The 230,896-nt window shown below is 43.8% G+C and overlaps 13 protein-coding genes, 2 long non-coding RNA genes, 4 other non-coding genes and 4 pseudogenes across 36 annotated transcripts; 14 read left to right on the plus strand and 9 right to left on the minus strand.

Moving 5' to 3' along the window:
- The first annotated feature begins 1,371 nt into the window (after window positions 1-1,371).
- LOC124081483 (uncharacterized) lies at window positions 1,372-13,542 on the plus strand. Its single transcript, XR_009225251.1, has 2 exons — window positions 1,372-1,533; window positions 12,474-13,542. It is a non-coding gene; the product is annotated as an uncharacterized LOC124081483 (long non-coding RNA).
- Trnaa-ugc (transfer RNA alanine (anticodon UGC)) lies at window positions 2,826-2,899 on the minus strand. The gene has a single exon. It is a non-coding gene; the product is annotated as a tRNA-Ala (tRNA).
- A 792-nt stretch (window positions 13,543-14,334) lies between the features above and the next one.
- On the plus strand, window positions 14,335-21,614 carry LOC124081480 (saoe class I histocompatibility antigen, A alpha chain). Its single transcript, XM_046427673.1, has 8 exons — window positions 14,335-14,542; window positions 14,760-15,029; window positions 15,283-15,558; window positions 16,965-17,240; window positions 17,366-17,476; window positions 19,377-19,409; window positions 19,542-19,589; window positions 21,479-21,614. The coding sequence occupies exons 1-7, from the start codon at window positions 14,350-14,352 to the stop codon at window positions 19,583-19,585; spliced, it is 1,203 nt and encodes a 400-aa protein (XP_046283629.1). The 5' UTR covers window positions 14,335-14,349; the 3' UTR covers window positions 19,586-19,589; window positions 21,479-21,614.
- On the minus strand, window positions 21,584-22,072 carry LOC124081482 (uncharacterized protein C9orf40-like; annotated as a pseudogene).
- On the plus strand, window positions 21,969-28,251 carry LOC124081481 (etoposide-induced protein 2.4 homolog; annotated as a pseudogene).
- A 25,940-nt stretch (window positions 28,252-54,191) lies between these two features.
- LOC124081465 (HLA class I histocompatibility antigen, B alpha chain) lies at window positions 54,192-63,723 on the plus strand. The gene is given in 11 exon segments (XM_058573709.1): window positions 54,192-54,390; window positions 57,836-58,132; window positions 59,560-59,835; window positions 60,424-60,702; window positions 60,823-60,952; window positions 62,935-63,173; window positions 63,176-63,238; window positions 63,241-63,357; window positions 63,360-63,432; window positions 63,434-63,633; window positions 63,636-63,723. Coding segments are annotated over 11 exon segments (1,794 nt in total). The 5' UTR covers window positions 54,192-54,329; the 3' UTR covers window positions 63,695-63,723.
- A 12,282-nt stretch (window positions 63,724-76,005) lies between these two features.
- Window positions 76,006-81,788, plus strand: LOC124081491 (dual specificity protein phosphatase 1-like; annotated as a pseudogene).
- A 1,459-nt stretch (window positions 81,789-83,247) lies between these two features.
- Window positions 83,248-92,882, minus strand: Gnl1 (G protein nucleolar 1 (putative)). Its single transcript, XM_046427662.2, has 12 exons — window positions 92,747-92,882; window positions 92,160-92,325; window positions 91,671-91,807; window positions 91,367-91,518; window positions 91,181-91,252; window positions 89,829-90,033; window positions 89,566-89,661; window positions 89,009-89,203; window positions 84,583-84,761; window positions 84,338-84,500; window positions 83,969-84,109; window positions 83,248-83,610 (listed from the first exon to the last, which is right to left on the minus strand). Exons 1-12 carry the CDS (start codon window positions 92,817-92,819, stop codon window positions 83,369-83,371), a joined length of 1,821 nt encoding a protein of 606 aa, XP_046283618.1. The 5' UTR covers window positions 92,820-92,882; the 3' UTR covers window positions 83,248-83,368.
- Window positions 92,883-93,267: 385 nt separating this feature from the next.
- Prr3 (proline rich 3) lies at window positions 93,268-99,439 on the plus strand. Its single transcript, XM_046427663.2, has 4 exons — window positions 93,268-94,066; window positions 94,750-94,812; window positions 97,207-97,497; window positions 98,144-99,439. The coding sequence occupies exons 1-4, from the start codon at window positions 93,961-93,963 to the stop codon at window positions 98,248-98,250; spliced, it is 567 nt and encodes a 188-aa protein (XP_046283619.1). The 5' UTR covers window positions 93,268-93,960; the 3' UTR covers window positions 98,251-99,439.
- Window positions 99,440-102,698: 3,259 nt separating this feature from the next.
- On the plus strand, window positions 102,699-119,467 carry Abcf1 (ATP binding cassette subfamily F member 1). Of its 2 annotated transcripts, none has more exons than XM_046427665.2 (25): window positions 102,699-102,853; window positions 108,071-108,117; window positions 109,056-109,148; window positions 109,280-109,409; window positions 109,551-109,588; window positions 109,669-109,776; window positions 110,922-110,996; window positions 111,074-111,187; window positions 112,227-112,322; window positions 112,573-112,695; window positions 113,116-113,216; window positions 113,292-113,377; window positions 113,668-113,807; window positions 113,895-114,043; window positions 114,367-114,450; window positions 114,668-114,792; window positions 114,998-115,110; window positions 115,216-115,387; window positions 115,720-115,794; window positions 115,884-115,954; window positions 117,349-117,381; window positions 117,467-117,635; window positions 117,936-118,000; window positions 118,083-118,155; window positions 118,297-119,467. In XM_046427665.2, exons 1-25 carry the CDS (start codon window positions 102,781-102,783, stop codon window positions 118,461-118,463), a joined length of 2,520 nt encoding a protein of 839 aa, XP_046283621.1. In that variant the 5' UTR covers window positions 102,699-102,780; the 3' UTR covers window positions 118,464-119,467. The 2 variants fall into 2 exon arrangements, with proteins under 2 accessions (XP_046283621.1, XP_046283622.1); XM_046427666.2 differs by having other exon boundaries at window positions 109,283-109,409.
- On the plus strand, window positions 116,432-116,568 carry LOC124081494 (small nucleolar RNA SNORA42/SNORA80 family). Its single transcript, XR_006848055.1, has one exon. It is a non-coding gene; the product is annotated as a small nucleolar RNA SNORA42/SNORA80 family (small nucleolar RNA).
- A 4,835-nt stretch (window positions 119,468-124,302) lies between the features above and the next one.
- LOC124081492 (POU domain, class 5, transcription factor 1-like) lies at window positions 124,303-126,935 on the plus strand (annotated as a pseudogene).
- A 2,043-nt stretch (window positions 126,936-128,978) lies between these two features.
- Ppp1r10 (protein phosphatase 1 regulatory subunit 10) lies at window positions 128,979-145,852 on the minus strand. 2 transcript variants are annotated; one of them, XM_046427645.2, is made up of 20 exons: window positions 145,738-145,852; window positions 144,992-145,512; window positions 138,936-139,053; window positions 138,180-138,266; window positions 137,884-138,019; window positions 137,430-137,481; window positions 135,418-135,495; window positions 135,095-135,268; window positions 134,782-134,887; window positions 134,570-134,682; window positions 133,953-134,053; window positions 133,577-133,724; window positions 133,199-133,357; window positions 132,855-133,101; window positions 132,428-132,491; window positions 132,107-132,301; window positions 131,845-131,920; window positions 131,468-131,581; window positions 130,508-131,305; window positions 128,979-130,240 (listed from the first exon to the last, which is right to left on the minus strand). In XM_046427645.2, the coding sequence occupies exons 3-20, from the start codon at window positions 139,040-139,042 to the stop codon at window positions 130,131-130,133; spliced, it is 2,865 nt and encodes a 954-aa protein (XP_046283601.1). In that variant the 5' UTR covers window positions 139,043-139,053; window positions 144,992-145,512; window positions 145,738-145,852; the 3' UTR covers window positions 128,979-130,130. The 2 variants fall into 2 exon arrangements, with proteins under 2 accessions (XP_046283601.1, XP_058429691.1); XM_058573708.1 differs by lacking the exon at window positions 145,738-145,852 and having other exon boundaries at window positions 144,992-145,731.
- Window positions 145,853-146,306: 454 nt separating this feature from the next.
- On the plus strand, window positions 146,307-152,659 carry Mrps18b (mitochondrial ribosomal protein S18B). Its single transcript, XM_046427659.2, has 7 exons — window positions 146,307-146,459; window positions 147,563-147,671; window positions 147,769-147,866; window positions 148,005-148,073; window positions 149,737-149,803; window positions 151,273-151,332; window positions 152,111-152,659. Exons 1-7 carry the CDS (start codon window positions 146,382-146,384, stop codon window positions 152,404-152,406), a joined length of 777 nt encoding a protein of 258 aa, XP_046283615.1. The 5' UTR covers window positions 146,307-146,381; the 3' UTR covers window positions 152,407-152,659.
- A 478-nt stretch (window positions 152,660-153,137) lies between these two features.
- On the plus strand, window positions 153,138-171,090 carry Atat1 (alpha tubulin acetyltransferase 1). 8 transcript variants are annotated; one of them, XM_046427649.2, is made up of 13 exons: window positions 153,138-153,289; window positions 153,758-153,818; window positions 153,934-154,025; window positions 154,148-154,208; window positions 154,332-154,445; window positions 155,053-155,154; window positions 164,906-164,951; window positions 165,063-165,131; window positions 166,729-166,800; window positions 167,005-167,248; window positions 170,176-170,255; window positions 170,343-170,385; window positions 170,719-171,090. In XM_046427649.2, exons 1-13 carry the CDS (start codon window positions 153,183-153,185, stop codon window positions 170,891-170,893), a joined length of 1,266 nt encoding a protein of 421 aa, XP_046283605.1. In that variant the 5' UTR covers window positions 153,138-153,182; the 3' UTR covers window positions 170,894-171,090. The 8 variants fall into 8 exon arrangements, with proteins under 8 accessions (XP_046283605.1, XP_046283602.1, XP_046283607.1 ...); XM_046427646.2 differs by lacking the exon at window positions 170,343-170,385; XM_046427651.2 differs by lacking the exon at window positions 165,063-165,131.
- Trnaa-agc (transfer RNA alanine (anticodon AGC)) lies at window positions 169,244-169,316 on the plus strand. The gene has a single exon. It is a non-coding gene; the product is annotated as a tRNA-Ala (tRNA).
- A 534-nt stretch (window positions 171,091-171,624) lies between the features above and the next one.
- CUNH6orf136 (chromosome unknown C6orf136 homolog) lies at window positions 171,625-175,577 on the plus strand. Of its 2 annotated transcripts, none has more exons than XM_046427657.2 (6): window positions 171,625-171,894; window positions 173,408-173,809; window positions 174,096-174,184; window positions 174,365-174,565; window positions 175,140-175,209; window positions 175,284-175,577. In XM_046427657.2, the coding sequence occupies exons 1-6, from the start codon at window positions 171,823-171,825 to the stop codon at window positions 175,395-175,397; spliced, it is 948 nt and encodes a 315-aa protein (XP_046283613.1). In that variant the 5' UTR covers window positions 171,625-171,822; the 3' UTR covers window positions 175,398-175,577. The 2 variants fall into 2 exon arrangements, with proteins under 2 accessions (XP_046283613.1, XP_046283614.1); XM_046427658.2 differs by lacking the exon at window positions 171,625-171,894 and adding an exon at window positions 171,956-172,067.
- A 41-nt stretch (window positions 175,578-175,618) lies between these two features.
- Window positions 175,619-192,437, minus strand: Dhx16 (DEAH-box helicase 16). 3 transcript variants are annotated; one of them, XM_046427644.2, is made up of 20 exons: window positions 192,045-192,436; window positions 190,049-190,296; window positions 189,791-189,953; window positions 189,236-189,292; window positions 186,232-186,486; window positions 185,871-186,074; window positions 185,599-185,790; window positions 184,985-185,095; window positions 184,705-184,820; window positions 182,248-182,458; window positions 181,963-182,061; window positions 181,702-181,854; window positions 179,753-179,893; window positions 179,413-179,575; window positions 179,202-179,320; window positions 179,009-179,076; window positions 177,576-177,738; window positions 177,308-177,469; window positions 176,896-177,069; window positions 175,619-175,840 (listed from the first exon to the last, which is right to left on the minus strand). In XM_046427644.2, the coding sequence occupies exons 1-20, from the start codon at window positions 192,249-192,251 to the stop codon at window positions 175,712-175,714; spliced, it is 3,135 nt and encodes a 1,044-aa protein (XP_046283600.1). In that variant the 5' UTR covers window positions 192,252-192,436; the 3' UTR covers window positions 175,619-175,711. The 3 variants fall into 3 exon arrangements, with proteins under 3 accessions (XP_046283600.1, XP_046283599.1, XP_058429690.1); XM_046427643.2 differs by having other exon boundaries at window positions 189,791-189,959; XM_058573707.1 differs by lacking the exon at window positions 175,619-175,840 and having other exon boundaries at window positions 176,898-177,038; window positions 189,791-189,959; window positions 192,045-192,437.
- Window positions 192,438-196,202: 3,765 nt separating this feature from the next.
- Window positions 196,203-205,658, minus strand: Ppp1r18 (protein phosphatase 1 regulatory subunit 18). Its single transcript, XM_046427635.2, has 3 exons — window positions 204,042-205,658; window positions 198,742-198,949; window positions 196,203-197,083 (listed from the first exon to the last, which is right to left on the minus strand). Exons 1-3 carry the CDS (start codon window positions 205,656-205,658, stop codon window positions 197,064-197,066), a joined length of 1,845 nt encoding a protein of 614 aa, XP_046283591.1. The 3' UTR covers window positions 196,203-197,063.
- An 840-nt stretch (window positions 205,659-206,498) lies between these two features.
- LOC124081455 (uncharacterized) lies at window positions 206,499-210,303 on the plus strand. Its single transcript, XR_006848045.2, has 2 exons — window positions 206,499-206,636; window positions 208,616-210,303. It is a non-coding gene; the product is annotated as an uncharacterized LOC124081455 (long non-coding RNA).
- Window positions 207,630-210,672, minus strand: Nrm (nurim). 3 transcript variants are annotated; one of them, XM_046427636.2, is made up of 4 exons: window positions 210,512-210,672; window positions 209,771-209,967; window positions 209,039-209,215; window positions 207,630-208,539 (listed from the first exon to the last, which is right to left on the minus strand). In XM_046427636.2, the coding sequence occupies exons 1-4, from the start codon at window positions 210,642-210,644 to the stop codon at window positions 208,258-208,260; spliced, it is 789 nt and encodes a 262-aa protein (XP_046283592.1). In that variant the 5' UTR covers window positions 210,645-210,672; the 3' UTR covers window positions 207,630-208,257. The 3 variants fall into 3 exon arrangements, with proteins under 3 accessions (XP_046283592.1, XP_046283593.1, XP_046283594.1); XM_046427637.2 differs by having other exon boundaries at window positions 210,521-210,667; XM_046427638.2 differs by lacking the exon at window positions 209,039-209,215.
- Window positions 210,673-213,747: 3,075 nt separating this feature from the next.
- Window positions 213,748-229,602, minus strand: Mdc1 (mediator of DNA damage checkpoint 1). 4 transcript variants are annotated; one of them, XM_046427625.2, is made up of 14 exons: window positions 229,367-229,602; window positions 226,716-226,854; window positions 225,084-225,464; window positions 224,926-224,998; window positions 223,231-224,663; window positions 223,026-223,091; window positions 221,077-221,838; window positions 220,923-220,966; window positions 218,751-220,451; window positions 218,553-218,666; window positions 218,262-218,444; window positions 217,922-218,047; window positions 217,707-217,817; window positions 213,748-215,222 (listed from the first exon to the last, which is right to left on the minus strand). In XM_046427625.2, the coding sequence occupies exons 2-14, from the start codon at window positions 226,849-226,851 to the stop codon at window positions 215,055-215,057; spliced, it is 5,298 nt and encodes a 1,765-aa protein (XP_046283581.1). In that variant the 5' UTR covers window positions 226,852-226,854; window positions 229,367-229,602; the 3' UTR covers window positions 213,748-215,054. The 4 variants fall into 4 exon arrangements, with proteins under 4 accessions (XP_046283581.1, XP_046283584.1, XP_046283582.1 ...); XM_046427628.2 differs by having other exon boundaries at window positions 221,617-221,838; window positions 229,367-229,597; XM_046427626.2 differs by lacking the exon at window positions 229,367-229,602 and adding an exon at window positions 229,269-229,331.
- On the minus strand, window positions 214,767-214,837 carry Trnaa-agc (transfer RNA alanine (anticodon AGC)). Its single transcript has one exon. It is a non-coding gene; the product is annotated as a tRNA-Ala (tRNA).
- Window positions 229,603-230,896: the final 1,294 nt, after the last annotated feature.

Raw genomic sequence — 230,896 nt, forward strand, 5'->3', positions numbered from 1 at the left:
GCCCCTTCCGCCCAATCAGCTCCAGCACCCCTGAGGCAATCCCTTCACAGGAATGCTCTTCCAGGCTCTTGGGCTACAAATGGTTCTTTAGAGAGTTATTCTCCCATTCCTGATTAATGTGGCTTGTGGGGTCACCAGAAGTGGAATTGCAGGCTGGGGATATGGGACCCTGTGCTGGGGTTTACTCTTTTCAAGAGGTAGGGAGATGCAGCTTTATGAAGTAGGGGAGAGACAAATATGAACCAGAAGACTAGCTTTAGTGCTATCATGGTCACCCCTGGGACCAACTAATTGATAATATATATTTAGTAGGGGAAAGCAAAATGCTATTTTTTTCTTTTTAAAAACTCTTTTCAAAGACACTAATATAAACTTAGGCTTCCTTCTCTGGGACCAGAGATAACCTCATCCTAGAATCTTCATCTGTGTAAGTAAAAATATCTCTTGGGCTCAGCTTTCCCTAGAAGCAGCCAGAACTCACTGAAGATAGAGCTGAGATCTTTGACTGATAGGCAATAAAACTGATGGCACCTTCTTGTCTCCAACTATGGAAAGATGTTTTTATACCTTCAAAGTCCATAACTTTGTCACTGTGGAGGCAAGGTTCCAGCTCCTTCCTGGGTCCTAACCTGAAGTTCCAAATTTCTCATTTCTCTTCACTGATCTCACTGTCCTTCCTCCTTCACAAGTCTTTTTGGACCACTCTCTAAAAGACACACTGGTCAGGTAAACCCTGGCTAAGTCCCACTTGAGAGAGATGGGGAGGGGGTAGAGGAAGGCTGGAAGGGTAGCACCTGATGCACAAACACAAATTTAGGGAGTCTAACTTGACTGGGAGCTGACCATTGCCATTCCAGGGCCTGCTGAGGGCTGGCCACTCCTCTTTGGTTCACTGTTGTGGGCTGGAGTTTTCCTTGTTACATATCATGTCCCCTCCCAGTTGAACACAAGGAGAATGAGAGAACTAGACAGAAGCAATAAAATCATCTCTTTTCAGGTTCCCTGTTTGGAAAAGTTGGGAGACCAGATGTAGAAACAGGGAGACCTGGGCTTGATGTAAGGCTGGTCTACCTGCCTATCCTCTCCTCTTTCACAGTGATCAATCTCCCAAGAAAGCCCCAAGCATGCCCTCAAGGCAGAGGGAGGTTCCTCAACCTGGTCCCCTAAACGCTGGATTGGGGACCCAAGCTTGAGGGTGGGAGCAGAAGAGGTCACAGGCAGCAGAGCCCCATCTTCTGGTCACATTCACAATGTGGTCAGGGTCTTTCCTGTTGGTCCAGATGGGTTTCTGTGGGCAGATGGCATTAGCAGCTTGGTTTCACAGAAGAACCCAGGTGCTGGTGCTCAAATAGCATTCAGTGAGTTTCAAGACTCCCAGAGAGGCCAACCTAACTTCTGAGTCAGAACTGGAAGCTCAGCCCAGAGGAGGAGTTTTTCACACTGCAAACTTTCCTTCACCAAGGGAAGATGACACTTGAATTCCCAGCTCTGCTAAAGCCTCTCAATTTGTTCATCCTCTGCTAGCTGAGGGAAGTAAGTCCACAGCTTGGTTTAACTGTTTTGCTTTGGTGAAATAGTTTGGTTCTTTTGAGGATGGTTGTTGCTTGCAGTTTCTTGTTCTCAGGTTTGTGGCTAGATGATATCTATTTCTATTGCCAATTGAGATAGCAGCTTATTTCCAACCGAAGTAGGGTCACATTTGCTTTTTGTGATTCCGTTGCTCAGCAAACAATATTGTCTCACAGGAGTTTTCTAGAGTGCTGGGCCAAAAGGTTTTGTCCTGTAAGAGAGGACAAAGATAGACCTGAGCTTAGTAGGCAGATTTGGGGGTCTTAATGTGGAAAGCCAGGCTTCCTACTGAGTGGGAAAGGAGATTTCTGATTAAAACAGGGTGGGACCTTGCCCTTAGTATTCAGGAATCTGGAGCATGATGGAGACCCTAAGCTGGGCACTGGGGATGGGAGTGGAAAACCTTTATTCAGATAATAAAGCCCTGTCAGGCTAGGCTGGAGTTTTTCATCTATAAGCCCAGATGACTAACTGAGCTTCAGCGTAGATATGTCTGTCTGTCTCTTGTCCTAAAGACTAGAGTCTCATTACAGGAAAGGAAACTGTGAGCCTCAACTGTGGATGTGACTTTGGATGTGACTCACAGTTGAGGATGTGACTCACAGTTGAGGCTCACAGTTTCCTTTACAGAAGAATCCAGGTAGTCCATGCTTATTCAATGTTTCAAGTCTCTCCTAAGTGACCAGCTTGGATTCAGATGAGCCAGAACTGGAAACTCAGTGCTCAGAAGAAGGGTTACTCACGCTGCAAACTTTCCTCTGCCAGAAGAGAAAGAAGAGCCTTAGGTCCCCAAGCCCAGGGCCATCACTCACCAGTCAGTGACACCTGAGGTCCAAGGTCTATTAAAGCCTCACCAGTTGTTCATCTTCTGCTAGCTGAGTCTGCAGGTCACTTGCAGTTTCTTGATTGGCATTTTTAATATATTTTCCTTTGTTTTTGAGTTGATGGTTAGATGACACTAGCTTTGTCAGTTTTATCATCCTCAGATTAATTTTTAGCCTCTCCAGTTTTTTGTTTGTTTGTTTGTTTTTACTGTTCAGCATTCACAGTTAATTATATCATCCCGTTTTGTCAATTTTTAGTGATTGTTCTTCTTTGTAATCATTTTTCCATTTTTTTGCTTTCACACTCCAATTCATCTGCTGAACTATTCATATCAATAATTCTATGTTGTTCTTGTATATAATTTTATATACATGTGTCCCTCTTTCATAAATACTACCTATTTTATTACATCTTTTTTATGTGTGTGTGTGTGTGTGGTGCTGGGGATTGAACCCAGGGCCTTGTGCATGCAAGGCAAACACTCTACCAACTGAGCTATATCCCCAGCCCTACATCTTTTACATATTATTGATAATAGTGATAGGACACTTGTTGTGTCTCCTTCTTATCTGTTTTCATGGCATCATGAAATTTTCTCTCATAATTCAGTAGTGATTTTACATTTATCTTGGTAATTTTTGTTAAATGTCCATCTTGCTCTTAACAGTGTAAGCTCCATATCACAAAGGTCTTCCTTTACTTCTTCTTGCAGCTTTGGTGTCTAGATGATCACTTGATGTGTCAGAGACCTCGAAACTTGTTAGATGATGGATGTTAGTAAAATGTGGACAGTGAAGTCACACTGCTCCTTGATGTCCTCCTGAGCTCTGAGTCCTGTTACCTCCTCTCATAGCACATTTCAGAACAGATCACTTGTATGGGGTACAGAGTCACACCCACCAACTGATGGGCAGGAAATCAATGGAAAATGAGTCAACAGGGTCCCTGAGAGAAAACCCCCTGGTTCCAGCTAACTTCACCAGTCTTCTTAACCTCTCTGAGTCTCCTTTTCTCTGTCTATACAAAGGATCACATACTGGGTCCTCATGGACATAATAAATGTCCACTACTGGGACATAATAAGTGTCTGGGACACTTATTGACTGGGACATAATAAGTGTTCACTACTCATAACTACTATCAAATTGATTATACATATCATTTAGGTTATTTTCATTCATTTGCTTTTTTTAAAGTTTTTTAAAAAATATTTATTTTTTAGTTGGACACAATATGTTTATTTATTTATTTTTATGTGGTGCTGAGGATGGAACCCAGGACCTCGCACATGCTAGGCAAGTGCTCTACTGCTGAGCCACAACCCCAGCCCCTCATTTGCTTTTATAAACCAAAATTCAAAGGCTATCCTTGTTATATATTTTTAAAAGTGTGTGTGATGTCGTCTTAGGATAAATTCCTAACAGAAAAATTTTTAAAAAATACTTTTAGTGGTAGAAGGACACAATACCTTTATTATTTATTTATTTATTTTTATGTATTGCTGAGGATAGAACCCAGTGCCTCACATGTGCCAGGCAAGCGCTCTGCCACCAAGCTACAGCCCCAGCGTATTAGAACAAAGAGACCAAGCTGGGTGCAAATTTCACAGATCATTTCAGCCTTTATTCAGGAATGGAGCTATACCTATGGGAATGGATCCACTTTCCTGGTGGAAAATGAGTCGTTGAACAAAGGAAGGGTGGCTTAATTAATGAGTGTGTCAACTTGGAATTTGGAATTTGGGGTCTGTTTTACTGGGCAAATGGGAGAGAGTCTAGGGTCAGCAGTCTCTGGGGTTTATCTTTCTGGACCTGATGGAGAGCCTGGGATCAGTGGTTGGTATCTGGAAAGGATATGTTTATAGACGGATTAATGCTTTGGCCCCTTCCCCAGACTGCCTTTCTGGGTGTGATGGACACCTCTTCCTCAGGATTTGTTTTATCACAGAAAAAGAATGTATTGGAAAGGATCAATGCTCTCAACGTATGCCTTTCCTTCTCACTCCCCTTTTCCCAGGTCTCACTATTTTGGGGGTTTGTCATTTTCCATATCTAATACAGCCCCTAAGAGAAATTTTTGCTGGGCACAAAGCATGCCTATATAGTTCCAGCTACTGGGGGGGCTGAGGTGGGAGGATCACTTGAGCCCAGGGGTTCAAGACCAGATTGGGCAACACAGCAAGACCCCATAGGGAGGTAGGAGGAAGGGAGAGAGAGACTGAGAGGGAAAGAGAGAAATTCTTGTGTCAAAATGTAAGCATAATTATATTACTGATACATTTTAAAAATATACTCTTTAGAAATTTAAGCCACTTCTCCCTATGGAACTGGAAATGCAACTCCTGGGATATTTGGAGTGACGGAGCTGGAGGAGAAGGCAGCTGGGGAGGTCCGTCATCTCTGTCTCTTCCACTCTCCTGTCGCCTCCTGTCTCCAAAATAACTTTTTCCTGGTGCTAGGGATTGAACCAAGGGCCTTGTGAATGTGAGGCAAGCACTCTATCAACTGAGCTATATCCCCAGCCTGGACTATGGAATTTAAATCATGTCACAGAGTGATTAAAAAAAAAAAAATCTTTTTTTTTTTTTAAGTGACAGTGCCATGGTTTGGACAGTACCTTCAGTGATTTAATAGCCTGTGTGTCCAAGTAAATGATCATTTTATTTGCTATGGAGTGAAGTCCTAGGGTACTTTCAGTTTCTCTCTGACATATCTAAATTTTAACATCAATCCCTTTAAGGAAAAATCTGTATTAAAAAAAAAAAAAAAACTTCTCTGCAGTAGATCTTGCAGAGGAATTTGTACTATTACACTTGAAAATTGTTATTTATAACCTTTTTTTTTTGGCAGCTCAGTAGGAAAGCTTGTTTTAAACATGGTAGTGCTAGAAATTTTACAAGACTTTTACGGAGCACTTAAATAGGTATAAATATGCATAGAGACAACTAGTAAGCCTGTCCTGGGGAAATAGTCAGATCTTGTATTGTGTTTTGGCTTAGGAAGTAACAAATGACCAGAATCTGCCATGGCAACAGGCTTTTTTAAAAGACACTTTTTAAAAAGATACTGTATCAACTGCAGCTAACTGTCTGTAGTTATCTAAGACTGAGTAAACTTTTCTTTCTTTTTTTAATATTTATTTATTTATTTAGTTTTGTTTTTAGGTGGACACAATATCTTTATTGGTGCTGAGGTTCTAACCCAGGGCCTCATGCATGCTACGCAAGCACTCTACCCCTGAGCCACAATCCCAGCACCCTGAGTAAACTTCTTATTTTTAGAAAGTGGAAGTCTGGTTTGTAACTTTCCTTGTACTTAATTGGGTAAAAGTCTTTTTCACAAACTACCATCTATTTGTGAACTTTGTTAGTCATCCTTTTTTTTCAATTTTTTTTTTTAGTTGTAGATGTACACAATACCTTTATTTTACTTATTTATTTTTATGCAGTGCTGAGGATTGAACCCAATGCCTCACGCCAAACAGGCATGTGGGGAGTCACTCTGAATGACCCATGCCTGCCAGTCCTGAAGCAGGAGGCTCTGACCAATCATTACATTTTGTATTGACCTGGGCATTGTCCCAGCCTGGGAAGTAGGTGTAGGCATGTCACCCATGGGGTTGAGCTATACTCACCTATTCTTTTGTAATACTAGACCTTTGCCCTGTTTCGGATAGAATGTTCCAGGGAAACACCCTTTGTGTCCCCTTATGTTGTTCTGCCTTTGGGTGTGGCCTTCCTAGTTGTCAGTCAACCTGCTGACAGCTGAGTCTGGAAGGTAGACTCAACCCCCTGAAACCTGATCCTCTGCCTCATTTGAATGACTTCTCTCTCTTTTTTTTTTTTATTGGTTGTTCAAAACATTACAAAGCTCTTGACATATCATATTTCATACATTTGATTTAAGTGGGTTATGAACTCTCATTTTTACCCTGTATACAGATTGCAGAATCACATCGGTTACACATCCACATTTTTACATATTGCCATACTAGTGTCTGTTGTATTCTGCTGCCCTTCCTATCCTCTACTATCCCCCCTCCCCTCCCCTCCCATCTTCTCTCTCTACCCCATCTACTGTAATTCATTTATCTTCCTTGATTTTTTTTCCCTTTCCCCTCACATCCTCTTATATGTAATTTTGTATAACAGTGAGGGTCTCCTTCCATTTCCATGCAATTTCCCTTCTCTCTCCCTTTCCCTCCCACCTCTCGTCCCTGTTTAATGTTAATCTTTTTCTCATGCTCTTCCTCCCTGCTCTGTTTTTAGTTGCTCTCCTTATATCAAAGAAGACATTTGGCATTTGTTTTTTAGGGATTGGCTAGCTTCACTTAGCATAATCTGCTCTAATGCCATCCATTTCCCTGCAAATTCCATGATTTTGTCATTTTTTAGTGCTGAGTAATACTCCATTGTGTATAAATGCCACGTTTTTTAATCCATTCATCTATCGAAGGGCATCTAAGTTGGTTCCACAGTCTAGCTATTGTGAATTGTGCTGCTATGAACATCGATGTAGCAGTATCCCTATAGTACGCTCTTTTAAGGTCTTCAGGGAATAGTCCGAGAAGGGCAATAGCTGGGTCAAACGGTGGTTCCATTCCCAGCTTTCCCAAGAATCTCCATACTGCTTTCCAAATTGGCCGCACCAATTTGCAGTCCCACCAGCAATGTACAAGTGTACCCTTTTCCCCACATCCTCGCCAGCACTTGTTGTTGTTTGACTTCATAATGGCTGCCAATCTTACTGGAGTGAGATGGTATCTTAGGGTGGTTTTGATTTGCATTTCTCTGACTGCTAGAGATGGTGAGCATTTTTTCATGTACTTGTTGATTGATTGTATATCCTCCTCTGAGAAGTGTCTGTTCAGGTCCTTGGCCCATTTGTTGATTGGGTTATTTGTTTTCTTATTGCTTAATTTTTTGAGTTCTTTGTATACTCTGGATATTAGGGCTCTATCTGAAGTGTGAGGAGTAAAGATTTGTTCCCAGAATGTAGGCTCCCTATTTACCTCTCTTATTGTTTCTCTTGCTGAGAAAAAAACTTTTTAGTTTGAGTAAGCCCCATTTGTTGATTCTTGTTTTTAACTCTTGTGCTATGGGTGTCCTATTAAGGAATTTGGAGCCCGACCCCACAATATGTAGATCGGAGCCAACTTTTTCTTCTATCAGACGCAGAGTCTCTGATTTGATATCAAGCTCCTTGATCCATTTTGAGTTAACTTTTGTGCATGGTGACAGAAAGGGATTCAGTTTCATTTTGTTGCATATGGATTTCCAGTTTTCCCAGCACCATTTGTTGAAGTTGCTATCCTTCCTCCATTGCATGTTTTTAGCCCCTTTATCGAATATAAGATAGTTGTAATTTTGTGGATTGGTTTCTGTGTCCTCTATTCTGTACCATTGGTCCACCCGCCTGTTTTGGTACCAGTACCATGCTGTTTTTGTTACTATTGCTCTGTAGTATAGTTTGAAATCTGGTATCGCTATACCTCCTGATTCACACTTCCTGCTTAGAATTGCTTTTGCTATTCTGGGTCTTTTATTTTTCCATATGAATTTCATGATTGCTTTATCTATTTCTACAAGAAATGCCATTGGGATTTTGATTGGCATTGCATTGAACCTATAGAGAACTTTTGGTAATATCACCATTTTGATGATGTTAGTTCTGCCTATCCATGATCAGGGTATATTTTTCCATCTTCTAAGATCTTCTTCTATTTCTCTCTTTAGGGTTCTGTAGTTTTCATTGTATAAATCTTTCACCTCTTTTGTTAGGTTGATTCCCAAGTATTTTATTTTTTTTAAGGATATTGTGAATGGGGTGGTTTTCCTCATTTCCAGTTCAGAAGATTTGTCGCTGATATACAGGAATGCCTTTGATTTATGCGTGTTGATTTTATATCCTGCTACTTTGCTGAATTCATTTATTACTCTAGTAGTTTCTTTGTAGACCCTTTTGTGTCTTCTAGGTATAGGATCATATCATCCGCAAATAGTGATAATTTAAGTTCTTCTTTTCCTATCTTAATGCCTTTAATTTCTTTTGTCTGTCTAATTGCTCTGGCCAGTATTTTGAGAACTACATTGAATAGAAGTGGTGAGAGAGGGCATCCCTGTCTTGTTCCAGATTTTAGAGGGAATGCCTTGAATGACTTCTCAATAAAAGTGTTCAGCACATGCTCTCTCTCTCTTTCCACAGACCCTTAAGGTCAGAGGAACCATCACAGGACCCAAAGAAAAAGGTTTCTCTGTCTCTTGTGTGGTTATTTCATGCAGCCCAGTTCACCTGGAGTGACCCTGAGTGTTTTAGTCATGAGGAACGAGATACAAAGCGCTCCATCACTGAGCCACAACCCCAACCACTATTAGTTATCTTTTATTTGGTAAATGATGAGCTGGTGTAAATTTGCACAGTTCATGTATAATGATTGTGATACAGTTGTACAGATTTCTATATTTTGGATGATAACATTTTCTTCTCTCCACACACAAAAAATTGTTTCTTATCTTGGCATTTTTTAAAAAGAAATTTTATGCCAATATTTAATCCCATCAACATTTATGGCAGTATATTTTTCCTGTATTCAATATTATCTTTTGCTTTCATCTTTGTCAAGCTGGTCGATTTTATTCCCATCTCTTAGAACACATTTTAATTTTGTTCTCATTTAGTACTAACACACTTGACTTTTGCATATTTTTATTCCAAATTACATTATGATTCATTATTTTCCAAATGGGATGTAGAGATTTTAAAATATTGAATTTAAGAAAAATAAAGCAGCCTCTGATATCTGGGAACTAGCTAACACTTAAAATAACTAAGCCTCAGTGTATGTGAAGCTGGCCTGATGTTCATTGTTAAACCATGTGATTCTCCAGATGAACATAAATCATCCTATAAAATACCAACACAAGGTCAGACAAGGTCACTCTGAGACCACGACAAGACACTCCATAATTTGGTCAAAGCACTCTTCTGACCAATATGAATGTCTGATACTTCTTATTAGAGCTTTATTTTGCTCTCATGGGCCCTCCCTAGACAAGATATTAAGACACCCAATTATAGAATTGCCCCTGTTTTTATTTTTTTAAGTTGGACACAATATCTTTATTTATTTGTTTTTATGTGGTGCTGAGGATCGAACCCAGGGCCTCGAACATGCTAGGTGAGTGCTCTACTGCTGAGCCACACCCCCAGCCTGCCCCTGTTTTATGACAAATAATCCCCAGAATTACCCAAACAAGACCAGATCCTAAATAGGTTCTTTCTAATACCCTCTTACTCAGATGTCACATGGCCTTCCATGCTACACACTTTTGTACCCAGTTGTAAGTAATAAATCCAATTTCTACACCCATATTGTATTCCTGGTCATCTTTGGCTGAAGGGCATGGATATATTACTATTTTGCCTATCAAGTCTCTTATGTGCCTATAAGATTAATTATGGGTTAATGTACATTTTTGTATTTATGGCTGTCCAACTGAGTAGTTAAAATTGCTATCATTTTTAATCAATTAAACTTTATTAGACATGCTATATTTTTTTTTTTTTTTTTTTTTTAAAGAGAGAGTGAGAGAGGAGAGAGAGAGAATTTTTTAATATTTATTTTTTTTTAGTTATCGGCGGATACAACATGTTTGTTTTGTATGTGGTGCTGAGGATCGAACCCGGGCCGCACGCATGCCAGGCGAGCGCGCTACCACTTGAGCCACATCCCCAGCCCAGACATGCTATATTTTAAGGACATATTTTTCCATATGAAGATGAAAAACTTAAGATCATGCTTCAAGAATCCCTCTTCACTCCACAGTTTTAAACATTTCATGCATATTGCAATCTACGTTGTGACTGTGAGGAAAAGGGGGTCCAAGAGTGATGAGAAAAAAAATGTGTTGGAATGTAAGGGTAGGTGGAGCAATAGGTAAAGAATTCTAAGGTGGTAGAATTCTAAGATTTAAATTTCTTATTTTATAGTTCAAGAAATATGGGGTTGTGAGGCACTGGGTTCAATCCTCAACACCACATAAAAATAAATAAATAAAATAAGGGCATTGTGTCCATCTACAAATAAAAAATTATATAAATATATACATATATATAATATAAAGAAATATGTCTTACAGGGCATTTGATAAATATCGTATTCAATGAATAGTTTATCTTGGGATAAAGACTTATTTGACTGCTTACATTGATCAGGAAAAAACAAATAATGCAGAGTAACAGACTAGGATTAATACCAGCAATGGATTGTTACGTTCCACGACTAAACATTCAGGGTCACTCCAGGTGAACTGGGCTGCATTAAAATAATCACACAGAGACAGAGTAATACCTTTTTCTTTGTGTCCTGTGACAGCTTCTCCCACCTTAGGGGTCCCTGGAAAGAGAGAGAGGAGCACGTGCTGAACCCTTTGATTGAGAAGAAGCCATTCAAACGAGGCAAGGGGTAGGGTTATAAAGGAATAGGTGAGTGTAGCTCAACCCCAGTGGGTATGCCTATTCCTGAAGCCATGACTTATGATCCAAGCAGGAAAAAGATAGACCACTCCAGACTACAGTGATCTTTCAGATCCCAGTGGTGCAGCAGGACTTAAAAGGTGCGTGCATTTGGAATGGCTTTCCACAATGGATTTTTTTTTTTTTTGTGCTGGTGATTTAATCCAGGCCTCACATATACTAGTCAAATACTCTACTACTGCCCAGCCCAAAGATAAATATTTTTTAACACTTAGAACCTTGAGGTGATAAATCATGTTTTTATTAATATCTGTATGCTTTAGTTATTAAAATACATATCAATTAAATTTTATTAGACATGCTATATTTTAAGGATATATTTTAAGACTCACATAGACATATCCAAGATTTCCATATGAATAAAATTTTAATATACTTCAATTTTGGAGTCTCACGGTATTAGGGGAGACTGAAAACTAAAAGCACTCTATATATGCGCTGTCAAATATGATAGCTACTAGTTATGTGTCATTTTGGGGGGGGGTACTGGGGGTTGAATGCAGGGGCACTCAACCACTGAGCCACATTCCTAGCCCTATTTTGTATTTTATTTAGATACAGGGTCTCACTGAATTGCTTAGTACCTCGCTATTACTGAGGCTGGCTTTGAACTCAAAATCCTCCTATCTCAGCCTCCTGAGCCACTGAAATTACAGGCGTGTGCCACCTCACCTGGCTAGCCATGTCATTTTAAAAATTAATTAAATAAAACTTAAAATTCAAGGGGCTGGGTATGTAGTTCAGTAGTACAGTACATGCTTGGCATGTACAAGGCCTTGGCTTCTATCCTCAGTATCACTAAAAAATTCAACTGCTCAATAACATTAATCACATTTCAAGTGCTCAATAGCCACATGTCTAGTGGCTATCATAATAGACAGTACAGATATAAAACAATTCCTTCATCACACATAATGTTACTGGACAGCATTGCTCTTGCTGCTTTGTGGGTCTCTGGTCAAGTGCACTATAAGAAAGGAATCAGTATTTTTTCTCCTGTATCAATTTCCCATTGAGATATGAATATATATTAAAGCGCTATGTAACAAAACCCAAAGAGTCATGAGTGAACCTGTCTGATGCCTTCAAATACAAAATGTTTCCAATACCAAACAGGAAACACCTATCTATCCACCCAGTTCTCTGACTGAGGAAACTGGCATCAAATTTTCGGGGGGGTAAGTTCTCTTCTAGAAAGATCCAGAAACAGAGTTCCACCCTAAGTTTTGGAAAGCAGTCCAGCTCAGAGAGAAGGGTTCTGGAAATTGAAGAGGAAGCAAAGAGGCAAGGGGCAATTAGAAGATTCTCTCTGGTTTACTCAGAAGAGTCATTCTCTGTTAAGGAACCCCTACCCCTGAAATCACTGAGATCCTTTCACAGGATCCACACTGAGGACAAACTAAACTCATAGCATTACCAAGACAATAGTTACCTTTTCCCCAGTTTGACATTTGTAAGGTAATTCTACCTGCACTTTCGCAAGAAACAAAATTGTGGCACCAAACTGCAATCAGTTAATTTGTTCTTCACCACTATTTCTTATAGGAAGAAAAAGGAGAAAGAGAAGATGGGGAGGAAGAGGAGGAAGAGGAAGCAGAAGAGGAGGAAGAGGAAGAGGAAGATTCAAATATCTTGTTGAAACTATAAAAATTAACTTTATTACATAATCATTCTTGATTTCCAAATATGTAAACTACTGGATGTAATAAAGTGGGATCTATGCATTAAATACTTATGCTATAAACCAAAATGCTATGCTTGTCTCAGGAAAATAATTTGCATAAACTGAAGTAGTCTCTTTCTTATGAAATGTCATTTTTACTTAAAAGAATGAGTGGTACACACAGACTGTGTAGTTCAGTGGTAGAATGTTTGCCTAGCATTTCAAATGAGGCCCTGGCCCAGCATCAGAAAAACAAACAAAAGACAACAATAAATGATAGAGAAACTCTCTTGGATACTGGATAGATTAGGGGTATTTAGAGGACACTTGGGGTATTTGAATGAAAGTCTATCATTTCAAGGAAAGCAACTGACAGTATATTTCTTTCCTAAGATAAAATTTAAGCATTCTGAAAAAAATTGAATTTTTGAAATCTGTCACTTTAAGCTTGACAGCTTCCACAAAATCAGGAATTTTTCTCACGGTATCTGTGGTGTTATTAACAAATGTAACTTTTTTTTTTTTTAACCCAGTGGTGCTTTATGGCAGAGCTATATCCTCCATTCTTTTTATTTTATATTTTGAGGCAGGATCTCACAAAGTTTTCCAGGCTGTCCTCAAACTTGCAGCCTCCCCAGTAGCTGGAATTGCAGGCATGCATCACTGTGCCCAGTCAAATTTAACCTTTTGTTAATTTGTTGAGATGGGTTAATACTTGAAAGATTTGCATACTCAGTGAACCAACCCTTACTTTTAAAAGTCATCCATTAGTACAAGATCCATTCAATGGGCATTACAGATCAACTGATTTTAATGTAAAAAAACAGAAATATTTGATAATAAGGTTCCAGGTTGTAACTAACCTTTACGAAATTATCACTTATATGGTCTTAGTGTAGTATCAAAGATGGATATACGTAATTATTACATTGAATAAACTATTAAAACTAATCCTCTCTTTTTAAACTCAATATTTGTGTCAAGTGGATTTCTTTCTTTCCTTAGGTTTTTTTGTTTTGTTTTGTTTTGTTGTTGTTGTTGGTTTTTTGTTTTTTATTTTTTATTTTTTTTTAGTAAACATCAGTCAAAGTAAGAGAATAAGGTGAGGATGTAGCTTAGTGGTACAGGGTTTGCCTAGGATGGGCAAAATCATGGGTTCTATCTCCATCACTGCAACATTATAATTATAGTTTAAAACATAAAAATCTTCAGCACTAAAAAAATAAAACTCTAAGAGAAAGAATGTAGAAACAAATATAAATGCATCAGTCTTCAAATGACCCAGATAAGAATGACACTTGCAAAAATGTAAAATGATCACACTTCTGTTTTGAAAACTAATTATTTTTCATAAAAATATTATTTCTGCTAACATACAATGGTTATTTATGTTATTCAAATGAATTAATTTTTTTCAAAATTCTGTTTTAATAATTTCTAACATGATAAATATTGATATAATCCACAGGGGGGAAAAATCCCTTTGGATGTGTTCTAACTAGTTCTCTGAATATATTTATAGAGATCCTGAAACCTAAAAGTTTAAGAACTGAAAAAGCACACATTCACTGAGCCAGGGCTCAGAGAGGCAATGTAACAGAGTGCTCCACTCAGGATAGGAGTCAGGGCCGCGTCCCAGGTCCTCTGACATGGCTCTAGTCCTGCCCTTAAGTGTCTAGAAGGAGCAAATCCATTGTTGACAACCGCCTGAGCAGTTTCGTTTCTCAGCCCTGGTCTAGTCCTTCTTCCTGGAAACCCATGACGCGGCCCCATTTCTTACTCCCATTGAGTGTAGTGATTCTAGACAAGCCAATCATCGTCTCCACGAAGTTTTCACAGTTGCGATTTCGGATTATAGGATTATCGCTGAGCTGGGAAATGGAGCCCGGGGCGAGCCTAATCTTTCTCCTGCTGCTCTGTGAGAGCCTGGTCCTGACCGAGATCTGGGCGGGTGAGTGCGGAGTCCGGAAAGAAACAGCCTCTGCGGGGAAGGAGGGAAGGGATGGCCCCACGCGGGTACAGGACCCCGAGAAATTGATTCTACGCAGCCCCAGACCTCTTCCCTGGTCCCCTCCGCCGCCCGTGCCCTGCCCTCTCTCCTCGCCCCCTCTCTTCCCCTGCTCCAGGAGGAGGGTAGCGCCGTGTCTGAGCAACTCCCGGGTCCCCAGGTTCCTTCTCCCTGAGATATTTTCACACTGCGGTATCCCGGCCCAGCGGCGGACAGCCCTGGTACGTAGCAGTCGGCTACGTGGACGACACGCAGTTCGTGCGCTTTGACAGCGACGCAGCTGATCCCAGGATGGAGCCACGGGCGCCGTGGATAGAGCAAGAGGGACTCGAGTATTGGGAGGAGCAGACTCAGCGCGCCAAGGACACAGCAAGGAGTTTTCGAGTAAACATGCGAACCTTGCGCGGCTACTACAACCAGAGTGATTCTGGTGAGCGACTGGGGCCCGAATAGCAGCAGGTCATGATCCTCATCCCTCGCGGATGTGCCGAGGTCGTCCAGAGTCGCTGGGAAGGAGATTCACCCCTCCTCCCCTTGACCTGGCCCGATCTCAATCTAGAGAAAGCCCACGGGGATTCGCTTCAGTTTCGTTTTGGGTTTGGTCCTACGGCCCCAGAGATCAGTGGGCGGTACTAACTTGGGGCAGGGCCACGTGGGTGTGGCTAACGTAGGGACCCGACCAGGTTCCCACACACTCCAGTGGACCTACGGCTGTGACGTGGGCCCAGATGGCCGCTTCCTGCGAGGCCATGATCAGTTCGCCTACGACGGCACCGATTACATCTCCCTGAACGAGGACCTGCGCTCCTGGACCGCGGCGAACACCGCGGCTCAGATCTCCAAGCACAAATCTGAGGCAGCCCAAGAGGCTAAGTACCAAAGAGCCTACCTGGAAGGGGAGTGCGTGGAGTGGCTGCTCAGACACCTGGAGAATGGGAAGGAGACCCTGCAGCGCGTAGGTAAGAGGGGCTACAGGAAACTCTCGCAGTTTCCCTCACGCTGGGGTTGTGCCAGCAGCTGAAGACCCTCAAGAAGTAGAGGAAGGGACCCGAGGTGTTGCGCAGTGGTAGAGCGTTGCCTAGAAGGCCGGAGGCTCAGGATTCAATCCCCAGCCCTCCAAAGGGGAAAAAAGTAGAGAAAAATAGGTTCGAAGTCAGAATTGGGTTTCCAGATCCTGTACCACGGAGTAACACGCTAGGATGGCTACTTTTCCCTCAGGGACAGTTAGGAATCCAGTCTCTCCGGGATTAGAGAAAGACCTTTCTTGAAATAATTGATTAGCGGTTCTCTTTGACTTGGTTCCTTGACTCTGTCAGAAGCTTTGGGAACACCTGGGGATACTTGTTCTCTGGCCTTATTCCCTCCCTGCCCCGAAGCCAGTATCTTTGGAGGTCTGACTCCAGCTTTTCTGATTCATTCAGCCCCTACCCAAGTCAGCACCAGAATCCCTTCCCTCTTGACCCACCCTCAAAGACCTAGAGTCTTCTACTCTGAACTATCTCACCCTAATTTTAGAACTTCTCAAGGAAAAGGAAATTAACCCAGATGCCTATGTCCTGGTAATAGGTTTTGTGCACCCTTTCCTCCCTCCAGTTGTGCGTTCTATTGTCAGAATGTTCACACTACTCTATTCCCATGATAAATGCAAAGTGCCTACGTTTTCTGAATCTTCCTGTCAGACCCCTCAAAGACACACATGACCCAACATCCCATCTCAGACCACAAGAGCACCTTGAGGGGTCTTGGGCTTCTACTCTGCTGAGATCACCCTGACACTGTAGCACTTAGGTATGAGGGGCTGCAAGATGTCTTGTAGATCTTCTCCCTTGCTTCCCCCAAGAAGGGGAGGAGAATGGCACCATGCTAGGACACCACCCTTGTCCAGAGGGAAGTGATGGACCTGGATTCCCAGATGCTGCCCCAGAGAGGAACTGAAAGCTACTTTCTCCTAGGACAAGTAAGCGATGCAGTCTCTTTCTCCCTGGCTGATGGGAAAGATAATAACTGACCACAGTTCCCTGGCAGCAGTCTTGACATCAAGGACACACTGTCAGGCCATTTCTGCCTAGTGTCTTTGGAGGTGTGACTCAAGCTTTTCCACATCTCTCAGCCTCCACCCTGATCAGAACGTGAAGTCCCTCTCAGAGCTGAAACCTCTTACACTGCATTACCTCAACCTGATTTTAGAACTTTCCAAGGAATAGGAGATTATGCCAGATCACAGAGTCCAGACTTTGTCTAGGTTTTGTGCTCCCTCCCCACCCCAATCATGTTGTCCATTCTCCAGATGGTTATGGGAGTGGCTGCTTCAGTGGCCCAGGAGAGGTAATAACAAAATGTCTGAGTTTCCCTATTTTTTTCTCAGACCCCCCGAAGACACATGTGACTCACCACCCTAGCCCTGAAGGGGATGTCACTCTGAGATGCTGGGCCCTGGGCTTCTACCCTAAGGAGATCACCCTGACTTGGCGACGAGATGGGGAGGACCAGACCCAGGACATGGAACTTGTGGAGACCAGACCTGCAGGGGATGGAAACTTCCAGAAATGGGCAGCTGTGGTGGTGCCTGCTGGAGAGGAGCAGAGATACACATGCCATGTACATCATGAGGGGCTGCCTGAGCCCCTCACCCTGAGATGGGGTAAGATGAAGGCCCGGAGCCTGTTGTCAGGAAGCAAGCAGGAGGCTTTCTGAAGACCCTCAGCAGGGTATGGACTGAGAGCCTGGGGATCAGGGCCCCTCAACTGACTTCTCTTTCCCTCACAGAGCCACCCCCTCAGGCCACCATCCCCATCTTGGGAATTGTTGCTGCTGTGATTGTCCTTGTTGTCACTGGAGCTGTGGTCGGTTTTGTCTTGTGGAGAAAGAAAAACACAGGTAGGGAAAGTGCACGGTCGAATTTTTGTCCCACTGGTGGTCTCAAGTACCTGGTAGAAGTGTGCCCTGCCTTGGTAATGGGAAGTAATATCTACCCACATGTGCTTATTCAGCCTAGATTGACGGGGTGACCAGCGCCCCAGCAGAGCAGTTTCCTGCTCAGGAGGTGTGAGCTGCATGGGAAAATGAAAAGTCTGAAATAATCAGTAAGAAATAAAGACAAAGACAAAGATTAGATTTAAAAAACGGGATTCCTTGGCATTGGGCTTGTGGCTCAGCAGTAGAGTACATGCCTAGCACGTGTGAGACCCTGGGTTCGATCCTCAACAGCACATAAAAATAAATAAATAAAATAAAGGAAAGTATCCATCTACAATGAAAAATTAAATATTTTTATTAAAAAAAAAAAAGTGGAGTTCCTGATGGGTCTTCCAGCCCTGATAGGAACTGAACTGAACAAAGGAAAAAGGCCCCAATTCTTTTTTTTTTAATTAATTAATTAATTTGTTCTAATTTGTTATACATGACAGCAGAATGTGTTCATAGTACACAAATGGAGCACAATTTTTCATTTCTCTGGTTGTACACAATGTAGAGTCACACCATTCATGTCTTTATGCATGTACCTAGAGAAAGGATGTCCACCTCATTCCATCATCTTTCCTACCCCCATGCCCCTCGCTTCCCCTCCCTCCCCTTTGCCCTATCCAATATTCCTCTATTCCTGCCATGCTCCCACCTCCCACCCCCATTATGGATCAGCATTCACTTTTCAGAGAAAACATTTGGCCTTTGGTTTTTTGGGATTGGCTTACTTCACTTAGCATTATATTCTCCAGCTCCATCCATTTACCTGCAAATGCCATAATTTTATTCTCTTTTAATGCTGAGTGATATTCCATTGTGTATATATACCACAGTTTCTTTATCCATTCATCTATTGAAGGGCATCTAGGTAGGCTAGTGAATCGTGCTGTTATAAACATTGATGTGGCTGCATCACTGTAGTATGCTATTTTTAAGTCCTTTGGGTATAGAACAAGGAGTGCGATAGCTGGGTCAAATGGTGGTTCCATTCCAAGTTTTCTAAGGAATCTCCATAGTGCTTTCCAGATTGGCTGCACCAATTTGCAGTCCCACCAGTGATGTATGAGTGTGCCTTTTCTTCACATCCTCTACAACACTTACTGTTGCTTGTATTCTTAATAGCTATCATTCTGACTAGAGTGAGACAAAAAGTTAGAGTAGTTTTGATTTGCATTTCTCTAATTACTAGCAATGTTGAACATTTTTTTATATATTTGTTGATGCCCTAATTATTTAAGGGAGAGTACATCAAAGGCAGGGATGAGGTTTCAGTGTGGGAGGAGTCTTGTTTCTGGGTTTGGCAGTAAACAGGTTCTTTGGTGTTTGGCAGATTACGCCCATCTCCAGGAGGCTGTTTGATCCTAAGGCTGGGAGCTAAGACATGGCACCAGCATGATCTGGGCTTTCTTGAATGGGTGAATTTCACCCAGGAGTTCCCAGAGAAGCAGCTTCCCTGCCTTAATGGCTCCAAGAAACCCATAATTTATATATGGCCTCCAATACTGGACTTGTTTACTCTTTTGTAAAGCACATGGGAAAAAAATGGAGAAAAATTTCCCCTGATTTTTGCAGTGATGGGGAACTGACTCTTACACCTCTGGCATTCAGAGGCCAGAGGGGAATTTCCCTGCTGAGGACAGACCTCCAGCAGAGCAGTTGGCTCCATCACTATACATCTATTTTCTTCTAGTCTCCTGGTCCTTCCCTACATCTGTAGTCACAGTTCTAGAAATGTCCCCCGTGTCCAGGACTAGGGGGTACCTCTAAGACCTGTTTTTAAGCTGCTCTCTCACAGGATGTTTTCTTCCCACAGGTATAAAAAAAGGGCCCTATGCTCCAGCTCTCTGTAAGTATGAAGAACAGTGAGCCCTGAGACCCTTGGGATAGTGATGTAGTTGGGAGCTGATCAATCCCATAATTTCTCCATTTTCCGCATCTCGTGTGGGCTCTAACCAGGTTCTGTTTTTGTTCTGTTCAGGGAATGACAGTGCCCAGAGCTCTGATGTGTCTCTCACGACTTAAAAAGGTAAGACCCTGGGGGGCCAGAAGAGAGAGAGAGGGATTGGGAAATGGAGAGACTCCTGGGTTACAGGACTCTCCTAGGAATTTCTGACATTTTGAATGTTTAATAGGTTGTTCAGAGTGTCTGCATTACAATGAGTGATCTGAATTTGTTCATAATACCTTCATTTATAGTGTGAGACAGCTAGCTGTCTTCTGTGGGACTGAGCAACACAGGATTTCTTCAGTTCTCTTCCTGCTCCCTACTACAGTTTCAAGAGGTCCCAACTTCTCTTTCTGACTATGTGTCTGTGTTCCTATCATCCTAATGTAAGGAAACCAAGAGGAGGGCATCCCTGATCACTAAGACCCCTCCCCATACTGCCCTGTTCTCTTCTTCAGTCAACTTTCCTGTGTAGCAGATGTGAGGCTAGAATGTCTTCATTTGTGAGAAACTTGAGTTAACTCCCCTGCTGGGCCATGTGGCCTCAGGCACCCATGCTGCTAGTCTGCCCCACTCTTCTAGGGTTTGAGTGACTGTCTTTGTGCCTGGGCTTGTCTTCCTAAAGCCCCATGGGTGGAGCTATGCTCATCTGTTCCTTTGTAATATAACCCCTTGCTCTGTTTAGGATAGAGTCTTCCATGGAAGTGCCTTGGGTGTGTACCCTTCTCTTACTGTGCACTTGGATGTGGCCTACCTAGATGTCAGTCAACCTGCTAACAGTGGACATTATGAAGATAGACTCAGCCCCCTGAAACCAGGCCCCTTATCTCATTTGAATAGCTTCTCCTCAATAAAAGGGGCTACCGGGTACTCTTGCTCTCTCTCTTCCTTTGGACCCTTAAGGTCGGAGGAGCTGTCACAGTGACCCCAATGAAAAAGTTATTTTTTTTAAGAGATGAAAAATAACTTGTTTAATGCTACATAGGTAGAAAGTGGCAGTACAGTCTTTAAAACCATTTCTGGCCACAATGACAGACACTGTCTTCTGTTCTTATTGTCAACCCATATTTAAATATTGCAGTACATACAAAATGTCAAAAATTTCCCCTCTAGCATTTACTACCTTTTCTGAATTTTGGATTTACTGTCATCACCAACAAAAAAAAATATATACAAGTAAGGACAAGTTACTAAATTACAAAGCCAATATTCTGGATGCAGTACATATGTTAATTAACTTAGTCATTGATACTTAACTACAAAACAAATTGCTTTATTTTTTTAACAATGAAAAGTGACAGCAACACTATAAATTACTTGTGACAAAGTCATCAATGGAGAATAATAAAAACAAAGCTAATTAACAGGCATTTTTTCAGTTCAAATTAGTAATTTCCTTTAAACAGGAATACTAACATTGATCTAGTGGTTCTCAACCCTGTCTGCACATTAAAGAAATGGAGGTCACTTTTCTTTATCCATTTTTGATTAACCATAATAGAGTTCAACAAATATCAAATATTGGAAGTTATTTAAACTCGAATTGAAATTCTCACTACTTTTTATTTTTACAAAACTTAAAAAATAATACTAGCTTTCAAAGAATCCCCACATTTTAATTTTGCATAGATGTTCAAGTCAGTTATTTGTTCAACTAAAAAGAGTCAGTAAGATGTATTAGAAATTATTTTATTAATAAGTTATTATAAAATGATATTCATGAGCCACAAACTTTTGGGTGCAGATGAGAGAAAGATTTGAGTATTTTCCATGCATTTCTAAAACTTCTAGAATCCTTTTTTGTAAGATCAGTTTCTTAAAAGTCAGAACCTAAACAAAACTTGCTTCTTTAAAAATATATGCATAAATATTTTGCCTACCACTCTGCTATATTGTTGACAAATCCCTATTAGTAGGTCAGTAGTAACTACAGGCACTTATCTTCAAAACAACCTTTCCTCATTTTTCAGGTTTGGAAATCAAGTATGGAAAACAACTTTTTCCTAAAAAATACATGAATTCACTTAAAGATGTCTCCTCAAATTCAGGAAATCCCATTTCTTCGGCTCTTTATGTCAGGACTCCATATAAATCTCAACCACTTCATTCTTGCCGTCAAGTGTTGCTTCTGTCTGGTTGTTTTCACTCACATCTTCGATGTCTGACAGATCAACAGGTGGTAAAGGATCTCTCCGGTACTGGAAAGTATTATACAGCCAAAATTCTTCATTGTGCTGGAGCGGTGCGGCCCCCCAGTCTTGCTGCGGAGGCCCTGTGCGTCCCTCCCCGTGGTCAACACCAGCCACAGGGGGCTGGGCGTCCTGGGGCTCCTCCCCTGGCCCCCGGGGCCCTCCGGGCAGCATGTCGCGGCGCTTGCTGGACGAAGCCGAAGGCTCTGACTTGGCCCCTGAGTCGATTTTGCGCTTTCGCGGTAGCCCAGGATGCGAGGGCCCCAACGGCGGGATCCAGATCTACGGCGTTGGCTCCTCCGTGAAGTCGCAGAGCTGGAGCCGCTTCCAAGGCACGTGGAACGTCAGCGGCTCAGCCGCAAGCCGCTTGGCCATGGGCCTAAGGGTTCCAGCGGAGACAGACTGCCAGCGCTGATAGCCGCAGGGTGGAGCGAGGGAGGGCAAGGCCCAGAAAAAGGTATTTGTGCCTCTTGTGTGGTTATTTTGCGCAGCCCAATTAGCCCAGTTCAATTGGAGCGATCCCTGAGCCTTTTAGTCATGAACAGAAACTTGGCATTCACTCCTGATTTAGTTTGTTTCGCTGGGATGTAGCTGCTTCTTTCCCTAGGGAAAAACAGAATCTGGACATTTGTCCCATGGAATATGGTTGATGTGTTAATTAAATTGTGGGAGGGCTGGAGATGTGGCCCCCGGGGCTCTCCGGGCAGCAGCGACAGCCGTGGCTCGCTTTTCTCCAGGCCGCGGCCCTGACGCTCCCCGCCGCTCTGGGAGCTGCTCTCTCCGCTGTCGCTGTCGGAGTTGGGGTTCCTGTGAGGGCTCCTCTGACCTTAAGGGTCCGCAGAAAGAGAGAGAGCCCGGGAGTGCGTGCTGACCCCTTTTAATTGAGGAGAAGCCATTCAAATGTGGCAAGGGGTCAGGTTTCAGGGGGCTGAGTCCAGCTTCATGATGTCTGCTGTCAGCAGGTTGACTAACATCTAGGAAGGCCACACCCAAGGGCAGAGTAAGAGAAGGGGACACACAAAGGACGTTTCCAAGGAACATTCCATTCCAAACAGGGCAAGGGGTTAATATCACAAAGGAACAAATGAGCGTAGTTCCACCCATGGGGCTGCAGGAAGAGTAGCCAGATCACCAGGGATGACCAATGTGCCTCAACCAATCAGGAGGGGAAAACGCTGGTCACTATTTTTTAGTTTTCGGGGGACACAACATCTTTGTTTATATGTGGTGTTGAGGATCAAACCCGGGCCACGCATACCAGGGACAAGCATTACCAGGGCTGGTCCTGTCTTCAGGACCATGGGCAGGGAGGTCATCATGCCACTGAGTTAACCTAGGTTGAGACCTGAGTCCAACCTTCAGCTCCAATTTTTTTTTTTTCAATTTCTATAGAGAATTATCCCTGTTATTGTTAGTAGGTATGAATTATGGTCTCATCTCCTCTGGCTATCTCTCATCTTCGAGAGGAGCAGGAGTCCTTTTTCCTATCATTGTCCCACAAAACTCAGGGCAGTTTCCTGGATTGTATTTTTCATCACTTCTCCAGTATTTTTAAAGGAACCAGATTAGGGGAATAGCAGAGAGGAAAGATCTCACAATTTCTCATCTTAGATATTTCACAATGGCTGACTGCAAGCTGGAGAGCTGGAAGAACCACTAGCTGTGCAGTCCAAAAGGCTGAAGCTCCAGAATAAGAGGGTCAATGGTGCTACCCTAATCTGAGACCAAAAAGATTCTGGAGAATCTGTTTTGGAAAAGTGAAGAAGTGGGAGTCCAGTATCTTCAGATAATCACAGCAACAGTCAAGAACCCATTCAACAGTGCGGGCGCAGCGGCCCGGCTCTGGGAGCGCCCCGGCGGGCGGCCAGGCGCAGAGGGGCCGAGACGGTCCGCGGTGGGCGAGGGAGCTGCTGGTCCTTCATGATGAGAGATTTTGGGGTGCTTCTCTCTCTTCTGTGTAGTTGACAGTCTGGGTGGTGAGGAGATGGCTGACAGTGTCAAAACCTTTCTCCAGGACCTTGGCAGGGGAATCAAAGACTCCATCTGGGGTAAAGCTAGATGCTCGAATCCAGCAGAAAAGAGAGGAGCAACGTCGAAGAAGGGCAAGTAGTGTCCTGGCACAGAGGAGAGCCCAGAGTATAAAGCGGAAGCAAGAGAGTGAGCCACGTATTGTTAGTAGAATTTTCCAGTGCTGTGCTTGGAATGGTGGAGTATTCTGGTTCAGTCTCCTCTTGTTTTACCGTGTGTTTATTCCTGTGCTTCAGTCAGTAACAGCCCGAATTATTGGGGATCCATCACTACATGGAGATGTTTGGTCGTGGCTGGAATTCTTCCTCACATCAATTTTCAGTGCTCTTTGGGTGCTTCCCCTGTTTGTGCTTAGCAAAGTTGTGAATGCCATTTGGTTTCAAGATATTGCTGACCTAGCATTTGAGGTATGGGGAGGAAGCCTCATCCATTCCCTAGTGTCAGCAAGATAATTGCTGACATGCTCTTCAACCTTTTGCTACAGGCTCTTTTCCTTATCGAGGGAATGTTTGTGAGTCTCTTTCCCATTCATCTTGTTGGTCAGCTGGTCAGTTTGCTGCATATGTCCCTTCTCTACTCACTGTACTGCTTTGAATATCGTTGGTTCAATAAAGGAATTGAAATGCACCAGCGATTGTCAAACATAGAAAGGAATTGGCCTTACTACTTTGGATTTGGTTTGCCCTTGGCTTTCCTCACAGCAATGCAGTCCTCATACATTATCAGTGGCTGCCTCTTCTCTATTCTCTTTCCTTTATTCATTATCAGTGCTAATGAAGCAAAGACCCCTGGAAAAGCATACCTTTTCCAGTTGCGCCTGTTCTCCTTAGTGGTGTTTTTAAGCAACAGACTCTTCCACAAGACAGTCTATCTGCAGTCTGCCCTGAGTAGCTCAACGTCTGCAGAGAAGTTCCCTTCACCGCATCCATCTCCTGCCAAACTGAAGGCTGCTGTGGGCCATTGAGTTGCCTGTCATCTAAAGGGGATGGGTGGATTGGAAAGAAGTTGTGGCAACTCTTTTCTCTATCCTCTCCTGGCTAGGGAAGGCAGGACCCACTCTGCCAAGGGCCCTCTGTGTATTCCCTTCTCTTTGAGGAATTTTTGTCTCTGGTACATGGGAGGCAGGATCTTTCTGACACCAGTATGTGGATTTTTAATACCACCGTGAGTCTGAAAGGACCACAGGTTTTTCTGCAGCTGTTTTCTAGCATTTGCCAGCCCCTGTGCCTGGACTGATTTAAATACTTTGTTTTTCTCCCTGTGCCATTTACCCTCCCACCTCTCCTTCCTGCCTTCTAGCAACCTTGGATGAATGGGTTTTGTAATTCTAGTTGTTGTATTTTGTGGGTTTGTTATTTTTGTTGATTTTCTGTGAAGCACATACATTGGATGTGGGAGGTAAAGGAGTATCTCAGTTGCTCCTTGTTTACTCCCTTTATAGCCATCACTGTCTTGTTTCTTGTATCTCAGGTTAGGTTTTGGTCTCTCTTGCTCTACTGCAAAAAAGTAAAAGAAAAAGAAGCAAAGCAAAAAAAAAAAAAAAAAAGAGCCTGAAGAGATGGGACAGAATGAAAGACCTCACAGCCAGACTGGCTGGGTTTTGAGGAGTAATCTTTTTTTTTTTTTCCTTCCCCTTGAAGGGGAAAAAACTTTTTTCACTGGTACATTTAAAGCTCCCCAGCTATGGGGAGGTACCAGTTCTGGACAAGTGCCACTGTAACACAGAAATGCTCAGAGAAACTGAACTGAACTTTTCAACTCTGGAAGGTGGAAATTTACTGTTGGTCACTGCCGGGTCTTACTGGTATTTCAAAGGAATATTGGGTGCTGCAAATAGGAACTAAAGGGGTAAACTTATTAAACCCATTAAATCTGTGATCAGTGATGTTTTTCTGTCATTTTAAGACATTTATGGGCTGGGAGGGTAGTGGTCAAAATACTTGTACAATTTTAAAATGTCACAATTAAATGTGAGCTGGTTTCCCACAGTGTGTCTAATGGCTAAATTTACAAATCATGACATTGAGAGATGTATTCATCAAACACAAGACTTAGTCTTGGATAATCTGGTTATAGTTTTTAGAGATTAGCTCTGAAAAATGTCCCCTGAGGAAATTTGGGTTATATATTATAATTGTGTGTATATCTTTGGGTTGATTGTTTTAAAGTCTATGTGTATCTTGTGTATTCATGAAGGGAGGAAGGTTCATCTAGATTTCAGTATACTGAATATGTCATTCATTTGTCAAGGGAAGAGATCAGACATTTGGTTAACAGAAACCTTCACTATGTATACAGCAAAATAAGGAATTAAAAATTGTTGCTGGGAATTGTAATCTAAGTTTGAACTGCTTATGCAATTGATGGAAGGAGGGTTTTTAAATAGTGGGTATCTTAGAAGTGATTATTATTTCCAGGTTATAAACAAAAAGTTGTGGAAGACATAATTTAAAATATACTTCTAGCATTCCTGGGGGGGGGGGGAAGAACCCATTCAAGAAGAATCAAGCTTGCAACTGCTGCTGCTTCCTTGTCCTTCCAATTTTTATTCCATCCAAGTCATCATCCTATTGGTCAATACTGCCCACATTTAGGGAGTGTCTCCATTTCAGTTGGCTATCTCACATGCCAATCATTCCTAGATACACCCTCATTGACCACATCAAAGCCCAGGATGGACTGAGCACAGACTGGGTGCCACCTTGTCCATCCTCAGCTGCTTTCATCCTTCTCCTGTCCCCACTGTAGCAGACTCAGCACAGCAAATACCTGTGTGCAAATACCTTGGCATTTCTTAATCCAACCAGGTTGATAATTCAAATTGACCATAACAGGTGCTGTGGAATGCAGGAGGGATGGTGTGAAGGGAAGGAGGGCAGCGCTTGTGAGAAAAGCCCAAATGGCTCTTAGTGTGCGGCAGATGCCACACAGCATGTGGTCTAAGGCTTTATTAGTAAGAGGAGGGAGGGGAAGACACTGATCATTCTTTCAGCTCTCATTTGTTGAATACTGAATAGATGACACTCAGTTTTCATCTAGGATACATGAGGGAATTGAACACAGGCCAGAATTGTCAACTTTGTGGAGCCTGTGTTCTGTAGGAAAGAGTAAGGGGAAATACTCTAAGCACAGTAAATAAGGACAGTGTTCATGTTAGATGGTAAGTGTTGCAAGGCAGATCTTGAAGCCAGATTTAAAATTAGGTAGTCAGTGTAGTTAGGTAAATCGGGTCTAATATCATATCGAGTGAAATCTAAAATGGAGGCCATGCTGATAATGATTCTGGGAAACGCAGGACAACTCATGGAATGTTAATGAAGTCCCGGAAAGGCCCTAGGCCAAAGTCCACCCCAAAGAAATGTTAATGGAACCCAGGAAACAGCCCCCAACAGATTTGGAGATAGCCCATCCCAAAGAAGTGATAAGCCCATCCCAAAGAAGTGATAATGAAGTCCTTCCTGCCCAGATTACTTGTTTGGCCCACCTGTGTCCCAGCCCTTCCCCCTTACATTCCATCACCAAACCTATAAAAAGGGGAACACATTCGCCCTTCAACGGATTCCACCTCTTGGGTCCCCTTCTTCCTCCAGGAGAAGTCTTTTCTGCTGTCCTTTAATAAACTTATAATTTCTACTCTGACCTTGCCTCGGTGTGCTCTCTGGTGTTATTCTTCAACATTGGGGAAGCAAGGACTCGTCACCAGTCAACAGCGGTAACAATCTCAGAGTGGGTATGCGGAACAGGGAAGATGGCTGTTTTACTAGGGACTTGTTAGCAAGGTGACATTCGAGGATAGATTTGAAGGACATGAAGGAATTTGTTAGGATGTTTGGAGGAAGATCTTTCTAGGTAGGAAGAAACTCCAGTGCAAATGCACCAGGGTGGGATCCCCTGTGTGTGTTCTGGGAAGAGCAAGAATCTAGAATGTCCTGAGCAGAGTCACTGAGAAAAACTCAGAGGCACAGCCAGTGTCACAAGATCTGGAGGTTGACGGAAAGAATCTTGCATTGAGTGAGGCAGTTTTGAGCAGAGACAGACATGGTGAATCTTTTCAAATCATCACTCTTAACTGTTGCACTTGAAAGACCCCAGCCCAATAATTTTAGGCCCAGTAATAAATCACCAGGGCTTGCTTCCGCACCTGCACAGACGTCAGATGTATTTTTCAGAAAATCAGTTAAATGTAACCGATTAAGAAAGGACAAGATGGTTGGGAAAGGAGCCGGCAGGGTTGGGCAAACGGGATCATACAATGAAAAACCATACAATGAATAACAAATGATTTTTATGTGGTTTTTCCAGGAACCTATAGTGAAAAACAAGTTTACCCTTTAAGTGACCTATATGCTGGATTCAAAAGAGCCAATGAGATACCTGTTACTGTGCTAGGAGGGAAACTGACCACTGTACCCTATAAAAGATCTGTACCCCAAAGCCCGGTGTGCCAGTTCACCGAAGCTCCGGCTGAGGTTTCGCTGAGCACCCGCAGGCGCCTGTGTATCAATAAATCGCCTCTTGCTTTTGCAGCCAGTGCCTCGTGCGTCTTTCTTGGACAGGGAATCGGCGGGTCTTTCACACTGAGAAAAGAACTGAGATGGGAGGCTAGCAAGTCAGCAGGGAGACTGTAGGGAACTAATCAGTCCTATGCTGGTGATGTCATCACTTTGCCTGGAGTATGAGCAGGGGAAATAGTGGAAGTGTTTGGATGTCATAAGCATTTTGAAGATGGACTTTACAGCACTTCCTAATGAACTTAACTGAGGTATGAGAAAGAAGAACACCACAAATTTGTGACACTGTAATCAGAAAGATAAAGAGTTGCATCAATGAAGAAGAGAAGATTGGAAAAGGCATGTGTGAAGAGAAGACTTTTTCAGGTCCTTAGATATTGAACTGAGGTGTTCAAACTGCTATACCAACAGCTGATAATCAACTGATTTCAGCAGACCCAAGGGCTTGATGCAAATATGCATCTTTTGCTTGATGGGTGTCAATCTGGCACAAAGTATGTGTCTTATGGGTTGTTAACAAACATTTCACAGTCCAGTCCTGGTGTACACAGTACACTTTTTAGGAACATTGCTCTATATGAAATAGTATTCCAGCATCTGCATAGTGTCAGATCAACAGTAGGAAGGAATCAGTAGTTCATGGTGATTCTATTTTCAGTAACGTGGTTTTAAGGCTGCCCCTTCCACTAAAATTACCTAAAAAGAAGACATAAAATGGAAGAAGAATCTCAATATAGAGAAGTATAAGAAAGAGCAATCCTTTAGCTGCAAATATGAAAGTGGGCAGGAATTCATGGAGAAAAGTTTATCTTATCCTGAAGGCATTTGCCAAATCTGGAAAAAACTTAGCTTTTTCTTACTTAAGGTATACTACTATGTTTGTTTTCCATCAGTGTGACCAACCACATGAGTCAATTCACTTGTAAAAAGGAAAGGTTTGTTATTGCTCACAGTTTTGGAGGGTGAAGTCCATGATTGACCTTGTCACATTACACCTGTAGTGAGGCAGCACATCATGCTGGGAGCACTGGGCAGACCAAAACCACTCACCTCCTCACCAGGCAGTGAAGGAGAACAAGAAGGGGGTGGGTGTTCAACAATGTCCTTCAAGGGCACAGTCCCCAATGTCCTCAGGACCCCTCCCCAGTAGGCCCCACCTCTCAAGGATTGTACTATCTCCCTATAGCACCACCCAGGGACCAGGTTTCTACCACATGGGCTTTAGGAACACCATACATTTAATTATAACAAGAACACAGGTATGATCTTCAGAGATAGTTTGAATAGGAGATAATTTGGCTTTCCATTAAATCTCGGGAACAAAAATTATATCCTCTGAGCAAGAAATGAAAATTTTTTATTTTACCACCCAAAATTATTCTTAGGAAATTAATTTTAGCCAGAAAAAAAAAAAAGGTAGAAACGCAACTGATTTTGAGAATTTGTAGTTGCCACCCCATACTCCTATAGGTTTGTTGTCCTGATTGGCTTTATAAGTTAGGGTCAAAAAACATGATTTTTTTTTTTAATAGATGTCTTGGGTCAGTGTTGAAGGAGGAAATTTGAAGGAGGAAATAAAGATTTCTATAGGAATCCATATTAAACCAATGGGTTTAACAATTTACACAATTTATAACAAAAGGAAACGAGAAGCTCAGAGCAGAAATGTATAAGTACAAGTGGAAAATGATAATAGGATCAAAATCAGTAGAAACAACAGATAGGAAAAAAGAGGCTCATAAGATGTCCATATCTGAATTTTAAAACAGAAAATAACATATAACTAGTATTATGAATAAAGAAAAGTATGTCAACCTTCAACTTGCCTACAGAATATAGGAAAGTAACAATGACCTAGCTGTTTTCCAAAAACACCACATTTAATTATAAAGTGAATTCAAATTTCTTTCAAAAATTAGGTTCATTGACCTCTCCTTTGAGCCATAATGGAGTAGGAAACACTAGAAATTCATATAAACATGAAAAAAGAGACATTCAGACATAGGGCAATATGACAGAGATTGCAATCTGATAGAAAGGGAATGAAAGAAGAGAGGCATAAAGGGGTCCATCTTCTTTCCTGGAAATTCCTAAGACACAGTGCAGAGAGGAGGAGCCCTACAAAGCCTAGAAGCCTTAGGGAATTGAGGGGACAGACATGTATTTGGAGAGGTCACAACAGAAGAATATTCAAGATGAAGGCACATAGATAAGGTAGCTGAAAATAACAGCACTGGAGATCCAGAGGGCACCTCTTGAGTCCTCAGTTCATCAGTACACACACGAAGAACACTATCCCAGGACAACGAAAAGATAGTCCAAAAGCACCAGAGGGAACAATGGTACCTAGGGATACCCAGGGCCAGAAAAAGTGTCTGTTCCCACTGTCCATGCTGGAAAGACACATTTTCTGGACATTGGACAGAGTATTTGGAAGTGTCTGTGACCTTATCAGTGAATAATGAATGGCATCAAATAAGAAATTGCCAAATATTCAGGAAAATGCAACACATTACAACATAAAAAAAAAAAAACTACAGATTAACTTAACACTAAGATAGTTATTGTAAATTAATTCTTTACATTCAGAAGGTTCCATAAGACACCTAAAAGACAAAAATAAAAAATTAGGCATGGTAGCACAAGTTTATAATCCCAACTACTCAGGAGGCTGAAGCAGGATTGCAAGTTCAATTGTAGCCTGGGAAACTTAGCATGACCCTGTGTCAAAATAAAATACAAAGATCTAGGTTACAGTGCTTTCTTTTTCTTTTTCTTTTTTTTAAAGAGAGAGAGAGAATTTTTTTAATATTTATTTTTTAGTTTTCAGCAGACACAACATCTTTGTTTGTATGTGGTGCTGAGGATCGAACCTGGGCCACACACGTGCCAGGTGACTGCGCTACCGCTTGAGCCACATCCCCAGCCCGGTTACAGTGCTTTCTTACCATGCATGAGGCCCTGGCTTTGATTCCTAGTATCAAAAAAATAAACAAACAAATAAATAAGAGAGGGTTCATAAAAGTTCACAATCAAACTTCCAAAGATGAAAGTATCAGAGATGTGAGGTGGGAATTAAGGTAGAGAGGAGGAGCCCTACACAGCCTAGAAGCTGCACTGGAGAATAAAAGATACATGAGCTTAAAGACAAAAAAGAAATAGAAACTTTTCAAAATGACACAAATCAATTCTTATGTAAGGGTCCGGCGAAGCGTCGGAGAAAGAGACCACCAAGTGACCACTCATGCAATTGGCAGAAGGGGATTTATTGAGGATCCGATTCAGCGAGCTGAGGCTCCAGGCTCACCCAGGAAGGGAAAGCAGCCCAGAGCCCCGAGCAGGGGCTGAGCACTGCTTAAGTACACTTTTTTGGGGAGGGCGGGGATTTTACATACATCACAGTCTCCTTTAACAAATCATCATACACCGCGGGAAAATCAAACAACAATTCCTAAACATGATTAGTTCATTCATTGGCGGGAACAGGTCGGGCGGGGGTGATAGGTCAGTTCTAAACGGGGTACACATTCAAACTGATTGGTCCAGGCCCTGCAATGCCTAAGTGCAAAATCATACAGAGCCCTGAGTTATTAAACAACCAAGCAGTCAGGGGGAATATTTACTGGGCGGTTCCAAGCATTGTCTTAACAGCTACAGGAATTTCAGGTTAACAATACCTAATCCTTTACATTTTAACTCAGGCCTGGCAGCTTAGAAACTTTACAATGCCCGGTCTTTTACCCTTTAACTTTTACACTTTAACTTCAATTTCTTTTACCCTTACACTTACAATATATTTTTGGGTTTTTAACATATTCAGATATGTGTTTTAACAGCATAAAAAGAAAAGGAAATACAGTTATACAGAATAGAATTTTCATATCTCACTGAAATTATGTTAGTACAAATACGAAGTAGTTTCTGGGACAATAAGTCCTAGAGCAACCACTAAAAAAACGATAGTGAAAAACTTTAAAGGGAATTAACTAAGGGAATTTCCATTACAATAGAAAATTTGGAATGCCATACTCACCACAGGCCACAACTTCCTCAGAGTAAAAGGGCAAGACTACCTCCAGCTAAAACTCAAAGCGGGAGACCCCACTGTCATTTCAACAGGCCAGACTTGTTGCTATCTGGAGCCTGGGTGTAGGGCTACCCAGCTGAGCCCTGGGGACAAGCTGCTTCCCCAGTGGTTTTAGAAGGTGGGACCACCTCCCCAGTGCCCCTGGAGGACAGAGCATCAAACTGAAGAGAATTATTCTTTTATTTTTATTTATTTATTTATTTTTAGTTGTCTATGGATCTTTATTTTATTTATTTGTATGTGGTGCTGAGAATCAAACCCAGTGCCTCACGCATGCTAGGCAAGTGCTCTACCACTGAGCCACAACCCCAGCCCGAGAATTATTCTTGAGCATTAAAACTAGTAGAATTTGCCCAGCTAGGTTTTGAAAGTGCTTGGACCCATCACCCCTCTCTTCTTTGCAGCTTCCTCCCTTTGAGTAGGAATGTCCATCCTGTACCATTTCACCACTGTATGTGGGAAACATATATAATTTGTCTGGTTTCACAGGATCACAGCTGGAGAGAAATTTGCTTCAGGATGAATTGTACCATGTCTGACCCATATCTAATTTAAATAAAGTTTAGAAGAGACTATGAACATAAAACATAGAAATGATGCTGGAATGAGTTAAGATTTGGGGGGTATTGAATAGATGAATGTATTCTGCATGCAACAAGGGCCTGGGGGAGGACAGAATGCTTGCACAACCCCTGCCTCCCACCAATGAAAATTTATTTGTTGACATTCTTACCCCCAATATAACGGTGTTTGGAGATTGGATCTTTAAGAGATGATTGAGGCTAAATAAGAGAGGAAAGGAGGGAAGATAAAAAGGGAGAAAACAACAACAACAACAACAACAAAAATGATGGAGTCAAAAACCAGTAAAACTGGTGCCCTATAAGATTAGTAAAAAAGATCTTCCTCCTCCTTCTTTTCCTTCTGCTTCTCCTTCTCCTCTCTCTCTGCATTAACCCTATACAAAAAAGGCCAGATTGTTACCAGGCAGCACAATATCCTGCCCTGGGAAGAAGAGATTATCAGGCAGCTCTGATACCACCTGGTAGGAAAGAAACCAGACCATAATGCTCTCTGCTCCAGAAAATGCTGAAGTGTTGCCCCCCAAACTTCATCTACTTCAAAATCGGAAGGTGTTTTAGTCAGCTTTGAGTCACTGTAAACAAAAAAAGAACAACATAAAGGAGAAAAAGTTTATTTGTGTTTTGAGGTTTCAGAGGTCTCAGTCCATAGATGGCCAACTACATTGCTCTGGGCTTGAGGTGAGACAGAATATCAGGGCAGAAGGGTATAGAGGAGAAAAGCAGCTCAGGACATAGCAATCAGGAAGAGAGAAAGAGAGAGACAGATTGAGACAGAGAGAGAAACAGAGAGAGACAGAGACAGGACAAAAGCACTCCACTCACCTAGGACAAAATATACATGCCTCCAGTTACCTACCTCCTCCACCCATACCCTAATTGACTACACTTACCACCTAGTTAATTCCTATCAGTGAATTAATCCACTGATTAGGTCACAACTCTCATAATCTAACCATTTTACCTCTGAACATTCTTGCGTTGCCACAACATGAGCTTTTAGGGAATACCTCATATCTAAATCATAACAGTAGAAAAATAGGATTTATTCAAATCCAGCTTTGAAGGAAGAGGGATGAAATATAATTGTTTCAAAAGTGCCATGTCAGAAAAGTCCTGGGACAAGGAAAGCTTCTAAAAGTGGGAGAGTTCATTAGGAAGAAAGACAGAAACTTCACAGGTTTTACCTCCTTAGGAGTCACTGTGACCCAAAGAAATTTTACAGGTTTTGCCTATTTCAAGTCCCTGAAGCCTTCTCCTCATACCAAAAAGAGTCAGAACTTCCTGGGACCAGCATCTGTGCCTCACCATTGTAAATTAGGATTGTCAGGGTACGGCTAGCTCTTCTCTTTAGTTCACAGGGTGAGCTTTCATGGACTGCATGTGGAGAGCTACATTGACATCAGTTCATTCAAGGAGCTTCACTGTAGCTGGACCTGATTCAGATGATGAGACTCTGGAGTTGACACTGGTTAGGTCATAAAATGAGTCTTTTGGAGGCCTTGGATGGAAAGCAGTTTATTGTACATGTGGAAGAAATATTAATAATTTGTGTCAGAAAGATGACCATGGTAGTTTTCTAATGACTACAAATTCCTTGATATTTAAGAATAGAAACTAGTTCCCGTCCCTGTGAATGTGGCTGGACTTAGTGAAGAGATAAAACAAAATTTATGGTGTGCAGCCACAGATAAAAAGACTGGTATGGGGTGTGGAACACATGCCTGTAATCCCAGTGGGTCAGGAGACTGAGGCAGAGGATCACAAGTTCAAAGCTAGCCTCAGCAATTTAGCAAGGCCTTAAGCAACTTAGTGAGACCCTCTCTCAAAAATAAACATTAAAAATAAAAATTGTGTAGGTCTGGGGATGTGGCTCAAGCGATAGCATGCGTGCGGCCCGGGTTCAATCCTCAGCACCACATACAAACAAAGATGTTGTGTCCGCCGAAAAACTGAAAAATAAATATTAAAAAATTCTCTCTCTCTCTCTCTCTCTCTCACTCTCACTCTCTCTTTAAAAAAAATTTAAAAATAAAAAATAAATAAATAAAAATTGTGGCTCAGCGATAGAGCGCTCGCTTCGCATGTGCAAGGCGCTGGTTTTGATCCTCAGCACCACATAAAAATAAATAAAATAAAGGTATAAAAATAATTTAAATAAATAAATAAATGATCTGGGGATATAGCCCCTAGTTTCAATCTTTGGTGATGCGGGGGTGGGATATGACAATTATGATGACAGTAGGATTTCCTGCATGCTCTGCTCTCTCTTGGAACATTCATTCCTGGCTCAGCCATCTCGACCAGACAGTCACCTAAGGGCAGTCCCCCTTGGCCCAGAACTGAGGGCTGTAGCCAAGAGCTACAGGAATGAGCTGTGAATGAGGTCCTTCCCTGTTCATCAGCCTTCCAGTTCTGACCTTGAACATTGCCTAGAGGAAAGGGGCAAATTAATAAACATTGGTAATTTTAAGTTGCTGTGTTTTGGAGTGATTGTTCTGAACCAGTAAGTAACAAATGCACAGGGAACAACTATGCAATCAAGGGCTTTTTTTCCTCTTTAGAAACAAACAAAGAAGTCCACAAGAGATTGGAGTGATGCATGGAAATAACTGGTAGAAAAAGACTGCCAAATGACTTTTTTTACTTCGCGCCTTACTTTTGCTGAGGCTGGCTTTGAACTCGCAATCCTCTTGCCTCAGTCTCCTGAGCTGCTTGGATTACAGGCATGCACCACTGCGCTCGGCCCAAATGACTTTATATCCGCTGAAACTGTCCTTCAAAACTGACCTCTTAGTCAGGCACAGTGGTGCTTGCCTGTAATTCCAGCAGCTGGGGAGGCTGAGGCAGGAGGATAGTAAGTTCAAAGCCAGCCCCAGCATCTTAGCAAGGCCCTAAGCAACTCAGTGAGACTCTGTCTCTAAATAAAACACAAGAAAGTCCTGGGAATGTGGCTCAGTGGTTGAGGGCCTCTGGATTCAATCCCCCTTCAGTCAAGAAAATGCTTGAATTACTTAATTTGTTTTTAGAATACCATTTTTATTTTCTTTCTAGCTTTATTTTTTGCACCACTTTCATAGGGGTTTTCCTTAGGATTACAGTGCTCATCTTAACTCTTTACACTACATCCAGTTAACAGTGTCTTCGTTCATATAAATATAGAAATCTTGCAACCATTCAGACTTCTAAACTGTAAACCATTGTTATGTTTAGTTATCATGTTTAATATATGATAATTCAGGAAACAGAGCACTTAAGAAAAAGCTATATTTGTATTTATTAAGTAATGCAAAAGGTCAAACAGAAAGCAAGAGAGAGGGAGAGAGATCAAAGATAGTATTGAGCCAAACATTTGCCATTTCTGATACTCTCACCTTTTCTAGGAGTCTGAGTTTTCCATAGTATCATTTTCCCCTAAACTGAAGAAATCCTTTACCATTTCATATAGTGTGGATCTGTTGGTGATGAAATAATTTAACTTTCATCAGAAAATCTGTTTCTCTTCATTCTTGAAGGACACTTTTGCTAGATATTATGGATTGACTTTATTTTGCTCAGAACCTTAAAGGTTTTGCCTTACTTTCTTCTTGTTAAAAAGTCATTAGGCAGACAATGAGGTTATGGAGAACAAGAAACAAGAGTAGGCCCCAAACCTTTGATCTTAACAACTAAAACTAACCTTAGGAGTCTCACCCCTCCAATTAAAAGGCTGATAGGTTGACTGGCAGTGGTGTGCTGTTTGCAAGATATGCACTCATAGCATAAAGATGAAAGTGAAAGTAAATTTATGGGAAAAGATATCCCATGCTAACGGGAAAGTGACCATGATACTATTAGAAAAACACATTTCAAAATAAAATGTGTTACTAGAGATAAAGAAGCATGCTTCCTGAGGGTAAAAGGATCAACAGGAAAACATATGTACATGGTCCCTAAAATGTACATGGTCCCTAAAACACTGCTTTAAAATTCATGAGGAAAAAGTGACAGAATTACACAGAGAAATATACAACTCCAGAAATGCCACCAGAGACTTTTATACTCTTCCTGGCAATTTATACAACAACCAGAGAAAAAGAAAGCAAAGAGAGAGATGTGGAAAACACGAAAAGCAACCTAGACTTCACTAACATTAATAAACTGTATACAAATATCAACAACAGCATACATATTATTTCTTTTTTTTTCTTAAGATAGAGATAGATAGATAGAGAGAGAGAGAGAGAATTTTAATATTTATTTGTTAATTTTCAGCAGACACAACATCTTTGTTTGTATGTGGTGCTGAGGATCGAACCCTGGCCGCACGCATGCCAGGCGAGCATGCTACCGCTTGAGCCACACCCCCAGCCCCGTAGACATATTATTTCAAGTGCAAATGTACATCTGCCAGGCTAGACCTTTTGTGGAACCATAAAACAATTCTCAACAAATCTGAAAATACTGTACTGATAACAGAGTATATTTTGTGACCATAATAAAGTTGAATTAGAAGCAAGTCTCAATGAAATAACCAGCACACCTTTAAGTATCTGGAAGTTAAATAATAAGATTCTGAGTAATCATTGGATCAAAGAAGAAATTGGGAAACATTTTAAATTGAATAAGGAAATATAGCACATTAAAATGTGTGGAGTATCTTCAGTTAATAACTTCAACCTTAAAACACTACATACCCAAGGCAAGCAGAAGAAAGGGAATGAAGACAAATATGAAATTAAAAAATAATTTTTAAAATTGATAAACTAAAAATATGGAATTTATTCTCTATCAAAGATATTATCTTATGAGCCTAGATTGATTTTATAGGAAAAAAGAAATTACCAATGCTGAGAATGAAAGAAAGTATATCAGTGTGGATACTCCAGATGTAAGAATGATGATCCAGGAATATTAGTAATAAATTAATGATAACACATTTGACAACTTAGAAAAAATTAACAATTTCTTGTGAGACATTAAGAAAAAATGGAAAATAATAATAGGTAATATTCCAATCATATAGACATTTTATTTTGTGATTGGAAACCTCCCCATAATTTAATATCCAGAAATTTTCATTGGTGATTTAAGTTAAACATATAGTTAAAAATAGTATTAATTATACATATTTTCTTATAAATAAGAACATATTTTTCCTAATCACTTTATAAGAAAAATATTATCCTGATTCCAAAACCAGGCAAAGACATCACAAGAGAACAATAATATGCAAAAAAAAAATCTGCAAAAAAAAAAAAAAAGTTAGAAAATTAAATACAAAAACATGTTTAAAAAAATCAGCATACATCTGTCCACACTTGTTTTATCATCTCATAGGAAATCAAGATTGGTCTAATATTCTAAAATAAAAACCCTTGTCATCACATTAAGAGAATGAACTGAAGGGCTGGGGATATATATAGCTCCATTGGTAGAGTGCTTGCCTTGCATACCCAAGGCCCTGGGCTCAATCCCGGGCACCCAGGAGAGAGAATGAAGTTGAAAAGTCATAGGGTGTAACATTAAAGTATTACGTGTATATGCAGCTGCTGAATCTGGCAGGTTGGATCCAATTGACAATAAAGACACTCTCTTTATATAAAATAATGTTTATTTTAGTAATAATTTAAGAGTAAAAGCAAAACTGAAAAGGCAAAGGAGAAGAAAATATATCACCAGATGGGAGAGACACCAACACCTGAAGTCATGTAGCCAGGGAATCCCAGGGCAGCTTTTCAGGGTCCCAAGTTCTGGGCAGAGCATCCTCCCCATGGGTGAGACTCCAAAGCCTTATTCCCGGTGATGCTCCCTGAATACAAGTTAGGACAAAGAAGTCTCCCTTCTAACAATATGCATGACCTAGTGATCCCTCAAGGATTTTTTCTTTTTTAAGAGAGAGAGAGAGAGAGAGAATTTTTTAATATTTATTTTTTAGTTTTCGGCGGACACAACATCTTTGTTTGTATGTGGTGCTGAGGGTCGAACCCGGGCCGCACGCACGCCAGGCGAGCGTGCTACTGCTTGAGCCACATCCCCAGCCCCCTCAAGGATTTTATTTTCCCAAGGACGAGTCAAATTTCAGAAAGAAGGGAGTGTTTACCTTGAGATAAGTGAACAACTCTAAGATTTCATGAGTGAACCAAACCCAATAAGTCAACATTCTTCAGATGTTCAATCAAGGATATGCAAAGGTCATGGCAGGCATATAGACAGGAAAGATCTTTAATATTTTCCTTAGCCCTTTAAAGGAATGCAGGAAAGGCATTTGTCCAAATTGAACATCATTTCATTGTAAAATTTATAGCAAACTAGGGATTGAAAGGAACTTTCTCAACAAGATTAGGGAGAGTAATAAAATTCTTTAGTTAGCATCTGTCTCAGTGATCAAAGGCTCAACACTTTTTTTTTATTTTTTTGGAATTCACAACAAAATAAGGTGTCAGATCTCACCATTTTTATTTACATTATTGAGGATGACATAGCCAGTACAACAGAAAAAAAAATGAAATAATTTCTTATAAATAAAAAGGAAAGAAGTAAACCTGTCCTTATTTGCAGGAAACATAAGTATTTGTATAGAAAAGTCTAAAGAACTCTCCAAAATTTCCACAGCCAATCAATTAATTTAGCTAGGCCATAGCATACAGTCTCAATAAACCGAAATCAATTTTATTCCATTATCTTAGGAATAACAATTAGGAAAGGATAATTTTATAAACTCCACTTTCAGTAACATCAAACATACTTAGCTAAAGGAAATTCAATATTCTGAATTGGATCCTGGAACAGAAAAAAGAACACATTAGCTTGAAAACTGACAAAATACAAATAGTAAGATAAACTAAAATAGTTTAGTCAGTTTTAATAAAACAACTTTTGTGTGTGGTGCTGGGGACTGAACCCAGGGCCTTGTGCAGGCAAGGAAAGCACTCTACCAACTGAGCCATATCCCCAGTCCATAATTTCTTAATTATAATAAACATGCAATAATCAACCTAGATAAAGGATAAATGGCAACTTCCGGTACTTCTTTGCAACTTTCTGTAAATCTAAAATGAGTCTAAAACAAAAAAATTTAGGAGTGTAAAAGAATTCCTGAATATAAATTTCATTTAAAGGATGTGAGGGTTTTACTCTCAAAACTATTAAATATGATGAAGGGAAATTGGACTCAGGGACTCTCGACCACCGAGTCACATCCCAGCCCTATGTTGTATTTTATTTAGAGACAAGGTCTCACTGAGTTGCTTAGTGCCTTACTTTTGCTGAGGCTGGCTTTGAACTTGCAATCCTCCTGTCTCAGCCTCCAGAGCTGGAAATCTCAATATCCTTAAGGTGAAAATCCTCTCCAAAATCAATTGGAGTTAATACAATCCAAAGAAATCAAAACAGGTTTAATTGACATGTTGCTTTTTTTAAATCTCTTTTTATTTTATTACATGAGAGCAGAATGCATTACAATTCTTATTACACATATAGAGCACAATTTTTCATATCTCTGTTCTTATATAAAGTATATTCACACCAATTCATGTCTCCATACAGACATGTTGCTTTTAAAATGTGTAGGTAAAGGTATAATACACGTTTGTCAATGTTCCATAATTGTGACTAAATGTCAGAGATAAAACAAACGACATATGAGGGGAGAAAGCTTTATTTGGCCTCAGAAGTTTTAACCCATGGTCAGTTGGCTCCATTGCTTTTGGACCTGTAGCACAGCAATACATCATGGTAGGAACACATGAAGAAGGAAATCATTCAAATCATGCCAGCCAGGAATCCAATATAGAAACAAATAAGGGTTGGGTTCCCAATATTTCCTCCAAGGGCCCACCCCCCAGTGATCTAACTTGCTTCTATTAGGTCCATCTCCTAAATGTCCCAGCTCCTCCCAATAGAACCATGGGTTGAGGATCAAGCCAACATGTCGGGGAAATTCACCATCCAAACTATAGCAACCTAGAATAGCTAAATCATTTGAAAAACATGAACAAAGTTGGAAGGCTTAAAATATTTTATTTCAAAACTTAGGAAATTACAGTGTTATGATTTAGATATTAGGTGTCCCCCAAAAGCTTAGGTACAAGACAATGCAAGAAAGTTTAGAGATGTAATGATTGTGTTATGAGAGTCTTTACCTAATCAGTGCATTAATCCCCTGATAGGGATGAACTGAGTGATAATTTTAGGTAGGCAGGGTGTGGCTGGAGGAGATGGGTCACTGAGGACTGGCTTTGGGGGTTTATATTTTCCCGTGATGAGGAAAGTGCCCTCTCTTGCTCTCTCTCTGATTCCATGTTGCCATGTCCTGAGTTGCTTTCCTCTGCCACACCTCTCTACCATGATGTCCTGCTTTACCTCAAGCCCTAAATAACGGAGTGAGCCTTCTCTGGACTGAGACCTCTGAAATCTTAAGCACCAAATAAACTTTTTGTCCTTTAAAATTGTTCTTGTCCAGCCTTCTAGTCATAGCAAAGAAAAGCTGATTAAAACATACAGTAATCAACAAAACGTGGCATAGGTATAAGAATAGACACATAGATCACTCCTAACATAAGAGTCCAGCTATGGGACCACACTTTTATTATCAGTTTTTCTCCCTCTCTCTCTCTTTCCACATTTCATTTATTTTTTGACAAAAGTGCCAAGATAATTTGTTGGAGAAAACAGAGTTTCAACACATATTACTGGAACACCTTGAATGAAATCCATATGGGAAAAGGAAATGGAGCTCAATCCTTACCTCCCATCAAAATCAAGTGTTAAATCACAATATAGCTAATGCAAAAAAGTTATTAAACATCTTTTTACAAACCCAGGAGAAAATTTATTGAAATTAGATTAACAAAAAAAAATTTGACTACATGAAGTGTAAAGCAAAAAGCATAAAATATAAAACAAAAATATAATGGATTATAACCCTTTTAATAATCATGGTAAAGGAAATTAAAACATGAGCCACTGAAAGGGAGAGAAATTTTGCAGGAAATATGTTTGTCATATAGCCAATATCCAGAATATATGAAGAATATTTACAATTCAATGAGACAAACACCTTCATGGACAAAAGATGTGGAGAACAGTTCACAGGCTAAGACATGCAAGTCCCTAAAAAGCTTTTTTGTTTTTCCTTTTTTGGTACCAGGGATTAAATTTAAGGGCGCTTAGCCACTGAGCCACATCCCCAGCCCTTTTTAATATTTTATTTAGAGACAGGCTCTTGTCGAGGTGATTAGGGCCTCACTAAGCTACCGAGGCTGGCTTTGAACTCATGATCCTTCTGCCTCAGGTTCCCAAGCCGCTGGGATTACAGTTATGCACCATGTGCCCAGCCCTAATAAGTATTGAAAAGATGCTCACCATCAGTAGTCACCAAAGATAAACAAAGATGCTACCTCACCTCAACTAGAATATATAACATTAAAAACACTTATGACAATACTGCATATCAATAGCATATAAACATATAACATTACTGTTAGAAATGTGAAAAAATTACAACCCATTTGTAAAACAGTATCACAAATTCTGATATCATTAAACACACTGACCTTGTGACCGAACAACTCCAGTCTTGGGCATATTATCTAAAAGCCTGGAAAACCTACCTACACAGACAGACTATACTCAAATGTTCATAGTGGCTTTACTTTAACAGACCCACACTGGGAATAACCCACCTGTTTAACATATTATCAGTAGGAAATCCAATGGATAAATTAGTATTTCAACAATACCCAGTATTAAAAATGAATGAAATATTGCTAGGTGCAGCAGTGCATTCCTATAATCCTAGCAGCTCAGGAGGCTAAGACAGGAGAATCACGAGTTCAAAGCCAGCCTCAGCAATGATGAGGCACTAAGCAACTCAGTGAGACCCTGTCTCTAAATATAATACAAAATAGGGCTGGGGATGTGGCTCAGTGGTTGAGTGCCCCTGAGTTCAATCCCTAGCACCAAAAAAAAAAAAAAAAATTGAAATATTAAAACACACACAACAAAGCAACATAGCACAACAAAGCTTAAAAATAACTATATTATAACAAAATTATATACTCTATGGTTGTATGTACATGAAATTCTAGAATATTTAAAATTATAATCAAAAAGGAGATTGGTGGTCATCTAGAGCTGGGGTGGAGGAGAGGATCAAGCAGGAAGGCAGATGAGGACAGTTTAGGGCAAAGGTAGCTAAGAGCATATCCTGGTCATAGCAGTAGTTAATGATTCTGAAAAATTACCAATACTCCTGTAGCTTTACACCTCAAATTAGTGAATTTTATTTTACATAAATCTCTTAATAGACAAAAAGGGAGGAAACAAGGCAAAACCAAGTATCTGGTAAACAAAAATGGACCAGATTCCTTGCTAGAAGTCTTTCAGCACAAGTAATTTGAAATGCAGAAAAACCTAAAGTGTAATGATGTTAGATGATAACTAACTTATACAGAAAGGAATAACTAACAACAGAAACATTACATATACTTTTTTAACTTTACATATATAATTCTTTAAAATTTTTAATGCCTCTACTAGCTATTAGTTGTATATATTTGCATTCATTTCTCACTGTGGTTGAGAAATTGAAATCTGCGTCTTTAAATTTCACAATCTACTTAAGGTAACCTTGAACTACATCCAGTAAAATATAAAAAACTTACAACATCATATTTTCAGTTAACTACCCTTCTGGTATTATCACCATGTATACTACACCAATATTCATTGTAAACCTAATCAGATAATGTAATACGCAAAGTCACCATGCCCAGTGGCACACACCTGTAATTCCAGTAACTCAGGAGGCTGAGGCAGGAGGATTGCAAGTTCAAAGCCAATCTCAGCAAATTAGCAAGGCCCTTAGCAAGACCCTGTCTCAAAATAAAAAATAAATAAATAAATAAAATGAAATAAAAAGGGCTGGGGATGTGGTTCAGTGTCAATGAACCATTGGGGACACTCAAACCACATCTAAGCCATAAAATTTTGTCCCTGTTCCCTAAGGGTTCATGTCCATCTCACAATGCAAAATGTATTCATTTCATCCTTAAGAGTTCCAAAATCTTAACTGTTCCAATATCAGTGTAAGGTTCAAGATCAAAGTCTGAGAGTCCAGGAAAACTTTCAGCTGTGGGTCCCTATAAAAATAAAAACAAAAGCAAACAAAGAAAAGAAAATTGATTTACATATTTCTGAGATACAATCACGGGACAAGCACTGGGTAAATATTCCAAAGAGAAGTGTAAGATTTGTCTTGTTTTCTGTCAAAGTTAAGCCTGTAATGCAACACAGGAATGTTTACTGTAACTTAAGTTTCACGTGTATAATGGAACCATCCTAAGTTAGGAAACCATGTGGTCAGGATGGAGCCATTTAAAAATTTCCCTAACAAGTATCCAATTGTACCTCCAATCTCTTCCTATCAGGAGCAAATGGCAGTGCTTCCTTAGGGATAAATATTGGCAGACTACCCTCCCAGGAGTGCTTGCTTGCCATATTCCCTTTGGGGGCGCACCCTTCTGCAGAAGTACAAATTTGCCTTGCTGACCCACTTCTGAGCACATATTGAATTTCTTCAGCACCTCGGTATTAAAAATACCAAGGAATAAGCAAATAGAAGAAATTGGCCAAAACAAGACTGAAACCCAGCAGAGCAAACATTAAATTCTAAAGCTCCAAGCTCAGCATCCAGAACATAATGTGGCAGAAGATGGGCCCCCAGAGCTTTGGGCAGGTAACATGACTGCTCTCTGAGGCTGCGGATGTCTATAGCTCTCCAATGCTGAAGTGGCACACTGCTAGTTGCTGTATCTTCTTGGAATCTCCTGTCCTATAGCTCCACTAGGCATCACTCCATTGGGCGCTTCCCTGAAGGACTACAGTCCAGGTTTCCAGGCTTTCCTTTGAAATCTTGGTGAAAGCTTCATGACCCCACAACTCTTGCAAAACCAGCCTAATGTGGAAAATACCAAGGTCTGCAGCCATCATATGCTGCATCTAGACCCACTGTGTGGCTACAGCAGCCACAATGTATCTCAGATATAAGAGAATTCCAAGTCTGGGCCTCAGGAATCTTTCCTGAAACAATTTTGCCCTGGAAGGTCTCTGAAACAAATTTGCACTTCTAGGCTTCTAATTGGGCCTGCAAAGAGAAGAGTGGCCTGAAGCTTTCTTTCCTATTATATGAATGACTTGCATTTCTGCTAATCTCTTTGGCAAGAGGTTGCTCAACTGCCATACTTTGCTGTCCCAAACAAACTTTTTTACTCCATCACTGGCCAGGCTGCAAGTTTTTCAAATCTTTCACTCTGCTTTTCTTTGGTCACTATAAATTTGACTAAAAGAAGCCAGTAATACTCATGGCTTCAGCCTGAATGTTTTGCTGTTTTGAAACCTCAGCCAATAAACTATCATTCTTGATTTTGACCTTCCACAAAATTCAAGTTCTTTGCCATGTTGTAACAAGAGTCATTTTTTCTCCAATTCCCAATAGAATTCTCTTACCATCTGAGACCTCACAGCATGGTCTTTACTACCCATATTCATATTGTTACATATCTGGGGTCTTCTGGAAAATTGAGGCAGCCCAAAGACCTCCCTATAAACCCTATTTTTGTGATCAAGTCAGAAAGATTTCAGACAAATTGCTCAGTTATAGGCATGAGTTTACTAGAAGGGATAGAAAAAGAGAAAGGGGACACTCTCAAGAAAGAGAGTGGGTCCTCTCAGAGAGGAGAGAAATACAGTGCCTCTCCTGTCCTCCAGTTTTTTCGGTGGTTCCAGGAAGTACCCAGAGAGTTCTACCCAGTTCCACCTCTTGACTTTTCTTTTGGTACCGGGGATTGAACTTAGGGGCACTCAACCACTGAGCCACATCCCAAGCCCTATTTTGTATTTCATTTAGAGACAGGGTCTCACTGAGTTGCTTAGCACTTCTCCATTGCTGAGGGTGGCTTTAAAGTTGCCATCCTCCTATCTCAGCCTCCTAAGACACTAGGATTATAGGCTTGAGTGTGCCACGCGCCTAGCCCACCTCTTGACTTTTGATTGACAGTAGGATGACAAGTCTCCAATAGCCATGACAACTCTCAGTCACAATTACAACCAGGCTGACTGGTTCTAATTGAAAAATGTTCTTATAGATTTTATGGTTAGGGGGAATTATCCTTATCTCTCTGAGTTCCGGGATCTGGTCTGTGTAAGGGTCACAAAATTACCCGCTTTAGGGTAACTTGTATTCTCCTTATTGGAATTTCAGGCCCACATTTTTCCTGCGGACAACAGGCAGTTTGCTGAGGAAAGTGCAAATCTTGTCCACTTAAGCCATGCAAGGCTACAGGTAAATTGCTTCTTGGAAAAGAAAGCATGGGGGTCAGCACAGTGGGCCTATCTTATCAAATTATTCCCTTAACATCATGTTCCCACCACTCATATCTTTCTGTCACCTATCACCATCAGCATTCTGGTCTTCTGAGCCCTCACCAGAATTATCTGTAATGCTCCCTTTAGAGCATTCTAAGCTTTTTCTAACCTGCTCCTCCAAATTCCTTTAACCTACTCCTATTAAACAATTCCAAAGGCTCCTTGACATCTTCAGATATAGTTGTGGTAATGACCCCACTCTCAGTATTGCATGTGTGTGTGCTTACACAAAAACAGCTTACTTCAAATCAGAAACAACAGAGGTCAGAGGCAGTAGCAAATTCAAATTACAGGAAATTTATTTTTAAAAAATACCTGTCAATCAATTTCTATATCAAGCACCACCTCCCTTCAAAGCCTAAGGCAAAATGAAGACATTCCCAGATAAATAAAGACTGAAAAGACATATTTCTAGCAAATATGTTGTATGATATATATTAAAGTAAGTTCATCAGGATGAAAAGAAATGACACCAGAAAGTAAAACCAATCTGATGAAGAAATTTTAAAAAATAAGACGATCATTATTTTTAAAATACCACACATTTTAATCTTCTCTTAACTAATATAAAGTCAATTACATGAGCCAGGCACGGTGGCGCACACCTGTAATCCCTGCAGCTCTGGAAGCTGAGACAGGAGGATTGTTGAGTTTGAAGCCAGCCTCAGCAATGGGGAGGTGCTAAGCTACTCAGTGAGACTTTGTCTCTAATAAAATACAAAATTTTATTTTGTATTTTTGGGCTGGGGATGTGGCTCAGTAGTTGAGTGCCCGGAATTCAATCCCTGGTATCCCCCCCAATAAATAAATGAAAATAAATTACATGAAATAATAACTGTAAAATTATAGTTTGGGACTTGTGGCATAAAATATGATACATGTGTACATACACATTCACACAAACACATATGAGAAAAATAGCAAAGAGGATGGGGAGAGGGGATAAAGCTATAGTAGAATGAGGTAGTAATATGAAGTAGTAACTCCAATCTACAAGAAGAAATGAAGAGTGCCAGGAAATGGTAATTAACTTTAATATAAAAGAATTAATTAAATGTGTCTTACTCCTTTCATCTCTCAACTTTTTTTTTTGGTACCAGGGATTGAACTCAGGGGCACTCTTCCACTGAGCCACAGCCCCGCCCTATTTTGTAGTTTATTTAGAAACATGGTCTCACTGAATTGCTTAGTGCCTCACTTTTGCTGAGTCTGGCTTTGAACTCGCAATTTTCCTTCCTCAGCCTCCTGAGCCACTGAGATTACAGTCGTGCGCTACTGCACCTGACCTCAATTCCTTTTTGAAGGCATAAAATTATATAAAGCAATATATAAGTTGCTATATTTTGGGGTGTGTAACATATGGGTGTGATAGGTATAACAGTAGCACAAAGGGGAGGAGCAGTAACAAAACCATAAAGAAACAAGATGACTGTGCTTACTGGAATTAAATTAGAATTTATCGAAGAAAAATGTGACAACTTAAGGGGCAGGCTGTAACTTTTAGCAAAACCACCATAAAAGTTAGCCAAAATATAGACAAAAATGAAGAAAATGACATGGAGCTTACTATAAAGTATCTATTTAAAAATCCTAATATTATGTTTAACTCAAAGGAACTAATTTTTAAAAAATTTAAAGATTTGCTAGAAAGCATGAAAAAAAATGAATGAAAGAACACATATGCAAAAAAATATACTTAATATTTCTTTAAATAAAATTTAAAAACAGGCAAAATGATCGATAGCCTGAACAGAGGAATGAAAGAGAGTAACAGGAGTGGGTTGAACCTTGAAAGTACATGCCCTCTCTCTCTCTCTCTCTCTCTCTCTCTCTCTCTCTCTCTCTCTTTTTGATACCAGGTATTGAACCGAGGGGCACTTACCCTCTGAGCCACATCCTCAGCCCCTTTTATTTTTTATTTTGAGACAGAGTCTTGCTAAGTTGCTTAGGGCCTCCCTAAATTGCTGAGACTGGCCTCAAACTTGCAATCCTCTGGCCTCAGCCTCCCAAGTTGCTAAGATTAAGCTGAGGGCCACCACACCCATCAAGCACATGCTGTCTTTAGAGGCAGTGATATAGGATGAGGCTGGATACCCAAGGAATTTTCAGGAAGCAGGTTTATTTAAGCTGCAGTGGTCCAGAGGGACTAATGCCTAAAAGTCTCTGGACCCTGAATCTGGAAATTCTTTGAACTTTTATACCCTTGGGAATTTTCATAATAGTGGGTGGTACTTAAAAGTTACTCTTTTTTTTTCATATTTTAGGCTATACAGAGGTTTTACACATTTTTACCAAGAAAACAGAGACAGTGTCTTTTGTATAGTAACAAGGTTGGTTGCAGACTTAGCTTCTACTAGCCTTCACAAGAAAGAGGAAGCTTCCAACCACATTGAGCTCTCTGAAGAAATCCTGCTAAAATTCTTTGTAAAAATCTTTCAGACAAGAAGAGAAGCTTAATTGTGGGGGTGGGGGTGGGGGTCCCTGGAGAAGGTTAATTATTACAATTATGATGTTGGGGGGGGGTACTTGGTCTGCTTCAGCAGCAGAGTCACAGTGGAAATCTGCACATTTGGAAACAGTGTTGTTAGATATTATACTTTTTCCCAAGAGATGTCACAAATCTAAAGCTTTATATAAAAAGAACTGGTTTGTAAATTTTAACTATTACCTTAGTTGTTTGCTAAGAGTGTGAAAACATATATGCATGCAAACTCTAGAAACTTGAGGGACACAAATTTGTGACCTCTTTTAAGCAATTAGAAGATTAAATCTCTATGGAAAAAAATTCAAAAAAATATTTAATAAAAAAGAAGCAACAGAAGACAAACATACATATATACATATATATGAGATATATATATTATATATATATATATATATATATATATATATATATGACAAACGGCAAACATAAACCCAACAGTTACAGTCAAATGGAAAGCCAAAGGTCCAAGCCTCAGTTCTTGTGTCCCGACAAGAGAAACTTCAGAGACAGATATAAAAAAATCAAAAAAGAGAATCTTATTACAAGTGAAAGTAAGGCTCAGGCAAAGAACACACTTCAGAGAGTGAGTTGAGTACAAGCAGAGAAAGGAAACATAATGCTACTTCCAAATTTATTACTGTATTATGATTTCTAGAACTGGGGTCCACCTTCTGCAGCCTTCACCAATCCAGTGTTTAACTCCTCCTTCACATTGGGCAGGGGAGTTTCTGACCCTAGTTGGTCCTTTCTAAAACTGTCTTGGCAACCCTCCCATTCAGGGGGGTTTCATTCCCCAGGTCAGTCCTATGTTAATGCAGGTGCCGAGGTCCAGGACCAGGCTAACTTCATCTTAGTGTGTCTGGCTAAGTAATATTTCTTCTGAAATATACTGAGAAACCCCTTGGAGCAGACCAGGAACCCCTACTAAACTGACCCCCTACCTATATTTGTAACATATAAGCTTCTCCAGGACCCCCTCATCACAATTGAGCTTCTCTTCTTGTCAGAAAAATTTTTACACTGGATATCAGCAAAAACTTCTGCAGAGGGCATTTGGTTTATGGCTTCACCTTTTTTGTAAATACCAGCTTTGCAGGAAAAAAGAAAAAAAAAAAACCTTGTGAAACCTCTGTCTAGCCTAAAAAATGAAACAAAAAGTACTTTTCAGGTAAACCTTCAAACCTCTCCTCCTAATGGGTATAAAGTTCAAAGAATTTTCAGACTCATGGTCCAGAGAATTTTAGGCAATAGCCCACTCTGGACTGCTGTAGCTAATAACGCTGCTTCCTGAAAATTCCTCGGGTGTCCAGCCTCTTCTGTCCTACATCATTCTGACCATTAATTCTAGCTTTACAATGATCTTCAGTTGACCCCATCAGAAGTTAGTCCCATTGATCTTGCCTTCTTATTTCTTAATTATTTATTATTTTCAATGACTATCAATTATTTCTTAGCTGGCTTCCTTTGTTTCCACATGTTTATTCTCAGGGTTAGTATACCTATTGTTCTCCCACAAGTTACTTGATTATTTATTAGTCTTAAAGGAAAATTTAAAGAAACCTGTGAACCGACTACGTTATTGGATTGCATTCCATGGATGGAGTACTATTTCACAAAACAACTATTTGAAAAATAACATTAAACGTGAATGGACTGCACATACTGATTAACAGGCAGAGATTTTATGACTCAATTATTTTTTTTAAAAAATTAGATCCTCTGGGCTGGGATTTGGCTCAGAGGTAGAGCGCTCACCTAGCATGTGTGAGGCACTGGGTTCAATCCTCAGCACCACATAAAAATAAAATAAAGGTATTGTGTCCATCTACAACTAAAAAATAAATGTTAAAAAGAAAACCAAACTAGATCCTCTGATATGTGGTTGCTAACACGTGATAAGGTGAAGAAGGGGAAGAATAGAAGTTCAGTGGATTAGACAAAGGGGAATGAAGAGAAGGAGGGGGCAGAAATAGGAAAGACAGTAGAATGAATCTGACATAACTTTCCTAGGTTCATATATGAATACATAACCAGTGAAACTCCACATCATGTACAACCACAAGAATGGGATCCTAATGAGAATAGGATATACTCCATGTTTGAATTAATATGTCAAAATATACTGCCATGTATAACTAAAAAGAACAAATTAAAAAAAACTAGATCGAACTATAGGCTCTCCATAAGAGACCCTTCAGATTCATATACAATAGATGAAAGTTTTTTAAAAAATGGAAAAAGATATACCATGTAAATTGTAATCATAAGAAAGCTCAAGTAGCTGGGCATGGTGGTGACCGCCTGTAATCCCAGGGGCTTGGAAGGCAGGAGGATTAAGAGTTCAAAGCCAGCCTCAGCAACTTAGCAAGGCCCTAAGCAACTCAGCAAGGCCCTGTCTCTAAATAAAATGTTAAAAAGGCAGGGGTGGTTAAAGACCTCTGGGTTCAATCCTGGTACAAAAAAAAAAAAAAAAATCTCAAGTAGCTATACTAATATTGGACAAAATAGATTTAAGATGAAAATGTTACTAGAGAAAATTAGGGACACAGTAATATAATAAAAGGGTCAATTCATCAGGAAGGTAAAAATGATTATAAACAATAACTATCTGAAACAAAACTGATAGAATTGAAGGAAGAAATAGTTCAATATTAATAGTTGGACTAAACACCCTAATCTCAATATAGAACACCTAGCTAGAGAATTCTTTTTTTTTTTTAAAGAGAGAGAGAGAGGAGGGAGAGAGAGAGAGAATTTTTAATATTTATTATTTTTTAGTTTTCGGCGGACACAACATCTTTGTTTGTATGTGGTGCTGAGGAACGGGTCACACGCATGCCAGGCGAGCGAGCAACCGCTTGAGCCACATCCCCAGCCCTAGAGAATTCTTAAGGGTCATCAAATATGTAGAAGGCTAAATAGTGAAAACTGACTTAACCTGACATCTATAGAACATCTCATCCACCAATAAAGAATATATATTCTTGCCGAGCACACCAACACATTCTCTAGGATAGGTCATAACCTCAGAAATGAAGTTTTGAAAGATGTAAAATGTCTGAAATCATACAAAGTGCATTCTCCAACTTCAATGAATTAATAAAAATCAACAATAGAAGAAAATTTTGAAAATCTAGAATTATTTGGAAATTGAATGCCACAGTTCTAAATTATCAACAAGTCAAAAGAGAAAGGGGAAAATGAATATATTTTGAGCTGAGTAAGCAAAAATGATAACATAGAAAGTATATGGAATATAGCTAGTATCATGCTTCGAGGGATATTCATAACAGTAAATGTCAACATTGGAAAAGTACTATTTAAAATTAATAACCTGGGCCGGGGCTGTAGCTCAGCAATAGAGACTTTTGACTAGCGTTCGGGAGTTCCTCAGTTCCATCCTTAGCACTGCAAAGTAAAATAAAATGAAAAAACTAAACTTCCACATTCCAAAACTAGAAAAGGATGATCAAGTTAAAACCAAAGCAATAGAAAGAAGGAAGGAGTAAAAATAAGATTGGGAATTAATGAAATAAAAAACAGAAAGACAACGAGGAAGATCAATGAAAGTAACAGTAAGTTCTGGGAAAAGATCAGCAATATTGATTGATAAAGCTTTAGCTAGACTGACCAAAAGAGAAAACACACACACACACACAGCCAAAGTCCCAAAGTCAGGATGGAAAGATCAGTAATGTCCTCACTGAAATTTAAAAGATGAGAAAGGGAACACTATGAATAACTATGAACAAAATAAAAAACAAAATAGAGGACATTATCACTGACCTTGCAGAAATGAAGTTTAAGAGAATATTTTGGGGCTGGGGTTGTGACTGGGTGGTAGAGCACTTGCCTAGGCCCTGGGTTCAATCCTCAGAATCACATATAAATAAATAAAATAAAGGTATTGTGTCCGCCTACAACTAAAAAAAAAATTTAAGAGGAGAGAATGTTATGAACAACTGTATGCCAACAAATTAGGTAACTTAGTTGAAAAGATCAAATATCTGGAAAGTCACAAACTGCTGAAATCAACTAAAGAAGAAACAAAATCTGAATAGTCTTTGCTATGGTTTGAGAACTTTTCAACGTGTCCCCCAAAGATTCAAGTTTGGAAGCTTGGTTCTGAGTGTGTAGACATTAAGGTGTTGTGGGACCTTTAATAGGTGGGGCCTAGTGGCAGGCTGTTAGAGCCTGGGGACCCTGCCTTCCAAAGAGATTAAAGTAGTTATCAGGGACTCAGTGAATTCTAAGAGGGGGGAGAAAGGGGAGAAGCCAGGCAGGCTGCTCTCTGGATTCCTATCTTAAGGGTTTGAACTCCTGGGCAAGTTGTTTACTACGGAGTTGGCTGCAGTTGGGTGACCAGGGCGGACTTTTTTTTTTTACTTCTTGCAACTGCATCCTTCTCGTTCCTCTTTGCAAGAAAAGTGCGGCCGCCTGAAAACAGAAGAGCTAGACGCAGAATATGTTTGTGCTCATATGCTAAAGGCTCATATTCCACAGTAATCAGAGGAGTGCAAATTGCAAATTTAAAATTACTCTGGCCCGGCTGGAATTGTGGCTCAGCGATAGAGCGCTCCCCTAGCACGGGCAGGACCCGGGTTCCATCCTCAGCCCTACATAAAAATAAAGGCATTGTGTTGTGTCCATCAACACTTAAGAAATAAATTTTTTTTAAAAAATAAAATAAAATTACTTGGTCAGAGAGAAATGTAAATAATTAGTTGAGAACATTTAATGACCCCGCTCACTTGAGTCCACACACTAAACAGCGCTGAAATCTTTCTGGCCTCCCTAAAGTTGGGAGAAATAATGATCCTGAGCGTTCTTGGTTCTGAGTTTCTGCAGATGTTGGTTGTGGGTTTTTTGTGGGTGTCCCTTTTCCTTCTCGTACTGGAGTAAATACCAGCCCCACCCCACCCACTGCTTAGCAAGCGCTCTTCCACTGAGGAACACCCCCAGCCCATAATTGAGATATTTTAATGAAAAGAAAATAATTTTGTGGGTTGCTGAGACTAAGCAAGCACTCTACCAGCTAAGCCCCAGACCGCAACTGAAGACTGTAAAACGAAAGTTGATATGTTCCAATTAGAAGCAGGATATCATCCAAATTCAGAACACCAAAGCAGAATCTTATCTCTGTGAATTTTCAGGCTCCCCCCCCCCACCCCGTAACGTTTGAACGTTTGTTGTTAACATAGGCATCATTTGATCTTCATGTTTAATATTTTCCCCTCATTAAACATTCATATCTACACTTTTCCAAAAGTCCCTGTTTTTTTCCTAGGTAGGTGTAATGACATTTGCATTTGGTGAGGAAGAAGCCATAGCTCAAGGCTTCATCATTTCTGAAACCACCCTATGTAAACCTCTTCTCTACACACCCCACCCACAGTTTCTATCTTACTGATCCTCTTAACTCTGGTTTCTCTCAGAGCGCCTCCCTCCACTTCGAGCTAATGGCGGAACTGAGTTTCGCAGTGTGGGTCTGGACTCCCGGGTGACGTGGTCAATCAACAGCACAGCTGAGAAAATGCTATGGACTTTTGTCCTCTTGCATGTGTTCCTGAGCTTCCTGAAGGGCACCCGCGCCCGTGAGTGGAACAGCAGGGGTGACTGGGGCGGCGGGCTGTCAAGAATTGTGGGAGAAACTCGAAGGGGAGAAAGACCCTAGCCGGAAAACTTCAGGGCATTTTGCAATTCCGGAGTAACTTTCTAAAATCTTAGCGATGGTTGCAGGTCCTTACTCGCCAGCCTACGGCGTCTGGGAAACAAGGGCTCTGGCAAAGCAGGGCGGGCGGTGCAGACTAGTAGGAAGCTGGCGCACCTCTGAATGCTGCACCCTGTGCTCAACATTGACGGTTTTGGAGCTTTAAAGCTATGTAGAAGGGCTGGGACTGGGGCTCAGTGGTAGTGCACGCGCCTGGCACGTGTGAGGCACTGGGTTCAATTCTCAGCACTGCGTATAAATAAATAAAATAAAGTCTATCAACAACTTAAAAAAAAGCTACGTAGAAAAGAGAGTCACTTGGTAGAGTGCTTGCAGCGCATGAATAAGGCCCTGGGTTCAATCCCCAGCACCACACACCCACACATACACACAAGAACAACAAAGAGGGGCTTAAGGAGGCTGATTCATAGTGGGGTTCGGAGGGAGAGCATGGGAAGATTAGATCAACTCCAGCTAGGGAAAAGGGAGGGAGGGGGAAGGAGGGGCAGGAAGGAAGAGGGAGGGAGAGAGGAAGGGAGGGGGAGGGGAGGGAGGGGGAAAGGAGGAGGGGGAGGGGGAAAGGAGAAGGGGGAGGGGAGGGGGAAAGGGGGAGGGGGAGGGGAGAGGGAGGGAGCTCTATATATGTAATATAAATTGTAATGCATTATTCTGTCATATGTAACAAATTAGAATAAAAAAATTTAAAAAAGAACCCCAGAAACTGGGTGTCTGAACCCACCATCTCCTGCCAATGTTTTCAAAGTATCTTCCTTACTTTATTTTTTTTCTTCCTTACTTTAAAAATATTTATGTATTTATGAAATAAGTGTACATCAATGCATTGGCACATTATGAGATATTTAAAAATAGAAATTCAAGCTGGGCACTGTGGAGCACAGCCTGTAATCCCAGCAATTCAGGAGACTAAGGCAGGAGAATCCTAAATTTGAGGCCAGCCTCAGCAATTTAGAAACTGTCTCAAAACAAAAAGGGCTGGCAATGCCATTTAGTGGTAAAGCACCCATGGTTCAATTCCAGTACCAAAAATAGATAATCAAAAGGATGGGATAAAAATAAAATAATTTAAATAACAGCTTTTAAAAAAAAACCTCATAAAATTATTAATTATAATATTTTCAAGTGACAGCAATGTAACTATGCTTAATTATTTTTGAAAAGTATACTTTAGGGGCTGAGGTTGTGGCTCAGCGGTAAAGCGCTTGCCTAGCATGTGCGAAGCCCTGGGTTCGATCCTCAGCACCATATAAAAATAAGTAAATAAAATAAAGATATTGCATCCAACTACAAAATATATATATATATATATATATATATATATATATATATATATATTTTTTTTTTTTTTTTTTTTTTTTTTTTTTTAAGAAGAGTATGCTTTAGTTGAGTGTGGTGGCACAGGCCTGTAATTCATGCTACTTGGGAAGCTGAGGCAGGAGTATGGCAAGTCCCAGGGCCAGACCAGGCAACTTAGTGAGATCTTGTCCCAAAATAAAATAAGAAAGGCTGGGGATGTAGCTCAATAGTAGTGTACTTGCCTAGCATAGGCCAGGTCCAGGGTTCAATTCCCAGCACTAGAAGGAAAAAGGAGAGAGAGAAAGTTATGCTGTAACAATTTGTGATACTGGGGCTGAGGATATAACTCAGTTGGTAGAATGCTTGCCTTGCATGCTCAAGGCCCTGGGTTCGATCCTCAGCACCAAAAAACAAAAAAAAACAAACAATTTGTGATACAGGTATTTGACAATGGTTCTGAGTTCATTTTGATCCTTGGTTTTAAGGGTAGTTAGAACTGAAAGAGATTCATTCACACACACACACTCTCTCTCTCTCTCTCTCTCTCTCACACACACACACACACACACAAACAATATATTCACGTGGAAATGCATCATTAATGTATTCACTTGATTGTGTCTTATCCAGGAAAATTCTATCACTAAATTTACATAAAAGTTTTTTTTTCCCCTTAGCTACTACTTTGCCATTCTCCCTTAAACAAACTAATAAGAAGCTATTGTCCCAAGCCTGGGACAATGCAGATTTTTAGTCAACCATTATTCCAGATGTTTCTTTAAGGGTATTTTGGATGAGTTTTATATTTAAGTCAGTGGATTTTGAGTAAAACAGATTGCTTTCCGTAATTGTGGTTGGGCCTTACCCAGTCAGTTGAAGACTTTAAGAGAAAAAGGCCCCTGAGGAAGAGGAAATTTTGCCTCCACAGTGACTTCAGACTTGAGCTGCAACATCAGATTTTTGTCACCAGCCTGTCTCCCCTGCAGATTTTGAATTTTCCCCCACCTCCACTGCATGAAACAATTCTCACTTGTTCCTAGAACTGCATGAGGCAGTTCCTTCATCCTAACTTTTTTTTTTCCTCTAGTTTTCTTTCTCTGGTGCTAACTAATACAGTAGTTATAGGAACTAAGAATACAATGAGTAACAAGAAAGAAAAGTTGCTATTTCTGTGGGATTTGTTGGTAAGCTGAAAGTGAGTCCATAATCATGTGATGTCCCTTGATCCTGGAGGCAAAGTAGCAGAAAAAGCTCACCTTGCCAGCAGTGAGGGGTGGGGAGTGAAGTGGATTCTCCCAGAGGAAGTGACATTTCAGCAAAGACCTGAAGAGGGCAAGACCAAAGGTAGCCAGTAGAGATTCCAGATGAGGGACAATAAAGGATCCAAAGTTTGGGGAATAGAAGCCAGACCCAGGAGCTGGGAGAAGTAAGGCTAAAGACTGTCTGTTGTCCACTTTTTCTATAAATAAGCTGAACTATAAGAAAGAAAGTGGCCTACAGTGAGGGAAAAATGGTCTAGGGAAACACTTGCAAGACCAGCACTGGTGCCTAAACCGGAAGTGGGGGGAGGGGCCTCTGCCTCTGCAGTTGAACTGTTGTGGCACTATAGCAGGGACCTGGAGGAGAAGTCTATTTCAAGCATTGTCATTCCCCGCCCTCATTCCTGGCCCTCGGGGCTATTTTTAAACCTCCCTGTACTCCAGATCCTTCTTCCCAAGCCCTGATCAAGAATTTCTTCATAAAAACTTTTTATTGAGATCTTGCACTTAACATTTCTTTGTTAATTCTTTGAATTCTCTCTGAGTATAGAATGTGGAATTTGAATGCACTTATGCTGGTGGGTTCTTCTGCACCATTATTTCCATTGTTTTATGCTATATGCCCTGTCTCTTCTATTACACACACACACACACTCTCTCTCTCTCTCTCTCTCTCTCTCTCTCATCCCTCACATACTGTGAGCTAGATCCTCAACCAATACCAAAGCTTACCTGAATCCATGATCTCTGCCTCAGGAACGCACTCTCTGGAGTATTTCTACTCAGCTGTGTCTGAATCACGCCCAGGCATCCCCAAGTTTACTGCCTCTGGCTTCGTGGACAACCAACTCTTTATTCACTTTGACAGCGAGGGGATGAAGGCAGATCCTTGTGTTGACTGGTTGAAGGAAAAGCCAGAATACTTTGATGATGAGACTAAGATCTTCAAGACTCGGATGAAGATTTTCCAGTTAAGTCTGAGAAATGTGCAACAGTACTACAACAGCAGCATGAATGGGAGTCAGAGCAAAGAGCTCCCTCGAGAGCTGTCAGGTATGTGCCTGGGAGAAAGCAGGACAAGCAGCCTCACCCCAGCCCTACAGGCCGGAGGCCCTCAGCAAGTATTTTGACAAGTTCTCACTTGAGAATAAAAGCTAGCCCAGTTTGGTCCCCGGGGACAAGGTCTATGGACATTCTTAGTTCAATATTCAGCAGACTCACTGGGTTGCAGATATATACCTAGTATTTATCTTTCAGTGCTGGAGGGGGACAACCAGAAAACATGACCAAGTGTTTGTCCTCAAAGCACTTACAATTACTATGGGGAAGCACCCATAGGGCTGGAAACATGTTACTGACACTATAAGGCATCCCAAAAGATGTCAAAAGCCAGTACCTCCTTAAATGCCAAATGAGAAGCAGAAAAATAGTTTAATGAAGTAGACAGACAAGACATCCAGTGGTCAGGGAGAGTTTCATGAATGAGATGGAACTTTGGATAGAACCTATGGGATGTGTATGGTTTGGGCTAGGAAGATAAATACATTTCATGCAGCCAGAAGTTAGGGCACAGCCAAGGGTGGGGTGAGATTGGGCAGAGTGCATTCAGGGAACAGAATGTAGCTTACTGGTCTCTAGTTTCTCCTGACTGCTTGGGATTATTGAAATAAGTTTGTAAAGGGCCTTTAAATCAGTGAGAGGTATAATGAAAGCTGAAGACTGAAGCTTTTTACCAGTTGATACTGGTAGGAGAATGTGTTCCACAGGGTTTGCCAGATCACTGGGACAGATACCAGCGTAGTCACAACCTGCAAAGGGCTCATGACATGGAAGGGGAGAGACAATGCACAAAGTTTGGTATACTTTGTGAGTGTTGGTTTAGAAGCTTGATCCTGTGGACTGTGGACCCCAAGGGAGGGCACAATTAATCCAAGCTGGGGCAGTCTCAGAGTTATTTATATTTGACTTTGAAATTCATTATGTTTTCAGCACAAGTTGGTGCTTGTTAATGCTAAGTTTGCCTTCTCTGGAACCTCAAGGAATTAATACTGAGCACAGAGGTGTATCCTCTGACATTAATGCTGTGTACAGTGATCCTGTTTTCAGAAAGCTGGAAATGATATGATTGGAATCTGATATGATTAGAATCTGATACAATTAACACAGAAGGAAATCTATGTGGTCATGCTCTAACCTTTCCATGTACAAAAGATAGAGAGCTATGGAGGTTGAATAATTTGTCCAATTGACAAATTCATGGCAATGCCAACTCTTTTTCAAGACATCCTGGAACCCAGCATAGACCGCTCACTGCTGCAGAGCTAATGGCAAATAAAAGAGACCAGTATCAGGGACCAAACTAAGTTGTCCAAAGTGTGAACTTCACATAAGGAGAAGCCAAGGGATCAGTTGTGGAGGGAGCAGGGACCATGATGGGGTACATCTGCCCTTACTGACATGCCTGTCTGGGGGATGGGTAGGCCTGCACACCCTTCAGTTCACCTATGGCTGCGAGCTGCAGGAAAACAACAGAGTCTGGGGGCATTGGCAGTATGGCTATGATGGCAGTGACTACCTGATCTTGGATTTGGACACTCTTCAATACACTGCAGTCTCTTCAATTGCTCGCCACACCAAGCAGAAGTGGGAGGACAATAGATATTTGGTAGAAAAAGACAAGAGCTATTTGGAAAAGGAATGCATCTTGTGGCTGCGGAGATATTTGAAGCTTGGAGGGAAGAGCTTGAACCGAACTGGTAATGACCTCCCTCAGCCCACCCATTCGGTTCTTTCTTCAGAGTTGATGGAAAGCTCCCCAGGACTACTTGGGCATAGGGATATAGGCTCTCTTGTGTAGATGAGTAGGGCCACTGTACTGAAGGGGGCTTCCACACAGCAGGAGCTATGGATTTGAGCAAGTATCCTGGAAAATGCTGTCTGCCCCTTTTCTAAGTCCTCCCTGGGGCAAAACTGCTCTCATGACCTCTGGGCATGTTCCTAGGCTGGGGGGGGGGGGGCGGGGGTTACACTTTTGCCCCTTTTCCACTAGAGATATGGCAGCTCTGAGCACCTATCAACATTTATCTGGAAACACTGACCAGTGGCTTGATGAGAAGATGGAGAGTCTTGACATGGCTCTTGCTCTAAAAAAGAATGTTGGGACTGAGCTCTTAGGACAGTTCCTTGGATCCCAGTTTAGCATAGTACTTAGTCCACACCTGCCTAGCTGACACCCCCTGCCTTGCCCTGGTTGGTAGCCAAACCATCATGAGTTGCATTTTCTTTGTTATTAGAGTAGCTACTACAATAAGTCTTTGCATGGGTGCTCCCTGCTTTATCCACAGAGCCTCCCTCTACACGTGTGACCTACCATCCCTTCCTTGACCAAAATAAAATCACCTTGAGGTGCTGGGCCATGGGCTTCTACCCTGCTGAGATCTCCCTGACCTGGCAGCGGGATGGGGAAGATCAGAGTCAGGACATGGAGGTAGTGGAGACCAGGCCTGCAGGGGATGGAAACTTCCAGAAATGGGCAGCCGTGGTGGTGCCTGCTGGAGAGGAGCGGAGATATACCTGCCATGTGCATCATGAGGGGCTGCCTGAGCCCCTCACCCTGAGATTCGGTAAGGAGAAGTTGAAGGTACAGGACTTGTTTATTGGGGAAAGCAGGGGGCATTCCAGAAACCTTCAGCCAAGTCAGGGCTGAAAACTGGTGGTAAGAGTTGCTCACCTTCTCTTCTCAGATCCACTTTCTCAGCCCAACGAACACACCAGTGAGAAATCTGAAGCTGTAGTCACTGTAACTTTCATTGCTATGATACCTCTGCTCATCGTGGGAATTGTGTACTGGAGAAGACGTCAAGTGATGACGAGGTCAGGCTTTCCACATACTGGTGTCCTAAGAGTGCCTCACCCCAAAGGGCTGAGTTACGACTTCTGCCGATTTTACTTCTGGGGTTAATGTAGTAACATCCTGTGGTGTAGCAGAGCCTGGGAGGTTCCTCGCTGGAGGGAGCACAGGCTGAGAAGCTGCTGATGAAGAGAGATGCTAGAGACTCTTGCAGGCCCTAAGACTGTGCCCCAGTTCAGAGGCTGTCCAAGTCCCATGGCTGCCTCTGAACTCCACAGTCTTGATCTGATGGACCTCCTGCTTCTCTAGGAGGGTTCTAGGAGCAGGGATACATAAGGCCCAGAAAGTCCCACAGTGCCTGGGAAGTGAGTCTACTTCACATGGGTCAAAATTTCTCTGGTCCTTCTCCCTCAGGTGCCTAAGTTTCCTAAAGGAGATTGAGTGAGAATAGATCAGACCCCAAGGCTGAGTTGGCAGATCTGAAGGGTGTATGTAATGGGCTTGTCTGTGTACATGCATATGCATGAATATTAATAAACAACTGTATGTATGTGGGTTTGTGTGAATGTGTGTGTATAAGCATGTATGTTTTTTTGTGCACATTTATGGACATACGTGTGTTTGTGTGTATGTGTGTGTGTTACTTTAGGACTTCCTCATACTGGTTGTTCCACCAGGTTTAAAAAAAAAAAAAAAACTGTTCTCCATTTTCAGGGCACCAGGATAAATGTTGGAGAGAAGAGATTCTTTGCTGTACTTAGAATAATTATGGCTCTGCTTTAATAAAACACATAATAAGGGGCAAGGAAATAGAATTGGATTAGACAAAGGGGATGAAGGGAAGGGAAGGGAGATGGGAATAGGAAAGACAGAATAAATCGTATATGCAGCTCAATTCACAATAGCCAAGCTATGGAACCAAGCTAGGTGCCCTCAACAAAGGAATGGATAAAGAAAATGTGGGAGTTTCCTGGTGTGCTTCAGGCCTGCCAAATGGGAGGGGGAGACACAGCCCCAAATTCCAGCTCCAGCCTCCCACTGTTCAATTACCCAACCTGGGCAGGTAAACCCCCACCTGGTTTACATCTGGATGTAGTCAAAGGAGACAAATTAATTGAGAAACTCATTATTGGTGAGAAAAAATATTATTTATTTGGGAGAAAACTTGATTTGTGTGACTTTACCATTGACCACCAGCCTTGCTCTCAGGTTCATGCTGCATCAGTCTACCATAAGAATCTGAAGAGAGTTTTCATGGATATCAATGCAGAATGGGACAACAATGACAGATTGAGGGTCTCTGATGACTTCATGACTGTGGCATATCTGATGCCTGGGAAAGTTTCTATGCAAGGCATAGGATGCTTAGCTGCTATGGAAACACCTTGCTTGAGGAGGCTCTGTGCAAGAGTCTTATCAGCTCTGGGCTGGGGATGTGGCTCAAGCGGTAGCGCGCTGGCCTGGCATGCGTGCGGCCTGGGGTTTGACCCTCAGCACCACATATAAACAAAGATGTTGACCCACTTGAATCTAATGTATGAAATATGATATGTCAAGAGCTTTGTAATGTTTTGAGCAACCAATAAAAAAAAAAGATGTGTCCGCGGAGAACTAAAAAATAAATATTAAAAAAAAAATTCTCTCTCTCTCTCTCTCACACACACACACACACACACTCTCTCTCTCTCTCTCTCTCTCTCTCTCTCTCTCTCTCTCTCTCTCTCTCTCTCTCTCGCTCTTTTTAAAAAAAAAAAAGAGAGTCTTATCAGCTTTGCAAGTTTGGCCACACAGGATGTAGCACTTAACAGTACACATGCCGAGGGGTGGGGGTAGGGGGGCGCTGGGGTTGTGGCTCTGCAGTAGAGTTCTCTCCTCCCAAGTGCGAGGTCCTGGGTTTATTTATTTATAAGTAAGTAAAATAAAGGTTTTGTGTCCAACTACCACTAAAAAATATATATATATTAAAAAATAAAAATAAAAAACAGTACACATGGCATTTTCTTAGGTCACACTCAATTGGAACTCACAAGCCACAACAAATTCCACAGTCTCATTTGGCACTTCCACAAAGGCACACACTGCACAAGAAACCTCAGACATTGCCATCAGCTGTGAAAGGAGAGGAAAAGATGAATGAAGATTATGAATTCAAGGACCCATTGGGACTTCCAGAGAAAGAAACTGAGCTTGATAACCTGACAGAGCTCAACACTGTCCACAAGAAGTGGATTTCTATCCTCACATTAAGGAAGGAAATATGGACATTCAGAGACCAGAGCAGAAAAGGAAGAACTCATGGGTGACTTTCAGTGAGATGATAAGATCATCAACTCAGATGATGTGGATCCCTCAGTTGGGCAATTCTGGAACATGGTGCAAACTGCAGTAGTCCCAGTGAAGAAAAAGTGAGTGGAGGGCCCTGGATCCCTAGCCTGGAGGAATGAGGGAGCAGGCACATGCAGAATTTTGCCTCTAGTGGAGGATTCTATGGGGGATTTCCCCCAACACAGTGAAGCAGGCTCCCAGCCGCATGGCATTCACAGGACAGCACTTGTGGGTGGCTTGCCCATGCCATACCCGAACCTTGCTCCTGATGTGGACTTGACTCCCATCGTGCCATCAGCAGTGAAAATGAACCACACACCAAATCCTGCAGTCTATAACCCTGAAGCTGTTCATGAGCCCAAGAAGAAAAAATATGCAGAGGGACTTGGCTGAGCAAGAAGCCCACACCTTTCTTTCTTATGCAGAGAAAGGTTTCATAGTCATTTTAAATAAACTGCCTTGGCTCTTTCCCTGGCCTTTTATTGCCTCCTTCTTCCTTCTCCTTTCTAAGATCATTTTTTATGTGAGGTCACATACCCCAGGTTGAATCCAGAGTTGTGGAGGTAGCAGTAACCTCACCAGTCTCAGGGTCCCCACAGTTTCATTTATATTCACTGTCTTTGCAAGTCCCAGGTAGCAAAAGGGTTGCCATGAATCCCAGTGTTATCAAAAATGTTTAGCATTCTTTCATTAAGCTAAGATTTAAACTCAGAAGTGTTTCCTCAGGTCTTAAGTTTTGAGATCCAATTTGTCAAAAAAGAAAAGAAAATGTGGTATGTATACACAATGGAATATTACTCAGCTCTAAAGAAGGATGAAATTTTGGCATTTGCCAGTAAATAGATGGAACTGGAGCCTATCATGCTAAGTGAAATAAGCCAGTCCCCCCAAACCAAAGGTTGAATGTTCTCTCTGACATGTGGATGCTAACCCACAACAAGGGAGGGTAGGGAGAGGAAGTGCAGAAGTTCATTGGGTTAGACAAAGAGGAATGAAGGGAAGAGAAGGGATGGAAATAGGAAAGGCAGTGGAGTGAATTGGACATAACTTTTCTATGCTCACATATGAATACACAACCAGTGTAACACCACATCTTGTACAATCACAAAAATTATATTCAGCTTTATTTATTATACATACCCCATGTATGTATAATATATCAAAATACATTTCTCTATCATGTATAACTAAAAAAGAACAAATAAAAAAATTAAATTTTATGTGCTTTAAATTTTCATATGCTTGGGCTGGGGATGTGGCTCAAGCGGTAACGCGCTCGCCTGGCATGCGTGCAGCCCGGGTTCGATCCTCAGCACCACATACAAAAGAACGTGTTGTATCTGCCGAAAACTAAAAGTAATTAAATAAATATTTAAAAAAAATTTTTCATATGCTCTAAAAGATTTGCATGAATTAATCAATTGAACTTCATAAGAGCCCTTTGGGACTGAGAGCTATCAATCCCATTTTACAGATAAGGAAACAATCCACTGAAGTTGACTCTCAGGGAACCAGGACTGTAGGGAAATTCTAGCCCAAATACCACCCTGTTAGGTTGATTCCTGTACCTGTCCACCTGCCCTATTCCAAGTCACCTCTTGCTGTGGCTCTGCCCAATTTCCCTTTCCCTACCAGACACCAATACCAGATGGAACTATTGCATTTCTCACCATTCTTACAGTTGGTTGTCTAGTGTGAAATGACACATAAGCTGATGGAATGTGCTTGCTGGAAGAGGTGACATTGGCACTGACATCGGAATCAATGGCATTTACATCAGGATGTGTGAGGCGGACTGTTTGGAATGTTGAAGGAGAAAGACCAGCAGTGGCCAAGTAGATGAGTAATCACTGCTTTATTTCACAGCCCCAAAGCCCAGCTTCACATGGGTCCAAGAAACATTAAGTGCCCCTTCCAATCCCTGCTGCACTCTAGGATGGACCGGAAGGAGCAGCCTAACCACACCCTTGCCCACCTGCATGGCTTCAATCAGAGTGTCAGCCACAGCTGGGGTCTTACCCAATGGATGAAATGTAAGAGGATCCACTTCTAAGCTCAGGTGATTGTTGGTAGAATTCAGTTCTTATGCATTGTTAGGCTCACAGCCTCACTTAGTTGTTGGCTGGTGACCAGACATGGAACTCAGTTCAGTGCCATGTGGACCTTTCCATTTCAGCAGAGCTTGCAAGCAGAGAAGGCAGAAAACAACATCAATACCAGGAGTGGTGATGCATGTCAGTAGTCCCAGATACAAAAATAAGATGGGCCAAATATCTTACACTGAGGCTGAGGCAGGAGGATTGCAAGTTTGAGGCCAGCCTGGGCAATTTAGCCAGATCCTGTCTCAAAACAAAACAAAACAAACAAACAAACAGAAAGAAAAAAGCGCTGGGGATGTTGCTTAGTGATAGAGTGCTTAACTAGCATATGCAAGGATCTGGGTTCAATGCCCAGCACGGGGCGGAGGGAGGGGGGGAAGCATCACCTGGCAAGACAGAAGTCACAACCTCACATGATCATGACACTTTTGCCATAATTCTATTGCTTAAAAGCAAGTCATTGGTCCCACACACTCCCAACATGAGGAGATTTCACAAGGGCATGAAAACCAGGAGGAAGTTCACTGGGCAGCATCTTACAGTTTGTTTGCATCAGGAGGTTCTTGGTGAGAGACAACAGGAACAGGAGGTAGTGAGGCTCAGGACAGGTTTGCTCACCTTAGTCCCACAATAGATTCTGAAATGTAATCCCAGTGATTCAGGAGGTTGAGGAGGAGGATCACAAGTTCAAGACCAAACTTAACAACTTAGCGAGACCCTCAGCAACTTGGAGACCTTATCTTAAAATAAAAAGGGCGGGGGATGTGGCTCAGTTGTAAAGCATCCCTGGGTTCAAACCCCAGTATCAAAATCATACACAATGGCCCTGTAACTCAGCTGCAGCCTCTGCTGGGTGTGGTCTGAGAGCAGTGTAAGATATTTGGCCCATCTTATTTTTGTATCTGAGAAACACAGGTGGAATACAAATAGACAAAAATTTCCAACCTTGTGGAATATATATTTTATTGGGTAGAAACAAGACTTTATACTACAAACTTAATGTATTCGTTCCTTTTGCTGATATAAAAACATCGCCACAAGTTTAGTAGCTTAAGCACACACACACACACACACACACACACACACATTTATTCTCTTACAGCTAGCCCTAGAGGTCAGAAGTTTAAAAGCACAGGCTTCCTAGTGCATTGATACCAGAGGTTCTGGAGGAAAATCCCTTTTCCTTGTCATTTCTGGCTTCTGGAGCCTGCCCACATTCCTTGGCTGGAGATCCCTTCCTCCATCTTCAAAGCCAGCAGCACAGAATCTTTTCTCCCCTCTGAACCTCTGCTTCCAACTTTTCCTCTTTTTTTTTTGAAACTTTGACTTGCCTGCCTCCTCTTTTTTTATTTATTTTTTAAGTTTTAGGTGGACACAATATCTTTATTTTATATTTATGTGGTGCTGAGGATCGAACCCAGTGCCTCATGCATGCTAGGCGAGCACTCTACCACTGAGCCACATCCCCAGCCCCACTGCCTCCTTTTATACAGACTTTATGATTACATTTTATACTACAAACTTAGTGTATTCTTTTATGATTACCTAGCTAATCCAGGAAACCTTCTCCATCTCCATATCCATAACTACTACATCTGCAAATTCCCTTTTGTCATATGAGGTAATATATTCATAAGTACCGGGGATTAGGATGTGGACGTCTTTGGGAGCTATTATTTTGCCTACCAAACATACTTTAAAAATTCAAGTTTTATATTAGAAGCTGATAAGAACTAGAGGAAAAAATATAGCAGAGAACATGATCCAAGGTGTGGGTTTATGGCGAGAGAGAAGATGGCTCTTTTATTAGAATGACCAGCATGGAACTCATTTAGGAGGTGACTGGTTTGTAAATGGAATCCTTAAGGATCATTCCAACACAACTATGTAAATTACTCAGAGAGCCATATGAAATTGAAGGAGTCATGGAGTTCATAGATTCTAGGAAAGACAGGCATGGCGCACCAACAGAAGACCATGGGAGGAGCTCCCAGAGAGCAGGCTCATCCAAGCAGGTGGGAAGTAAGAACGAGAACCCAGAGTAAGTGCCCCTCCTGGGATTCAGGGTGAAGTACACAGCAAAAGGAATGAGGGGATTTTGCTGGTACATTTGAATGTTTTCAGGTCATGATTAAGGGAGACTAGCTGAGGAACTTGTGGCAGGGACCAGCCTTATCACACTGGTGCACGTGGTTCCCTGGGTGGGGGTGTTCATAGTCTGTTTGTGGTGAGGTTAAATCATCAAGAAAATAAGAACTCTTAAAATTTTATGATATAGTGACCACCGAGGAAAGATTCAAAGAGCATGAAGAATCATCCCTGGTGTCAATGCACTAAGGAAGAAGCATGCCTGTATGTTTCCAGAAGAGCAAGGAGGCCTGGATGGCTGAAACAGAGAGCAAGGAAGTTCAGAGCTACAGTCAGAACATGTAGGCCTTGAGTGAGTTTCTCTGAGTACACAGAGAAGTTAGAAGACAGTTTTGAGAGCCAGGCAAGGTGGCACACACCCATAATCCCAGAAGTTTAGCTGGCTGAGACAGGACAATTGCAAGTTCAAAGCCAGCCTCAGCAACTTAGGGAGACCCTATGCAACTAGAGTTGAGACCTTAGTTCAAAGTAAAACATAGAAAGGGCTGGGGATGTGGCTCAGTGGTAAATCACCCCATGTTAAATCCCCAGTACCAAAAAATAAAATTAAAAATCAATGAAATTGACAGAACTTCAGTTAGATTGACTAAGATTTAAAAAATCGAAGACAAAATAACTAAAATCAGAAATGAAAGTGAGAGAATTATTACCAGTTCTAAATGTAAAAAGGATTATCAGATAACAAGTATTACGAACAAATGGTATACCAACAAATTGGATAACCTAGATGAAACTGACAAATTCCTAGACGTACAACCTACTAAGAGAGAACCATGAAGAAATAGAAAACTTGAATAGACCTAAACTAGTAGGAATATCAAATCAGTAATCAAAATCATCCCAACAAAGAAAATCTCAGAACTATATGGCCTCATTGGAACATTTAAAAAATAATTAATATCTATTCTTTCAATTTTTTTCCCAAAAATTGAAAAGGAAGGAATACTTCCTAATTATTCTATGAGTCCAGCAATTCCATGATTCTAAAGCCTGACAAATATACTCCAAGAAAACTACAGATTAGTATCCCTTATGAGCATTGAACTATACACAAAGGGGCTATGGTTGTAGCTCAGTGGTAGAAGGCTTGCCTAAGCATGTTTAAGGCACTGGGATTGATTCTCAGCACCACATAAAAAATAAACAAATAAAGGTATAAACATTTAAAAATTATAAAGAAAAAAGAAATATATACAACAAAAACTCACATTACTGTGAGTAATGGACACAGTGGCACCCACTTGTAATTCCAGCAGCTTGGGAGTCTGAAGCAGGAGGATCACAAGTTTGAAGCTAGGTTCAGCAAAATAAAACAAAAAACAGGGTTTGGGATGTAGCTCAGAAGTAGAGTACCCCTTGGTTAAATTCCTATTACCTTAAAAAAATCAAACTGAGGGGCTGGGGTTGTGACTCATTGGTAGAATGCTCCCCTAGCACGGGTGAGGCCCTAGGTTCAATCCTCAACACCATATAAAAATAAATAAATAAAGGTATTGTGATCATATACAACTAAAAATATTTTTTTAAAAAATCACATTGAACTCAGTAGCATATTAAAAGATTTGTGCAACACAACCAAAGGGTATTTACTCATGGAATACTACGATGTTTCAACATACAAAAATCGATCAGTGTGGGCTGGTGGTGTAGCTCAGTGGCAGAGCACTTGCCTGGTCTGCAGGCAAGGCCCTGGGTTCAATCCCCAGCACTACAAAAATAAAATAACACATTTTATTTTTAGTACATGATTATCTGAATTAATACAGAGAAAGCATGTGACAAAATTCAATACCCTTCCATAATACACAACACACACACTCAAAACACTAGGAATAAGGACACTTCCTCAATATAATAAAGGTTATATATTCAAAATTCACAGCTAAGATCATAATAAATGGTAAAAAACTAAAAGATTTTCCTTTAAGATCTGGAAAAAGGGCTGGGGTTGTGGCTCAGTGGTAGAGCAATCGCCTCGCACATGCAAGTCCCTGGGTTCAATCCTCAGTATCACATAAAAATAAATGAATGAAATAAAGGTATTGTGTCCAACTACTAAATTAAAAAAAAAAAAAAGATCTGGAAAAAGACAAGGAGGCCTGCTTTTACCACTTCTATTCAATATAGGATTGGAAGTTCTGGCCAGTACAATCATGCAAGAAAAGGAATAAACATCATCCAAACTAGAAAGGAAGAAGCGACCCCCAGGTGCTGGTGAGCACTCTGAGAATGTCACTTAGGTTATGCTGGCTGATACTGCTGCTCAAGTCTTCTGTATTCTTCCTGATCATTTGTGTTATTTATTCTATCAGTTCTGGCAAGGGATGTTAAAATGTACAACCATGAGCTATGAAAAAAAAAAGCAAAATTATCTCCTTTTGCAGATGACATGTAGAAACCCCTAAAGCTTCCCAAAGAAATAATTGTTAGAGATAATGAGTTCAGTAAAATTGGAGAACACAAAATCAACACACAAACACGAGTTGCCTTTCAATGCATTAACAATAACACAAAAAAGAAAATGAAGAAAACAGTTCCAGATATAATACCATAAAAATGGTAAAATACTTCAGCATTAGATTAATCAAGAAAATAAACGACTTATACAATGAAAACCATAGAGCATTACTGAAAGAAATTTTAAAAGACACAAATAAACAGATATCTTGTGTTCCTGAATTTGAAGACATAAATGTTGTTAAGATGCCAACACTTCCTGTGTTAGCTTTTCATTGTTGTAAAATACCTGACACAAACAACTTAAAAGGAGAATTTATTTATCTTGGCTTTTGGTTTCGGAGGTTTCAGTTCATGATCAGCTGATTCCGTTGTTTTTAAGCCCGAGAGAAGCAGAACATCATGCAAAACTACTTAGTTCATAGCAGTCAGGAGGCAGAGGGAAAGAGGAAACTGCTCAGAACAAAATATTCCCGGGTCACAGCGCCTCCCCGCCAAGCTACTTCCTCTAACTAGGCCCCACCTCCTACAGCTTCTACCAGCTCCTTATGATAATGCATTCAATTTGTTAATCCATCAAATGAGTCCGTTAATGAGGTTACAGACCTCATGATCCAGTCATTTCCTAAAAGCTCCACCTGTGAACATTGCTGCATTGAGGATCAAGTCTTCAAGTATATGAGTTTTTGGGAGACATCCCAAATCCAAACCATAACACTACCTAAAGTGATCTGCAGTTTCAATGCAGTCCTTGTAAAAAATCTCGGTGACATTTTTTTTTTTTTTGGCAAAAATAGAAAATGCCTTCTAAAATTCACATGTAATCTCAAGGTATCACAAATAGTCAAAATAATCTTGAAAAAGAAGAATAAAGTTGAGTGATTTCAAAACTCATTATAAAGCTACAGTAATGAACATTCGGGACAGGCAAGGCAAATCTGTATTCAGAATATGTGTCTACCCTTGTGAAGACAAATTCAATGATGCAATGAGTCTAATCAACCTGCCACTAAGTGACTTGTTGATTTTTCCAGGAATTCTGGCCAAATTGGAGACTCAACCTCATCCTTCACGATTGACTGGTTAGGTGCTAAACAGTGATGGAGCCTGACCTACTTTAGTGAGGGGAAGTCTATGTTCAGGAGCTCATGTTAGTCTCTGTTCTTGGAGCCATGCTTTCTTTGAATAATCCCTAGAGGAGCTGGGTAAAGCGGCTTATATCTCCTGATAGATTCCTTTCCGCTGACTGTTGAGTCTTCTACTCACAGAATGCCTTCTAGTGGGCATTCAGGAGAATCAATATCTTTGTACCCTTGGCAGTCCAAACTTATTTATCATCAATCTTACAATCTTTAACTTTCCAAGTCCCATGACTACTCACTCAGTCAACATTTGTGTCTTAATGAATCAGTACAAAACTGTACTCGATTATCTCTTCTTCTATTTGAAGTGGACAAGTAGATATCCTGCCTAAAGTTCTGCCTCTTTGGAAGATTTTCCTTCACCAGCGTCTCCTGGCACCACAGCTGAGAATAGCTATAAAGCAACAGTTGTCCACTTTCAGTTGATGTCAGAGTATCATGCAGGAAAAACCCATAGAAACTACCGTGAATTCAAAGAGATTACATTTATAACCAAACCTTAATAAGTCCCCACTCGGGGCTGGGGTTGTGGCTCAGTGGTAGAGCACACGCGAGACCCTGGGTTCAATTCTCAGCACCACATAAAAATAAGTAAACAAAATAAAGGTATTGTGTCCAACTACAATTAAAAAGTAAATATTAAAAAAAAAATAAGTCCGCACTCAGAAAATAAATGGTCCAAGATAGCCATATTGGGTTTCTAAATGATACATCAATTCTGAGATAGGTTCTAAAAAATCCCACAAAGTCTGAGTATTTTCATTTTTTATTGTACAGTTGCTCTCAGGGAAAAGCTTGAAGTGAGAGTCATAGTGAAACATGCCCCCATTACAGTTTTCTAGTTCAAAAAGACTCCCCATCAATCTAGAAGTTATGAATCAGCTGGTTCTGGTTATGAATCAGCTTAATTAGGGAACTAGATGAGAGTTTGTAAATTCTCAACATGGTGACTCATCAAATTTATGCCCATCAAACCTAGAACACTTCCTGGGTGGGGGTTGTGGCTCAGTGGTAGAACTCGCCCAGCAAGTGCAAGGCCTTGGGGTTCCATCCTCGGCACCACGTAAAAATACATAAATAAAATAAAGGTACATTGTGTCCAACTAAAAAAAAAAAAAACCTAGAACAATTCCACTTATATATAGCAGCACCTTAGTAAACTGTCCGTCTAATTTATTTTTATTTCCTAGGGACCATGATTAACTGTCTCCACAGAATCTCACATGATTACCACCACTCTAATCTGAGGCTTGTTATGGTGACTATATCTCTCTTTCACTGGATGATAAATGCCATACCCTGGCTTCTACCACTCTGAGATCCCCTTAGGTTTCCATTAATATTAGGGAACCCAGCTGCATTCCTGCATGCCTTGATGAAAAGAGTGAACTCTGGGCTTTCCTGAGGCTATAAACATAGGTAGTAACTAAGCAGATTGCATATAATAGATGATTTCTCACATCTCCCTCTCCTCAAGCTTCTCTGTTATGCTGCAGAAATTCTGGTATTTCAACCTCACTGACCTGTCAAATGCAGACTTTAATTAACCAATTCAGCAGACAGGTGCTCATTACATTTTATGTCTAAGATGAGGGCACCCATAGTGACAAATTCAACTTGACCTAGTCTTATATTTTTTCCTAATTAACACCCTGGAAATCACTCCTCTACATGTTTCCAAGACTGTGTCCATTCAAATTAGTGACATCCTATGACTCTTTGGTGTAGGGCTGTCTCCTGATAGAGCAGGCCTGTCCTTCTATGTCTGAGAAGTACAGTTATCTACCTTTCATTACAAGCTTAGAGGTAATGAGAGATGATAAGGGGGATTCCTGAAGAGAATCAGATCCTCTTCTGAAGCAAGATGTTATTGAACATTTAATATGCAGGGAAAGGGCGATTTCTTGAGAAAGGAAAGGAAAGAGGGATAGGAAGTTTCAGAGTTCTTCCTCAGTGTCTTTAGCTTGGCATATCGACATATGGGGTTTCATATTTAACTGGTACTGCGACACCACCATTGTTAGACTGAGAAAGGGGGTTTGGTTCTCAGCTGTATAACCTTTGTACCTACAGAAGGCATGAAAAGTTTTCAATTTATTCTTGTCACTCGATCCTCTTTGGAAGTAGTTATTCCATACCACACTATTTGTAATCACAGTACCGAAAGCTACAGCTGCATGATCTTGAAGTATCTTGCACTTCATTCCAAACCATTACTGTTGAAAACCAAACAAAAATGTTATCTGGGCACTTTTCCAATATGTGTTATGCTGAGATTGCAATAAATCACTGAGTCCATCTTAAAGCAAGAGGTAGAACCATTTTTATTCACCAGTTATCGGCCAAGGGACAGGCTACAAGTTTATACCCTTCAACCTCCCCTAGGGGTTAGAGTACACCTTTTATACCACAAGGAAAGCATGTTAGTACATTAGTCATAAATGGCTGTTGCTATGATTCAAAACCATGAACAAACATCATGAGATTTAAAATCATAAGCAGAAGTGGGTCAAAATAACCCTAGTTGAGTACAAGTTAAAGAATGGTTACTAGTCCGGACAGTCATTCTCTGACAGGGTACATTATCCAAGAAAAATGGGAACCAAAAAGAGAACAAATTTACATTGTGTAAGAAGTGCAGAAACATTTGCATTTCTAAGCAGAGTGTGCTAAGCAGGATCAGGATGACAGAGGCAAAATTTTCTCATGGGAAAAGCATGTTTTACATGACATGGAGTCTCAGGGTAAAACGGAGTCTGTTTGTATATATATATTAGCAACCCAATCCTAGACTTCCATTCAACATTCCCCTGGGGCCACCCTGATACAAAGTACTGTTAGTAGTCAGTGTATCAGCAGGAGGTAAATAATACATTCAAGTAGGGAAACCAAGAAAGAATCTAATGAAATTACTATTTACAAAGGTGTGAGCAGTGTTAAGTGCCTCTCCTGAGGCACCCTGGGAGAAGCCAATGCCTTACCATCCTCAGACCTGAAGGGGAAAGAGGAGGGAACTGTTACCAGACCTTGACACAGAGGGGTAACCTGATAGGAGGACAGAACCAGAGACTGCAAGCTCTGACTGAGGAATTTCACAGTCTAGCAGGCTGGGATGTTATGCTCTCTTAGTCTCCAAACTCTTGCCCATGCCTCCCATTGGCCAAATCCCTTGGGCAAAGGAAATTTGGTACAATCTGTAAAGTCCTGCCTAAATAGGGGGAGAAGAATGATCTGGAAGAGCAAATCATGTAGCCAACACAGAGGACCGGCTTGACATGATTTCCAAACTCTTTTTCTGTAGGAGAAATATAAGCTGCTGAGAAATCCATCCTTTCTAATGTTATTACTTCAATTCCAAGCTCTTTAGATATATTATTAAATTTTCTATGCTTAAATATATAGTAATTCATTTATGAACAAATGATTTAAAATAATTTACACAATCTTAAATTTATATCCTCAATCGCATGTTTTAATTTGGTGAATTAGATAGTTCCAATTTAAAACATTTAGAGCTGGGCATGGTGACACATACCTGTAATCCCAGCAACTCAGGAGAATGAGGCAAAAGAATTACAAATTCAAGGCAAGCCTCAGCAATTTAGTGAGACCCTAAGCAACTTAGCAAGACCCCATCTCAAAAAGTAAAAAGGGGTCAGGCACAGCAGCACACGCCTATAATTCCAGTGGCTCAGGAGGCTGAAGCAGGAGGATTGTGAGTTCAAAGTTAGCCTCAGCAAAAAAGGCGCTAAGCAACTCAGATCCTGTCTCTAAATAAAATACAAAAAAGGGCTAGGGATGTGGCTCAATGGTCGAGTGCCTCTGAGTTCAATCCCCGGTACCAAAAAAAAAGTAAAAAGGGCTGGGATTTAACTCAATGTTTAAATGCCCCTGGATTAAAAAAAAAAAAAAAGCTAAGGACCCATGATAGGGCTGAGCGTGTAGCTCAGTGACAGAGATCACTTGTCTAGCATGCCCCAAGTCCTGAGTTCAGTCCCCAGTACCACAAAAAAAAAAAAAAAAACAAACTAAATAAAACCAATCAAGTATACACCATAAAGTGGGCTATATTATTTCGGATACTGTTTCTTCTACTTTCAATAGATCAAACAAAAGCAATCATTAAAGTATTTTCAAGGTTCTGCATCTTATGTACGTTACTAAAACACTTGTAAGTAAAATACCTGAAGTTTCATTGATAATGGTTAACTTATAATCTTTTTTAAAAAAAATTTCCTCATTTCAGTAGATACACGTTCTCAACAAGTTATTCTTTGATTTATTGATATATATATATATTTTTTTTTAGAGAGAGAGAGAGAAAGAGAATTTTAATATTTATTTTTTAGTTTTCAGCGGACACAACATCTTTGTTTGTATGTGGTGCTGAGGATCGAATCCAGGCTGCATGCATGCCGGGCGAACGTGCTACCGCTTGAGCCACATCCCCAGCCCTGATTTATTGATTTTTTTGCTCAGTTTGAACTATATAGGCGTGTGTGTGTATATACATGTGCGTGTGTGTGTATATACATAATACATACATATATTTTTATTTTACTTATTTATTTATTTTTGCAGTATTGGGTATAGAACAGGGCCTCACACATGGTAGTTAATCATTTTACATGCCCAACTCTTGAGCTACACTTTAGATGGTGTTTAAATTCTGCTACTAAGGCTGGGGATATAGCTCAGTTGGTAGAGTGCTTGCCTTGCATGCACAAGGCCCTGGGTTCAATCCCCAGCAGCATTCCCCCCTCCCCCCCCCAAAAAAATCTGCTAGTACCGACTTCTGCTTACAGGTAGGATATATGTGACTATAAGAACAGTTATAGAAAAGCTGGATTGATTGCAGAAAATAAAAATCACATCTTTAAAGATGACAGAGAGAGGGAGCAGGGCATGGTGGTGCACCCCTGTAGTCCAGGTACTCAGGAGCCTGCTGCAGGAGGATCACAAGTTCGAGGCCAGCCTGTGCAAGTGAACAAGACCCTATCTCAAAACGAAATAAAAAGGAAAAATAAAATAAAAAGGGAGTAAGAAAGACCAGGGTGAAAAAGGCAGAAACGAGGAAACCAGGCAGAGAGAGGGAATAGCATCTCTCGCTAGGTCCTAGAGCAGGTTTTGGTTCCCGCACATAAACCCAGGGTCATGTAGTTCCTTGAAAGCCTCTGCCCTTCCCTTGGCCTCCTGGACAGAATAGCAAGGGCCTGGCACGCTGGGGGTGCTAGAGCTGGCCATGGTCCTGAAGGTCTGTGGGCACTGCCAAAGGTCTGCGGGAGCGCGCGGCTGGTACCTGCTGCTGGACTGGCGCTTCTTCAAGTTCAACGCTGGCCACATTGCCGGCTCCGTCAACTTATGTGGCTCGACATCTAGTGTGGCGCCAGGCCAAGGGCGCCTTGGAGCTCGTCGTGCCCAACGCTGAGCTGCGCTGCCGCCTACTGGCCAACACCTACTACGCCGTGGTGCAGCCGGACCAGCGCAGCGTCGCCCTAAACAACGCCAAGCGCCACTGCACAGTGGCCCTGGCCCATCGCAAGGCGCGGGCTGCACAAATCCTCCTCAAAGGAGGATATGAAGTTTTTTCAGCTTCCTGCCCAGAATGGTGCTGTAAACAGTCCACCTCCATGGGGCTTAGCCTTCCCCTGACAGTGCAGAATCCGGATGCAGTTCCTGCAGCACCCTGCTCTAAGATCAGAGTGTCCCAGTGGAGATCTTGCCCTTCTTGTACCTGGGCAGTGCCTACCGTTCTTCCCATGAGGACATGCTAGATGCCTTGGGCATCACTACCTTGATCAATGTCTCAGCCAATTGCCTTAACCATTTTGAAGGACACTAGCAGTAGAAGAGCATCCTTGTGGGAAACAATCACAAGGCAGGTCTCACAACTCCTGATACAATGAGGCAATTGACTTCATAGATTCCATCAAGAATGTGGGAAAAGGGTGATGGTTCATGTCAGGGGGGCATTTTCTAGTCAACCACCATCTATCTCACTAACCTCATGAGGACTAACCAGAAAAAAAAAAAAACAACCTAGAAAAGGCTGTGTTTGTGAAATAGAGAAGCTTCATTTCCCCAAACTTCAGCTTCATGGCCCTACACCACCAGGTGCTTGGTCCTGCCACGCCTGTGCTTGGTCAAGGCGCCTTCACCACCACCATCATCTTCAACTCCCACTCCTCCATCCCTGCCCACTCTGTGAACAGTGCCCTCAGCTACTTTCAGAACCCTATCATTACCTCCCCCAGGTGCAGAAAGGCCATGGAGGTGAGGACCTTCACATTCCACCAAGGACTGCAGACTCTTCCTTCAGAGAAGGAAATGCATTCACACCAGGGAGGGGCTCGTGAAGTCAGATCCTTATTTAATTTCACCAGAATTCCACTGGATTCTAATCAGTCATAATGTTAACATATCATCAATTGCTGAATTGCTGAATTGATGATATGCTGCTTTGGGGACCAATATATAGTGGGTACATCAAGTCCCTCTGACAAGACAGAAGAGAAAGGACTTGGCATGTGAGCCAATTTTTGTGTTTGAGTACTGTACTATCTTGTAAATAAATCCTAAGCAGGTATGTTTTCAGCATTAATGAAAAACACCAATGTTCGTTTATTTTTTAGATGTCAACAGTTGTATGTTTGCTGATTATTTATGACCTAAATAATATATTACTTCTAAGAAGAAATTTTGTTACTTAAGGATGACTTTTTAATACAGCAGAATAAACAATGGCATTTCTATTAAAGAAAATATGAAATGGCTAGGGATGTTGATCAGTGGTAGATGCCCCAAGTTTCAATCCCCAGCACCACAAAAATAAAATAAAGACAGCAGAGAGTTGCAGAGGTAACCAGACTAAATGAACTAAAATTCTAAGGAGGAAAGAGTTCCCAGATAAGCTATGGAAACTGGTCAATTTTTCCTGAGGCAATCTGCTGATTCTGCTACAGGTTATGGATTAAGATTGGCCTAGAATCTAATATAGAAAATTGAAACAAAATACAAAGGGAGAAAGGAACAAGTTAAATGACATCATAGAAACAATGACACAAATCCAAAATGTAGAGCATTCTTATAAGACACTGACCTAGTCTCTTCAAATAGTCAATTACAAGAAGAAAAAAGACTGGAATGCTCTAGATTAAAGAGAAAAGGGGAGAGGAGAGGACAGTTTAAATAACGCAGTGTGTGGAATTTGAAAATCTTATATCTCAAAACATATTCAGTGCTGTAAGAATTTTGTCAATTATACTTTAATAAAGCTCAAAAAATTGAAACATAATAAAACCAGAAAAAATAAGAAATAAAAAATGCTTAGAAATGCATTTAAGTTCATAAACTGTTAGACTTAGGAATTAATTCATTAGACATAATTGTACTGTGATTATGTAAGAGGTATATATGAAGTTATTTAGATATGAATGATCATGATGTCTGCAACTTGCTTTCAAATGTTCAGAAAAGAAAAAGAGTAAATAGGCAGGTGAATAGTAAGATAAGTAGAAGTTAGTGAGGCAAAATGGCAAAATGGCAGGGCTCACTGAATCTTTACGTTATGTGTTTAGGGTTTTTTTTTGGGGGGGTGGGACATCCTTCAACATTTATTTATTTTAGTTTTCGGTGGTGGACACAACATCTTCATTTTTATGTGGTCCTGACGATGGAACCCAGCACCCCGCGGACACCATGCGAGCACGCCACCGCTTGAGCCACATCCCCAGCCCGTGTTTAGGTATTTATTGTCCTTTTTCACTGTGTGTTAGGAGATGTTCAAAATAAAAAGCCAGAAAGAATTTCCAAACTATTTGTGGATTTTTTCATAACAGAAGACATTCCAGGCTGCAGCTCATTAACGTGATTTCTTTTTTGTTCTTCTGAGGAACAAAAATATTCTCATTTATAATATTTCAAAAGGCACATTAAGAAACATATCCAAACTTTGTTGTCTCTTTGTTCAAGTTCGGCTTTAATATTTTATTAAAAATTCTTGAATTTGTAAATATTAAAACACTGAAACTTGCTACTGGCACAAGAATGACAATGTACTAGCAACAAAATCAAGAAAGAAACTAAATTGTTTAGAAGCAGTAGCAGCTCCACAGTTCAAAGGTAATTTAAAACAGGCAGTTTTAGTGTTTCATAAATCAAGTGCAAAGCAATCTCTCAGCCTGCAGTGATGCTGCCGCACTGGCAGATGGCGCTGCAAAGCTTCTCAGGTGCAGCGGTAAGCCCACTTACGAATTATTTTTACTGCTTATTGCAGTTACTCTTACACTACTTACTAACTGGTACAGAAGTGTTTTAATAACTGGTTGAGCGGTACCAGTGCAAGACGGCTGAATGTCAGCGCTGTTTCCTCCTCTTATGACAGAAGCTACCCAGCTCCTGCCTGAGGCTACTCCTGCACTGGGATTCCAGGACCACCCTGCCTCTCTCGGAGGCTTGTTCCATCACCAATCCCCACCTTCTTGAATTTTCAACTTTTCTCTTCCACTGTGGTTTCTGCCTAAAAGTTTAAACACTCCAAAGTCAATGTTCTGTTTCCCTATTTTTTTTCATCGCCATCACAATCAAACTTCTTGAAATTTATATCCCCACTTCCAAAGCCTCAACTTTCCTTCTCCAACAGAACTTAACTCATCCTTTGCTGCCAGTGAAAGCTCTTCATTCTTTGTGTCATCACCATCAGCATTCTGTGCCCAATCTTTGTTTTTCCCTTGGTTTCATGGCTCTCCACTTAATATGTTTCTTTGGTCTCACTGGATCCTCTCCCACCCACCCCCACCCCCACCCCGCCCTTTCATACATTATACACTTTTCTTCCTCATGCTACACTCTCTCTGTACATGACCTGTTACTCTTCTCCCACCTACATCTTGATGATGCCCAGATCTCTGCCCGCAACTATGACCTCTCTCCAAGCTCCACTTACACAAACCCTGTCTCAGGAATCAGCCTACCCATCCAGTTGCTAAATCAGAAACAGAATGTGCACTCTTGACTTACCCTCTTCCTTCCCCACACACAAAACTATCCCAACACCCGTCAATTCTGCCTCCCAAGCGTTTCATAAACTATCTTCTTTCCGTCTGCCACTACCTTGTTTCTGGCTTCCATTCTCTCCTCCTGAAATGGCTGCAAAAGCTTCTGATCTCTCCTCGTTTCCAAACCAGTTATCACACTGCACCCAGTGAGCTAAGGCACAATTAACTCTCTCCTTTTTAATCTTAGGGTTAAAGTTCTTGAATGTTCCTCTAGGTAGTCGACATTTTAAACATGCTGGAAAGGCTCCACAGAGCTGAACCAAACCTTTCACTCCATCTTCACTTTCCCCCACTTCTCCAGGCACACTCTGCCCCAGCCATGTTGAACATGTTAGCCTCCCCAAGTTGTTACGTTCCTCAACCTTTGCTGTCTCCTCAGCCTGGAATATTTGTCTCTCCACATCAGCCTAAGTCTTGCCCAATCTTCAGGGCTCAACTTGGAGCTCTCTGTACCCGCAGGTGGCTTCCTCTGACTCACCAAGACTGGCTAATCTGCTCCTATGGTGGTTCTCATAGAGCTTTTTTTCAGTCTTATGAAGACACCACTATCCCAAGGGATCTTATACCACCCGTCTCATATCCCTTTTTTAAAATTGTCTAATTTTCCCCCACATTAAAATTGTCTATTTGTCTTTATTTTCCAATAAATTGTGAGTGCCACAAAAGATTCCTTCTACCCACTTACCAGTAACTGGCAAACAGTAATTGCTCAAAAAATGGTCAGTGGGTCAATGAATCCTTGGGGTGATTATTATCCATTATGTCAACTATATGACAGTACAATGGATACATGACAAGTAACACTTTCATAACTTATACAGTGCTATAAAGTTATTTTACTATTTAGTGTCTGGCAGTTCAACTCCTTGAGGGTAGAGTCAATACTTTGTTCAATTTTTTCTTTTGTCCCAGAACTCAGCATGTCTGACAAGACTGTTCTCAACCAGTTTTTGACTGTATTAATGAGTTTAAGAAATGAAGAAACAAGAGGCTCAGATAATTGAACCTTCCTGGCCCACACACATACTTGTTTCAGAATCAAGACAGAATCCAATCTGAAAGAAGGAAAGATTGGGAAAAAGTTTACATCTAAATGAAATTCCAGCATGGATGAGAGAAGCCCTGGTTTCTCTCCAAGAGACTGGCCAGCTGTGGGTATTGCCAGAGCTTCAGATCTCTATGGTCAAGTAATCCACTTAGTGGACATGACCCAGGCAAGAGGGGTGTAAGGACAGGGGTTCTAGGAAGGTCAGCATAGAAGGGAGACTGGACCCTGGTTTCCTTTGTCCTTTGAATAAGTTTTAACCTCAGTCTTAGACACTAACATTGGAGCACTATCTATCCTTCTCCCTGACCTGCTTGTCCCTAATGTAACTACCTTTTCCTGGTGCTACTTTCCTGTGGAGTGAGTCACTGACAGAGGCTCAGGAAATCACGTAGTCGAGCCCTTGGGTATATAAGGGTTGCCTCCTGCCAGGTCCTCAACATAAACATCCTCCTCCACAGTTCCCCAAGCCCAGCCAGCTCCTGATCACAATTCTTTATGTCATCACCATCAGCATTCTGTGCCCAATCTTTGTCCCAGATGCTCCTGGTGAAACTTATGAGATGGCAAAAGACCAAGACAAGTGAAATTAATCCAATGTCTCACCACATCTCCTGAGGCACTGAAGTTGCCTGACTATCTCTGTATATCATGAACTCAGTTAAGCTAGAATCACCTTTCCTTCATTAAAAGACCTATTTATGAGGCTGAGCCCCTAGATAAGACAGGTGGATTTCTTTCAAATAGGACTTTTTCTCTTTTCTAGCACATCCTGGGTAGCCTTCAAGCACATTCATATGCTGGTTTTATTTAAATTTTGTACTAGAATGCAAATTTCAGGACTTTTGTTCTCACTGGACTAAAGGAGCCTGTCAGAATGTGTGGCCCAAACACCTTGGCCTCTTCTCAATGTAGTTTCTTACATTGATGGTCTCTGCTGGCATTAAAGAAACTGCTCCATGACCCAGCACCTCAATGGGATGCTTCTGAGTTAAGAGGATCTGATCCTTCCATTTCTCCTCACCCCTGCACTGAGTGGTTAACTCATAAAACTACACTTTTTTGCTACCACCCAACCCAGAGGACACTGTGGCAGTCAATAAAACACAGCCCAGTCTCCCTTTTCTCCAGGAATTCAAACTAAGAGTCTAGCTGCTTGCTTAGCAAGGGTGAATCCCAGCAAGGCCTAAGTACCCCTGACTCACAAAAGAGCAAATCTCTGCTGAAATGTAGAAACGACCCTAAGATGGCTCTGGCCACCTGCTAACTTCTATCTCAGACCCTGACTGGGTCATCTTTGGTAAATGGACTACAAAGGCTGTTTCTGTGCCCTCCCCTATGTGGCTTGTACACTGTTAGCTGCCAAGCTTTTAAATAATGAAACTTAACATTGTACTTTAAGGGCTGTTCTGCTCAAATCATAAATGTGCACATCAGTTTTTTGGCAGTAATTCTCTACTCGTACACATTTAATCAATGTTTTCACAAGCATTTTGTCTTAACTAAAAATCTATATCAATAGAAAGTCCTAGAATTATACTGTGTGAGCCCCCAGGATTATATAACATGCTTAATCCAAAAACTTGGGTGCCCAATGGGGTCTTGATTGTGCCCAGGCTTCAAATTTAGGCCAGGCACTGCTTGTGCATCTTTATATGATCATGGTAAATCCTCAATAAATATTTGTGGACTCTGAAAAATCCCTGTAAAAACCTCACTTGGAGATGATAGCTTATGACACCTCTTACTGCTTCTTCTCCCAGAAGCTCCCGGTATAACCCAGGACTGGCAGCAGGGGGCGCACAGGGCTGCAGCTCAAATCAGGTTGAATGGCACAAACTCCAAAGGAGGTTTGAATTTAGACCTCTTTTCTCCATGAGGAAAATGGATTCTTAAGGTGCAAAGAGGGAAAGTGGGCAAAGGGCCTAAGAACCCACTGAACTAATTCCTAAGAGAACTTTCCTTTGCAAAGGGAATGCATGAGAATAGAGGGGAGGAGATAAATCTCCCACAGCTGTCAGCCCATAATTACCGCTCTCACCTCCGTTCACTTGGGGAAGGGGCTACAAAGCAGACAATCTTTATTCACAATTGGGGTGGCAAAGGCGAGATGCCTCCAGGTCAGTCCAAAAGCAAAGATAATGGGAAGTTGATACTAGGCGGGGACTCAGCACTCGTCCTCACCCAGTAGGGCATAAGGGTTTCGGGCAGCCAGACAGGACCCTGGAGCTGAGGTTGGGGTGTCCTCATCCCCTTCTCCCTCCTCATCTGCATCCCGGTCCTCCTCTCCCTCCTCCTCACAGGAGCTGCTCAGCTCTTCCTCTTCCTCCTCCTCCTCGTCACCTGATGGTCCCACCCTGCCCTGCAAAACCACCAGCTCCATGGTTTCTGGATGAGACTCCCAGGTGCCTGGGGAACCAAAACAAGAAAAAAAATGTAGAAGAATTTGCACAAGGAACTAAAGCCAGAGAAAGATGGGGAAGAGGCAAAGACCAGGAATAACAATAATTCTTATAGCTGCTGGAACCCGTTCATTCATTCAACCTCCCACATACAGATCCCTGAGCAGACACTCGGGTATATCAATTTCAATCTTCACAACCATCTTGCTTGAGGGTGATTATTATCCTCATTTGCAAATGAGAAAATTGCCTCAGAGATGTTAAAGAGTACAAAGCTGGCCAACAGGTACAGAACCAGGTCTGACCCCCTGGCCACTTTTGCCCACCCCAAAACAGGAGGTAGGGAAGAATATCTGGGTTCTGACCTTTCTGTTCATTGTAGCCTGGTGGATGGAAACACAGGCTGAGGCGGCCATCCACTGCCAGCCGCAGGAGGCTGTTGGCAGCTCTGTACACATCATTCCGAGCTGCCTTGGCTGTCTTGTAACCACGTTTCTCTGCCCAGGCTGGAGGGATAAAAGAGCAATAAGAAGGGAAGCCTGTGTATCAGGTACCAGTCACCCACCACCCAAAACATTCCAGGCCAGAGATCTTGGTAGTCCTGTCCAAAATCCTAAGAATGAGTGGACAGCCACTTCACCCTGGCAAAATCTAAGGAGAGGACAGCAAGGTAAAGGGAGAGAGGAGGAGACAGCAGGCAAGGGAGGACAGCTGTACCCAGGTATGAAATTCACCTTCACAGATGTCCCAGGCACACCAGGGGTGCTCTGCTGAGGGATCCTCAGCCTCTGGGTGGCGCAGGTGAAGCAGGGCCTGTACAGGGATCCGGGAGGCCAGGTAGCCCACAGCAGTATAGGGCTCCTGAATCTGGGCGATGGGGTAGATTCCAGCCAGAACCTGCAGGAACAGCACTCAGGATCTTCCTCAGCATCCTGCCTTCCATACCCCCCCCCCGCCCCCAAACCCTTGGCCCTCATACCTGCAACTGCCTGGGCAGCAGGGAGGGGAAGATGAGGCCTGGGCAGTCACAGAGCTTCACAGAGGGGGTTAGAAAGTAGGTCTGAAAGTATCGGGTGTGGCCTGGGGTTCTGGAGACACTCACAACCTTCCGCCCCACGAGTCCATTGATCAGTGAGGACTTCCCCACATTGGGAAAACCTGAGGGAGGCAAGGAAAGTGAATGTCTACTAGGCCATTGCTCAGTGGCAGGCAGGACTCAGTGACTACAGATGAAAGGGGAACTAGGGCTCAGAATTTAAGGAAGTGGTATAACACTGCAAACTATAAATCAGGCCCTGGGGCTGCCAGCTGTGAATCCCAGCCTTCCCACTTATGGCTCTGTGACCTCAAGGCAATTTACTCAACTTTCTGAGCCTTTTTCTTCATTTTATAGGACAGATAGCTCCTACCTCAGAGTGGATCTGGGTAACATTGACAACAGATACAACTGCACAGGTCTAGGCCTACAACAAAGTACTCAACACAGGTGAGATTTGCATTTAATAATACCTATCGTGACTTGTCCAAGAAGACGACTGGCAGCCCTTGGGCTCACTGCCCCTCTCTTCACAACCACCACCACCTTCTTTCTGGTCAAGTCCACTTTCTACACAGATCTCTTGTCCAGAACTCTGATTCCTCAATGCCTGAATCTCACTCTCAAAGTTTGTTTCCTTCACTCTACCTCAGCTACCCACACCCAAGGTCACACTAGGCCCTGTCACTTTATACCTCCAAAGTCTCAATTCCCCAAGTACTCCTCATGCCATGTTTTAAGCTAACTTATTCTGGCTCCTCCATCCCAATAGTTCTTTGCCCCTAACTCTATCAGGGTAACACTATACAACACTGATTCATTGCCTCACTTTCTTTCATATCCACCTCAAAGTCCATGATCCAATTCTGCACCTATACATCTTGAGTTCCCAGGTCCCACCTCTTCCCCTCTATTTTACGCTCCAGGCAAAACCCCAACTCTGTAAAATGCAATTGTCTGCCCATGCAACACCTGCTGCTGGGCAGTTAGTTGACAGTGGCTGGGAAAAGCCACACTGACAAACAGACTGAGCTTCTCAATAAAATGAAGTATCTTCTTTTTTTTTCCCAATATTTATTTATTTATTTATTTTAGATATAGGTGGATACAATATTTTTATTTATTTTTTTATTTTTTTAGAGAACAAGTTTTATTTAAAGGATAGAACAGAAAGAGACTTCTCTCATCACAACATCATACATGTATTCTGTATAATGATGAGGGTCTCCTTCCATCTTCTGTACAACTCCCCTTCTCCCTCTTTTTCCCTCCCACCTCTCTTCCCTATTTAGTGGTAGTCTTCTTCTCATGCTCTTCCTCCTTATCCCATTTTGAGTCACCCCCCTTATATCAGAGAAGACATTCGGCATTTGTTTTTTAGGGATTGGCTAACTTCACTTAGCATAATCTGTTCTAATGCCATCCATTTCCCTGCAAATGCCATGATCTTGTTATTTTTTAGTGCTGAGTAATATTCCATTGTGTATAAATGCCACATTTTTTAATCCATTCATCTATTGAAGGGTATCTAGGTTCCACTTTATTATTTTTATGTGGTGCTGAGGATCCAACCCAGTGCCTTATGCATTCTAGACAAGCGCTCTACCTCTGAGCCATAACCCCAGCCTCTGAAGTATCTTCTTTTGAAAGGAGAGAGAGAAAAAACAATTCTTTGACAAGCCCATTTCCCTGTCTTCCAACCTTAACTCCTTAAAAGACTTACTATTTCTTATTACCACTTTTATATGCCAACTTCTTTGTGAGTATAAACTTTAACATACAAAAAACCCCACACAGAACATGGATGTGCAGCCCAAGGAGCTCCATAGCACCCAGCCATGAGCCCAGAGTGTGACATATTTGCTCAAAGGCCCCATGTGTCCCTCTCCATTATAACCCCCTCTCTCTTATCCTGACTTTTGAGGGATTCCACTTCTTACATTTCTTGTTAATTTATGACCTGTGCATTTCTGGACAATGTGATTTAATTTTGTAGTCTTTGAACTTATGCAGATGGAATTGTGCAGCATGGATACTGCTGTGTCTGGTGCCAACCACACATTACATGAGTTTCCCCATGTTGTTGCAATTGGGGAATCTCACATATTTTTCCTTCTCCTCCAAACCACTGAACACATCACCATACCTACTGAACAAGACTGCATTCTCCTCTCCTCCTATTAGCCATATTTGACACAGCAGAACCCTCCTTTCTGTTTCAAGCACTTTTTATTTCACTTCCAGACATTTCCTTGGTTTTCTTTCCTCTCACTCTCCTTTGCTGGTTCTGCCTCCTTTTTCCAACCTCTAAGTGCAAGCTTGCCCTACAACTCAATCATTAGCCTCCTCTTCTTTCACATAACTTCTCCACTGTATTTCATCTAATCCCATGGCTTTAAATACCACCTATATACACCAGTGGCTCCCTAAATTTAAAGACCACTCAAATTCAAATTTCAAGTCCTCTTCTTTCCTTTAAGATCCAGATTCCTATACCCATGGCCTAGTCAACATCTCTGCATGGGATATTTCAAAACAATCTCAAATTTAATTTCTGATTCTTTATGATTCCTCTCTCCCTCCTCATCAGTCCTCCAAACCTGTTCTCTCCAGTCTTCCCAGCTCAGTATTTCCAGCTGCTTAGGACAAAAACATGGAAGTCCTTCTTTATCCCTTGCTTTCTCTTATGTACCAAATGCAAGGCATCAGCAGTCTCATTTTCTCTGCCTTTAAAATATATCCTGTTTCTGTCTCTGTGTCATCACCACCCCTTTCTTCCTCTTTCCTCCCTTCTCTCTCTAAGCAATTCTTATTTTTCTCCTAGACTAATGGAGTAGCCACTGATTACTTTCTTTGCTTCCTTTCTTATCCACCTCGTACCATTCATCTACTCAAAGGTAGAACTTCTAAAAAAGGATATCAAATCCCGTCATTCCTTGCTCAAAACCCACCACTAGCTTCTCATTAAGACTGAGAATAAAATTCAAAATGCACTTCATAGCCATAACACCCTACATGATGTGGTGCCTGGCAATCCTGCCTTCCTCCTTATCTTCCCTGGCTCTCATACTGCAATCTCCCTGACAGTCTTGCTGATCCCAGTATCACCAAACCCATTCTTACCTCAAGACCCTCTCACTCACTAACACTTCTGGCTCCCAAGCCCCTTTCCCCAGAACTCTGAATGGCTTACTTCCTTTTCTTACCCAACTCTTTCTCACCTAAGTCCTCTCACCAGAGGACCTTTCCTCTCCCAGAACTCTCGGATAGAGAGTTCTGGGAGAGGAAATAATATGATTTCAGATCTCTAATACATTTACTCACAAAAAAACAAGCTCCATGAGTTTTAGATGCTTTCTTTTATCTTCACATCAGTATTCCCATCCCTAGAACAGTACCTGGCATTTGGTAGGTGCTCAGCAAATATTTGTTGAATGGATGAATGAATGAAAACCAATAGATATACCCACACCCAGCAAAAACTCTCACTATCATACCACCCTAAAAACAAGTTAGTGCAGAGGCTACTGAGAGGAAAAAGGGCCCCTGAAAGGGAAAGAAGTCAGTGCAGGGAAAGAGGAGTAATCACTCAACAGTCAAGCATGTTTTTCACAAACACAACGGACACTGAGAGATAAGTCAGGGGTTCTTTCTATCTATCTACTAGCCACTCCATGTTCCTAGATTTATGGGCTAGGTCCTTTATGGTTCCAATGGTATCTCAAGTACAACTTTGCCAAGGTCTCTTCTCACCCAAGATGAACCCAAGATGAAAGGGGCCCTGGAACCTAATCATATATCCATTTTCCCCCACTAGGATCTGAGACAAAGCTCTAATCAAGAAGAGACTCCCCCCATCACAGACTTAAAGAGTTAAAACGAAGGAGAAAACTAACACTGTGACCTGCTATGATTTAATGATTCCCTGTATTAGAGGCTAATAACAGCTGAACAATGACTTTGTATAAATCACTCAAACAATGCCTGGCACACAGTAAAAGGCACACAAATGCTAACGTTTAATAATAATCACTGCAATTGCTAATATTACTATTGCCAGACACCACTGAACTCTCTCAACAATACTCCTTTATATTCCTCACATTCATTCTTTGAACTGGGTATAAACATCCTCATTTTTAAAATCAAAGTAACTGAGACTCAAAGAACTTGCTCAAAATCATACAGCTGAGAAGAGATGAAGTTTACATCCACACTAGCAGATGGCCTCCTCTGCCTTGCCTAAGACCACTGGCAGAAGTCACCCCTCAAAGATCCTGGGGCCTAATAAGGACAGATCATCCCTCCTTTCCAAATACTGAAACTCAGCACTTCTGGGGCCTTTGTGAGCAGATCGCTGCTTCCTTACCCACACAGCCGATGGTCACCACCCCATCCTTGTAGTGTTCCCGTGTTGGGCCAGCTGGCTCCATTGCTGAGTCAGTCTGCTGTTCCACCAGGACTACAGGCCCATCCGCTTCTTCCTCCTCCTCCCCAGAGCCATTGCCCCAGGTGGCCCCAGCCACATCTCGAGCAATCTTCTCCCGCCAGCTGCTCAAGTCCACTGTTCAGAAAAAAGATAAAGAAGGTTTCCTGGGGCCTCTGTGTATGATGGCATAGCTGCATAGCTGGTGTCACTAGCATATTCTGGAGTCTCACAGTGACAACCTGCACAACTGCAGACCACAATCTCCCCAGTCTTCACTTGATCCCACCCTTGAGCCATATGCATTTTTCAGAGTTTCTGAAAAGTACCAGAAAAACTGAAAGCAGCAATCCACTAAGGATTCTGCCTATCTCCTGCCTCTCTTGTCCCACCAAGCCAGTCTGTTCTTTATTCTATCCCCCTTGTGCCCATCCATAATAGAGGGTAACAAAATGATTCTGGATCTTAGATCTCCCCCATGACCTCCAAGGATCACACACCTTTACCCACAGTGATGGCTTCACAGGCTCTCAGCAACTGTTCTGGCCCCAGGGCCCGAGTCCATCCTCTCCCCCGCCTCCGACTCTTCTTCAAGACTAGGATCAGAATGCACAGAGCAGTTATGCTTAGGCTTTTACACCTCATCTCTCCCACCACCCTCAGGCCCCCAGTTAGGCACCACCTTGCCAACAAGCCTCTCTGTTTTTCCCTTTGCCCCCTGTCAACCATCTCTCCCATGCTGCCCTCCTCAAAGCCCACTCACCACTAGAGTCCTGTGGAGTGCGGGGGTCCCGAGGGAAAGAGGTAAAAAGGACGATGTGGAGTTGAGGATAGTGTTGGTGGAAATAATGCTTCCAGGCAACCACCAGAGCTGGTGGAGCCAGATCCACCTTATTCAAGACCAGCACGAGGGCCAGACCAAGTTCTCCAGTCACATACTCATAAAGTGCTGGTGGAAAATTCACAACCTGGGATAGAAGAATGAGAGGTCATCCCAGGGTTCTCTGTCTCCAGCTCCCCACTCACGAAGAGACAAAACCCTGGCAGTAGCAAATTCTGGGGTAAAAACAGTAAATCAGCCAAACTGAACAAGAAGGACAAAGCAGGGGTTAGTGATACCTGTGCAAGTCTCAGGGGGCTTCCGACAGGTCATGATTAGCATTTGAAGTGAACCAAAAATAAGATAAGGAAATAGCAACACCTTACATACTGAAGTAAAGACTAGAATCAGGAATAGAAATGAGGGTCAGGGTAGAAATTATTATGTATTGTGTGCACATAACTGTACAAGTGTGTACACATGCATATGAGCATGCATCCAAGTATATGCTTATAGATGCAAGTTTATGTGTTGAGCATGTATGACTACAAACATGAGTATGTGTAAATGTGCCTCTGTGTATGAATATACACATGCATACATGTATTTGTGAATATGTGTGTACATATTCGTTAAGGACTTCCAACCTAAATGTCCCCACAGACCTCCCTTTCTCCACTGGAGGACCACAATGAAGTGGCAGAATCAGGAATCACAGGGCAGTCCAGCAGCACAGCCTATAGCCTTAACTACCACCCTAACATTCCAGGTAGTTTCTGCAGCAACCGAGGTAGACAGGCTAGAGAAATGAAATAAGGAAGAAAAGGCATCTTTGGGCTGGGCAGGAGGAAGCCCCCAGTTGCCTTCATTAGAATCCCTGGAGCTTCACACTGGAATTTTTTTTCCCATAATACTTTTATTTTATTTATTTTTATGCAGTGCTAAGGATCAAACCCAGTGCCTCACATGTGCTAGGCAAGCACTCTGCCACTGAGCCACAACCCAGCCCCACACAGTGGGATTTTCTATTGGTCTAGCTCTGGTGATGCTGTAAGACAAGACATGCAGCTTCTCATTAGAGGACATAAAAAGGAGTCAGCTAGCCAGGATAGAAGCAACAGACTACAGCAAGACACAAACAAAAAAATTAGTTCCTGACTGCAGATATCAGCACACAGTAGATAGGGTAAAAAGAAAGGAAGGACAGCTCTCTGTTTTTCAAATTCTACCTCTGACTTTTACCCATAAGAACCTGATCCTCTTCCCCCTTGCCCACCCTCATCCCAAGTACTCACTGGATGACGAATATCAGTGATGAGCAAGACAATATCAGACATCTCTAACACTCGCCATAGCTGCCTCCACGTCTGAAAAGACAAGATCAGAAAAGAATCTGAACCCAGAATTCCTTTCCAGCCTGATTCCAGAAAAATTTGTCCATGGATCACACTACCCCATTCCTGTCCCCATTCTATTGTCACCTCTAGATTGTGCTCAAAGTAGCTGAGTTTCTCTGAAGTATAAGCCCCGTGTATCTTCCCAAGATACTCCTGAAAGCTTCGTTCCTCCTGGCTCATTAGCTGCTCCTTGGACATCTCATAGCTCCAAGGAGGACGCCGGGGAAAGTCCAGGACTGAGAAAACAGTAAGAAGTGCAAGTATGAGGATGTTTTCAGTATTAAAGTGTGCATCCTAGACCCCTGCTTCCTCACTGTCAACCCTTACCCTTCCAAACTCTCCAAGCCCCTTGGGTGGGAAACACCGGTCTTGTCTTGTCCTCACTCACCTGAGCCAGGCTGATAGACCTCCCGTATGTCCAGTTCCAACACCTCAGCACTGAGGGGCTGTAGCACTTGCTCCCGGGCTGCTCTCTTTCTCCTCTCCACCTCCTCCCGACTGTCCCGCTCAAAATGAAGCCGGTATCTAAGGGAAGAAGTGTCATACATCCAGCAAGACCACAACCCCTACCCCTACCCTATCCCCCACAGAAAACAAAGTTTCTTCTCTTCAATTGTTCAAATTTCCTTTCAGTCGACCTCCCTGAAAGTCCCCCTTTCATAGAAGACAGGGCCAACCCTTTCTAAAAGCCAAACTCTCGGGTCGCTCTGGAAGGGAGAATTATGGCCTGCTCCGGGAGAACAGTGGCATTCCGGCCTCACCCTCTCCACTTTCAAATGTCCACCAACAGCAGCTAGCTTTCCCTCAACACTCCCACTTTCAAGAAGGCGGGCAAGCCCGGGCCAGAGCCCCACTCCTTCCCTCACCCCTCCCTCACCGATTTGGATCATAAACTCGTGGACCCAGGCCCTGGGAAGGTTGCTGGTTGAGCCTGCGGATTTGATGGGTCACAGATTCCCCATCAGAGGTATCGGTCTGCTCCTCCCGTCGTTCCCGGCTCCCGCTGCGGCTGTTGGAACTGGAGCGCAGCCCATCTTGAAGCCCTGCAGAGAGGGAACAGTGACGCCAGTGCAGGCTAGCTCTCAGGGGCCAAAAGACCCCCCTACCTAGACCTCCTGGCTCTCCTTCAGCCCATCCAACTACTTTTGAAGCTCGGTCCTCGGGGCCTCCCTCTCCAGGACCCTCCGGGTGTGCGTGGGGGTAGTCACTCTTCCAGGGAATTGCTGGGATGGCGCCCCGTTTGAGCTGGAGGGACTCCCCTCCCCCAACTCTTCATCCTTTCCCATCCCTTCCAGACAAGGGGGGGGGGCGCGCTGGAATGGGGGAATCCCCTCCGCGGATGCCCACGCAGATCCGCGCGAGCCCACTCCCCCTCCCACGCCCCCCAGAGGTGCGGCAGGCACACCCCTCCTTCCAGATGTGCGGGAGCCCGAGTCCCGCCCCCTCCTCCGCTCCCGCACTGACCTCGCTTCCGCTCCCGTTTGTCCTGCAACTGCTTCTTCTTCTGCTTCACGCTGAAGGGCTTCTTCCTCGGCATGGCCCGGACCAGTCACCTGGCCCGCCCTTCGCCGAGCTACAGCCGCCTCAACTGACTCCCCGCCCCCCCCGCCCCCCCCCCCGTAGTCCCCGCCGCAAGGGCCCGGGACCCTTGAGGAGGCGGAGCTATCAGGTGACGTCAGCGGGAGGGCACCACCGACTTGCCGCGGCGGTCGGGATGGAAAGCGCACGGGGGAAACAGTCACTTCCCTCTAGAAGTGAGGCGAGAGGGTGATGCGGGGTGGGCTACCGACACATGAGAGCCAGTGGCACCGAGAAGGCGCAGCGGCGGCGAGGAAGGAGGCGCGCGTGGGAGGATCGAACTCCGTCACGGACTCTACCAACGAGCGCCCGGTGAAGGGGGGACGCGTGTCATCACTACCTTGCGCTCGGAGGAGAAGCTACCACTCACCTGGAGGGGGCGGCGGAGAGGAGGAGGGCGGGTCCTACTACCCTGGGGAAAGGGAGGCGTGGACACGCTGAAGCTACACTACCAACCCGGGAACTTGACCTTAGTGGAAAGCCGAGACTGCGCGTCCCAAGGAATAAAACCAGGTTGATGTGTTACACTGGGGGCACGGTCAGAGGTCTTGAGGGACGGGTGGAGGTTCTGGGTGCCGACCTGCTGGGACCCAAATTCCCTGTGGGAACGACGAGAAGAAGCAGGCTTATAGATCCTAAGTGCAAGCGCAGGCCAGAAGAGAAATCCAGTTGGGACAGGACTTTTGGAGACGGGTCCGAGAGCACGAAGTTGTGCCTGCAGCCGTTACCATAGTAACCGCGGACCGGATGTGGCGATTTTAAGACGCGACAGGCCTTTCCTCTCAGGCTTTCTGGCCCGAAAGCTTGCTGACTCTGTGGCACTGTGAAAGCTACTTTTCACCGTGGAGAGAGTTTTTTAAGCACTTGTAGAAACGCGGCAAAGAGAAGAGTTAGTGTTTTCGCTCTGCCTGACAGAGATATAAGGAGGCGGTTTACATGAGAATGCAACCACAGCAAAAAGTTCTCAGCTGCCTTCCGGAAGTGGAGTGGCGGGAACCTTGGCCTCAGTGCCCACCGCCCCCCGGAAGCGGAAACAGAATCTCAGCGTGCCCCTTCCTCACTGCCCTCCAAATCCCGCTGCAGCCATTGCCGCAGCCACGATGCCGAAACGAAAGAAGCAGAATCAGCAACAGCAGTCGCCGCCACAGCAGCCACCACTGCCCGAGCGGGAAGAGCCTGGAGATGAGGAGGATGAGAGTCCCATAGGTGAGGGACCTGGGAAGGGTGTGCACATGCTTGTCAGCCATTCCAGACGAGGGGCTAGGACTGCTAAAGTGCGGGGGAGGGGGCTCTAACGGAAGGAGGAAGGGCGCACGCGCGGGGGTGGGGCAGAGGAGGCCTGTTGATGGTAGAACCTTGAATGAGGAGTTCTCCTGCTTGAACCCTCAAGCTCAATCCCAGGCCCAAACCTTTCTGGACCAGGCGGAGGAGGAGAGGGCAAAGAGCCCTTTTCCGCAGCCGCCGAATGGCAGGGGAGAGGGGCAGTAAAGATCACATTGCGATGACAGGGTTGACAATTTGTGACCACATTTCACAGGGAAGGTGGAAGTACAGCCTTCTGTAAACCACTCCCCTGAGGAAAGGTCTGATTGGCCAGCAACTAAAGGTTGAACCTTTGGATTATCTCTGAAATCACCTGGGATGTTATGGATAGTAGCAGTGTAAGGCAAAGATAAATTGTCAGTGCCCTTTGATTGAGTCTCCACTTTTTGCCAAACCTGAAGCAGCTTTACAAAGGATAGATAGACGAGGTGAGAATTTGCAACACCGTTGAGAACATAATTGATCTTACAGAATGAATTGAGAAATGAGTAATAGAACAAAAACACATAAAGGAACATCAGTTCTTTAATCTGTTTTGATGACCATATTTTCGTGTCTACTCTTAGGACCACCCAGCCTTCTGGGCCCTCCTCCCATGGCCAATGGAAAGCCTGGTGACCCCAAGTCAGGTGAGGAGGAAGGGCCCTGATTTTTATTTGAGGCCCAGAGGAAGGGAGCAGGGGAGGGAGTAAAACTCATCAAAGACTTAAAGTAAAAAAATTGAGGATTCTGTATCTGATGAATGGAGAAAAGTTGTGTATTCACGTCTTTGAAAACTCAATGTTGTAAAAGTTGTCATTTCTTCCTAAAGTAATCTCTAGATTCACTGCATTTCCTCTCAGAATACCTGTCATGTTTTTGTGGAAATAAATATTATATGAAAATGCAGAGGATATGGGTGAGAGACCACCAAAACATTCTTAAAGTAGGAGGGCTTACTATGAAAACCAAGACTTACAGTAAAGCTCCAGTAGTTATAAAAGTGTGATTTGGGCACAGTAATGGATATATAAGTCAATAGAACAGTTTAGCATCCAATAATAGGCCCACAGATCTAGGAACACTTTGTGTATGTAAAGGTAGAACTGAAGAAGTAGTATTTTCAATAAATGAAGCTGAACTGATTGGACATTCATGTGGAAAAAATGAAATCTGACTTCTTCAGATTTCAGTGATCAGATGCAAATGTCAGTCCAAGTGAACTGAAGTGTGAAAAGTGAAAATCATTCTTTTAGAAAGTAAATTTGAGAAGAGCTAAGAGTTTTTAAACGTATACTAATTATAAAAGAAAGATTGATAAATTAAACATCAGATAAGCATGTGTTAATCATGACATCATTAAGAAATTAACAGAAAGCCTTAGAGAAGAAGATATTTGCAACAAATGTAATCAATAAAGAGTTTATATATAAGATATATAAGGAACTCTTTCTGAGACAGTCCATTAGAAAAATTGACAAAAAAAAAAAAGAAAGGCACCTTATAAAAATGGAGATCTAAATACAAGAACATGTGACCATTTACTTAATATCCTTAATTATCAAATAAATGCAAGATTAAACATACTACTTTGAAATTAGAACTGCATTGAGGGGATTGTAAGATGGTACAACCATCTTTCATAAATAGTATGGAAATTCCTCAAAAAGTTAAAAATAAAGCTACTATATGATCTAACACTCCTATTTCTGGATTTTTTATGCAAAAGAATTAAAAGGAGGGTCTTGAAGATTCACTGTAGCACTATTCATAGTACCCGAGAGCCGGAAGCAACCCGAATTTTCATTGTCAGAAGAGTGGATTAAAAAAAAAAAAGGTGTAAACAAAATGCTGTCATACACTACAGCTTGGATAAACCTTGAGAACATTATGCTAAGAAATAAGCTGGTCACAAAAGATGGTATGATCTTACTTCCATGAGTATCTAAAAATCACATTCAAAGAAACAAAACTGGGTACTGTGGTATGCACCTGTGATCCCAGCTACTCAGGAGGCTGAGGCAGGAGGAAGGTATTTGAGACCAGCCTAAGCAGCATAGTGAGATACCCATCTCAAAAAAAAAAAAGAAGGAGGAATAGAAAAAGAATTGGTGGGATGGTGGTTAGTAGTAGTCCAGGGGAGGGGCAGGGAGTTGTATAAAGTTTAAGTTTTGCAAAATAAAGTTCTGGGGAATTGTTTCACAACATATGAATATACTTAATACTACTAAACTGTGCATTTAAAAATGGTTAAGATGGTAAACTTTTATATTATGTAGTTTTTAACCACAAACAGTCTGCCACTTCTCACAACAGAAAGACACAATAACAAGTGTTTTTGAGGCTATGGAACTACTCCTTGGAGTGTAAATTGGTACCACTACTTTGAAACAAAGTTTGACAATATCTATTAAACTTGACTATCTGTTACACTTGAATGTGCATACGCTCTTTGACCCAGCAATTCCTCTGCTACCTATATACTCAACAGAAATACATACGTATGTGTAACAAAGACATATATAAAAAATGTTCATAGCAACATTTCTTGTTATAGCCCCAAACTGGAAACCACCCACATGTCCATCATCAGTAGCATGGATAAATCAGTTGTTTGTATGCATGCAATGGGATACTACACTGCAATGAAAATGAATGAACTACTGCTACAGGCAACCTGGATGAATCTCACAAACATGATGTTGCGCGAAAGGAGCCAGACACAAAAGAATACAGACTGTATGATTTAATGTATGCAAAGTTCAAAAACAGGCAAAAACTAATCTGTGATGTTACAAGTCAGAATGGTGGTTACATTTGGGGAGGGGGAAGGGATACATGGGTGGGTCTTTTGAAGTGCTAATAAGGCTCTATCTCTTCACCTAGGTGGTGGAAACACAGGTGTGTTTGTTTTGTGATAATTGAGCTGTGCACTTAAAACTGGTTTATATTTGTCTATATGCTGTACTTTGGGGGAGGGATCAGGCTTCTGTGTCAGGATTAAGCTGCCCATTGGTCACCTTTCTGTGTCTTTCTTTGTCCAGCTCTTCACAGAGGTCCTCCAGGATCAAGGGGACTGAAGATTCCACCACTGCTGAGTCTCCCACCTCCTCCCCGGGGCAGAGGCCCAATCCGGGGAGGCCTCGGCCCCAGGTCTGGCCCATATGGTCGTGGTTGGTGGGGGGTCAGTGCTGAACCCCCTTTTCTGGGGCCAGGCCATGGGGGTACCTCCAGGGAAAGCTTTCACAAAGAGCAGAGAAACCCTCGAAGGCTCAAAAGCTGGTCTCTTATCAAGAATACCTGCCCGCCTAAGGATGGCCCCCAGGTTATGGAAGGTGAGGTCCACTTTGTTATGCCTGTGCATATTTCATACCCATTAAATCCCAGTGGCCTAATTCTCAGGATTCCCACGACTCCTCTCTTTGGGGCTGTATTTATTTATTTACTTACTTATTTTATTTTTTCCCCCTTTTGTGATTCTGGGGATTGAATCTAGGGCCTCGGGCATGGCAGGTAAACACAATACCACTTAACTACACCCTCACCCCCTGGACCAACTTTTTTTCCCCCCCCCTCTAAGTACTGGGGATTGAACCTGGAGTATTCTACCACTGAATTATACCCCCAGCCCTTTTTATTTTTTAGAGACAGGGTCTCTTAGTTACCCAGGCTGGCCTCAAACTTGGCCTCCTGCCTCCGTCTCGAGTCACTGAGATTACAGGCATATATCTATACCTAGAAGAACTAGTCCTAAATATTCTTTCTCCCAGGAGAAAGACTACCATTTCAAAATCCTAGAGGGCTAGGAGTTTAGTTCAGTGGTAGAGTCTGCACGTAGCACACCCAAGGCTCCTGCCAAAAAAAAGCCAAAGTACCTGTAAGTAGTAGAAGGTAGCAAATCTGGCTTTATCTCTGCTTTTCATGGCATTTGTTTTCTGTCTTATTCAGATTTAAATTTACCTATTTTTCACTTGTCCACAGACAAATCTGACCGCCCCGTCTGTCGACACTTTTCCAAAAAGGGCCACTGTAGATATGAAGACCTCTGTGCCTTCTACCACCCAGGCGTCAATGGACCTCCTCTGTGAGACTGTGCCTTCCCATCCAGGCTGGAAGGAGCCCTCTGTGACCCAGTGGCCATGTATTTCCCTGTGGCCCTGTGATGGCTACTGTGAGGCTCTTCCACCCAATACCCTCGGTCAATGACACGTCCACCCCCATCCACCACCTCCCTGGTTTGGGGTCCAGAGTTGTGTTTCATCACTGGTGCACAGCGCGCTCTGTATTCTGATCCAGCCTCCAGAGACATGCCTTCGGGACCCCTTCTTGCTCCCTTCAACTGCCTCCTGGATCTTCTTCCCTTTCGCCAAATGACTGCTGAACAGGAAACCTCTTTGGTGCTGTTTCTTGTGCATCTGTCCACCTGTCCCCAGTACTGCCCTCAATTCCTGAGAGCCCTGAAGCGGTTTCCTACCCGCTTTAGCTGCTTATTTTAAGTCCTTTTTATGTGACATCCCAGTGTTTTCAGCTGCTTGGGAAACTCGCCAGGTTTTCTGACCTGGGGTCAAGTTTGGGTGACTGGTACAGAGTTGCTCCCTGAAAGGCAACTGCCCCTGCTTTTGGATTTCGTAGTTTCTCTGTCAGTAGCATGATCCCCACCGCTCTGGTCTGTGATCACTGTGCTTTGTGAAACTGTGCATCCCCTCGTAGCCTCTCTCAGTGTCTGTGGCATTTTTGTGATTTCCCAACACTAGAATAAGTTTTTCTGCCAAAATGAGTGAGGCTCTTGGTGCCCTCTAGACTTTCCCCACATCCCAACTTGGGAGAATCGTGAAACTCCACAAGACTGTCTCCCTGTACTTCTCCTGGTGTTGATTATTCTTGGTCTGACACAGGCCAATGATGTCTTGTAAAGCCTCAGATGGGCCTCCCTACTCAGCTCCTTTTCAGCCTGTTTTAGTTAGACTATGTCATTGTGAAGCCACCAGCCCTTTCATTTGAATTCTGTGAATCTCCACCTGGCCTATCTGTGGGTGGAACCTGGACAGTACTGTTGCTCTCTTCTGACACTCTTCCCTCACATCCCTGGCACTGGTTGTTTTCTGTGAAAACGGCAGTGAACAGGTTCAGTTTTGAGCTGGCCCTGAGGAAATGGGTCAGGAGTTGTGTGGGCAAGAGGGAGGGATGAGAGCGTTGGAGAACTGAGAATGAATTTTTTTTCTTTTTAACATTTTTTTATATTAGTAATAAACGCAGTGGAAACCAGCATTTCCTTAATCCCTGTGTTCTAGTCATTCAGATGGTGGTGATGGAGAATGCAAGTCTCTTCCAGCCCAAGAGAATTTTGGGGGTCCCTTTAGCCAACAAGCATCAACCAAACCAGGCTACATTGTGGTCAAGGGCACAGAAGAAAGGAAAAACAGGTGGCTGGGGAGTAATTTTTATTTTATGTTTGTCAGTTTGTGTATATGAAGTAGAAATGATGAAGCAGTCAAATGCCCTATGACTGAGTTCCTGTGGGCAAGGCAGTATACCAGACACTAAAAGATAACAGTTAAAACCAGTGCATTTTAAATCTCCTTCCAAGGAAACATGTGTTCATCAGAAATCACAAATAGCCAAGTACCACATGCTTGTATTCCCTTGCTACTCAGGAGACTTGAGGCAGGAAGATCACAAGTTCAAGGCCAGCTGGGCAGTTGAGTGAGACCCTGTCTCAAAAAGTAGAAAGGGGGCTGAGATTGTAGTTCAGTATTGTTTGCCTAGCACATGTGAGATGCTGAGTTCAATCCTCAGTACTACATGCAAATAAAATAAAGGTACTGTGTCCCATCTACAACTAAAAATGTTTAAAAGAAAAGGCTGAGGGTAGAGCTCAAGTGTTAGAAGCGTCTCTGGGTTCGATCCCTAGTAGTGAAGGGGGGACACACAAATACCTGTGAAATTAGAGAGACAGTGAAAGGGGAGAGTATAATATGATAAAGAAAATCAGAAAGGGAAATGATACCCAAGATAAGTTCTGAAAGAAAGAGGTGGGATGGGAGGGTAGTCCCAGTAAAGGTGTTTGATAGAGATGAAGGATGTGGTAAAGAAGGTAGAACAATGAGAAATTGACCACTCAGGGTTGCAAACATAAGGATTTAGATCTTAAAGGAATTTTAAAGTTTTGCATACTGGTGAGGATCATGGATCCATTGGGTTTTTCCAAAACAGATCCATTTGTAGCTGGGTGCAGGGCACGCACCTATAATTCCAACAGCTTGGGAGGCTGAGAATCATGAGTTCAAAGCCAGCCTCAGCAATGGCGAAGCACTAAGCAACTCAGACCCTGCCTCTAAATAAAATACAAAATATGGCTGGGGGTGTGGCTCAGTGGCTGAGTGCCCCTGAGCTCAGTCCCCAGTTTCCAAAAGAAAAAAAAAAAAAAAACTCCATTTATATGGAAATGGCCTGGCTAGAAGGTTGCTTCAGTTAGTACAGATGAACTGTGATGGTGGCGTAGATTTGGGTAGTCAAGTTGGAGAAAAGTAGACATTTGTAAATAACAGGTCAAAATGAACATACTTTTAGATTTTCTCCAGGTTATTCTGGCTTACATATCTCTGTTAAAAAAACAAACAAACATTTTACTGTATGTGCAGTTTATCGTAGCTGAATCATACTGGGAGAAAATAGGCAGCCACTAATTTTGGCTTGTTTAAGTTGTCTTAAGACATCCAAGCATAGGTAAGTACTTGGATGGATATACAGGTTTTGACAGATTACTAGAAACATTGATATGTGTCATCTGCATATAGGTGATGGTTGAAGCCACAATCATGCATGTATTCTAAAGCACCTACCATGTCTCAGATAACCAGGCTTAAGTATTACAGTTGTAATGCCTTAAGTTAGTCTTAAGTAAACAGTTAATTTCTCTCACAAGAGATAGTCCAATGCATATGTGACAATCATGCCACCACAAGGCCCTTAGGTATTTAGAACACAGAACTGCTGGACATGGTGATGCATATGTGTAATCCCAGCCACCACAAAGCCTGAAGCAGGAGGATTGCAGGTTTGAAGATGGTCTCAGCAACTAAACGAGGCTGTAAGCAACCTACTGAGACTCTATCTCAAAAAGGGCTGGGATGTGACTCAGTGGTTAAGCACCCTTGGGTTCAATCCCTGGTACAAAAAAAAAAAAAAAAGAAACTCAGTTTTCAGTTCTATGGTCTACAAACTCATTCACAGTCCTAAGAAAGCTCTAGCTTCCTCATCCATGGGCAGACATGGCACAAGCCTATATAAAAATCCCTGCAATTTAGGAGCAGAGGCAGAAAGATTGCAAGTTTGAGGCCAGCCTCAGAAATTTAGTGAGACCCTGTCTAAAAAATAAAAGGGAGAAGCCAGTGAGATGGAAAGCAGTTACCAACTACTATCAAATGTTGCTGGGAAAGTGAGGAGGATGAAGTCAAAAGACTGGCCCCTGCCTGGAATAGTGATGCATACCTAAAATCCCAGAGTCTTGGAAGGATGAGGCAGGAAGATGACAAGTTCAAAGCCAGCCTCAACAACATAGAGATACCCTCAGAAACAGACCCTGTCTCCAATTTTTTTTAAAGCATTGAGGATGTAGCTCAGTGGTAAAGCACCCCTGGGTTCAATCCCCAGTGCCAAAAAGAAAAAGAAAAACTGGCCCCTGATCTTCAGGAGCTGACAAGGCTATACAATCAGTTTGCTCAAGCTCCCCTACCTACTGTTTTGTTTTGTTGCAGTATTGGGGATTGAACCCAAGGGCACTTACTACTGATCTAAATCCCCATTCCTCTTTTTTAGAATCTCTCTCAGTTGCCCAGGCAAGCCTCGGAATTTGCTACTCCTGCCTCAATCTCCAGAGGCACTGGGATTAGAGGTGTGTGACACTGTGCACTGGGCCCTTCATCTATTAAACAGTAGTTTGAAATCAACCCGCAAATTAATTGTGGTGATGGTTTAAAGGGTGTATGGATGCCAAAACTTATCAGTGTACACTTTGCATTGGATGTCATTTTACTGTATGTGCAGTTTATCGTAGCTGAATCATACTCAGCAAAGTAATCATCTAGGGAAACAAAAATAGTGAGCTCAGGCTTGTTGCACTATGATTTATGTGCTGGAGTTCCTCGTTTACACCCGTACATTTCGGGATTTTGTTACACATGTCAACAACACTGGACCGACAAGCCTATTTTTTAGTTGATGAACTCTACTGTCTTTTTTGCCCCTGATCAGTCATACGGAAATGTTAGAAGATAGCATTCACTTTTTAATAAAAAGTATGCCTCAACTACTTAATACTACCTAGAAATCCTTGTGTAAATTCTTTGGGTCTGTCAGTGTCACGGGGACACTGGGTCAGGCTTCCCCGGCAGTCATAAACGCGTTGCCGACGCAAAGCCAGCTGGTGGACCACAGCCCCGCCCCGAAACTGCAGGCCACGCCCGCTAATTGACGGGCGGCGCGCACGTGGGCCGCCGGGGGCAGGGGCGGAGACGACCGTGCCTGCCTGGAGAGCCCACCCCGTTCGGGGGAAATCCACGCCACCGGAAGCGGAAATAGCACAGGGCGCCGCCAGGGTAGCAGTAACTGCCACCGCAATGCCGAAGGGACCCAAGCAGCAACCACCGGAGCCCGAGTGGATCGGGGACGGAGACAGCACAAGTCCCGCAGGTGAGGATCGTATGTACGGAGGAAACGGGAGAAGAGAGAGGAGAAGGCGCATGCCTTAGGAGGGGTTACTAGGCGCTAGAGTCGTCAGGCCCGTGCCCGGGATCGTGCGCATGTGTGCTGTGGTGCTGGGAAGTGTTTGCCCCGGCAGGAGAGTGTTTGGAGTGGGGAAAGGAAAAGTGCCAGAATATCGTTTGTGAGCTTACAAGGGACTAGGCACGGGACAAGGAGGAACATATGGTATCTAGGGAGATTTGGAGAGAAATGAGAAGGTCCTCCATTCTTTTATTTTGGACATCTCCATCACTCTGTATAGCTCAGCAACGTAGAAACTCCGCCTCGAGCTCCCCTGCCCCAGCGCGCGAGCGTACATCGCCTAAGTCCATTATCCCTCTAGTTTTTCAGGAAAGGATGACTCCTTGTGTGCTTTTTCTCCTTCTGGGCCTTTTTTTGTGACAGCTCCATCTAAATCAACTGGAGCAAGGCTATAGATTTTGGATGTTAGAATAGGGTTTAAGATTTACTTAAAGCAAAGAATGTGGAGCGCTTGTTTTCAGTTAGGTATGGTGTATACTGCTTTGGGAGTAGAAAGAAAAAAAACATGAAGACATCTTCGCAGACTTGAAGTGACTTCAAGGAGTAGATAAATGGACACAAATAACCACAATAGGTACACAATGAGTAATGTTACAAGCATTTATTGGATGCGTACTGTATACAGGTATTGTGCAGAGTAACTGGGAATCTAGAGATTAAAAATAAGCTTTTTTGCTGGAAGTAGTGATGCAGATGCATGTAGTCCCAGCTACTCAGGAGACTGAGGCAGAAGGATCACTTGAGACTAGTAGTTGGAGACCAGTCTGGGTAACATGGTGAGACCCTGTATCAAAAACAAAAGAAACACAAAAAACATGCCTTTCCCTCAAGGGGCACCCAGTCCAATAGAAGGGATAGAGCTTTCACCCCAGTGACTGAGGAGTGTGATGAATGTGCCTGAGAAAGCAATGGGACTGTAGAGGAACATTTCAGACAGGTAAAGTAGGTATGTCAGCAAAGCCTCCTAAGAATATGAAGTAGCTAAGTTTATTCTTGAAAGATCAGATAAGTTAGCAAGGGGAAAGAGCATTCCAAGTAGAAGTAGTTTGTGTAAAGATAGAAATGTAGGTGAGCCTGACTGGCACCTTGTGATGTTGTGGAGGGGTTGAGAAGATGTGCAGGCGAAATATATGAAAGGTTTCAACTGCTCTTTCAAGAAGTTTAATCCTAAAGGCATTAAGAGGGAAGTGAATGAAATAACTGAATGATAGGATCAAGTTTATCCTGTTGACACCGATCAGTCGAGAATGGCCTTGAATTGGTTGATAGAGACAGGGAACCTATTTTGGAGGCTCTGGCAGTGATTCAGGTAAGAAGTGGTAAGAGAATGAACACTACAAAGAGTTACTAAGGAAGTGACATGGACCAGAACTAGGATGAAGGGTAAAAAATTAAAACTGGGTGTGGTGGCAAATGCCTATAATTCCAGCAACTTGGAAGGCTGAGGCAGGAGGATTGTAAATTCAAAGCCAGCCTCAGCAATTTAGTGAGGCCCTAGGTAACTTAACACTGTCTCAAAAAGGGCTGGAGATGTGACTAAATGATTAAGTGCCCCTGGATTCAATCCCTGGTTTAAAAAAAGGAGGGACATAGTTTGATTGTATTAGTCTTTGGAGGAAATTAGCATGTTGTCAGGGCAAGCTGATCACATCATTCCTTCTTATGTACTTGGGTGGGTCCTCCCTTTTAATGTATTTAGGATTGAACTCCTTGGGCTGGCGTGTAAAGCCTTTTGTTATTGATTTTACTCATCTTTCCAATCCTATCACACTAGTGTCTAATACTGGGATCAGATTTTGAAATGTATTCTGGATGGGGGACACAGAGTAACTGAAGATATAAGAATTTCAGGGAGGTGGGGCTGGAATTGTGGCTCAGCAATGGAGCGCTCGCCTAGCACATGCGAGGCCCTGGGTTGGATCCTCAGCACCACATAAAAATAAAGTAAAGATATTGTGTATCCAACTACAACTAAAAAATAAATATTAAAAAGAAGAATTTCAGGGAGGGCCGGGGTAGGTGGCTCAGTGGTAGAGCGCTTGCCTAGCATGCATGAGGCACTGGGTTCAATCCCTGGCACCACATAAAAATAAATAAAATAAAGGTATTGTGTCCATCTACAACTAAAATATACATGTGTATGTATGTGTATGTAAAATTCAAGGGACTTCATCAGGGATCAGGGAGATGCCAATGTCCAGAGCATAGGTGGGAGTAGGAAACAGAAAGGATAGGAGACTGTGATTGCCCTTCCTTGTCTCTGGTTTTTTAGCAAAGTAGATGTTCAGTAAAACTTTCCTAACTTAGCTTGGCTTGATTTCATGTGTCTGTAATCCTATCAATTTAGGAAGTTGAGGCAGGAGAATAACAAGTTAGAGGCTATCCTGAGCAACTTAGTGAGATCCTGTCTCAAAGAATAGAAAGGATTAGGGATGTAGTTCAGTGCTCTGGGTTCAATCCCTACTACAAAAAAAGAGAGATTTCTGTGGAATTCCTGGAATTCTGGTTTTGAGAATTCAAGCCTAAGAATATTTAAGCTATTGTGGTTAGTTGCTTTGTTTGTCATTATTGTTGTTGTTTTTGTCTTGTTAAATGATTATAGGAATGCTTTAGATGAATATATGGTTTCTATGATAGTGGATAGGCCTGGCATAAAGAGAAATCAAGAGGCTGGTAACTATCTCTCAATCTGATGGGTGGCAGAGATTAGACATAGTCCTCTACCTTCAGGGAAACAGATGGACTGAAGGGAGGAGCTGAAAGTAATCCAGTCAGCAGACTTTTTTTTTTTTAAACAGGTGATTGACTCAGGGACACTCAACCACTGAGCCATATCCCCAGCCCAATTTTTTTATTTTATTAGAGATAGGTTCTCACTGAGTTGCTTAGTGCCTCGCTGGCTTTGAACTCGAGATTCTCCTGTCTCAGCCTTCTGTGCCGCTGGGATTATAGGCGTGCACAACCGTGCCCACCAAGTCAGCAAACTTTTATTGACCTCCCACTTTTGCTCCCTGTGAATACAAATTAAACTGTTCAGGTGGCTTTTTAGAATGAAAAACTAACAAACAGGTAAATATGACATTGTGATCTGTGTTATTAATGTATGAGCAGAGCAGATGGGGCATGGACCCAGCTGTTTTTCACTTACCAGATAACTATTTACATGGCCTACATACAACATATCATACACAGCATCCCAAACTGAATTCATGAAATCTTCCTATCATTCCCCACATGGAAGTTGAAATTGGGGGAAGGGATCTTTTCCACTCTCTCCTAAATTAGTGAATGGAACCAATAATCAATTAATTTTGGTAGCTAAAAAGATAAGAATGGCTAGGTGTGGTGGCTCAGGCCTATAATCCCAGCAGCTCTGGAAGCTAAGGCAGGAAGATGGCAAGTTCAAAGCTAGTCTCGGCAACTTAGCAAGGCTCTAAGCAACTTAGACCCTATCTCAAAATAAAATATAAAAAGGGTTGGGGATGTGTCTCAGTGGTTGAGCGCCCCAGGTTCATTCCTGGTACCAAAAAAAAAAAAAAAAGAAATATAGGAATGGTCTCTTGCACACTCTCTTTTTCTTTTATTTTTAAAAATCTGTTTGTTCTAATTAGTTATACATGACAGTGGAATGTACTTTGACCCATTATACATAAATGAACTGGAACTTCTCATAATTCTGGTTGTACATGATGTAGGATTACACTGGTCTTGTAATTATATATGCACATAGGGTCATACTGTTCTCACTTTTTTTTTTTAACCACTGCCTCCATCCTATGAATTCTTTTTTTTTTTTTTTTTTAGTTGCAAATGGACACAGTACCTTTACTTTTATTTATTTATATGTGGTTGAGAATCGAACCCAGTGCCTCACACGTGCTAGGCGAGCACTCTACCACTAAGCCACAACCCTGGCCCCTGAATTCTTGTTTCTCTCCTTGCCACCACCCTTAATCAAGCCATTGTTGTCTGTCTCCTGGACTGCTATGATGGACTCCCAACAGATTGCCCAGTACTCTTATTCACTCCTGTCTTTGCTCCACTTGAAGCCAGAGTGGTACTTCCAGGGACAAAAGTGATCATATACATAAAGGCCTTATTCATGATTATAAACGCCTATATATCCTCACTCATGATCATAAACCCTTACTCCAGCCTTACCTTTGCCATTCTACCCTTCAGCCTCTAAGCTTTAGCCATAGTAAGTCTTTCTCTGTTGCCCAGTGGATATGCTTTCTTATAGCTGGACTTGTGTGTAGCACTGGAACCCCACCATGTGCCTACCAGCTACTCATGCTTCAGGTGTTAGCTTACAAGCCATCTCCACAGGGTGGATGGCACCAGAGATGAGGACAGTGGGGTTGATCCCTCTGCATACTGCCAAGTAGGCTTTACCTTTTTAGTTTTTAGTTTTGTTTTGTTTTCGTACTGGGATTTGAGCCCAGGGTTACTTTACATACCCAGTCCTTTTTTTTTTTTTTTTTTTTTTTTTTTTTTTGCTTTGTTTTTGAGAGAGTCACACAAAGTTTCCTCATTGAGTTGTCAATTCTGGCCTCAAATTTGTGATTCTCCTGCCTCAGCCTCCCGAGCTGCTGGGATTACAGGTGTACACCACTGTGCCAAGCTTGTAATTGCTTTTGAAAAATCTCTTCCCCAAGCTGAGCACAGTGGTAAATGCCTGTAGTCACAGTGGCTGGGAAGGCTGAGGCAGGAGGATCAAAATCAGCCTTAGCAACTTAGCCAGGCCCTAAGCAACTTAGTGAGACCCTGTCTCTAATAAAAATATAAAAAGAGTTGGGGATGTTGCTCAGAGATTAAGTCCCTTTGGGTTCAAATCCTGATACCAAGGTGGGGGGACAAAGAAATCTCTTCCCAAAGCCCACACACTCCAGAGGGAAGCACAGTTGTCTCATTTGCTGCTTTGTTTGATGCATGGTAGCTGTTTAGTAAAGAGTGGGGTGGGATAGGAATGCTAGAAATTGTGGGGCAGCACAAAGTCTAGGGAGTAATACTTGAGCTGAAAAATATCGCAGAGGTGTGAGGGCCACTGTAAGTTTAGCAGGGGAGATCAGGCAGCTTTGGAATTTGTAGCTGAGCATTTATGATGTCTGCTTAACCTTCCAGAAAAGGTGGTGAAGAAAGGGAAGAAGGACAAGAAGACCAAAAAGACGGTGAGAAAATGAGGGTTGAGGAAGAGCAATGACTGTGGGTGTTTCCAGGCAAAATAAATGGCCATACTGGGTGTGGTGGTGCACGCCTGTATATCCCAGCAACTTGAGAGGCTGAGGCAAGATACCATAAGTTCGAGGCTAGCTTCAGCAACTTAGCAAGGCTCTAAAGCAACTCAGCAGGACCCTGTCTTAAAATAAAAAATAAAGAGGGGCTGGGATGTGGCTCAGTGATTAAGTGTACCTGGATTCAGTCCCTAGTACTATAAATAAATAAATGGCTCTGTGAAGGTGAGTGAGAAGTCTGAGGGAAGGAAAAAACTTTTGTCAAGAGAGGGGCCAGAGCTGGGTACATGTAGTACAGCTACTTGGAAGGCTGAGACAGGAGGCTTACTTGAGCCTAGGAGTTTGAGGCCAGCCTTGGGGCAGTACAGGTGAGATCCCCATCTCAAAACTACAACATTAAAAATAAGGTATCCTCTGTTGTTTTTTGGGTTTTTTGGTTTGGTTTGTTTTTTTACATCATTTTTGTGTGTGTGTGGTAGGGAGGTGGCGTATTGGGATTGAACAAAGGGTGGTGGTGCACGCCTATATATCCCAGCAACTTGAGAGCATTTACCACTAACCTATGGGTGCTTTAACTTATTGGGGTGCTTTACCACTAACCTATACCCCCACTCCTTTCCCCCCAGTGTATGCCTTTTTTTCCTTCCTGCCCCCCAAACAGGGTCTTGCTAGTTGCCCAAGTTGGCTTTGAACTTGCAGTCCTCCTGCCATAGCCTCCAAAGTTGATTGGGATCACAGGCATGCACCACTGTGCCAGGCCTTTTTTTTTTTTTTTTTTTTTTTTAAGAAAATTGAGAAGGGGACAAGGTGAGGGTAGGATGCAGGGCCTGATTGGTCTTGGAGCCACACTGAATCATATCTTAACTCCTTTATAGTTCTTTGAGGAGCTGGCAGTAGAAGATAAACAGGCTGGGGAAGAAGAGAAAGTGCTCAAGGAGAAGGAACAGCAGCAGCAGCAACAGCAACAGGTACAAGTGACAGGGGCCCCTAATCCTGGAGCATCTGGGGTCCACCTCCAGCCAACTCATCTGATGGGGAACATTCCTTGGTACAGAGAAATAGCAGGGGCCTTCATCCTCCCCTTTTCGTTTTCTTTCAGCAGCAAAAGAAGAAGCGAGACACTCGAAAAGGCCGGCGGAAGAAGGATGTGGATGATGATGGAGAGGAAAAAGAGCTTATGGAGCGCCTTAAGAAGCTTTCTGTACCTGCCAGTGACGAAGAGGATGAGAGTAAGTGACCTGAGGGAAAGTAGGTACATGGATTCCTTGCATGATGTGGAATGCCTCGTGTTTTGATTGTGGATGTGGATAAAATGGAGGAGCCAAGCAGAATTCTCTTATCAACCTCATCTTTTCCCCTTGTCATTTCAGTACCTGCCCCAATACCCCGAGCAGGAAAGAAGACCAAGGTGAGCCATTGGTGTGGTAACCAAAGACCCTAAGCATGCAATGGTGACCATCACATTGACTTTTGTGTCCCTTTTTTTAGGGTGGTAATGTTTTTGCAGCCCTGATTCAGGATCAGAGTGAGGAAGAGGAGGAGGAAGAAAAGCATCCTCCTAAGGCTGCTAAGCCAGAGAAGAATCGGATCAATAAGGTGAAAGTGATGTAGTTACACCCCATTCTGGCCACAGTGTGGTAGTTTTCTGCTTTAAACTTAGCTGTTCTAGATTTATCTTATTTAAACTATCAAAGCCATCTTTTAAAAATACTCTTTGATCAACTGGCCTGGTGGCACATGCTTATAATCCCAGTGGCCCTGGAGGCTGAGGCAAGAGGATTACAAGTTCAAAGCCAGCCTCAGCAAAAAAGAGAGGCGCTAAGCAACTCAATGAGACCATGTCTCTAAGTAAAATACAAAAAAAGAAGATGTGGCTTAGTGGTTAAGTGCCCCTGAGTTCAATTCCCGGTACAAAAAAATATTCTATCATTTAACAATCTTCAGTGATTCTCTTGCCTTAAATTCAAAATCTAAAATAAGGGCCCTTGGCCCTTGCTTTTTCACTTGGGACTCTTCCTTTTCCCATCAGCCTGACCACATGTTGGCATTCACTTTAACGATGTCAGTGTTGAAGCCTTTGTACTTCATGTTGCTTCTTTCCCTTCCCTGGAATCCTCCAAGCCCAATATCCAATACCTCTTCTCTAGATTCATCCTTCCAAGGAAGCAGTCCTTGCTGCATTGGTACCACCCACCCACTTTGTGCACTTGCCTGACTCAGAGTCCCTTAGCTTTACTGATGTTCTCTCACATGTGTTCTCTTCCATCCCCCACTTCCCCGAACCCAGGGATGCTTTACCACTGATTACATTGCCAGCCATTTTTAATATCTTTTTAAATATTTTTAACTTAGATGGACACAATGTCTTTATTTTATTTTTTTAATGTGGTGCTGAGATTGAACCCAATGTCTCACACATGCTAGGCAAGCAATCTACCACTGAGCTACAACTCCATCCCCTTTTTAATTTTGAGACAAGGTTTTCCTAAATTGCTGAGGCTGGTCTCAAAACTTGTGAGGCTCTTGCCTCATCCTCCTGAGTTGCTGGAATTGCAAGCATGTGCTGTCCTGCCCAGCTTTGCTGGTGTTCTCGAGTTCTCTTTTGGGGGGCTTTTCTGGGTCTCATTTCTCCTGAGTAGTACTCAGTATCGTTATCTGGAATACAATAGGCTCCCTAAAAATGCTTGTACTCAGCAGCAGAGCAACAAACTAATTTCTGTGTGTGCTTGTGTCTCCTTCAGGCTGTATCTGAGGAGCAACAGCCTGGGCTCAAGGGCAAAAAGGGAAAGGAAGAAAAGTCGAAAGGGAAGGCCAAGGTGAGAGTGACTGACAGGAGGGGATACTGGGTCTCGAGAATTAGAGCATTTCACCATTCCTGTCTTTTCTCAATTAGCCTCAAAATAAATTTGCTGCTCTGGATAGTGAAGAGGAAGCTGAAGAAGATGAAATAACAAAAGAAAAGGAGCCTCCCAAACAAGGAAAAGAGAAGGCCAAAAAGTCAGAACAGGTATTTATCGTGCTTGGGGGAGGTTTGGGGAAGGACTGAGACTCTGTGGCCCTTCTGGGAGAGTTATGATGGGGGGCATTGTCACTACCAGAGCAGGAGTCTGCAGACTTTCCTATAAAGGGCCACATAGTAAATATTTTTGGCTTTATAGTTCACAAATGATCTCTGTTGCATATTCTTCCTTTTTGGTTTTTGTTGGTTTTAATTTTTTTGTATGTTACTAGGGATTGATCCAGTGGTGCTCTATCATTGAGCTACATCCAACTACCATTTTTATCTCACAGGCCATATAGAAACAGGCATCAGGTCAGATTTGGCTCATGAGCTATAGGTTTTGGCTCCTGATCCAGAGAGGAAAGAGCCCTACAGTTTATCTTAGTCAGGTCCAGATCTGCCATTCACTACCTGTGTGACCCTCCTACCTCTTGTTTTCTCAGTTTTTCCATCTGGGTGATGTACGGAATTCTAGTGTTTTCTAGAGTTCCTATAACTAATGGTTTATTTATTTTTGGTGGTGCTAGGGATTGAACACAGGGCCTCAGACATGCTAGGCAAGCACTTTTATCACTCTATTACACTCCCCTAACCCCGCTAAGTAGTTTCTAGTTCTGAAGTTCTATATTCTTCACTGGTTGTACATTAGGGCTGGCTGATCCTTTCTTTGCATGTTAATGTATAAACTACAGAAATTTATTTGATACAAATGAATATCATTTAAAACTCACTTATTCCACCCTCAGTTATATTTTCCTAAAAATTGTATCTCTAGGTACATAAACATTGTTACACTTCATATATTTATACCATCTGTGTTGTCCTATACTTAGTGGCAGAGACTAACAAAGTACTGCATGGAGAGCAAGGGGTGGGAGTGAGAATAAGATAGGATCCCAAGACCTCTCAGCATTGTGGGTGAAGGAGGACAGAACCAGCTGTGGAACTGGGACCAGGTGGGAGGGGAGTAAGGTGGGTATGTATGATAGAAATTCAAGTTATAGAAGGGTCTTTATTTTTTTCCATCATCCACTGCTTTCCACAGGGTTCAGAGGAAGGAGAGGAGGAAGAGGGAGAGTCTAAGGCAGATGATCCCTATGCTCACCTTAGCAAAAAGGAGAAGAAAAAGCTCAAGAAACAGGTAAGTCATTGGTTCTTAGTGGTCAAAATAAAGGCTTTTTTGTTGTTGTTTTTAATGATTAAACTAAGGCATATGTGAAGTTAGGGACAAGGCAGGAGAGCTTTGGGGACTACTTGAAGTAAAACAATTAGAACAAGGAAAGAATTATGCTCTGAACATCATCTTAGTGCCTGATGACATGGGATTGTATCATGATAACAGGAAACTGGCGATGATACAGATGACCTCCAATGTAGTTTTTCCTTCTCAGATGGATTATGAGCGCCAGGTGGCTTTATTAAAAGCAGCTAATGCTGCCGAAAATGACTTCTCTGTATCCCAGGCAGAGGTGTCCTCCCGACAGGCCATGTTAGAAAATGCATCTGATATCAAGGTGAGATCTGAGGAGTCCTTGTCCAACCTGATCACCTAGGAAGGAGTGGGTTCTCTCACCTGCCCTGAGTGGCTGTGGCAACCCTGGAAGTCGGGGTGTGAAAGGGCTACTCCACCAGGAAGAAAATGGGGAGGTATTTTCTGCATCTTGGGTTCTACCAACCTGAGCAAGGAGACAGAAAACACAGTGGAAGCAGAGGGGTCCACCTGGGGAGGGAAAAGAACAGGGTACACCAACCTGGCTAGAGATGGGAAGACTCCAATAAGAGGCAGTAGCCTGCTATGGTGAGAAAAGGGTGATTCTGCTGGAAGTAGGGGTTTGTCGATCTCCCCTGTAGGGCCAAAGCTGTAGCTCCTGTCCTAGAATGAGACTTCTTACGTTTTTGACCTTCCCCTTTGCCCCCTGTCCCAATGGCTGTAGCTGGAGAAGTTCAGTATCTCGGCCCACGGCAAGGAGTTGTTTGTGAATGCAGATCTATACATCGTAGCTGGACGCCGCTATGGGCTGGTGGGACCTAACGGGTGAGGAGATGGGACTGAAGGGGAAAGAAGGGATTTCTCCATGTTGGCCTGATCCTCATAGTTCTCATTCCCCAGCAAGGGCAAGACCACACTCCTCAAGCACATCGCCAACCGTGCCCTGAGCATCCCTCCTAACATTGATGTGCTGCTGTGTGAGCAGGGTGAGCCAGTGTGGAGAGGGAGACAGGGTGGGCAATTAGAGCAGAAGAGCCAGTCAAAAATAGAAGTTGTGGTTGTGGAGTTGGGAAGGATATGAAGGAGGCTGGGGCCTGGGAAAGGGTTGCTAGAAAGACAGGAGAGGAGGATAATTGAAAGATTTGAGAATATCTTATTTGGAATAAGTACAAAGTGCTGGGAAAAGTTAGGCAGACCAGCAATGGATCTAAAGGGAAGAGAAAAATAGGTTCTGTGGGCCCAGAAGTGACCTGACTGTTGTCCCCCTGCCCTCCAGAGGTAGTAGCAGATGAAACACCAGCAGTGCAGGCTGTTCTTCGAGCTGACACCAAGCGATTGAAGCTGCTGGAAGAGGAACGACGACTTCAGAGGCAGTTGGAACAGGGGGATGACACAGCTGCTGAGAGGCTAGAGAAGGTAGAGGAGATGGCATAGGGGACATGGCTCAGACTTGGGGGGAGGGGTCTCTAGGCCCCCAGACATGAGTCCTCTTCTTCCTCCCAGGTATATGAGGAATTGCGAGCCACTGGGGCAGCAGCTGCAGAGGCCAAAGCACGACGGATCCTGGCTGGTCTGGGCTTTGACCCTGAAATGCAGAATCGGCCCACGCAGAAGTTCTCAGGCGGTTGGCGCATGCGTGTCTCTCTGGCCAGGTGGGCCATCTGCCTCACCACCTCCCTTCCAACCCCAAACTACTAGGGCCTTCTCACTTTTTCCCACTCTTTCAAGGCCAGTAGGGAGTTCTGAGGTCAACTTCTCTCTTACTATGTACATTTTGAGACCTTGGAGTCTTTCTCCATTTCTCTCCCTACCTGATGATATGTTCTTGTCAACATCTTCTGCCCAAAACCATCTCTGAAGAGAGGTTAGGAGGGAGTGTTTGTTTTCATGGGCTCTGCCTCCCGGAGGCTTCTCTGGGGTTTGCTGAGCAGGGATCTTCTTCCAGCCCTGACAGCACTGCCACTCTCTGCTCTAGGGCACTGTTCATGGAGCCTACACTGCTGATGTTGGATGAACCCACTAATCACCTGGACCTCAATGCTGTTATCTGGCTCAATAAGTGCGTTGCCCTGGGTTATGGCCTTGGGTCATTGGTTTCCATTGTGTACTTTACCCCATCCCTCCCTGCCCTCATTCCCTCTAGTTGTTGTCTGCAATGCCCTTGACAGCTCCCAGTCCAGTCCTCCTCTTTTCCGGTCCTCCTCATTGCCTGTTTGCTTTTCCGGACTTGTCTGTCCCTTCACCATTGTGACACTTCCCTACTTCTCTGAACCCAGCTATCTTCAGGGCTGGCGGAAGACACTGCTGATTGTCTCCCATGACCAGGGCTTTCTGGATGATGTGTGTACTGATATCATCCATCTCGATGCCCAGCGGCTCCACTACTATAGAGGCAATTATAGTAAGTAGGGTTGTTTGTGAAGGGCAGGAGGAGAGATTGACCCTCAGTAGGTGGCCTGGGTAGCAGGGCTGTAGGGGCATTGTGATAACTGAATCTTTATAGATTTCTTAACAGTGATAGTCTTCCCCATCCTTGTCTATCCTCGGTTGTCCCTCTGCTAGAGAGAGGGGTAACCATTGAAACCGCTCTCCCTTTTGCATGCTAGTGACCTTCAAGAAGATGTACCAGCAAAAGCAGAAAGAACTGCTGAAACAGTATGAGAAGCAGGAAAAAAAGCTGAAGGAGCTGAAGGCTGGTGGCAAGTCCACCAAGCAGGCGGTGAATACCACTACCACTCTTCTCCTAACAGTGCAGGGGGTCTGTGGAACACCTTCCAAGAACAGTGTACTGGGTAGCATACAGATTTCGTTCTTTTCCCTCCAGGAAAAGCAAACAAAGGAGGCCCTGACTCGAAAACAGCAGAAATGCCGTCGGAAAAACCAAGATGAGGAATCCCAGGAAGCCCCTGAGCTCCTGAAGCGCCCGAAGGAGTACACTGTGCGCTTCACTTTCCCAAATCCCCCGCCACTCAGCCCTCCTGTGCTGGGTCTGCATGGTGAGTACTACCCACCGCCAACAGGAAGCACAAGCGTGTGCACCCAGACTCCAGCGATGCAGGGACCTTTCTTTTTTCTTTTCTTTTTTTTCCAAACAGGTTTTTTTTAGAAAATATCTTTATTGTTTAGTTGTAGATGGACAATACCTTTATTTGTCTTTATGTGGTGTTGAGGCTCGAACCCAGTGCCTCACATATAGGCAAGTGCTCTACCACTGAGCCATAGTCCCAGCCCCAGCAGGGACCTTTCTTTTCCTCTGAGGCTAGGACATTTAGGGTCACCTTTACAGTAACTGAAATGAGCATAAATTGCTTCATTTGCTGACTTTCAGGTGTGACATTTGGCTATGAGGGGCAGAAACCACTCTTTAAGAACCTGGATTTTGGCATCGACATGGACTCAAGGAGTGAGTTGGTTTAGGGTGGTTTGGGTGTGGAACAGGAGTCACAGGGAGAGTTTTGGAGATCTCCTGGTTTGGTCATTTCTTTCTTTCAGTATGCATCGTGGGCCCTAATGGTGTGGGGAAAAGCACACTACTCCTGCTGCTGACAGGCAAGCTGACACCGGTGAGTCCTGGAGCCAAGAAGGGAGAGTATGAGAAGTGTGACGGCCCCCCTGTCCAATGGAGGCTAGAGTCAGGGAACCCCCTTGGTAGGGTGGGTTGAAAACCCCATCACAGATGATTCATCTCCCTAAGGAGTAATAGAGGAGGAGAGTGTAAATCAGTTTAGGGAAGAGAGAAAGGAAAGCCTGGGTTGCAGTGGGGGCACCTCTCCATGTTGAAGAAGCCAATTTTACATGTTACAAAAAAAATACACATCAAGGCTGGGCATGGTGGCACATGCCTGTAATCTCAGTGGCTTAGAAGGCTGAGGCAGGAGGATTAGGAGTTCAAAGCCAGCATCAGCAAAAACAAGATGCTAAGCAACTCAGTGAGACCCTATAAAATACAAAGTAGGGCTGAGCATGTGGCTCAATGTTGAGCTCCCCTGAGTTTAATTCCCGGTACCAAAAAAAGAAAAAAATAATAATACATAAGCTATGCATGGGTTTGGATTTATGCCGGGCCTGTCCCCTGGACCTCTAGCATAGTATCCCATACCAGAGCATACTCCAACCCTAAACCATTGCCTGGCCTCTGTGCCTGTAGACTCCTAGTGTTGAAGCAGGTTGTATAGTGGCAAAAAAAGAATTGTTTGAGCCAAGAGGAAAGTATAGATATGATTGGTATTTCTGTTTTGGTGGATACCTTTCTCCTTTTTTTCCTTTGCAAAGATACATTATTATTCTTATGAAGTGGGGTATCACATGAATTGTTATGAGCCTTCTCCAGATAACAATTATATTAAGTGTTTCTGTATGCTATTTATTATATACTCATATGTTTAGTTTATATGGTCTACCATAGTTTATTTGGTAATAGGTATTTGCAGGACTTTTGCAGAGTATTGTCATATGGTGCTTTAAAAAGACAGTAGCCTTTTCTCCTCTCCCAGTGGAGGGAAGACACACAAAGTAGATCTTTAGAAAGGTATTTTTAAAGTCTTTCCAGCAGCTGTCTTAAATCCCCATCTAAGGTAGAGGCCTTACCCTGTGCTATTCGTAAGTCTCACCATATGAAAGTTTGTTGCAGTTAATCCCTTCCTGGTTGTCCTTTTTTTTCTTCTTTCCTTTATTTTCCTTCTTACTCCTTTTGCCCCTTCTGATTTCCTGGGTGTGCGTTCATCCTGTTAGGATGTGTGTGTGTGTGCACTTGTTCCCAGCCCAATTCTGGTGTTTTCTTTCAGAAAAGTTGGGATCTGGGGAGCCGGGGATATAGCTCAGTTGGTAGAGTGCTTGCCTCATATGTACAAGGCCCTGGGTTTAATCCCCAGCACCACAGAAAAAAGAAAAGTTGGGATCTGGAAGTGCAGCCCCTTTTGCCCTTTCCCTACCCTTACCACTTGCTTTTTCCTTGCAGACACATGGGGAAATGAGAAAGAACCACCGATTGGTAAGTTGACTTTGGAAATCAGGGACTGAAAATTGGGTAGAGGAAGCACCACTTTGATTGGTTACCTCCCTTTCCTCTTGGGCAGAAAATTGGCTTCTTCAACCAGCAATATGCAGAGCAGCTGCACATGGAGGAGACGCCCACTGAATATCTGCAGCGGAGCTTCAACCTGGCCTACCAGGATGCACGCAAGTGCCTGGGCCGCTTTGGCCTTGAGAGTCATGCGCACACCATCCAGATCTGCAAACTCTCTGGTACCACTCCAGGGGTTGGGGAAGATGCCCTCCTCATCATGCGTGTACACACTGTTCCTAGAGCAGAAAGGAGAAGGAACCAAGAATTGGGGAGCCTTAGGGCACACATGGGTACTCTTTGAGGGTTACCTTCAGCAGTGTAAGATGGTGGGAGATATGATAGACTTCCTTTTTTTTTCTTCTTTTTAAAATTTTTTTAGTTGTAGATGGACACAATACCTTTATTTTATTTTATCTTTATGTGGTGCTCTACCACTGAGCCACAACTCCAGCCTTAGACCTCCTTTTTCTTTGTGACAGGTGGGCAGAAAGCCCGAGTTGTCTTTGCAGAGCTGGCCTGTCGGGAGCCCGATGTCCTCATCTTGGTGAGAGAACTGAATGAGAATGGGAAAAGAGTAACAGCAATGCAAGGTAGGGAGTTGTAATGGCATTCTTCCTCCTCCATAGGACGAGCCAACCAATAACTTGGACATAGAATCTATCGATGCTCTGGGGGAGGCCATCAATGAGTACAAGGGTGGTAAGTCAGTTCTGAACATACCTTCCTTCTCCCATTGGAGACCAAGCTGTAGTGTCCTTTGGCTGGAACTCCTTTCTGTCCATGTTCTGATTCTTCTTTCTCCTTTCTCCCTGCCTTCTGTTCTCATCGTCTTTCTTCAAGCTGTGATTGTCGTCAGCCATGATGCCCGACTCATCACAGAAACCAACTGCCAACTGTGGGTAGTGGAGGAGCAAAGTGTTAGCCAAATTGATGGGGACTTTGAAGACTACAAGCGGGAGGTGTTGGAGGCCCTGGGCGAAGTCATGGTCAACCGACCCCGAGAATGAGCTTTCCCTCTTGGAAATCTCCTGAGAGACAGGCTTATGTGGCCTAGAAGTACCCCATTGTCTCCCTCTCCTTGGAAGCCTGCCTCTGCCCTGCAGCTGACCCAGCAACCACTTGGGCACATGAAGGTGGAGCTGTGACCAGGATCTGCTTTGATTGCTTCCTTTGAAAGATTTGTGTGTGCCACTTTTCTTCAGACAACTGAGCTGACTTACCCTCAGAAGCCCTCTACACAAATAGAGGTGACCATCATTATCGTGGGGTTCCATCCAACCAAGCTTAGGTGGCCTCTTGTCTTGAGACTCATTCCTCAGAAGACTACTGCCTCTGATCTACCCTAAAGCTTCAGGCCTAGCTGCCCCCACGGGTTTTGAGTGGCACTTTTCTTTTTTGATGGATTTAATGCTGACTTACACAAATATCCATTTTTACCTCAGAATTGGAGGCAGGTGTCTGAGGCCTGTGCTGTTATCCAGCCTAAGATTTGGTGCCTGTGGTCACTTGTCTGATTGGGGACCTGAGGGCAGGAAAGGAGAGCTGCAAAACTTGAATTTCCTTTTACACAGGGAAGAAATAAAGGAAAGGAGTTGCTGCTGCCTGTCACTGTTTGGAGATTCCTGGATGTTGGAACTGTTTTTACTCAACGTTGATTTGCTTTATTTGGTTTTCTAAAAGTTTTTACTATCCCCCTTTCCCACTAAGACAGATGGCTCTATCTTGAGGTCTTTGTTCATTTTAGATAGAGTCTTACTGTTTCGGGATTCTCCCTCCCTCAACCACCCTCAGAAAAGACAAATTTTGCCAGGCATAATAGTGCATGTCTGTAATCTCAGCAACTAGAAACTGAGGCAGGAGGATCCCCAAGTTCGAGGCTAGCCTGAGTAACTTAGAGATGGGAATGTAACTCAGCAATAGAGCACTTCTGGATTCAGTCCCCAGCACCAAAAGAAAAACAGTCTCTACCTTTGTTGAACAGACTTGAAAAATAAATCATGGGCATATATGATATGATAAATTGTCAAATGTATAATACTCTAGAGTCAAAATTGCTGCATGTTTCAAGAAGAGTAGGATTATCCAGGTATTATTTGGCAGGATCACTTGAGGGAGAGTGGACCTTTAAAAATAGTAAGGTTTTGAATAATCTGAGAACAGGGAATCACTTTTCAAAAATAAGGAAAACAGAACAGATCTAAGACTTGAAGAAAACACTTTGGGAGTTGAGGGAGCAGAGCTGGTGTGGGCATTTTCTTTGAGTTAGGTGGAGAGAGAGATTTAGAAAACAAATATATTGGTGGTGGTGGTGTTAGATAGTAATGTCTGCTGGGTATGGTGATGCACGCCTGTAATCCCAGCAATTCTGGAGGCTGAGGCAGGAGGAGCACAAGTTTAAAGCCCACCTCAGCGATTCAGCGAGGTCTTGAGCAACTTTGTGAGACCTGGTCTCAAAATCAAAAAGGGCTAGAAATATAGTTTGGTGTTAAAATGCACCTGGGTTTAGCTCCCAGTATCAAAAAAAAAAAAAAAAAAAGGTAATGTGTAAAGTGGGCTATAGGAATTTATGAGGTAGGCTTTGTGTGCGTACTGCAGGATGAGGTGACATCTACACCAGCGTAAGAGAGGGAAAGGACAAATGAAAATAACTAGATGTGGGGATTCTGGGGAGAGAAGAGAGTGTCAAATATTTGAAGAGATATATGGTTAAGACTTAGGGGACAGAGGAGCACCATTCTTTTTAACTTTTAAAAATTATTTTTAGTTGTACATGGACACAATATCCCTATTTTACTTATTTATTTTTATGTGGTGGTGAGGATCAAACCCAGTGCTTCACACATGCTCAGCAAGTACTCTACTGCTGAGCCACAACGCCTGCACCAGGAACACCACTCTTAAGGAATTTGAGGGAAAAATCAGGCTCTTGGGTCAAGCAGCTGACATGTAATTTCCACAGTTCTGTGGAGTGGAGTATCAGACTAGTAGAATCCAGGCTTCAGATTCATTTACTAATGGTGTGTCTTTGTTCAAACTGCTTAGCCTCTTGGTACCTATTTCCTCATGTATAAAATGAAGCTTATAGGGCTGAGGTTGTGGGCTTAATGATAGAGCACTTGCCTAATGTGTGAGACACTGGGTTCGATTCTCAGCACCACATATAAATAAACGAATGAATGAATGAAATGAAGCTGATAAATATCTGTCACAGGATTAATAGGGACCTAGATGTGTAATTACTTACATTAAGTGTTTAAGTTTTTCTTTCTTTATATATATTTCACATTACACTTTAAGTGTTATGTTTACACATTTTTTTCATGTGTATATTTTAGTTCACTAGATGAAATACTATATAAAATACATAGTATTTATTTTTACGTGGTGCTGAAGATCGAACCCAGGGCCCCACATGTGCTAGGTGAGCACTCTACCACTGAGCCACAACCCCAGCCCCTGCATTTGAAGTTTTTATCACTGACTTCACTGCAAGTACTCAAGATGTTCCTCAGTGATTTAGAAGCACAGATTTAGTTCTCTTTCTAATACTGTTATGGAGTTAGTGATTCTTCATCTAAATATGGGCGAAAGTATGCCCCTTCGAAAAAGTACAGCACAGGGACTGGGATTGTGGCTCAGTAGTAGAGCGCTTGCCTCTCATGTGCAAGACCCTGGGTTCAATCCTCAGCAACACATTAAAAAATGAGTGAAATAAAGATTTTGTGTCAAAACTACAACTAAAAAAAAAAAAAAGCATAGAAATGGAACATACCAAAAGTTTACCTTGTAGTATATGCTTAAGTATAAACCTAAATAACAGAATTATTTATTTATTTTTATACCAGGGATTGAACCCAGGGGTACTTAACCACAATGCCAGCCCTTTATTGTTTTTTATATTGAGTCAGGGTCTTGCTAAGTTGCTGGGCTGTGAACTTGCAATCCTCCTACCTCAGCCTCTCAAGCTGCTGGGATTACAGGTGTGCATGCCACTGTGCCCAGCCCCAGCCCTTTTAAAAATTTTTTTATTTTGAGAAAGTCTCATTAATTTGCTGAGGCTGGCCTCAAACTTGTAATCCTTCTGCCTCAGCATTCAAGGTCTCTGGGATTACAGTGTTTCATCACACCTGATTAGAATTAATTCTTTTTATTCATAAACAATGTTTACTACTTACAAGTCATGCACAACTGCTGCACATAATGAGCACTGCAGAAATATTTTTATTTTTTATTATTTTTGTTTTGTGGTACTAGGGATTCAACCTAGGGGTGCTGTACACTGAGCCACATCTGTGGCCCTTTTTATTTTATTTTGAGGTGGAATCTTGTTAAGTTGCCCAGTGTGGCTTGGAACTTGCCATCCTCCAGCCTCAAGTTCCAGAGTTACTAGGGTTAAAGTAGTGATTCTCCAAGCTCTACTAGTGAGGAAACAGGCTGAGCAATATGAAAATTTAGCCTGCCAAGATCACCCAGCCTTAGATGGGTGGAGCTAGGACAGTGGCCCTTATTTATTCAACTCCAGTGTCTGGGTTTTCCTCACTACTCTGTAGAATATTGCAGGATGACCAAAGATGCATTCCAAAGGGACATGAAGCCAGAACAGGACTGTTTAGGAACATACAAGAGGCATTATAGGGAAGACGAGTACCCTGAGAAAAAGAAAACCAGAAGTAGCCAGGCATGATGACATGCCTGTAATCCCGGCAACTTTATAGACGGGAACATCACAACTTTAAAGCCAGCCTCAGCAATGTAGGGAGGCCCTAAGCAACTTTGTGAGACCCTGTCTCAAACATAAATGATAAAAATAATAATAAAAAGGGCTACTAATGTGGCTCAGTGGTAAAGGGCCCCTGGGTTCAATCCCCAGTATCAAAATTTAAAAATGAGAAGGAACATGTAGCCATAAGGGAACTCAAAGTGGGCCTGGGAATATAAGAAGTTGCCCTTGTGAGGCCAGTGATGAATGCAGCAAGTGAGACATTTAGAACTGGTTCTCGGGTTTTATACAGGCAGCAACAGCAGCACCTAGGAGTCTGTTAGACTCTGCACTCAAAGGTAGATCTCAGTGACTTGGGAGCCTAAGGCAGGAGGATTGAAAGTTCAAGGCCAGCCTCAACTCAATGAGGCCTTCAGCAACTTATTGAGAATCTGTCTCAAACTAAATAAAAAGTACCAGGGATTTAGCTCAGTGGTAAACCTCCCCTGAGTTCAATCCTCAGTACAAAAATAAAAAGGGGATGGGGTGTTGCTGAGTGATAGAGCACCCCTGGATTCAATTCCTAACATCAAAAAACAAAAAGGGCTAGAGATACAGCTTTGTGATAGAGCACCCCTGATGTTCAATTCCCAGTGTCACACCTACCAAAAAAAAAAAAAAAAATCAAAAGATACAAATATGATGCTAGGAGGAGAGGAGAAAGGGTGGAGGCGAGTTACCTTTCCATTAAGAATTGAGGGAGGGGCTGGGATTGTGGCTCAGCGGTAGAGCGCTCCCCTAGCACGGGCGGGACCCGGGTTCGATCCTCAGCACCACCTAAAAATAAAGACATATTTTGTGTCCATCTACACCTAAAAAATAAATATTTAAAAAAAAATTGAGGGCTGGGGATGTGGCTCAAGCGGTAGCGCACTCTCCTGGCATGCGTGCAGCCCGGGTTCGATCCTCAGCACCACATACAAAGATATTGCGTCCGCCGAAAACTAAAAAATATTAAAAAAAAATTGAAGGAATGGGGCTGGGGTCGTGGCTCAGGGGTAGAGTGCTTGCCTCACAAGTGAGAGGCACTGGGTTTGATTCTCAGCACTGCATATAAATAAATGAATAAAATAAAGGTAGATCAATAACTAAAATATATATAAAAAAAAAAAAAACTGGGCACGGTGGTGCACACCTGTTATCTCAGCGGCTCGGGAGGCTGAGACAGGAGGCCGGTCTCAGCAAACAGTGAGGTGCTAAGCAACTCAGTGAGACGCTGTCTCTAAGTAAAATACAATATAGGGCTGGGGATGTCCTTCAATGGTCAAGTGCCCTTGATTTAAATCCCTGGTACCAAAAGCAAACAAAAAGACTTGAGAGAAGGCTTTTTAGATGAAGTAACATTAAAACCAAAGCCTAAAAGTGGAGAAGGAAACAAAATGAGTAGGGGGAAAAGAAAAAGAGCCTTCAGGAGAACAGAATGTGCAAAGCCCCTGAGAGTGGAGAGTTTAACATGATCAAAGAATGAGTTTGAGCTTAGATCTTGAGCAGGGGCCAGTACCCACAGGGCCTTGTGCTATGCCTTGACAGGGAGTTGGGGTGTGATGATAGGGGTATGGGAGTTCTCATTTTACAAAATTGCTCTGGCTCCTGGGTAAAGGATGGTGAGGGTAGGGACAGAGAGAGGAAATGCTAAAAGATATTTTTTTCCTTACTTTGGAAAGAAGGAGATGCTCTTCCTTCAAGAAGGCAAGAATTTTTATATGAATAGGAGGGGAAATGGCACTCACATTGGGTGGGACTTACTTTCTCTGCGGGTCTGGTGCCCCAAATCAAAAAACTCAGAAGTTTGTCAAGCTACAGGAAGTGTTGAGCCAATGCTAATTATTTATACTGGACCAAGATGGTAGGGTTGTATGTTTTTTCAACATGAGGTTCACTGATGAACAACAGGATTGAGAGACAGTATGATGATTCAGAATTGGAGATAGGCAGTCTGGTGCAGTGGTGCACACTTGTATTTCCAGACTTGGGAGGCTGAGAAAGGAGGAAAGCAAGTTTGAGGCCAGCTTAAACCACTTAGCAAGATCCTTCTCAAAAATTAAAAAGGTATTTCTTCAGGTTCCCAGCTTGGAGTGTCCTTCTAACCCGTGGCCGGACATCTGGCTTCGAACTTTGCCTTCTGGCCCCCTCCTGGTGGTGGGGATGATGGGCCAGGAGGGCCAGAACCAGGCTGGATTGACCCTCAAACCTTACTAAGCTTCCCACACCCTCCTGATGGTCCAGAAATTGGGCCGGGGGTTGGGCCAGGTTTGGAGGTGTGAGGGATTCCCTCATGCCCTCCACCCTATGAGTTCTGTGGAGGGGTGGCATACTGTGGACCTCAGGTTGGAAAGGGCCTGATCCCCCACGGTGGCCTGGAGACCTCTCAGCCTGAGGTTGAGGTGGGAGCTGGGATGGAGAGCAACTCTGAGGGGGCCTCCCCTGAGCCCTGCATTGCTCACCCTGCTGTGGTGAAAGTGGAGGAAGAGAAGATGGATCAAAACCCCCAGGGAGTCCCAAGATATCCAGGCTCTGCAGAAAGAACTTTCCAAGCTACTGAAACTGAAGAGGATCCCCCTGGTATATAACCAGGATGATATGGGGCTCACCCTGGGGGTTCTCTTTGGGAAGGTGTTCAGCCAAACCACTATCTGCCGCTTTGAGGCTCTGCAGCTCAGTTTCAAGAACTTGTGCAAGCTGCGGCTCCTGCTGCAGAAGTGGGTGGAGGAAGCAGACAACAATGAGAACCTTCGGGAGGTGAGGGTGGGAAGGGGCCTGCACTGGGGTCAGCTGAGATTGCTTCCCTCCCTGGCCTGCAGCTCTTGCTCTACCACACGGGGGCAGCAGTTCTCTCCCTCTCTTTTCTCTGCTGGGGATTGAATCCAGAGCCTGGCCCTCCTATTCTACCATTGAGCTACAATTCCTTCCCCAGCCCAGGGCAGCATTCTCAATGGGATGGAGTATGATCCCTCAGTTCTGTTGGGGGATTTAACCCCCTCCTTCCAGTTTCCTCCTTTTTTTGTTAATATTTTTGTTATGGATGGATGCAATATCTTTGTTTGTTCATTTTTATGTGGTGCTGAGGATCAAACCCAGTGCCTCACTTGTGCAAGGCAAGCGCTCTGCCACTGAGCCTCAACCCCAGCTCAGTTTCCTCCTTTTTATACCCTCTGGCTCTGGGGATAAATCCAGTCACTGTCTCCTTAGCAATGTGCTCTCAACTCACTGACCCCTCAATATGGTGCTGTTTTTCAGCAGGTCCAAAGCCTGACCTTGTCACCCCTTCCCTACTTGCCTAGATATGCAAAGCAAAGACCCTCCTGCAGGCTCGGAAGAGAAAGCGAATGAGTATCTAGAACCAAGTGAGAGGCAACCTGGAGTACATGTTCCTGCAGTGAACCCACACTGCAGCAGATCAGCCACATTGCCCAACGCTAGGGGCAAGTGTGGTTCTGTAACCGGCACCAGAAAGCACTGACTATTCCCCCATGAGAGGATTTTGAGGCTGCAGCTTCTCCTTTCTCAGGGGAATCTGTATCCTTTCCTCTGGCCCCAGGGCCCCATTTTGGTACCTCAGGTTACGGAAGCCCTCACTTCACTACGCTCTACTCCCAGGTCCCTTTCCTGAGGGGGAAGCCTTTCCCTCTGTCTCTGTCACCACTCTGGGCTCTCCCATGCATTCAAACTGCCTGCCCTTCCCAGGTACGGGGGTAGAGGAAAGAGGAGCTAGGGAGAGAAACTTGAGTCTGGACCAGGGCTTTTGGGATTAAGTTCTTCTTTCACTAAGGAAGGAATTGGAAGCTCAAAGGGTGGGGGTGGGGAGTTAGGGAACTGGTTGGAGGGAAGTCAAAGTTCAACGCTCTTGATTTTAATCCCCACATCACTCATACTTTGTTCTTAAATAAAGAAGCCTGGGATACAGTAAAAAAGAAAAAATAAATAAAAAAAGAAAGAAAAAAGAAAAAGAAAAGGTCTGGGAATGTTGCTCAGTGGTAAAATGCCCCTGGATTCTCTCTCTCTCTCTCTCTCTCTCTCTCTCTCTCACTCACACACACACACACACACACATTGGAGATAGCCTGGTGGGTTTAAGGAAGAGCTGACAAAAAGAGAATGTCTATCATTGGGAGGATGTTTTGGAGAGGAAAACTGAAGCAAGCAGAAAGAATAGTCTGCAACAGGGGAGAGAAAATGCCTGCAGGACTTCAACAGGTCAGTGGGTATGGTGAAATGTATGAGGTACTTAGCCTATCTCCTTGAAAAAAGAAAAAGAGGGACTGGGATTGTGGCTCAGTCGCAGAGCACTTGCCTTGCACATGTGAGGCACTGGGTTCGATTATCAACACCATGTAAAAATAAATAACAAAGTAAATATATATGTCCACCTATAATTTTTAAAAAACTTTAAAAATATATTTTAAAAAGGAAAAAAAATCACATATGTTTACATAAGTAAACAGTAACAAGTCCTTTTTGATTTTCATGGAGAATTTTAAAGACAAATGGCTGAACTCATTTTTAAAATATAGAGAAAAAGTTAAGCTCTGTTTAAAAGTTCTTGTGGCTTGTCACAGGAGATAGGTGAGAAACAGGCAGTAGAGGGAACCACAAGGTAAGTTGAGGCCACTAGTTTAGGACAAGTTCATTTGATTTTTCACCTAAGCCGTGTACTTTGGTATTTTACTTAAATTTGGTCCTTAGACTATGACAGGTCCTTCCTTCTCTGCCAGTGGATTGAGCAACAATAGACTGACCTGATCCCTCTCAAATCGGGAAGGGAACCCCAGCTGCCTTGGCCTTACTGAATGTCTTGAGACCTTTGAGATGTTGCCCTCGTGTGGCCAGTGCCTGAAATAGCAGGACACTGTCCAGGGCTCTCAGAATTTTCCAGCATCAGCATCACCTGGTAATTTGTTAAAACTATGAAGTCTCAGGATCTACCCTAGATCTATAGAATCAGAAACATGGCTGTACTTCACCATTTGTCTTCTGTCCGGCCGTTCAGATGAACACCAAGTCATTCAAAGACCATCATTCTCAAATGACCCACACCCCAATAGCCCCATCTTCCCCATCTCTGTCCCACTCCTTGCGATATAATATACTCTAATTTCTGATTTCAAGAGTAGCCGACTTCTTATTTGAAGTTAATCCTATTCCTTCATGTCTGGTCTCTTTCTTCGTAGAAATCTTATTCCATCAACTAGGCCCTCAGTCTAATATCTGTTTTGAAGAACTAAAAATCATTTTACCCTACATCTAGAAGCTGGCTTATTCCCTCTGGCAGAGCTTTCTGGGACAAGCAGTTTACAACACTTCCCCTCCACACCACCTTTTTAAAATTTTGGTACCAGAAATTGAACCTAGGGGTGCATAACTATTGAGCCATATCCCCAGCCCTTTTTTTTAATATTTATTTTTCAGTTGTAGTTGGATACAATACCTTTGATTTTATGTGGTAATGAGGATCGAACCAAGGGCCTCACGCTTGCTAGGCGAGTGCGCTACCACTGAGCCACAACACCAGCCCCCATTTTTTATTTTTTAATACAAGGTCATGCTAAATAGCTGAGACTGGCCTTGAATTTGCCATCCTCTGGCCTCAGCCTCCAAAGTCACTGGGATTACAGGTATGCACCATGGGTGCTCAGTACACTTTCACTTTTCTTGTCTTTTCCACTTTTTCCACTGAAACTGGCCTGTCAATTAGAGGTGCTCCTGTTGCTGATCTGGAAAATGCTGAGTAGATGTAGGATGTTTTGGAGAGGAAAACTGAAGCAAGCAGAGAGAATAGTCTACAACCAGGGAGAGAAAATGCCTGCAGGACTGGACAGTGTCCTGTTATTTCAGGCACCGGCCACACGAGGGCAACAACTTCTTATATCTTATTTCCCTCATTCCCCAGATTTTCCTGCCACAGATACTCTCCACTTTCATTCCTTTCCTAAGCAGCTCCACAAGGCTGGTAGATTCAGCTGGAACTGACAGGCCCACAGTCAGTCTATGAGGAGCTCTGGACTCCCAAAGATCTCACAAAGTGTTTCACATATATTTCAAAGTAGAGTTAACCCTCTGTATCCATGGTTCCACATCCAGATTCAATCAAATATATATCAAAAGTATTTGTCCAAAAATAATTGCATTGTATGTTGTCATTATATATGTATGTAGGATTTACATTGTATTAGGTATAATCTATAGGTGATCTCAAATACAGGGGGATGTACATAGATTATACGCAACTATGCCATTTTGTGTGAGTTGAGCATGCTTGAATTTTGGTGTATGTGGGGGTTAGGCAGGTCCTGGAATCACTCTCCTGTGACAAGATATGGAAGGACAACCGTGTTCCTTCAATATTTGATACCAACTCTGTGACTTGAAGGTAGAATAAATGTTAGCTCCAAAGGACTGAAAGAGATTCCATAAATGCTTATAATAATGTATTTAATATTTCTAAAAAGGTATTATCTAGCTGTTTTAAGTACTTAAGGTAGGGGAGAATAATATGGCAGGTTAGAGACACTCAGTACCAACCTGCAGCTACATGAGATTAAACCAAATCATCAGGCCCACATCTGAGAAGCATGCAGCAGCAAAGTGCTGGACTGTAACTGCAATTGGCAACCAGGTGAAGTTCAGAAATACTGGTCCTTGCTGTTCTGATGAAGCCAACAGGCAAATAAATGCCAAGTAACTCCAATCCACCATCTGTTTCTCCACCCCCCCCCCCGCCTTTTTTTTTTTTTTAAATGAACAAAGAGTCCAAACACAACAGGGGTTAAATAAACTGCTTCTCTTTCCACTGTTTATTATTAATGTACAAAATATACAAAACCAAAAGAAAAAGAAATACTCATCCTCAAATCCATTGTGGCTCTAACCCAAGACCCTGCACAAAACCCAACCAATCCACTGTTTTCATAGAAAACAACTGATGCCAAGACAGGTGAAGGAAAGAACTGGGAAGGGGCAAAAATCATCTTACTGAATCCACCCAGGAAATCACCTGGTGGGGATTCATTCAGAGGTGGCTGACAGGGCAAGATTTTTGGAAGCCTCACACTGACAAGGTTCCAAGTGGGGTAAGGAGCAAGCAAACTCCCAAAGGCAGTGCATGTAGTGTGACTGTCAGGCCCAGCATAGTGGGCTTAAGTTGAAGAAAAGCTGGTCTCACTGAAGTGTTTTATGAAGTCTCCAGAACAGCAGGTTGGCAGAGGCAGACCGACATCACCAGCCACACCTCTGCCAGATAAAACTTTCACTGGATGGATGCAGATATGAAGTTGCCATCATCGAACCTAGCAGACACATGATGTAAACTTGGGTGTAGAAACAAAAAGTTGTGTCTTGAGACAGAACTCTAAAGCCCAAGTTGGAACAGGAGCGGGGATGGTATATTCCAGAACTCAAATCCAGCTTGATTGAGCCCTCTCAGTGCAGTGGGATACATAATATCCCTACCATCACCCCACCCCATGAGGAATAATGAACTTGGCTGGGATGATTTCCTAAGTGCAGTGGATCCCATGTCTGAGTTCTGTGTGCATGTGGAGGACCCACAATAGGAGAGTAGAGGTGTTCTCCAGGATAACCAGCTTTAGGTTCTCAGGCATTCGGGGTAATACTGGAAAGGGGTTTGGGACACAGGGCAAATCTCCTCATAAAATGAAGCCAACTGGGTCTCCTCTTCAGCAGTCCAGGTTACAGAATGTGTCCAGTCTCTCTCCTCCCAGACTGGAGGAAAATATGTACATCAATGCGCACCAGTGATCAGAAAACCCCCAGGAACCCAAGCAGGTGGGAACTGAGGGGGCCGGCTCCTCATCAGCTGGGGAAGGGGGAAATTGGGCCTCACAGAAGCCATAACAGGGTGGAAGGAGCAAGGCTGCAGTCCACAGGGGGGCATGTGGGTAGGGTAGGCAGGTGGTCCCTAGGGCAGGGGGGGCCCATTGACACCCGGGTGATAGAAGGCACAGTTGTTCTCATAGCGGCAGTTGCCCTTCATCATGAAATGTCGACAGACAGGTCGGTTTGACATATCTGTAGGAAAATGATGGCAAAATGGTCAGATAGGAAATGCCTAAGAGGTCAATGCCACCCTCACTGCCCCAGTTCACAACATTCTAAGGATAATCTCAAAGAGACCACTATATCTTAAGCATTTGGGGGAAAGGGCAGAGGGTAGAAACTGCCATGCATACTGGGAGCCAGAGACAGGGAAACCTCATGTGTTCTGCCTCTCCCCTAACCACCACAAACATGTATGGAACACCAAAACCCACGTGGACAGCAGAGTGTAATCCTTACCTCCTCCATGACTGTGGCCTCCATCGTGCCCTCGGTGGCCTCCTCCCCCGTGGCCAGGGCCATCATGGCCACGGTGCTCATGAGGAGGGGGCCCTCGATGGTCATGGCCTCGGTGACCAGGAACATCATGTGGCCGGTGGCCATGGGGTCCCCCGTGTCCAGGGCCTTCATGGGGACGATGTCCACCACTTCCACCCATGCTCCCACCAGGGCCTTCATGCGGGCGATGTCCACCACTGGCACCCATTCCTCCTCCAGGGCCTTCATGGGGGCGATGTCCACTGCCACCACCCATGCCACCGCCAGGGCCTTCATGAGGACGATGTCCACTGCCCATTCCTCCACCAGGGCCTTCATGGGGACGATGACTACTGCCCATTCCTCCACCAGGGCCTTCATGAGGACGATGTCCACTGCCACCACCCATGCCACTGCCAGGGCCTTCATGGGGACGATGTCCACTGCTGCTGCCCATGCTCCCACCGGGGCCTTCATGAGGACGATGCCCACCACCTCCAACCATACCCCCACCCGGGCCCCCTCGTCCATTTGGAGGTCCTCCTCCAGAGCGACCTCCTCTGGCCCCTCGGAACGGAAGTGGTGGTGGTGGTGGCTCATTTCCTCCTCGGCCACCTCGGCCTCTATGATATGGTCCAGGACCTGGTCCTGGACCCCCTCGCATTGGGCCACCCCGCATGGGGTCACCTGGACCATCCCAGAAGGGATCGCCACCCCTGGGAGGGGGTGGGGGACCCAGAAGACGTGGACCCACTGGTCCACCAGGGCCTCCATGGGGACCTGTTAAGGAAGAAAAAGAAGGGACAGAATATCAGCTAACTGTCAGTTAGGAACTGTAATCTCCCAATCTAAACTACCTCTCACCTTCTAGTTACTCCTCTACTGTTAACCAGGGTACAATTAAGCAGATAAGCCCACTTCAACCCCTCACTCACCACCTACCTGGCATAGGTCCCCCAGGCCCAGGGGGGAAGTGCTGCATGCCTTTGGGACCCCCAGGGCCTCCTGGTGGGAAACCATTGGCTATTGGACCAGGACCTAGAAGTCCGTGTGGCACTGTTAATTAAAAAAAAAAAAAAAAAAAAATTGGAAAATAGTCAGCAAGAAGATTCTACAAGAATGGTATGGCTTCCCATGTAGGTGTGCCCATCTGACCCTCTTAGACCAACATGAGAGTAACACTCTCCGTCCAGTCTTCCCCTCCCATTTCTTGCCTAGGGGCAATAGCCCTGTGCTTTCCGTGTCTGTGAAACTCTGCTTCCCCCAACTCCACAGTCGGCTTCCTCCCCCAGACCCCTGGGGCTTGCCCTGAAGATTACCCAACATCTGCTTGATCTTGTCTGAATAGTCTGGCTGTTTCAGTAATTCCTCTGAAGGATGACTGTTTGGGCTGCCCTGTGAGGATTAAGAAGGCAAGAGGGAAAAGTCAATAAAATACAAGGGTAACCACTGGTAGAAAAAGAGCTAATATTTAGGAGGTTAAGGGGAAAGACTGGAAGACCTTGGGTAAAGAGAATAAGAGAATCAGAAAAAAAGACTTAGGAGGTTCCATAGGAATTTAAAAAGGAAGAGGGCTCATACCATGATGGAGGTAAGGATCTCCTGGACATTGATGCCTCCTCCTCCAGGCCCCTGGGGGCTCTTCCCAGCACCCATGCTTCCCATAAGATTGGCTAGAACAGGAGGTAGCTTGGAGCCTCCGGCCCCATCAGGTGAGCCACCTGACCCCCCGGGCTCCAGGGTTTCAACATATGGGGTCTCATCCATGGAACATTCCTAACAAGAGGAGAGGCAAAAAAATCATCACTGATGAGAAGGAATGCAGAGATATCTTACATGGAAATCAATGACCATCACAACCTCTGTTGTCACCCACTATCATCATGTACCACTGGCACTTACCTCATCTAGTGGGATGAGTTTAGGAGGTATGGGCTCATAGGGCTCAGGATCAGGCTCATGAGGACTATCAGGAATACCGCAGGCAATGGAAGAGAAAAAAAGAACAATATTTATTTAGGTTTTTGAAGTTCTTTCTAGCTTATAACCCGCCCCCCACCTTTTTTTTGGGCTCAGGGATTGAACCCAGGGACGCTTAACCACTGAGCCACATCCCCAGTCCTTTTGTGTTTTCTGTTTAGAGATAGGGCCTCACTAAGTTGCTGAGGCTGTCTGTGAACTCAAATCCTCCTGCCTAAGCCTCTTGAGCCACTGGGATTACAGGTGTGTATCACTGCACCCAGCTCTACCCACTTCTTAATTTCCAAGGTCATAGTCCCTTTAGCAGTGCAAGCACTCCACATCCCAGGACCTAAACCTCTCTGCTCACCTCTCCTTGTTCAGGAAGAGCTCCTGAAGGATCCCTTTCTCCCGCTCAGCCTGGATGTATCGCTCTTGACTGTTGCTTCCAGGGGTGACAAGAGGTGAGGGCAGAACCAGGGGCCTAGGGCACACCCAGGGCACCTTCTCTTCCATGTTGTCATGGCTTAGACGGCGGGCCGTCTCAAATGCATGTCGGTCTGACAGTATCTCTCTTTTAGCTGCCTCACCAAAGTCCTTGATTTTGTTTACATTTACTATTGACAAGAGAAAAAAGAGGAGAAAAGTAAACACAACTGAGTCCTTGAAAAATTTCCTATACACATCTATTACACAGGAAACTTGGGGTCTTACCTCGTTCAGTTTCATCCAGTTCAAAATAGAAATATTCTCTCAGTTTGCCCTCCTCAGGCCATGTCACAGTTTTCCTTTTCCTTCCCTTCCGGGTCAGCTGGCTAGGATCTCCAGGGCTTTCTACTGGCTTTGCATCCAGAGCTCCTGGCTCCAAAGAGGCTGGAAGCAGGAGAGGTTTCATATTCAAATCTTTCCTTTCAGAAAACCCTCAAGGTGCTGGGGTTGTGACTCAGTGGCTCACATGCCTCACACATGCGAGGCACTGGGTTCAATTCTCAGCACCACATATAAATAAATAAATAAAGGTCTATGAACAACTAAAAAAAAAAAGGAAAGAAAGAAAGAAACCCCTCAAGCCCAAATCAGTTTCCAGATTACCTGTATCCATAAGCTCGGGGACTTCAACAGGTGGCACTGGGGTGCCTGGGCGGTCTATGTCCATTGTCTCAGCAGGGGGCGCTGGTTCTGGGGAAGAAGGTTTGGCTGCACTTGGTTCTGTGCTTGTTTTCCCTTCAAAGGGGCTGGGCTATTATGAAAGAAAAAAAAAAAGTTAATGAACTGACAGGAAGCCAAGTTCAAGGCAAAGCAATTAGTCCAGGACCTGAGTAAGATGCCCAACAGTTGCTATAAAGGAACCTTCTGGCTTCTACAGTCCTACTCCCAATCCTCCCCCAACAGCTCCTTGATGCTGTGCCCTTTCTTCCTCTGGATCTTGTGTACTCTGTCACAGAAACTCACTTCTTAGTGCCCATACCTTGGCAGCAGTAGGTGACAGCACCTTCTTCTTCTTTTTAATTTTGATGCCTGGAACAGGCGCAGAATTGAGAGCATCCAGAAATCCCAGGCCCTCCATAGCTATAAAACAAAAGAGCATAGAATGGAATCATCCTTCACAGTCCTATTCAAAGTTTAAGATGAAGATGGGCTGATGGAGACTTTGTGTACACTTAGGTCACAAAAGTTCAAGGTGACCGAGGAACACATGGCAAGAGGGTTCACACAAAAAATTCCTGAGGTTATTTCATCTTTCTTTTGGAAGGTAAGGCATCGCTTTGTGCAGGAATTAGAGCACAGGAAACCATGAAATAAATTCCTGTGAACATGTAAGATCATCCTACAACAAAGTCATGCCTGTGACCAGTCACTGAATGGGAGCATCCCTACCTTATCTCTAACATTACTCCTAAATAACACTAAGAAAACAGAGTCCCAGAGGTGCAAACATTAAAGGACACTAAGAAATCAAAGGCAAGTAAAACAAAACAAAACAATAAAGAGGGAAAAAACAAAAAACCTTTCCCTCCTAGGACATTCATTCCCAAGAAAAGAGCATACTCCTAATTCCCAGTGCATTCCCTGTTTCAGACTCACGCTGTGGAGGAATGATCTTCACTTTGATCTCTTTGGTGGCATTGGGTGTTGTGTTGAGGGGCTTATACTTCTTCTCTGCAGGAGGGGCAGCATCTCCTGGAGCAGTCGTGGCGCTATGGGAAGAGGAGTAATCAATAACATTTGATTCACCCCTTCTTTCCACTGTGTGTCCACAGACCCAACTATTTAGAAACCTGCAACAGGGTCCATACCTCTGGCGCTTGAGGGGTATGGGTTTGAGGTTGTACTTGTCGGAAACTACCACGGTGCTGGCGTTCTTCTTCACAGGTACCAAAGATGGTGTCTCCAGCTCTAGTCCTTGGGGAGATAAGTGTTGTTGTCAGTTCAACCCATCTCCTAACACTAACCAATTGTCCTACCCTTCTTCTCAACAATCTTCTCTCAAGTGTCTCCCAGATTCTCCAGTAGACTTCCCTCTTTCATATTACAAATGGAAGTATTCCATGAGGTGACAGCTGTGCACATGCCCCCAGGCCCTCCCTGTGAGGCCAGTCAACATCTTACCAGTGGAACGGAACTTGGCATGACTTGGTGCTGTGGTTCGCAGAGATTTGGGTTTCTCCTTCTTCTTCTCTGGGGCCTCTTCAGCCCGTGTCTCAGCCTTCACCTCAGTCAAAGGTCGTTCAGGAGGAGTGGCTCGACTCTTGCTCTCTTCTTTACGTTTTTTCTTATCTTTCTCTGTCATGGATAAAAAAAAAAAAAAGTAGAAAAGGATTTCATTTGGATTAAGAAAAGACTGTCAGAAGTGGAACTGACAAGGGACACCCGAAGGCCACATCCTAGTGGGAATGAAATTAAAAAAAAGGAATAAAAGACTAAGCACTTACCAGCTGGTTGGGTACTGCTCTGGGAGCGGATGACAGCCATCCAGTCGCTGACAAGGACTGAGGCCAATTTTTGGAGCTCTGTAGGTGAGTAATGTAAATAATTTAGTAATAATTCAGTATTTTCCTGGTTAACAGAAAATGCTATGTTTGAAAAACTACTGGGAAAATATGTGCAATAGAAAAAGTAATCCAGACTTTTAAGAACATGAGATGTCCCAAAAACCAAACTTCTAAAAGATTTTCTAGAGCAAGCTTTTTTCCTAGAACAATTTTTTTTTTTTTTTTTAGTTGTAGTTGGACATAATATCTTTATTTTATTTTTATGTGGTGCTGAGGATTGAACCCAGGGCCTCGCACGTGCTAGGCGAGCACTCTACCACTGAGCCACAGTTTCAGCCCCTCCTAGAATGATGTTAATGATAATGGCTTTAAAAAAAAAAAAAAAACAACTCAGGCTAGGGATGTGGCTTGATGGTGATATAGCACTTGCCTATCAGGTACAAGGACCTAGGTTTGATCTCCACCATGGGGAGTGAGGGGATGGAAAACTAGGGAATACTTCTTCACTTACACCATAATGCGATTTAAAAGCAAACTGGAGGAGGGGGAAGCTGGGGTTGTGGCTCAGTAGCAGAGTGCTTGCCTAGTATATGTGAGGCACTAGGTTCAATTCTCAGCACCGCATATGAATAAAATATGAAATGAATAAAAATAAAAATGAAATAAAGATCCATCAACATCTAAAAAAATTTTTTAAATTAAAAAAAAAGAAAACAGCAAACTAGGACTTTGGAGAGGTGTTCACAGAGCTTTTTTTTCTATAACTAAGAACTTGAAACAGGTGTACATACTCCCTTGACATCCAAGAGGCCAAAACCTCTTACCAGAGGACCTAGCAAACAATTTCCTACAGACAAAGAGCAATCCTGGATTTTTACAAGAATAAGTACAAGAACTGATTACTGCTCTAATAAAATATTGCTCAGCTGGTGGGAAACTACTGATTTGGGGCCTGGGTAGATAACAGAAACAGAGATCTTGAAAGGGAGTGACTTTCTGGAGTCAAGCTTTGTCTTCAAGCCTAAACTATGAACTCTGAAAAAGGAAAGAATCTGTCATTATTAGAACCATGATATATTATAAGAGTCAAGATTTTGCTCACATTCTTTAGGAATATATTTTTATCAGAACTAGTCTATCTATTGTTAGGAAAACAGATGTTGAAGGTCCCAGTATACGCTATATTTATTTACATGAGTAAATGTGTACAATTCACTCTAGAATGACAATACTTCCTCCAAGAATTTTTCTTTTTCCCTATATTAGGGATTGAACCCAAAGCCTCATGCATGCTAGGCAAATGCTCTATTGCCAAGCTACACCTTCAGCCCTTATTTATTTTGAGACAGGGTCTCACTAGGTTTTCCAAGCTTGTCTCAAATGTATAATCCTCCTTTCTCTGGAGTAGCTGGAATTATAAGAGTGTGCCATCATCTCACTCTGCTTCCCCCAAGAATTTTAAGTGTATAAATTTTCTACCAAGTGAAAGAATCAGCTATAAGTTGAAGTGTGGCATCTTATCTCATATCCAATAGTAAGGAAATGGATATTTTCATTTGGAATTGAAGATAACGAAGAGGGAGCAAGTTAAGTTAGAATATTTAAATAAATCTTCTTCTTCTTCTTTTTTTTTTTTTTTTTTTTGGACTGAGGATTGAACCCAGGGGCCCTTTATCACTGAGCTACATTCTCAGTTCTTTTTAAAAAATTTTTATCATGAGACAGGGTCCACTAAGTTGCTGAGGTTAGCCTCAAACTTGAAATCCTACTGCCTCCTGAGTTGTTGGGATTATAGCTGTGTGCCACTGCTCCTGGTGAGAAATTAAATTCTTGAAGGAAATAGCAAACTAAAGTAGAAAGTAGGCAGGAGTGAAAGACAATCTAAAGATAGGGAGAGAGATGAAGATAATCATATGGAAATAATGGAACAAAGTCCATGACAAGCACCCTACCTTCATCCTCACTTGACTTGCTTAACTGCTTCACCAGTTTGGCGGTGTTATTCTACAAGATATGGAAATAGCAAAAAGGTAAATGCAAGAAGGGAAATAAGTTCACTTAGAGCTAACACCCCTACAAACTTATAATCCCTCCATAGTCCCTTAACAGCGACTAATACAGACTTTGTACCTTTTACAAAAGCTTTATGGACATATTCTTTCTTAATCCAGGACAACCAAGTGAGGTAGGTATGATTATTCCCATTTTATAGACAGATAAACTGAGGTTTAAAGTATCCCAAGCTACACACCCATCAAAGGAGATCAATTCAAACCAAGTCTTCCAATTCTGAACTATTTTTTTCTATCTCACAGGCCCCAACCAACAGCCAAATTAGAGTTGGTATGAGTTTTTCACCTGTCAGGGTAACCCAAAAAAAAGAACCAGGGTTAAGACCAAAGGTACCTGCTTCAGGTGGTCCACAGTGAGTGGTAGGTGCTGCAGGGTCAGCAGAATTTGCTGGAGGAGGGGAATGTTGTTGGTTGTCTTTGAATATGTCAGCCAATTGTTAAGAAGCTTGTAGCCACCAACATCAATAAACCTGCAGGCAGATAGGAATAGAATATAAGTACTTCCTGGGTTTTGGAACTACCACATCCCACAGTCCTGGTCCACCATCAATGACCCCAAGAACCACATGCCTCACCTCCCCTATCTTCTAACTACTTCTTCCCAGGCCAGCCACCCAGATTCCCACTTACTTGACCAGTATTTCTGATGAACGGGTCTGCAGGAGAATGTTCAAATAAGTGCATCGACTCACCATCTTCCGTGCTTCTTTCATCAGGCTGTAGGAAATGAGTTAAGAGTTAGAAAGGTAGCAAGGTCTAGCAAAGAATCTAGCCAGTAGAGTGCCTAAATACTTGTGATAACTGAGTCTTGCTCCAGAGGTGGAGAGTCATACAGGCCTCTAGGAGGATTGGGTGAATCCAGGGTGACATGGAAACCCATGAAAGGATGAGGATGGAAGATAATTCAGGAGGCACTGAATTCTCTGATCTGGGGAGGGGGACATCATTCCTTCCCTAACACACAGTATATATCTGATTCTGCTTCTAGGTGAAAAGTCCAGCCCTCAACAACCATCCCTTTGTGTCCGTCCAAAATGGTTTGTTATATGCTTTTCCCAAGAAAACATGAAAATCTCAAAGAAAATGATATTTAGGGTGAGTGAAAAATGTCCCAAATCAATCAAGAATTCTATCACCAGGCTCCCCTGCTCTCCTAAAGCCATGTCTCCTCTGGATCTATGGATGTCCAAATCTTGGGGGGCCATTATGGCCAGAAACAAAGGAATCATCTTTTCTAATCCCTTATCCTAAAATCACTGGATTTGAATCTTTTTTCACTTATTCTCCTGTCTTCTCTAGGACATTCAGTTCTACTGCCTCAACTGTAGCCATAATACAATGCACAGTATCCTCTACTCATAATTAATCCAAAGGACACAGACTCACCTGAAGATTTTGGAAATCCCATCCACACTCTTGACTTCCCCATCTCGATTCAGGAAGCTATCCAGGCCCTTAAGAAGCTCTTTGGGGTCTATGGGACCTGAACCCATGATTATGGTTTCTAGAGGAAAAAACAAACCCACAGAATAAATGGGTGGCAAGGACAGTTCCAATATGCCATCATTGTATTTGACAAGATACACTAATTACTTAATGGTCACTGAGAAAACTCTTGTCAAGTTAAGCATGGGATTAATACATGATTGAATCAGAAGGCAATTAAAATGGAGGGCTGGGTCGCCCACCTGTCTTTCATTGTTACATCCTTGCTAACACAGCTGGATTTCACTTGATTAGAGGTAAGACTCCAATTCCTGTAACAAGATGCTTAACTTCACAAGGCTTTTATTTTTTGCTGTTAGGATACCTCCCTTAATGACAAAATTGGCCTGAAAGAACTCCAAAGCTTGAACTGGGTCAATCTCAGGTGTTTGGGGTAAATGTCTTGTAAGAGTCAATTCCTTTCTATCTCAACCCTTTAAGAGTCATAATCACCACAAGTGGCAGGATATGTGTCACCTGAAGTACAGGTGACAGAGAAATAAAACATGGAAAGAGAATCCATTCCCCAGAAAATGTGACAGTAGCTCCCAGAAATGTTCACAAATTGATGCATAGGATGTCAAGCAGGTCTTCCTAAACCTTGAATAATGTCACACATTGACCAAACACCTACACAGGTTTTTATTGTTTCCAAGAAAACTATGGCTTATAAAAGCAAAGATGCAAATCTGACCCTCTACTTTCAAAAACCACAACATTGTCCAGGATATTCAAGAAAGGCCTAACCTAAAAAAATTAAAAATCATGGAACTATTAGGACTGCAACAAAGCTAAAGGCTGGAATAATGCTATTAGATTTTAAGCAGCTACTTTAGACCAGGTTGGAAGAGTTAGATAAAAACTAAATACTTATTATGGAAGGGACAGAAGTGTGAAGCAATTTCTAGGCAGAACCAAAGTTCCACAGACATAATTTAAAATCCATATGATTTTGACTGGTAGTTTTATCATACTACCTCTACAAACACTCGATTCTGGTAGGAAGGGGAAAAGATGACTTTCTGCATCCAGCATCTAGCAGGGTTAACAGGCAACACCGTGGAAGAGTGAAAAGAAATTATTTTACAAAGATGACTATAGTTTGTGCAGTAAAGGGAACAGGTTTCTTGTAAGATAATGCAAATTAGTTCTGTTTGTTCTCAAACAATGAAAAAGCAGCACAACAATCTTTTAGTTTTCCCCCAGAAAATGGTCAATTTCTAAATGTGTAAGTCCTAACAACCTAGGAAAGCAGCAGCCACAGCAGCAGTGAGGCAGCAGCCCAGAAAGGAAAGGGTAGTAGTACAATCTTGGTTCTGGAGATCATGACCTGTGGACTGAACACAGGGAAAGAACAAATTGTTAAGAAATGTTAAATGGGCAAAACTAGGTTAAATGTGCTGAAGCTGCTGCCCTGGAACCTCCACAAGAACAAGTGAAACCTGAGATCAGAGAAGAGAAAAAAAAAAAAGATTCAAGTAGAATTTTGGAAGATTAGTAGAAGTTTGTGGGCTAACTACATGGTAATTCTTACACAAAGAGAGAAGGAAATTTTTTCCATGTAATAAGATTATATGATAATAAATTAGAGATGAATAGATACAAGAAAGGAATACAATAAAGGAATATATAAAAATAAATTTCCCATCTGTTGGGGACTGGAAAAGCTATGAATGGGCTCAGACTAATATCACATGCAAGAGACTAAGAAATTCTTAAAATATTATGTATACATACATACATGAACACCTACCATTAAATCCCAAACCAAAATATGTTCAATTTGATAAAGTCTTGAATTAAACATCACTTCAAATCAGTGCCCCCTGAACACAGCTAACTCCACCAATTCAAAGCCAGAGCTGAGTATACATAAACCTTGGAGAACTCCTCTTTGCATATCCAACTACAAAGCTAAGCCAATAGGCTTGCTACCCCTACTTTGTTCAGGAACTTTAAAAAAAAAAAAAAAAAGGTCACCTGAAATCAAATGTTCCTTCAATTAAGAGGAAGAGAGAATATTAATATTCATTCATAGAAAAATGGACCAATGAGTATAAAGCTAAACTGTGTTCAGTGCCCTCTGCTGGAAATGGGACCCAGATACTTTAAATTCCCATTTGTATAGAAAAGAATAAAAGATTTAACAGTGAAGGAAGCTAGGAGACAAGACAGAATGTTAGAATATCCACTTCCCACTATTGTATTTTGGAAAAATAACTAAAATTTTGAATTTTGTCTCATGAACATCAATCGTGATAAAATGTTAAGTGGATTTTCTCATGGTGATTTTTTCTCAAGTAGTTTTTACTCAAAATTAAGGATTCCAAAGTGTCTTAAAATCTAGTTCCCCTACTTTGAAGTCAGCACATTCTGGAAAATATGAAAAGCCCAATATTTCTGACAGTGTTCCAGTCCAGAAGATGACTTGAGGAAGGCAGGAGCAATGACCAAGTCATTCCAGATCTGGGCCTGGAATACAGCTTGAAAATATGTCACTCCAGATTTGGGCCTGGGTCTGTTTCTGGAGCCAGGAATAATCCAGATAAGTCATGTTTTTAATGAGCTGCTAAATTCCTTGAAGGTAACAGGTACATTAAGAGTGGTTAGGTGCAGGAAGCAACCCTCTGGCCTCACTTTACCTTGTCCTAAGTTAGGCTTTCTTTATGGAGAATGTTTCAGGCAGAGGCATGTACTACTGATGCAAAGCACTAGGGAATTTTCTACTTATCAGAGATAAAATTCATGCACCTGCCTCCAAAATGAATCTTACTTCAGGGTTATTATGATTAAGGTGAAAAAAAAATCCATTTTGGCTAAAGTTATTCCACACCCATCACCAACAAAACAGTACTGAATTGTTTTGGGAAAAAAATTCTATGCAAGCCAGAGCACTATCATTTTTTAGTAAGAAGAGTCCCACATTTACATTATGGCCTTAGCACTTCTAGAAATGAAAATGCTGTTCCTTTTCTTTGTTGTTTAGGCATTTCCTAATGGACATCAGTGGACTGAATTATGTCCCTCAGGTGATTCACGAGTTCCTTTCTTCTAAGTGATAGGCCCCTAGCTCTCAGTCATTTTGAAAACCTGGTATGAGCTTATTTGCTTCTCAATAAAGATGTGCAAAATCACATACACCATTTCCACCCACAGGAAAGGATTCCAGAATAGAATTCTGGCCAACTACAAGGATCAGGTTCTCCAAAGTTCTCTGGATAGATCTGATTTCCCTAGTAGGCCTTGCTTCCCATCTCCCATGTTAAGGAAGATCTTCTTTATTAATCCCCTGCTCACTAGAGATCAGGAACCCCAATGGGTGTAATGTTCAGCTCCCAAGTAGGTATGCTGCAGAAGTACATGGCAAACTGCTTTAAAAAAAAAAAAAAAAGACTGTGGTCAATAGACACATGGAAGAGTCCCTCCCATCCAAACCAGAAATTAAATTTGAGAACCTGAACCCAGCAAAAATTAGCCTTAAGTTTCCCAGGACAATTGTATATTGTATAAAGTGGGTTTTCAATTCTGCCTAGAACCCCTACGCTTCATTACAGGACTTAAAAAAAAAAAAATGAAAGGTATATGGATAGTCTGCTGAAGATTTGACTGAAAAAGTTGGGAAGAGATAAGAAAAGAACTGGACACTCAATATCAGCCTCAGGTAGGGCATGGCTTTCAACATGCACCATTGCAACAGCAACTGCACAAGTTAAAAAAAAAATGAAGAGGACATTATTTTTTCATTAATGCTTTTAAGGAATTTCTTTTTAGAAGGGAAGGAAAAAGAAATTCAAAAAGGTGGTTCTTTGGAAAAAAGAAATGAAGGTTGTGAAATGTAATACCAGAAATGTTTTGCTTACCAGAAACCGTAGCTTGATTCCCCCTGCCTCGAGTTTACAACTGCCGCCTCCTTTCCTAAAGATTCACTTCTCATCCTAGCACCAATGTACAGGAACTAAGCAACTGGAGAACGTGACACAGCACTGAATACAAAGAGTTTATCCCCGAACTGAGAGGTGGGAATAAGGGTGATTTAGAAGAAAAGTCCTGAAAGTACTCACCCTCCCCCCAGCCCAGATTCTCATTACAGAGCATCCAAAAGAGGCCCAAGGACTGATTACTGAGCAAAAATGTCATTAGGCCCCAATTGTCTACTCGAGTTACAAGCCCTTTGTTTTTTCTCCCCAATCCCACACATATATACAAACACACAAGCTCACACACACAACTCCAAAAGCCTCCTAGTCTTCTTAAAGTGCAGCTGAGGTTTGACTGTTTTTCCACTCCTGGAAACTGAAGTGGGGTAAGCTTCCAAGTAGTTGTGATGAATGGAGGAAAAAGTGAAAATAAAAAGCAAAGGGTTGGTTGTTAAAAATATCAACTAGAGCTACCCAAGGAGATGGACAGCCTCAATATCTAATTCCTATAAGCTTTTATCAAAAGATTTTATCCAAACAAGAAAATGTATCTCCCTAGCAGCAATGTGCACAGGAGTCCAGAAGGAATCTGCTCAGGGGTGGAGTTTTGAGAGGGTGGAGAGAGGAGGAAGCAAGCTGATTACATCACCTTTCAATGCTGCTCCTCCCACTAGAACAAGTTTCTAGGGCGGCCCTAAGCTCTGGATGGCAAAAGGAGAAGAAAAACAACAAAGGAGGGACGCCATTTTGTAATGGAGAAGAGGATTCAAAATTAAATTCATTCCAGCTCTGCCGGTAGCTATTACATTATAATACACTCTTAAGTAAAAAATAACAGAAGCCAACCCCCAATCCTGAATAATCTCTGACCTATTTTCAATCAGTAAGAGAATAGTGAAAATAAAAGCAATTAAATTATTTAAAAGAACAATTTTCTGCAAGGAAGAAATGAATCTGCTACCACCGGCCACCCCATCCTCCCTAATAAAGGAAAAGGGGGAGGACTTGGACCCCTCTCAACAAATAGGGTTGAGGTGGGAGGACAGGAGAAAAATGGGTCAAGACACAACCTGCAACGCCGCTTGGAAGACAAAAGGACAAGGAAAGTCGCCATATTGAAGCAGGGAAGAAAAAAAATTCCTTTTAACGACACAAATCTTTTAGAAAGCTAGCATTCAATTGCACTAAATGGCTCTTAAAATTATACTCCTGAATTCCACATTTCCCCACCTTTCCACCCTCTATTTTAACTGTATCCCCCCCCACCAAAAAGTATCAAGTTAAAATGTTAATCACTTTTTTGCTTTTAAATAACCTATGCAAGCTGCAACAATTACAAGACATTTACCTCCCCAACTATTATTGTATGTACTGGTACTAAGATTATATTTTGCCCTGAATTAAGTGTCTTGCAATCTTTATTCATAGATTGCCACCTATCTTAACCATACAATATACCCCAAGCAAATTACATTAAAATTGAGAGGATTTAACAATCATTTTAAGTCATAGCCAGCTGTTATTTCTCTCTGCCCATCTCCTTACCCTGCAATCTTTATGTACAGATTGCTTATTAATCTGGCAAATTGAAAGGCGCCCTGCTTGTCTCACACACAAAGAAGTGGGACTTTTGGGCCACAAGATCCACCATCTTTTGTATGTGAGCTCATTAACCCTTTTGAAGACTGCTAACTAGAGGAAGGTAAACATTCCTCCTTATAAAAAGCAAACACATGCTTTGGCAGTCTGGAAATTGACTGGATTATCAAGGGTTAACCATCAAAATCCTCACTTGCTGGCTCTCCCTCCACCCTCTCCTTGCCTGCAGCAGGGCAGGAAGAGGTAGGTGGTAGGGGAGAGAGAACAAGACTGTTTCAGACCCAAAGGCCCTTTTTAATGGAGATTAAATGACCAGATCGGTCCATCTCCAGCTCTCTATTTGTTCTATGGTCTCATTTCTTCCTCTCATTATTTTTGGTTTCACAACGGGAAACGTTGATTTCTTGTTGCAAGGCTGGTTTTTGAAAATTCGACACTTACTATCCAATTTTTTTGCGACGTCAGCACCTCGGGCTCAGGGGGGAGGGGGTAAAATTTTGGAGAAAAAAAATAAAACAACCAACCAGGACCCAAAACTCAAATTATTTGGGGGGCCTCATTGGATCAAAAAGTCTCTTAAAAAATAAAGGCCAACTCAGTATTCACTCCCCCCCCACCCAACTCCATTTAGGGAGGGGGGTCGTAGAAAAAAATTCTGAGTGGAAATCAAAAAAGGAAACGCTGGATGAGTGAAATTGGGTGGGTTTGGGAAGGGAAGGTGGTTGATTATTTTTCAAGTTATGTGGTGACGGTCCTTCGGCCACAGATTTCAAGTCCCAAGCAGCGTGGGCTGGTGGGGTGGGCAAGATAGGTGGGTAGGGGCAGAAGACACAAGTGGTTGGGCTGGTGGCTGCTGTTTTCCCTTTCCCCCCTCTCAGGATCCTTTCAAGGGCTTAGATGTAGCTGCGGCTTGTTTCTGTTTTCCTCGTGGCAGGCCTGTCTTTCTCCGAGAAAATTCAAACCTGGGATAAAAGGAACACAAGGGAGAAAGATGTAATCAGTACGGATCGCTTTTAACACACTCCAAAGTAGCACTTTTGACGTCCCAAAACATTCTTCCACACCCCATACCAAACAGCCGCTTCATATAGGCCGTGGTTCCCAACCGAACCCACTCCTTTTCCATAAACTACTCCACCGTACTCCGCAAAATTTTGCCCACTAAACGACAAGAAAAACAAACTTACCTCTAAACGAACCCCAGAATGGCGGCTACCCGCTCGGGCGGAGTCTTTTATACCCGGACGCCGCCCAACGCGCCCAAACGTGCTAGTGAAACGCCCTTGTCGCGAGACATTGTGCGCGAAGCGTGAACATATTGGTCAACCCGAAAGACAACTCGCCAGCTGATTGGCTATCCTTCCTTCGCCGACGGGCAGCCCCTTCCCTCTAGTACCCTCTTCCGCCTCCTTCCTGTCCCCCAGTCTTGTACGCGTGACCAGGGAGCCTAGCACCACCCTTTCCTCTGCTTCTACCACTTCCGCCTTGGACAACATTTCTCACCCCGGGTTGGTAGAAACGAAGGTGCGCATGCGCAATGAAAGAATCCTGGTCAAAATCGACTTCAAAATTATTTAAAAGGCAAAGTCTAAGTATGGAATCTAATAGTTTTAATGATTGGTCCAGGAAAAAAATATTTTTGAAGCCTAATTCGATTGTGACGCAGTTGAAATTAGCGTCTCTAACAAGCCCCCCTCTTACGCTTCCGTCCTGACGCAAACGCGCGCGGTTGCCTTCCGCACTGCGGGATCGCCCTTTGCCCTATCCGCGTCGGTTGTCTGGAGCATGCGCAGTTTCCTTCTCATGCATTCTACGTTGGGCGTACGTCAAGATGGCGGCCGCCGTACTGAACACGCTTGGGAGGCGGTTTCCTATCTTTTCCACTTTCCGAAATGCCAGAGGTGTTCAGGTAACTCCTCAGAGGATATTATGTACAATCCCAATTTAGTTATGCCTTCTCTAGGTGGAAGCTGCACTTCCGAGAATCCACGGGGGGAGACCCACGTTCTTATGTCTCTGCTGTGTAGGCAACACTTCAATTCCGGCACCTCCACCCCTTGCCCGGTATTGCCCGAATCCAGGCTTAAAACCTCGAGTCAGCTGTCATTCTGTTCCCAAATACTATACTTCAGCAATATAACCAGGTGGTGGGATTGATCCTTGGTCGTGTACAATTAGGTATTAACTACGTAAGTAGTATCTAAATCTGTGATGCTCTCGAGTGTCCTCTGATTGAGGGATCGTAATTTCCACCAGCCCGGCTATCTCCCAGTAAAGCCAGGATACATTCTCACGACATAGGGACCAGATTCTCAGCTCTTTATCTTAATAATCTAGTTTCTTATCAAAGCATGCATTCGACCTTAGTTCTGTCCTTGGGATTGAGGTTTCCCCTCAGCCTCACGTACTTACCACCCTGGAGGTTCTTGATAGGGCAGGGCAGTTTCTTGGTGGGACAAGGTGAGAAGCTAGGCTTACCCCGCTGCCACTCCCTAGAGTGGGACTGAGGAATGTTGACAGGACACCACTGAATTAATAGCAGGCCTGGTAGCTTTAAAGCTGGCGTTAGGACTCCAAGTTTGTTTTTGCCCTATGGAATGTTGAACTTCAACATTTTATAAAACTGGGAGCTCTGTCTTGCTGTGAGATTGAGTTGAAGACTCAACTTATCCTGTGCATCCCCTTGCCACCACACATCTAACTTCCAAAAGACTGAATATACTCCTTTTTTCTCCCATTAGACCCAACTAATTTCCCATAAGCACAAAGACTTTTTATGTGCCATATTCTAAAATTGTTTTCTTGAATAAGATTGTTTCCTCCTATATTAGCCTCTCAGGATCCAGATAGGGAGAGTAATTGTTGATTTTTGTCAGTTTAATCTCAACAAAATATTTCCTTTCATATATATATTCCTTATAAATTACATTAACATGCATTTGTCCTCTTCCCAAAGTATGATAAAACAGGTGAGTCTTTCTTGAACTCATTTTTTCATCCCTCCCTTTATAGGTTACCCTCCAGACTGTTTGCACCAGTGCCCTCCCTGAAAAAGATTCATTGCCCTCAGTTCCCATTTCCCCTTATGAGAATGAACCCTGGAAATATCTGGACTCAGAAGGTATCCTTAAATGGGGAAAGAGTGGGTCAGGTGGGGCCTGAAGTAAATAGAGACACCCCTACACCCTCACTTAGGAATGACCTCTCTTTCATTTCAGAATACCAGAACCGCTATGGTAATCGCCCAGTCTGGGCTGACTACCGCCGCAACCACAAAGGTGGTATCCCACCCCAGCAAACTCGAAAGACCTGCATTGTGAGTTTCTGAGGGCAGTACCTAGGTGGGATGTGGTGTGAGGATGGGGGCCATAGGGACCGTAGAAGCAGCCCTTTTTTTTTTTTTTTTTGACAAGGCTGTGAACATCCTCCAACTACCAGTTTCTTCTCTCTACAGCGAAAGAATAAAATTGCTGGGAATCCTTGTCCCATCTGCCGGGATCACAATTTGTATGTCGACTTTAGGGTAAGGAGAATATTTGGACTCTCTTTGTAATGCTAAAGAGATTACTATAGGTACACCACACTTCTTCATATTCTGGCACCCCTGCAGTATATGTTGCAGTGACTTTTGCAATATAAAATCATCCCTCTCCAGTTTTTTACCTCTATTATGAATTGGACTAAGAAGGTTTATTCCATGTCCATGAAATTTACAGTATAAATTGGCAGGCAAGAAAAAATTACCTTTTTTAAGACTTATTTTTATATCAGGGATTGAATCCAGTTGCACTTAACCATTGAAACACATCCCCTACCCTTTTTATTTTGTGACAGGGTCTTGCTTTGTTGCTTAGGGCCTTGGTAAATTGCTGAGGCTGACCTCAAACTTCCAGTCCTCCTGCCTCAGCCTCCTGATTTGATGGGATTATAGGTGTGTGGGCCACCACACCTTATAGAAAGGCTTGTTTCTAATAGGAGAACCATGCCCCAAACTTCCTTTATATCTACTACAATTATTAATGACTATATTCACTTACCTTTTTCCTGTGGTTTTCTTTATTTTGTGGTCATGTCAATGTTTAGTGGCATTCTGAGTCCTGGGGCTGGAAGACAGAGATATGAAGAAATGTAAAGAGTCTAGTAGACTATTTTTATTCAGAAAGCCTTCAACACTGAGCAGGACAGGACTTGCTCTTTCAAGAATTTGAAAATATTTTTAAGGGAAAAAAAAAGAAAGAAAATATTTTAAGAATGATAACAGGAAAATGCTTTTCTGAGTTTGTAATGAAGATCTTAGAGCCTAAGATGTATGACTGGTTATCAGGGGAATTGGAGGGCATTTGTGTATCAGTCAGCAAATGGGGGAGTCCAGTTACTCTAATGACCCTTATGACACAGGTTATAGCGCAGTCCCATAATACCTTGCCAGTTTCAATCAGATACAATAGTTTATAAAAAAGAGGCATAAATAATTATATAACCAAGACTGAGATTATAGACGGTTCTGCCTACCTGCCATTCCCCAGATTACCTGATTTTTCCTTAAGAATCTAATTTCCTGTAATTGATTTGCTAGTTGTGAGTCATTCTGTGTAATTAAAACATAAATTGGGGCTGGGGTTTTGGCTCAGTGGTAGAGCACTTGCCTAATATGTGTGAAGCACTGGGTTCAATCCTTAGTACCACATGAAAAAAAAAAAAACTAAAAGTATTGTGTCCATCTACAACTAAAAGAAAAAGAATTAAATAAAAAAACAAATTGTTCTTTGTATGTATGTTATATTCAGTTAGTTTGTTGTTATATCTCTTAGTCATTTGTATATACTTATTACAGCAGCATTTTCTGGGACTTCCAATGAGTCTCCCCAAGTTTTTGCTTGAAGGTTACCTTTAGCAGTTAACTCCTGTAGCTAGGCATGGTGGCCTATAATCCCATAGTAATAACAACAAAACAATAATGTCAAAAATAGAAGTTTGACTTCTGTATCAACCCAGTGACAATATAGGATGTGCATGTGAAACGGTTGAAAGACCAATGAATGGATGAGGCTAAAACTGGGATATGGAAGAGGATAGCATCCAGAGAGACAGAGAGGGGTCAAGGGCATTGGTATGGGTGTGTAAGGATTATGTTCTTTAGTCTTCCCTCTCGTCTTCTCATTTGTTTCTACCATTCTTCCCCACAGAATGTGAAGCTCTTGGAACAGTTTGTCTGTGCCCACACGGGTATCATCTTCCATGCTCCATATACAGGTTAGCCTGTCATCTCTACAACTACCAGAATAGTTTTTCCTTGGGACACTTCTTGTTCATGCAGTTAGATGAGGTATTTGTTTGATGTCTATTACTTCTGGCATACAAAGTATGCTTTTGGAAATCTTGGCTTAATGTGAATATAAGGTGCTAAAACAATTAATTACATGTGGGCAAAATACAGGTTAGGACCTCTGTGAGCAGACTTTATAAATGTAGTTCTTAAAAATTGTTGGGGGCCGGGCTGGGGTTGTGGCTCAGTGGTAGAACACTTGCCTAGCATGCATGAGGCACTGGGTTCCATCCTGGACACCACATAAAAATAAATAAAATAAAGGTTAAAAAAAAGGGGGGGGGGCGCTGGGGTCATGGTTCAGTGGTAGAGCACTTGCTTAGCATGTGTGACGCACTGGGTTCAATCCCCAGTACCAAACAAAAAGTAAATGTTTGTGATGTGTGTGGGTCACATGCCTCCCATCTCAGAGACTCAAGTTTGAGGCTAATCTCAGCAACACCCTCAGCAATATAGTGAGACCCTGTTTCAAAATGAAAATTAAAAAAGAGATGTTGCTCAGTGGTAAAACACCCTTGGGTTCAATCCCCACTCCCTAAATAAATAAATAAAAGGTGATTATTTCCTTTATCTAATGTCTCTTCCCAGAAGACTTTTCTCACCACTTGACTGTCACGTAAGTTCTTTTATACCATTGACAAATTAGATTTTCCAGATTTAAAATTATAAGGTTAACAATTTAGGATTATATCTGTTCTCTGACTACAGTTACAGACCAGATCTGGCCCACTACCATGTCCATTTATTTTTTATTATCTACAGTATGAAATCCTGTTTGCTCCCTAGCAACAGTGGCAGAATTGAGTAGCTGAGATGATGACCACAGGATTTGCAGAGCCTAAGATATTTACTGTGTGGTCCTATACCCCCCCCCAAAAAAAATTTGCCAATTCCTGCTTTCAAGCAAGATAAATTTGCAAAGAATAATCTGAACCCACCATTATTGGGGGGTGGCACCATGACCAGTGTTCAGTTTTCCACAGAGCTTTTTATTGCTGTAGAAAGCTAAAGAGACAATTATTGCCACTCTCAAATGATCTTCCCCAGATCTGAAATCACTTCTTGCCTATTGACTCTGAGGATTTTCCAACTCAACCTTTTAACCACAGTTATACATTGAATTATGTACTGTTCTGTGTCTTGCAGCCTTTATCATTAAATGGCTTCCCTGTGGTGTCTCGGTATCTTAATTTACTATCCCAGCTCTCAGAGGGGTAGGATTCTTCCCATTAGGCATATGGGGAAACTGAGGCCCAAAGAAGGATTAGGAGAGTGGAGTCATCAGGCAAAACCATATCCTCCAAATCCAGAGCGCTCTATCACCATATAGAAGCAATATGTTCTTTTAGTTACTGTGTCTTATAGAATGAATACCAGGTTATTTTTCTTTTCATAGGAGTCTGTATGAAGCAGCATAAGAAGTTGACCCAGGCCATCCAGAAAGCCAGAGATCACGGTGAGTGTTAAAAGGGGAACAAGGCAGGGCTGGGGTTGTGGCTCAGCAGTAGAGCTCACCTAGCATGTGTGAGACCCTGCGTTCAATCCGCAGCATCACATAAAAATAAATAAAATAAAGGTATTGTGTCCAACTATAACTGAAAAATAAATATTAAAAAAAAAAGGAGGGGGGAGACAAGGCAATTTTGTTAGGCAGAGGGAAGGTAATTTAGGCTTAGGGGGTGCTTGTAAGTGTTCCCGCCTCTCCAGGAAGGGAATATTCAACACGTTCTTCTCAAGAGAGTCTTATCCCTTACTCTTATCCCTTGTCAGCTCTGCTGAATCTCTTAACCTTGTCATTTCCCTGTCCCCTTGTCCTTCATCTTTCCTTTCCCTTCTCTCTTATTGTTCAGTTGCTGGTCCTAATACCAGAACAAGACCATAGGATGATCTTTGTTTTTGCAATGCTGGGGATTGAACTCAGGGCTTTGCACAAATTAGGCAAGGACTCTACCCATGAGCTATAATCTCAACCCTCATAGGAGGATCTTTGTGTAAATTTCTGGTCATGGACTACATAGTGTTTTGCCCAAAGTACTCCTCCCCTAGAGTGGATGCAGCTATATAATCCTGGTGTGGGGAAGTCTGCATAGCTTTGCAGTCAAATGCCCAGGCAGTATGTCATCCCTCAGTTGCCACCTTGGCCAGCTAATTTTGTGCAATATACAACATGTATAAATGTACCCAGTGACTAACAAGTTCCTCCCTAATTTTCTTTCTTTTTTTGAATCCGTTAGGTCTCCTCAGTTACCACATTTCTCAGGTTGAACCCCGGGACCTTGACTTCAGTACATCTCATGGAGCTGTGACTTCTACACCACCAGCTCCTACCCTAGTTTCAGGTGACCCTTGGTACCCATGGTACACCTGGAAACAGCCACCAGAAAGAGAACTGTCCCGCCTTCGCCGGCTCTATCAGGGCAATCTCCTAGAAGAAAGTGGCCCCCCACCTGAATCAATGCCTGGGGTGCCCCTGAAACCACCAACTGAAGCCTCCTCCACTGAGCAGACCAGCCCCCATAACATTCCATAGGATTTACAAACTGAGGAGGGAACCTGAGAGATTAGAAGCTAGTGCCTAGGATTATGTGATGGTATGTTACCCTGTTTTGTGACCAGTGGCAGACCCAGGAGTTTTTGAAGGGGAGAAACCCATCTGAGGGTGAGGAAGGGCAGTACAGACTGAATGGGAAACCCCAGCCCCTATATATTATAGATGGGCTCGACTGTTGTGTTTTCAAACTTCTGCCAACTCAGTTTTTCCACAATAAAGCTTTATCTCTGTCTCTGTCTTGCTTTGTGCTGGGTTTGGGATGAATGCCATTGGGGGCAGGTTGGTCAAGTGGCTTTTATTTTTTATAAGAAATGGGATGCTGCTGTAGAAAGGGAAGTGGTCAAGTTTAGCTTGGCTCCATTGGGACCAGAAATGGCAGGGATAGGCATTCCAGCCATGCTGCTAGGATGGGCTTTGTGCCCCCCTCTCCTCACACATGGTGTTAACATCATTCCCAGCTGTTTACTAAGGGGATAAAGGGGGGTTGAGAGTGACAAGTTAAGCCAAGGACTAACCCGTTACTATGGCACCGCGAGGGTTGGGGAGTGGCGTTGCTAAGGGGTCAGCTGGTGTAAGTGAAAAACGCCTGTATCCAGGAAGGCTGCCAGGACTTGGGGACAGGTTGGGCCGACCCTGCCAGGGGACGGGTTCGGGCCCCACCCAGCGGCTACTGGAAATGGGAGACCCTGAGGGCGGTGCGGTAAAGGGGCGGAAGTGACGTTGTAAGGGGCGGGTCCGATCGCGCACAATGGGCCATGGAGTTCCCGTTCGATGTGGACGCGCTGCTCCCGGAGCGGATCACGGTGCTGGACCAGCACCTGCGGCCTCCGGCCCGCCGACCCGGAACCACAACGCCGGCCCGGTGACATTTGAAACCCGCCCTATGGCCCTTCTTTCCCGGTTCCTCTCCAAACCTGGTCCAGGAACCACGCCCCCTTCTTACTTACTAGTGGCCACTCCTTTTGATGTCCGGGCCCATCCTTTGGGTGACCTTTGACTCGCAACCTAATGGGTTAGATTAGCGCTTGGATCTGTGAACTTTCACCCCTTGGCCCAATGTAGCCCCTGTCAAAGGCTGTGGTAGACCCGCCCTTCCTGCTTTCCCTTAGTTACCTGAAGGGAGGAGAGAGTATCACCTTGAAAGGTGTGACAAAAGTTTGATTTCCAGAGGGGTTGGGTTGGAAACCAGATTGAAAGACATCCAGGCAAACGCAGAGATCCCTAAGTATTGAATCTGGGTTGGAATTGTGGTCCAGATTCCCAATAGTGACTGCTCAGGACCCTCTAATTCAGTGAGTATCTGACTCTTTTGTCTCCTCGCTCTCTGTAGTGTTGATCTGCAGCAGCAACTTATGACCATTGTAGATGAATTGGGCAAGGCATCTGCCAAGGTACTGGGGAGGCTTTTGATGGAATAAAGAGTAGACCTCAGTGGGGATGGTGACAAGGGAGGCCTGGGTCCCTTAAAAGGGACTTGTAGAAACTGTGTCTTCATTTTTTTGGCAGGCCCAGAATCTTCCTGCTCCTATTACTAGTGCATCAAGGATGCAGAGTAATCGCCATGTTATTTATGTGCTCAAAGACACATCAGCCCGACCGTGAGTGTCAAATTCTCCTACATTCTATACTTAATTCCTTCCTGCCTCAACCCTCCCCCCTTCTTTGACTCTACCACTTCCAGACAGCTGCTGGCTTGTTCATTATTTTCCTCATCCTACAGGGCTGGGAAAGGAGCCATTATTGGTTTCCTCAAAGTTGGATATAAGAAGCTCTTTGTACTGGTGAGTGTTATTGGAAACAGAGGATTTGTATGCCTTGTTTCCAGAGAACAAAAGTGCTGGTGGTTGCATGGGCAGCAAAGATGGCTGGATCTTAAAAGATATTTATTATTCTTTACTTTGCAGGATGATCGTGAGGCTCATAATGAGGTAGAACCACTCTGCATCCTGGACTTCTACATTCACGAGTCAGTGCAACGTCATGGCCATGGACGAGAACTCTTCCAGCATATGTTGCAGGTATCATTCTGTGTGTGTGTGTGTGTGTGTGTGTGTTCATGTGTGGTACTGGGGACTGAACCCAGACGTGCTTTATCACTGGGTCACACATTCCCATATCTTTATTTTTTACTTTGAGACAGGGTCTCGCTAAGTTGCTTAGGGCCTTGCTAAATTGGTGAGGCTGGCTTTGAACTTATGATTCTCCTGCTTCAGCCTTCCAAGTCTCTGGGATTAAAGGCTGCACCACAGCACCCAGTATCACTTTCTTTTTTTTTTTTTTTCTTTTTTTTTAAAGAGAGAGAGAGAGAGAATTTTTTTAATAGTTAATTTTTTAGTTTTTGGCGGACACAACATCTTTGTTTGCTGAGGATCGAACCCGGGCCGCACGCATGCCAGGCAAGCGCGCTACCACTTGAGCCACATCCCCAGCCCCAGTATCACTTTCTTTACCACTCATCCAAAATAGAGATCAACTGTTCCTTTGCCCTGAGCCCTTCCAGAGGCCTTGCTGCTCTCCTTCACTGCAGTGATCCCATATCCCCCTATTCCCTTATAAATCTCCTAAGTTCCTGTTGGCTTGCTCTGCCCTTACACTCTCCTACCCTGAGTCTCCTATTCTCTGCAGAAGGAGCGAGTTGAACCACACCAACTGGCCATTGACCGACCTTCACAGAAGCTGTTGAAGTTCCTGAATAAGCACTACAACCTGGAGACTACTGTACCACAGGTTAGAGGTTTAGATTATAGATCCCTACTGAACAATTCCATTGTACTTATTATTTGGGGCAGAGAAGTGGCACTTCTAAGAGCTCCTTGTTCCCCATCATATAGGACTCATTTTATACAGCTTAACTCTTTCTTTTGCTACCATTGCTCATCCTGCAGTCATTTCATCCTCATGTATTTTTGATTATCGGGGATTATTTCCTAAACCTCAGTTTCCCTCCAAGCACAGCTCACTTCCACCTCCTTGGTTTCACACTGGCTAATTAAAATTTCAATTAAGGTTTAGCAAAGGTCCAGAGTGATATATATTCTCTGTCCTTCCTCAGGGAGCTTTGGTCAAACAAAGGAAAGGTGATCTTGTCTATAACAAGTTGTTGAAATAAGTTAATAATGGTGTCCATTCATTCAGCAAGTATTTTTTGAGTGCTTGACGCTGCTGTGGGCAGTAGGAATATTCTACTCAGTGAAACAGACAAAAGTCCTTGTGGAGCCCTTATGGGGCTTATATTTCTACTTAGGGAGACAGATAAACATAAATAAGTAAAATCTATACTGTGATTAATAGTAAGTGCTCTGGAAAAATGAAGGCAAATAAGACTTGGGAGTGCCATGGGGAGGGGCTGTAGGAGATTACAGGTTCCAAAGGGATGATCAGAGAAGACCTCAATGAGAAGTTATTGTTTGAGCAAAAACTTAAATACAATGGGTTTCTGAAGGGTCAACATTCCAATACAGACAGAATGGCCAGCACAAAGACCATGAGTTGGGAATGTGCCTGAAAGAACAACGTGGTGCTAGGCATGGTGGTGCATGCCTGTAATCTCAGTAGCTTGGGAGATTGAGACAAGAGAATCTTGAGTTCAAAGTCAGCCTCAGCAACAGTGAGGCACTAAGGAACTCAGTGAGATCCTGTCTCTAAATAAAATACAAAATAGGGCTGGCAATGTGGCTTGGTGGTTAAATGCCCCTGAATTCAATCCCCAGTACTCCTCCATCGCCCCCCCTCCCCCCGCAAAAAAAAAAAAAAAGCATGAGTAAGGGCAAATATGGTAGGAGATGAGATCTGAGAGGTAATGGAGAAGGAAGGATATTTAGGGACTTATGAGTTACTGCAGATACTTTGATATTTACTCCAAGTGAAAAATAAAAGCATTTTGGCTGTGATTTTTTTTTTTTTTAAACAATGTCACATTGGTTGTTACAGGCAGTAGAGGAGCAAGGGTAGAAGCAAGTAGACAAGGATTGTTGTTAGGAAAGTAAGAATCTTGATGAAAAATGGTAGTGGTTTAGACCAAGGTGGCAGCATTAGAGATGGTAAGGAGTGGTCAAAGTTTAGATATTTTGAAGGTAAAGCAAGCAAGATTTCCTGATAGACTGGATGCAGAGAAAATGGGGCATTGAGGTCTCCAAAGCCTGAGCAGTTGGAAAAATTATGTTGCATTAATGAGATGATAGGTAGATCATCTTTGGGGGAAATACTAGGAGTTTATTTATTTATTTATAGTTGTAGATGGACAGTACGCCTTTATTTGTTTAGTTTTTTTATGCAGTGCTAAGGATATAACCCAGTGCCTCACACATGCTAATTGAGCCTCTGCCACTGAGCTACAGCCCTAGTAGTTTATTTTTAATATGTTAGTTGGAGATGTCTGTGATATGTCATGTTGAGCAAACAGTTGGATACTTCCTTGGAGAAGAGGTTTGGGGTAGATAGTTTTCAGCATATATATAGTATTTAAAGCAACGAGACAGGATGAAACCACTAAAGAGAGAGTAAATGGATCAAGGATATGAAAGCTCTTGGGTGCTCTTTAAGAAGTTAGGGAGAAACTAGAAGTTAGAAACCTGGTGTGGTGGTACACGCTTATAATCCCAGGAACTCAGGAGGCTGAAGCAGGAGGATCACAAGTTCGAGGCCAGTCTGAGCAACTTAGAGAAAACTTGTCTCAAAAAATGAAAAGGACTTGGCATATAGCTCAGTGTTAGAATGCTTGCCTACCTGGATGAGGCCCTAACCTCCAGTAAAACACACACACACACACACACACACACACACACACACACGTAGGAGAGTAAGGGTCAGAAGAAAGAACTAGCAGATGTAACCAAGAGACTAGTGAAGGAGATGAAAGCTTAAAAGTGGGATAACCTGGAAGGTTGATGAAGAGTGTTTCTGAAAGGAAGAAAAGGTTTTCTGAGTAAAATGCTGATGATCATTGAGCTAAGAAGAGGTCTGAGAAGTGATTGCTGGATTTAGCTGCCTTGGATCACTAGTGATACTGATGAGCTATTTAGTGCAGTGGTAGGTAAAGGTTTAGATGGACAGGGTTTGGAGACAGAGAAGCTAGGAACTTGAGACAGCAAGAATAGGCCACTCTTAAATGCTACTTTAAGACCTGGGGATGTAGGTCAGTGGTGAGTGTTCGCCTAGAATGTGCAAGGCCCTGGCTCAATTCAAATATAAATCATGCCACTTTAAGGAGAAAAGTAGAGCAAATAGCTAGAGGAGGAAGTGGATCAAAAGAGGGTTGATTCTTTTCAGATGGAAGAACTAACAGTATAAGAATGATTCAGTATAGAGAAAATTTGATGGTGACACAAAAGTGGGAGGAATTGCTGAAGTAGTGTTGGTGAGTGGGCAAAAGGGGTTGGGATTTGTTTGACAAGTTAGCCTTGGATAGGAGTGTGGACCATTCATCCAAGATAATATAAATTGATAGACATGAGTAGAGACAAAGCATAAGGACATTGATAGTGAGTGCTATATTGGAGTAGAGGTTGAGTAAAAAAAAGCTTAATATGAGCTTTTTTTTTTTTTTTTCCCCTGGTACTGAGACTGAATCCAGAGGTGCTTAACCAGTGAGATACATCCCCCAGCTCTTTTTATTTTTTTATTTTGAAGCAGGGTTTCACTAAGTGGCTTAGAGCCTCACGAACTTGCTGAGGCTAGCTTTGAACTTGTTATCCTCCTGCCTCAGATTCCCAAGTCTCTGGGTTTATAGGTGTTAAGCTTAATCTTAAAAGGCAAATGTTTGTCAGGTTAGAAAAGAAGGAAGCAGCAGGTTAAAGTGCATTCTATATAGAAGAACCAGCATGAGCAAAGGCAGAGAGGTATTAAACCACCTTGCAAGACAGAGCAAGCACTGTGGTGTGGTTGGAGTGCTAGGTGTGTGCTTGCTGGGGAGAGGATAAGGTTGAGTTGGTAAACACAACAGCAAGGTCAAGGCAAGAGATAGACAGGGTATACTTAGAAACTCCTCCTACAGCGCTGGGGATATAGCTCAGTTGGTAGAGTGCTTGCCTTGAATGCACTAGGCCCTGGGTTCAATCCCTAGCACCAAAAAAAAAGAAGAAGAAGAAAGAAAGAAATTCCTCCTACAGTGCATTTCTCCATTAAGAGGGAGTAGAGAGCAGTGGAAAGAGCACAGTATTTAACATCAAACACCTTAATCAGTTAACATGTAAGACCAAAGCAGTTATAGAATATAAATAATAACAATTAACAATGCATGAGCTCTATGTGAAAGCTTCCTGTATCATCCCAGTGGAACCTTTTATATCTCTTTGAAGTAGGTGCTCTGATTCTATTTTCCCTTTTTTTTTTTTTTCAGGAGGGTATCCTTGGATTGAACTCAGGGGCACTCGACCACTAAGCCACATCCCCAGCATTATTTTGTATTTTATTTAGAGACAGGGTCTCACTGAGTTGCTTAGCACCTCATCACTGCTGAGGCTGGCTTTGAACTCACAATCTTCCTGCCTTAGCCTCTGAGCTGCTCGGATTACAGGCATGCGCCACCAGGCCTGGCTCCGTTTTCATTTATACAAATCAGTGACTTGACCAAGTTCATACGGTTAATAAGTGGGAGAGGCCCAAATTTGAATCTATATTCTTTTTTTTTTTTTTTTTTTTTTTTGAGAGAGGGTCTTGCTATGTTGCCTAGGGTGGTTCTAAACTCCAAGGCTACCCCCTGAGCAGCTGGGACTATAAGTATGTACCACTTAGCCTAGCTCCTCCATAGGCCACTATTTTGTTTTGTTTTTTTCTTTATGTGGTACTAGTGATTGAACCCAGGGTCTTGTACATATTAGGCAACTGTTCTACCACTGAACTACATTATTATTATTATTATTATTATTTTTAATTTTGAGACAGGGTCTCACTAAGTTGTCCAGACTGGCCTTGAACTCGTGATTCTCCTACCTCAGCCTCTCAAGCACCTGGCATTACAGGTGTGTGCCACCACACCTAGCTCATAGTTCACTCTTAATCTCTGTACTGTATTCCTGGCTAAAACACCATAGCTAAAATCAGAAGTCTCAAGGTTAGGCCTTCCAGTTTAGCTGTGTGATGTTGAGTAAGCCATGTCTCCATATCACCCCCCCCTCCCCCCGCTTTTCTCTACTAATCACAATGCTCAATAGTGATTCAAGGCTAAGTGTAGTGGCCTGTGCCATAATCCTAGTACTCAGAGGTTGAGGCAGGAAGATCACAAGTTCAAGGGCAGCTTGGGCAACTTAGCAAGACTGTATCTCAAAATAAAAATGAAAAGGACTGTGGATGTAGTAGCTCAATGGTAAAGTGCCTGTGAGTTCAATCCCCACTAACCCCCTAAACAAATTGAAACTAAAAATATTTAAAAGGACTAGGGGTTAACTCACTCAGTGGTAGACATTGTCTAGTATGCACAAGGCTCTGAGTTCAATCCCAGTATGCTCAAAAAAGAAAAAAAACAGTGACTCCAAGAACTGTTGTGAAGGCCAAATTGAATGTGATAGTAAATAACTCTCAAATAAACAGCTACTAGTTGTCATATGGGCACATGTCTTGCCTTAACTAGCTCTACCCATTTGAACTCTGCTGAATTCTTAATGTTTCTTAAGTGTTTGTGTACTTAGTTTTGTGCACTGTAACTCCATTAACCTTGTTCCTGGTAGACTTAAAAGCTGATTCTGGGTTTTTTTTTGTTTGATTTAGTTTGGTTTGGTTTGGTACCTGATATTGAACTCAGGGGGACTTAACCACTGAGCCACATCCCCAGCCCTTTTATATTATACTTTATTTAGACACAGAGTCTCTCTAAGTTGCTTTAGGGCCTCGCTAAGTTGCTGAGGCTGGCTTTGAACTCTCGATCCTCCTGCCTCAGCCTCCCTAACCCTTGGGATTACAGGCATGCACCACTATGCCTGGCTTTTGTTTTGTTTTTGAGATAAATTTTACCATTTTAATGTATAGGGTTGTTTTTGTTTTTAATAATGACAGTATTGGGGAATTATATCTACCGTCTATTTCCAGAACATTTCCATCCCTCAAAAAGAGACACTAGGCCAGGTGCAGTGGCACATAACTGTAAACCCAGGTACTGAGAGAAGACTGAGGCAGGAGGATCATAAGTTCAAGGCCAGCCTGAGCAACTCAGAAATCTGTCTCAAAAATTTTTTAATAAATCAATAAAAAGGACTGGGGAAGTTATCTCAGAGATTGTCACCAAGCACAGCAAGCCCAATGAGTTCAATTTCCAACAACACAAAAATAAATATATTCTTTCTTTTTATTCTTATTAAGCAGTTACCCCTATTCCCCTTCCTTCTGCCCTTGGCAACAACTAATCTATTGCTGTTGGGATTTGCTTATTTTGGATATTTCATATACAAAGAATCATATAATCATGATATGGCCTTTTCTTGTGTCTGGCTTCTTTCACTTAGCATAATGTTTTCAGAGTTCACCCATGTTGTAGCATGTAGCAGTACTTCATTCCTTCATATGGCTGAATAACATTCCATTGTATGGATAATGCCACACATTTTGTTTTTATTGTTTTGTTTTGTAGTGCTGAGGATTGAGCCCAAGACCTCACACATGCAAGACAAAACATTTTGCCACTGATCTACCTCCCCAGCCCTTTTTTTCAATATATATTTTTTTAGTTGTTGATGGACCTTTATTTTAATTTTTTTCTTAGTGGTAGTTGGAAACAATACTTTTATTTTATTTACTCATTTTTATGTGGTGCTGAGGATCGAACCCAGCACCTTGCATGTGTGAGGCAAGCGTTCTACCACTGAGCCACAACCCCAGCCCCTATTTTATTTTATTTTTATGTGGTGCTAAGAATCAAACCCAGTGCCTCACATATTTTAGGCAAGCACTCTGCCACTGACCTACAATCCCAGCCCCTTCCCAGCTTTTTTTATTTTCATTTTGAGAAAGGGTCTTACTAAGTTGTCCAGGCTGGCCTCAAACTTGTCATTCTTTTGGCTCAGCCTTTTGAGTATCTGGGACTATAGGTATGTGCTACCATACCCAGCAATGTACCACATTTTTTTTTTAATATTTATTTTTTGGTTGTAGTTGGACACAATATCTTTATTTTATTTATTCATTTTTATGCGGAGCTGAGGATTGAACCCAGGGCCTCACACATGCTAGGTGAGTGCTCTACCGCTGAGCCACAACCCCAGCCCCTGTACAACATTTTGTTTATTGTATTTATCAAGTGTTAGATGTATGACTACCTTTATTTTTTGTCTTTGAATAATATTGCTGTGAACATTCATGCGCAAGATTTTGTTTGCACATATTTTTAGTCTTCTTGAATTGCTGTGACATATAGTAATTAACTTTTAAGAACTGACAAGCTGTTTTTCCACAGTGGCAGTATCATCTTTATCATCTTTATTGCATCCCCAAGCAATGTAGGAGTGTTCCAATTTGTCCACATTCTTGTCAACTTTTGTTATTTTTCTTTTTGTTGTTTTTGTTTTTTTTAATTGTAGATGGAGACAACATCTTTATTTATTTATTTATTTATTATGTGGTGTTGAGGATTGAACCCAGTGCCTCACACTCCCTAGACAAGCACTCTACCACTCAGCCCCAGCCCCAGCCCCTGTTTTTTTTTTTTTTAAATAGCAGCCGTTCCGGTGGGTATGAAGTGTGGTATCTTTTTGTGGGCTGCTTGGGGGGTTTTATTTATTTACTTATTTTTGGTGGTAGTAGAAATTGAACTGTGGGCCTTTTGCATGTTAGGCAAGTATTCTACCACTAAGCCACCATCCCTAGCCCTTTTTATTTTTTGAGACAGGGTCTCACTACGTTCTAGGCTGCCCTTGAGTTTGTGATCCTCCTACTTCAGCCTTCTGAGAAGCTAGAATTACAGGCATGTGTCACCAAGCCTAGCCTCTGTGGTTTTGATTTGTATTTCTCTAATGACTACTGATGTTAAACACTTATTTATTTATTCTTGAGCAATTGTTTTTTTGGGGGGAGGGGTACTGAGGATTGAATTCAGGAGTGCTTAACCACTGAGCCACATTCTCCAGCATTCTTTTTTATTTATTTTATTGAGACAGGGTCTTGCTAAGTTGCTTAGGACCTTGCTAAATTGCTGAGGCTGGCCTTGAAATAGCAACCCCTCATGCCATAGCCTCCGGAGTCCCTGGGATTACAGGCGTGTATGTGCCACCACGCCCAGCTTTACTAGCCATTCGTATATCTTTGGAGAAACATTTATGCAAATGTTTTATCCATTTTTAAATTATGTTGTCTGTTGTTAAGTTGTAAGAGTTCTTTAAATATATTCTCAATATAACAATCTTATCAGTGTGTGATTTTTCTCCCATTCTGGAGATTGTCTATTCCCTTTTTTTAAAAAATAATTTTTTGTTGTTGTCAAAGGACCTCTATTATTTTTTATTTATTTATATGCGGTGCTGAGTATTGAACCCAGTGCCTCACACATGCTGGGCAAGCACTCTGCGACTGAGCTGCAACCCCAGCCCTTTTTTGATAGTGAAGTATAACATTTTTAATTTTGTGAAATCAAATTTATCTGCTTTTTCTTTTGTTGTTTCTGATTTGGGTGTCATATTTAAGAAACTGTTGCCTGAGGTGGGCACAGTAGCACATGCCTGTAATCCCAATGACTGAGGAGATTGAGGCAGGAGGATCATAAATTTAGTGTAAGACCCTGTCTAAAAAAAATAAATAAAAAGGGCTGGGGATATTGCTCAGTGGAAGAATTCCTCCCAGTTCGATACCCTGTACTAATGATGGGGTAGGGGACTGTTAGAAGAAACTCTTGCCTGGAGTTGAGAGTGTAGCTCAGGGCACTCTGTGCTTAGTAAGTACAAGGGCTTGGCTTGAATCCCTGGCATCAAAAAAATCAACCCTTGCTGGGCGTGGTGGTGCACGCTTGTAATCCCAGTGGCTCTGGAGGCTGAGGCAGGAGGATCGTGAGTTCAAAGTCAGCCTCAGCAAAAATGAGGTGCTAAGCAACTCAATGAGACTCTGCTCTAAATAAATACAAAATAGGACTGGGGATGTGGCTTAGTGGTCAAGTGCCCCTGAGTTCAATCCCTGGTACAAAAAAAAAACTAAACTTTTTAAAAAGCCTGTTCAATCCAAGGTACCAAAGATTTTTCTCCTGCTTCCTGCTTTCCTCTGAGTTTTGTAGTTTGGGGCTGGGATTGTAGCTCAGTGGTAGAGCGTTTGCCTAGCATGTGTGGAGTACTGGGTTTGATCTTCAGCACTACATAAAAATACATAAATAAAGGTATTGTGTTCCTCTATTACTGAAAAAAAAAGTTGCATAGTTTTAGCTTTCTTTTTGCCATTGAGATATGGTGTCTTGTTGCTGTGCCAACCTTGAATTCAGGATTCTCCCACTCAGTCTCCTGAAGAGCTGTCTGGCAATAGTTTTATCTTTTACATTTGGTCTTTGACGCTGTTTGAGGTCAAAATGATATATGAGATAGAGGTCCAAATTTATAATCTTGAATGTGGGATGTTCAGTTGTTCAAGCATTAACTTTTTAAAAGACTGTTCACTCCCTGTAGAATGATTATGGCACTTTTGTTGAAATTTAGTTGACCCTAGACATATGAGTTTATTTCTGAACTCTCAATTCCATTCTTTTGATTGATTGGTTTGTCCTTGTGCCACACCACACTGTTGTGTGTGTTTTTAGTACTCTTCTACCACACTGGGTTTTTTGTTTGTTTGTACTTGGAATTTAACCCAGGGGTCCTTAACCACTCAGCTACATCCCAGCCTCTTTTGTTTTTTATTCTGAGACAGGGTTTCAACTAAGTTGCTTAGGGCCTTGCTAAGTTGCTGATGCTGGCTTTGAACTTGTGATCCTCCTGCCTCAGCCTCCAGTGCCACTGAGAATACAGGTGTGCACTAATGCCTCTGGCACCATATTGTTTTGATTCCTATAGTTTTAAAGTTAAGCTTCCAGTTTTTTTTTTTTTTTTTTTTTTGGGGGGGGGGGTGCTGGGGATTGAACCCAGGAACAAGTGAGACACATCCTCAGCCCTATTTGGTATTTTATTTAGAGACAGGGTCTCACTGAGTTGCTTAGCGCCTCACCATTGCTGAGGCTGGCTTTGAACTCGCTATCCTCCTGTCTCAGCCTCCCGAGCTGCTGGTATTACAGGAGTGCGCCACCACATCTGGCAAGTCTTCTAGTTTTATCCTTCTTCAACATTGTTTGGCTCTTGGAGGTTCTTTGCAGTTCCACATGAGCTTTAGGATCAGCTTGTTTGGGGTCTGAGTTTTTTGGTATGCTGGATGTGTGTGTGTGGTGGGTATTTGTTTAATCTTTTCTTGGGGGGGTCTAGGTTTTTGGTCTGTTACCAAGGATAAGAAATCTGGCTTTTCTTCTTCTACTGTGGTTTTTCTGGTACAGGCTCTGTAATGTGCTCAGTGGCTGAATGGACAAATATACTTTGCTTTCATCTTCTAGGTGAACAACTTTGTGATCTTTGAAGGCTTCTTTGCCCATCAGCATCGTAAGTTTTCTCATCTTGTGTTGTCATGTAGTTGGGACGACGGAAGGAAAGAGGTGGGCTCTTGGTCCCACTGGCCCCCACTTAGGGGCACCACCACTTCCTTCCTCACAGGGCCCCCTGCTCCCTCTCTGAGGGCAACTCGACATTCTCGTGCTGCTGCAGCTGATCCCACGCCTGCTGGTAAAGCCTGCATCAAATGTGTGGAACTGTAGCACAGTGATGGCTAGTTATTCTAGAAACCCCAGGAGGACAGTGTTTTCCATGGGCAATTTTTGAAAATTCTGAAGTAATCCATGTCTCCAGCACTCATTCTGTTTTCCTTTGTCCTCATGGGAGTTCAGTGCATTTTATATTTGACAGGTTTTTTTTTTTTTTTTTTTTTTTTTAAATTTTTGATGCTAGGGATTGAAACCAGGGCTTTGTGAATGCTAAGCATGAGCTCTACATGGACTACATACCCAGCACCATACTTGACAAGATTCATAACTAAGCAAGCCCATTCAGAGCCTGTTTGACAATTGAGATGAGTGGAGCCAATTGCTAGGTCAAATTCATCAAAATAGGCCAGGGTTATATTCCTTTTTTAACCCCTCACACTTCTATAGGCCAGGGAAGGACAGGCAAGTGCAGCCATTTCCAAATGTAGAAGAGTAATATGAATGGTCCAAAGTTTAAACATTAGTTTTAGAAGGCAATGTCAAGAATTTATGGCATTTCCAGCTAAATAATGAAATAGACCTGGAGAAACCACACCTACAGTGCTGACCAGTTTTCCTGTCCCATCCTCATATACATACACATAGCCTATCAGTCTGAGCCCCATTCTTCCTCTCCCTCAGCATATCCTCAAGGAGAACAGTGTAGCTTTCACTAGCTGTGCAGTACTTGCTAGTATAGACAGACGGGTCTTCTTCCTGGGCTGACCTTATGGCTAGCTCCTGCCTTGCTGTATGATCAGGAAAGGAAAGAATGGCCACCCAAAGAATAGTCTGTTGCCCATTATTAGCATCAGCCTGCATCAAACACTGATATGAGTGACTGGCGTTGGTTTACAAGGCTTCCTCATTGCAGGGAGGGTGAGAATGAAGATCTCCAGAAGAGGGCGCTGTGGATAAAGCTTAAGTGGCTGTGTCTGCTAGTCTTGGAGAACCTCTTAAGAAGCAGGAAGGGAGAGCTTTGGCCACTATTTCAGCTCCTACTTACTGATAGCTCCTTTTGGGTGCCTACATTTTCTCTTCATCTTTTTTTCTTTTTTAAACCTAATAAAACTTCAATCTCTCCACATCTTTTTGCACAGGAAGGGGAGGTCTTGTCCCACCCCCCTCTTCCTCAACCTCTCCAGAGCAATTCCCAATTAACCAAGGGCTTTGTCCATCTCATCTAGAGGAACCTAGGGTCCTCACTGGCCCAGCTGGGACCATTCCACTGCCCCAGAACCCCAAGGGGGCCTGACAGCACCCATGGACAGTAAGAGCTTGCCTCCTCTTGGCCACCCTTTTCCCGCATCTCCCAGGCCCCCAGTCTCCCCTTGGGTTTTATCCCTTAATTCTGTGTTCGGCCTACTCCTTCTGGCTCTCCCCAAAAGTGCTCCAGCATTCCCCCCCAAAATTCCCTTTGGTGTGCTGGCTTTGCCATAGCACGGCTTCTGCGATGGCATTCTCAGGAGGAACTGTTGTATTAGGGAGTAGAGGTGTGGGGTTGTGGGGGTAGTGGTGGGGAGGAGGGTACAAAGTATATTTACTAATTCTTCCCTTACCTTTGTCCCCTCCACCACCAGCTCCAGCAAGGAAGCTGCCACCCAAGAGAGCAGAGGGAGATATTAAGCCATATTCCTCTAGTGACCGAGAATGTAAGAGGGGTTTGATAGGGTGTGGCTGGGCCTGGGGAGCTTAATGTGTAGGAAAAAGGGTGCTCAGGACCCAGGGGAAGGATGGTGATCTCTATGGCTCTGATTTTTTTTTTTTAACCTAATCTTTACTAATCTAATTACTAATCTTTTTAACCTAATCTTGACTCTTCTCTTTTTTGTTTGTTTTTCCCTTATCTCCTCCAGTTCTGAAGGTAGCTGTGGAGCCTCCTTGGCCTCTAAACAGGGCCCCTCGCCGTGCCACACCTCCAGCTCACCCACCACCCCGCTCCAGCAGCTTAGGAAACTCGCCAGAACGGGGCCCTCTCCGCCCCTTTGTGCCAGAGCAGGAACTACTACGTTCCCTGCGCCTCTGCCCACCCCATCCTACTGCTCGTCTTCTGCTGGCCACCGACCCTGGGGGCAGCCCAGCACAGCGTCGCCGCACCAGGTAATAGAACTTGGAGAGTTCTTGGTATGTGTAAGAGGAGCTTAGAAATGGCAAAGGATAATTTGAATCTGTCAGAGATGTGGATTAGGGTGTCCCAAAACCTATGGGTAGATAGAGGAGTCCCAAAACCTTTGAAGAAACATATTGAAAAATATTTGTGGAAGTGATCTGGAAAAAAGTTTGAGAGAAAGAACCTAGGGACCCTAGTTTTAATGTGAGAGTTAATGTGAGAAGGGTGGGAAGAATTTTAAGCCCTAGTTTTAATGTGAGAAGGGTGGGAAAAATTCAGAAATCCATTGGGTTGGGGGAAATCTTGGTTTAACACTTGCTAGAGATGAGCAGTATCACTTAACCCCTGGGTCCCCAGGGTCAATGCCTTGTGTGCCAAGAACACTTCCCAGCAAGCAGGTAGTGGGTATCTCCTTTCTCTCATTAGCTTTCTTTTCACTTCTGACTTCTGTTTTTCTCTCTCCCCCATTTTTCCTTTCCCTTCTTCCTGTCCATAACATCTCTCCATAGCTCCCTTTCCCGCTCTGATGAGAGTCGATACTGACAGTCACCCCTTTCCTCCCCCGGGAGACCTGGGGTAGACAGAGATTACTTTCCCTGAGAACCTCAGATTCACTCTTCCATTGCATCCTCCAGGACCCAGTGGAACCTGACAGAGCCCATGGGATTCCCTCTTCCCCTTTCTTAGACAACTGGGTTGTCAGGGTCCCAAACGGCATACTACTTGTAGCTTTTCTTACTACAGAAGGCACCCCTGCTCTCCCAACTTGGCCTGAACATCCCCAGACAGCCAGACCCTTGGGTGGGTGGCTCATACTAATTAATTGAACTTTGTGTGTGTGTGGTGCTGGGGATTGAACCCAGGGCCTCACACATGCTAGGCAAGTACTCTACAAACTGAGCTGTATCCCCAGTTCATACTGATTACTTAGAGAAGCACACTCTTGTTTGCCATCAGACTTCAGACTACCATGGAAGGTCCTAGAGCCTCCTCTACCAGGGAAAACTGTTTAAGGAGTCCTGTCCATGGAATAATCCCATATTCCTTCCCCAGAGTCCAGTGGTGGTTCTAATACTGTTTATGCTGCCTACCACACTTGCCCTTTCAGCCTGTTCATTCTAGCCAGTGTTCAAGCTTGGCTTCAGAGCAGTCCAATTAGATAGGACAGGGACTCACCGGCTCCCCAATGGGGTTCAACTCAATGTTGCCAAACTCTTAATTTCCATGTTTTGTGTATGTATCAGGGAACCCCCAAACTGATGTTGCTTTGGGGTCTCTAAAGAAGATTCATTGATGCCACTGCTTCCTTCAGATCCAGATGTTGTTTCTGGGCAGTAGATCCCAGCAAGCACCCTGGGATCACTTTTAGTCATGTTTTGAAGATAAGTCTGGGTCTCAAGGATTTGTTTGATCCTGGAATCCCCCCTCCCATCTGTCCCTCCCTGGTAGCTATGCTGATAAACCTCTGTCTTGTGAGATTGTCTTGAAATGAGATGGAGGACCACTCTTCCACTGGCCTTCCTCTCTTCTTCCCTCTTAGCAAGACCCTCCTTCCCTGCTCCATGCACGGGGTACAGCTAGATCCTTCCCCTTTCCACCCTCTGAATGTGTGGTAGATCAGATACTTCTACTGTGTTCCCTCAAAGCCTTGGGAGCAGGATCTCCCTCTCTCCCCACTCACTCCTCCCTTTTCTTCTCCCTCTGTGTTGTCTGAATAAAGCTGAATTCCTCTGTGTTTTCTAAATTGACCTTTTCAATGAAAAAAAAAAAACTACATAAGAAACAATTTAAGGTGTCAGCCTCATTTTTATGTCACCCCTTATTTTTCTGGGGTCTCAAGACCTCTGTCCCTTTCATCCTCTTCACCTCTGAGATTGGCAGATCTTCCTCCAAGAAGTATCAGAGCTCCCCTTCTAGGATCTGGCATCTGTCCCTATGCATCTTCTTTGCTGATTTTTCTCCTTCCAAGTTTGTTTTCCCAGGCTGGGGATGTAGCTCAGTTGGCAGAGTGCTTGCCTAGCATGCACAAGGTCCTGGGTTCAATCCCCAGCATCACCAAAACAAAACAAAAACCTAAGCTGTTTTTCCTCATGGAGTCATTAGATCCCCCTGTATGGGCTTCTATATCCACTCCCTGTTCCCTCCAGGTCTCCCCAGTGACTTCTGCCCTTGACTTTGGCCAGCCCTTGCTGTCAAGATTTATCAATATCTTGGGATCTACTAATTACCTACCAACTGTTGTCTGGACTCTTACCATGCTGCAATTTCCTGTAAACCTGTGACCCACTAATTCCTTGAATTTCTTTCAAGTCAAGCTGTTACCTCCATTTAGAGTTCAAGAGAGTCTGTTATCCTGTTCCAAAGCTTCCTTCCTTTTCCTCCTAAATTTGGCCTTGTCACTCCCTATTTCCCTTTAATCTGAGGTGTCTTATATTTAAGGTAACCATATTTTTCAAGCCAAACATCAGGGTACGTGGTCCAGCAAATTATTTTTTGCTTATATATGAGCCTGCTCTTTTTTTTTTTTAAAAAAACATTTTATTTTTATATGGTGCTGAGGATCGAACCCAGTGCCTAATACATGCCAGGCAAGCGCGCTACCGCTTGAGCCACATCACCAGCCCCTGTGAGCCTGCTCTTATGACATGATTTGGGTCACTTTAGCCATACATTTCTCACATAATATCAACTAGAAAGAAAACAGCAACAACTCAGGATTGATCCAGAAAACTGGGATGTAAAATGAGCTCCCTCCCCCTCTGGAACACATCTAAGATTAAAACCCCTTAGGAATGATAATTAACCCCCTTCTCTTTGTTCTTGTGTTGTTCCTCTTATTCCTCTCCTCTGATCCCTCCATACTCACTCATCTTTCATCCTGTAGCCTGTTCCCCATCATCTCCCATTTCTTCTACAGGGGGACTCCCCCAGGGCTGGTAGCCCAAAGCTGCTGCTACAGCCGCCATGGGGGGCCTAATTCCTCATCCCCCAATACAGGTAAGTATTTGTTCCTTCTATCCTCAAAGTAGGCCACATCCACTATCTACCTCAGCCTTCCCTTGCACATGCCTGATATTTTCACAGGCAAACAAGAATTGAAGTTCGCAGAACAGGAAACAGAGATTAGGTGAGGTGTAAACCCCTCCCCTAACAGTTTCCACCATTTTCTGAAGATTTTTACTCAGCTATTTCCTTTTCCTAAATTTTGCTCCTATGAACTGGACATCAGCTCCTCCCACAAATCCTTCTTACTAACATCCTACAAGCCTGTTTCCTCAAAGGTTCGACTCTGTTGCTTCCCTTTAGTTTCTGAGGAGTTTTAAGTTGGATATAATTTTAATGGGTTCCATGTGTCCTCCTCTACATTAACATCTGCCACCTATGAGCCTTTAAAGAATCTGTATTTGTAATTCCCACTTAAGTGCCTCTATAACGCACTCTCCATCTCCTCACTCACCAGGTCTGCCAGTGAGGAGCAGGTCTTGTCACAGGATGGGTCTGGGGAGGAACCCACACATACAGTTCCTCAACAGGCCCAAGCTCCACCATCCCAGTCCTGGACAGTGGGTGGGGACATGTTCAACGCCAGGTTCATTCGAAACCTGCAGGAACGTCGCAGCACCAGGCCTTGGTGACCACAGCCCTTTTTCACACTTTCAAAGTCAGTATTATTTCTTCCTCATTACAGGAGACAGCCAAAGCCCAGCCCTCCTAATGGATGTTTTCATTCATTCAACAGGCTTTCCTATCAGCTCCAGATCATTTGTATCTTATTTTTAACCAAAGTAATAAAAGTATTTATTTTTATAAATAAAAAAGCTATTAAAAACTTGATCGTCATTATTTCTCTTAATCCAGAAAATTAAGATCCAAAGTGGTAGCAACACAAAGTATACCCAGAACTACAAATATGTACCACAAATGCATTCTTCTCACCAATTGGTAATGTCATCTCTCACCTCGGTTCAGCTTGGATTTTGTTTCTTTGTTCACTTTTGCAATTATAAGCAATCATATGATCTAGTTTGGTTTCTGAGTCTTAAAGTCCAATTTCCTGGTTACTTTGATGGTTCCTTCCAAGCTTTTTCTTCACACTGAATACTGCCCTGGCACATATGCCCTCTCTTCATAGTGGATATCTTTAATTGAACCCTTAAATCAAACTGGTGATTCAGCAGATTCAAGCCTCCCTCTTCAAGGTGCTCCTCTCCTTCCCCGTCCCCACCCTTCCCCTTTCACACGGTTCAGCCGCATCCTCGCCTAGGTTGCTGCGCAAGTGCCACAGGCACTTGTACAGTTCAGTGCCGCTAATTTGCTGCGCAAGCGCCATAAGGTAGCGTCGGTCTGGCGAGCGCAGGCGCACTTAACGGCGAACCGAGCGCAGCTGCTTCCCTGGAGCCTGCAGTGCGCAAGCGCGCAACATCTCCGTTTTCCTCCCCTCAGCCCCTTTCCCCCCCCTTCCTTTCCCCTTCACGAAGCCGGCTCTGGGGCACGCTCACCCCTGTGAGGAGGTCGGAGGCTGGAGGCTAAACTTGGGAGGCGCCCTCTCCGTTCCCGGAAGATCATGTACCACCCCAGCCGGGGGGCAGCCCAGCGTCTCGGCCCCTGCCTTCGCGCCTACCAGGCTCGACCCCAGGTGAGAGCAGAGGAAAGACGGGAGGGGAGGAGAGGGGGCGGGGAAAGACCCTTCTTAGAGCCGGTGCGTGGGGCGGAGCGCACGCCGGGTTCCGCGCAGGCGCAATGGCACCCCCCCGCCCCTTCCCACCTGTATGGATTGGCGTGTGGAGGGGGCTAGGGTCGCAGGCATGGGTAAGAGCCTCTGCCCGGCTGGTGGGGGCATGTTAGCTCTGTCCTGAGAGCGGGCGAGCGTGGTCGACGTCCAGGCAGCCTGGAGCGACTGCGTTGCGCCCGAGACTCTTTGATTACCTGTGCGTGGAGGTGATTTGAAGGGCAGGGGCAGAGGCTCGAATCCCGGCCGCAGCGCGGCAGGGAGTTCGTCAGCCCGGACCAGAACCGCAGGCCGTGCTGTGCAGTCCGCACATCCTGCATCTGGAGAGTGGTCCCGGCAGGAAAGCCGGACCCGGTGGACCCAATTCAGACCCCTGTGCATGGGCGGGCAACATGACCACGCCCCCATCAGAGACGCGCCTCTGGGTCACTGTCCGGGACTGAGGTACCCGCACGGCCCACCAGCCCTCCGGGAAGTGAAACTCCCAGGGGATTCCTTGGGAGCCGAGACTCGGGTCAAACCTTAGTGGGTGACTTCCCATCTTCTCAGTTTTAACGTTAGTAAACCGGGAAATGAAGTTCATCCTTTAATAGTCTACTATTTAGTGGCATAAATAATAGTGGCACTGAAATAATAGCTTCCATTTACGTTCTATTTTATGGGTGACAGAGTTTTATTTACATTCATTAATATCTTATAAAACCAAATGAGGCTTCATCATTCTTATTTATAAGAAACTGAGGTATAGGGATGAAAGTGCACAATAAAATGGGAACTTGGATTCCTAGCTTCAGTCGTACGTTCTTTTCCCTGTGCTACATTTGCCTGGCATATTAAATTATGGAGATGTCTTGTAGACTACATCATTTTCACTCAGAGTACAATCAAACCTATTATTCATTTACCAAATATCTATTCTCATATGATCCTTACTATAAGAGAAGTGAAACTAGCCCCTAGGATTGGTTGTTTTGGTTTTTTTGTTTTTTGGTGCTGGGGATTGAACCCAGGGCGTTTGACTACTGAGCCACACCACATCCCCAGCCCTTTTTTGTATTTTATTTAAAGACAGCGTTTTTGCTGAGTTGTTTAGGGCTTCAATAAATTGCTGAGGCTGGCTTTGAACTCACGATCCTCCTGCCTCAGTCTCCCAGACTGCTGGGATTACAGGAGTGCACCATGGCTCCCAGCCAATGTTGGAGTATTAATGTAAAGGCATTTGCTATTAATTGAGGGAGTTACTAGTACCTGTGGTACATCAAACTATTTCCTCCCATTTTCAGTAGAGATGGAAGTGAATCTGTACCTTTTTTTTCTTCTAGCAAGTCTCAGCTCCTCTGTCAGTAGTAGTAGGTGGGATTGGAAGCCTGTTCATGAGGCAACTGGATTCTTACCTTTTTCTCTTGTTCTGTCTCCTTAGGACCAGATTTCTTCTCGGACTCTACCATTCCCACCCCTTTGGCCCCACTCCACAACCACCACTTCCCCATCTTCTCCTCTTCTGTGGTCCCCTCGACTCCCACATCCTCCCTCCCAGCCTGTCCCCAGGCCTTGTCTACTACCTCTCCCTCAGATCCAGGCCCTCAACTCACCGTGGGTAGTTCTCCCTCCAGGAAAGGGGGAGGAAGGACCAGGACCAGAGTTGCACAGCCGCTGCTTAGATGGACTTCGGAGCCTTTTTGAGGGACCTCCCTGCCCATATCCTGGGGCTTTGACACCTTTCCAAGCCCCTGGAACTGCCCATCCTTCCCCTACCACCCCATCAGGAGATCCTAGTATGGAGGAACACCTGGCTGTCATGTATGAGAGACTGAGACAAGAGGTAAGTCAGTTCAAGAGTGGTCTTCATCTATAGTGGAAAAGAATATAAATAATCCTTAAAAATAGTTTAGTCAATTGGACTATCTTAGAACCATCAGGCAGGCATAGAACTGTGCTGTGAACATTTTCCCAAGGAAAAAGATGCTCTTTTATTGAGATTAAGGGAGGTCAAACTTGGGAAGAGATGACCTTTCACTCAGAGGGGATAAGAAGGCCCTAAAAATAGAAAACTGAGAAATTGGATCATCTTTATTTTCTACTGAGTTCATATCTCTTCTTCCACCTAGCTTCCCAACCTCTTCCTTCACTCCCATGACTATACTCTCTATTCATCCGATGTGGAATTTATCAATGAGATTCTGAGCATACGTACCAAGTAAGAATTGACATGGGTAAGGCTGGGAAGGGAAAAGGACCCAATGCTATACACTTGACTCTTTTTACTTCTTGGATTCTGGATAGCTTCTCACAAGTGTCTGCCATTCCTGTGACGGAAACCAGTTTGTTTTTCTGATTCTGTCATTGTGGAGATTTCTTTCCCATCATTTTTTCATAGGGGCCGGACATGGTACATTCTGTCACTGACCCTCTGCCGCTTCTTGGCCTGGAACTATTTTGCACAACTTCGGTTAGAGGTTCTACAGCTGACCCGCCACCCTGAGAATTGGACCCTACAAGCCCGCTGGCGGCTCATAGGACTTCCCATTCACATGCTCTTTTTGCGTTTCTACAAGCGTGACAAAGAAGAGCTTTACCGGTAAGAGAAATGGGAAAAGATCCAAACTATAATCAGTTCCTTATCATACCTTTTAAGACTTTGACTATCTAGTCTCCAATCCGTGAGTTGCCCTCACTTGAGGGATCTGTTTTATTCTATAGCAAAAACAATAAGGATTTTGAATATATTAAGAAACCTCTGGGCCAGGCACAGTGGCACATGCCTGTAATCCCAGCAGCTCAGGAGGCTGAGGCAGGAGAATCCTGAGTTCAAAGCCAGCCTCAGCAACTTAGCAAGGTGCTAAGCAACTCAGTGAGACACTGTGTCTATAAAAGAAACCTGAATTTCAATTTCTTCAGGTACCTTTACCTGGCCTATAGTATAGGTACTGACTTACTGAACATTGGAATCACCTAAGGATCTTTAGATATTGGTGCCAGACCGTTCAATTTAATTGCTCAAGGTGCAACCTCAGCTTTGCAATTTCTAAAAGTTCCCTCAGGTGATCTAATACGTAATAAAACTTAATAACTCCTCATTTGAACAAATGCTTGAGTTAAGCTTTGGGACCAGGGACCTTCTCCCTAAGTAAGCCTCTCTCCCCGATCACCAGGACCTATGATGCCTATTCCACCTTCTACCTGAATTCCAGCGGCCTCATTTGTCGACATCGTCTAGACAAGGTGAGTCTTGGGGCTAAGATAAAAGGAACATTTGTGTGCCCCTTCCCAACTGGCATTAACTGCTCTCCCTGCAGCTGATGCCTTCACACTCACCCTCAACGCCTGTAAAGAAGCTGCTGATGGGAGCCTTGGTGGCCCTGGGGCTGTCAGAACCAGAACCCAACGTACACGTGTGTTCCAAGGCCTGAGCCAAGAACTGGGAGGGAAGCAGCACTGAAGACTTTGCTACGCACAAGAGAAGGAGGTGGAGGTGGCCAAGAATCTTGAGCCAGCTGCTTTTCCTTTTCTCTCCTTCCTCTCCATCTCATGCTGTGTAAAGCTGCTGTGTAATTTAACTTGTAAATAATAAAGTAACAATATGGGATGGATTTGATGTCACTTTCTCTGGACTTCAAAAGTTTCCACAAGATTTATTCCAAAAATAATTTTATTTAGTAGATATTAAATAATATATGGAAGGAAAAGGAGGAGCTGGTGTCAGGTTCCATTTGTCTCCTTTCCTCTACCCTAGTTCTTCTCGTGTCTTGCCTATTTTTTTGGGCATTTTCTTAGCATGAGGATCTTCTAGCTCTTTGGCCTTGTAATAATGGGGAGCCACTTCCAGAAGCCAGCTGCTCTCAATCTCCAATACCTAGAATAAACAGAAAGTATCAGTAGTATTACCTTCTATCCAATTAGGAATTTTTTTAAAAGAAAAAAAAGAAGGCTGGTGTTGTAGCTCAGTGGTAGAGTGCTTGCCTAGCACATGCACAGCCCTGGGTTCGATCCTTAGCACCACATAAAAATAAATAAATAAATAAAATAAAGGTATTAAAAAAAAATTTTTTTTAGTTGTCAATGGGCCTTTATTTTGCTTATTTATATATGGTGCTGAGGATTGAACCTGATGCCTCACACTTGCTAGGCAAGTGCTCTACCACTGAGCTTTAACCCCAGCCCCCAATCACGAATCTTAAGTGTATGTGGTCAAACAAATGTTCTCTTTCTCTTTTTTTTTTTTTTTTGCAGTGGGGAGGTCTTTTTTTTTTTTTTTTTTTTTAAGAGCTTTTATAGTTATACATAGCAGTTGGGTTCATCCTAACTCATACATGCATGGAATTCAATTTCAGTACATGATACCGTACCTCTTTCCCTTTTGACTGAAGAGCTAAAGGAAAAGGTTCCTGGCTCTATACCCAAAAGGCAAACATACCTCTACGTGTACTTAAGATATCAAGTAAGCTATCCCTAAGAAAAGCCTAGAACAAAGAGACTAAATAAAGTATATTCTGTGAGGACAGACTACGTCTGCTTTGTTTGCCATTACAGCCCAGTACCTTAAAACACTGAGACAGTGGGCAAATATTTATTTATACACACACAGACACATACTGAGGATTGAAAATTAGGGGTACTTAACCACTGAAATATATTGCTAGCCCTTTTTTTGAGACAGGGTCTTACTAAGTTACTAAGGCTGGCCTCGAACTTGTGATCCTCCTGTGTCACTGGGGTTACAGGTATATTCCAGTGTGCCCAGCTTAGTTCTCAGATCTTGTAAGGCACTGAGAAGCTATTAGAAAGAATGGCTTGATCCTACCTTAAACAATTTATTTTCCTGTTATTGTGCCAGTCCTAGGAACTTGAACCTGGGTTCTTACCTTGCCAGCATAATTTCCCCATACAATCTCTGGGATGGTCCCTTACCTGTCTCATGAACTCCTTGGTGGTCAAGACAAGTTCATGGTAGAGCAGCCAGCGTGGCTGTTGCTCGAAGAGGGAAGAGTTGGGATGAATGAACACTGTCTGCTGCTGTTTCACAGTGCGATAGCCACTACGTGTCAGCCGTGCTGTGTGGTAAAAGTAGCCAGCAGTGATAGCCTAAGGAGTAGTCCAGAAAGAAAATCAACTAGAAAGGCGGGCCTAGGGGACCCCTGGCACTCACCACCTTCCTAATTCAGACTTTGGGAGAACTAGAAAGGTAAGGAATGTGTGAAGAACCCACTGAGAATAAACTAGTCTGAAGAAAAAGTTTTGGAGAATGTTTTGCATAAGGGGACTAGCTCAGGCTGGGGAACTGCTGCACACCACCAGTAGGTTCTGAGAGGACAACACTGACCTTGCGTACACGGATATAGTCCCCTTGGCAGGAACTCAGACCGACTTCTACTCGCTCCAAGAGCCCCTCTAGCTGTTCCCGCACATCCCGGGCTCGGCGCATAGATCTGAACTGTACAAAGTTCTCATAGCACCACTGGGAAGAGTAGCCACTCTCAGCCCACTGTGAAGAGGGTTCAAAAGAAAAGAGGTAGGAGGCCTTAAGTATACAGTAGACAAGAACCCCCCACACACTTCTCCCTCATTCCCATTCACCCAAGACCAGTGACCTGTGTATACACGTTTAGCAGAACCAGGTGGTCCCCACCAGGGAGGAAGAAGTTGACTCGGGCATTATCAGCATGGACAACCTTATCTTTGGGTCTGTAGAAGATGGAGTTGTTGACAGAGAGCATGGCAGCCACTGTCAGGATCTCCTCTGAACAGCTGTACCTGAGCAGGAACGAAAAGGACAAAAGGTCAAAGCAAAACACCTAGGAGGGGTGGGATTGTGGCTCAGTGGTAGAGCACTCACCTAGCATGTGTGAGGCCCTGGGTTCAATCCTCAGCACCACATAAAAATAAATAAATAAAAAGATATAAAAAAAAAAAAATCAAGAAGGAAAAAAAAAACATCTAGGAACAGACACACGAGGGGAAAAGTGATTGCTGTGATGGGGAAGCCAGTTAGGACAGTAGCTATACATCAGACAGCAGATTCTAGCAGCAGCAGTAGCAGCAGGAATCCAGGAGGGGGAGCCATAGGTGAAACAATTGCATAAAATGAAATGCATGGAGGCAGAGGCAGGAAACACTAGGACTTCTGAGCAAGGTGTGCATTATGTGACTTGAGGAAATATTTCTGACCTCAACCACAACACAGGAATAGCATTTAAAGGTGGTCTCCCACAGCTATATCTAAATGTCTCAGTCTGAAATCTTAGGAATCAGCAAGTTCCAAAAGCAATCTCACTTAACACATCTCAGATGGAAATCTTCCACTTTTGTTCATACTCCTAGGTTTTCTCTGTCTATTTAATATGAACAAGGACAGAACAGTGTTTTATATAAACCCCTATGGGCCTCAAAAAGGACACTAAGAGCTGGGATTACACACCTGTAATCCCAGCGGCTCAGGAGGCTGAGGCAGGACAATCAAGAGTCCGAAGCCAGCCTCAGCAAAACCGAGGCACTAAGCAACTCAGTGAGACCCTGTCTTTAAATAAAATACAAAATAGGGCTGGTGATGTGGCTCAGTGGCCGAGTGCCTGAGTTTAATCTCTGGTACCCCTTCCCCCCCACAAAAAAAAAGGGCACTAAGGAGCCAGGCATGGTGGCATACCTCTGTAATTCCAGCAACTCAGGAGGCTGAGGTAGGAGGATTGCAAGTTCGAGGCCAGCCTCAGCAGGCTGGGAATGTAGCCCAGTGGTGAAGAATCCCTGGGTTCAACCCCCAGTACCAAGATAAATAAATAAATAAAGGGCTGGGGGTACAGCTCAGTGATAGAGTGCTTGCCTAGTAGGTATGTCAAGGCCCTGGATTTCATCCTCAGTACCAAAAAAAGAAAGTGGGTGGGTGGAGACTACAATCATAGTTCTCTAATAACTTATGTGTTATATAATATTATGACAGAAAAAAAGAGAAAGAGACAAAGATATCCCCCCAAACAGGGGAGGTATGATTGATTTATGTTTAGGGGCCAGAAAGGGTACGAGTTCTTACTTCTCAGAAGCCAAGATCATTTTTGATAACATGGGGTCCACTGGCAGCTCTGCCATCTTTCGACCAGACTAAGGAGAGGAAAGAGAGTTTAGGTCAGAATTCCCTCAGATTTCCTTCCATCATGACAGGGATCCTTGGGGCACCCGAACCCCTTCCTTTGACCTGCCCCAGTCCATGTTGCCCTCCACCTCACCGTGGTGAGCTCCCCCAGGTGATTGAGGGCTCCCAGAGCGTACAGCTGCTCCAAAGCTAGCAGTAGGGTCTCATATGGTGGAGGGTCCAGGAAATCAAAGTGCATTAGGTCATGGATCCCTAGAGAAATGTGTAAAGGATACAACAGAGTTCCCACACAGGAACCAGTGATTCCGGCCCCCCTCCCTCCCTCTTTCAGGAAGCCCAATCACCTAAGCTCTTGAGCAGCAGTACAACATTGCCCAGGCTAGTCCTCTGGATCTCAGGCACTGTGGTCTCCTCCAGCTCATGCTGATAGGCCCAGGCTGTATACAGGCGGAAGCACTTCCCTGCAGCAACCCGACCTGCCCGGCCAGCCCGCTGATTGGCTGAGGCCTAGAAAGAAGAGGCTAGCTGATGATTTGGTCAGGGAAAAGAGAAAAAGCAGTATTTACACAAGTCATCTGGGAAAATACAAAATGCTTATTATCCCCCATTCTCTAAGAGCTCCTGAGATGGACTTCCCCTGTGGGATAATTCCACCTTTCTCTACCCATGGAGACCCAGGCTGACCTTGCTGCAGGGTGTGACAGTGAGCGACTCCATGCCTGTGCGGGGATTGTAGCTCTTCTGCTTACAGAACCCTGGATCCAGCACATAAATGATGCCCTCAATGGTGAGTGAAGTCTCAGCAATGTTTGTTGCCACAACCACCTGAGTGAAAGGATGTGGTTATTTTACTCTTGAAAAAAATTATCCTGGAAAACTAAGAGTAGAGAAGTAGATACAATGAGGAGCAGGAGCTGATAGAATTAGTGGCCAACATCAGGAGAGGGGGACAAGGACAGGAGAAGGGGAAAGAGAAGAAAGCAAGGAGAGTCAGCAAGGACATAATGCAAAAAGGAAATGGAAAAAGGATTTAGGGTTCCCCCTCCACCCTGAGGTTGGAGATGGGAGTGTCCAGGTTCTTTTCCCATCTTCCCCACCACCACTTTCATATTCATCTTCATACATCACTTTCTGTAACAGCCTCTAAACCAGTCTCCTAGCCTCTATCATGTGGCATCCAGAATGGTCCTTTTAAAATATAAACCCGTCATATTACTCCCTAATCCTTCCATGGCTTCCCATCCCATTCTAGAATTAAATCCAAGCCCCTTGAAGTCTGAGTCACAGAGCCTTTCACCATCTAGAGACTTGCATCAGCTGCTGCCTCTATGCAGCACTCTTCTCCCACAAGGAAGCTTGGCTCTCTCCCTCCCCTCCTTCAGCATCTGCTTCACCTTCACCTCACTGGAGGTTTCTCTACACCCAAGAAAAATAACTTCTTGCTATTTTCTCACCCTCACTCCCCAGAGTCACTTTCTATCTTCCTATGCTGTTTTGTATCTCTTCATAACAATTCCCACAAGTTGACATATGATACCACTTGCTACAAACTGACATTATGTATTTAAGGGCCCACTGTCTCCTCCCATTAGATTGAAGTTCTGGGAAGCTAGAGACTTTGTTTTGCTTATCACTGTATCCTCATCTCCTGGCACAAAGGAAGAATACATTTTTTTTTTTTGGAGGGGGGAGGGTCACTGGGGAAGAAATACAGGGTCTTGAGCATATTAGGCAAGTGCTCTACCACTAAGGCACACATTCAGCCCCTCATTAAACATTTGTTGAATGAAATCTCTGCTCAAAATCTTTTGATTGCCACTCACCTGTCTAAAGTCCAACTCTTTTGCCTGCCATCAGAGGTCCTCCTTCATCATGGCCCACAGTTGATCTGGTCTTGGCTCTCTGCTGCACCACATGAACACCCCACTAAGTCCACTAATTCCACTCTGACATCAAACACATCTTGGGCCTTCCTCTATTTCCCCAGTCACAGTTTTTTGGGGGCAGGGCACTGAAGATGGAACCGGGGTACTCTACTATTGAGTGACATCCTCAGCCCCCCCTTTTTAAAATTTTTTTTAGTTATGCATGGACACAATATCTTTATTTTGTCTATTTATTTATCTTATATGGGGCTGAGGATCAAACCCAGGGTCTCAGATGTGCGAGGCGAGCGCTCTACCACTAAGCCACAACCCCAGCCCAGTCAGCCCTTTTTTACTTTTTATTTTAAGACAGCATCTTGCTAAGTTGTTGAGGCTGACTTCCAACTTTATATCCTCCTGCTTCAGTCTCCCAAGTACCGGGGATTACAGGCCTGAATGAACCACTATGCCCAGTCCCCAGTCATTTTTCTTAAAGGCCCATATCAAATTCTTCCTCTTGGCTCACCAAGAGCTTCCCTTCTCTTCTGAATCTCTATAGTATTTACTCCCTGAATCATGCACTTAGCTGTTTCTTGGTTCACATCATATTCATTCTCTCTCTCCAGTCCCAGAAGTAAGGGACTGGCTGCTCCTTAGTTTCTGCAGCAAAGCCCAGCATATGCCTTATATGGGGGATGTACAGACTTTCTGTTTCACTACCCACTGTGTGAATTCTAGCATGGAAGAATTGAGGTTTCTTCAACTTACCTTTCGTGCCCCAGGTGGTGTGGGTTGAAAAATTCGAGCCTGCATGTCAGAGGGCAGGTTGGCATAAATGGGCAGCACCAGGAGCTCCCGAATTTTGGAGCCCAGGCGGCGGCAACGGTCCTGGAGCATCTCACAGGCAGCCTCAATCTCCTCCTGGATTTGGGATGGGAGAGCAACAGGGGTCCTAGAGTCACAGAGGCCAATAGGCTGGCCCAGTCTTTCCCTGGTATACATCATCTCCTTTCCTACCATGTCGCATACCTGTCCTGTCAGGAAGACCAGGATATCCCCAGGTGGCTGGGTCACATGGATCTGAAGTACAGATACAACACAGGCTTCTAGGTAGTCAGCCTCTGGAGCCTGGAAAGGGGGAAGACATGGTGTCACAGGATGGCCACTTGCTCAGACACACTTCTCCCAATTCATTATAACTTTATCCCAGTTCCCTTTAAACTTTCAATTGTACCCTTCCCTCCTTGGGATAACCTCCTCCAAAGGCCCCAGTTTCTCGCCTCAGACTCAAGCCTATCCTCCCTGAGAGGGCACCTTGGTATAGAAGATGTCAACTGGAAATCTGCGTCCAGGAATCCGGAAGACGGGGGCATCATCAAAGAATGTGGAAAAACGGGCAGTATCCAGTGTGGCAGAGGCTACCAAGACCTTGAGCTCAGGTCGGAAGCGAGCAACATCCTTGATTAACCCGAAGAGAATGTCTGTGTGTAGGGTCCGCTCGTGAGCTTCATCAACCATGACTACACTGGGGGAGAAATAGGGGGAAAGCGAGGGAGGAAAGCTAGGCAATGCAGGATTGGACACCAGGCCCCTGGATGAGAGGTACGCCATGAAACTAAAAGACCCAAAAAAGAATGTGGGGGCAGGGGTTCTAAGGAGTAGACAAGCCTCTCAGTTATGTAAGACCAGCAGAAGGTTAGGAAAGGCCTGGCACTGGTAGTCTACGAATTATCCCAGTATTGGCAGATAGAAGTGGCCAAGATGTGGCTGGGGCTGTAGCTCAGTGGCAGAGCACTTGCTTGGCATGTGTGAGGCACTGGGTTTGATCCTTAGCACCACATAAAAGTAAATAAATAAAATAAAGGCATGCTATCCATCTACAACTACAAAAAAATAAAAAATAAAAAGATTTTTTAAAAGTGGCCATGATGTAAAGGCTGGAGGCAGAGGCTGTGACAAGTCAGACATTTCTGAATCAGAGTCAAGAGTCTACTTAGATGTCTGACACAGTGGCACACCCCTGTAATCTCAGCTTCTCAGGAGACTTGAGGCAGAAGGAGTTCTGCCTCAAGTTCAAGACCAGTCTGGCAACTTAGTGAGTCCCTGTTTCAAAATAAAAAATACCAAAAAGGCCTGGGGTGTGTACCTGATGGGAAACTATCCTTGGGTTCAATCCTTGGTACCACAAAAACAAACAAAAAAGAGTCTGCTTAGTGCCAGAAGCTGCCCTTACTGGAGAAAGCAGAAGTAAGGATATACTTTTAAAGATGAATAAAAGCATGAAGGCAGGGGGTTGGAAGGGGAAGCATGTGAACATTAGACGAACTCTAGATAGAGCAAAGGGGGGGAGGGGCAAAGGGTGTAAAAAAGATGGTGGAATGAGTTGGACGTCATTTCCCTAAGCACATGTATGAAGACACAAATGGTGTGACTACACTTTGTGTACAACCAGAGATATGAAAAAATGTGCTCTATATGTGTAATATGAACTGTAATGCATTCTGCTGTCATATATAACAAATTAGAATAAAAAATAAAATTAAAAAAAAAACTGAGGGCAGGACTCTTTTCAACAAGGGAGGCTAGAGATGAACAGACAGACCTGAGCTGCCAGGACATAAACATATAGCAGCTCCCAGGGACCCATGGGGTGACTGCTGCTCCTTCTCTAGAAGGAGAACCTTCTAGAAGGAGAACGTTTCTACCCTAGATTTCAAAGGACTGCACAGATGCCTTGGTTCTTGCCTAACTGAGTTATTTGTATTACACCTTCTTTGGTTTTCTGGGTGGCAGCCAAGACCACAGGAGCTCACCTCCCCCAATCCCCACTATTCTGTACCTAGCCCTGACTGAATGTAAAGTCTCAGCCATTTCATAAAGTAGGCTGGCTCCATGGGGAAACCCCACACCCTAGACAGTCTTACAATACCTGGTCTCCCATAGGTTCCCAGAGATTTTTGCAAAACCTGTGAAGGATCAAATCATAACTGTCTTAAGTTCTCCACTATGATTCTCCAAGATCTGAAAGTCCACCCACTGAAAAGGTACAAATGCACATACTGCTTGGCCAGCTCACCCCACATACCCCTCTCATCCAAGAATACCTTCTCCCCTTCATTCAACCCTTGCTTGGCCATCTCCAGTAATAAGAGCTCAGTGGTGACAGACCAAGCCACCTTGAGATGTGGGCTAAGGACCTAGAGCCAGGCACTCTGACAGCCCCTATAATCTCTGCCCCTATGAGGGTTACATGGCTCTTGATATTGAGCTGATCTATCTCCCTGTATCTGCCCCATGGTTCCAAGTGGTGACCTCTGGTGTAATGTAAAACAAGTGTAATCCTTCTTAACCATGTAACAGCCCTTCACATATTTTGAAGAAACCAGCATGTGTCCTAAGCTTTTTTCCTCCAATCTGAACATCCTGGGTGTCTTCAAATGGTCTACTCATACAATTCAAGTCCCCATAGCACCACTCCACCATCCTGATTTCGTGAACTCTGGAAATGAATAGGCAGTGGGGCAGGTTTTCTCTGCAATCTATTCTTTTCTCCAGCCCCAACTCCATGGACCTGCAGGTCAGCTCTAGGACCATTGGAACCACACAGATTCAAGACATGGTGGGTTAATCAGAACTCAATGGCCAAATTAGCCAGATGGAAAGAAAGAGATTAAATGATACAAGAAGTCACTGAGGGGGAGGGGGCAGCAGGACAGAGGGAAGAGAAGACAGGTGGCTCTCCTCAGAGGGGCAAGAGCCTGTATGATGTACCTGTAACTTGCCAGGTCAGGCTCAGAAAGGAATTCCCGGAGAAGCATCCCATCTGTCATGTAGCGGAGAACTGTTCTCTCTGATGTGCAATCCTCAAATCGGATGCTGTAGCCAACCTGGTTAAGGGACCATTGGTGACCAAGAGGGGGATGGAGTTCCCCAAGGGGAACTCAGGGACAGAGGAAGAAGGACCAATACCCAGACCTATGACATAAGGAAAGTGTGGACTGAATCCCAGATCCTAGGGGTTTCCCTCACCCATGAGTCCCCAGAGTCTCACCTCATTCCCAAGCTTCACACCCATCTCCCGGGCCACTCGGGCAGCCACACTCATGGCTGCAACTCTCCGGGGCTGGGTGCAGGCAATTTTCATACCCTTCTTTGTGTAACCCTGAATGACAAAGAAGAAAGAAGGTTCCAATAGCTCTGTGGTAGAAGATTTTCCTTTGCTAAATATGGCCCCTGAGGCCCAATCACAATTCAGAGAAAGAAGTTATAAAAGCCAGGTGGGGCAGGAGGAAAGGAAACAATGGACAGAAGATTAAAATCAGAAAAGAAGGGCAAACAGATAGGATGACAGACAGAAGGTTCTCCAAAGAGGTGCTCAGCCAGCCCTGTAGTCCTACTCTTTAGGTTACCAAGGACAGGGCACCACACCACACTCCATCTATCTGTCTATACATCCTTCCAATCTGAACATCTCCAAGGCATAAATTACACAGCAGAAAATAAGAATAGAAATGCAAAAAGGGTCTGCTGTTTATTCTCAAGATTCTCATGATTTAACAGGAAAAGCCAGGGAAATGAGACTTAAATATCATGTAAAGGAGCTCATTGATGAGTATTATGCTCATCAATGCCCTGGGCCTGGGACCTGGAGAGTGATGACCATACCTCTTCAAAAAGGTACTGTGGGATTTGGGTGGTCTTCCCAGAGCCTGTCTCGCCTTCAATGATGAGGACTTGATGATTTGCAATGGCAGCCAGGAGTTCCTCTCGAAATGGGAACACAGGGAGGCTTCGGCGGACGGCCTGGATAGACTCCTTCTGCTGAGCCTGGGCTGAAGAGGGTGGAGCTGATGGCTCCTAAGGAAAAAGAGGGTGGGCTGTGAGCCCCACAGCCAGTTCAGGGCCTCCTCAGAATGTCTCAAAGCTCTCCCTCTCACCTCATCACCCTGAAGCTGAGTGGCACAGACAAACTCAATGGTCTCCTCCTCCTCCAGCACCAGTTGATATTTGGGTTCCTGGGAGGCAGCATCTCGGGCTCCAAACTTCAAAGATGCTGCCCCTAGACGGGCCTCCTCCCATCGCCGCTGCTCCTCCCCAGGAGCACCTGATTCTTCCTCCACTAGGTCCACAGCACGAGCTGGCTACAAAGAGGAGACATATGAGGACATGAAAACAGGGGATGCCCTCTATGCCCAGTCCCCACCTCCCTCTTCATTATCTCCACCCACTGCAAAAAGCAAGAGAAGTAAAGAGCCAGGCAAGGTGTTGCCCCTCCAAAGTTTCACCTCACCACCGCACCTGTCCTCGGGTCTCCTTGGGCATATGGTAGCGGTTGGTGGCCTCCAGCTTCTCCTGCTCACCAGCTGCCCGGTACTCCCGGGCTAGATCCCGCACTCGCCGTTTGTATTTGAGCTCCCTGCGCTCATGTCGGCTGAGCTCCACATCCCCAAAGAGGAACTCCTCATCAGCCAGCTCTGCCTCCAGATCCTCCAACTTCTCTCGCTCCCGCTTTGCCAGGTACTCTCGGCGGGATTTTTTTCGTAGTTCAGGGACCTGGTTCAGGAAGGAATAGTCAAATAAATCCTCATCTTACTAGAGCAGCAACACCTTTCCCTAGCTACCTCTCAATATGAAAAATTCCCAGACAATAGGTGTAAGAATCTAAAGACAGACCCTTCACACTCCCTTGCAAGCAAAAGATTTGCCCAAAACTGTACTTTTTTTTTTTCTTTCCAGTACAGAACCCAAGGTCACTCTACCACTGAGCTATATCCCCAGCCTTTTCTATTTTTTGAGACAAGATCTCACTTAGTTTCCCCAGCTGGTTTCTAACTTACATTACTCCTCCCTCAGCTTCCTGAAAAGCTAGGATTATAGATGTGGTCACCACACCTGGTTAAAGGGGCTTCTTTGGAATGCCACATGCTGACCCCACAAATTGCCCTTCTAGCAGCTGAATCTAGTTGGAAGCACCTTCTGGGCAGTGTTACACTCTTTGTCAAAATAGATACATCACAGCAATTATTTGAATACTTGATTCTATTTTACTAAAAAGTAAGTGGAAAGGGTGAAAACAAAAAGAATGATCCAGTATTTAGAAGCATAGATCTCAAACTGAAAATGAGAAACAAAGATGGAAACTACTGGGGGTGCCAACTGTGGGCAATCTTCAGCCCTAATTTATATGCTCTGATCTTAAACTCAAAGAGAAGGGATTAAAAACCGATCAGGTGGGCCAGGCATAGTGGAGCATGGCTGTAATCCCAGGTGGCACATGCCTGTAATCCCAGCTGCTCACGAGCTTGAGACAGGAGAATCGTGAGTTCAAAGCCAGCCTCAGCAATGCATCTCAGTGCGACCCTATCTCTAAACAAAACACAAAATAGGGCTGGGGATGTGGCTCAGTGGTCAAGTGTCCCTGAGTTCAATATCTAGTACCAAAAAAAAAAAAAAAAAAAGAAAGAAAAACCCAGTCAGGCGGGGCTGGGGATGTAGCTCAGTGGTAGAGTGCTTGCCTCACACAGGTGAGGCACTGAGTTTGAGCCTCAGTACCATATAAAAATAAATAAATAAAATAATAAAGGTATTGTGTCCATCTACAACTAAAAAATATTAAAAAAAAAAAGGATCATGTATAGAAATTGAGACTATAGCACAAGAGAGTATTTCTAGAAGGCAAAATATAATCAGGGACACTTAGCTCTCTAGGACTAATCTTTCCCCCTACAATGTGGCTTCTAATGGTTAACCTGTGACACAGACTTTTCAGGGCCAATGATAAGAGAGAACTGGCATTATCGGAACATCAAAAAGAATAATGGGGGCTGGGGATGTGGCTCAAGTGGTAGCGTGCTCGCCTGGCATGCATGCGGCCCAGGTTCGAGCCTCAGCACCACATACAAACAAAGATGTTGTGTCTGCCGAAAACTGAAAAATAAATATTAAAAATTCTCTCTCTCTCTTTAAAAAAAAAAAAAAAGAATGATAGGAGATTATAAAGTATTAAAAATAATAATTCATGAGTCCAGAAAACAAAAAAAATGGGGAAAATAATTTTCATTATCAGTGAAATAACTATTACACAAAACTTCTTATGTGAAAATTGGTAATTAAAATAAAAATATATCCCTTTTTTTTTAATATTCTTTACTTGTCGATGGACTTTTTTTTTTTTTTTTAATGTGGTGCTGAGGATCGAACCCAGTGCCTCACACATGCTAGGCAAGTGCTTTTCCACTGAGCTACAGCCCCAGTCCTTACCTCACCTTTTAAAAAAGAATTATAGCCAGGCAAGGTGGCACATGCCTGTAATACCAGTGGCCCAGGAGGCTGAGACAGGAGGATGGCGATTCAAAGCCAGCCTCAGCAAAAGCAAGCCACTAAGTAAGTCATGAGTCCTGAATGTATTCTGGTTTGGAAAAGTAGTTTTTAAAGACATTGGAGCCAGGCACAGTGGCATACGCCTGTAACCCCAGGGACTCAAGAGGCTGAGGCAGGGGAATCACAAATTCAAGCCAGCTCCGCAATTTAGCAAGGCCCTAAGCAACTTAGTGAGACACTGTCTCAAAATGAAAAAGGACTGAGGATATAGCTCTGTGATATAGTGCCCCAGGGTTCAATTCCTAGAGGAAGGAAGGAAGGAAGGAAGGAAGGAAGGAAGGAAGGAAGGGAGGGAGGGAGGGGGAAAGAAAAGGTATTTGGAGATGCAGAGATGTTGTGCCTGGAACAGTGAGACAGCTACCCTGAACCTGCCCTCTAGCCACCCCCTCAACAACATTCCAGCTGCCTTATGTCTCACTAAGTCATAGGAAAAGGGAGAGCTAATGTTTCACTCAATTATATACAGTGTGATTTGATTTCTAAAGAGTCAAGGAGGATTTAAGCCGGGCGTTGTGGCACATGCCTTGTAATTACAGCAGCTCAGAAGGCTGAGAAAGGAGGATCACAAGTTCAAAGCCAGCCTCAGCAAAAGCGAGAAGCTCAGCAACTCAGTGAGACCCTGTCTCTAAATAAAATACAAAATAGAGCTGGGCTTGTGGCTCAGGTTGAATGCTCCTGAGTTCAATCCCCAGTACCCCACAAAAAGAAAGCATAAAGGAGGATTTGTAGTGGATTCCTTCTCTCTACGACTTAAATCCATCCTTATGAGTTCCTAGCAACCAAGCCTCCTCATCTAGAGACTTAATCACCCCTATCAACATTCTCACTGCATTTTCTCTGTTTAACTTTTTCCTATAGCTAACTACTCCATCACAAATTCCTTTTGTCCTCTGATCTTGGCTTCTTGGACCCTGGGACTTACCATGGCTTTCCGGTCTTCCTCGGCCATCTTGAGGCGCTTCTGAGCCTCTTCATAAGCCTAGAAGAAACCAATAGTGTCAGAGATGAGGTCAAAAAGTGCTCACACCCATGATCACTTCCATTTGAAATCATGAGAATCATTCAGATGTACCCTTTGAAAGGGTACAAGGTATGTTCCCTTTCAGTAAAGAAGGCTTTCTATGTACAACAGAGTTGCCTTAGCCAAAAAACTCACAGTGGTCCTGTGACCACAGAGAGGAATACATCACTGGAGAGAGCTCTTTTTTTTTTTTTAATTTATTTTTTTAAAGAGAGAGAATTTTTAATATTTGTTTTTTAGTTTTCGGCGGACACAACATCTTTATTTGTATGTGGTGCTAAGGATCGAACCCAGGCCCCACGCATGCCAGGCGAGCACACTACCGCTTGAGCCACATCCCCAACCCTGGAGAGAGCTCTTTATCTTTCTAAAGATCACAATCTCTGTAATTATAACTAATTTCAAGATTTCACCTAAGGTCCTAGGGGATTTATAGAATATACTACTTCTCCACACCTTCTTGTCTGACCTCTCCAGGACATTGCGAGTCCGATCCTTGTCTCGCTGCCGGACCCGCTCAGCAAAAGCATCACGTTCTTCCAGATCCTGAAGGCGCTCCCGTTCTGTCCGTTCCCACTCATCCTCTGACTCTGGCTTCTCAGTCTGCTGTTTGCTTGCCCTGTACCTCTCCCAGGGCATCAAATAAGACATTCAGAAGGCTTATCATCCCCATGTCCACTCACTCCACCCTCTTTGCCCTTGCTTCTGACTTACCCTGTCTTGTTCTTCCCTGTCTCAGGAATCTCTTCTTCCTCTTCTTCCTCCTCCTCCTGGTGTTTCTTCCTGAGGTGTTTCTGTTTCTTACGCTTCTTATGTAGGCTGCTCCCAGTTCTACCCACAGTTTCCTCACTACTTTCCTCACTGTCTTCCAGCAACTTGTATGATCGGTTCTTCTCCAGTAGGGCTCGGGCCTCTCGCTCCGCTGTCCGAGCTGGCTTTTCTACTACCACCTTCCTTGGAACCTGTCAGCAGAGGATGAAACAAAGGTGTGTGAGAAGCTTTTTTTTGGTACCGGAATTGAACCCAGGGGTACTTAACCACTGAGCCACATTCCCAGACCTTTTTAATATTTTATTTAGAGACAGGGTCTCGCTGAGTTGCTAAGTGCCTCACTTATCCGCTGAGGCTGGCTTTGAAATTGCCATCCTCCTGCCTCAGCCTCCCAAATTACTAGGTGTACAGGTGTGTACCACCACACCCAGCTAGAAATTCCTTGATCTTAATCTGACCTTTAATCTCCCTCTTTCACATGGCTTTACCCCATGTTCATTAACTTGAAAGGGGCCCTTCAGCTTATGAATTTCCTTTCAGTCACCATTTAACAAACATTTATTGAAACCTGTGCCGTGTATCAGGTATATGCTAAGTACTAGGGATACGGGAATAAACAAGAGACAAAAATGTCTGCCCTCATGGAGCTTACATTCCCAAACCCAATTCTCAATTGCCTTTCTCATAGCTATATTATTCCCAATGATTAAGGCATTCCTATACAAGGACTAACATACTACAAGGGGTATTTTGCAACTTTTGATAGTGCCTGTCACAGGCCTGAGTACTAGACTCCAGGGATTCACTGGTGAATAGTACATCACGGAACTTACTTTTCCTTTTCTTTCTCTCTCTCCCCATTTTATGGCAATAGAATGCAGGACTTCCTGCATCCTATACAAGTGCTCTACCACTGTACAGCCTGAGAGGTTTCCATTTCCTACACTTTTTCTGAAGGCTGCTCCCAGTCCTACCCACAGTCTCCTTGCTACTCTCCTCACTGTCTCCCAGAAACTTGTAAGATAGATTCTTCTCCAGCAGAAGTCAGGCCTCTAGCTCTGTTGCCCCAGCTGGCTACCCCTGAGCCCAGTCTTACATTCTAACCTCATTTCTCATCAAGCACTATATGGGACAGCCATAATAGGCTATCTGCCATTCTCTGAACACTTTCACTTTTTTTTAAATTTTATTTTAGTTGTAGATGGACTCAATACCTTCATTTTTTAAAATTTATTTTTACGTGATGCTGAGGATTGAACCCACTGCCTCACACATGCTAGGCAAGCACTCTACCTCAGAGCTGCAACCCCAGTCTCACTTTCACTCCTTATATACACTTACTTAGCACCTGTTCTGTAAGGCAGAAAACTGTTAGGTAGGAAGAATACAAGACAAGAAATGCACAGTCCTGTCCACCAGTTCACTTTTACATATACTCTTACTCTTTCCCATTCTCGACCTGACAAATTCCAGGGAATCTTTGGGCCTGCTTTTTCTGATCACTTCTCCCATCTCTCCAACCTCCCACATCATTTCCTACACACCTCTTATAACCTCGCTATGCAAAGTGTAGTTCCTGACCGTCAGCATCACCTGGAACTTGTTAGAAATGCACAAGACTGCTACCTAATCTGCATTTTGGCAAGGGTCCTGGACGAATCATATGTAGGTTAAAGCTCCAGAAACAATTCTCTATAGTACTTAACCCTACACTTAAACCTTCCATCTTCTCCACTGAGCTGGATAATCAGCACCTGGCTCAGTCCCTAGGCGACAACGGACAATAGACAAATGTTTGTGAATTAAACTTACTTAACTCCTCGGATGACCAACTTCCCTAGTGCAGGTAAAAGCGCCCTCCCCTGTTCCACCTCCTCTACCTCCGCTCCCACGCCAGGCCCCACCCACCCCACCCCGCCCCGCCCCGCCCGCTCGACACCTTGTTCCAGAGTTTCAGGGCAAAATCCCGGGCCGGCCCGCTGAGGTCCAGGGTATCGGTGTCTCGTAGGCGCTGCACAAAATCCTCGGCGGAGGCACAGCGCTGCGCTGTACCAATCAGGAACTGCGCGACGTGCCGCTCGCTGAGCCCCAGCACCGAGTGCAGCTCCTCCTGAACCCAGCGCTCCAGCCCTGCAGGCGTCGCCATGGCGACCCACGCTCCCTGCTAGAGCCCCGACGCGTCCAGACCAGCCGCACTGATAGCCCAGAGTGTCGAAGCCCTGGAACCCTAGGCCAGAGCCTCAGCCCCACGAGGGAGCTGCCTTAGTACTTGTGTTCAATTTTCGGGAGCTCAAAGCCGTCTTTCCGTACTGCGGCGCCCGGAAGGGGCTGCGCTTTTCCGGCCTAAGCCCTATGGTGGCCGAGCGAGTTCAAATTTCGCAGAACCGTTCCCTAAGGTGGGGATAATAAGCTTTCATTTCCATCCTTATTCAATCTCTCCGTCGCCCCCTGAAGGTCAGTATGCAAGTGCTCTGCTCACTCACTGACTAAAAGCAACCAATTTATTAAACGCCTAATGGATGCTAGGCCTTTTAAGTAGCTGGAAGTAAAGCGTAGAGCAAATCGGACAAAAATCCCATAAGAAATATGCATTCAGGGTTCAAGGAGCCAAGATACATAATAATTAAGTAAAATATATAAGCTCTATGGAGCCAAAAATAATGCAGGATAAGAAGAGGTTAGGTTCGATTTCAAATGGGAAGATCAGCATATACATACTTATATCAAAGATTAGGGGCTGAGGTTGTGGCTCAGCAGTAAAGCTTTTGCCTAGCACGTAGAAGGCCCTGGGTTTGATCTTCAGCATCACATAAAAATAAATAAATTAATAATAATAATAATAATAATAATAATAATAATAATAATAATAATAAATAAAAATTAAGGGCTGAAGTTGTGGCTCAGAAGTAGAGCTCTCCCTTAGCACATGGGAGGCCCTGGGTTCACGCGCGAGGCCCTGGGTTTGATCATCAGCACCACATAAAAATAAATAAATAAAATAAAGATAATGAGCACAACTACTAAACACACACACACACACACACACACACACACACACACACATATATATATATATATATATATATATATATATATAATTTTTTTTTTAAATAAAGCAGGGGCCTGGGGTTGTGGCTCAGTGGTAGAGTGCTCGCCTAGCATGCACAAGGCACTGAGTTCGATCCTCAGCACCACATAAATGTAAAACAAAGATGTTGTATCCACCTAAAAACTTAAGAATACATATTTAAAAATAAATACATAAATAAATAAATAAAACATTTTTTAAAAATTAGTCTGCACTGATTAGAAGTGACCTTTTCTAAGACTGGTAACTGCAGCAGGAGTGAATATAGGTTAGGCATAAGGGAGGACTTCCAAGCAAGAGGAAACTTGGGAATTAGGGAAAGCTGTTCAAGGGGAAGAAAAATCTGCAAACTAAATGGACTAATTGTTTTGCTGACACCTTAATAAATTACTGGCAGCTGCTTATTTAAAAATAAGCAGTGGGCTGGGGTTGTGGCTCATTGGTAGAGTGCTCACCTAGCATGTGCAAGTCCTGGGTTCGATACTTAGCACCACATAAAAATAAATAAATGAAGGTATTGTGTCCAACTACAACTAAAAATAAATATTTAAATAAATAAATAAATAAATAAAATTAAAATTAGCAGTACCAATAGGGGCATGGTAAAGAGGTTGTAGTCCCCTGTTGTTGGGAGGCTGAGACAGGAGGATTACTTGAGCCCAGAAGTTGAAAGTAGTCAGGGTGATGTAGGAAGATCCTATTTTTTAAAAAATTTTCTTTTAGTTGTTAATGGACCTTTATTTTATTCATTTATTTATATGTGGTGCTGAGAATCAAACCCAGTGCCTCACACATGTGAGGCAAGAACTCTACCACTGAGCCACTATCCCAGCACCAGGAAGACCCCAATCCTAATCAATCAATCAATCAATCAATAAGCAGAATCTGTTATTTACTTTACAGCAGTCTGATCTCTGTGGCCCTTCTTTAGACTTTTTTTTTTTGGTACCCAGGATTGAACCAATGGCACTTACCCACCAAACCACATCCCCAGCCCTTTTTTTAATATATTTTATTTAGAGACAGGGTACCACTGAGTTGCTAAGAGCCTCAGTAAATTGCTGAGGCTGCCTTTGAACTCTCCTGCCTCAGCCTCCCAAGCCTCTGGGATTACAGGCACAGCCTGGCCCTTTCTATTTTTTGAGACAGCTTCTTCCTTAGTTGCTGAGGCTGGCCTCAAACTTGTGATCTTCTTGCCTCAGCCTCAAAAATATCTGAAATTACAGGCTTACACCTGGATACACTTTTATGGGCACCTGGATACAATTTTATGATTAATTGGATATGCCAGACACTATAGTTAGGAAATAAAAATTACTATTCTAGTGAAAAGCCACAGGTGAATCCATACTTTTTATTTTTTTGACACATCATTTACTATTTCTAAGATGTACTGTGGCACCTCTGGGGTCTCAGAGCTTCCTGTCTCTCTTTTCCTGGGTCACAATTGATTAGGATCTTTATCTAATTAAATACTAATTTTTTTTCTACACCCTCATCTTCTCTGCTCACTCTTAACACCTTGCTTATTTCCTTGCTGGTAAATTTAAGAACTTTGACATATGCTTAAGGTCAATTTGTCTAGTACATTTTGGGTTTGGGTAAAGAAAGGGTCTCTAACTAGTCTCACAGAAACAGCTACTCCTGAGGCTGAGGCAGGGGGAATATTTGAGCCCAGGAGTTTAAGACCAGTCTGGGCAACTTAGTGAGACCATCTAAAAATAAAAATAAAACAAACCGGGACCGGGGTTGTGGCTCAGTGGTAAAGTGCTTGCAGAGCTTATATGAGGCACTGGGTTCAATTCTCAGCACCACATATAAATAAATAAAAAATAAAGGTCCATTAACCATTAACATCATATATATATATATATATATATATATATATATATATATATATATATGTGTGTGTGTGTGTGTGTGTGTGTGTGTGTGTGTGTATTTATTTAACACTTCAACTCAGAGTAACTTCTGCTTCCAATTGTTTCTTTTCATCTATTCATTCATTTGGTCATTTATTCTAAAAGTAACTTTGTGTCTACTAGGCTCCAGGTATGCGGATACTGCAGTGAACTTAAATGTCATTATATATATATATATATATATATATATATATATATATATATATATATATATCTGATGAGTCAAATAACATGATTCACATTTGTAGAAAATTGAAATTCTTTGAAATGGGAGAATCAACTATATTGGGCAGCAAAGCTATAAATTACTGATGGTTGTTAAATCTTTAGGAATAAAAAAATCCATCGTCTACCAGAAGAAAACTTTTTCCAGGACCCTGCACTTCTGGATCCACTAAATTTTGCAAGTTTCCGGAGATTTACTATTTATAGTCCCAACTCTTTGAGTAACTGTCCCTAGAGCTTGTGTGTCATACACAAGCTGCTGACTACTTGACTACCTGACTGCTTGCATTGAAGCCAGCTTTGAAATACTGGAACACTTCAACTCAGAGTAACCTCTGCTTCCAATTGTTTCTTTTCATCTATTCATTCATTTGGTCATTTATTTTAAAAGTGTCTACTAGGCTCCAGGTATGGGGTTACTGCAGTGAACTCAAATGTCATAATCTGTTTTCACCACACTTTTCAGTTTAGTGGACAAGTCAACAGCCCTTACCTATGACTTCTGCTTGTCTTCTGTGAAACCCGCACACAGCTCCTGAGACACCCCCCCCCCCTTTTTTTTCTTTTTGGACTAGGAATTGAACTCAGAGACACTCTACCACTGGGATACATCCCAGTCCTTTTTTTATTTTTTGAGACAATGTCTCATTAAGTAGCGGAGGCTGGCCTAGAACTTGTAATCTCCTGCCTCAGCGTCCAGAGTCATTGGGATTACAGGTGTGTACAGCTGTGTTTGACTTCTAGACTACTTTCTATGTCAGTGCCAGGTTCCTGGTTCATCCCCCTTCATTTTCCCCTCCCACAGCCACTAAGTCTTCCCTTACACGAACTTTTTTTTTCCCCCAAAGAAGCAGCAGAAGAGTCAGAGAAAGCTCCATTTTATTATAGAAAGTTAAAAAATGAACACAACAAAATTGAAGGTGCAATGGGAGAGGGGAAGTGAGTTGCCTCCTTAGTCACTCCACACCACTGCAATTCAAATCAATTGTGAATCATTAGGAGGGACAGAATTAAATATCTTTCAAAGGGTACAGAGTTAAGATTCCTTGTCTTCCCTCCTGTGGGAAACTGAAACACAGTAATACTGAGCAAAGGTGGAAGAAGCCACACCCCCAGGTCATTCCCCATGAAAGGAATGATGGGGACAAGGGACAAAACTCCACCTGGACATGGCAAGTAGGTGTGGCTTGTAAACCTGGGACTTTACCAGGTGGGTCTTGGAGCTGGTAGGATTTGTAAACTAGGATATGGTCATGAGAAGAAGCAGGTAGCTGCAAACGAAGGGGGAACACTGCCTGTGAATTCAGTGGGGTTTAGTCTCCCAGGGAAATGAGGTCTTAAATCCTGAGGACTCTCTGCAGTTTGTGAAGAGTCAAGGAAAGATGTAGGAAGACTGTATCCTCTCATGGAGATGAGGGTTGCTCCATCTCCACACCCCAGGGAGTTCTATGCTCCTCCCAGGACCTGGTGGTTACTCTTGGGTCACCTAAGATGCTCCAGCCCATTGACCTCACCCATACTAGGGCACATCAGGGATTCTGGGTTAGGGTGGAAATTGGGCAATTGGCTTTGCCTCTAGAAACAGGATGGGGAAAGCAAGTCAGAAGATGTTGGTTGCCTGTCCCTGCCAGGCTCATTTTCAGGGTCCTCTGCTTTGAATCATTAGGCTCCAGGATCTTCAGTTCTGGGAAGGAGGGAGGTATGTCCCCTAGTTGAAAGATGGTCACCGCCGGCAGGACTCATCTGTGGGAGAGGTGGTAATAAGGATAGAGAATGAGGGCTTCTGTGAATGAGGGCATCTGCCTCTGTTCTCCCCACCCCTTCCCCAACTGAAGGGCAGCTCACATGTTGGAAGTCCTGTATCTTCCATGTCTTGGGTACTTGTTGCCACCAGTAACAAACCATCCCTTAGCTTGGATTCTGTGCTAGGCATTCCCCTACACTCTTTTCAGTACTGCAGATTGAACCCAGTACTGTGCTACATCCCCAGCCCTTTTATTTTTTATTTGATGGTGCTGGGGATTGAACCTAGGGCCTTATGTATGTGAGGCAAGCACTCTATCAACTGAGATATATCCCCAGCACTTATTTTTTATTTTGAGACACTGTTTCACTAAGTTTCCCAGGGTAGCCTTGAATTTGGGATTCTCCTGCCTCAGCCTCTAGAATAGATGGGATTACAAGCATGCTGACACTACACCTGGCTATGTTAGGTCTTTTTTGTGTGTGGGGACGGGGAAGGAGGATGCTGGGGATTGAATCCAGGGACACTTAACCACTAAGCCACATCCCTAGTCCTTTTTATATATATATAGTTTTTTAAAAAAAATTTTATTTTGCATCTATTTATTTTTTATGTGGTGCCAAGGATCAAACTCAATGCCTCACATATGCTAGGCAAGTGCTCTACCACTGAGCCACAGCCACAGTCCCTTTTTTAATATTTTATTTAGAGACAGGGTCTTGCTGAGTTGCTTAGGGCCTCACTAATTTGCTGAGGCTGGCTTTGAACTTATGATTCTCCTGTCTCAGCCTCCAGAGCTGCTGGGATTACAGGCCTGTGCCACTGCGCCCAGCTAGGCATTCTTATACCTTGTCTAAACTCACAATAATCCCAGAATAAATAATTTAATATATAACTACTGGCCTAGGTGCTTCAAAAATTATTCAGTTCTTTCAAATTGCAGAGGGTACGTATTGTTGTTATTTTTGCAGTACTGGGGATTGAACTCCAGCCCTCCAATGTGCTAGGCAAGTACTCTACCACTGAGCTACACTCTCAGCCCCAGGAAGTGGTTATTATTTTTTTTTTAAGAGAGAGAGAGAGAGAGGAATTTTAATATTTATTTTTTAGTTTTCGGCAGACACAACATCTTTGTTTGTATGTGGTGCTGAGGATCGAACCCGGGCTACACGCATGCCAGGCAAGTGCGCTACCACTTGAGCCACATCCCCAGCCCAGAGGAGGTGGTTATTATTAACCTCATTTCATAAATGATAAACTGAGGCCAGAGGTCAGAGAGTTTCTCTGAGTTCAGATCACAAGGAAGAGAACAGGCTAAAATTCAAACTCAGCCTCTCTGACCCAATCCCTGTTTTTACCCAGACTGAAGAGCTCAGAAGGAGCCCTAGTTTTGAAATATCTAGAGTCAATGTGCGCTTCACTTCCCAGGACTTCAATTTTCCCATCTGTTAAAGGACAACGTTGGGGGGCATGTAGCTCAGTGGTACAACGCTTGCCCAGGCCCTGAGTTCGATCCCCAGTACTGCAACAAGAAAACAAACGCATTGGGCTACTGGCCCAACCGAGCAATTTCCAACCCTCCCATTCCCTCCTGGACCGCGGTGTCCGCTCCAACACAAGGGGGCGCCCCGGGGTCGGCCGCGCCTCCTCCGCTTACCCACGATCAGGGCCTTGGTGCGCAGCCCGCCCTGGAGCTCAGGCTGCAGGAGCAGCTCCTCCTCGTCCTCCTCGTCGTCTGGCTGGGCCATTGGAGGACTGGAAGCACTGGGGAGCTCGGGTTCCGGGCCTAGCTCCTCCAGTACCGAACTCTCAGAGGGGTATTGATATGTGGTCTCCAGGGCTGTCTCGCTGAAGGAGATCTTAAGCTGCAGGTGGGACGGAAAGGGGAAGGAGGCAGGCTCAGAATCCACAGCCCAGGGAAGCCCTGGGAGGTGGAAGGAGAGTGAGGGCTGGAATGAGGTACTCCATTGACTTTCCCTCCGACCATTCTGGGATTCAGTTTTCTTACAGCTCCCCAATCCTTCCCCTCTTTAATCACATAATTCAAAAAGGTCAAACTTTTGGCCTGTGCTTTGGCACGTGCCTGAGAGGCAGAAATGAATAACACAGGACTAAGGTCCCATGCCCTTAGTACTGCAGATTGAACCCAGTACTGTTCAATGGGAGGCAGAGGTGTAAAAAGAAATTAAAATAAAGGATTTAATTAAATCCCTCTGATCAGAACTGAGCCTTTGGTCTGACTGGGGCAATCAGGTAGGCTTCCCAAAGGAGGTGACATTTGAGCTGGCTAGGCAGGAAAGAGCTGGCTGGGGATGGAGTCCCAGGTAAAATCAAGGACAGTTACCTTGAGTTCCATACCCTTAACACTTGCTATACCCTGGGAAAACCCTGAACACCTTCCCCTTCCCACTCCTCTCCTATAGCTGGAGTAGACCCACTGCAGGGGGCCTAGGCCTGGGAAGGGATAGGAGACCAACAGCCAAGAGTTTCCTCAACACACAGGGGAGAAGATGAGCCCCTGAATCCCTGAAAGGTGCAGCTGGGAGAAGTGATAAGGGCAGAGAGGTAGGGGTGCAGAGCGCACCAGAGGGATGGGCAGCGACAGAGGCAAAAGACCTTAAAGGGGATAGAAAGCCCTTCATAAACAGGCCATCCCGAGTGCAGGTGAGCCCAGCTGTTCTTACTGCTTTTCTACCCATCCCCTTTGCCCTCTTAAGAAGCTCAACGGGAAGGGGATGGTAGGATTAACTCTGGGAGCCAAAGGGATTAGGGAGACAAACAGGAGGATTCCATGTGAACTACTTGGAAAGGTCTAGATGACCTCAGGCTGTCCCTGGCATCTGTTTGGGAAGACTTAGGGCTGGGGCCCTGCATCCCCGAGTCTCTATGTGAGTTGTGATGTGAGAAGGGTGGCTGGGGAAGAGGTTGCTGAGGTTGCTAAGGCTGTATGGGATGTGATACACGGGTCCCTATGGGAAGCTAAAACTTAGGGATTGTATGTGTCACTCCTTTGCTTCAAACCCTGCAATGGCTCCCCTTTTCACTTGACGCAGAACTAGAGCCACCCCAGCCACTTAGGAGGCTGAGGCAGGAGGCCTTTGAGGCCAACCTGGGCAACTTAGTGAGATAGGGTCTCACTAACAAAGAATTAAAAGTGATGGGGATACAGTTTAGTAATTGAGTGTCCCTGAGTTCAATCCCCAGTACTTTAAAAAAAAAAAAAGCTAGAGTCTAATCAATGTCAATGTGCCAGTCCCCCTCCCTGACATTCTCCCCAACTCTAGTCACAGTGGCCTGGTTTCTTCCAAGTCCACCAATGTACCAAGAGGTACATTCTGACCTCATGCCCTTTGTACTGAGGGAACACTCTCCCCCCTCAAGACTCTCTCCCTTCCTCTCACCCTATTCTGAAGCTGCTACATCCACTCCCCCCATTTCCTGACCCTCTAAGTTATAATTACCCAGTTCTGATTTTTTTCCATAATCACCTACTTGCTTCTAACTTATTAGAGGATATATAGTCATCCTACATATCTGTGGAGGACCCCTTTGTTTGGATACCAAAATACTCACTCAAGTCCCTCATATAAATGGTGTAATACTTCACATAACCAACATAAATTCTGCATATTTTAAATAATCTCTAGATAACTTATTTTTTTGGGGAGGCAACACCAGGATAGAACCCAGGGGCACTTAATCACTGAGCCACATCCCCTTTTTAAAATTTTTTTTAGAGATAGGGTCTCACTAAGTGGCTTAGGGCCTCACTAACTTGCTGAGGCTGACTTTGAACTTGTGATCCTCCTGCCTCAGCCTCTGGAGCCCCTGGGATTACAGGCAGGCATGAGCCTGCACACCTGGCTTCTAGATAACTTTTAACACCTGATACAATGTAAATACTCTGTATAAATAGTTGTTACATTTTCTAGGGAATAATGACCAAAAAAAAGTCCCTACATGCTCAGTACAGATGTAATTTTTTTCTGAATATTTCTTTTTTTAAAATATTTTTTTTTTAGTTGTTGGATGGAGTTTATTGTCTTTATTCTTTTTTTTTTAAATTTTTTAGTTGTAGTTGGACACAATACCTTTATTTCACTTATTTATTTTTATGTGGTGCTGAGGATCAAACCCACGCTGTACCGCTGAGCCACAACCCCAGCCCAATTGTCTTTATGCTTATGTGGTGCTGAGGGTTGAACCCAGTGCCTCATGCATGCTAGGCGAGCACACTACCACTGAGCCACAACCCCAACCCATTTTCTGAATATTTCTGATCCACACTTTGTTGAACCCAGGGACGTGGAACCCTTAGAGACAGAGGGACGGCTGTACTTATTTATTATACTTGTGTTTGATGTTGAAAGCAACTTGGAAATTGTTTCAATGCAAAAGGGTTTGTTCAGACCTCAGATGAGGCTCCAACAGACCAATACTATGGGGTGGACAACATTGGGGATAGTCCAATCTGTACACACTTGACCCCCAGTCCACATCTATGGAAATGCTGGTAGAATCAAGTGACAGCAGCCAGACTGCTTACATCCAAACTACTCAAAAGGGATCCTTTCATATTTTGTTACTGTTACCAAAATTTTTGGGAACCCATTTCTGCTTCCATATTCCATTTTGGGATAACAATCTCTGTAGTTTATTATCCACTCTGCAAGAGGATTCATTTGATTTGCTCAGCTTGTTTGTCCCCTCCTGCCTTGCTTCTAACCGCCCCCCCCCCCCCACCACCACTACCAATCTTCTGACAGGGCTTCTCAGGAATGCACAGCCTGCAAGGGGGGTGGGGGATGGACAGGGAGGGAGGTGACTCATTCACTCCTCTCCCATCAGCTATATAAGGTCACAAGGGGGGCAGGGAGGGAGGGGCAGGTCTCTCAGCCAGAGGGGCAGGTCTCTCAGCCAGAGGGGCCTCTGGGGAAGGGGACCAGTCACAGCCCATCCCTTGGGCTCAGCAGCAGGGCTGGGATTTCTCTCCTGATGGCAGGGATGTTTGATGGAAGTTGCCAGCAAACATGAGTTATTTAGGGAAAGTGGGGGTAGGGATGGGTCCTCCAATCCCTGAGCCAGTGGGTTGGGACAGTGAGCAGGGACAGGGCACACCAGTCCTTGAGAAGCAGGGCCCTGAGAGAGGGGAAAAGGTCTGAAAGAGGACAGAGGGTGAGGTGACTGGGTGTAGGGAACTCTGCTGCTTCTTCCCCACCCCCAACGAAACACAGCAGGACTGCTTCCTTATTCTCTCACCACATCCTGAGCACAGTTCTGGCAGGCCCATGGCCTAGAGTTCCCCACTCAGCCCCACCAGCCTTCCGGCCCCCACCCCAGGCTTCCTGTTTGGGCGATCTGCTTCCGGCCCCCTACTCCCTGACCTAGGTATGGTCACCATCACTGGTCCTGCTCTGCACTGGGTTCCTGGTTCTCTTCAGATAGTCCCTGAGCTTCAGGGTCCAAAGCTTCATGCCTCCCTCTGTTCATTCCCCAAAGGCACAAGCCTCCTGGAAGCACTAGCCAACCTCAGTAGGAAGTGACTTTTCTGAACACTTCAGCCTAGGAGAATTTCCTGTCCTCCCTCCTTTGTATCTGCCCATCACTGAAGAGTGTCAGAGGTCTCAGGTAGATTCCCAGGTACCAGGGCTCAGGGATGGGAGCTTCAGTTTCTGTGAAGATGAACTCGGATCCAGTACCTCCCCCTAGAGCTTCTCCTAGATCTTTAGTCCTTGTGGTTTCTCACTGACATTAAGGATTTAAAAAAAAAAAAAGGTGTTAACACATGGGATAAGGATGAGATGGGTTTTCCCAAACTCTGGGGAGATTCATGTTAGAAGGATAGACTTTTAGCTCTGAGACCTCTGATTGAGACCTCTCTCCTAGAGATTTTCAAGCTATAAACTAATTGATGTGTATAGGGATGGAGTTGAGCCAGGACCAGAAGTCAGCCTGGCTGCTCACATTTCCCGGCATGTCCTTGTTCAAGTCTAACCTGATCTATTAGCCTCAGTCCCCGCCCTGTCCTCAACTCCCACTGTACCCCAGCCAGTCCAAGCTTGGGGCCTCGGAAAGCACTTCTCTTTTTCTACCCCAAGGAGAGGGAGAGGGCAGGGTGTCAGGAAGAAAGGGGAAAACCATGGCTGAGCCAGTTCTGGGAGGGAGGGAAAGCCCAGGGAGGAAGGACAGAGGAGTGGGGGGTGGGGGCATTTGGGAAGAGGAGAAGGCTTTTCTTGTCCCAAGAGAGAAGGGAGCACTGTCTGAAGCAGTGGCCCAGCTGGGGGTGTGCAACCCCGAGGTCACCCTGTTCAAATGGCCTCTGTGTATGCCTCTCCCATGGGGCAGACTTGGGGTTCAAAAGCCTTCTCTCTGCTTTTTAGCCAGCCCTTCCCATCACCCCTCCTCCCTCTATCCTAGGATGTCCCCACTCAGCTCTGCCTTCCTCTTCCTAGGGCTGTGAGACCTTCCCCCCACTCAATGCTTCCTGCCTTTTCTCTGTAGAGCCCAGACCCTTGTCTTCCGCCTCCCAAGCCTGCTGCCTCCACATTCTCTCCTCTCCAAAGCTGAGCTTTCACCCTGGCAAACTGCCCTCTTTTCCCACCACATGGGCCTGGGTGGGTCACAGACTCAGAGGAAAGGAAAGAAAGGTGTATGGTGATGGTGGGGACACAACCCAGAGCCTGAGGGTAAGGAGAATGAGCAGCCTGGGCACACCCTGAAAATGACACACCCGGGCACAGTGGTTGATTGCTGGGCAGACTCTTGGGGCTGCAAAATGAATGGCAAAGGAGGGCTACCAGAGGAAGGGTGTGTGTGCAGAGGGAGGAAGGGAGGTGGCAGGAATTAACAAGAATAGAGGAAGACAAGAATACAGTGTATAAAAAAGCAAGAAAGACCAGAGTCCAGAGAGAATTGGCAAGTGGATTTCTAAGAAGTCTGGCTTGGCTGCTCCCCTACCTGTTTGTGATGTCTTTCAGGGGACCCCTTGACAAGGCAGCTGCGGCTGAGACGAAGGTAGCCCCCAAGAACCAAGATCTCCTCAGCAGTCGGGTACCGCTTCTTCCCAGCCCCAGGAACTGCAGCATCACCTGTGGCTGGGGCAGCTGGAGTGGCTGGGCTTGCAGTGGGCATAGAGCGCCTGGGGTTGACTGTGAAGGTGTGTCCACTGCGGCGGGGGGCCCCCACCCCTGGCCCTGCCTTCACCCCATAAAACAGACGGCTCATGAGGGGATCCCCAGGAGGCTGGGGAGCACTTGGGGCTAGGGGTGGGGGAGACAGAGGGGCTGATGGTGGGGGCCTGAGTTCCACTGCTTCCTCTTCCTGCTGTCTCGAGCCTCCTCCAGTCCCAGCGTCCTCTGGTGGGAGGGGGGAGGGGACAGAACAGTGGTTCTGCAAGGCTCTCAGAGGCCTGCTCTGAGCCCCCGACTCCTCCTTCTCAGCCTCCCCTTCTCCGGCCTCTATACTAGGAGGCCCCAGATGCCTCTCAACAGACTCTGGAGATTCTGATTTCTGAGTTTGAGTCTCTATATATGTGGGTGTCCACTCTCGAGCCTTCCCGGAGTTCAGGGTCCATTTCCATCCTTCAGTTGTCTTCAAGCCCCTCTCACCATCCTCCACAGGGCTGGGCCTCTGTTCTGCTGTCTCCACTCTTCTGGAGATGTTGTCATGAGCCTCCCTTGTTAGGGTCTCTGATAACTCTGTAATCTCTTCTGGGGTCATCCCTTGAATTGTCCTCTCTTCTTTTCTCCTACATTGATCCAAACAGTCTTTTCTGTCTTCTGAGCTCAGTCTCCACTCAAATGCCTCCAGTTGTACTAAACTCTGTTCCTGAGACTCTCTGGAGTCAGGCCTCCATTTATGAGCCTCTGTCAGGCCCAACTTCTGGTTGCCAGACTCCCCTGGGCTCAGTCTACTTTCCATCACCTCTTTTCTCCTGGGACTTTGTTCTCCAGGCTCCGCTAGCCTCATACTCCATTCTGGAGTTTCTCCAGGACTTAGCTTCCATTTTCGTGCTTCTGACAGCCTTGAGCTTCTGTCTACCACTTCTCCTGGGCTTTGCCTCCAGTCTCTAGTCTCCAAAGGCCTGGGACTTGACTCTTGGGCTCCTCCTATCCCGAGCCTCCTCTCTCTGACTTCCCTGGGACTTAGCCTCTCTTCTCTTGACTCTCTTCCCTTGGGGCTCTGATCCCTTGAATTCCCAGGGCTGGGTCTCCGATCTCGGGCCTCCAGAGGCCCAGCCTTTCTCTCAGCAAGCAGCTCTTCATTCCGCTGCTGCTGCTGCTGCTGTTGCCGCTCCTGCCGAATGAATCGGTTCTGGTGCACTGGCCCAATGGCCTCCAGAAGAACAGCGGACTCGTCTGGGTCTGGAGGTCCAGCCTCTGAAGTCCCAGACATAGGGCTAGGCTCCCCAGGAGACAGGCTAAGCTTGGCCCGGCGGCGCTCCAGAAGTCCCCGTTTCCAGGCTGGCATCTGGGACAGGCGATCCAGCTCTGCCTTCTCCCGGCCACGAACTGCTGCCTCCTCCTGCCGACGCCGGGCTAGCAGCTGTAGCTTCCAGTCTGGGATAGTGGCCATGGTCTCCGGGAGGTAAGGGTAGGGAACGCTGGGGGCAAACAACCGGAAGAGAGGCTTCAGAGAGGCCCAAGGGGTGAGACTGGGTTGTGGGGAGGAAATGGAGGATTGAGGTGGGATACAGAGAAGGGCAGAGGAGCTGGGGATGAGGTCAGAGGGAAAGGGATAAGAAGGAGGGCAGAAAAGTGAGGACGAGAAGCTGTTCAACCAAGTTGAGGAGAGGTGATGTGAAAGGAAGTCAAAATTTAAAGGCAGGAGCCAGATTGGATAGTAAAGGGTTAATGAGTATTAAAGACAGTTTCAATAATGTAAGGAGAGAAAAGGGCTAAAAGAGAGCTGGGGTGAAAGAGATGAGAGAAAAGAATGGCTGGGGTTTAGAGGGGACCGGGTACAGGAGAGGCTGCCTCAACGACACTGGCGGAAGGTGAGAATGGGAAGGAAAGACGGGGAATCCCGCCAGAGAGGGATAGACGGGATCTGAGGGGATTCGGGAAGGTAAGGAAAAGTGGAGAGTGAAAAGGGGAGAAGGGGAATTCAGGGGGCAATGGTTAAGGGAGCGCCGCGGCAGCAGGCCGGCGGGTCTCAGCGCGGGCCCCAAAGATCCCGGCTCCTTTCCCGGCTAGGTTCGGGCCCCGCCTCTCGGGCCCTCCAGCCCCCACCCCTCCGCCGTGCACTCCGCCCCCAAGGCGGGTCAGGGGAAATACCCTCCCTGGGGGACTTTTGGAACACCGGCGACTGCGATGCCATCACGTTCCCAGAACCCTGGCGTCCACCCCCATCCAGTCCGATCACTACCGTCAGCCTCCCCCACCGGCTGAGCCCCAGGACCCAGGCATGCTGAAGACCGGATCCACGCCTCTTCGGTCCTGAGCCTGCAAGTCCGTGGCTGGCTCCCGGCTCTCATGGAACCCTGACATAGCAAGCCATCCCCGCCCGGCGCGGTCAGCATACAATCTCGGCACAAAGAGGAGACAGCCCAAGGTCCGGGACTCGGACGGGAGCGGGGACGGGAGCAAGAAGACACCCCTGTCCCCAAGTCAGTCCCTCAGTCAACTCACACGTTCCCGGGGGAGGGGATGCGAGGAGCCAGGCGTCGGGAGAGAGGAGGAGAGAGGAAGAGGAGGAGAGAGGTAGCGAGGGAGATCCGGAGACTAGAGGGAGGGGTGAAGGGAGGGAGAGGAGGAGGCAAAGAGGAGGAGGGACAGAGACAGAGACCAGGGGGCCGGGCGGGGGGCGGCGACAGCTTTGTCTAAGGACAATGCCGAGAGGAAAGGGGGCGCAGGGCGGAGCCCGAGGAGGGGGCGGGGCCTCACTTCCATCCACCGCGCGTGGGACTCTGCTCTAGGACTCCCCTGTTTCTGTGGCAATCACGGGTTCTCGGCTCTCAAACCCCAGGGCCCCTCAACAGCTTCCCGCCCTGTAGTCCAGGAGAACCTTGGTGTCCAGACCCCCGCCCCCACCCAGCTCCCCAACCCAGGGCGGCGGCCCGTGACTCAGGCCCCTCTAGGGACTCGGGGAGGAAGCGCCAGCTGCTGCGAACCGGGCCCGCCCTTCCCATCTCTGGCCGCTCCTCCCCACGCTTTTGCCTTCCCGGGCCAGCCTTTGTTGCTGTGGGTCGAGGGCCGTCTCCAGACAGGAGGAGGTCTGTAGGGAAGGAGGCTGCAGGAGCAGTGCTCAGAAGCAAATGGCTTTGGAAGCTCTCTTCCCTTCCAGAGCTGCGGTCCCCTCCGTTTTTAGTTTTACCCTGTCTCCTTTGCGTCTCCGGTTCTGCAGAGGGAAAACTGGGGAATTTGGAGGAAGCAGGACTGGGCGGTTTGGAGGTGGGGGTGAGCCCATGGAGCTTGGCTGCAGCCCAGAGGGTAGCCAGTGGGTGAGGTGGCTCCCAAACTGGAGCTTGGTGCTCCCAGGCTCTGGCTCGCCTTCCCAAACTCAGCCCTGTAGATTGAGACGTCGCAGAGTAAAGAATACCACATGTAGAAAAACGAGGCTTTTATTTTCCTGCAGCAAGTGTTTCTCAGGAGAGCAGGGAACCCCAAGTCACCCAAGTTAAGAGCAGGAGAATCCGCTCCACTAGGTTGCCGTGGCGAGGGTTGCAGGGGAGAGGGGGGGTAGTGGGATTCAGCCCTGGGGCGGAGCCTTGGGAGGTGGAGAGACTAGGGTAGGAGTGGAGAGCATGACTGGAGTCTAGACCCGGCGGCCACTACTGGCAAACTTGCACACAGATTCTGGCCCAGGAGTGGAAGCTGGAGATGGAGAAGGGGATCCCTGAGGCACAGAGATGAATAAGAGTGCCAGGGAAACAGTCAGGGCAGACCCATTTCCTTGTGAGGAGGCAGGTCAGGCCCTAAACTGTGAGGAGGGGAATGAAGTCTACACCCTCTGTTCCTGGCTGGTGAGAACTGGACCTTGGAATCTAGTGGCCAAAACTCGGAATTTAGGGTATGGAGCTGGACTGGAGGAATGAAGTCTCAAGCAGTAGAAGGGACAGCTCCTTCAGTCCATGGCATTGAGCCTCAGGTCTGAAGCAATCAGGGCCTGGGATGTTAAGGATTTGAATTTGAGGAGTAGAGAAAGTACAGGGCTTGGAATCAGAGTTAACTCCTCATTCTGTCTCCCCATCTTGGGGCCGGGAGAGCAGGTGAAGTTTTCTTTGTAGCTGAGCCCTGAGGTAGCGGAGGTCTTGCTGGTCAAGCCCATGAGCTAGGCCCAGATAGAGGGTAAGAAGGAGAGCAAGGAGGAGGCGGTCAGTGCCCAGAGTGGGTACCACCCACAGCACAGTCAGCAGTTCCACACACACTGGGTGGCGCAGGTGGGAAAAGAGCCTCAGAGCTCGGGGAGACTTCAGTGCCAGAGGCTCACCCAGGCCCAGCACATGGTAGTAGACCTAAGAGAAGGAGAATGGCTTAGAAATGGAGTCAAACCCTTTTTCCAATTTAGCTGTTTCTTTCTCTTTCTTCCAGGCACCACCCTCCTGGAAATCAGGCCCAAGAACCTCATTCTGAGACTCCACCCCCTGACCCTGATCTCTGATTCATGTGACTTCCCCAGACCCAGGATACCCATGGATGCTGGCCTTTGAGGAACCACTCTTATAAGAAGAGAGGGACTGGGGATATAGCTCAGCTGGAAGAATGCTTGCCTTGCATGCACAAGGAAGGCCCTGGGTTTGATCCCCAGCACCACAAAAAGAAAAAAAAAAAAAAAAAAAAGAGATCCCTAGCACCACAAAAAGAAAAAAGAAAGAAAGAAAGAAAGAGAGAGGAGAGAATAAAAAGCAAGGGAGAAAGTAGAATAGCAGGGGGGCAGGCAGGTGGAAGAGGAAAATCTTTGGAAAGAATTCTAAATGGGGTCAGAGGTCTTAGGTAGGGATTTGGAAGCCTCACCTGTTTGAGGCCCATGAGCTCAGCGTAGTCAAAGACGAGAAGAATGCTGAAGATGAGGAGCCAGGAAATGACGTGGAGCACAAAGCAGAGGAGGGGCACCCAGGTGGCCCATGGCTCTGCCCGAGCCTCCCACAACACTGGGCCTCTGGGTACAGGTTCCCAGTACCGCATCACCAACTGGAGAAGGATGAGGAACTAAGTATCCCAGCAGCCAACCTGCCTACTTTTAAGAAACCCAGACCCAGAGCCTGTTCCCCTTTCCCACTTATGAGGGTGCTGAGTAAGCTCCCATGAAAGTGAGGATGACCTGTATCCACACTGAGGATTTACAGAATGGATAGGGATTTACAGAATGGATGGGGATGACCTGATAGGTGCCTGATAGTACTAGGCACCCAAAGAGAAGATAGGTAACTACTAAATGAAAAGCAAGCTTTCTCTTGAAACCTAGGGAGGTGGTTTGAAAGAAATGGTAGGACTGAAAAGGAATTAAGGAGGGGATTTCAAGCAGGATAATGTGAACAAAGTTGCAAAGGTGAGAATGCACATCTTGTGCTTAGGGAATGATAAGTACACCCTTCTTGATAAAAAGTAGGATATGTGCCATGAAGGAATAGAAGCTAAGATTAGCATCCTCAGTTCTCTTCTCAAAATCATAGTTTGCCTCACCAGTCCAGGGGGTGCCTCCCACAGATTGTCTCCCTTGGGGACTCAGCTGCCATGTCCTCATACCTGCAAGGCCAGAGCAGTGCATGCCACATACAGTGACCTCTGAAGGACCCCAAAGTACTGGGATGTCCATGCCTTCACTGTCTCAGTCGCCATGAGGCTGTGCTGCCCAACAAAGAGTAGCAGGAGCCCCAGATCCCAAGCCAGGGAGGCAAGTACACTGCGGTCCTTCAGGGCAGCCAGCCATCCCTGGCGGGCATCTGGAGGAGTTGAGGGAGAAAGGGACAAACATCAAGAAGATAAATAGAAAATCTCCCCTTACCCTCATTTCCCATTGGGGTCCCAGACCATGTCCCTTAATGGTTTCAAAGCGTTAATGTTTTCCATCTAGGCTGGCCCCTCTCACTTTACCATCCCTTGTATTTCCCCCTCTACCCTAGGCCTCCATCAGACCTGGGAAAGAGAATTCATAGAAAAATGCATGTTGGATTGTCACTAAAAGCATGGCTGGAGAGGATTCTCTGGATCGCCCCTTTGTAACACTTCCCTCTCCGCAGTTTTCTCTACAAAATACTTTTCTTAGAATATTGTCTATAGCCCTTTCCCTCCCGCTCAGTCTTTAGTCTCGCGGTTCGCCAAACCATTCCTATGGTCCCTCTACCCTGCAGCTTTTGAGCAGCTTTCGCGATTCCAGTTCCCTCGCTCAGACTTCCACTGTCATTTGTCTCCAAGCTCCGCCCTCGCACCCTCTTCTCCGGCTCCACCTCCCTGTTTCAAAGCTAGTACTCGATTCCTCCCTCTCACCCGGACTACCGGAATCCGGGATCCCTCCGAGAAGTGGTCGAAGGGAGGTAAAACGCACGAACTCCACTCCAGTGCCAAAGGCCAGGATGAAAGAAGCAAGGGCAGCTGGCACCAGCAGTAGTGCAGGGGCCATGGCGAGAAATGGAGGGGTGGGGAAAGGGGCGGGTTTGGGATTCCCGCGGCAGCAGGCCCCGCCCCCCGCCCGGGGACACGCCTAGGAGGGCGGGGCTCCTGCACGCAGACACCGGGTTTCCGGCTCGCCCGCGCGCGCGGCTTTCCCAGCCCGAAGGCAGTGCAGAAGCTGGGGTTCGTTTCCCGAGCTTGCGATGTTCGCGTCACAGAAGGGAATGTTAGAACCCCCAGGGAAGTGGTAAGGACAGCAGTTCTGCTGCCACCCACATGGATTGACTCCCAGTTGGGCTAGTTTTCCCATCGAAAAAAATGAAGACAGTTCCTCTCTGGCAGTTGTGGAAACAGAACTTTAGGAGCCCCCTTTTCGATTGGGCGCGGTGGCTGGCTCCTGTAATTCCCGCGACATGAGAGGTTGAGGCTAGAGGATCGCAAATTCGAGGCCAGCCATGGCACTTTAGTGAGACAGGATATAGCTCAGTGGTATAGCGCCCTGGGTTCTATTCCCAGTTCAGCATAAACAAAAAAACTCTTTAATTTAGCCGTGACTGGAAAACAATGGGGGCTAACATTACAAATCCTCAGTTAAGACTTCAATAATGAACGGCGAGAGAACGGATTTTGACCCAGGGTGAGAACCTCAAGCTCTGAATCACCTATTATATCTTGTAAGATTGGTTTGTTTAGGGTACTAGGGATTGAACCCAGGGGCGCATCAACACTGAGCTACATCCCTAACCCATTTTATTTTTTAAGACAGGGCCTTGCTAAGTTGCTTAGGATTTTGCTAAACTGCTGAGGCTTGCTTTGAATTTTCAATTATTCTGCCTCAGCCTCCCAAACTGCTGGGATTACAGGCCTGCACCACAACACTTGGCAGTTTGTTTTTTGGTACCGGGGATTGAACTCAGGGGCACACAACCACTGAGCCACATCCTCAGCCCTATTTTATATTTTATTTAGAGACATGGTCTCACGGTGTTGCTTAACACCTTGCTTTTGCTGAGGGTGTTTTTGAACTCGCGATCATCCTGCCTCAGTCTCTCAAGCTGCTGAGATTACAGGTGTGCGCCACCGCGCCTGGCTATTTTGTTAATAATTATTTATTTTGCGATGCTGGGGATGAACTCGGGCTCCCACAAGAAGGGCAAAAGCTCAACCTCTAAGCTACATTATCAGCCTCTAATAAGTGGCAAAGATTGTATCCATGGTAGTAAAACTGTTAAAATATTTGTGGTGCAAAACTATTAATTTATTACAGTTGTAAACTAAGTAATTTTATACAAGCTTGTAATAATTGACACTGACTTTATTCTGCAACTTCATTAGTTTGACTCCACTAAGGTCTTTTAACATTTCCTATAGACTGCTTATAATTACCTACAGATTAATATTAATATTTAAAAAGCAAATTACAAGTAAACTTCATCAGGGGCTGTGGTTGTAGCTCAGTGTTAGAGCACTTGCCTAGCATTTCTGAGGCACTGGGTTCGATCCTCAGCACCACATAAACATAAATAAAGGGATATATATAAAGTTCATCAGAATTAAAGATCATATAGTAAGTAACTATGTACATATATGGACCTTAGTTATCATTAAGCTTACTCCCTATGCAGGGTGAGGTGGCCAATGCCTGTAATCCCAGTGATTTGGGAGGCTGTGACAGCTCCCAAATTGGAGGCCAGCCTCCGCAATTTAACAAGGCCCTAAGCAACTTAGCAAGAGACCCTGTCTCAAAAACAAGTGAACGAATAAACCAACAAACTCACTCCCTCAACTTTTATTGCACAAGATGAGAGTTAAAGAAAGCTGTTAATCTTGTGGGTAAAGTGATGTGAAAACTGCTAAAGAGCACTAAGGAACCTCCCACAGGCTCTGCATTCCTCCTTCCCTCTCAAGAGATAAGTATTCCCATATTCCTCTGCATCGATGCCATCATATATATTGCACCAAACATAGACTCACTCTCCACCCTGCTTTCTGCATAGGAAAGTGGTCCTGAATGGACTACACCAACGAAAGTCACAATATTTATTCAGGAAGTCCTTCCTCTCACATAATTGCTCTCATCTTTTTGAGTTCAGGCTGTAGCAGAGCTGTGGACACTGCAATATTAAGATTTCCCTAAACCCTATTTACTTCTTTGAATTATAAACACTTCCCCCAAATTTTCTAATAAATTGTACCATCGATTTCCTACTAGGATCGTGACAAATAGATATTATACAGAGCAATGTGCTAAAGTATGGGATTCATTGAAAGTGTAAGAAAAGATTCCTATCCCTATTCTCTAGAAGTTTAAATTGACCAAATAGAAAGAAGTACAACCCCCCCCCCCTTTTTTTTTTGGTATCAGGGACTGGACTTAGTTTAACTCAGCTGAGTCACATCCCCAGCCCTTTTTTATATTTTATATAGACAGGGTCTCACTAAATTGCTCAGGTCCTTGCTAAGTTGCCAAGGCTGGTTTTGAATTTGCAATCATCCTGCCTAAGCCTCCCTAGTCACTGGGATTATAGGCATGTTCCAAGGTGCCTGACTACCTGAATGTTAAATGCTTCTAGAGACAGTAGGTGTTATATGGAATCCTGTAAGCCTCAGGGATATGGAAAATTTCATTTGCCAAAAGGGGACCAGTATTTAGGTCCTACTGTGCGCCACACTCACAATGGCTATGTTCAGTATATAAGATGAGTAGTAGTTTAAAAACCAGTCTGGGCATGGTGGTGCAACCCTTGATCCCAGCAACTTGGGAGGCTGAGGCAGGAAGATTGCAAGTTTAAGACCAGCCTCAGCAAATTAAAAATGCCCTAAACAACTCAGTGAGACCCTGTCTCAAAATAAAAAATAAAAATAAAAAAAAGCACCCTGGATTCAATCTCCAGTTCCAAAAAATAAATTAAAATTTTTTGAAAAGGCAGCACAGTACTGGAATATATTCAGTGATAAACTGCTTGCCTAGCATGCACAAGGCCCTGAATTAGATTCCCAGATCTTAAAAAAAAAAAAAAAGAAAAAAAGAAAAGTTAACAGTGTTTTGGCAAAGCTTGCATTATTTCTACTACACCATTTTTCCAAGCTTAAGCATACTTTACATGCAGAAAAAGTATACAAATAAATTTATTTATTTTTTATTGAAGTAAAATTCACAGGACATAAAACTAATTCCTTTAAAGAGAATACAATGGCTTTTAGTAACATTTGCAAATGGGCATAACTACCACCTCTATTTAATTCCAAAATATAACTCCAGACCCACGAAGCAGTGACTACCCATTGTTTCCTCTCCAGCCTCTGGCAACCACCAATATTGCTTAGTCTCTACAGTTTTATCATTCTAGATGTTTCATGGAAGTGTAATCATATAATATGTGTCCTTTTGTGTCTGGCTTCTTTTACTTAGCAAAATGTTTTTAAGGCTAATCCTTAAAATATTGCAGCACTTTTCAGTACTGCATCCCTTTTTATGGTTGAATAATATTCCACGTATGCATATGTCATTTTTTTATCCATTCATCCTTGTTGAACATTTGTATTATATCCATCTTTTGGCTATTATGGAAAATGCTGATATTAACACCTTGTAATTGACCAACTTTTAATATTACATAATTTGTCCTAAATAGAAAATAACAGTAAATTAAATAGTTTCCTAACTATTTTTTAAAAAGGGTGTCTCAAAACCAGACATTTAAAAACAAACAAAAAGAAAACTGCACCACACCATAAGGCACAGAGTGAATATTTATTGATCACAGAGATCAGGCCGAAGGTCTAATTTTATAAATACTGAAAAAGCAGGCCAGAAAAGTGCAGAGAATTGCTCAAAGATAAAGCTAAGGATGCTCCTAAGCAGGTGGGATGGGAGCGAGAAAAATATTTTAGTATTATTCCACAATTCCACCTCATATCTACTCACTCCAAGTATCCCTTCAAGTGCCTAATGCCAAAGTTGTATTCACTATTTTTCGAGGACAAGTAAGAATTCCAGAAAAGGAGAGAGATGGCTTCCAAGTTGGAGGCAGGAGAGTGTGCCATAGAGTAATAATTACATCAGTCTGGCTAAAGACAAGCATCCATTAAGATATATGAGCATGGGATTAGTCAATTTTTTGTTGTTTTGGGGTAGTGCTGGGGCTCAAACCCAGGGCCTCATGCATGCTAGGCAAGTGCTCTACCACTGAGCTACACTCCTATTCCAGGATTGGCTGATTTTAAAATGGCCATTTCAGAAAATCTGTGGGTCCAAATCTCCCCGTTTTCCCATAAACCTTCTGGTCCCAACCATTTCCATCATAAGTCATATCAATACACCCCAGTGTTTTCTAAAGTCCTGAGTTTTTTTTTTTTTTTTCCCCAATTGTTTTCTAGAAAACTTTACTGTCTGGTAGGGAAAAGGGTGCTGGAATTTTCAGGTGGAACGCATTTCCAAAGTGGAGAGGACAAAGGCCTCTGGCTTGGCTTCCTGCTTCAGCACTCCTGTCAGTAGGAACTCAGGAGAGAGGAGGGGCAGCCCAACCCGAGATGGAATGGAGCATCGTGGGAAGTCCTGGGGGCATGTGATCACAACTCTTTGAGGCTGGGGAAGAGAGAGCAAAGAAAGAAGTCAGGGGGGATAAACAGTTCTAGAAATAGATTCAGGACCCATTAATCAGGGATAGCATCACTGAAGTGGTACCTCCTGACATGAAGCTCATTGTACTTATTGCCTATAAAATATTCTCTTTTTCTTTTTAGTGGTGTTGTGATTGAACCCACTTGCTAGGCAAGTGCTATACCACTGAGCCACATCCCCAGTCCTTTTTATTTTGAAACAAGGTCTTGCTAAATTGTTCCAGGAAGACTTCTGATTTTTTTCGTCTTCGCCTCCCAAGTAGCTGGCTATCTGTGAAGTATTCTTGCCAGAAAGGCTGCTCTTGAATTCATCCTAACTCTTAAAATTAGCCAAGCAGGGTGGTGCACATCAGTACCTTGGCAGGCCTAGGCAGCTTAGATGCTATCTCAAAATGAAAACTTAAAAAAAAAAAAAAAAAAGAGCCACACACGGTGGCACACTCCTGTAATCCCAGTGGCTCGGGAGGCTGAGACAAGAGAATCGCAAATTCAAAGCCAGCCTCGGCAATGGTGAGGCACTAACCAACTCAGTGACACCCTGTCTCTAAATAAAAAATACAAAATAGGGCTGGGGATGTGGCTCAGTGGTCGAGTGCCCCTGAGTTCAGTCCCCAGTACCCAAGGGGGAAAAAAAAAAGCAGAAGAGAGTTTGGGGTGTAGCTCTGTGGTGAAGGGTCCCTAGATTCCATCCCTAGTACTTCAAATAAATAATTACAATTTATAGGAAATACATAAAATAGAGAATAAATAATATAGCACATAACAAGGGAACAAACTGGCAAATATTCTAAAGGATGACTGATCTAGTTTTGGCCGAAAGTGAATGGCATACAAAAGGCAGAATGAGTTAGGCGATGTTCCACAGTAAGAGGAGATTGAATAAATGCAAGTTGGACAAGGTAAAGCACACCTGTAATACCAATGGTTTAGGAGGCTGAGGCAGGAGGATCATGAGTTCAAAGTCAGCCTCAGCAACTTAGTGAGACCCTGTCTCAAAAGAAAAAATAAAAAGGGCTGAGGATGTAGTTCAGTGGTAAAGTGCACCTGGGTTCAATCCCAGGAACAAAAACAAACCAAAAACCAAAAAACACCCAAAAAACAAATGCAGCAATGCACTGGAGCATCTATTTTCTTTCTTTCTTTCTTTTTTTTTAATGCAGTGCTGGGGACCAAACCCAGGGCCTTGTGCATGCTAGGCAAGCACTCTACCACTGAGCTACATCCCCAATCCTTCTTGTTTTGTTGTTTTATTTTTAAGAGATGGGTGTCAGCTGGGTGTAATGGCACATGCCTGTAGTCCCTAGCTACTTGGGAGACTGAGGTGGGGGATCCCAAGTTTGAGGCATGCCTGGGAATCCTAGTGAGATCCTGTCTCAAAATAAAAAGTAAAAAGTGCTGGGGATGTAGCTCAGTGGTAGAATACCCTGGGTTAAATACTAAGTACTGACAAAAAACAGAGAGAGAAAAAAGAGAATGTACATATTTCTTGGAGATATATACTTAAGTATACAGAAGAAAGTAATACAGTAATATATTTGCAGTTTGCTTTAAAATACTTCAGCAAAGCTAAGCATGGTGGTGCATGCCTGTAATCCCAGTGATTCAGGAGGCTGAGGCAGAAGAATTGCAAGTTCAAGGCCAGCCTCAGCATCGTAGTGAGGCCCTGAGAAACTTAGCATGACCCTGTCTCAAAATAAAAAATAGAAAGGACTGGGGGCTCAGGGTTGTGTCTCAGTGGTAGGGCACTTGTCTGGCATGTGTGAGGGACTGGATTTGATTCTCAGCACTGCATATAAATGAATGAATGAATGAATAAATAAATAAGAAAGGTTCATCAACAACTAAAAAGAAAGGGGGGGGGGGGATGGGGATGTAGCTCAGTGATAAAGTGCCCCTAGGTTTAATCCCTAGTACCAACTTCCCTCCCCCTCAAAAAAAACACTTCAATAAAGCTCGTCATAGTAGCATATGCCTATAGTCCCAGCTACTCAGAAGGCTGAAGTAGGGGGGAATCACTTAAGCCCAAAAGTTAAAATCCAGCCTGGGCAATAATAGTAAAACACATCTCAAAAAAAAAAAAAAAAGTAGGGGAAGGGTAAAGAAAAAAAAATTTTTCAGCAGAGTAAATGAAACAAAAGAACAAAGGGATAGATAATAAACGTAGCACATGCACAACTGAAAATGTATAAATACAAAATGAAACTAAGTCCATTTGGTGTCAGCAGATATGTTCCCTCATCCCTACCCTTTCCCATCTATACTTTTATATTTCCTCCAAATGTTCCCATTCCCACTACCTCTTCTGTTTGTTTGTTTTTGTGGTGCTGGAGATTAAACACAGGGCCTTGTGCATTGAGGCAAGCACTCTTCCAACTGAGCTATATCCCCAGCCCATCCTGCAACCTCTTTTAGTTACTCCTTCAGAAGACCCAGAATTCACCAACCATACCTTATAGGTCCGGGGCATGCTGGATAGGACAGTGCCTCCACAACAGCTGATGATCTCTCCCATCTGAGATGGTGGTGGCTGGACTCCAGGGGTCACGTGAATTTCATAGCCCTAAGAGAGAAAAATGGTGACAGTAGATATCTGCAACTGAAAGGCTGTGAGGCACTGTGAAACCCGTGCAAGGCAGAAGCACAGGACAGAAGATAGCCTCTCACCTCCAGTAGCCTTCGCTCCCGAGACCGGTGCAGGGCATCCCGAAGACTGAAGCCAAAATTCTTCTCTTGCTCAGGATCAGACACCACATATTGATCTGGAGGCAAGAAGCAACCAGCCTTGCGGGACTAAGGGAGGTAGCAATCAGCATCAGATCTCAGCCACACCCCACCTAGCACTCCTGCCTAGCAGCTGGTGACAGCACGTGAAATGTTTTTTGTATGAATCACTAAAGCCCCATTTCTCCGTCTCCTCTTTCCTCCCATTTTCCTACAGAGCTATGTAAGCAGTCTTCTCCTGTCACTCTTGCTATTGGTCTGTTATCATCTCCTGACCTCTCACCTGATGTAGCCAGTCCAGGGACAGGATGGGGATTCCCTTCCCTAGGGCACACAGGAACTTGACTGTTCGGCGGATTCGATCAGTAACCAAGTGGGAGGCCTCTGCCACTGAGCTGGCCAGACTCCCCCCCAGTGCCAGTACTGTCCGCTCCCCACGAGCATCCACAACTCCTGTGAAGAGAACCTGTTGGGGGATTAGACTGGGCTGGTCAGAGCAAGCTATGCCAGGAGTGCCCATCTCTCAAACCAGCTACCACCCTCCCTTTGTAACCCCAGTTCCCTTCTCTCCTACTTTAGGGACTGCTGATTCTTGGTTAGATTTGGTCCGTCGAAGGCTTCGGCTTGGTATTCCCTTGGGCTCCTCCTCTGTCTGGTCTCTCCTTCTCTTGTCTGGAATCACTATGTCCTGGTATTGAAAAATACCTTGGTGGGAGAGTCTGAGCCCTGAAGCTCTTCCTCCCAGCTTGGAGTCCTCCAGCCCTTTCCTCACCTCTTCCTTCACTGGCATCTCCTCAGGATCTTCTTCCTCCTCCTTGGGGAACATTGTCTCCTGGGAGACATCCCCTCTTTGGGGACGTTTTTGAAGAGGGGGTGAATCTATGGTTGTGGAAGGTCTCTTGCGGCTTCGAGAGGCCTTAGGTGGGGGCTCTGGGACGAACCCAGATGTACCTGCTGCTTCCACCTTTTGGATCTGGGAAGCATGAATGGGTGCCTCAGGAAGCTGGGGAAAGGAAGGCTCAGGAACGGTCCCAAGGCATTCAGCTGCTCTCTGTGCCCTTGGTCTTTGGTTCCTTGAGGATCGGCATTTAGGTTCAGGGGGTGCAGAGCTAGGTTTGTGGACAATGAGAGCTGTAAGGGAGCCATGCTTCCCAGAAGCTCTCTGTCTCCTGGAACAACTGGTTTGAGTGGGCTCAAAGGGAACAGGCTGGTCCTTGGTAACAGAAGGATGGAATTCAGGAGTGACAGGAAGTGTAGCAGCACTTAGTGCTGAAGACTCTAGTGCTCCACTCTGACATACTGCCTTAGAAGCGACAGGCTGGTCTGTGGAGTTGGGAGGCTCGAGATCAGGGGCTGATGGTTCAACTGGTTCAGGAGTCTCAACAGACTTACGTGTTCTGCCCCGACTGATTCTAGATATGGGCTTGTGGGTGATAGGCTGGTTTATGGAGGTGGAAGGCTGGAGTTCAGGGGCTGTGGTGACAACTACTTCAGGGGTCTTGACAGAAGACCTATGTGTCCTACCCCGAGTGGGCCAAGATGTGGATTTAGGGGTGACAGGTTGCTCTGCAGAGGTGGAAGGCTGGAGCTCAGGGGCTGTAGGTACAATTGGTTCAGGGGTCTTGACAGAGGACCTAAGTGTCCTGCCCCGAGTGACTCTGGATGTGAGCTGGGGGGCAACAGCCTGGTGGTCTGTGGAGGTAGATGGCTGGACTTTGGGGCCTGTGAGTAAGATTGGTTCAGGGGTCTTGACAGAAGTTCTGTGTGTCCTGCCCCGAGTGACTCGGGATGTGGGTTTGGGAATGACAGGCTGGTCTGTGGAAGCAGAAGACTGGAGTTCAGGGGTTATAGGGAATACTGGTTCAGGTGTGTTGACAGAGGACCTAAGTGACCTGCCCCGAGTAACTTGGGATGTGAGCTTAGGAGTGTCTGGCTGGTCTGTGGAGGTGGAAGGCTGGAGTTCAGGGGCTGTGTGGACAACTGATTCAGGGGTCTTGACAGAGGACCTATTTGTCTTGACCCGAGGGACTCGAGATGTAGGTGTGGGGGTAATGGGCTGCTCTGTGGGAGTGAAAGGCTGGAGTTCGGGGGTCTTGTCAGAGGACTTGTGTGTCCTTCCCTTAGTGGCACGAGATGTGGACTTAGGGGTGGCAGGCTGGGCTTTGGGGGCAATAGAGGAGAGTTCAAGGGCAGCGGAGGAAAGTGGAGAGGGTGTCATCCTGGAGGAGCGACGGGGCCTAACACTAGGCTTTGGGGGAAAAGGTTCCAGCTCTGAAGATAGGGGAGGCGCTGGAGTTTCTTGACTCCTTTTGTACCTGGTCCTAGGAATGGGTGGCTCAAAAGATGAAAGAGGAGAAAGAAGGGACTGAAGTTCAGGATGTTTTTGGCTCTGAGAGCTAAAGGAGTTGAGGGGTAGGGCTAAGGCTTCAGGCATTGTAGCAGGCAGGCAAGCATCTGGGGATTCTGGATCACCCTGGGGAAAAACAGAAACAAGGCAGGAAGGGTAATGAGAAAGAGAAATTGGGACACTGTTCCTGATCCTTGTTTATGGTGGAAGTGTGTCCTCTGGCATTTCTCTTCCTGTATGTGACCTCTCTTCCGTTAGACTGGGACCTCCCTGGGAGGAAGCAGTCCTCTTCCCTACAAAGCTCTCCTCATACTGTTCTCCACATGTGGGTGGTGGTACATGAAGAGGATGGTTGGGGCAAAGAAGGACAAAACATGAAAGGGACTACCTTTCTGAGTCAGAGGGAGATACTACTTGGGAAACAGGTATGGAAAACAATGGGGCAAAGCGATGGATGCCAACTAAGAAGGGATAATGATGGAAGAAAAGTGAGAATATGGGGAGAGGATTAGCTTAAAAGCATGGCCAGGAGAAGGGCATTGGTGGGATACAGGGATGACTTGCGGAATAGGAAGAAATCAAGAAAGTAACTCTCACCATGGAACTTGTCTCAGCAGGTAGCATCTTGTAATTCAAGTGGCCTGGACAGAAAGTAACAAAAGGGTAGTTGAGTTCTAAGTAGTTGGTTGCTCAGGGGTTGATTATCATGAGGGTTGCATACCACCTTGTGTTCCTTTCTGCCTTCACGTACCTCTCTGCTGCCTCCTGGGGCTCACCAGGGCTTCCCTTCCTCCACCTGACTGGTTCCCAGAAACTACAGGGACTGAAGCAAGTCCCTGAAGTTCCTCTGCCCCGACTCCAGGCTCTGGTGTTGGACTAGTAGCCTGTCCTTTCTGGTCTTGGTTTCCTCCCTCTGTCTCCCCTCTCTCCAAGTTCACTTCTAACTCAGCAGCTTCACACATTTTCTCTGGAACTGGTTTTTCTACTACTTTTTCAAATACTTCTCTTGTGAGGGTCTGCTTCTCTATCTCTGTCTTTTCTGTTTCCTCAGATATCTCCATTTCTACCTTCGAGTTCTCCCTATACCTTTCAGGACTCTTGCTTTTCGCCTTTTTGCCAGACTCTTGAGTGTCTTCAGCTAATGCCTGTTTTTGCTCTCTGTCCTGTATCCCTCTAGTTTTTTCCTCCTCCTCCATCACATCTTTTCTCTCTCCTTCTGGTGGCCCTTCCCTGATTTCCCTCTCCAGTGGCCCTTTCTCAGGGGTCACCCTCTCTGTTTCTTTTCGTGTACCCATGTCTTTCTCCACAGTCTGTATCTCTCTGCCTTGAATCCCCAACGGCTCTGTGTGAACTGGGCTCTCTGGATGTTGGTCTTGTGGTGTTGCCCTAGGTGGAGACAGGCAAGATCCATTAGCCTCAAGGTGGGTGGCTATGAGCTGAGGTTCAGTGGCCTCAGACTCTCTCGGACAGAACGGCTGTGTAGCCAAGACTTCCCATGGTTCATCCAAAGCACCTAAAAGTAAGGAGTCAGAGAGACAGAAAAAAAAGAGAGGTAGATAAAAAATGTTAAGGTTAAGAAGCAAATAAGATAAACTCATGGATAATAAATATTAAAGAAAAGCTGGGATAAGGGTGATAGCTAAAATATTTAATATTATAAAAAGACCATACATGGGGCTGGGATATAGTTCAGTGGTAAGGCATTTGCCTCATGTACCCAAATCTGTGGGTTCATTCCTAACGCCAAAACAAAAATGAAAACAAAAACTGACCATGCAGGGGCTGGGATTATGGCTCAGGGATAGAGTGCTTGCCTCATGTGCATGAGGCACTGGGTTCGATTCTCAACACCACATAAAAATAAATAAATAAAGGTATTGTGTCCATCTACAACTTTAAAAAATATTAAAACAAACAAACAAAATGACCATACATATATCCTCACAGGAAAGCTTCTTCAGTGGTCTCTCCCTCTCTCTCTCTTTTTTTTTTTGGTACTAAGGATTGAACCCAGGAGCACTTAACCACTGAGTCACACCCCCGGTCCTTCTTATATTTTATTTTGAGACAGGGTCTCGCTAAGTTGCTGAGACTGTCTTTGAACTTGTGCTCCTCCTGCATTGCTGGGATTACAGGTGTGTGCCACTACAATTGTCTCTTTAAAATTAATCAATTAAAGTCTGACATAACATGGTGCGTTTTTCTTTTTTTTTTAAAAATGCCTTTATTTATTTTTATGTGGTATTGGGGATCAAACCCAGGGCCTCGCCCATGCTAAGCAAGCACTCTACCTCTGAGCCACAACCCTAGCCCAACATGGTGCGTTTTTCTGATGAGATGGAGAAACATCGCACAATACTCAAAGAGTATGAAAGAAACATGTAGAGAAAGAAAACAAAAAAGGATGAAAAGTTAGGGGTACAGAGAAGAGAGCTTCTTGTACCTGGGGTCTAAAAACTGCAACAGGAAGAGCCAAGCTCTTGGGGCAGAATAAACAGGAAGGTTTGGGTGGGTAAATCTTCCAAGTTTTGAACTGCTGCATGAGAATAGATGGCCTAAACACAGCTCTTCCACAGAACTCCAGGGTCCTATTTCCAGTCTCCTGCCCTATACCCACCAATCTTCACACCCTTCAAAGACTACTAGTCTATCTCCCAGTTCCCACTGGCACTGGAATCCAAACAATACAAATGTTCTCACCGTCCAGATTCTGACTCTCCCTCTCCACAAAGCACTGGGTAGCTTGAAGGTCCAGATCTTCAGAATCTGGTGGGAAGTATAGGACCGATAATAAAAAAATCATATCTAACACTCAACACTTTACTTTAGCCCTATTATTCTCTCCCCACTCCTTTTAACCATTGTTTATTTCAAGAGCAAAGGAAGAAGAAAGGTTAGCACTTACCATCATGGCTGTCTTTGGAGTCCTTGGCCTCACTCATATGCGGTTTTTTCTCCTTTCCTGTAAGGGGATATCCCTCGCTCTGTGGTTGGAGGGGTTCCCCTGAAGTACCTGTGTGCACCACCATCTGCTGTACTTGTGATCCACCATAGGCCCCCACTTTGAGAGTGCCCTCTGACTCAAGTACAGCTGTAGCCCTCTCTGTCTCAGCATCCCCTTCTCCCAGAAGCTGGCTCTTTCTTACATCTGCCACTTCTGAAGACATGTCCACCTCCATATCTGTTTCACCATCCTCATCAGAAGACTGGACTGCCTCTAGAGGCATTATGGGCAGCTTTGCTGATTCCTGCTTCGCTTCCTTATCTGTTTGATTTGTCCCCTTCACAGGCACTTGATGCTTTCCCCAACATATAACAGCTGGCCCTGATGGAACTTCCTGTTTCACTTCTATGTTGATGTCCCCTGTGGTGGAGGCAGCTTGGCTTCTCTCCAGAAGGACCCCTGGTGAACTCATATCTGCTTCCTCACCTACATCATTGTCTCTAAGGGGAGTTTGTCCGTTTTCTGAATTTGCTATAACAAGGGTTTCTTCCTTGTCTGTTTGACCATTGAGGACAGTTTCTCTCTTTTCCACTGGGAGCCCCTCCTCCATGTCAGTGTCACTATCTCTCTCAGAGGTGGTTAGGCTTTTCTCCTGAAGGAGCACAGGTTGGACTCTGTCCTTTTCAATATCAGCATTTCTGTTCCATGAAACAGCTCCGCTCTCTTTCAGACGTGCTAAAGTGAGTGCTGCTGAGACTTCTTCTTCATCATCTGTATCACTATCAATCACCATAGAGGTTTGGCTTCTTTCCAGAGGGACAGCCAATGGGGCCTCACCCTCCTCCATGTCTGTATCACTACCAGCTGGGCTCTCCTGAAGATGTGCCAATCCAAGTGTTCCAGGACTTCTTGTACCAACTCCATGGAAGACTTGCCTCTTCTTCATAGGCACTACAGCTGGGGTTGCAGGGATCCCCTCTTCTTCCACATCAGTATCACTATCCAAGAAGCCAGAAGGCTGGACCCTTTCCAAGTGGGCCTCAGCTGTCTTTCCAGGAGGCCGGTTCTCTTCATCCACATCTGTGTCACTATTGTCCCCAGGAGGCTGACTTCTTTCCAAAATCACCCCAACTGGTACCACCCTATTCCCTGTATCCCTTTTGACTTTTGGGTCCTTATCGATCTCTCCTAGAGGCTGAACTTTTCCTGGCCACGTATCAGTTGTAATTCCACTGGCTTCAGGCTGCTCTGCCTCTGCTGCAGCACATTTTCTAGCAGCTGAAGAGGCCTCCCTGGCTGCTGGTTGCTGACCTTCTTCCTCATCTGTGTCACTGTCCAAGTTGAAGGCAAAAGAGTCACCGCCAAGGACCGCCAGGGAAGGTCCTTCTTCATCACTGTGAAACGGAAAAGAAAGAGTCTAAAGAATTTCTTGGAAAGGGATACCCCACTTAACTATGAGTTGTAGCACAGGTAGTATTTGCTCTTCTATCTCCAGCTTGGTTCATCTAGGTGCTCCATAAAAAATAAGCTGAGTGAATGAATATATAAAAACCCACAGCCTCAACTTTCAACGTGATCATCTCTGTTAGAGACTGATCCTCCAGACCCTGGTTCTTCCTATTTGAAGACTCATATATCTAGCCCTGTGGTACTTACCTTTCTGGAACTACTGTTGCCAAAGAGGAGGATGTGGTCCGTGATTCTTTCACCACACACCCTTTTGAGAAATCTGGCAAGAACAAAAAGGAGTAACTTGACAATATCACACTCATCATCCCTGTCTCTTCATCCACACTGCCAATACACAAACTTACCTACTTCCTCCTCTGAGTCCTCAGCCAAGGGAAGTCTGGAGGGCTGAGTTTCTTCCTGTACCCTGGGGGTCGCCTCTACAGTTAGGGGACCCCGGGAAACACAGGGTGGGCGGACATCCAGGCGATGGTACTGGCAGGGTAAATCGGCAAAGAGAATCAATTCCTGATCCCTGAGACGGTGACTCAAACCAGGGCTCAGGACCTTAGGAGGCCTCAAGATTTGAGTACCATTAAGGCTCCCACAATCCTGGAGGACAGGTGCCTTGTTCCAAGCTGAGATTTCAATCACTGCATGTTGTTTGGAGATGGATGGAAAGGGCAGGGTCACAGAGCAGTCAGGCAGTCGGCCTATCACATTCTTCCCGAGGAATAGTGGAAAATCTAAAAATGAGAGAGGTAGACAGGTTCCAAGGCCAGAGTCCTGGCCTGTCATTAGGAAAATCTTCTAGTTAAATACCCTACTACTTTCTCAAAGCTCCCAAAAGCATTAGAAAAATAAAAAGTCCTAGAACATCCAGGTGCAGTGGTTCATGCCTATAAATCCTATAACTTGGGAGACTAAGGCAAGAGGATCGCAAGTTCAAAGTCAGGCTCAGCAACTTAGTGAGTTCCTAAGCAACTTAGCAAGAACTTGTCTCAAAATAAAATACAAAACCAGCTGGGAATGTGGCTCAGTAGGTAAGAGCCTCTGGGTTCAATCTCTGGTATCCTGCCCCCCCCCCCCCCAAATTCCTAGAAAATCTAGGAATTGAAGAATATATGCGGGCTGGGATTATGGCTCAGCGGTAGAGCGCTTGCCTAGCACAGGCGGGACCTGGGTTAATTCTCAGTACCACATAAAAATAAAGGCATTGTGTTGTGTCCATCTACACCTAAAGGAAAGAAAGAAAAAAAAAATATACCTATGCAATGCATTATTCATATGCAACCCATCTACATGGGGATTTTTTTCATTATATAAAATATACATAATATAAATTTACCTTTTTAGTCATTTAAAGCATGCAGTTCAATAGTATTAAGAACACATTGTTGGGGCTGGGGCTGTAGCTCAATGGTAGAGCATGTGCCCAGCATGTGTGAGGCACAAGTTTGATCCTCAGTACCACATAACAACAAATAAATAAACAAAGGTATTGTGTCCATCTACAACTAAAAAAAAAAAAAAAAAAAAAAAAAAGAGCACATTGTTGTGCAATCATTACTACCTCACTACCATCCATTTCCAGACCACAGTAGGTTTTTGGTAGTTTTATTTTTTTGTTTTTGGTACTGAGGATTAAACCTAGGGGCATTTAACCATGAGTTATATCCCCAACCCTTTTGCTGAGGCTGGCTTTGAACACATGATCTTCCTGCCTCAGCCTCTTGAGCCTCTGGGATTACAGTTGTGTGCCACCACGCCAGCCACAGTAGATTTTTATTTGATCCTCTTCATCTTCTCCTATCAACGTAAAATAACTCCTAGAGTGTCCAGGGCTGTAGCCTAGAACAATCATCTGTCAGTCCCCTTTTATCCAACCTAGTAAAACAGTTTTTCATATTTCCTTGAAACAAATGTAAACTTGTAACTCTCCAACCAAGAAAAATAAAAGACCTATATCCATACTTCAGCACTCAATACCCTCTGACCTTTTTCTGGTCCGTGGGCACCACTGAAGATATGCAGTCGTCCTATAGGCTCCAAGATATATCCTGAGGATTCATTAGATTGCTCTGTCTCTTCCTCTTCTTCAACATCCCAGTCAACGGCCTGGGTGTCTTCCATGGTCTGGGAAGGAAACACATTATCATCATCCCCATTACTTGTTCATACACAGCATCAGAGAGAATGATAAGTAGGGATAAACCTGGATAGTAAAAGTAATTGATGCTTCTCTTCCCACCAATCACTCTATTTCTATCCTTCTGAAGCATTTAAAAAAAAAAAAATATTCTGGGGTGGCTATATGTGTTAACTCAATGGTACAGCATTGGCCTAGCAAGTGCAAGGCCCTGATTTCAGTCCCCTGCAATATTGATTTTAAAAAGTCTTTTAAGTTGGGTGCAACAGTAAATGCCTATAATCCCAGCTACTCAGGAGGCTGAGGCAGTAGGATTTCAAGTGCCATACCAGCCTGGACAACTAAGCAAGACCCTGTCTTTAAAAAAATAAAAAGGGCTGAGGATAATGCTCAGTGGTAGAATGATCTAGCATGCATGGGACTCTGGGTTCAATTTCCAATACTGGGTATTGAACCAGTACTGGGATTTGTGGTACTGGGGATTGAACCCAGGGGCACTTATCACTGAGCTACATCTCTAGCCCCTTTTATTACGTTTTTTGGTTCCAAAAATTGAACCCAGGGACATTTAACCATTGAACCACATCCCCAGTCCTTTTTATATTTTATTTTGAGACAGGATCTTGCTAAATTGTTCAGAGTCTTGACAGTTACTGAGATTGGTCTTAACTTGTAATCCTCATGCCTCAGCCTCCTGATTCACTGGGTTTATAGGTGTACGTCACCATGCTTGGCTAAAATAACTTATTATTTATTTATTTATTGTTACTGAAAATTGAACCCAGGGGTGCTTTACTACTGAGCTACATCTCTAGCCCTTTTTGTCTTAGCCCTTAGGGTCTCACTAAGTTGCTCATGGCCTCAATAAATTGCTAAAGCTGGCCCTGAACTTTCAATCCTCCTGTCTCAGCCTCCTGAGTTGTTGGGATTACAGGTATGCACCCTTGCCCCTGAAATTTTTTTTTTTTTTACTATGACACAAAGTAAGAAATATCACAATGTTCCAAGTATAAACTATATACAAATATGTGCTTTTCAAACCTAAAATAAAACTGAAAACTGGGCATGATGCAGCAGGAGAATCACTGAAGCCCAATAGCCTAGATCTAATAGCCTAGATACCTTGGCAAGGGTCCACCTCAAGAAAGTTTTGAGAACTGGATGTGGTGATGAATACTTGTATTCCCAGTGACTTGGGAGGCTGAGGATTGAGTCCAGGGGCACTCTACCACTGATCTTTCTTATTTTTTTAATTTTTAGTCAGGGCCTTGCTAAGCTGCCAAGGCTTATGATCCTTCTGCCTGAGTCTTCTGAGTCACTAGGATTACAGGCCTATATTTACATGCCCAATTCACTATAGTTTTTAAATGCTGATTTCAACCCACTAAATTGATTTCACCATCCACTACTGGAGTGCAACTCACAGTTTGAAAAACCATTTTGCTAACATGTGCCAAGCATGTGTTGGGTATTATATTGTCAGGCACAGTAGTCAGCTAATGCTAAAACATTAAATAACTTGCTCAAGATAACACAGCAGATAGGTGGGCAGACAGAAATAAATATGCTTCTGATTGCAAAGCCCACTTTTTACACTGTATCAAACCGCCTCAGTGTAATCAGACTGAAGTGTAAAGAACATAACAGCTGGTATACACAAGAGGATTCTATGTGTCAAGCACTGTTCTAAATAGTTTATACTGACTCATCTACTGTTCCCTGTAAAGTAGGTATTATTATTCTCCTTTTTCCCAGATAAAGAAACTTCAACATAGATGGGTTAAGGGACTTGCCCAAGATCATCCAAATAATCTCTCTCCCTGTATAATAGTCTCTTGATGGCTTTCAATGCCCATAGCATAAAATAAAATCTAAACTTTTTAGCAAGGACTCTATGATGTAAATCTTATAACCTTCACACTACTTCCAAGACTGGATCAGTGAACTGTGTCTTATCCCTAGGGTCCATCATTCATGTTTATGGTTATGGTGCACCTGGCACAGTTGGAAGTATTCAGGATACATCCTGAACCAAACATAAACATGAATCCTACCCTATGGAAAAGACATCATCGAGCCTACTGATGAAAGAAGAAATAAAAGAAGGTAGAAACTCAAAATAGCATGAGTGGAATTTACCTAGAAAGATGCCACCCTAGAGGAAAACTGTTGCTAGGAAAAAGAGGACGCCCCCATGGAGAAAGTGTTAATTCCGTCCTTTTGACGCGCCAATTCAGCGATGCCCACGACCCCTGGCTCCAATTCCAAGGGCCAAGATCTTTGATCCCCCACACCCCAATGGGTTCCCTCGTAGCCCAACGTCTTTCTGTGTGCTCATACCCGGCTCAGGGCTCCAGACAAGGATGAGTATTACAATCTAAGAAGCAAATTTCTAAATTACCTCCACCCAGTCGCACCCAAGGCACGCCCCTCCCGCCCTCCGGAGGAATCAAGATGGTACCCGGGGAGCCGAGGGCGAGGCCCCCAGAATTTACCTACTTTGAGTCGCCGCGCGCGCCACCAGTAACGGCCGTGACCTGGGTGGCGCGAGTGCGTGTCCGGAAGGGACTTGAATCGCTGATTGGCTCTTGTAGCTGTCTTTCACATGCTGCAGTCGCTGATTGATGAAGCTCCCAGAACACAGGCACTTTCGAAGGTCCGCCCTTTCCCCGCCCCCTCACGGCTCAAACGGGAGACTGCTCGCAGGGGACTGGTAGTTAAGGTAGAATATAATCCGAGGCCGCCAGGAGTTTACGGAATAACGCACCACGATTGGGCAGCTCCAAGGGACAACCCATTACCGCCCACTTCCCGCGCAGATTTCCAAACCGCGACCAGAGAGTCTGGCGCCAGAGAATGCTGGCAGCAGATAGAAGGGCTCTACCATAGACGTCTACCGAATCCTGCATCCAGAGCGCCCTTCCGCGGTCCTCCCAGACATGGAGTCCGCTGACTCATGAGACATGAAAATGGGTTGCGGTTGCAGTCGTGGCTCGAGGCTGCAGTTTGGAGTATAGCCCGTAGGCGTGGCGCTTGAGGACTACTCATTGCAGCGGAATTTAATTTCCTTTTAATTTGTTTAGTAGAAATCATGTCATTTGTTCATGGGAATATATCCCTGACGGACATTTTGAGGTCATTTTCCTAAATGGAAGAACCTAAAGCAAACGTTTCTAGGCAAACAGAGAATGCTGTTTTGTTAACATCTTAAAAAGTCTGTGCTTCCCTTTCAAGAGACGAGGAAAGAATGAAAAAATCATTTACTTAATTTCATAAGACATGAAGAGAATAGTGAGAATTTGACACGTGCATAATCTAGTAAGATCTGTATCTTAACTGTGTCTAGAACAAATATACTAAAATTGACTTCATAAACGAAGCATTGAAGCTCTGTGAAATTAAATAACGTGCTTAGGTTCCTGAAGACTAATTGAATCAAATTCTCTATAATTTTAAATTCTGAATGTCTTTCCTCTAACGCTGTAACTGCTTTCATTGCAAGCGCACCCTAGACATTTAAAACATGTTTTAAAAGAGTAGAGGGGCCTTATATAATTTGATGTTCCTTTATTTATTAAGTGACTTAGAAAAGGGTATTGATCTGTGTATTGGTCAAATGTGAATGAATGATCTTATTCATTTATTTGTTACTTTTAGGTGGACATAATGTCTTTATTTTTTTATATTTATGTAGTGCTGGGGATCGAACCCAGTGCCTCATGCATACTAGGCTAGCACTCTACCACTGAGCCTGAGCCATAACCCCAGCCCCTTCCCCCCAATTAATGATTTTTTTACCACATTATTACTGTTACACCACCTTCTTGTTAATACACTTCTCAAGATTCTGTGGGTCAAAGAACTAATTCTTTTTTTTTTTTTTAGAACTAATTCTTAAACATTTTTGAATCCATAGTATCCTGCTTTGGTGGATACTTGGTATCTATCAAATGAATGACTCACTGGGAAGAAGCAGAGAGGTTCATACTTGAGCCCATCCCATTTTCCTCCTCCCCACCTTTTAAATCC

This window comes from Marmota monax, unplaced genomic scaffold, assembly GCF_021218885.2.
Source record: "Marmota monax isolate L192 unplaced genomic scaffold, Marmota_monax_Labrador192_F-V1.1 WCK01_AAM20220418_F8-fsc00426, whole genome shotgun sequence".
NCBI classification, from domain to species: Eukaryota; Metazoa; Chordata; class Mammalia; order Rodentia; family Sciuridae; genus Marmota; species Marmota monax.

Coding starts and splice junctions, on each gene's coding strand:
- LOC124081480 (XM_046427673.1), top strand. CDS start 14,350: ATGACGCGGCCCCATTTCTTACTCCCATTGAGTGTAGTGATTCTAGAC. Junction 15,030..15,282: donor CTACAACCAGAGTGATTCTG/GTGAGCGACTGG, acceptor GGACCCGACCAG/GTTCCCACACACTCCAGTGG. Junction 17,477..19,376: donor GTGGAGAAAGAAAAACACAG/GTAGGGAAAGTG, acceptor TTCTTCCCACAG/GTATAAAAAAAGGGCCCTAT.
- Gnl1 (XM_046427662.2), bottom strand. CDS start 92,819: ATGCCGAGGAAGAAGCCCTTCAGCGTGAAGCAGAAGAAGAAGCAGTTG. Junction 92,326..92,746: donor CAAACGGGAGCGGAAGCGAG/GTCAGTGCGGGA, acceptor CCCTCTCTGCAG/GGCTTCAAGATGGGCTGCGC. Junction 91,808..92,159: donor CGAGTTTATGATCCAAATCG/GTGAGGGAGGGG, acceptor TTCTTCCCTTAG/ATACCGGCTTCATTTTGAGC.
- Prr3 (XM_046427663.2), top strand. CDS start 93,961: ATGCCGAAACGAAAGAAGCAGAATCAGCAACAGCAGTCGCCGCCACAG. Junction 94,067..94,749: donor GGAGGATGAGAGTCCCATAG/GTGAGGGACCTG, acceptor GTCTACTCTTAG/GACCACCCAGCCTTCTGGGC. Junction 94,813..97,206: donor GCCTGGTGACCCCAAGTCAG/GTGAGGAGGAAG, acceptor TTCTTTGTCCAG/CTCTTCACAGAGGTCCTCCA.
- Abcf1 (XM_046427665.2), top strand. CDS start 102,781: ATGCCGAAGGGACCCAAGCAGCAACCACCGGAGCCCGAGTGGATCGGG. Junction 115,388..115,719: donor TCCTGTGCTGGGTCTGCATG/GTGAGTACTACC, acceptor GCTGACTTTCAG/GTGTGACATTTGGCTATGAG. Junction 118,001..118,082: donor AGCCCGATGTCCTCATCTTG/GTGAGAGAACTG, acceptor CCTCCTCCATAG/GACGAGCCAACCAATAACTT.
- Ppp1r10 (XM_046427645.2), bottom strand. CDS start 139,042: ATGGGTTCAGGTCCCATAGACCCCAAAGAGCTTCTTAAGGGCCTGGAT. Junction 133,725..133,952: donor TGTCACCTACTGCTGCCAAG/GTATGGGCACTA, acceptor CTTTCATAATAG/CCCAGCCCCTTTGAAGGGAA. Junction 130,241..130,507: donor AGGCCACAGTCATGGAGGAG/GTAAGGATTACA, acceptor ATTTTCCTACAG/ATATGTCAAACCGACCTGTC.
- Mrps18b (XM_046427659.2), top strand. CDS start 146,382: ATGGCGGCCGCCGTACTGAACACGCTTGGGAGGCGGTTTCCTATCTTT. Junction 146,460..147,562: donor GAAATGCCAGAGGTGTTCAG/GTAACTCCTCAG, acceptor CTCCCTTTATAG/GTTACCCTCCAGACTGTTTG. Junction 147,672..147,768: donor GAAATATCTGGACTCAGAAG/GTATCCTTAAAT, acceptor CTTTCATTTCAG/AATACCAGAACCGCTATGGT.
- Atat1 (XM_046427646.2), top strand. CDS start 153,183: ATGGAGTTCCCGTTCGATGTGGACGCGCTGCTCCCGGAGCGGATCACG. Junction 153,819..153,933: donor TGGGCAAGGCATCTGCCAAG/GTACTGGGGAGG, acceptor TTTTTTTGGCAG/GCCCAGAATCTTCCTGCTCC. Junction 154,209..154,331: donor ATAAGAAGCTCTTTGTACTG/GTGAGTGTTATT, acceptor TTTACTTTGCAG/GATGATCGTGAGGCTCATAA.
- CUNH6orf136 (XM_046427657.2), top strand. CDS start 171,823: ATGTACCACCCCAGCCGGGGGGCAGCCCAGCGTCTCGGCCCCTGCCTT. Junction 174,566..175,139: donor GACAAAGAAGAGCTTTACCG/GTAAGAGAAATG, acceptor CCCGATCACCAG/GACCTATGATGCCTATTCCA. Junction 175,210..175,283: donor GTCGACATCGTCTAGACAAG/GTGAGTCTTGGG, acceptor CTCTCCCTGCAG/CTGATGCCTTCACACTCACC.
- Dhx16 (XM_046427643.2), bottom strand. CDS start 192,251: ATGGCGACGCCTGCAGGGCTGGAGCGCTGGGTTCAGGAGGAGCTGCAC. Junction 185,791..185,870: donor CTCAGCTTCAGGGTGATGAG/GTGAGAGGGAGA, acceptor CTTTTTCCTTAG/GAGCCATCAGCTCCACCCTC. Junction 177,470..177,575: donor TGCTAAACGTGTATACACAG/GTCACTGGTCTT, acceptor CCCTCTTCACAG/TGGGCTGAGAGTGGCTACTC.
- Ppp1r18 (XM_046427635.2), bottom strand. CDS start 205,658: ATGGCCACTATCCCAGACTGGAAGCTACAGCTGCTAGCCCGGCGTCGG. Junction 198,950..204,041: donor CTGAAAGACATCACAAACAG/GTAGGGGAGCAG, acceptor TCCCACCTGCAG/CTTAAGATCTCCTTCAGCGA. Junction 197,084..198,741: donor CACCAAGGCCCTGATCGTGG/GTAAGCGGAGGA, acceptor CCTCTCCCACAG/ATGAGTCCTGCCGGCGGTGA.
- Nrm (XM_046427636.2), bottom strand. CDS start 210,644: ATGGCCCCTGCACTACTGCTGGTGCCAGCTGCCCTTGCTTCTTTCATC. Junction 209,968..210,511: donor CCCGGATTCCGGTAGTCCGG/GTGAGAGGGAGG, acceptor CAACTCCTCCAG/ATGCCCGCCAGGGATGGCTG. Junction 208,540..209,038: donor AGCTCATGGGCCTCAAACAG/GTGAGGCTTCCA, acceptor TCCTTCTCTTAG/GTCTACTACCATGTGCTGGG.
- Mdc1 (XM_046427625.2), bottom strand. CDS start 226,851: ATGGAAGACACCCAGGCCGTTGACTGGGATGTTGAAGAAGAGGAAGAG. Junction 218,048..218,261: donor CCCTGGACTGGCTACATCAG/GTGAGAGGTCAG, acceptor TACCTCCCTTAG/TCCCGCAAGGCTGGTTGCTT. Junction 215,223..217,706: donor GCATGCCCCGGACCTATAAG/GTATGGTTGGTG, acceptor TCTCTTCCCCAG/CCTCAAAGAGTTGTGATCAC.